Source organism: Dromaius novaehollandiae, unplaced genomic scaffold (assembly GCF_036370855.1).
Source record: "Dromaius novaehollandiae isolate bDroNov1 unplaced genomic scaffold, bDroNov1.hap1 HAP1_SCAFFOLD_30, whole genome shotgun sequence".
In the NCBI taxonomy this organism is placed as follows: Eukaryota; Metazoa; Chordata; class Aves; order Casuariiformes; family Dromaiidae; genus Dromaius; species Dromaius novaehollandiae.
Window position 1 is genome coordinate 1251675 of NW_026991333.1, and position 288358 is coordinate 1540032.

Sequence of the window (288358 nt, forward strand, 5' to 3'; positions counted from 1 at the left end):
TACAATTCTAAACACAATTCTGAATCAACTTATGTGAGTTTTTGCAGTTGTTTTTACAAAATTGTGTTTGAACGTGGGTTGTTATTTGTTCTCTTCCCTGATACATGTGTTGAACTGCAGTATGTGATGTAGCTATACTCCCTTACTCACAGAATCCTGGAGTGAAGGTTTTCCATGATGTATCAATGGAAAATTGTGCTAGTCCAGTGTCCTATGGCTAATAATTGTAAGTATAAGATGATATTGGAGGGACATTTATGAATAAAAAGCAACTTCCACTGTAAATTTATTATACTCTGAAGCATATCTGTTAGGAAGGGCTTTGTCAAAACCCTTGAAAGGTCAAAATCTTTTGTCAAACAGTTTACCTTCAAATGCTTTTGTATCTAATATTGCTTGCAGATTTATTTGATTGGTTCCTAACAGTTTTATTTTTGTCAGTTGGTACATGTGTATATATGTATAAATGTGTCTGAATAAGCATAAGCCAAATGGTTACACTAGCTGTGTATCAGAATCAGTTGACTGGACTGGCTATAGATCAGCCAGTTCTTGAAGTTGAGAAAGAGATGTGAAATAATTTTTATATTCAACTGCCAGAATCAGACTTAGCACCATTCCTGGAATATTTTTTTAGGATTAGTCTTCTTGCTCAGTCATCTTGATACTAATGAGACAGTGTATGCTTTAAAAATATAAGAAGTCCCTTCGAGTTCTGTACAAATATTTATTCACCCCAGATTATTTATTGCTTTTAAAAGTGCATATACTTGCCACCTCTGACTACGTTTTTGTTGCCCATAAAAAGTCACTTAGAACAGATTTTCTTCATCTTTTCTGAAGAAATATGATTCAAATAAATAACTTAGTTTTCAAAACTCACATTATCTGCATTTTTTTATCTATTCCCGGGTATTCCAGAAAACCTTTAGTTTCCCTTAGATTTCCAACTTGTTTTGTTTGATTTTATTTGGGTAAGCTTCTAGTTCCTGAAGGATGCTTGTTTAACTTGAACATGGTAATTTATTCATTTTTCTGTTTATTTCTGTCCCCAAAGGTAAGCTCCAGTACTCTTTTTTTCTAGTCTGCGCTGAGAATTTTTGTTTTCCCATCTCTGATATTTTCAAATATTTTACCAGCTTCTTCATTTTTTGAACACACTTTTTTTTTACAAAGCTTATTCTCAATGCTATTTTTTGGTTCAAGCTTAATTGCTAAAGAATATGGAAATGACTTACATTAAACCACTGTTAAATCAGTTACAATAGTTGCTTGTTTAAAGACTTCTTTGTTGCAAAAGACTCAGTTGGGACTAGTCCATCTTTATCTGTGCTTACCATTAACTCATACAATGATTTAATACTTAAATACTGTGTAGCAGTCCCAGCAAGTTCAGAAACTCATTGGTTCAAACTACACATTTCTGAAAAAGGCCATTCTTTGTGAAGCTTACAACATAGTAATCAACTGTTTACAAATTCTATATGCAAATACACATTTTGGAATTTTTTATATTTACATTATTCCTAAGAAAACTCTCTTAAGAACAGAATGAAACTATGAAACTCTTGTTACAGGAAATTTTGTTTTTCTATGTATTTTAGGCATAAACAAACTGCTTCTCTTATCTTTTTCCTAGCATGACCTAGTATGATCAGTTTTTAAATTACTCTTCTCCACTATTTAATATTGGCTGTCTAGGCACTGCTGTCATCTCTGCTCTTGAATATGAGATTGCTAAGAGGTATAACTTCTTAGAAACTTCTCAGCTTTTTCCTGGCTCCTATCCTACTTAGCCATTTACTGCCAATTCCACTGTGTTTCCTAGAGAGGCCCATAATTTCAAAATAGAGGTTTTTTTTTTTTCTTTCTTTTTAAGTAGTTTATGCCTTTATCCTCTTTAATGACTCTAATCCTGTTTTTTCTTAATTTCAGGACTTAAAATGTTTGCTTTCATACTGATAAGTCTTCATACATCCCCTCCCAGATTTATCTGGAGTACTCTCAGTATTTCAACCCATTTGACACATTTAATTAGTATTCTGTCTGTCAGATATAGAAAGTATTAAAAAGTTACTGATCATCACACTTATATTTGAAATTTGCAACCAAGTCTAAAAGAAGAAGAAAGTGTAACAGAGGATCAGCTTAAATATGCCATTAAGCCTTTGGATGAAACATGTAGCTGCACTGTCTCCTTACTTTCCAGGCTAGTAGCCAAATGCATGGCTTAAAAGGATTTTAATTTCCGACATCTGGATTTATCTGAGGAAGTGGCCTGTAAAAACAATAACTACAGATGAAAATAGAAGTTTTTTTCCTGGACTTGGTTTAATGCTCAGGAGCTGTTTTTTAACTCCCATTGTATTTGTGTTATTGATCTTTACCTAAATCTTACTGTGAAAGTCCAATAGTAGTAGAAGACAACATAGTATGGGAAATTCTTACTGTAATAATGATATGAATATCTTTGCCATAGCAGTATTCACAGGAGGATGATGAAACTATAGAATGTAATTTTGTCATTTTAAACTTAGAAAGAAGCCAGAAATATTTGCATGCACCTTATTTAGAAATTAAGCAGTTAAATATAGCTTTGCTTCGCTGGTTCTGGCGGAACAACTCAACACAGTTTAGAAGAATGGAAAAAAACTTGATGGGAAGGCTAGAAAAAGAATGAATGTGGTACAGTTGTATCAGAGTAAAGGGGAAGGATAGCAGGAGTGGGAAGATTTGACAAATGAAACAAGGCCAGCTATTTCATTACAAAAACATGATACCTTTATGTATAGTCATACTTGGTTATTCCAAATTAAGAAAATACAGCGAGTCTCTCTGGATGAATTGTACTCCCAGTTGTACATATTAAGGGAATATGTTCTTTGTTTACATGTTGATATATCAAAAGGAACAGCCTACCTATCAGGGTAGGCTGAACGGTACCAATAGTAGAAATGATCAAATCAATTTTCAAGCAATCTCTTAGCTGTTTCTTAAATAATCTCCAAAGAGAAAGTTCTTGAGGACCTTTTGGTCTATTGCTAAGTATTTCAAGTTCCGAGTGTGAAATTTTTTCCTTCTTGTTTAACTGGTAACTGCCTGCTGTAAGCGTAGGAGTGTCTTTATATTCTTAGGCTAGTTAGTTCTGTCCTACTGATCAGTTCCCTGAAAAAATGAGGTATAGCAATAAACAATCAATTTACTTAAAGATATCTTTTAAATCAAAATAAAAGTAGGCATGTTTTTTCTAAAAGTTTATGCCTTGACTATTTTCTGGAATAGGGACTGTGTTCTAATATATTCAACTGTGTGGCATTATTATTTAGCACTGATTAGAATTTGTATTTTTAACAGGCAATTTTTATCCAAATTGATGCTCTGAAAGTTCACTTTCTAAACACGCATTACAGGATTCAGATATTTCTGATCTTTTGAGAGGTGCATGAGGATGACAGTAATCAATCATATCTAATTAGCTGCTGACACACTGTGCTTGCAATAATTAAACAAGACATTACTGCTTACTTTGTAATGTTTAAGATCACACAGATTGAAAGCCAGCTGTTAATCACTTCTCTTGCAGGACTAATGTCATTAACAGAAAATCCCAACTTCCACCCCTAAGGCTATTTTGAGGAGAGCTTTTGGTGGACAGGCTGTGATGTAAGCAGTAAAATAGATTTTAAAATTACGGTTTTTGAGCATCTTTTCAAACAGCTGTTGGCTTGAGCTTTTAGTCTTTTTTGTAGATTTCTATGTGCTAGTTAAATATTTAGAAAAAATCTTGTGTCCTGAAGTGCTGGAAAATAATATCACAATGCTGCAATTAAAATATTCTAAAAACTTTTAACATTAATATGCGTTTTAACTGGATGTAGTGAAATGTTAATCCACAGTAAGCACTGATAAATGCAGATATGCAAAAATAAGAAAAATCTTTATGAAAAATAGTAATTTTTAAGATGCATATTTCATATATTATAATTCATATATTCATATATTATAATCTGTACTTGGGGGAAAAACAGAATGAATTTTTTATTAAATATCTGTTCTTGAACATTTTTGTTTCTAATTCTGATTCTTATAATAATCATATATCTACCTATTAAATATCTTGCATTGAAAATTTACAATATATTGTGACTGAGTACCTTTAGTCTTAATTGACTTACCCTGGAATCATTAATGCCCATCAGACAAATTCCACTGGCTTTAGCATGAATATGAATCACCCGTTTAAAAACAGGCTGTCAGGAATTTCTGTTCTTCGCCACTGACTGACAGTGGTGATTGTGAACTCTATGAAACGGCGTAACAGTCTATAATCAAAATACATAATCTAGTCTCATACTTTAACTGCTCAAGAGGATTAAAAAAAGGAAATAAGTGAAGAATAAATACTCTTATTAGCTACTTACTGATTAGGCTACCAAGCGTTTTTCTCCTTTTGATTAATTTTTGGTGGGTTTGGCTTGAGGTTTTGTTTGTTTTAAATAGAGGCTGAAAGAAGATACATTCCAAATACATCTTAGATAGAAGTAAGGCAGCTGTTAAGTTAGTTTGGTTGTATATTATTCTAGATTAAAACTTACTGTTGACTTTGTGATAATAAAAATAATCTGCTATCAAAGATTAACATTGGCAGTTGCTTTCAGACTGGAATAAAATTCACAGTTTATTTTATGTTGGTTAGTTTTTCAGAAATGAAAATAATACTACCCTTCAGTCTACTTCATGATAATGACAAAGTAAACTCTTGCTTCACTGTAGTTTGGGGGAAGGAGGGAATTAGTAGAATTAGGTAATACAAATATGATTTCAGATTTTTGCTTTTGCTGACAGGATGCATTCTAAAGTCCTCTCCAGTTCAAGTTTAAGTTCAAAATATTTAATTTTCTTTCTAGGTTGTATAAATCTATTCTTCCAGTAATTTTATTAGGAAATTGTAAAGCAAAATAAAAACAAGCAATGTGTTTAAAACATCATCTACACTATTTTTTCTGTCATTCTATTTGCTTGCACTTAGAGCTGCTACGTTTGATATGTTCTGCTAAGTTTAAGTAAAGTTTCTAATTGAAGAAAGCAAGAATACGTATATTGCAAATATTATTTATAGTGTTTGTTCTGCTTGCGTTTACAGTGCAAGTAATGTTTAACCAGTCAAACCTTCTCATTACCCATCTTAATTATTAAATTCAGTTTCACAACTGCGTGTGTGTGTGTGTGAAGAACATTGTACTTAAAAGGTAAAATTAAAATCAATGATTAAGTGAAGCAAAGCCTCTCCTGAATTCCTGTGCAGCATTGCCTAGTTTAGTGATTAAAGCTTATCAATGACAATATTTGCCAGATTAATGTATTAATAAACGCTGTATGCTCTGTGGCTGGCCACATGTGTCATATGAATGACATACGAATGATGCATTTGTTACTTATTTTCCTAGATGATTATCAGGGACTCAACATTTTCTGTGGCTCAGGCAAGTAGGTGCTTAGTGCTCATACCACCCTTGTTCTAACAAAACATTTCAACATACGCAGAACTCAGTTATGCTGAAGTTTACATAAATGTGGTGCTCTTGTAAAAGTCATTGACAGAATTAGCATGTTAAATTCCTCATCTTTTTTATGCTATTAAATGCTTTTATCTGTGCAAAACAGTTGTAATTCTGAGTTTTGCATCATCACATAGAGGAAAATACATTTTCTATTACAAATATGTGTTGTTCTTTCAAACACCATATTGCTGTATTTTTCTCTCAGGATTTATTCCAGTAGAATGTCATTCTACTTTTCAAAATACTTATTATCCTAATGGGTGCAGTTTCTAAGCTATAGCTCACAGTGCACACCCACACACTGTATCATTGAGCTACATGGGAGTTTGCATTTCTATATAGGTTGCAGTTTTGGGGCAAGGCTGTGCTGTGGGCAGTTCCACCTTATTCAGTCAAATAAGTTCTTACATCACGGCTGCCTGTTACAACTCACTTTCGGTGTACCCTCTTCTGGAAGTTGCATTGACGGTGCTCTTCCTCTGTCTATGCAGCAGGCTGTAAACCCATGGGCTTTCAGTGCTACCTTGCTGTTCTTCATGGATGTAAAGGCAAAGTAAAGGGGGCTGGCTGGGAAAAGGGGCAGCTTCTGCATGGAGGGTGGAAGGGGTACATAGATTCAAACTGAGAGCAGCTGTAGGGGAAGGGAGTAGTCTTGCCTCAGCCACAGGCGAAGGCCAAAGGACTGAACTGCTGGGGCAGGCAGCCACCTCTTGTGCAAGGGATAGCGCAAGACGCTGGTGCTGCGGTCACCACTGCAGTTGCTGTGCTCACTTAGAGCGGAAGCAGAAGCAGCTGGCAGTGAGCTATGTGTGTGTGCGGGGAGAGGCCCTGGGCATGGTCCTCAGACCAAAGCACAAGGTAGAGTGTGTAAGAGTGTCCAGCACAGCCCTGGCCTTTGGACTCTGCGGTTGGGTAAGCAGTAAGGGCCCCTGGTGATATCCTTGGGCCTAGCATGTAAAGGCACTGCTGTGCTCCTCTGTACATGGAAACTGGACAGTTGTGGCACTGGTGATGGTGCAGTAGGAGTATGCTAAAGAGAGGAGGTTTTTTTTTCCTTATTGGATTGTTCCCTTTGTCTTTGTAATATGACTTTAAAACTGTCATCATCTCCCCTGCTGTTCTGTCTTTAAGGTAAACAACCCTAATTCATGCAGAATTACAGATCTCTGGTAATTCTTAATTTTTTGTTCTTGACTCTTTTCAGTTCATTATCTCTTTTCTCTAGTGCGGCCATGAATCAGCACTGTCATAATGTATAAAAAGAAAATTTACTGGGATGCATTAAGTGCAACCTGTGGTAATGGATTACTTCACGGACATGAAATAATCTTCCCTTGTATTCAGCACTGTGAGGGAACATTTTGTACTACAAAGCCAGAGTGCTATGTTCACTTTTGGGCACTGTTTTTTGTTGCGGGGAGGGAAGCAAATCAGTTGGAGAGAACCAAAAGTAGAGCCACAGAAATGATCTGTGTTTGCCTTTATTGCAACAAGATAGTACACTAATATTGCCTGTTTCCTTTCTTGAAGGAGTGGTACAAGTTTTCCCAATTACATGCAATTGATTATTATTCCTAGAGTGTAGTACCTTCCACTTTCTTCTGTGGTGCTTCATCCCATTTTTTTAAATCTCTTTTGTATTAGTCAAGGTCATTTCAAATTTGAATTCTCTCCTGTTCCAAGAAAATGCCTTCCTTTGTCTTTTGATCGCAATAGTGGAAGTTGTGTATAAAATATATCAGAACAGTTATGAGAGAGTAAATTTAAGTCTTCCTTAACTTAGTGGTGAGAGCACTGTGGGGCAGACAGCGAACCTAAAGTTCTATCTCTGCTTAATTTAAAGTGACATAGGATAAAAATTAGTGACCTCACTTCTCACATGTCCTCCCAAACATCAGTAAACCCCAGATATGAAATTTCAACAGAGTTAAGTTTTCAGGAAAACCTTCATAATTGGATTAAAGAATTTAATCACTGTTTCTGAGATATAAGGATTATTGATAAAATATTTTTATTTATTTCACTTTAAAAAGTTAAATTTAAGTTTAAATGTGATGCTAAAAGAATTTTTTTTACAAATGAGGAAAGCTTATTTAGAAATGTATTTTTAGCAGTTGAAAATCAAACTGCTGTGCTATTGAAGCTATAAATATATTTATTAAGCCTAAGAACTAGCAAATGGTCATTTCTGCTGGAGGATCAGTGTGACTCAGTGGACTAGAGCAGAGTATTTTTTAGATACAGCAAGGGAAACTCCTTAGAATAAATTTTCATGCAGGTCTAAAGACACTGACGCCTCTATTCAGTTGGCCAAAATAGTGACGACAAATGATAAAAGCCATTTAGGCAGAGGGAAGGAAGAGAGAGAAGTTTTGAGTTACTGAGAACTTCTGCAATCTAAATCTCTGTAAAAGAGTTTTAAACTTTTTTTTATGTCAAATATTCACTAGCATAAAAAGCCTGAAAACTATTGCTCTAATTCAGTATTACATTTGAAAAACAATTATATGTAAACAAGTAAACAGTTTCTGTAAAAGAAGACGGAATACACCTCAATAACACTTTTACATTTATGTCTGCCTTATTTTTTGCAAGCTTTTTCAACATTAAAGTAATGAAGACAAATGCTTATGCCATTAAGACCAAAGTTTGGCCCATAGATGTCTACTCTGAAACAGAATTCAAAGCTGTGACGTTTAGGCTGCAGATACAGTGCACTGAAAGAATTATGATAGTTTGAGTAGGGTCCCAAAATACTACACTGAACAGGGAGCACTCTAAAGCAAGTACACTGACAGAAAGGACCTGCCCTGAGTAGTGAACAATAGAAGTTTGATAAAAGGATGTATCTACAATTCTAGCTCCATCTAGAAAGTGCTGTTTTCTTCTGTGTGGTATTGACAGTTTTTGAGCTTGCTCAAGAAAGTAAGCCTCAGTGTTTCTTCTTTCAAAGACAGAATAGTGACTAAGCTTTCTTAAATGTCACGACTAATGTGATGTGTATGCTACTGTGCTCTCTTTTCTTTTCCTCTCTCTGCACACACATACATACACGTACCCCTTTTCTTTTTCTGAGGCCAATGTCTAGAAAACTTATCAGTACGGTATGTATTGGTATGGCAACCAACATTTAATTTCCTTATCTGCCCAAATGAATTTAAACACATATTCCTTTACTTCTCACTATAAGCACCTAAGTCCTATTGAGATGCAACTCTCTAGGCACTTTGTGCATTCTTTTATTACAAAGCACATACAAATTTGGTGTATGGTCTCTAACATTACTATGTCATTTTTAGGAGATACTTCTACTCTTCAAATCTCACTTTCTGATACCAGTTACTGGAACAGTTACTTTATAAAGAAACTTTTTAAAAAAGAAATCAAGACAAATCCAGCACAGATTAAATGTTGTATATACAAGTACATGCAAAAACTAAATTGCCATTAAAATAGTCTTGTTTGAAGAAGCACTTTGTCCATACTGGAATTTGCCTAATGAATGTGGAGTTACTTGTAACACCTCTTTAATACAAAGAAGGAACAGGTGAATGTTCTGAATTCTAATTCACAGCCATTTATAATGATCTAAAAAGGCATAATTGAAAGGCTGAGAGAAATCTAGATTTATTTTATTGATTCTGAAAGCAAATATGGTATTGCTGTTTGTCATCTTAGATCACACTGAAAGTTAGATGGTGTGAAGTAGGTATTCATTTTAATAGGAATAGATGAATTTCAGTGAGACTTTTAGTTTAAATAGCATGATAGAAAGCACTACAATATTTAATCACTCTACATGTTTCATTCATTATTTGATGGGCTGTTACAGGTAAAAGTTCTGTTGTTGTTTTTTTTTTTTATTGTGTTACTTCTAAACATGTGCAACAATTGCTGGCCGGTAGAATGTTCTGATTTTAGATTATATAAAGTGTTCTGTTCTCTCAAGATGTTTCTGTAAAGCATAATCTGGCATATCAGCAAAAGCAACAATGATTGCCGGGCTGGGTGAAGTAGTGATGCAGAACCTTTGAATGGGAGCAAAATTTGGGTAAGCTGATTTTGCAAGGGAATTCTACTGTTTGAAAATATTTGCTCTTCTGTACCGTAGCTGTTAAGGAGATGGTGTTGACACAGTTTTCATATCCTGTCATTTATAAAATTGTATTGATAAATCATCCGATCATACTAGAAATTTTAAAATGTTGAAAGTTTGTGAATATAAAGTAATGTCAGTTTACAAACAAACGAGAATAATTAAAGTTTACACATGACACTGAACATTTTTTTTCCTTTAGGCATTCCTAGCAGACACTAGGGACAAGATTCATCTGTCCAGAATTAGACACCTGTGTCTGGGTTGTCATTTATATTTATTTTCTAAGTTGAAATAGAGAGCTATGATGCAATTTGTTTCATTCTAGATGGGTCTGTAGAAGAGATCAGATAAATCATGCTCCGGAAGTGTTTATTTCTCACCACTGGCTTTACGGAATCCAAATGGCTGGCCTAGATGGGAAATTCTACATTGTAAACCTTTGTGGCGAGATTAATTTCAAGCTTAAAATATCTACAGGTAGATATCTACTAGTATGATAGGTGTCTGCATGTCATTATAATCATGGAGATCTGGCCAAGCCTCCAGCTAGAAGCACCTGGGTTTCCCATAGGGCCACATACATGTTTAGATTGTCTTGGATATCCTAAGTGTGTTAAATGGCAGCAGTGGCCTACATGGGGCACTAATGAGAACCTTATGAGCAATTCAACTGAGCAACTGCTATGTAAGGGTATATTGAATTGCTGTCTAGGCGGTTTTCCATTTCCGTGGACTATAATGGATGCTTTGGCACTTTCTTTCTGCATAGAGCTACATGACATCAAAATATAAGTGCCCTAAGCTTGAACTGATCCCGCCTTTAAAGACCAAAAGGTTTTACTAACAATCACCAAAGAGCTCTCTGCTTAATCTTTATAGTAATGAAAATATTGTTTTAAGGTTATGTGCCATTTTTTTTATTTTACTTTTAAATCAGTTGAGGAGCATCCATCCAGTGCACAGGGCATGTTTCTTCTTTAATTCCATTACTCTGTTCTTTACTCAGTCTGCTATTTAACAAAATAAAAACAAAATATGAAGGTGAATGACTTGATTTAAAACAGTCTTAAGAAAAAAACAACACTGTAGCTATAAACCTTAAGTTGTGCTTGATTTCTTCACTTGCACAGAGAAAGTGCACAGTGGTCTGATGTTACAGATACAAATTAATAAACAAATATTACTCTCAAATATGATCATCTGTTTTCAGAACAGGTGCTATAATCTTTCTCTTCTGTGCAACAGTTGTAAAGTTCTGAAATTATACTAGCCTGCTTATTTTAACAACTAACTATAGCATTCTGAATTCCAGTTTAGTAGGAAATCTGTGCATATGTAAGAAAACCAAAAGTCAAAACAGATTTTCTTTTCTATTAGTCATGTAGAGAACTTTGAGGATAATCATTTCTTCTGGCTACAAGCTATCTTTTAGATTTTACCTTTTTTTAATACAAACATACTTGACTACCGATAGACTTTAGTATGTAATATTCTGGTGATGATGTAACTTCAGAAATACATGTCCATTTGACTTAAACAAATTGAAACCTTTAACACCTATATGTTTGCAGTGTGTATATGTGTGGTTTACTGTATGAAAACAGTTTTGTACCACAATAGAACTCTATCTTAAAGGTGGCATTTATGAAGGATACAGATTTTTTTCCTGAGACAGTGGAAGGAACATCTTTGAGTCAGTAACAATATTACACTTCTCCACCTCTTGTTGAAACTGAAAAGTGCATACATACATGTATATATATGTATGTACATACATTTTGCTTCTAATACAAATTAATAGTAAGTTGTATGACTAAAAATAAACAGAATTTTCTACAGCAAAAAAATCCTTTGTTGAACAGTACAATGGGGAATATTTTTTTATATATTAATACCTACTTCAAAGACCATTTAGCTGTCTTTTTACAGTACAGAAGAGGCTTTTTATGTTTAATCCATTTGAAGCCTAAAAAGCAAACCAGTTTTCCACTTTTTATAAAGAATGCTTATTTATATGCATTTTGTGTATTGAATCGGATAGAGGTTATTTTTTATCATTATGAAGTGTTCATATAATTAAAATCTTTGTTTCTATTTCTGTGCCTTGTTTTCACAGACTAAAACTGGTATTGCATTGTTGTATGATGAAGTATCTGAAAATGCCTATGACATCCGACTGAAGCTTACAAAAGAGGTATTAACAATTCAAAAACAAGATGTCGTCTGTGTTAGTGGAAGTGATCACAGTGCAAATGTAAGTGCTTCTAGATTTCTATGTTTTTGACTGTATATTTTAATGTCTTCTACAGAGATCAGAATATGCTATTGGAGTGCGAGATATGTTATTCGGTAATAGAAAATATGTAATGATCAATATTTCTTTTGTGCGTATTTGGATTCTTGTAGGTAAGAACTTATTTTTTTATCTACAAGATGGTATGTGTCCTTTATTCTGACATGACATTACAAGAAATTAAAAATCTATAAATATTGAGAGTACAGTATTCTTCCACCAAATATCGTTAGCTTATTAAATGAAAAAAAATAAAAGCAAGAAAAAGCTGTATTTCCAACTGAAAGCATTTTAAGAGTAAACTAATACAAGGACTTTTCTTCATTGATGCATCAAGTATCAACAATTGTTCAAGGGCATAGAGCTGGCTGGGAGAACACTTGACAGATACTTACTTGCTTCATTTTAATTCTTCTTCAGCCACAGATGGAGCTTACTCAGTGCCAGCATATATATGGTGTTGTGTTTTTTTTTTTTTTTTTTTTTTACCCAAATTCAGTTACAAAGTTTTTCTAAAGCATGTGGTGTCCTTAAGCTATAGAAAAGTCTTCTGTATCACCATTTAATATTGTTGCTAGAAAATCTAGAGACATTTTGTATAATGAGTACAACAATGGCATCTGTGTTTTGGACATCTTCAAATAGCATCTTTTATTTCCTCATATGAAAGTGTTCCTCTTAAATCTAAGTGTAGATATCCCAAATTTACTGAGTAAAATAAATTTCATGAACCATGCTGGTATTCGCTAGAACAATGCATGGCAGCCTCCTCAGAGGGAGGGCAAAAAGGGAGTCTTTTGTCTATTTGTTATATGGCACATTTCATCTGAACATAAAATCTAGCACTAGGAGTTATCATGTAAGTTTATGATATCCTGTTGAGGATTAAGAGCCTAAAAGTATATAGGGGTATCTGTATATGCATACACACACGCACGCACGCATGCACGTATACATGTGTGTGCATATGAGAGCGAGAGTGAGAGCCTGCTTATGTAACACATACATACATAAATTTCTGCTACAGTAAATATCTGTATTTTTTGTTTAATATCACACAAAAACAAACAGCTTTTAGAAGTTAGAAACTATATACTGGTTTCAAACCTTGTCTGTGTAATTCAATGGAACGTGACTTGCTTTTAAAAATGTGCAAAAAGACTGCATCAGTGGGCAGCTAGTGGAAGAACACTTAGTGAAGTGAAAGGCATGTCACATTCCGGTTGGTTTGCTGAAATAAATATAAGCCTGAGCCAAAAATTGTCAGCTTGTGTATACTTTCCACTTCACTGAGAAACATGAAAAGGTGCAGACTTTAACTACAGACATTATTGGTAGCACTGAGAAGTTGTATGCAAACTGTGGTTACAAAAGTCATAGTAAAATGTTTTATGGCTGCAATTCATGGTGTCTGTACATATAAGCATACATGATGGCTCTGGTCTTGGTGGCATCTAGATGCCTTTTGTATAAATTTTCTTTCATTGAAAAAGAATAGAAATTCATCCTATTCTGAGATAGTTCTTGACTGAATTAGCACAGGCTAGTTGCATCTGAGAAAAAAAAGAAGTATCAAATCTGTATCTGTATTGATCATCTTTCATTGAGCAAAAAAGCAAGCCTGATGCACTTTACTGCTACATTTTATGTGTCCCCTAAGTAGCATTTCCTGGAAGAAGACAGGACAGGAAAACAGGCTCTGATAATACTTGGAGTTTTAAGATAAGAAGTAGGATTTTGAAAAAAGTTCTGGAAAGTAAGAGTCAATGTAGTGTACCAGAGCTCTGACATGTAGCCACTGTGTACGAAATGAGCTGAAGATCCTAGGTTGTATTTCATGACGAGTAACAATTAGGTAGGTAAGTTAGTAGGTAAGCCTAGAGATAAGGGCATAGCCTGGGACTACGTCAGAAAGTAAACAGCTTTTCCAGTATATAGAAGTAGCATTAATGTGTAGAAGTGAGGGAGTTTCATATACAGTTCAGATGGCAATCTAGGTTTGAGTTGCAAAGTACTATGTGGCTCTAGATATGAAGTTCATTAAGAAGGAATTCTTCCTCATTGCACTGTTTGTAGGCAACATGGTAATTCTGCCAAGCTGACCTTTCCAGGAAAACACTGAAACATCAGGTGATCGTACACAAACAACTGGGTCTTCCTCAACCTGTCCAGTTGCCTATACTGTGGTAGAGCCTATAGCTTTGTACTTTTCTAAATTCATTTAATTCTCATCTTCACATGTTATTTTGATGTTACGGCTGAACTTTTTCCTTGTTTTCTTTAATGGACAGGATAATATTTTTCTCACTATTTTTCTCCATATTGCTATAATTGGTGGGGGGTTTTTTTAAACAAATGCATTGAATTTATATAATAGAAATTATAAATTGAAAAACTGAATTGTTTTGAAAATCTTAATCTTTATCATTTGTTTATGATAATATTACAATATTATTACTATTACAATATTTATTGATTGTTTACATTAATCCTAAATTATCCTTAAGTTTTCCTCAAGTTTTTTGTAGGTTTTGTTGCTGAAGACTCTAAAATGTAAATTACAAAGCTCTTACCTGTTGCTTTTCTGTGGGCCTTTCAAGATCTTCTCAAGTTGTCCCTTCTTGAAAGTGTTATCTTCAATCTGCATGAGTTTCTGTTGTCAAACTCAAATGAGAAAAATGGATTAAATCAAGGCTTCGTGGCAATATTTGCTTTGGTTTACTTTGGACCAAATAGAAACTTTTGGAGCATTAGTTTTTAAAATAAATGCCAATTGAGTGTAATGTAAAGATGAGCATTTTAGTTTTTACAGAATATAAATTACCAGTATATAGGAACTCAAAGGCAGAATTTGAAATCAGGGTGAAATAGCTGGAAGTCCTCTAGCACTCTCTTTGCTAACTCTAAAATTTTGAAGAAAAATTCAGAAGAGCTAAATGTTTTAAGTGTTTCAAGAAAATAATTTTGCTTGTCCTCTATATGACTATGTATAATTAATATATTAATAAAAAATTGTAACCTGAAAGGCATTTCTATAGCAGTTATAGACAATCACATTGTCTTACTGATTTATTCTCCTCCTTTCTATACTTTGCCTTTATTATTTATTATTCATAGTTAATCTGTATTTTGCACACAGCCATTCATCACACTATTTCCTTTATAACAAAAACAGAAATAACTCATTTGCTTTCTTTATGTAATCATCTCAGATATGTAGGAGGAAAAAAACTTCTGCTTTTAGAGTTGCTTTTCGTAGGTGGAATATGTGAATGGGAAAATATTGAAAGTTCTGTATCTACTTGTGACAGTACTTAATTCTCTAGCCAGTTTTGTGGAAAGCATTCCATGTTACCTGTTCTGCTCCGCTATCAGTTCTTTCTCATATACTTCCAGCCTCCATGGGGCCGACCAGTTCATTGAGCTTGTGCAATACAGAGGACTACACAAGCCACTGGGGTGGGTTGGACTTTCAGCAACACAGATTGCTCCATAAGCATCTCACATTGATTGTACAGATAAAAGGCAGGTCCTCTCACTGTAAAATACTACTAAGAGTAAATTACTTCTACTAGCATCATCTTGACCTTTACTTGTTTCGTATTTTGTCTCTGCCATACATTTTTAAACACTGAGAAAGCTGTTCACCTGTTCATGAGAAAATGTAGAGCTGGTTTTCTGTAATTTGATGGCAGTTCATCCCATTTCACTAGCCCATTTCACTAGACATTTGACTTGGATGTAAAATAATAAGGGAGAGGAATGTGGTTTGTGGAATTCAAGGTATGTATAGAAGAAATAGGTAAAGAAAGAGTTGTCTTTGCATTTCGATACCAGATTCTACACAATAGAAAAGATGGCTTTTAAATATGTAAAAAAATCCTTCCAGAAGTGGAACCACTGTGGGAAATAATATGTTCTCAGTGTTTGATTATATATTATTTGATTATCTCTCTATATATGTTATTAAATATGTGTTCCTTCCAACAAAATGTTTCAGTCATTCAGACTTGGAAAGTCCAAGCACTCCAAACAAGTCTTTGTGACTTACTTCACAGGGTTCTCATTGGTAGGAAAAAGGAGAATGTATGGGAGAATCATTCATAGAAGCAAAATTTGAAAATACTGACAGAAAAACAGGTAATTTTTTTTCAGGATGAATAGTTTAACAATACCCACAGAAGCAAATTGGTTGTATGGTAGCTAGGGAAAGAATCCATTATCAGTTAAAGGAGAAACAGGACGGCATTTGTTTCTATGCTTTCATAATATGATGTGCTTTACTAAGATGTGATATTTCTGTAATTTTTTGCTTGTCCACTTGTTAAAATTAGTTTCCCATATATTGCTAGTGCCTCACTATCTTACTATCTAGTAAGTGCTATCTTACTTCTCCTGCTATCAGCCCAGTTTTATGCCTCTCCACTTTTCATAAACATTTTTTCTTTTCCTTTCTATTACCTTTCTGTGTCTATTCCCTGCGAAGTCCACTTGCAAAGTAAGAAAAAAAAAATGCATTTAGCTTTTTATCACTATTAATCAGTCCCTCCCACAGAGCTGAATTGTCTCTGACTTGATCAGTGGTAGAACAAATAGGTTTCTGATGCAGGCTCTTGGCTTGTTAATTGGAAGAAGACTCTTCAGAGGCTTTTGGGAGACTAATATAATTAGAATAACAAAAGCTTCACATTCTGGGCACACAATCCAGTTTCACAGGTCTTGTCTTAGCTGGAGTTTGCCACATCGAGATAAGGTAGGTGAATAGGGACAAAAAATAGCAAGACTGGTTGTTTTGTTGATCCAAAAAAAAAAAAAGAAAGAAAGAAACAAGCATCTGAATGTACTGTTTAAATCTCTGATGAGACTGCTATGACTTTTTTTCTTTATAACTCAGATGCTAATAAGAACAGAAAAGAACGTTCTTTTAGCACACCTCTAGAGAATAGGTCTGCATTAAAAGTTTCTTTATACCCCAAGTACATTTCTGTCTAGGTAACTACTAATACTACTGTTTGCCCAGTGCCCATTCTGCCATAAGAGCTAATAACTAACATTTCTATTTATCTGGAAATATCAAGCTGGTGATTAAAGAAAGACTTTTCTTTTTGAAAATTAGATTTTTTTGTATGGAGGAAATACATTATTTAGCCTTTTGTTATTTATTTTCCATACTCTGGGAAGCTGGCCTAGATATTTAGAAGACAGATATCAAATAATGCTTTAGGATATATTATTAAAGATCATAAGCTCCTGTTGCTGTCACTTTGAGAACAGTTAGAAGTTTATATCACAAAATAAATAATAAATATGAGTATTCATCAGCATGACAAACAGAAAATAACTTTGGTTTATTATTAAAGGCAAAAAAGTAACTAGCATTGACAAAAATAGTAATAAATGTACAGAGGAGAATAATAAAAGGGACACTGTAGATATCCCTGAAAAAAAAATCTCCCTGAGATATGGTCAGAATCTAGCTGAGGTTAAGTGCCCTTACCAACAAGGTAGAAAAGAGAGCAATACAGTATCAGTATTTCTGTGTTGCTAACCAGGCAAACAGGCAGACAGATATATGCATCCTTTATTAAAATTTAAATTAATCTGTTATTGTACATGGGGCCATGACAAACTGTCAGGATTGGTAAATTGCTACTGTATATATTGCAAAAGATTGTGCAACAGTTAAAAATCTTCGATAGCTAGATGCAGAATATCTGACTGTGTGGAAACATAAGCATCTTTAGTGATAGAACAGGACACCGGTGGATACAGCCTCTATTGTTCATCTTTGCCTTCACACCTGCCAACATGTAACAGCGAATGCCATTGAAATTATTCAGCTAAAGAACAGCTGTGTTCTGGAAGGATTTAGCTGTAACTCTTGTTATAGCATGTCTTTTTACTTGAAAGAAATCAGCTTATTCTTAATGGAAAAAGAAAGAAATATAACTATATATTGCCACTGGGGCCATATATGTAATAACAATTAGCAACTCTGAAAATCCAGATTTGTAGATGATCTGCACAGCCTTTATCTATATTGTTGCTCTCACAGTCTGGGATCAGTCCAAGTCTCAAATCTTCTCTTATCACCAAAGATAGCTCCTGTCCCAAATTAATCTTACAACTCAGTGAGGGAGTTCCTGGAGATTCTTGTGAACCAATATTGTCACTGAGAAATCTGTAATATGATCACCACACCCTGGAGAATGAACTACACTGTGGTTTCTCAGACTCATCCTTATTAGAATAGATCACAAGATAATTTAGATTGAAAGGGATCTGTGGAGTCATCCAGTTCAACCTCCCACTGAGATAGGGGTGGAGTCATCTAGTGCAACCTCCCACTGGAAGCAAGGATAGCTTCCAAGTTTGTTCAGGTTGCTTGGGGCCTTGTCCACTCAAGTTTATAATATCTCCAAGGATGGAGATTCCACCATCTCTCACCAGGGCAGCCTGTTCTAGTACTTAACCACTTTCACTGTGAAATTATTTCCCATTATACTCAACTGGAATTTCCTTTGCTGCCAGTGGTGACTGTTGCCTCTCCTCTTTTTATTGTGCACCTCTGAGAACAGTCTGGTTCAGTTTTCTTTATAATCTTCCTTTAGGTTGGCAGGCTTTAAAAATAGAATGAGTGACTTCGTTTTACTCTATCAAAAATGAACTAAGACTTTGATCTGCAGTAATGGAAATAGTTATAACAACATAAACTGATAAAAACACCTTATTACACTTAGCAAGGATCATCTACAGCTGTCCCAGATCTCAGCTTGCATGTGAAAAGATCTGCTTTGCCTCTGTACAAACCTCTACTGGTCCTGGCATGCCTCAGTCAATTTTTATAGCTGCATTTTTTTTCCTGTTGCTTTGGGGTAAAGATGACATCCTGTACAAAAAAACAAACAAACAAACAAAAAACCTGTGTTAAAAGTTCCAACTATCTCTTATATTCACAGTACTCTCTTGCTTTCTGTTTACCTGTCTTTTATTACAGCTTACCTCCTTTTCATGGCACTGGAGAATGAAGCATCACATGTTGCCATAGAGGATTACTGCATGCTTTTCTCTCTATTGAGGTTTCTTGACCTGTATTTCCATTTTCTGCTTAATTTATTCCACTTCCTGACAAGTTACAGTGTCTTTTTAAGACTATAAAACTATTTCTAAGACTATAAAACAGTATTTTAAAAATCACATGGATTTAGGGCTAAAATTTATACAGACAGCCTTTGAGCAAAAAGCTTCTGCTGAAGGCTAAACATGTTACAACCAACAGTATAACACATTCTGTTGTAAAACCGGTCTTTGATTTCCACCCTCCTCCAATACATGGAAGAGCCTTTACATTATTTTTCATTGCATTATATAACAGTTTACCTAGTTAAGGGTAAGGTGCTGGTGGTTACAGTTCCCGAGAGAGCCGTATTAACAACCCTTAGAAATACATGAATATGGCAGATTCAGTCTTAAGTGGCTGTGAAATTTAGGTGAAACCTTCACTGTTTTCTTAAGATTTGTGATACTCATGGTCTTTCATAAAGGCTGTGGGACATATGTAAGTAGTAACAGGAGTCAGTAAGGAAGCAATCAAAATTCAGTGTTTTTTGGCATTTAATTAATTAATTAAATTTAATAATTTGTTTTTTGATCCCAGACTACAAAGTACTGCAACAAGGAACCTCTCTAATCCAGTCCTAGATATTGGCATTGCAATTCTTCTGAAATGCTGAATGATATGTGAAGTCTACTAGCCTTATCATGGGTGCCTATACTAATCAGTGATAAATCATAATCCAGTACCATCTCTAGTTACAGCTGTCATGTACACTCTTTCTCCCAGGCATAGTTTTTCTTCTGACTTCCACCTTGATAGAATTTTGGCAAATGCAGTCCCTTCTGTAGTTTAAAATCCTTATTTCTAGCAAGAGTGTTGGGCAAAGGGCAGACTGCATCCAGTAGGAAGTGGAAGTGTGCTGCTCATCAGCGAGCAGTGAGGGTTATGTGAGTGTAGGTGGAAATCTCAATACATGGCAGAATATTAAATATATGCAGAGCAATATGCTGAGGAAGCTCTGGGATTGAACAGGTGGAGGGGTGTAGCTGAGAAAATCCTTGTCTGCAGTGATCTCCCCACCAAAGGATTTTACATATTCTTGTTCTGCCCTGGATGTCTGCATTTGGTGATACATTTTACGTTTACATTTTACATTCTCACAGCATCTGTCTCTTCAATCATTTTTTATCTTATAACTTCCTTTGGCAGCTTCAGCAATAAGAAAAGATTTGGCTGATATCTTAAGTATCTTCATCTTCTTATCCCTTTTTGTATCATGCTATTTCTTTCCTTGCACCCATGTGGGACTTGTTACAGACTTGTTTTAGCTCTTCTTATTGTACCTTTTTGTTCCACTTCTTCCTGTCCCCTGAATATTTCCCAAGGGATTGGCTGGTAAATTCTGCATTATTGTTTAAGGCTGGCTTTTGTTTTGTATCGTCACCCTGCCGTGTCACTTGGAGAAAATTTGGTGCCTTCTTTCCAACATCTAAGATGGCCTTTTGAGGTTATTCTTTCCAGTAGAGGAGATTACAACCACAGAACTGGGAATAAAGTTTCTTTATCTAATAAAAACAACAAAGACTTTGAACTACTATGAACAATGCAGCAGTGAATGATTTCCTTGCTTGCATTTTCCTAGCTTGCTGTTTAGCCACTTACCTTGCTTAAGTTAATAGTGTGTTATGGTTTGAGATGGAGCTGGCAATGTGGAGGCTAGATGGTCTCAGGTACCAAAGCACGTTTAATCACAGATATATGGACAAGTGACACAGCAGCCTTACAATGGAGGAGGTGGCAGGAAGAGTTTGGGCAGGCCAAATGTTGACATTTCTCCTATGACCTGCCTGTGCCCTGGTGGTGCAGACCAGGTGGCCCTGGAGGACACGGGGGGCCAGTGCCCTTGGGCACTCCGGCAACCTCCATGGGCGCTTGCTGGGTCCACGCGGCAACCTCAGCACTCTCGGCTATGGGTGAAAATGCCTGGTTCTGATTGGCTCAAATTCCCGTGGCACCTGGCGATTGGCTGTTGCTGGGGAAGGGGGCACACACAGCCTGCCCCTCTGGAAGGTTCTGCATGCTGTGGCAATGGCATGTTCACGGCTTTCAGTGTGATTACCAGGTTGTTTACCCTAAAATTACTCCCTTATTCTTGTCTGCTTCTTTCTAACTATAGTACAACCAGTGCCAACTGCCAAATAGTCATGACTGCCGGCTAGCATCTCCTAGCCTTGTTATGATTTATCTTGGATACAAAATAGATTGCATGACGAACAATTGTTTAAATAATTATTTCTCCTTTTCTAGAAGGCCTTTCTTTGCTGTATGAGCGTACTTTTTTAGAAAGAACTCAAATTTCCAAGTGTTTATGTTTGTGTATATTACTTTTATAGCCACCTAGGATCATTACATATATATATGCTGAAAATATATATATATACACACACACACAGTATATATATATATGTACTATATATATACACAGTACATATATATATATATATATATACACATACTGAATCTTCTCCCAAATATATCCCTTTATATCAAATTGTGTGGAAAGCTTAAAGTACCTCCTCATGAAATCTCTCCCCTTGTTCATTAACGCACAAATAGAATACTCTTCATAATGAAGGATCCCCTTCCTCGACTGCCAGTGCTGGATGTTGACAATCTGGTAATGATGACAAAATGGGTAGACGTTGATGGGTGGATGTAAAATCCTGCTACAAAACACTAAACTGAATTCTGTGATTGTTCAGTGACAGACAGCAAGCAGCACCAAAAATTAGAACTATAATTGGCTTCTGACATTGGCCCTTAAGCTCCATTCACATCTGTAGAAAAGTCTTTTATATATTTGTATCCATCCACATGCAGAGATAAACTTTTCTATCAAACCATTGTGTTTTAAAAGAACATAATAGGTCACCTATGTCAAGAGCTATCTCATAACTAAAAGACAGGTGTTTGACCACATAGTTCTCCAAATTACATTTAAAAAGTATCATAAGGCAAGTCTCGATGTTCTTTGAGAAACTTTATTAAAGCTGTTGGTTGTTTTCAGCTATATCATTCTCAGGAGTTAGGTCTGTGAGCCAGAGTTTATGATTTATTTGTAGAGAAATACACTTAAAATGAGGAGGGTAATTCATGTTTTTCCCAACATAGAAAGATTTCAGAAGTGGATTAAAAACTTTTTGAAAAATACATAGTATTAAAGGATAGTTTCAGTAGCAATGGAAATTGTTACAACCTCCACTTTATGCCTCCAGTTACCAACTAGTCTCTTCTCTAGTTACTGATCTCTTGCTCTTCTATTTGGTGTCTGTGTTTTCAAGTTTGCATTGCATTTGTTTTCCAACATATTCTCGCATCATTCTTGGAGTTCTTTAAAGTTTTTGCCTTGCTGCTGTCTGTTTCAATATTGATGACTGAGATCTTTTAAGCTCCCCAATCTGTTTAGTTATATGTGCTGTTTCAGTCTAGAGCTCTCCTGAAATTGTCTCTCCCTGAAATTCTCTCTCCCAGGCCTTCTAAAACCTTTTGGGACTACATCTAAGCAAAAAAATGCAGGCTTAATTAACAACTCTATTTTTGGTACTGCTTTCATGCTTAAAGCTTTGGAGAGCTGCAGGTTGTTGAAAGCGACATAAGTACTGAACTGCATCCTGCCCAAGTCTGATTTCATCTGTGGTCTGTGCCTGTCAGCATCTTAGGTTAGGGCAAAATCCTTTCTGCTTACTCACATCGTGAACAGCTTTTTTATGCATTGCAGTTGTTTGCCCTTGTGCACAGAACAAGATCTTGTTCTGAAATAAAGCCCTTGTCTCTGAGCTACGTACTGTGACAAGATATAAACCCACTGGAATGTGCTCTGGCCTCCCTTCAGAACAAATGTTGTTCCATGAGCATGATAGTGACTGAGGAACAAACAAGTTGATCACTTCTAAATATTACTTCTAACCACAAAATTTAGTTTAACTCCACCCTTTCACTTTTGCAGCTACAAGGGTTTTTTTTGCCTAGAAATTGCTTTTGCTTCTGTCGTGATGACTGCTGATGTTAGTCTTTCATGAAAAGCAAAGTGCTTCCTTAAATGCAGTTGCATTGTCTTTGAACATATCTAAGCCTGTTCATGGTCAACAACCATGAACTCCAGTGTTTCCATGCTTTGGAACAAGACAAAGGTTTTATTCAAGCATGTACAACTGGATTTCTGGATTGCTCCTTCCCCCTCCCCCCCCCCCCCCCCCCCCCCGTAAGCTACATTTTCATTTAAAGGCATTTAAAGGACTTTTTTTTTTTAATTACATACTGGCTTTACCAATAAGATGCTTTTTTTATTTACCCTTCTGGTTGTGTTCTGTGCTCTGACTGTCTGCCCTAACAGGTGGCTGGACTCATTTTCACAGAGGGTCCTGTCCATCCTATAGTTCTCTCTACCATGCACCTATAAAATTCCAGGAAATAGCTTTTTAACACTGGATATCTAATTGGCAGCAAGAACAAAAGCGCAAAAATTGAAATGAACTCACAGACAACATTCATATCTGCGCACAATCCCTATATGCTAATTCTTGTGAGTCGACTTTGGTTTCTTGGACCAAAGAGACAGTGTTTAGGAATTTTATTTCTATTCAAACCTTAAATACAATTCACAGGAAGAATTCATCTTATGCACCTACATTTTCTAACTTTTCATTTTATGACCTTTCAATGATTTCAGTTTTTCCAGAAACAGATAGCAGATTTAGTAGAGATATCAAGATTGGAACCCATCATTTTGCAGTGGGATTTACGCCCAGAGTTAGGCTTTGTTTCAACTTCTCCATTTGTTTGTCTTACCCATCTGTTACAGGCTTTTGCCTGTCATCTGAAATTTCCAGTTCTGTGTAGCAGTACTTTTTTATGAAATGATAGATATGTTGGTCCTTGAAACCTCTTGTTATTATTATAGGGCTATATAAGAAGTGTTAGAAGTAATCTTAATCTTGCAAATTCCATTATTCTGTAATATTAAGAAAATTATAGTCCTATTTGGGCTTTGGCAGTGAGTGTGTATTTCTGCGCTTCCCTCTAAAAGATTCCTTGATTGTAAATTTAGGGGGAAAACTGAACATCTAATTTTATAAAATTTTGTGACGAAGTATTGACCATACAATGCTAAAACTTTATAACAATGAGAATGTTACTGGCCTACTCTTTTTTAAAATTAACTTTTCAAAGAAAAAGCCTGTTTCTAAAATATATATTTCTCCACAGTAAACTAAGTCAAAATGAAACAGCTAGGCTATACAGTCACAGAACTGCTTCTGCCTACCATGCACTTAGGTAAATCTGTTTTCTCTTTCTATGTTGGTACTCTTGATACTGGTCAATTTAATCTGTTTCTTAAAGCTTAGAAGCTAGCTAATATCATTCCCAAAATGTTAACCCAATTCTTAAACATAATAATAGGTATTACACAGCCAGTATCACTTGGAAAAATGGACAATTGAATCCTTGTCTACTTGCAACAATAAAAGGTCCCACAAAGGTAGGAATGTTTCATATTGGTATCCTGAACAATTACAGTTTTAATAATTACATTCTGTCTACTCAAATGCACCTTGAAGTTCCATGCAGTCCACTTATTCTTCCTCTAGTCTCCTAGAAACAAGAGACCCAAAAGCCTGTTATGCTATCTGCTGTAAGAGGTACAGAATTACTTCTGCTTTGTAGCACAATTTGAGTAAGTGATCTTTATAGTGTACACATCGAGTACTTTGGAAACCTTCAGAATGAATGGCTTTAATAAATAAAAAATTATTAAAGGATATAATTAGTAAAACAAAACACTAGTTAAAAACAAAATAGTATTAATTTCAGATTTTCTGTTCAGATTCAGATTGATAATTTGTAACACTTTCTAAAGAGTTTTCCTTGCCTATACAGAAATAATATTACACAGTTATCATACAGTCAACTGTAGCGCTATATTTTTGTGGTTGTTTCTTAAGACAGCTACAGATGTCTGCCTCACTTTAGCCTCAAACCATAAATAAATTAATCTGAATAGAAAAATTAAACATAACATACAGGCAACTAAGAGGTAAAGTAAGCTGTCTCTATATTTGAATTATACAAAAACATTAGGTTTTCATCATGCATAAAGTTATCATTTATGTCTTCAGAAGATTTGGTTTTTTACAAATATTAGAGTTTGGTTTTGGCATGAAGTTCTTGTATTAGAATTTTGTTTCATAACTGCATACAAAACTAGTATAATTTTCTGTCCAAGTTTCATTGCTGTGAAATTTTGTCTGCATAAGTACTGATTCAGACCTAAGATCTACTGAGTCTAGTATCCTTTTTTCAAAAGTAGCCATTAATGTATCCCTAGGAAAGGATAAGGATAGGGCAGGAATATATGATGCTTTTCTTAACACTTTCCCTGCCTGAAGTTATTCAGGGTTTTCCGAAGCAAAATGTAGTTTGTATTAGCTCTTAACAGAATTATTTTCCATGTCCAGTCTCCCCTTGAACCCATGTATATTTTCAGCATCCAAAATTTTTTTCTCATCAGATGCTATAGGTCTGCTACTCATTGCACAAAGAATCACCCGTTTTTGTTTAATCTGAGCCTAGCTCCTAAAAGTATCATTTGATGCCTCCTAATTCATGTATTGCAAAAGATGATAAAGACTGGTTCCTATTCGCTGTCTTCCATGCCACTTGTGTTTTTTTAAGACTCTCCTGATCCCCAGTCCATCTCTCTTCCTGGCTGAGGAGTTATAGGCTATTCTGTTATTCTTTGTACAGAAGCTCTTTTGTCCTTCCATCATCCTTATTGGCCTTCTCTAAACCTTTTCCAGAAGTTTTACATATGAGGGGACCAAATTGGTATACATAATTCAAGGATAGGTGAACTTTGGAATTTTACAGTGGTATAATTTACATATATGTATACCTGTATATATACATACCTGTATACACACACACACTCACACATATATTTATTTATATATTTTATCTCTATTCTTTTGCTTAGACTTCCTAAAATTTGATCTGTGTTTTTGACCACTGCTGAAGACTGAACTGATGTTGTTGTGGAACTATCTATTTTAACCCCAAGGTTTGACTCCATTATAGAAATAACTGATTTAGAAATAATCCTAACTTTATATAAAAGTAATATATGTGGGGGAAAAAAAGTCTCTCTCGTTAACACTTATCTACTATTGTCTTTTATCTGCTATTTTATAATTACTATTTCATGAGATCCTTCTGCAGATATTCCAAGTTCACTCATCCTTCTTGTCTCAGGTATAAGCAGTGAAGATAATCTCACTATCTGACCCTGGTGATTTGCTATGTTATTTAGTCAATTTGCTCCTAAAGTTATTTGAGAATCATACAGATCCATATATCATTTGTGCTACAAGGAGTATTGGAGGAACATTTCTATTTTCTTTCACAGTAAGCCCTAATGATAAGTGTTCATTTATCTTCCCTCTAACAGCTTTATTTTCTCTTAGTACTCCTTTATATCTTCATCATAAATTGGCCCTGCAGTTTCTTTGGCAGACCTCCTGCTCCTGATATATTTGAATATTTATTATTATTTTTGATTGTTTTTGATTCTTTGATTCTTTGATTCTTTGTTTCTTTTTGTCAGTTGTTTTTTGAACTCTCTTTACTTCCAATGTCTAATTCTGTTTTTATATTTCATTTGCTTATGTTCCTTTCTCTTGTCTTCATTTCAATATGATGTCCACTCCTTACATCTGATAACCTCTCTTATCCTGCTATTTAGCCATGCTGCTTTCATTTTGTCTTTGTTAAGCTTTGTTAAGCCACATTCAGTGGCTCTGCATTTCCAGCGTGGTAACCTTAAGTAGTCTTCACACCGCCTATGAAGATTTAATATTCAACTTTATATTCCTTTTTACCAAACTTCCTTACTTTTGCATAATTCCTCTTTTGGGATCAAAATTGCAGTGGAATTTTTGAACTTGCTGCTCTTGCAGATGTTGAATCTAAAGTACACAGTGGTTGCTGCTACAGAGTAGATCCTTTGTGGTATTCAAGACAGGAGCAAGTGTTGCATCTAATCTTTGAGCTCCATAAGCAGCTGCTCCATGAAGCAGTCACTGATAGACACCTACATTTTATTGACTGTGTTATATTCTGGTGTGATATTTGTCTGATCTACATGAGGTTAATTTAAATCTGTCATCAGTGTTATATTTCTCATTTTCATCACCTCTTTGCATATCTCGGTTACTGTTGTCAACCTAGTTGACTCGTATCATTGTAATATACAGTCTTGCTTGTATTTAGCTTGGAATCCATAGAGATTTTGTTTTATTTGATGAGGTAGTTGGTTTATTAGTTTTCTTTGAGTCTAAGCTCTTTTTTCTCACAGACCCTCTACTCTGCTGTTCATGCAGACTATTTTACCTTTACTATATGTATGTATATTTATGTATAGTTTTCATTCTGGCATTACAGTCGTCTTCTACCTCTCCAAAAACCCTTCACTTGAGCATACAGCATTTCTCTGCTTATATCCATAATACAAGCATAGTCCACAATAATGCTCACCTGTACTTCTTTCCCAGCCCTACAGTTTAAAATTTCACTTACAGCCTTCCTGAATTTTAAGTACCAGCAGCTTTGGCTTATTTACAGTCCAGATGAAGTGTGTGCCTCCTGAACGGGCTCCCTTTATTTCAAAAATTCCTTCAGTTTCTGATGAATCTGAATCCATATTTCTTGAGTTATCTTTTCAGGCAGACATTAGAGCTTTGTCTGTCTCCTCCGTCCTGTGGGGAGTATTGGAAGCATTTTGGGGAATCTTACTATAGAAGTGCAGGTCTCCAACTTACTTCCTTGCAATCTAGTTTTTATCTCTAGAGCTTATTTCCTGAATTTCCCTATGTTGTTGGTACTCATGTAGATCAAACCTGCAGACTCCTTCCTGTTTTTTTCTGGGCTGAGCAAGATTCCTGTGAGATGTATCACCTTGCACTTGACTAGACTTTCTGGAGTCTTTTCCCTGGTGTCAAAAACCTGTCTATTTGCCTGATGGTCATTTACCACTATTTCAACTATCTAGGATCTCAGTTTTAAGAAAGAGATTCTCACAGCAAGAAAATACATGACCATCCTCCACTGGGAGAACTACCAGTGGAGTTACATCCCGCATCACTAACCTGTGCATCCTGTCATGAGACTAGACTTGGGGATCCTGCTATATGATGTTCCTGAAAGTCTCTGTAATGAACCATGTATATATGCTGTCTTTCCCGTGCGGAAGGAACTCAGACATATGATACTAACATGGTAAATTGCATAGCTCTCATCATCTTGCATGAATTCTGCCTTCATATCTTCTTTAAACAGATAAAGTTCATACAAATATTAAATACTTAGAAAAAAATATATTTAGGCATTTTGCATTAGTAATACAGAATAAATTGTACTTTAATCTTTAGGTGCCTCCCTTCTTACTCTGTAGGATGAGGCTACTTGTGATAGATTTAACTAATTTTATTTCTATGGGTGAACCCAGATATTGTAGCGGTTAGTACCATAAAAAGCCCATGAGGATTTTAATAATTCTGCATTTAGAACTGAATTAAATCTGCGTTCATGAAATAACATGATAGATCATGGTTTAAAGAAAAATAAAAAAGAAATATCATTTCATTTTAAGGTCTAAAGGCCATATTATTGTTAAAAAATGTTCACTCTTTTAAATTCCGATTATGGTTTACCCTGGTAGCAAGGTTTAAAATGTTGTGTCTGTAGTCTGAATGTGTCTATTTTCAACTTCATGTCACTGAAATTTGCACTATATTTGTCTGTAAGATTCACTCTTCTGCCAAGGAAGTTGCTTCTGCCAAGGAAGTTGCTTAAAACTGTGCTTGATCATCCCTGAAATATGCTTAAAAAAGCTAAATAGGTTCAAGTCCTGGTATCTGTTTCACTACGAGACAAACCTCTCAAGCTGTTTGGCGTTCTTGTGGCTCTTCTTTGCTGCCTCTCTAGTTTGTGTGTTATCATTTTCAAAATGAGCTTATCAGAACTTGCTGTATTTGTTCAAGTGTTTGCACCACTGCCAGATACAGAAATAATTTAAGTGTCCATACTCCTGCTTAATAGTCACCTAATGATGTAGGATTACACTAGTGCTTTTGGCTGTGGTTTTGTTTAGGAACACAGATTTTTCTCATACTCAGTAGAACTCACTTTTTTTGGAAAATCACCTTTTTCCAGATAGAGTGCTCTGCTCTATTTATTTATGGAATTTGTTTTCCTTGTTACAAGAAGAATTTATCTTTTATTTGCTTGTATTAAAATATGTATTGTAACTTACTTCTAATTTAACAAATCATCAAAATAACTATGTACTCAGAATCTGTCCTGGTGATCATTACTTCTCACTTTGTGTCACCTACAAACATTATTGCAATTAATTTAGATTTTCTTTCAGATCACTAATTTTTTGAACTTTTTAAATAATCCAGGGACTGTCACTACCCTACCAGAAGCATACCCACTTAATGATGACTTTATCTTAATTAAATTTTGATTTGGAATCTTTTAGTTAGCCAGTTTAAATGCATTTAAAATATGCCATATTATTTTGCGTAGTTTTATTTTTTTCATTAAATATTTTTGTGGTGTCAGATTGGTGCCTTATGTGGGTTATTACAGCACTGGTACCTGTCACTAAGACTGGAAACTGCATAACAAATATTAATTTAATTTGAAAAGCTCTGTTTTCCATAAAATTATTCTCCTTTAAATTTTTATGAGCTGAGTTGATTGCTATTCTATAATGGAACAGGTGGTTGGTTGACAGATTATGATCATCTGACCTTTAAGCCCCTGTGATATAATGAATTTATATATGTTTTAAATATTGACCCAATTTTAGCTTTCTTCTATTCTTCTGCAATTATACACTCTTCAGTTTTTGGAAAATTGAGAATCACTAACAAAAATCTATCTTTCAGTGAAAATCAGAGGTAGGATTTGGTCTTGTATGACCATTAGTCATGATCATAGCGAACGATATATGATTACGTAATAGCAATACTGTTTCATAAGACAAATTTATGCATACAGTTGAGATGAGTTTGTTTAAATGATCTTGATAATGACACTGTCCAGCTTTTGGTATTTGACTTAGCAATTTGAACATCTTTACATGTAGAGGGTTCCTTTGCATTTTTTAAATGTAGCTCTAATTTAAAAGGCTGTTACTAAAAAAAAAAAAAAAAATAGATACATGTGTAATAACTTATGTCAAAGTATGTTTTAATAGGAGTATTTGGAGCTACATAATGACCTATGCTATAAGCTATGAAAATATAAATATCAAAATTATGACAAACTATTATGCGAGTAGAGTGCTTTGTAGGGCTCTGAACTGAATAATCTAGTCGGTATTATCAGTTGAAATTTATCTGTCAACTGTATAAAATATGTGTATTAGTTATAGTTGAATGGAGAAAATGCCAATAGACAATATCTTGCTTGTTTTTTTATTATAAAAAGGCAAAAGCTATTCTTGCAGCATATGTACATTTCTTGCCAAATAATGCTCAAGTAATCTAAACTCTGAAATAATTTATTTCATCATTTCTGTACAATGAGTTATATTGGGATAATTTTTTTAGAGGGGATAAGTATAGGTGCAGGGAAAGAAAAAAAATTAAATAAGCGAGTAGGATTTATGTCATAGAAAAATGGCTCTTGGGAATGAGTCAATGATTTTAAACGTAGATATCCATGTATTCTCAATGAGATTGGATCCGAGCTTTCTCAGTACACATGATTATTTTGATTAAAAGTTTTGATTCAATTCAAAATGAAGAATCAATGAAATAATCTGAAATAGCACATACTTCACTAAAGCTGAATTATATAGTCTGAGATTGAATCATACACACCTTTGATTAAATCAGTTATATGTCATGATAGAATACTTTTCCATTTTAGCACAGACTGGAGTAGTATAATATTCATGGGAACAGAAAAGATAAATTTTAAAAATGCAAGGAAGTATTCTTAAGTTTTAACTATATGCTTTAGTTTTTACCCTCTTAAAGTCAAACTGAAATGTATGACTTACTGTTGCCCTTTCCCCCAAGTCAATATTGTCACAAGTCTGCTAAGTTGAGTGTTAGAAAAAATAAATAACGTGTTGGGTATGGGCTTAACTGTTGAACATCAAAATTCACATTTATCTGAATTAGTGAAATCATAAAATACCCAATCAGAAATTTACATGTAGGAGTAATCTCATATGAGATTCTGATATACAGAATAAAAAGAAAAATATTTTACCTTAAATGTTCAGTAGTTACTGTTGTAGGTGCTGAGAATCGACATTATATGCAGTATTGTTCAGCATGTTGCTAAAAAAGTCCTGCTCAACTATTAATTACTGTCAACAGATGAAGTAAAGATACATGTTCCATTATTATGGTGTCAGGCACTGAGAGGTACACATGAATGAAATGTCAAATTCAATATAGTATTAAACATATGATAGGTTACTATAGAAAAATATTGATAAATGTTTATCTTCTTTATGCACTTCAACAGAAAATGCAAGAAAAAAATCATGAGAAGCATATCCTGCAAGAAAATTCACATAGGCCTGAAGATATGGATTAGAAAACATTGGTATTTGCAATTGAAAAATGATCAGCTAGAGAAAATAATTCAGCTGTAAAAATTTGCATCTCAAATCTCTTCATATAGTTTTCTCACAAAAACATTTGTCAAAGCAAAAGGATGTAAAAATTTCCATCTAGGAAGAATAGTGCTTCAGTAATAGAAAAAAAAAAAACATTAAAAATCTGTGTGCAGAATTCACAATATAAAAGTGTTCTGCTCTCAGTGTTAAAGACCTTTATGGTAAGGGAATTAAATGAGTGCCTATGAAGTCAGTCTTGAATCATACCTCAGAACTGAACTTGATCACCCAGATTCTAGGGTACCTTTGAGAAATAACTTTTAAAAATTAAAAAAAAAAAATCAAAGACATTTTATATGCTTGTTCAGATATCATATTTTCACCTAAATTTATTTTTTCTGCAATTTTTTAAAGCACAGAACTGTTACACTTCGTAGACAACCAGTTGGTGGCTTGGGCTTAAGCATAAAGGTATGGATAACTTCTTGTTTGTTTTTCTTTTAATTTTCAGTATAAATAGTTCACCACAGTCTTAATTGAGATCTCATGGTTAATACACATCTTTTGCAGGGTGGTGCTGAGCACAAAGTGCCTGTCGTCATATCAAAAATATTTAAAGACCAAGCAGGTAAAATATATGTTTATATTATTTAAATATATAGTACTATAGTATACATTGTTTTTTCTTGAGAAAATTAAAGGTTCTTTGAACACAGAATTAAAATACATTTATGGATCATTCCTTCAGCATCACACTTTCTTTAAGCCTTTCTATAAATGTCCAAGTGCTCCATATGTCTTTGTGCTGAATTTAAAATCTATAATCTTTTCAAGTCTTTAAGACCTGTACTTGAAATTTTACTGGTCAGTATTAGCTTTAGAAAATACACTTTTTACAGCAGAAACACAACTGTGTCATAAACATAGCATTTAACATTAGTCATAAAAACACAACTATGTTATAGGAAATCTACTGATACACTTAACTTTAATAACCCAGAGGATAAAACAATATGAACCGAGCATATTTTTCCCGACACAGTAATTCATTGCCATATGGTATGACTTATTGTGCCTAGTAGCAAACAGAGAGTGATTTGTAATGTTGATTTTTATTGTGATAACACCAGATATAAATCAGTATAATCCAACCCAGTTAATTATTACATTGACAAGTATTTGCAAAAGAAACCTCCTTTGCAGGGTAGTGTTAGAATTTGGAACGATCTTGAAAAATTGTAGAACTGTGAAAAAGAAAGGGTCAGTTCAGTGGAACCACTGCACGTAGGTGGGAATAATGAACTACACAAAGATAGGCAGCACCTTGCAAGGTGAAATAAAGGTTTTAGTTGATCAAAAACAAAGTCATATTTTTGTGTCTGGTGGACATGGACATGGTGACTAGTTTGTTGTTTTCTTCACTAAGGCAACCTTTAAATATTTGAAGACTTACCATGTTTCTATGATAAATCTGTATGTTTCCTGTCTTCTCTAGAATAAGTATGGCCATTTCTTATAACATTTTCTGCAAGAAAAGACAGAACACTATATAATGATACTCATTACATGCTATGCTCCTTAAAGGACTCAGAGCCATTGGGATCAGGTTTTTGGCATCATCTTTTTAGCTTATCAGACTCTCTTCCTGCTTTGTGTAGTAGAGGCTGAGCATTATTTTTCTACTTGGCACCATGTTCAGCTTCATGCTTTCCTAGATCTCAGACTGTGCTTGTTTTGTTCTTGTCTGCATTTTCTTTAGTGGGTCCACATTTTGCTAGAAGTGTAATACCCAAACTTGGAAACCTATTTCCAGCTGATATCTAATGAATACCCAGTATATTGGCTATACTGAATATCCTATTGGAAAGAGTGCTTTAAGTTTCTTACACATAGAGTACTTGTGTTTATATATATCAGTATAATATTTTTTATGATTGTTTCTGTTGTTTAAGATTCTGTTGTTTAGGATTGTTTCTACAGTGAGGAAGAGAACAGATATTTTCATATCAATTGTAGATGGAACAATAGTAAGCTTCTAATGCATAGCATAATAAATCACACGAAGAAAACAAATATATAGTTAAAAGGAGAAGTATAAGCATCCAGGTCTAAAGAATGTAGTTCAGGCAATTAAATACAAATAAAGGAAAGATATCTACTGCTCTTTCAGGACACAATACTTTAAATCAAAGTTTATTATAAGGTTGAATATCAAATAGTTATGTGCACTATTTTGTACATTGTAGGTAATTTTTGGAAATCTGTATCTATTTGTAGAGTAACTAGTGCACCAACAATTTTATGGGATCAACAGTTTACCTCAGAGTTGAGAGTCTCTTCTCAGAAGATACCTGTTGTAAGATCTTGTAATGTTTTGTCCAAGAAAGCTCTAAAATGAGTAGCAGTTACAATAAGAGACAATGCTGATCCTGGCTGAATCAGTGAGTTGCATGAAGACACTGACCCAATTAACAAGGTATAAAGAAGGTAGTATATGCATTAACTGCACCACTGGTGTGGGTGCTGGACAACATGACCTCCTGAGGTACCTTCCAACCTAACTGTTTTTGTGATTAGCAAAAAAAAGATGTAGCACTGCAGGAGCATAGACATGTGATCAAAATGGTTATTGTGGCACTTCGTATCATGCACCCCCATTCTGGTTACTGAATGCCCGCACAACAGAAAACAATTCTTTTTTGTTTTCTTCTGGAAAATGAATATTTCTAAAAAGCATGAAAGGTTTTGAGAAAAACTTGGAAGTCTGGAATGTTCACATACTGCAAATCTTTCTGCAAATCTTTTTTTGGAGATGATATCGAAATCTCAAAATGTTGCTGGTTTTCTGTTTAGAAAAAAGATAATAACAAAATCTGTTCACAGCATTATTTTGATAGCAGGATATTTAATTGGTAATTAAAGCTAATAAAGAGATTATGTCCAAATGTAACTCATAGATGACCCTGAGGAAAGATTTCAATTTTAAGATTCTAATGTCCTAATGTTACAGGAAACAGTTTAATACTACTATTTAAAGGAAAAGTAGTTCTATACATATGTGCATGCTTTCTTTTTTTTTTCAATTTTATCTCTCCCTATTTATTTATACACATGTATATTATATACATATATATGTGCATATTTATAAAAATATATAATATATAAAAATTGTGAAAGAATAATGATATAATGTAATGAAAGAATAATGATATAACAAAAGGATATGTTAAGCATGAGGAGAGATGAGACTCACGCAGAGTTATCTCTAACTAAACAGCTATGTGTTCAAAATGTGAATAAATTAACAAGAACTTCTGTTATTCTAGAGACTAATAGTGGTGAAACTGGTAGTCTAACTTGAAAGGTGGCAATGAGATAACACCCTTTGTATGGAAACATGGGCAAAATCACTCAACTTTACTTTGGTTGGATACAGTATTATTTTATAGTTCCAAAAGCTGGAAGTGTAATATATTAAAGTAGTTGATTCTTTTGTATGTACCTTTGCAAGCCTTTTGCTGTCCTAAATAATGTAATTAGTCAGCTGTCTTTATGCCCTCTTTAAATTTCCTAATTATAGGTGAAGAAAGGAAGTGATTTTGTTGGTATTGACCTAAGCAACAGCTGAACACTTCAGCTGTTGATATAGGATGAGGATTTCAAATTTACTTGATTTAATTATTCAACACAAACACTTCTATAGCAACAGTGGTAATAAATATGATTCTTAAATTTTTGTCTATCTAGGAGGCCCCTCAAGGAGCTGTGATCTTTCTGTTTATAATTTCTAGATGAAGATACCCTACTTCACTATATTCCAGATCAATATGACTTTCATGGACAAGTTCACTGAAATATATACAGACACTCAATTCAAAAGCATAACCCTAGATTTCTGAAATACAAGCTTAAGTGGCCATTCAGTTCTGGAGGCTGATATCTCATATATTATGAATCACAGTAAGAATGCCCTGAAATCTGTCTGAATACGTGCTCTTCTCAACAGTATTAAGAAACAGCAAGTTTTGCTAATGTCCCTCGTCACCGCAGTACTTTACATTTCTCTGTGGTTTCTGTGTTCTGTCCTAACAAACATACTGCATTTTTTCATACCACCAAAGCTTTTATTAAAGTTGATTTCAGAAGGAGAGAAGTACTATGTCAGTCTCTAAATGAGAACAAGTAAACATGAACACATTTATGAATTCAAAACAGAAGCAGTGTACTTAACTTCAGAGTCATTTTAATCCAGCACGGTTGATACAGATATCTTTCCAGAGTTATTGAATTGCACACTTTAAGGAGAAGCAAATATATGTTTCCTCAAGTATAAGTAAGCTTAAACACAGGAACACTTACAAATCACCTGTTAAATATAAGATTGGAAAACCTAAAATGGGTAATAATAAAATCATTTCTGCTACAGTAACTAGGAAAAAGAGTAGGCATTCAGGAAAACTGGAAAGGATGGAATATAATCTTATAAAACTGTAGGGATTTTAATATAAGAAATTATTTACTTCTCAAACTAGCCATCTAGATATCTTTACAGTGCTTATCTCTGCTATGTCAAAATACTGTCTGGAATTAGATCACACAGGAATCCTTACTGGTAAGTTTTGTGTAAATATGAGTCACTTGTGGAAGGCTAAAGGCAACACCATGGAAAATGCCAAAGATGGGACATGTTCTTCCAGAGGTAATAACAGCTGTTTGTATTTCTTTAATAAAAAGAGGATAGTTTAAACTGCTAAATATTTAAGAGCAACTGAATGCTTCTTAGATCTTTCTAAAGAAATGCAGTTACAGGAATATGAAGCATGAAACTTAGATATTAATATAGCACTTACAGATGCTTACTTACCTAGTTGCAAAATTTTAGAATAAAATTTAATTAAGAACAAACTATATGGAAACATATGGACAGTAATTAGACAGTCACAGATAGACAGTTACAGATAGACTGGAACTACATGGAAACTAAACTATGTGGAAACAGACTGTAAACTCTGCATCACATATGTGGTGAGTTGAACAGTCATATTCCTAAAAAAAAAAAATAATAATAATCTTGATAATGAAATAGTAAATACATGGGAAATGAGTGGTCCTTTATTTACTGGGCTCCTCAAAGAAAGTGTCCCATAGCTTATTATTTCACTTCCAAAACAAGGATTTGTTGTTCCTGCCCATGTGTCTAGTTTTCCAGTTGACTCAGAATGTAAGCAACATTACTAGTAATTTCACAAAATACGTTTTTGAAAATATACTAAATGTGAAAGCTTCTAACTAAAATTTTCCAAGATTGATCAATACTTTCTCTTAGTTTTTTCTTTGAGGAGATTTAATACAATATTGTTTTTCCTTTATTTTCCTTTTTGAAGCTGACTTCAAATTGAGTGAATCATTACATAATATTTTGTGTTTTGCTAATAGCTTCTAGATGTGTACTACTCATATTGTTATCATAATCAGTATTAACAGCTAATTTATGGTAAAGAATGCAGTAGTTTTGCAGTACAGTATATATTCCTTTTCTTACAGATGGGTGATTGAACAATTGAACGTGGCTAGTTGAAAGGAATCAGATCATTTAGGCTTATTTGATGCACAGTGAACCTATGAGAAATGTTGTCAGGTCCATTAAATGTCCCTTAAAATCCTTATACACAGTAAGAATTAAATTGCATGATCTTTTCTATGGTTCTCCCTATTATTTTTCTCCCTATTATCTGTTATTTTCATTTTAAATGACTAGGGAGTCTTTATGAACTTTTGGAGGCTGTAAATCCTCGTGGACTTTAAAATAACTTCATTGTACGTATAACTGACTTTTAATCACATATAGTATTGGGGGCGGGGTTTGTAAAAACAGTTTATTATACCAGTCAAGGATAAAATTTCTCTTTTATGTTGTAGAATTATGAAGCTAGCAATCACATTTTTTTACCTTGATGCAGCATTCCATTTTTGTGAGAACTGCTGTAATAATCTGACTACTGCTGTGAGCTTTGCCTGTATCTCTTGTAACATGTCGAGTCAGACAAGCAACAGTGATGAAACAGACTCATCTCTTCCGAAACAGAACAGTGAGTTCAGCTCACTAAGGCATGATGAAAATAGTTAAATAAAATTAAATACAACTTGGTGGAAGAGGGATAGTTTGGATTTTGAAAGCATTTTCCCACCTTCTGTGCTCTATAAGGTGATGTATAACCCACATGCTGCTATATTGAAAAAACTTCTGTTTTATGTGGTTAGTCCATTTCTGACTGAAAATGGCATGTACCGTGGAAGAAGTGGAACAAACTCAGGACATTCAGCCATTGAAACATTCTTGGCTTGAAACCTTGCACTCTGCAAACACAGAATGTGTCTATGACCAAATGCCACATCCTGGCTGCCTGTATTCAGGGCCTTCTGTTTAGAGGACATAGTGTGGATTTGTCAAGGGCTTATGACAGGTTCATTTACACATAGATGCCAAACAAAGATGGTTTAATATGGAAGCACATGTGCTACTTCCTCCCTAAGTATTTTTTCAGAGTTGACCCCAGTCATTCACAAAGGTAGTACAGCTGAGGTAACCAAGGCTAGTCTGAATGGGTCGGTGGCCAGAAGCCAGGAGCTTGACTCCAGTGGGCCAACAAGGTCAAGTTTAAGGACGAGTTAAGCCCAGATGGAGGTGCTTGTGTGCATAAGGAAGTCAGAGTGGATCAAAAGCCTGTGTTACACCTTCCACTGATGAAGGTGGAGGTTGAACATGAGTCCTTCACTGAACAGAAGAAAGGCCTTACTTGAACATAAGACATTAGAACTTGCACGCTATTTAATATCTGTACACTGTTTCCTAGTGTCACATATTTGACTTAATATTTTTGCAGGATTATTCTTATTCTCTTCTATTTATTTTTAATTATTTTGCCCATGTTATTTTTCTTTATTACTGGAAAGCTAAAGGTATCTGAAGATAACATCTACTCAGTGTTCTCGCTCTTAGATCCACGCCTCCAGCACTACGTTTGGTTTGACAGGACCGAGTAGAACATTCTTAGCATTTAGGATTTTTTTCTTTTTCAGTATTGCATCTTTGAGACTAGTCAGGCACCAACAGGGGCCTCATTACCTGTTGATAGAAAGAACATCTCTATGAACAGTTTAATAGCAATCAACAAGAAGAGACAAGTAGTTTGATCTCTGATTGAAGAATATATTTTTATTCAAAATAATAATTAAGCACATACTTAAGTTGCAATGATATGGAGTCACTATATGTTTAGTGAAAAGTGTATGGATAAATTAATTCTACAGTTGAGGCTTTAGAGTAATATATGATAATGGGATTTGTTTTGAGGGTTAAATGCTGAAACAAGGGACTTACTGAGGTAACTAAAGAATTCTTTGAGTAGAAGGATGCACAAGCTTAATTTTTAGTTGTTTGCTTAAGTGAACAGGCATATACTTAAAATCAGATCTGAGAAATGTTTTTAAGAACATAATGTTTTTAAGAAGATATTGGAAATATTTGTATGCTTTAAAATTATTTATAAATGATTCCGCAGGAAAAGAAAAATTGGAATGAAATATTTGTATGTTTCACTTGAAAATTATGTTTTGTTGTGGCATTTGCTTTAATTTTCTTTTTATAGGATTTAAGAGCTTGATGAATTCAAAACACATTTTTAGAGAGAAAACCAAAGTATTCACATTTTAGGCTGATATAAAAAATTTTTTCATTTATTTGATTTGGCTAAAAAAACAGAAATAGTGAACTAGCTGCCCAATTCCAGACTTGCACAGTCACTTACTTACTTACTTTCCTGAAATGAGGCTTTATATATGTGTATATTTATATACGTGTGTGTGTGTGTGTGAATGACACCTGAGGGCTGTGCTGCCATTCAGAGGGACCTGGACAGGCTGGAGTGATGGGTAGAGGGAATCTCCTGAAGTTCAATAAAGGGAAGTGCAGGGTCCTGCACCTAGGGAGGAATAACCCCATGCATCAGTACAGGTTGGGGACTGACCTGCTGGAAAGCAGCTCTGCGGAGAAGGACCTGGGAGTCTTGGTGGAGAAGAAGTTAACCATGAGGCAGCAATGTGCCCTTGTGGCCAAGGCCAATGGTATCCTGGGTTGCATTAGGAAGAGCATTGCCAGCAGGTCAAGGGAAGTGATCTTCCCCCTCTACTCAGCCCTGGGGAGGCCACACCTGGAGTACTGTGTCCAGTGCTAGGCTCCCCAGTACAAGAGAGACATGGAGTTACTGGAGTGAGTCCAGCAAAGGCTTACTAAATCCCCTGATGAGGGGACTGGAGCATCTCTCATATACTGGGACTGTTCAGCCTGGGAAAGAGAAGGCTGAGGGGGGATCTTATCAATGTGTATAAATATCTGAAGGAAGAGTGTCAAGAGGATGGGGCCAGACTGTTTTCAGTGGTGCCCAGTGACAGGATGAAAGACAACTGAAACACAGGCAGTTCCATCTGAATAGGAGGAAACCTTTTCTACTGTGAGGGTGACAGAGCACTGGCACAGGTTGCTCAGAGAGGTTGTGGAGTTTCTATCCTTGGAGACATACAAAAGCCATCTGGACAGGATCCTGGGCAATGTGCTCCAGGTGATCTTGCGTGAGCAGGATGATCTCCAGAGGTCCCTTCCAACCTGAACCATTCTGTGATTCTGTAAAGATGTTTCTGGATACTGTACTTTAGTTCTGTATGTATTTCATGATCAATATTCACTTTGGAAGGTGCATTTTGCAGTTTATGAAACAAAAGATCGATATTAAATCTGAAAACCATAATCTGTAATTTCAGTGAACTTGTAGTATTACAGTTATCATTCACATACTTTAATCTTAATAGAGAAAGGTATCAAAATGCAGTATACTGTTTTAATTATCATCTCTTCCATGTAACATTTCAGTGAATATACTACTGCCTTAGGATACCACTGATATGAACAATTCCTATTCTTTCTTCTACCTACCTCTGGTTGAACGTAGTTCCTTCATGAATTTCAGAAATCTAATTAAATAGAAGATACTATTTGAATTTATTACCATAACAGTCCAGGTAGAAGAAAAAAATTATAATTATTCCATGCAGGCAAATTAGAGACCTAGACCATACGTGTTCACTCAGATCATTTGTTCAGGAGAGAACCACCTGAAATCTTTCTGAAGATGGATGGTGTTTTGGACTTTGGGTTTGGAGCTTGCTTTTACCATGGTGCTTTAGTGTGGAAGCTGAAGAAGCAAGCAGCTGGACAGAAAGCATCCTCTGGTCTGTAATACAGACTCACAGTGCACTGAAAGATACCGATTAAATTCAGAAGAAAATTCATGCAGATATTTTGGGGCAGAAGCACAACCAAGAATCATACAGTATATTTGATGGAAAGAGCAAATGTAGTGATCCTTCTGCTGGGAGATAGTGTCATATGGAATAATATGAGAAATTTAATAACATCCTTTGGCAATTTCAGAAGAGTTCTATTTTTGATCTTTTCACTGTTCTTATCTTCTTTGTACTGATTTATGAATTAAAGACTTTTTAGGCTATTTTAGGAAATATATCTCTTCTTTCCTTATAACTCATTTAATGTATATACTTCTGCTATTTCTGGCATCACCTCAGTTTGTCAAGTAAGTATTCCAATTTTCATATCTACAGCTGTTACAACGTTTTTTGCATTCTATAATGGTATGTAATGGAAACTGAGTTACCTATTTTGGAAGAAAAGATTGAAGATACCAGATTTGCGTTTAATTTATTTCTATATAAAATGTTACATATTCATAACTTGTCTGACTTTATATTATGCTATTCAGCTCAGTAGGCTTTTTACCTGTGATATTAATCATATGTGTATTAGAGCTAACCTTACACCTTAGAATATTGCAATTATGTGAGCAGATTCATCTTCCTTTACATTTTACTGCATTCCTCAATTTATTCACCAAGTGATTAATTAATTTTAAAATGTGTGCAACTATTTTCAACTGAAAAATATTGTACTCATTCTTAAAATATTATCAGGTTTATATTGAGTAACATGTAAAGACTTTCTGATACTATTAACCGTATCCTAGAAATGCTGCATTTTTATCAATTTAACTAAGTTTGCACTGACTTTTAATGGGGTCCTAATTATTCTTGCCTGGTAGAACTTTTTTTTATTGTTTAACAATAAACATAGCTTGCTCACAACTGTAACTGTTGCTTTTGCTACTTACTTATTGCTACTTACTTCTGTCCTTATACAATAGATGAGTATTTTTACTTTTATTTTCAAAAGTAATGAACTTATTGGCTATAGTTAGGAATGTATCTCAAATAATAAATAACAGTAGTAATGTAGCATTTTCAAATTTTCTAAAGATATATTAAAAAAAAAGATGCTGTGTTTCTCATTACACCATCTTAGGTGCCATGTGTTTCCTTGAAAAAGTGAAGTTTTAAGTACTTCCATGACTAAAGTTCCAATTTTATGTGTCTTAACTTCTAGTATAGATATTTTTCTATAAAGACAAAGTCAGATGAGGAAGAACTGATTTACTAAGCGTGCATAAAACTGAAAATGTTTTCCTCTAGTACAAATTTATTCACATAATCACACATTCACAAGTTATACCACTCAACACTATTGGGTGAGGCACATGAATTACAATGAGATGAGAATTTACTGTTCATCAGCTGACCCATGATAACATTCATACGGGCTCTCTTTGCTGGCAACAAATACAAGATAATCTGTGTTACGTTAAACCCCTTCCCTTAACTAAAAAGGTAACTACATGTGTCTCAGTTTTTCTTAATTGACTTCACACTGAATATTATTTGCTTGGAAATCACTGAAAGAATCACATTTTTAGCAGTTTGGCTTAAGATTATGATAACGAGACATACAAATACCTGGACTTCTGCAGGAAATTCAAGTTATTTGCATTTTTCTCCTAATTTCCTAAAGTAGGTCGAAAGTTAGTCTATTTTATCACAGTGTGTGTTGACACTTCACACAGATCATCTGATAAACTGTCAATGCAGCTGATGTCACAAACCTGCTTGCAATGAGAAAGTCATACAAAAGCCTTCACTAATTTTTCTTTTAGTCAGTGCTAAAAGATAGACGGGCAGAAATTTAACTGAACTGTAAAGCTTTTCCTGTTATATCTTTTGATATACAAAGCACATTTAATTAAAAAAAAAAGGAGTCATCCCCAGGACTTTTCCACATGTCTTCTATGTTTTGAAATGCATAGAGCTTATTGCCCCCACCAGATCAGAAAAAAAATGGCAAATTCTGGCAGTAATATAGGCTCTCAGAGTTATTAGGCAATTAGTATCAAAATGGTATTTTTTGAAATTGGCAAGAGACGCAGAGGACAGTTATAATATCATCTGCCTTCTAAAAGTCACAGCAGGGCAGGAAAAGGTTTGGGTTTTTAATTTTTTTAAAAGTTAAGGAAAGAATTTTCTCCTGTTTATGCTTTTCCTTGATGCCAGTTGCTATGCTTTTGCGGTTGCTAATTGCACTTACCCATTTGCCTCCGTTTATTTTTTGGCTTATATAAAATGTAAAACAGTATTTGTTTATAAGAAAACAACATTTGTTCCATTGATATAGTCTGCAGTGAAAAATATTATGAATTTGTTGTTGCAGTAGTTTTCCTTTCAAGTTGGACTCAGTGCCAGCCATATAGGGGAAAGCACTTTTATTGGTAGAATGTTCTAATAAACAATTTATTCTGAAAACCTGCTTTTTTGCTTGTAATATCTGAAGGGAAATAGTGAAGAAGCAAAGCCAGTGTCAAAAGCAAAGCCATCTGCAAAACAGATTCATCCCTGTTACGTTTGCCTGTGTGACGTTTTCTGATTCTTTTAGAATTAAAACAACTTTTCATTTGAAAAAAGAAATTTCTAGCAATTCACAGCAATAAAGCAGGCTTTGAAATCATGAGTTAACTGTAAAATCTCCCCTTAAGCTGCCTATTTCTGTAAAAGATCTCATAAAATAGTTTAGATGGTCTTAAGTATCAGAACTGACTACAAGCTTGCTGATCATTCCAGGGAATGGAGTGGAGAATGGGATGAGAGAACAGCCTGTGAGGGATTCTCACACTGAAAATGAGTAGAAAAAGAGATGGAAAATCACAGAGATAAACAGAGCTAGAAATGAATAAAGCAGAATAGGGAAGAAAAATGGTAATAATACTGGAACAGAGAAAATCATTTTTGTTACAGGACCATAGTAAATACGACACTAACAATCTGAAGTATATATGGTTAGAAGTGTCCACCATTTCTTCACACCCCCACCCCCAGTGGAACCTGACTCAGTTACATTTTTCTGGATGAGATATCCATGTTTGATTTGGGAGGATTATTATTCTTAATTGCTGTCTAAGTCTTCTTCAAAAACTGCTATGAAAATCTGTCTGCTCTCAATGTGAGATTCTCTTTGCTCCTCATGAGGTCTGTTTTTTTTTTTTTTTTTTTTTTTTGTGAATATAGTTCCCATCTCACTGTAGCTCCCATTGCATTCTAGGAACCGGGAATTAGAAAAACAGTGCTTAGGTTTCTCACAGCAAAAAAGATCCAGAAAATGATATGGGTAGCATAGAGTATGAAGAATAATTCTGAGAAGAATCAACGTCTGGAAAACAAACTATAGTTTATACTAAATCCTGTTTTCATCCAGGATATCTTTATTTACAACAAATACTTCCTTAATATGTTAATGCCATGTTAAATTAGTTGTGTTTGAACAAATATGCTCATTATTAGAATACTACATATATTCCTGTATGCACCTTTGCAAATGTTCCTTTGATAGTAACAGCAGTACTCAAGGACTCCACAGTGTATTTTGTAAGCCAGGAATATGTGTAATTCTTCTGAGGTAAATATCTCTCTTAGAGCAACAGCTGTTTCCTTTTCAGTAAAAAATATCAACTTATTTAGCAGTAGTTTACAAGAAATGGAGAAAATCACAATATTGGTATTCTCAGTGAAATAAAGGCAGAAATTAAGGTCACTAGCTAGCATGGAATTTGGGTAGAATATTGAGACAAATATTTCTATCAGTGTAAAAAGAGATAAATTATCTCAAATTCCACATAATCTATTGGGAGCAAATAAACTCCAGTGTTCAATAGTCTTATATCAAATAGCATAGTTTCTTCTGGAAGTATACTTTCTCTTACTCTCATGGTAAGGCATTAGTTTAACAATGAATTCATGGCTTGAGCAAAACTTACTGACTCAAAAAGCATCATCTTTGGCAGCAGCAGTTATTTTATGGGATTCTCATCCAAGTATTCAGCCAGCCTAATCCTGCTTAGCTTTTGGAATCTGATGCAATTACGGGCTATTGTGATAAGGCAAAAGGCTTACTACCCAGATTTATTTTATAGTAATGTGAAGTCAGAACTTGCTGTGTTTAGATACAGTATTCTCCCCTTTTTCTTGGCAATATTATGTCAAGTAAGTCTTTCTCATGCTTTTACAGATTCCTATATTTGCCCTCTAGTTGCCTTTGTATGTTTACCTTCTGTTTGTGTAGCTTCTTAGCTCTGCAGTAATCTTGAGAGAGTAAATAAATAAGAGCTATACAACTGTTTTGAATTATGTGCCAGCGGAGAGGAGGAGGGAAACAGAAAGTAAAATCAAGCAATCCATAGTTAGACTACAAAGCCTACATCTGTGCTCTTGGCTTTCTGATCACCACGGAGTGACACTAAATCACACTTAATTAATTGCATTAATTTCTTCAAATGATTTAACATTTTTGGTATGCTCCCACAGATTCTTCTGTCGTAATAATTGCACATGTTTAATTACTAACAAAATAATACCTTTCACTTGCAAACAAAGAAGTGCCAATTTTTTTGGTATAAATCATGGTTTCCTAAAATTTCCCAGATTACTACTGCTAAAAGCAGCAACATTAGTAGTTGTATTTTGACCCATGCACATATATTTAGTTTCTAGACAACTATGATCCCACTCCCATGACCTGACTTTACCAACTTTCCTAGTGTTACAAGAAAAACACCGCCTTCTATTATGTGCAGACCCTGCCTGCCCAATGAGTAGAACAGAAAAAGACTCACTTTATTAGTATTTCTTTTATTGAAGAAAATCTGAAGTTTACAATTGCTAGCACATATCTATGACAAAGGTGTTGTAGACAATTCCTGGTGTCAGTTGCATGCACGTGACTGTGACCTATGCCAAACTGCAAGGAGGACTCCATCTAAGAGTGATCAGCTCTTGCACAGATACTTGGATGGTGGGTAGGTGTCATTATGTTATCTGCACACTGTTATAGTTCATGCTGTTCTTTACATAGTCCAAGTTCAAAATACTTCTGGTCTTCCAGGCCAAAACAGTTTTATCTTGAATTAACTTTGTAGAAGCAAGAGCATATGCAGCTATAAGAGTACCAGCTAAAATATTGTTTGGCAAGATGGCATTAGCTTTTTAACAGTTCGTTAACCTACTCACATAAAGTAACTAATCACTAATCTGCTGTGAGTCAGCAGGAGATTCATTCTGCCACTAAGGCATTCAGGGATGTTGAGGAGGGTAGTGGCATTTTCTGTATCACTGCTGAATATCCCACTCCTTCATTCACATAGGACCTATTATCGTCTCTCCAAAGGTCTCCGTGCTACATCCTGACTTGACCTGCTCCTGTATCCAGTACTTGTCTCACCTCACTTCTCCTGTGCATGTCTCACATTGAGTTGATTTCTACAGTGTGTCAGACTTCAGGCTTGTGTACATGTAGGGTCTACAAGTGATTTCCTAAGTGGGTGTGTAGGCAGACACAGTACTTCAATAACATGAAGCCATCTTTTTCTGCCTGCTCCACAGGCACTGAGAGAAGTGAGGAAACCAGTCCTAAAATTTCCCATGTACTACCAGTAGTTTACTTACTACAGTGTGGGCAACCTCGTGCTTTAGAATAATGACATGGTGTTTTGAAACACATTTTATTATTGAGTGAGTTAAAAGCTTTTCTTTATATGATAAACTGGACACATATGAAAAGGAGGAAGACTAAGCTGAGGGAACCTCATATTCAAGAATAGAAATTTGGACCTTTTTTTTGCTTTAAACAAAGAAATGGAATTTAACATAGTACTGTAAAGAACATGTGCACTTAAAAAGCTTTTCCAACAAGGTATTTTTCAATGTCTGAAGGAAGAGAGTTCTACTTTCAAATATTGATTAGAAATGTCAAATTGTTTGTCCTTAAAGTATAGTAATAAATCAAATGGCAGCAAGTGTCTCTTTACAGTCATGATGGACACTTTGACTAGTTCATGGGAGAGGAGGGAAAAACACATCTGTACAGCTTTAAGGAGTCTCTTGTACTCTGGCTACCAATTTCTCCAGTCTTTGTTTTATTTCATCTGGTTTCTTAATTAATGATTTTCATTTTCCTTATGAAGTGAATACTTATGCCTATATTTAAAGTTAAGCCTATGAGTTGAGAGGTCCGTAAAGTCAATGAAGCTAATCATATGCTTAAAACTGATCATGTTTTTGTGCAAAACTAATACAGTGTCAGAGAACTTACTGCTTTGTATATTTCCTATGTAATTCAGGAATTTAACAATTTTTGAAAAATTAAATGGAAATATTTATTTTGATAAAAGTAGGAAAATATGCACAATAAACTATTTGAAGAATCGAATCTGTATTAGGAACTATGATTTGTGCATGAATTAACATGTGGTAGGTCAGGATTTCCCTAGCATCTGTTCTGTAAAATTTACAGCTTCACAACCTTACAAAGTTTAGAAAATTTAATACAGCTCTCCTCCAGCCAAAATTACTTCTACTTCCTTTTTCTTCTCATCAAGTGCAAAATAATTTCACATAGTCCATGACTCTTTCTGAATTTTTGAGTGACTTCAATGATGGGCAACTTGCTTTCAGGAAAGTGTCTCAAGTCTGATACATTCTTAAAAGTAAGAAATTTTTATTTGATTAATTTCATATCATTTCATCTACGTCATTCCCTTTGGACTTCCCAGATGCTTTCTTCCTACTGCAGTATCATTTGTGAATTTTATCAGTGTACTTTTAAAGCTTTTTTTTTATAAAAAGGATAATTAAGATGAAGACTAAAAGTGTTTTAACACTAATTGCTGCAGCATACATTTAATGTTCTTTTAAAGCCTGGTACATTTCTGCTTGTAACTACTTTGTGCTTATTTTCTTTTGAAAGTGTTTTTTTTTTTTTTTTTTTTTGGCCATGTTCAGTTCAAGATCACTGAAATTATTGGTATTGGTACCAAAATTACATATTATTTCAAGTGAAACTTGACTCCACATAAATTGGAACATTTTACTTGAAGTTAGAAATGTTTTTGTTGTGTAGAGAGCATATAATTCCAGTGAAAACACCAGTGAAGTTTTAAATGATATATCCACTTGTCTTCAATATTTGAAATATGTCCTAGAGAAACAGAACTGTCTTTTTCTCTCTTTTTCTCTCTTATTTTAGTAGCAACTAGGTTAATTCCCTGAACCACAGCTTCTTGTCAATTTTTTTTTGTAGATTTATACATTTTTGCGAGAAACTGAGTAATTCCCTTAGAGCTGGCATTCACCTAGGTCGCAAAATTATTTGTTTTAAAGGGGTAGTATCTGTTTAGTCTTTCAGATAACATCAATTTGTAATACACTTGTAACCTATAATATGAGTTCTGCATCTTTTCGCACGTCTTTGCAATTTGATTTGGGCAAAATACTTTTGTTAGAAGCCATCTTTGATTTTAAATTATAGACCATTGGCTGAAATCAAAATAAGAGACTTTCAAAGATGGTTTGCCAGACTACCATCACTGGCCATGATGACAGCTAGTGCCATTACAGCAACCATGGAGGTTTCTACATTATTGTTTTGGTTTGGAGCAATATTGCATTTTTGGAGCAAATCTCCTGATTGTCCTTATTTTCAATGTTTTGTTTCAGATCACAGAACATTTGGTATCAATCCTGTAACCCACCTTCTCTCAGTTACTTTGTCTGGGCACACACAACTGTGCAGAGACTCTGCAAGAATATAAATGCTTTGTGCTCTTAAGCTGTAATATATATTGGCTTATACACACGATACATTGGTATTGCAGTACTCATTACCCCTGGGGGACACCTAGTGAGTCTTTGCTGGCCTGGAAGTCATCAGCCAGGTGGGGAAGGTTCAGCCTCCATTGTTCCCTGGAGGAGATTTGATCTTCAGTGTTGCTGAATTACCATCTTCCAGTTCCCTGCTTTCCTCTCTTGAGATTTTCTACCTTTTCATGTCAGTGTTTTTCCTCTTCCATCTTCAGCTGCAAACTAGCCCCGTCAGAACAATCTTACCTGTGTCTGTAATTTTGACTTTCTTATCTGCATGATGCTTATCTGCATATTTTATTATAGCTCTTTCTCAAAATGTAGCAGTTTTCACAGAAGTCTGAGTCAAGATTATACGGCTGTGCTGCACCAGAATTAGGTAGTGGGTCATGGCTAGGTCAACAACTAGGAGGACGGTTACAACTACCAGCCTCTGGCTCTTCATGATTCACTCTTCCACCAGCAACTCATCTTCCACCCAAACCTCTCCTGGCTCAGTAGGCTTTCCCTTCTTGCTGGCCGTTCTGTTGTTTTCAGAACTTTTTTTCAAACTCCTTGTGCCCCCACCTCTCTTTTATTGTGCTTCTTTTGTCAAGTGTCACCATTTCCAGTTAAAATCTTTCCAATGGTGACATCAGCTGCTTTGGTCTCCCAGACAAGCCAAGAAGAGAGGCCCTCAAGGAAACAACACTGCCTGCTGCATGACATCCTCATCATATTGGAGGCCTGTAGGTTAGTTGAGTGGCAGCCATTGAAGTATGTGTGATTACAGCTGCTTTGCTGCAGTGATTTGGAGCGTGGGTCCTGCCATCACCCCCACACAGACCAAATAATATCCAGGAGGGCCAGGACTGCTTCATTAAGGGTGCCCTCCTGGAGAAGGTTGAAATCTTACTCTGTTGGTATTACACCTTTGTTCAACTGAAGTTGAAGTTCTGCTTCACTGTAAGGAGGTTCAAATAGCAGGTACCATTGTATCACTTGTAAGTAAGGCCTACTTCTGCCGATGTGGCCCATTATAGCTACTGCTGGCATCAGGAGTATGTCACTGTGTGGCACAAACAACAGGATGCTGGTGCGTCTCTGGATGGGCTGCTTAGGGGCCAACATCCCAGAAAGTGAAGGTTTGTGCAATAGCTTTCCTTAGGCAGCTTTGCCTCACCTGGGCTGTGGGACCATTCAGTCTGGGAGACCAGACTAACTAGTCTGAAACAAAACTTCTGAAACCCATATAGCATAGGTATAAGGAGTGTCAACAACAGCTGCTTGAGCTGCTGACCCATTTCTGTTGTGCTTCATTATTGCTCATACAAACACATACAGTATTTCTCTGTTCACTGCTCAAGCTCATACAGTGGGCACGGCATGCCTCCTGCACCCTTTGACTTTATCCTCTCATACCTCAGCTAGAATTTCAATCCTATTCACTATCCTGTCCTACACAATCGTATATGTGACTGTTCATATACTTAAGTTAACCACATCAATCTTGGTAGGATCAGAGCCTTGCTTTTAATTAAGTACTAAATTCCAAGAGGTAAATGTCCTCAAATTCCACTAAAAATTACGAAATTTAAAAATCAGTGAGTACACCTCCGGAAATGTCATTGTTTGTACCTATACAGAATTATTTTTCCTTACAGTTTCATTACAGTGTTCCCATTAATTCTGCAAGGCAGGACACATGCAAATCACACACTGAAATAATGTATTATGTTACTCTCAGGAACAAAGCTAACTCAAACTTCATATTAAAGAGTGGTATTATATTCTAGGCACAACCTCTTTAATTATAGCAGTCCCTGTAAATTTGTTTGGGGGGAAAGGAGCTGCTAAGCAGTTTTCAAAATTCCTATTTTCCTTTTGTAGAAGACTAATGAAAAGTGTGAAATACGCTTTCCACATAATTTAATGAAATCCTGCATTAGTGAGAAATTACACTTGTGCTCCATATTAAATAAGTTCTTTGTGCATGGAAAGTAACTCTTAATTTGCTTAAAATTGGAAGGAATCTATTAGCTTTACAGGATGGTAACTGATTGCTGTGCCACTGGTATTTTTCACAAGCAAAGCAGTTTCAGATGACTGTTATAAACAGTACACTAAACCAAGTGCTGAAAGGCAATATAGCGTTATTTTTCACTACCTTTTTCAATTCAAATGTACTCTCTTTGTAATCCCACAGCTGACCAAACAGGAATGTTATTCATAGGAGATGCAATAATACAGGTCAGTAAACATTTGCTTGCTCTGCAGACACGTTTGTTTCATACTTGGCTTTATGTTTATTTCTTTAGCCAGCTTACACATTGCAAATCGTTTTCTCTCTATCATATCTGCTTTTAGGTTAATGGTATTAATGTAGAAAGTGCTACCCATGAAGAAGTGGTAAGTCTTTCTACTTTGATTTTTTGATAACATGGAGAATATTGTGTCCATACTGTTTTTTCTCTAGCTTTGTACCATAGCAGTTTATTTTTTCACTGTAAAGACACAGTGCTTTAGCCAGGTCTGTCAGGCATGTGAACATTAAGAGTTTTATTTTGGCTGTTCACATTATTTATAGTTTCTTTATAGGTACCTTTTTGTGACTGTTCTTCACATTAGGATACATGCACTTGTGGCACAAACGTACTGTTCCAGAGTCCAGTCTCCTTTATCATTTACTATAGTTTTTACATTCCTTAGAAAAAAAAAAAATTTAAAGCAGAAAATAAGGCAAAAATGCCAAATCTTGGTAGGTTATGTCCATTCTCTTCAGTGGAGCCCAACTGCTCTTCCCAGAATATGAACTTTATCAGTTTCACCAATGAACATACGATGAATTTTTTCTTTCTGTGAACTGTACACTGGGCTACTTGCCATAAAAATTGAATAGAATGCAAATAAAAAATTAAAAGAGCTTCACTATTTAAGAATTAATGTTAAACATATAAAAAACATACATCACCTTCTTAGGCATGCTACCACAGGTACTCAACAGTCCTGTGGGTATGCACAATTACAGTCTCTCAGGGAAGGCAAATACATTGAATAGTCTTTTTTATATATATATATGTATTTATATATGTATGTATGTATATGTACGTGTGTGTGTATTTGTAACTTTATTTATTTATGCACAGAGGTATGATCTTTATGGAGTATGACTTCGTTATAGTCCCTGATCCACTGGTATTGTAGGTGGTCCTAAAGGGTTTAGGTACTCTGATAATACTTTTAAACAGTACAAAAATTCTCAGCTTTTTAGCATTGCAGGAACAAGGATTGAATTACTGTAGTAAAGAATCTATTTTAATTGATTGTAAGAGCAACATTGAAAAATTAGATTATGTGAGGTGAGTGTCATGTTCCTGCTCAGGTATTTAAAGTCTTTGATACCCTTTGCCTTCAGTACGATTAAAAAGGACTCAAGTTTTGCAGGTTATATGTGTGCGTGTATATATATACACACACATATATATATGTATGTGTATGTGCACATGTGCACACGTGTATATATATATGTATAATATTATATATAATTTATATGTGTATTGTGACCACAAGGTGGACAAGAGAGGGTCAGATACCAGCGGAGAGAGACACTCAAGGTTCATAAGGGGTTAAGCAGGATAAGTTTAACAAAGGACTTACTCTACAGACTGCATGGGGAGCCCCAGGAAGCACGAGGAGGGGTTGCCAATGGGAGGCTGCTGGAGGCACGGGTAGGACACACAGGTCAGACGCCCAGGTGGGAGTCAACTTGTTGTTCCTAAGGACCCCTTATATCTACTAGAACTGTTTCCTCATCTCAGCTGTGCTAACCTGAGTAGCTACTGTCTGGAAAGCAGCTAGATGTTGTTGACAAAATGGAATATGCATGCCTGACCTTGATGGGAATTTGGTCAGTGCATAGTTTCACGCAGTGGGCCTGCTACTATGTACGCTGCCAGTCACTGATTCCTCACCAGATCTTCAGCAGGTGTTCTCACTACATGTATATACACCTACATTCATGCGTATATATATATAGTTATGTAGTTATTGTTGCTGTGGGCTGTATTGCTTAGCACAGTGTACCTGTTTTGTGTTAGGAGTTCTCAAGTGTTACAGAAATATCACTAGTACATAAAAATAAGATTTATCATTATATTTAGACTGTGTCTAAATGCTGGGGCAATAATGGGAGGAACAGAGAAAGCAGTGGTGATAACCCCATTCAAATTTCAGCTTATCCTGTATGTCATTTTAAGACAGTATTCATCAGATTTGGGGGAAGTTTAAAAGAAAGAAACTTTCTTTGAAAGAAAGAAGCTTCCCCCAAATCTGATGAATAGTGTCTTAAAATGTAAGAAATGTAGTTAAACATTGGTTGCAGATTTTTCTTCTTTTCTGAAGATTCTTTTAGATTGTATCTGTAGGACCAAGATGCACTTCCTACCTTCAAGTCTGAGTGCACATATTGTACACATGCTAACTCCAAGCTCATACTGCCAGATGTTAGAGGGATAGAGATAATAAATAACCCTAATATAAATCTTTGTACCTAATAAGACTAAATGTAAATGTTGAAGCAAAAAGGAGAGGAATAAAAAAAAAAAATACAAAGATATACGAAGTTAAAAAGTTGACCTACAAAGATGTCAGCTGCAGGCTGGGATGAGAATAAGGCACACACTGCTGTATCACGGTTTTCATGTGAAAACCAGTATGTGCGGATTACAGGGGAGCTGCACCACTATGAAAAGTCCCCTTCTCTAGAAAAGATTGTCCAGGATTGTACAGCATGCTATGGAATGCACTTGTAGCTTGTGCATAGCTTTTGAATCTGGTGAAGTTCCTTAAGAGAAGCCAAACTGTTATTCATGAAGTAAAAGTATGAATGTGATAGATAGGTATCTCCTTTTTTTTTCTGAGGCTCACTCATGTCGATTTTTGAGAAGTGTTAACAGCATGTAAGTTTTTGCTAAGTTTAGAGGAATCCTGAAGTTAAAGAATGGAATTAAGATAACTAGTGCTAGTACCGTGTACTGACTCTTTCTGGCATATTCATGGTCATTATAATATTCAAGAAGGGGGCTAAGGTCTTCAAGTGAGTTCTAAGGAGGTATAGTACAGTAAAAAAGGATCTAAAGATTGGGAAGATTATCTGATATTTCTAAGGCCAGTAATTTCACAGAGCATTCAGTTTGCTTAAAATAAAAATTATTAAAATGTTTTCTATATTGCTTTATAGAATTAAGATGTTAAGAGCTTCTCTCTTCTCCTAATTAAACGGTAGCATCTCAAACTCTCTTATCTCTTCATTGAAAAGGTTTGTGTTGGGGGGTCAGTAGGGCTGTTCTGTTTTGCCGAAAAAAATTAAAATAGGGAATTACTTTCTTCTTCTGAAACATGTTATTCTTGTATATAATACCTTCCATAGCGTTTTCAGTGCTTAGATGCTTGCAGCCGTACCCCAGATTAGAAAATACTTATCAATTGCTACTTCATATTACCTATTGGAATCTAGGCAAGAGATAAGCCAGAAGTTGCTAGCTGAATTTCCAGAATGTTTTTACCAACACATGTAATCTGGTTGGGCTAAAGTATTGATTCTGACAGTATTTCTTATACTTTCTCCTCCAATTCATACTCCACCATAGTTTAAGAATCACTTGTATTTACATCCTCAGACTAATGTGTTGGCATGCACAGAGGAGAGGAGATGGCTGAGATGGGAGTAGGCAGTGCACAGAGCAGAGAGAACCTATGGATTTTGGATGCTACTGACACATCACCAGCTCTTGTCTGAGAGTGTCTGAATGGCTCCTAGCAGTAATATGTTCTCATTGCATCTGTTCCCTGTGCTGGCATTAGATGCAAGGCATTAGACAGGGATTACTACCTTAATCCTATAATTATGAAAAATTTTGTTTTTTAAAGGGAATGGACACACACCATTCTCGCTGATTTAAAGAAAAATGGGGGTCAATACTATGTTTATTTTTTTCATTTATTGTTCTGATTATTTCATGTGGCTTTGAAGCACAAACCATGACAATGTTTTCTCCTGCATTTAACATTGTTTAGTTTTAAATTGGTTTAGTTCATTTATCAGATTGACTGTATGCAGGGAATGATTTTACACACTATGAGATTAGGTAGACTACTGGCTCCTAAGAGAATGGAGGATGTTTTATTTCTTGTTTTTATGTATGTTGCATTTTCTTGAAATAATGGTTCAGTTTTCTCACCCAAAATAAAGCCAGTTCATATTCTGCCCATGTGCACTGCTTTTCTGACATGCAGTAAAAGGCAGTATAGGTAAAAGTTCTTACCACCTGTTGTGTGTTTATTGGCAGTATCAGTTGATTCACTGACAAGTGTATCTCAGAATAGCATCTGTAGCAATCATAAATGACATGGGTTTTGACAGTCTTATCAGCAAGGCAGAAATTATATGGGCAAAGAAACTAAACTAGTTTTTATTACCTGGAGGTGATCTCTCTAGGTCAAGATAAAGTGCAGCTACATGATCTTGCAGTCCATTTCTTAGTGCTGATTAATATAGTCAGGCTGAATCTCTAAAATAATAACAGACAGAATCTCAGTAAAGCACTGAGTCAGATCTGTTTTATATTGGTGAACTGCCCTCCTGCTGCTTGTATTGTTATTGCACATACAAAACTCTAAACCTTCTGAAAGCTATTCCTCACAAAACTGTAAGTTACATCCCTTAAGGGTTGTTTTTCAGTACCAAGGAACACTGAAGAACTGTCAGTGTAACTCAGCTATTCTCAGTGGTGAGGAATGATAGAGAAATTTGTAAAGCTACTCTTTGCACTGTGCATGGGAATTCAATGAGAATCACTAAACAAAACATTTTGGAACAACTGTAGGCCATATGGCTGAAAGAAGCTCCAGAAGGGAAAGAGATCTCAATGGACCTGGAGACAGATCTGCAAAGAGACATTTCTACAACCACAGCCTGCTATCAAAATCAGAGTGAGGTTTGATAAATGGGTCAAGTAGTTTAGGAAGGGACTGATTCTATATGGTATCAGATTAGGTAGGCTACTGCCAAAGCTCCTGAAAGAATGGAGGATGTTTTATTTCTTATTTTTATCTAAGTTGCATTTCCCTGAAATAACAGTTGAGTTTTCTCACCCAGAATAAAGATTTCCTTATTTGAATATGGTATGTGACTTTGTAGTTGAGAAGAAATGCTTCAGAAAGAAGTCTGTTAATGTTCCTAAGCTTGCAGCTGTAGGAATCCCTTGTTTGTCAGTAGCCACTATTTGTAGATGGAATACGTCAATGATGCCTTTATCTGCTGTCTATGAGGAGGTTAATATTTCTTATCTCATGTTCATTGAATTACACAGTGCCTGAGTGCACATGCATGCACACAAACATACGACATAAACAGCTAAAGTAAAATTCATATAGAATTTAGGAATATGTGCGAGTGATCTATTTAATTAAAAATAAAAAATAAAAAGCCTTGAACTGAAGTTCTTTAGAGTCTGTGGGTTTCTTCTTTTTTTTTTTTTTTTCTGATGAATGTAGATAAGTTTAAATTTCTGGTACTGCATACATCCAGAGCTGCGTTTTTTCAGTGCTTCTTTCCTACGTAAGATTTTTCATTTATTTGAAAGAGGAAACCTCACTCCTAAGATGTTTAGGGTTCAGAGAACTCATAAACTAACAGGTTTGGGTTTTGTATACAATACAGTAGCTTCTGAAGCTATTAATACAATAGCCTAGTGATTAAGAGTACTTATCTAATCCAAAAGGCAGAAAGTTAGGTTTTGAGGAGCTATCTAACCTTTAGGGAATCACACCTGCATCTTCTATCTCCATAAAGAGTTCCCTGTTTTCTATGTGCGTAAGTCGGGTGAGAGGTACTCCATCAATTCTGTTCAAAAGGCGCTCAGCAATGAGGTTTGGGTGGTCTCAGTTCATGTTGGGTTGTATTTTATGCTTAGCATTGTTAATGTCATACGAAATAGTTAATGAGTGGGAGAATGCCTGCCGCAGGATTACTGAGTCATTCTTCTGGCTTGCTTTATTTCCTTTGGCACCATGATCATATTCAGCGATCTGCTTCAAGAGGAGGCTTCTGAAAAGTCATCCTCCAGCATAGTTTGAACATACTTCTTCCTGTTCACGTCCTGGGAGATGAAGATGTCATTTGTAAACAGCTAAATCAAGTTTATGAATTGTAGTGTGTGATCCAAAGGACTACTACAAGGACGCTGGTGGTAAAGGTAGAGACACTGGATTCTTTCACTGGTGCCTGCTACAGTGATAAGGTATTAAGGGGCAGGTTCAAGAACACAGTCTCTGCTTTTAGTTTTTTGGTTTGGCTTTTTTTTAATCTTTTTATTGTAGCACTAAAAAGTGGTATTTAGAATTTTTCCCCTTTTGTTCTTCATTTCTTCTGTTTTAGAACACCTGCTGGTTCAGTCTTAGAGTATGTGAGGAAGTGTGCTGCATAGACACAAGTTTAGATAACCCACACTTTATTAAATGGAAGATTATGTGTAATCTCATGCCAGTTTGGCTGACAGGTGTTCCAGAGTCACCATGGGTGAATACATTTGGAGAGGAAGCTACAAGATCTGGGAGTAGTGGGAAAGGAGGTCAATTTAGTCTATCTACTGCTTACCAGCCTCACAGCTGGCACTGTGGAGATGGTTATGTAGATGTCTGATCTTGGTTGCACCAAATGTATAGCTTTGTTTCTTGATCCTTGCACTTTCAGCAAGGTTAAAAGATCCTAGCTTCCTTGGAATCTAAACAACTAGCTGGGCTGTCAGCAACAATCACAGCTTTCCTGTTTCACACTACTAATTATTAGAATTTGCTTTTCTCCACAGTTCTTCAAGCTGCTACAGACTTGCTATCAACTTGCAGTAGTTGCTACCCTTCTATGGGCTTATCTTGATGGCTTTATTTTCTAATATAATTTGGCTGTTTTTTTGCACCTTATTTTGTACTTCAGCTTTGCATTGTTGTTTCTTTATCCTTTTCATCTAACTTCGAGCAACTATCCTATCCCACAGTTCTCCCATTCTTTGCATTATTGCACTCATATGCACCAACCAAACATCAGAGGGCAAGCAGATAGAATCCTTAAAATAACAGTGTGTCCAAATTTTGGCTGATACACAGGCACGAAGGGGAGCTGCCGTGGCCCAAACTGTAATTTTTGTGTTGTATTTTGTATTCATGCCTGTCCTAGGCCTGACTCAGGAAAATATTCATGAGGTCATCAGATAAGCCAGTGTTTAATCCAGTTGAGATATATGGAAATGAAGCATGTGTTTAACTATTTTAATTATTGCATTGTCCCGATCCAATATCGGGAGGGTTTCGTTACGATCCCAAGGACGAGATTAAGACGCTAAAACCGGTCAAATATCGTACAGCCTTTTAACTTTATTTTCCACAGAGTGGGGAATAAAGGTGGGGAAAGGCAAAGGGGAGGAGAGAGAGAGAGAAAGAGAGAGAGAGAAAAGGGGGGGAGAGAAAGAGATATCATCACCCGTGGATCCAGCGGCGTCCCGTTGGTCCTCTTCACCCTGGGTGTAAATTTTAGCGATGCGCGTGCAGTAATTACAACTTGAGCAGGGTCCGACCCTAGGTTCCCGCTGAAAAGTTTGGAGCCAAATCAAGGCAAATTAAATAAATAAATTGTAATGACACGCGTGCAGTAGTTACAGCTCGAGTTGGGTGCCTCCAAAGAGGGACCCTGAACAAAGAAATCCCTGGGCAATTATAGCTTTTTTCAAATTAAGTTTCCCGCCCCTCACGCGGTAGTTCAGACCAATAGTAATTTTTGGGTCTGGGGTCTCCTGCTCCCTATTGGGTCTCATCATTGTTCCCAGGCAGGCTGCTTTTCTCCCTTATCTTTACTGTTGCGGTTTCTGCTGACAAATGTGTTGATTCCTCGGGTTCTGCCCTTCTTTCTCAGGGCCCTGACAAAGAGGTGTTGTTCCAGCAATTAGCACTGCCCCAGCAGTGACAATAGGTGTTATCTTCCAAGGTCCTGACGAGGAGGATATAATCCAGACCCCCCCCCCCCCCCCCCCCCCCCCCCAATTAACACTGTTTCAGCAGTGAGGGGAGGCTTTGTTTCCCAGGGTCCTGGCGTCCAAGCAGGCCTTATTTCAAAGCCTTGACATCCTCCCTCCTGGAGTGTGACGCATAGGAATGCAGACTGCTTGTAACTCCCTTATCTTTCCAGTCTGCACCAGCTCTGGGGCCCTTTCTCACTGAACTAGGGAGTGCGGCTAAGCAAGTTTTATAAAAGTTGTGTTAAGCGGCAGTAATTTGCAGTCCAGGTCCCAAAGTCTCTGTCCGATCGTGGTCCGGTTCAGCGCAGGCTCGGTGTGTCCCGAACGGTCGCAGGGAGACCATTTCAGGGGTCGCAGCAGCTCAGTCCTGTTTCCGCTGGGAACAGATGGCTTGTTTGGGGTTTTGGTTTGCTTGCACCTTATGTACCAAGAAATGTTTAAGGCAAAAGTTCACTCATCTGTCCGCCACATGCATATGGCAGTTTCTCTGAATGGTATGTTAGCAACAGATTCAAATACAATAATAATAAAAACAAAAAGATTAATGTAAATTTCATTTTAGATTTATTGCAGTCTGTGTGAGGGATTGCCTGTTTCCATTTCATATTATTAGAAAATAGATCTTTGAATTTTTAGATCACGACAAACTTAAGGACATCATGGATATTGATAAAATTCTGGATGAGTTGCTGTAGGTAGTGTTTGAAAAAAGTGTAGATGAAAACAGAAAACTGGAAATCAGAATTGAGTGAAATGATGCTTTTACAGTAGGTAATACAACAGACTGTGAAGAAATGAAAATAAATTATTTTCCGTGAAAAATAAATATATTTTTAGAAATAGTATATTGGCATGGGCAGACTGTTAGTACAGATAATTTTAATGCAGAAATTAATCTTGTTTCTGTATTGATCATCTGAGAGCAAATATATTTTGTTTCTCTCATGGCTAATCAGATTATCACCCAATACAACACAAATCGAACAGTCAGTTCTCCTAATAAAATGTCAGTTCTACGTTTGCCCCAAAATACCCTTACAGCCTGCAAAATTCTATTTTGTGTGCATCAATCCTTTGCATTGGATGGTGTGTATATTAAAATAAAAACTGAATATATATTTTTTACTCCTTTTAAAATTTTAAAATCAAAATCTTTGATGTTGTTTCCTTCTTCTAGTAATGCTTCACTATTTAACAGAAATCAAAATGGACACTCCTTCCAATGAAACCGAATCAGGAATTACAGTAACTGTACTTTTAAAAATTACTTTTCTGGTATTTTACAGATATTTTTCTCAGTAGCCTATGTCAACTGAGAAATATTTCTACAACATAGAACCAGTTGCTCCCGTGCTGTCTATGTGTTATTAGGGTATGAGGAACATGGACAGACAGCCTGTGGGACAAACTCCCAGTACGTTAGTGTATATTTAATTTTGGGACTATTTCAGATCATTGTCAGAGAGAGTTATGTCCAAAACAATGCACCAAAGTCCTTATTTTTATAAGCTCTGCCACACTGTTGTAGGGCAAACTATTCTTAAGCATCCCAATATTGTCTACATTGGTCAAATCATACATCTACCATATGTCTGATCAGAACTTATTCTAGAGAATTACTGGATCAAGCATTTCCTTGATCAGGTCAAAACAAAATAAAATAAATTATCTTGTGTATCATAATGGAAGGTCGCTCTAGGAGCGGTGAATAAATGGGTCTTTTTAACGGTGAGCCACAGAAGGATGTGCTGGCTCTTTACTGACACATCGAAGGAGGAGGCTGTCTTGACTTTACCCTAATTATTCCCTATTTTAAGGAGCAGTAAGAAATTCTAAGTAAAGACATTTTTTTCCTAGAGAGAGTGGTGTCTGCAGAAAACTTCAGCAATGCTTGTATGCAAGTACTTTATTTTCAGATGTTGTTGATGGGGAGTGTAAAGTATCTTTGTATTTGAGGATTGAGAGGTGACAAATATGTGTTAGTAAAAAGTGCAAAAGATGATCTGGAAAACCTGGTGTCTGAACTAAGCAAATTATTAGCAAGTAGCAAAAACATAGAGTTAACAAACACATAGACAAAAATGATTTGCTGGCAAAGAGTCAGTATGTCTCAGGAACCTACTAGAGCTTTGTCAGGAATCGAGAAGCGTGTGGATAAAGGAAATGTGATCAATATAGTCTGCTTGGCTTTACAAAAGGCTCTCAACGAAATGCTTGTCTCAAACATGCTTTTAAGTAGACTAACTAACCAGTGGATAAGAATGACAATTCTTGCTTGGATAAATAATTGATTAAAAGATGGGAAACAGAGGAAAAACTATCTGGTCAGTGTTCACAGCAAAGGGATACCATCACAGCTTTGCTTCATTCACAATGAACTGTGAAAGGAAATAGTTGTCTTGGTGTGAAATTCATATGTCCTTCTACTGTTTGACTACCATTACTTGGGAAAAGACTCCATGGCAATATGGAGTATGGTTTGGCAACTTTGGTAGTTTTAAAGTTAGTGTCTTCATTTGCATTAAAAGTGAAAAAATATCTAACATTCTTAGGGTAAAAAATTACCCTCTTTTGTGAGAAAGACAGAGAAATTGTTATTCTGTTACATTATATGAAATGGTCATTTTGTATAAATATTGCTTTATGGAAATTGTTTTCTATTTTTGTCATTTTACTGCATTGAAAAAAGCATAATTTTCTCTTAAAATGACAGTAGCTCAATGCTGTATTTCCAAACTGTCCAAAGCAAAATTAATATTTCTTTGTATGCTGAAACCATTGTACAGTACTTGTGGCAGACAAATCCACAGACGTCAGTGTGCGCGCTTGCGTGACTGTCTGTGTGTTTGTGTGAATACGGCTTAGCAAGTTCTACTGAAGTCAAATCAATAAATATTTCCTTTAATTAAATCATATTATTTGGAAAGATGCACTTCTATCCAAAATGGTCAGGAGTTCCATATACTTAAGTTATATGTTATATGTCCATATCTTCAAACATTATGTGTCTGTCATATTATGTAACAGTGGTGAGTCTAATCCTTTCTAGTTAATGAAGATCTCAACATAACATTCTGTATGGGTTTGTGTGTGTGCCTGCAAGTGTATAATGCAACAGAGATTTAAGAGAACAGTATTGTACAAATCAAAAAATAAATAATAATAGCAAAAGAGTTATTTGTTTATATTTTTTGGGGGAAAAAAAAAAGACCATTACCATGCAGAGGGCCTTTTAACTTTCTTCTAAGTGGCCTTCCAAATGCCACAAGCTTGTTTCTGCAGGGTTAGGAATAGTAAGGGATATCCCACAGAGTACTACTGCACAGGTATACGAATGTGCAGGAACTCTGTAACAGGTTTACTAAATTTGTTTTTTTTAAAAAAATCATCTACTTTGTTCTACTTAATCTTACAAAATAGCATTTGAGCACACAGACAATAAATTCTTGCCGCTCATCTTATGTACGAATTGCCAGACAGCTGGGTTATCAGGTTCATCTTTCTTTGACACACCACTTTTTGTGAACAGCCCAAGTGGTCTATGATGTTCTCTGTGACTTTGAGGGAAACCCAGGGAAATCCGTGCTAAACGGCTATTGCACAGTACAGTTCCTGTTCTGGTGTTGTGCGGTGTGGGCTAGGTGTTAGCATGTGTGCTCTCTGTGCCTAGTGGAGAAGAGAAACATGGTGCAGAAAGATTTTACTGAGATTTGTCTGGTTTTGGTCGGGGACACATCGCACTGTCCCCAAAGTGAGCGCTACCCTAGAGTGGAATGAATTGTTCACTAGAAATGCCTATTTGTATTCACCATAAACAAAACCCTACATGACTAGTTAAGATGTAAGTTTCATTGAACTGAATCCCATTTCAAGACAGTAAACTTTTTTTCCCATTAACTAGAAAAGACAAAACTGAGCATCTAAGAATATAAAAAGAAGCACAAGGTACTACGCAACATTTTTTCTTCATATTTTTTCATAGTAAATTAGTGAGTTTTAATATAATTTTGGTATTTCACACAAATGGTAATTTAATTGAAATCTTATGGTAATTTAATTGAAATCTTGCTCACCAATCCAGGAAAATACTTAGAAATATTTCTTATTTTAAGTATATGAGTAATGTCACAGAAGTGAATCAATAAATAAGAAGTACTTCTTTAAAACAGAGAATCCATTCAATGGGGTTGTTTTAGATTTTCAGAATTTCAACTGCTTTTAGTCAGTAGTCATCAAGCGTCTTTGCCAGATCTTTGAACTCTTCCAGCTATTTTTTGTAATAGTTTAATATATTATTGGCTTGTCTGGCAGAGGGTGATGGACTTGGACTTGAATAGGTTGATTCATTAAGGACACAAGGGAAAATTTGAAAATTGCTCTTCTTCCTTAAGATATTGAAATTTTCGTTTCACTCATCCCTTATTTCATCATTCATTCTTTGTAAATTATTATCAGTTCTTTGCACAGAGTCTTCTTAAATTCTATTACAAGTGGAACATAGACTATATCCTTGAGTTTGTATCTACGTAACATCAGAAAGAAAAAGGCTGACTAGAAAGAATTAGATACATGCCTAAAAACGTGCATGGTGGTCAACTGCTTAGCAGATACTTCACATCGAAGTTTGTAACATAATAAAAACCATATAAGTAGAATTGTAGTGATAAATTAATAAAATCAGTAAAATAGGAGAAAGAGAATTATCAAATACCTTCACAAATTGATAAATTCATCTTTTGATATGTATGTGAAATAATAAAAACATTTTTATGATAAACCATTCATTTACTAATTTTACTGTGTAGCAGTGCCTCATAATCATATTAATAAGTAATTTTTTATTGACATATCCAGTTGTTAAAGTCATTTATTAAAATCTGCTGCTACCTTAAACAATTTAAGATATTAATTTATTTGCACTGTGAAAACTACAGTGTTATTTTCTGTAGGTTTAACTACCTGCTAAATTTTAATACATATTTCAGCTATATTTGAGGCAGCAGCCATGTGAAATTTGGAGAAAATAAAAGTAAAGTTTTCATTCAATACCAATAGAGGGTTAAATACCTAAAGATTCCTGCAGGAAATAATGAGCAGTACAGATTACAACTGCAAGTGAAATGCTTTTTGTTTTGTTAGATTGAACATGTACTTGCTACATTAAAATATATAGATACACTTGCAGATGTACATGTGTTTCTGACTTGAGACTGACACTGACCTTTTATCTTCAGGTTATTCTTCAAAGCTTTACAGTTTCTCCTGTGGGGAGCTTTTCATTTTAAACATGTTCTTTTGCCCAACAGAGAAAATGTTACGATGTCAGCAACAACATGTTGAGATATGGCAAGTATAGTATGAGAGTTTGATCAAATAAATGAAGGCTAAGACAAATATTTTACTACATATGAAGACTGCGCACCTCTTTCATTTCTTCGAATATCTATCTTAATGCTGCCAAGATGAGTATTTTTTCAACAGTACACTGTACATTTCACTTTAATAGTTAGGCTTTTATACTGCAATTTCAGACTTCTATCAAAATATAAGAAATATTCGGATAATACTGGGAGGTAATTCCTCCAAGTCCAGAAGAACCAGTAGCTAAGAGTTTCTCAGGTCACATGTAGATTATCTGATGCCTTTGGATGTTGTGGCACTGGTTCTTCGTTTCAGCTGTGTGGCTCTCCCATTTTATCAGTACTTTGCAAAATTATTTTTAGACATCTTAATTGTAGTAAATTAATTTGCTCTTTTGTATGGAGAGTTTAGAAGTGATGTTATAAATGGTTTCCATCTAAATGAGATTGTGATTCTGTATTCCCTATCCCTTTTCCTCCCATGTCTCCTTTCCCAAATGAAATTCAGTCAGAAACTGATCAAATAAGTATTAAGAAAAAAAAAAAAAAAAGAAGAAAGGATGTGGTGATTCCTAAGATGGTCTTACATATCCATTTACTTCCATATAGAAGTTGCTGCCTTGCTCAGATGTTCTAACAAAAGCAATCTCTTCCTCCTCTTTTTTTTTTTTTTTTTGATGTAGTGAAAGAAGAGGTGGATGCTTTTAAGAACCATTTTTAAATGAATTATTACCAGTAAAAAGAGACAATAAAATTGTACACATTTTCTGAAATATTGTATATACTTTATTGCAAAGTTTTGTTGGAATTAAATCCTACTATATTAATGCAAGTCAAAAAAGTATGTGTTATTGCACAGAAACTTAGCAGTATTGTGTTAAATCACCTGAACATTTTGTTGCAATTCACAGTCTGTATTTCCTGAAATTGGCATGTGTTCAAGTAATGCAGATGCAGTAGAGTGGAAATAAACGAATCTCTGTAAAGATTATATTGAACATGTAGAGAAGAAGTGTGTGTACATTTTTGTGAGGTTGTATGTTTTGTCATGGGAAACCTAAAGAAATATGGAATAGGATAATCAAACTCTGTGTTCCAGAGAGACTGCAAATAAGTCTCAGGAAAATGTCAGCGAGGGAAGAAAAAGAAGAGCAATAGAAAAAGTTGAAAATCTGCCTCAGTGAGTTTTTGTTAGGGCTTTTGTTAGTGCCTTCATTGATGTCAGTTAAGTAGCTGTTAAAGAAAAAGAGAAAAAATATAAAAACTTACAATATGCAATTGACTAACCGAGAGCTAAAGTGCCTCCCTTCTCTCTGTCTGTCTCTCTTTTTTTTAAACAAAAACTTAATTAATCAAAGCTTGTAGAGCAAACAGAATTAAGGTATGTACTTTCATAGCCTTGACCCTCCTACTTCCCTTCTCCATATCCTTTCTGCTCATGAGAGCTGAAGAGAGAGGAAGGGAAAAATGATGGAGATTACCTAGAACAACTTGGCAAGGCTATGCTGTGAAATGACTTAGGAGGATCCATTGAGTCTCCCCTTTTTTTCAAAGTCTTTATGTGAAATGCATTTAATCTTTTGAAGATAGTTTTGGCATTTTCTGAATTTTCTGCTTACATCGTTCCCTCCACCCCCAAAAAATAGCATTTAAAAACAATAAAGCCAAAACCTTTGGTATTTTCTTACTCTAGCTGATTTCCATCACTGATCTAAGTTGTTACTGGATATTGAAGAAGAAATGTAGAGGTTTTTGTCTGTTGTCTTTTCTATGACTAGTTTCTGTGTATGAAATGTAATTTATTTAATTTGTGATGCCTTATTCTTTTCCGTATATGTTGCTGTTAGTTTTATTTCTCTAAATGGATTATATGGGTCATGAAATAAATGGCCAAATACTGAGTGACTGATAAGATTGGAGTGTGCTCCAGGCTAATAGGTTATCTCCAGTTACACAAAGACATAAAGAAACAATGTGGGCAGAATCCTTCCGCCCTGAGTATATTAATGAAGGGGAGCTGCATTCCTGGAACCCCTGCTGAAATAATTCCAAACTCTCCCTGCTAGGTATTCCCATTATTAGAAGGTTTACTTTTTCAGTCAGACAGAGCGAGCATGGAGCTTGCCAAAGGATTTATAAGTGAACTTTAAACAAAATGGGATTTTCAGACATAAGAGAAATTGCAATTGCATATAAGTAAGATTTTGTGGAGGAACTCTTTAACCATGAAACATTCAACAGGTCTCTGTTTAGTTAAAGCTTTTTAGTGTATTTCGAGGACTACACAGAGAAAAAAAGATAACAAGCTTCTGAAGATTTTATTTTCAGAACTTCATCTTGGTAGTTCCCAGAGTTCTCTTGTCACTGTCCCAGATCAGTGCCAAAACAGCACTTTAATTGTGTCCACTATGTGGACAGTAAATACCTCTTACGGTGAGTAGATAGCTGCAGAATGGCTGCACGCATCAAAGAGCCCAAGCAGGAGCTGAAAGAAGTAGATGAACCCTTTTTTTAGTAGCATTTATTGAAGGGTTTAATATAGGAGCTTTCATTAGTTAAGACTTACCATGTATTTTAGAAAATTAGCTGCTGCTATGTTGGTAGGCAGTAACAGAAAGAGAAAAAAATTTACATTAATAGCAAGAATGCTAATTTGAGTGCAGAATGAAGTCCTGGTGTTCATAGTTTGCCTAGGCTATAAAATAGTATTCTTTCAGTTACTCTTTAGAACTTTCCTGGGATATTTTTCTGGGGATTTGGTCATAGCAGAACAACCCTCCTATCTGACTGTGAGGCAAATAATTTAGCAATATTTTTTACCTTAGATGCGAAAGATATGAGTTTCATTTCATTTTTCCAGGTGCTAGTTTGCCATAGGCATTCTGTATCCCAGCCCTACGTAAAAATAAAACTACATAAAATAAGCAAATTACAGTACTACTGAAAAATATTGTGGGATACACAATTCATCATTGCTGTTTGCCAGATACCATAAGAAATGGGATCATTTCATCACTGGATGCATCTGTCAGCATTCCTTATTAAGAATCAAGTTCTAATATACCATCAGTCTTCAGCATCTTTAACATGAAAATGATAAACCTCACATGCTTTAACACACATTTTTGCCATTTGAAATTGCACCCTTTTGCACCTCTAGAGTTCTTTTGTAAAGAATAAAAAAAAATCAAGAAAAAGATTTAAAAAATAGAGTAACACCATATGGTACCTATATTTGTTTTATGCTTAAAAATGTTACATGATTTCTGTAATATATTCTTGGAAGTGGACTTACTTTGAAGCACTAAACATGTTAAGAAAGCATCCAGAATTTAATAGTTCTAGATTTCAGTATTGTTATTTTACCACCACCTATTTCACAATCACTTAATTCCCTGAGTAAGAAAAGCAGCAAGTACTCTGGTATTACAAAAATGTGTGATATGCATAATCTTTGAACACAAAAGCTGAATTATTGTAATTAAAACCAATAGAAGAATGCAGCTTCTTGGCACAAAGGAGCTATAAGCAGAATTTAAGTCTTTGTTAAGTTACAGGCACAAAATGTAGCACTTAGATAAAGCACATAGACAGTAGGCCTGAACAGCTACCATTTAAAGCAGTACTTTCTACAGGTTAAAAAAATAATATTTAAAAAAAAAGTTTTACTTCCAAACTCAGGTATCTCTATCTCTTCCTATAACAGTTAGCCTTTTTCATTTCATAAATTCTGAAAGACCTACAAAAGAGTTTTAACAAATTGTACTAGTCATAAAGAACAAAAAAATAGGGTCGCTATTAGAGTTGCATGTAAACTGTAAAGAATACAAATACAGTTCAGAAATTAAAAGTAATTTTGCATCAGTTTATATAAGGGAAAATAATATTGAATGCATGAGTAAAAGCAGGATGAGTGATCACAATTTATATATTTTATTATGCTTAAAATGTGATCCTCATTTTGATCTAGGTGATCCTTGTCTTAGAGTTTTGAAAAACTGACACATAATATAGCAGATCCTTTTACAAAAATCACCAAATACCTGGAGTTGTGCAAATACCTGGAGCGAGCAATTACAGTAGCTCTATATTTAACAGAGCTGGGGGGGGGGGGGTTGAGGGGGAAGGGTAAGAGTGATCTAAACAGTTTGCTTGTAATAAGATGAAAAATATTCTTAATTTTATTCCATTTTTGTAAAGTACATCAGACAAATAGAGATTAGATCAAAATATAATTCAAGTTTAAAAGTAGGTCATGTTAGATCAGTCATATTTCTGCCTCTTATGATTACTGAACTTGATCACCACCACCACTGACACCTGCATCCACCCTTCTCTTGGCATTGTTGCCAGCACCCTGTCTGCACACCCTGTCTGAGCACATGGACCACAACCCTTGACACCCTGCACAATGGGAGCCAAAGATCCAGTAGGTCAAAACTGTGCCTGCTACCAGCTGAGTGTGGGGTGTCCCCGCACTGTCTGCAGCAGCAACTTCTTCCCACCACAGCCTGCTGCCTCCTCACAGAGGGAGTGAACTTTGAGTGAGTCCTCTTCCTCACTTACTCCAGCCCTGCTCCCCACTACTTCACTCTGCTCCTTCTTCCTTCTCCTCCTATCTGTATAAAACCAGATGCCATGGAGGGAAACCAAATATTTAAGCTAAAGGAGTATGTTGAAATAAGAACAAAAGGGTATAAACTATCTGTGCATAAATCTCTAGCATCACTGAAAGTGTTGATAGGAAAAGAAATCATCTGTTTTTAAAACGGGGCTTGATAGATTCAGGACAAGTACTGTGTGACGTCCCTTGTTATCACTGACAGTCACTAGGAAGAACTTTCCACTCTTGCTTTATTTGATCCTTACATCATGTGCACAAACTAATCTGTTTTTTTCATTTTTGGTCACACTTCTGCACCTCAACTGGTAGTTAGCTTCTCTGAAGCAGTATCCATTCTTCCTATTTCCCCCTCCCCTACGTACCTTTTGCTATCTAAACAGTGTTTTGTGCTATCAAATAAATCACTGCCTTATCTTGGGTGACCCTCCGTTTTTCATCAGTGTAAAGAATTACAGAACATGATATATTCTAGCCCCATGTTATTATGAGGACCAAACTGGAAACTAGAAAAGACTTAGTGATGTTCAGTTGATTATGTAAATAAAATTGTACAAGATCAAGCTTATTCTGTTTCCATAAGTGGAACTCAGTCATTTTGCATCTTGTACATTTCCTGAATGGGAAAGGAAAATACAAGTTGTATAAAAGAATTAATCCCACATAAAATTAACTTCTTAATAGAGTTGTTGTATTTCTGCTCATAAGTGAGATGCATGAACTACTTCTTGGATTGTGGTTTGTAAAGATCATTATATAAGCTGTATGTAAGTTCTGTTTCTCTTCAAAAAGGCGTTGACTTTAATGGGGATGATCTAAACAAGAGGCGAAGAGGTCTCATAGCTGTTATTAATATTACAGGCAATATTAATTTGTTTAGCCACTAAATTGAGGCTAGATTGTGGTACCTGCTCTTGTTCCTTATTGTAGATACCAGACAAAACACTCAGAGCATAAATGGTCATCCACTTTGTTAGGGGGAGGCCAAATCCAGTAGCCCAGTAGTATCCTGGGCTGCATTAGGAAGGGCTGCATTGCCAGCAGTTCGAGGGAGGTGATCTTTCCCCTCTACTCAGCCCTGGGGTGGCCACACTTGGAGTACTGTGTCCAGTTGTGGGCTCCCCAGCATAAGAAGGATATGGAGCTACTGGAACAAGTCCAGCAAAGGGCTACAAAGCTGATTAAGAGACTAGAGCATCTCTCATATGAGGAAAGGCTGAGAGAGGTGGGACTATTCAGCCTGGGAAAGAGAGGGCTGAGGGGGGATCTTATCAGTGTGTATAAATAGCTGATGGGAGGGTGTAAAGAGGATGGGGCTAGACTCTTTTCACTGCTGCCCAGTGATGGGACAAGAGACAACAGGCACAAACTGAAACACAGGCAGTTCCATCTGAACGTAAGGAAAACCTTTTTTATTGTGAGGGAGACAGAGCACTGGCACAGGTTGCCCAGAGAGGTGGAGTCTCTATCCTTGGAGATACACAAAAGCCATCTGGGCAGGGTCCTGGGCAATGTGCTCTAGGTGATTTTGCTTGAGCAGGGGGGTTGGGCTAGATGATCTCCAGAGGTCCCTTCCGAACTCAACTATACCGTGATTCTGTGATAGCGGTGAGGCTGTCACAGCTCCGCGTCCCTAAATTCATCCAATAGCAAGGCTGAGCATACATTCCCAGTAGGCGCCCACACAAACACATGTATACAACATATATATACATATACACATGACTGGCCACACAGATTAACACGGACAGACACACTCAGCACTCACATAGACACAAGCAGTACCCGTGTCCTCATCTTGGTCCCCTCTCTGGCTGATCAGGAGGCAGGTCTGTAGTGGGGCACATATATACAAATGCATGATGTGGATCCCTCCTGTAGCTGGGCTTCGACATTCAGTTTGTCCAGTCACTGCCCCTAGATCCCCAGTTTCCCAGTTGCTGGCTCATGGACATATGAGTCTCTGAGGCCCATAGCCACACTCCAGTTGCTGATGCAGATCCCCTTATGATCACGAACACACACTCAGAGACACAATCCAGAACCTGGGTTTAAAGACACACAGTCCATCTAGAAGTGTATCCTGGTGTTATTTGAGTTCCTCCATCTGCCATTGTGTCTCTGCACCTTTGTGCGTGTGCAGAGGAGCTTTTTATCACAGAGCCTAACACTTCAAACCGTGGATCAGATAATGCAAATGTGGGTGCAAAACTGCTGTAGGTAAATCAACACTCCACATTTGAAGTAGGAATTTTCACCTTACAAAAACCATCATTCTATTTTAAAGGGCCTGCTTCAGGGCCTGCAGCTAGCTAGCACTATTTGGAATCTAGCCCTTGTTACTGTTGTTCAAGGAAGAGCTGCTTGAAACAGGAAGACTACTTTAACTGTGGTGTTGTATGCATATACATCATCCGTCCTTCTGTGGTTACAAGGAATGTCGCTGATGCAATTTCAATCAAAATCCTGGTAGCATAAACATGTAGAATACCAGTCTATTCTTGGGCATGTCAGTGATGTTGGGATTCAAAGATCAGATGAAATTTCCATAGCAAGCAAACCTGCTGTCTTGCTTTTGGCTACAGCCAGAGTACAGGTGTCATGAAAACAAGATAGAATTTTCATAGAGACAGGGAATTCAGACTGAAGTTGGAACTCAGTCTCTAATCTGGTAATATATACATCTACATGAAGAGTTCATTTACATTGGAACACTCTCAGTTTGGGTGTGAAGTCCTACTTTGCCAGTCTCCACACTATTTTTTGATGTGGGCTATGTCCTAAGTGTTCTTTCTGAGAAAGCCCAGGTATGGAGGGTGTAGAGTGCTAGGCTGGTGCACACATTTTGTTAATGCAGTACAGCTGTTCCACTACGGATTTTCTGAACGCCACGGGCTCATCATTCTGGTTCAATTACAGTCCTCACGAGAGGTCATGCATGGGTTTGCAGCCTGTTGTTCTTCCTCACAATCTCATATGTCTTTCGGTATACATATATCACCCTCATCTGAACAACAAAGAAAAAGTTCTTTCTCCTGGACTGTCTTGTTTCTGTTGCTGCACCAATGTTGTGCTGCAAGGAGGACCATCAGGCATTGCATAACAGTATAGGAGGGTGAAGGGAAAAAGGAACAAGAGAGCTGTAGTGCATATGTGTGATGGGTAGTAGGGGGGTTGCTACTCCACTCTCTTTGGCCAATTTTCCTGTCAGTAGCATAGTGCTATTTTAAACACGCTGTCACAGACTATCAAGAAACACAACAGAGAAGCAATGCTTAACTGAAAGAAACTGAGAGAGACATGTTGGATACAAAATGCTAATTTGGGGCGTTTATCGGACCTGCCTCTCTTACAGCAAGCATGAAGAAATCTTTGGCAAGCATTATACTATCCTACCCACTCCAGTGCATGATCCCGTGCCCGGAGTCCTATACTACAGGCTCAACAAAAGGACTCTTTCAATATGATCAGGCAGCTGAGCAACTGAAGAAATGATCCTCCTTTTGAACTAGACATGGACATCAGCACAGAGCTCACCTGCTTGTCTCTGGGATGGTCTGTGCAGCCATCCAGTATAGGCTGAAACCAAACTCAATGAATACAAGTACTCATTTTAGTGGTGATTGGGAAGAAACTAAAGTCTCATGGAAAATAGATTGCTTTAGGGGTACACACTGACATTATAGAGATGAGCAGAAGTGGGACAAAGCACCCAATGTTGGGAAGAAATTTCAGAAGCCTGTGCACAAAGGGGAATTCCAGTCATGAAGCATCAGTGACACGTATAACAGGCTAATTAACAATTATACTAAGCAATAAAGTACATCCCAACTCACACTGCTTGCAAGATTGAAGTGTATACATGCATAACTGAAGTATCTTGGCCTTTCCTGGCATCCCAGAAGACTCAGGCATATAGTCCCCTACCTCCAAGCATTCAATCAGACTAGCTGCTGCATTGGCAGTTTTAGTACTGTGGTGTTTTCCTTTTGAATGCAATCATATTGTCTCTTCCCATTAACCGGTGTTATTACTGTAATATTTCTTGTAAGTACATCCTCATGAATAACATTTGCCTCCCCTGATTATTTTTCAGAGTTCTTCCTTCCCTACACTATCTCATGCAGTGGGCTAGCAAAGGCACAAGATGTCACAACAGGGAAATACCTGCCTACAGTTCTCAACACTTTTGTCTGGTTGCTTCCCCATTTCATGGGTAATGAACAATAATATAGGATTTGGCATGGGCTTAGGCAAGGGTATTGACTAACTGGCACTTAAGAATGAGACAAGGACTGCTTGTTTCTTCATTTGGGGTAGGTCCTACCCAATGGTGGTATGCCAGTATTGGTAGAGATCTCTGTCTCTTTCACAGCTGCCTGGAACTTCTGGACCATACTAGAGTGTTCTGATTGTCCATAATAGCATGGTGTCAGCAAATATTCTTTGGCACAGGAATTTGATCAGCAATATTGTTAAAATATCAGAGGATACTTGGCATAGCTTGGCCCAAACCAAATATTTCTTTCTGAAACAACTACCAGGCCTGGATCAGAAGTTAACATGGGCCAGCCACCCTGTTTTGGAGGTGAAGAGAAATACATATGGCCAGACAATGCTAGTTGGTTTCAGTGCCAAAGAACAGGCACTGACACTATTTTCCTTACTAGTTTAGCTGTGCCCGCTGAATTCACTTTATGCATCCACATATAAAGTTGCAAACTTTGTGCTGTAAGTAGCACTGGGTGTTTGGCAGATTGGGTCTGGCTACCAATATATTGTGTACCTCTAAACAGAAGTAGAGATTGATGAATTTGCTGTCTTTGCCTCTACAGAAACAGCTGCCTCACCTTCTCATGGGTTGCCTCCAAACTCTCACCGTGAATCCTCCAACAGCAGACTGCTTATGCTGTTGAGATCATGTTCCTCGAGCACAGATAGATGAGGAAAGATCCCTCATCTATCATGCCCCAGCATAATTTTGTAGGACTGGAAGGTGCGAGGGTGCTAACAGTGCTATCTTCAGGGGGAACAGCGGTAGCAGCTGGACCTACTCCAGCAGAAACCATCAGGAAGAGCTAGTCCAGCCTGTGAAATGATTCACAGAAGATAAAGCAGTAGCTGAATCAGTAAGTCTTTGGTCTGAGACCCCAAATGCTCTTCCATATGGCTCCAGCCTTGGGGGAGGAGTGAAGGGAACAGGACTAGGTGCTTCTAGATGCTAGGGCTGATGGTAGCACAATCTACCCCTCCCTGGATCCACAATAGTTGGTTTGTAGGGATGTAGCCATGGCACCTACTAATATAAATTAGGACAAGAAGACCTTGATTCTTGTGGGAAGAGGGTTGGGTTTTTTTCCTCCTTAATAAAATTAAGAAGATATGGGAAAGTAGGACAGTTAATTTTCTCTTGTTGACTGGGTGCCCTTTTTTTGGTTTTGAATTTGGAAATAAAATGCTGGTAAGAACTGAAGCTATGTCTTTTGCCTTTCCATGGATTCCAGGAGCTCCTGATCTGTTAGCTTCTCCAAGATGTACAACTATGTGCCCTGGTGGTCACCCTATGCTGAGGCAGGGCACCAGGGTTCAGAATCTTCTGCAGGATAATAAATTAGGCCAACTAAGGAGTGGTGGGCTGTGGAGGGAAACCTCTACCAGACAGGTTTTGTGATGTTGAAGGGGAAACTTGATTTGTAGCATCAATAACTGTCTGCTCATTGGGTTGCCTTGCTCCATGACTACGATGATTCCTCATCCCATAGCCTGTGGTTTGCTCTAAGGTCACTGTGGGCGAGCCAGAGGACAGATCTGTGTTCCTGAAACAAAAAGGAGGGATTTCCCTTTTTGGGACTGGGTCAGGAAGTTGTTAGTGGATTAGTTATTGGAATTCTTTACTGTAGATGGTACTGAGTTCATTACCCATTCCAGAGTTGAATAGAGCAGTAAGGGCCTTGTAGGGCCCTCTTAGATAGGGTTCACTGCTAGGGTTCACTGATAAGATTCATTAGAGCATTTTATTGTTAATCAGACTCTCTTAAGAAATTTCTCTTTCTGATAGTTAGGCAAAATTACCAGAATATTCTGAAGTTGCAAGGCTTGTAGTGTAATTAAAAATTACTAGAAGATTTTCTTTCAGTTTTATTTTGTGGTTTGACTGGAATGGTCTTCTTTCAGTTTTGTCTATTGGAGGTTGTCTATAACATAATTAGCAAGTCAGATATATGAGATTTGTTAATACAAGAGATCCCCAGTATAATACAGCAATTTTGATGATAAGACAAACTGTAGTATTATAAAGAATAAAACCTTGCTGACTACATGGTTCTGCTAGCCTGTTTTACTTGTTTTGTTGTTGTTGTTGTTGTTTTTTGCTTAGATGTTTAGTGTAATTCACGGACTGAAATAAACAGCTGTCTGTTGATGGCACTCTGGTGACCTTCTAGGTCTAGAAAGTTTCAGATTTTTAAACTTAAAAATATAATCCAGGTCATATTAAAATAAAAAGTAGAGTGCCTAACTTTTTAAGTTGAAAAATCTCAGTGATTCAATCAGAAAGAATAGAAATGAAAAAGATTTATTAACAACTCCCACCTGTACAACTGCAAATGAGTTCTTGCTTTCAGATTTAGTTTCATCTAACTCAGTGATTTCCTGAGTTACCACTAACTTCACAAAGTCCCCTGTGACCCTTTCCCTCACCTCTGAGTTCTGGTTCTCTGCCTCCTGGTACCCTCAGGTGTGTCCCGGTTTCTTTTCATGAACTGCAAACTCCTATATTGTTGCTAGATCTCTTTCTCTGACTCCTTCTCACCTTGCAGGCCAAGTTTCTTTCTCTGAGTATACTCAGCTGTTGCTCAAGCAAAGATCAATCTTCTCCTCAACCAGAGAATCCTTCCTAACCCAGCTTTCTTAAAAGAATAAAAAATGGCACAACTGAGAATAAACACATTGAACAGATACAGGCTGTCATGCCCTGCATTCACGTTTCTCATAGGTTGGATGTCTAACTGCAATTTGGATGGGGTAAGATGAGAGCTAGGTAATGAAAGGATGCTGAAAACCTCCAGCGTACCAAATACATAGTATCTGGCATGAGTATCCATCAGGATATTGTACGGTAGTGATGGAAAGGGGAGTTACCTACAGAACATGTTTTATTTTACATATATACTTTGTTTAGATAGTCTTTCTTGAAATACTGTTCCAGAGTTAGACTGGTACCTACCCTGTTAGATTTGGAGTCTCATCTACTTGGGCAAAGACTATAGTAGCAGATAGTGGAAGTTTTACTTCATGTTAGTATATTGTGTGTTGTGTATTTGCTGCCTTTTTGGGTTTTGTTTTGTTCTGAGAGCAGGGAAAAAAGACTACTTGTTTGCTTTTGGGCTGCCATGCAGGGAGGCAGGTGGAGCTGCTTGGGAGATCAGAGAACAGCACCTTCCATGAAAGCATTTGAGCATACACAGCGGCAGTTTCTAAAATGCTGAATGCGGCCATGAGTGAATAGTCCATGAGTATGTGAGGCACAATAAGCAGGGAGCATACTAAAAGACTTGTGAACTTGATTGTAAGTCAAGTCTGGGAAGTGACAGAGACTGAGAGAGGCTATGTAGAGTTTGTTGTGACACAGAAAATGACAGACAACTGCTGAACTGGAAAGCAAATCTGTAAGGACACTGTAGTAGGAGGGAAATTTGTCATTTCACCTTTTATTCTAGGTTTTACCATGCAGCAGATGTCAGTTTTCTCCATTTAAAAAAATAATTTATTGTAATGTAATGTTTTGTATTCTAGTAAAACCTGGATTTAGAGATTTGGAAGTCTCTTTGGAATTCATGTATTTGATATGTTCAGTTAACAGAAGAGATGGGATAGTTCCATTTTAAGAATCTCACTGACTCATGGACTTATTATGTGGTCCCCAAATAGCAGACTCTTCAGTGGAGAATTTAATGGCAACTATTTTATTTAAATGTTTTTATAAAGAATGTAGAAATTATTTCCAGCAAGTTATAATCATCTGTCAGTCCAAACATAGATTTTTGTGTTCGCATACGTGAAACTATCCATAAAACGTTATAGTTAGTTACTGCAGTTGGTGTTTGGGTTAGATATGTATATAAGCAAACTGTGTCTATGCTATCTAAATATCTAAATGCTTTATAAAATAAATGTGAAAGATTAATTAAATGAACAACAATCAGCCAGCTTCCATGGCCATCAGAAATATAAAGACATTATAAATGCCTCTTGCTGATATCATTTAAAGGCATACAGAAATGACTGCAAATGAAAACCTGCTGAAACTTCCGAACTCAGGGTATTGCTTTGAGACCTCAGCACTGAACTGACAGAGATTTGTTATGGAGAAAATGAGCTTTTGCTGAACTAACTTCCATTTTGCTAAATCCTTCAGATATGTGGAATATAAACCTAGGAAAATATATGGCCAAGAATGACTTTTTGACTTTCTTGATGTTAGACTTGAAAAACCTATTAATGTGAAATGATTTACAGGCAATTTCAGGTGACTTCTTCAGACAGAAAAAAGAGTTTTCGGTGATGATGAATATAATGCTGTGAAATTGATTTTATGTACTTTATTGATAAGATCAAGTCCTGTCTGACAGTAATTGTATGAAGTGCCTTATTGGAGCTATATGTTAAGATTATACATTTAAGAAAATTGTACAATGATGTGACTTTGTGCTGGTTCCATTATAAAAATAGGTTATTACATACAGATGCATTAAGCTAACCTGGAGTCACATTAACCATTAAAGCAGGATCGTGATGCATAGCTATTAAAGAAAGAGTTATCTCAGAGATAATTTTTGAGACTATAATGGTGCAATATTAACATTGCAAAATGACTCCTTGCTTTTAATCTTGCAGTTTCAAAAAGTACCTCATACTTGGCACTTGTAGCAGAAAGATATATCCATTAATAAAGTGTGTGTATGTGTACAGTTAGTGCTTGCCTGAGAGGTTCTTATTAGCTTTGTCTATAAATACAGTCCACAGTTATACTGTAGGGTGAGAGTTTCAATAGTAAATAAGAAATGTATTCATTAAATTAATGGGATTTGTGTAACTAAATTACTTACTTGGTTTTAAATATATCATTCTCAGTGCAAAAAAGGCTTAGTGCTGCTAACAGTTAAGCATATTAGAAGTTCCTCTGAGCCCAGTCTCTATATAATGATGTCCAGCTGCTTTTATGTTTTTAGACATATGAAGTGTAGCATATGGTCAGACACATTTTATTGGCTGTCATTCTAAATGCAAGCAGTACTCTTTTGGTTTGGTGTTTTATTTTGAAAGTTCTCATTGTGTTTTCCTTTCTCAGCTGAATTAGCTATTGTCTGCTGAAAAAATATATATGTATAGTATAATGTAATATAATGTGTTAACATAAACAGTTTTCTTTCATGATCTGATTTCAGGTTCCCCTGGACCATCTAGTGATCACAGCAGTGGAGCTTCATCACCTCTCTTTGACAGTGGTTTACATTTAAATGGAAACTCGACTAACACGGTAAGCAAATTAGTAATAAAAACATGATGTAAGCTGTGTAAGTTCGCTTTCCATTCTGAGCTTCAGAATGTTAACATAGGACTATACTAAGGATTTGCATTTATTTATTTAATTTAAGGGCATAAAAAATTCTGAAGATTCTGAATTCACAAAGTAACCAACATGGGCTCTTGAATTACTAGGTTCTTATTCGGAAAAGCTGGTAAGAGTGACCACAGTAAGACTGGGTCACTGTATTGGGGGATATGAGTACATGTTAACTTTTGACATATTTTATTGAATTTAATACAGCTAAAGATGCTGACTTACACATGGAATTCTGAAAAGAATGTAAATTGAATTACTGAAACAAACATTCATAACAGGAAAGAAAGCGAGAAAAAGGGAAAGAAATGAAATGAGAAAGCAGACTTAGGGAAAAAAATCGGTTCTTTAATATGGAAGATAACAGTTCTTTTCTCATCAGCAAACAGCTATGATTGAAGCATACGTAATATCATGAGGGTTTTTTTTTTTTCCCTTTTTGAAGTAAAAAGACCATCTGGCAAAGCCAAAGATAGGTTGTCTTAGTAGGTGGACATGTTGCTATCTTTTTAAAATTAAGATGGAAGATGGAAATAGCAGCTGTACAAGGAGAGACCTTCATGGTGACAACTCCTTTAGCTCCTAACTAATTGCAACTGTGGTCTTTTCACTTCGATACTACATTTTACAGAAAGTATATCCAGAGAATGGACTCAACTTTGCACTTTTCTGAGCATTATCTCTCTAAACTAGTCCTTAAGGCTGGTTTTCGTCTGATCGAAATTCTGAGATTCATCTATGCTGTGATACCTGTAACTTAGGGCCCAGGGTCCAAACTGAGTCTAGGTTCAGAAAGTTTCATGCTTATTTGTTTGCAGTTAATTATTTCCTTTCGGTTGTGTTATTGTCTTACCAAGGAACCCCAGTCAGTCATCAGGGTCCATCACTCTGCAGTGCCTGAAGAATGCCTGTGTACCAGGTGCTCTGCAAGCAATCCATTTTGCAAAGAGCATATGTTATAAGAAGAGGGCTATGGTCAGAGGATTGCATGTGATTGCATTAGCATGTTTTAGTAAATTAATGCCTTTTAAGTACCAACATGAGTGTTCCATAATAACTTACAAAAATTATTATGACTGTACTTTGGGAATTACACATTTTGAATTCTACACATTACAAAAGTATAAATAAGTGGCTGGAGATACTTAAATTTGTAAAAGATTAATTTAGAGTTGCAGTTTACAAGGTAGCACACAAAAGACTGAGTAAGCTTGAAATACAGGCAGAAAAACAGAAAGCAAAGAAAGGAGAATACTTAGGAACGAATTTGTTTTTATACAGAACTTACTCTCTTTTTCTGAAGTTTGACATAAACTCACATGGGAAGCTATGCCTAAGCACCAGACACTATGGCCTAGAAGTGAAATAAAGCAAAACAGTCTATATTTTATCTAGCCAACTACTGTGGATACAGGAAGGGGTAGCTTGTGCTACCATCAGCTCTAGCATCTAGAAGCACCTAGTCCTTAGTGCTAAAGGAGGAGCTGGCCTCAAGGCCGGTGATTACAGGTCATGTACCTCCATGATTCTAACTACAAAACAATGGGGAAAATACAATATGGATATTTTTCTTGCTGTCCAGATGCCCTAGATTTCCAGGCCGGCCCACTCAAGAGAAAGAAAAAGTCTGAAATAACTTTTAATAAAGACATACAATGAAGGTACAATAAAAATATCATTGAATTATTATTATTCAGTAGGATAGTTGCCAGGCACATGGGGAGAATGTGGTCATTTTTCATTTGTTTGAAAATCCAGCTTCCTCGAGATAAGGTAAATGGTCTAAAAGTGGTATTCTGATAAGTGAACTGAGACCAAAGTAGACCATGATTTTCTGTGTGTTCATGTAATTTAAGAATGCTAATTAAATTTTTATAAAGTGTATGATGACTTTGGTTGGTTAGATGAAACTAAATAAGCATTTAGGATTTTCTAAATTGCTTTAAAATCTTTTTTCCTTAGTTACTTTGTTTCATCTATTAAATTAAAATGTTTTGCATTAAGAAAGACATTGTCTACTTCATCACCTGCTACAGCTTATAAAAAATTAAAAATACAAATGCCCAGCTGATGGGACCTGTAAGATGCTAAATGTTTAATTTGCTATGCAAGATCCTGTTTTCAGAGAGAGATAAAGGTATGGCTCAGTCAAGCCCGTAAAAGGCAAAAAAGGAAAAGGCTCCAAGAAAGGGGATGGACACCCCCATACAGAGAGTAAAAGCTATGCTGACGGATACTTTTAGTAAGTGATCGGGCTATTGAGTTGAGGTCCAGTTGCTGCCCTACATCTAAAAGCTTCAATGGTTTTATTTTTTGATTGCTTATATGGCATCTTCCAATTCAGTATAAACACACTATTTATCATTCTGAAGTTTTATTTTATTCTCCATTTTTACCATCCTGTAGCTCACTTTGGAGAAGTTTCAAGATTTCAGATCAATACTTTTTCTATTAGAATGGTTTAGCATGTGATGCCAGTAGACTCAGCCATTCCTTGATCTGAAAGTCCATGATTTTCTCACTGAGAATGAAAGCATTATAGGTATAGATCTTGAAGCTTTAAATTGACTTTCAATTTACACTGCATCATTTAGTAATGTATGTGTATAAAATGTAACAAATACAAAGAATAGTTCCCTTACTTAGAAGGACAGTGCTGGTTCCTGTCATGAAAGTAGTCATCAATATCTGCTGAACAGAAGGGAAAAGTGTTACAATAGATGAGCATAGCTAGGTACACTTAAATATTTTGGACTGCTGCTGGGCTGTGGACCTATATGAAATGAGATAAATACACTGCAAATAAGTGCAATCCTTTTACTTCATGAATAAATTTGAAATGGCTGTCCCTTTTCTGCATACAGGGAAAAATAATCTTGAATTTTCTGTTCTGATTACACCTTTCAGGAATAGTAGCAGTAGAAAAATAGGCTGGAAAAAGACAATTAATTAATGCCTTCTTACTCTACTAATATAGAATTGTATATGAAATTATTTTGATACTGAGTAAGAAAATTGTTTAGTTTAGATTTAGTTGTTCAAAAACACTGTATGTCTCTAATTCGGATTAGAGTTGATTGGGACTTTCACTCTGACATTATTGAAATGAGTAAATCGTATCTTTAAAAGTCTTATCTTTTAGTTGCATTGATCCCCATAGTCAATTCTGTTAATTCTTTCACCAGACATATTTCTTCTGGTGTTGAAACTGATGGTTGTTTGTCATTTCTTCTGCACAGAAATTAAACACTTTTTAATTTACCACTGAAGTTTAATTCAAATATGTTTTATGATTTTTTTTAAAACTTAGAGCCTTAGCAACATCTGGTGAATGGAAATACGGAATTGCAAAGGTCTTATTAGCTGCTAAATAAGTAAACACTGAGCAACATTTATTATTTTATGATATCTAATACTAGTAGAAAAAATTCAGTTAAAACTCTGAAAATTGATCCAATGTTCACATACTGTCCAAGAGGAAGGTTTACATTTTTTAAGTAGGACTGGCCTTGTTCTGTTCCCATTGGAAAAGAAATCAGACCAAGAAAGGTCAGATGAAAGGTTCTGGCTTTGTGTAGTCTTTGTTGAGACTTCTAGCCATAAGCATAACAAAAAAGTGCAGCAGTGAAACTATGGAACTAAAATGCCAAGCAGAAAACAATAACTTGAGTTGCATTTTGTAGCTATTCTGGTTTCATTTATTATTTCTACAAATTTTTCCCATAAACAGCTCTTTCTTGTTGTGAATAAGTTGTTTTCATATTTCTTACAATTTTATTTCATTTTACTTTTCATCAGTAGCACAAAGGAAATGGCTTAGAAGATAAATAAAGCTTAGTTTATTACTTAGGGTTTTTTTATCCTTTCTCATATCACTGGGCTTATTTTATTTACCCTTGTATTGTCTGCAAAATTGTCTGCGATAGCTGAAGTTTGGATATACTCACATTTATAGTATAATTTCATATTAATCTCAACATTTTTTTCTTTACTGTTCCATTCCTTATATACCTACAACATAATGTTTTGAAATCTGAGTTCAGTTATAATTTGAGGAGCGGCACAATTACTTTCTGCTTTTTGTGCTGAAATTAAATATAAATTACTCTGTCTCCCCATGACCGTCCCCATCTCCCCCCCCCCCCCCCAAAGAATATATCTAGAAAGGCATTCCAGGCAAGGTCATTGAGGTTAGTCAGGAACCAATTAGATACTAGCCTGAGGGAAACAAATTGAAGAAAAAGGTGCAAGATTCTGTCAAATAGTCCATATCTATTCTCAAAAAATATCTTAGGCTTTTACTTTACTGAGTCATTAAAAAAAATAATGTAATAGTACCTGGCAGCACAAATATAATGAAATATTCATTAATATTTCCATTGTAAATCACTTCTGGAGAAATTCATATAATTGAAAGGTTTTTAGTTTGTGCCTCACTAGTAGCAGAATTACTAATCCAACTGATTTAAATGCATAGCTACTGCAGTGAACAGGGCAGCGTAAGCCACTAACACATACTGATATACAGACTGTCATGTACACACCGCATATAGGTGTTCAGTGTCTGCAAGAGCAACCATTAAATTAAAAAAACATTAAAAGTCTGTGAGAGCAGCCATTAAATTTCAAAAGCATACAGGTGAGATAGCCTTAGAATCAAATCAAAATGTTTTTTTTCTGTGACAGAAAGAGAGGGGGCAATATCTTGTTTCACATGCTGTTTCACATTCTTCCAATTTAATTAAACAATGTCTGCCGATTAAAATAATGTAGAATAGAGCTGTGTAATTAAAAATTGCTGCTTTCACTGAATTTTAAAGACCTCAAATTACTTTTCCAAATTGTTATTTCATGTGGAAGACCTTGTTTCCTGTATAGAAGCCTTTATCTACTAAATGATTTGGTGATGCATACTTTATCACATAATTACTATCGTTTTAAAGCTGTCACAGAATTGTGCACTTGCATCTAAGCATTCCATTAAAAATAAATAAACACCAACCCTCTGCTGAATTGATGCTGCATCAAAGGAATGCATAGGTATTTTGATATCATCATTAAATGAATTTTGAGACTAGTCTAACACTCTGATTGACTCCTGTTTACAGCAGCTATCTCAAAAGTGTGTTCATTAGCTGGGCATCACAAGAGTTTCAAGTCATGTCCCTGCTCCTCGTTGAACATTTGTAATTTTGCTGTTCCATGATTAATGTAAGCTAATGTAAGACTCCGCTACTGCTAGATGGAACAGTCTTAATTTCTTCTCCGACTTGTCCCCAGCCTCTGCTTCCTCTCTCTCCCAAGAATCAGTAATGTTCAGCCATACATTGATCAGATCAGTTCACTGTTCCACTGGAAACTAATCCTACCTATATATATGGGTATACATATATACATATATATGTATATACACGTATTTCAGTCACTGACCTGACTGAGAGCTGAAGAGAGAGAGTTCATTCAATTCATTGTGAGTTGTGTGGTTTCTGGTGCTGTTGCAAGAAATGTAACAAGGAAACATGCCTGAGACAAAGACCAGAAGGTTAGAATAACTGCCATCAGCACCAGCATGATTTTGTATCAGCTTAAGCTGATCATGACACTGCATGCTAAGGCCATAGCTTTGTGTACGTTTAAGTTTGCATTAGCCAGCAATAGTAGTGAAAGAAATTCTACCTTCCCCTAAACTAGTAATTCTCATCTATGCCTCCTGTGTACCTTTTCATGCTTCTGCAGTGAACTAGATTGGGGAATTGATCTAGGTTAAAACTAAGCTGGCAAAAACTTCTTCACGTAATTGTACAAATGGTGTTTGTGCAGAGGGTGGAAGTGCTGCATTGTTTTGGCAATGATGCTAGAATATGCAGGCCTTAGAAAGTGAAAATTACATGAAATTATAGCCTCATTTAGAGTGGTGCAGCTTCACAGGGTGTTGGCTGGATCTGAGGCTTTTAGACTATACAGGATGAGCTTTCCAACTTCTCAAGTTCTGCCACTCCACTTCCAATTTTAGTTATCGGTCTACATTGAACAAACCCCTGAACACAGTTTTACTAATCAGAACTAATGTATTTGAGCATATTCAAAGACTTGTACAATCTCATTGGAAATTATAAAATGCTAAAGCCCCTCCTCCAGATTAACTGTAAGACAAATCAGCCTACTTTGAAAAGCTTGTTACATTGAAAGCTTTCTTTTGAGTATGCTGTAATATATCTGGTAATGGAGGTTTGTAGAGATGTAAAGATGCAAGAAAGTTAAATTTACTACACTCAAAGTTTTACTAAATCCATCAAAAGTGATTGTCCAATGTTTTCAGTTATAGCTTTAGAAAATGAAAGTATTGAACATAAGGGCACTTTTCGGCACTTCAGCCTCAGGGTTAAGTTTATAGTTTCAGTATAGTTTCAGTTTATAAATTTCAAATGTTGTATTATCAAATGTTGTATTAATGTCGCTAACATTTTCATATACATATTTTATAGAGAAAGATTTGTTTTTCTGTTCAGAACTTTTCAATAATGCTTACTAAACAGTAAATAGCAAAAAAATGCCTTAGAAGATAAATAATATCATCCTCATAACCTCTTATTTTATCCAGTGTCAACAGCAGGCAGTAATCTGGTATTAGTCATGCTCTTCCATATGCATGCTCTTGATAGAAAAAACACTTTTACAGAACAAGTTCAAGAGTTTAATAATATGCTTTGAAAGATAAATTCTCTAAAACAAAAAATGGATGAATTCTGAATTATCGATAAAGATCTTACAGAAGGCAAGAGGAAGTCACAAAAATTAGGCTGTAATTTTTCCTAGTGGGTATCCCACTTGATTCTTAATCATTTTCTTGTAGATAGTTTTACCTGTCAGCCTTCACCAAAACAATAACTTCATTGAAAGTTAAGTTTCAATATAAGAATTTAGCTGCCCATATGTATTTGATCCAAGTTTCCTTGAAAGTTGTAAGTGTATATCTTGCCAGTCTTTTGAAACCTGCAAACATGCAAGTTAGCAAGTAATTGCAAAAATCAAGGGATTTTGATAGAAGATTGAAATCTTACAGAACACAAGCCTTTTGTGAAATCATTTCCACCGGTTACATGAATAACTGGCCACATTATATAAAACAAATCTTCTTACACATGATAAATTTTTAAACCCAACTTATTAAATTTTTAAACCTGTAATTTTATTTTTGAACATTGCTTTCATTGCTAATGTTTTGTTTTGTATTCCATTCAAATATTTACTGAGTAGTAAATGCTGGGTATATCCAAAAGGCACATTTTGGGAAATGGGTTTATGCCTTTACCATCCTCAGTGGAGAAACATCATTGATAGGAGGAACAAACCAGTACCAGCCAAACACATTAGCAGGTTGAGAAGAAGTGATAAGGAACTCAGAGTACCCCCAAAAGAATCACATCTTCCTAGCTATTTCTTGCCCACATCCTTCCAGTAGGATTCTGCAACAGCAGCAGAAATTGCTTCAAATATCTCCAGTTTGCCAGAGCCTATCAAAACAGGAGGTTGATGGGCATTCAGTTATCAGGAATATCTGGAAATGGAAGCATTCCAGAAAGTGGAAGTGAGGTTCCTAGAACCTTTTTTCAATTAAAATTTGCCACCAGAAGTAAGATTGCATTGCTTGGAATGAGAAAGCCTTGAATCCTTGACTTGTCCTATCATCTTTACTGTCATACACTGCAAGAGACCATTGAAAGCTCAGCTATTGCTAAAAAAAAGGTTCTGCCCTCACTTTCTTTCTTAAAGGTGGTGACAGCAGAGCAAGGCATCATGGTAGTAAAGAAAGAAAGATAGCTTCTTTAAAGGGAACAAATACTTGATGCTAGTCAGTTTAGTCTTCTAAGAATAAACCCTACCAATAATTGTTGCCTCTGTTTTTTTGCCCAGTTGTGCTATGACAATGCTTGCAATAGATACCTTGCTATTCCAGGTGTATTCCTTCATCTTCATCCACTATAAAGACTTTGCAAGACCTGCCTTCCTGCAAAACAGATTATATTTGCAGTATGAAGTAAAGAGCATATTTAAGTGCAAGCTTAAGCACGCTGAGTAGCATGACCCTGAGTATTTTCTGCTCCCAAAACTGGCTTAACTCAGCTTCAACCTGTCTGAAGCCTGTGTTTAAAGAAAGAGCTGTGTCAACCTAGAAAATCACCGTTTCAAGGGGCAGCCGTAAGAGAAATTGCAAATTAAATTACTAGGGAAGATTCAGAAATACTTTCCTCCAATAACATGATATTTCCCCTGTAGAGATTTAGAATCAGTGGCAGTTTAAAAAAAGCAAGGTAAAACAACTGATTGCCCACTCTCTGCAAATCGTATATCACAACAAGATGAAAAGTTGACAGCCACAGCCAGCTGCAATCCTATTTTCTCCCTTCCTATGTTCTGATAGTGGAAGGTTGATTATAGAGACATATCTAATTAAGGCTCCCACTTAACAGAGGATGTTTTATTCTATTTATGGAAAGACTTCTTGGTTGACCCATAATGAGTTGTTATAGAATATGTTTAAAAAAACAACAAAGCTCTCATCTAAATTGTCCTTCATAGGTCAGTGATTGCTAATGGGATACAGAATCATTCCCTCCTCCAGGTCAGCAGCTCACATCTGTCCCAGGTGGGTAGTGATTATGTGTCATTACAAACTGATTCTTGTTCAGTGTTCTGTCAAAAATGAGATTTTTCTGCTCAATCCATTTCCTAATGGACAGGTGTTACAAACAAAATGGCATTAATTGGCAGCATTGTTGGTGGTCTCAGCAGAAAGTCAAAGGTGTGAAATGGACCAGAGGATAAAAGATGTGATTGCAGAGGTGATCCCTAAACAGCTATTTTTTTTAGTGCTTTGGAAGGGTGATGTGGAGAGTTGCAACATGAGCAGCAGCTGTTTAGTAGACAGAAGGCTTGAAGGGCAGCCAGCTCGGCACACTGGACTTTGTCCTCAAAACATGCTCTTGACAAAATACAAGACCAGAGGAAATATATAGCGTTATTTCTATGGTATATTCTCTACACCTCCAGTGATTTCTGGCATAGGGACTTCCTGAGCCGGAGTTTGTATCTTTGCATTTAGCAGCCCTATTTGGATTTTGATTCCATATATTTGTATTTCTTGATCACATATAAACTTTCAGCACCTACAACTTTGTGGATGAAAGTTTCACAGCCTCACTCTATGTTATGTGGAGACATGCATCCTTTTTTTGTTTTTACCCTGTTGCATTTTACCTCTATTTGATATCTCTGCTTCTTACATTAAAAGACTCAGTGAACTATTGTTTCCTAGTCACTTTCTTTGCATTTTTTGTGGCTTTATAAATCTTTGCCATACACCCCCCTCAGCAGTTTCTTTTCTAGTCTAATGAATCTTTGTTTACTTACTCATTTTCATGGAAGCCATTCCATACCTTTCAACATTTGTTTTTCCCACAAGAGCAAGATCTTTTTGCTGAGCAGTAATCACCTGTTCATATCCTACCACAGCATATGGAAAGTTAATGTTGTCTTTTCTCAAGTATTTGTTTACAATAATTTTGTCTGTCATTTTATCTCTTGACTGGAGAAATATTAAATATCATGAGATTCTTTATTTTCATTTTGATTTTCTTTTTATTGTTCTTCATTACTTGGTATGCTTAGTAAACTTGGTCAGTCCAGCATTCACCACCTTGTCCAGTTCATTCATCAATATGCATAGGTTGGGCCACAGTTGTCTGTGGGAGCCTGAAAATGCCCCTCCACAGTGAAAAATGGTTATTAATTGCTGTGTTTTGTTTGCTATATTTTGCTATATTTTAGGTAATTATTTATCTGTATTTATCTTGCCTTATTTCATAGCAAATTAGCTAAGAATCTTTGTGTGGGACAAATGATTTTTGGAAATCCAAGTGTGCCTTACCAAGTGGTTCTCTCATATTAGTTGACTGCTTTGGACAACTCTGAAAGATTTGTGAGACGTGACCTCTGTTTGCAAAAGTTGTGTTGACTTGATTCTTCCCCAGTTTGTTATGTTTATCTATGTGTTCACTAATTTTGAAGGGATAAAATCAAAGGATGAGTGTCAAATTGAAGTGTAATAGGTTACAGGACAAGCTGAACAAAATGAAGTGTTGGTCCTATGACAGAGTTTACTTTTTGCATGGTGGCCTATGGCCATGTGTATGCCCTCTTTTTCTCTTAAGAAGGAGGGGTCAGGCTCTACTCTGTGCTCCAACATAAACTGGGTAGTAGAATATGTTTTAGTACGAAGTAGACATTTGAGAATGTCACCAGCTTGACCCCTTTGTATCCTTTCCCTATTCCTTGTCATTACAGACAGGCTTTTAAGTTTAGATTATCTAGATCTGATCCATATCTAGAGAGTGGAGGGGAATGGAAAAATAGGTGAGGATGCTTCAGAAATTGTGGTACTTCTTTACTTTCTGATTCCTGGATATAAATTCAGTGATTGTATTCAAGCATTTATGTTTGACTGTAATAAACTACCTTCAGGTTTATGCTTAGACATTTCAGTTTCCAGATAGGCACTTTAAATTATGTTGATATTTTCAACTTCAGATTGCATGAGGTTATGTCACAAAATCATTTGTACAGAATTCAAAAATACGCAACAGATTCTTCACTATGATCTTATAAAATTTATACAAAGCTCTGGAGACACCTTAGCCTTTTGAGGCTAATTGTACGGACTAGAATTAGTCTATGAACTTTATTATTAAATATTCATACTGCAACAACACCAGGAGATCTCAATCAGATGAAAGCTGGATTTTCCTAGGTACTTTGCAAATACTCTAAATGAAATTCTTTTCCCCAAACAGTTTGAAGCCTAGGAGATATTTTAGTATTACCAATTCTGGCAATTTCATTACGAATTTTTCATTTACTAGAATGCGTTCCTCAGTCACTAATTCTCAGTGGTCCTGTTAGAATATGAAACTCACTATTCTGATTTATTTAAAGAAATAAATAGAAAGATCAGCCCTTGCTGACTATAAGAGCTTTAGGAAAAAATGTTAACCCTAAAACCTTATGAGCAAGAAAAAGAACTAGAAATAAAACAATTCTCAGAATATGCTTTATTTTGAGTTAAGTTTTATGGCCTTTGAACACCAGGGCTTAACAGAGCTGAAGCCAGGTCATCCTGTAGTTTATCTGCTTTTGTACGTACTACTCAGTGCATATTTGTGACCTTTTTTTAAAATAGCCAGCTTTCAACTACATTCTGTACTAGAAAATTCTCTTTACAACCTGGGATAAGTAATTTTGGTTCAGAGTTAGAGAACATAGATGCCTAGTTTTGACCTTAATAGCTGTGTCTATGAATCTGTCTCAGCTGCTTCTCTGTAAATAGTATTCCTATCTTTATAAAAGAGTGCAATGCTCAGATGCCATGATAGTGAGGAGATAAAAGTACCAATGAAAACTTTCCAAGTTATCATTTTTATGCACTCTGTAAGAAGCTCCTTGCTGTTCTATTGTTCCCATTTAATAATTCCCATTTTGCAGTACATAATCATGATCATAAATCCTGAGTGGTATTCTGAACAATGAATTCCAGCAGTGACTCAGCTGTTTCTAATTTAATTGATTTTTGCCTGTAAACACAATTTTCAAATCAATTGAATTGCAACCAAAACCAATTGCCACCATTTCCTTCTAAATTTGGGCATATTTCTGTACTTTCACTGGTGTAAACCTCTGTTTTTACAAATGGTGTAAACCTCTGGACATTATGTCATAAAGAACAAACTACATATATATACATATATATACCACTGCATATATATATTAGTGTTAGTGGTTCTGTTACACCTTTAACAATCTAAAAAATACTTTCTTTTAATCATGTTTCATTCTGTGGTGCCTTCAGGAACTAATTAAATAATTAGGTGTGATACATAAGAGGCAATATATATTAGGAGGCTGAACAATCTCCATATAATCTCTACTTTAGGTTTGGCTAGACCCTTTTATCAATGACAGTATGTCCAGTCTAATTCCCCTAACTTCATTTGCAATGGCATTTGCACACATTTAATTTAATGTTATATTATTTTGTTTGTTCTCATAACATGAACTAAGTAGGTCATACAGCTACATATTTATTTTCACTGTTCTGAGATCTGGACATCTTTTACTGCTTAAATAATGCCAGCAATCTTTACTAGAAGAAATACTTGGAGGAAAACTTCAAAGATAAAATTTTTAAATTCATCAGTCCGTAGATGGTTAGTGATCATATGAAACTCAGGATTTGCAATCTGTTATTAAATAATGCTATGGATAAAAGTCACAATGCGTAAATAAGAAACCAGTATTCTGCATGACTACTGTAGTCTTTACATATATATACTAAAATTAAAATTACTGAAATACTGAAATCAAATCACAAGTATAGTATCAAGATGTCCAGTGTTCTTTTTTACACAAATACTTTTTAACATTTTTCTACTAGATCCTGAGTTTCTTGAATAGTTCTATTGCTATATATTATTCACTTCCAACACAAGCACAGCCAGAAATGCATATTCTTGCTTTATGCACTATATTGTCTGATAGACTGTGCTTACTGATTCTCATTTGTTTTGTACAGGCTCCATCATCACCTTCTTCACCCATAGCTAATGAACCAAAATACGAGAAGCGCTGGCTAGACACCTTATCAGTTCCTCTGTCGATGGCTCACATCTCGAGGTACAAAGCTGGAACAGATAAATTAAGGTTTGTAATCTAAAAAGGGAAGCACTGGGTTAGTTAGCTGGACCTAATATTTTGCTCTGGAGCATTGGCTGTGCAAGAATTCTTTGCGTTATGAAAATCTTTAGTTTTTATCATAAAAGATATGTATATATGCCGGTCATCTTCCCTTGAGGTTAATGGCATGCTTGGTGATTACCAATGACAAAGTAAAAAGTATAGTAAACATAGCTCCATAAAATATGTTTCCATAATCCATTTTATCTTGGGAGTTCGGTTACCATCAGCAGATAGTTCAGAGGTTAAGCTTGGCTTTACTTGAATTAGTTTTTAAGGTATTACATTTCACTCCATAGCTCTATAAGAGAATACTCCTATATTCCATATTCCCAAGTTTTGATATTGTCAGTTAACACCTTTTTAAAAAAAATAATGAGATATCTCACAATTCTTGTGACTATGCTACATACCATTGTCATATAGAAACTCATATTGACTGTAACAGAGTTTTATAAAGTACAGGGTACAAAAAGTAGTATTTTCAATCATAAAATCTTGCATCTCAGAGACCTAAGCAATGGTTTATAAAGCATCTGTGGAATAGGATAGAAGAGCTGATTTTGCTGGACTAACAAAAAGATGTGAAAGCAAAAGTGTATACTGTCACCTGAATCAGGTGGCAGCTCCTCTCCCAGACTTTGCGTTAAAGCATCACAAATCAAATAATAGTAATCTGTCCAGGAGAGTTTTAGGTTCTTCCCCAGTCTTTGTGTTAGCTCTTAATTCTATTCTTTGCTAAGTCTCTCATCACTTCCTCCACCGCTTTCTTTCTCCCTCCTTCAGCTGTGAAGTTCACGTGGTCATTCTTCCAAATCTATAACAGGCCTCTATACATTCCAAAATAAATATATCACAACAAGGCTTGGAAGTTCTCCTGTGGGTTAAATGAACAAATCTCTGCATGCATATTTAGGCATCAACTCTAATGATCAATGTTATTGCACTTAAAGGATAAGTGGAAAGAAATTAAAACATTTAAACGACTGAGTTCAGTTACTACCCTGCTAGTTAGAAGCAGTTTCACTCCTATTCTGTGCACTCTGTCCATTAATTGGAGCAATCCGAATGGATTCCAATTCAGAAAATGTCAGCAATATATGCATTTTGAGATTGCCTTGAAATAAAACACCTTCTAAGTATTTTTCATGTAAGGAATTAGAATTCTAGTGCTTTCAGCCTCAGCCTCAGATAGATACAGTCTCTTGTGATGCATCTGACTCCAATATATACTTTCTGTACACAGCATTCCACTGTTACGGTTCTTTTGCCTTTTCTTTTAAACAATACAGGAAGTTGGAATCATTCCTTAGAACCTATCACTATCACATGATACTTCTACTGATATGCACCCTGCTGCTTTTTATTTTTGGTAATCCTGCAGAAATATCCATGTGAGCATTAAAGGAATACCACCTTGGGAGTAATTGCTGATGAGGCCAGTCCCATGTTCTTACCAATGTTGTATTCTTATATGAGGGGTACCAGACTGCTCTTACCTATTCTCTCCTCCTCTGAAATACATGCTTATATTCTTACTATTATCCCACATATTACTTTCTTTTACATTTCTCCATGTTTGTGTAAGCATAAATTCCAGCATTTGTCTTCAGTACTTACTTATATAATCAAATGTCTGCCTTGCATGAAATGAAACCTATAAACAACTATAAGTATAAATGGTAACATCAAATCCCTTCTTTCAACCATATCTGCATATCTTGACTCCCTTTCACATTTCAGCCATCAATCTACATTCATTTGAATGAGTCTGTGCCAATTTCCTTGAATGTATCATGGGTCTAGCTGACCAATTTGCTTTTTTTGCCATTCTCTGAATATTTATTTAGAGTCTGTCTGCATACATTAGGTAAACAGCATGCCTACTTTTTCAGTATTAAATGAGTTTATGAATCTATATGTCATCCTTGCTACTTTCTGAATCCCTCCTGTTCTCTGTCATGGCTTTGTTTTGCTGTAATGCTTCTTTATATATTTCTTTTTATATACTACTTTATATATTATCCTTGGGATAATATATAGGATTATCTCAGTTGATCTTAAGAAGGTGCACTGGCACTGGAACAGCCACTCTTGTTTTTAAGTCCATATCATTGAACTATTGGAACTGTTTTCTGTAGTATCACATACGCAGCTGTGTGCTTTCTCTTCTACTGGGTGACCTGTGTGAAGGGCCTTTTTCCCTGCTCTTTACATCAATTAAACTTAGAAAGAGTGATCTGTATCATTCTCTGTATCAGAATGGTCTATGTACTGCTTGCTTTAGGAATTTACTTGCAACTGTGCAAAATGTTATGGTTTGGGAAAGGTTATTAAAGCCTGTATGAGTATCTTGCTGTCTGTCCACTCAGCCATGTAACACACACTGCATTCTTCAGTCCTTCTTTCCCAAATGGAAAACCGTCTTTTTCACCTCTGAGATTCTTGCAGATAGCCACAGCAGACTTAGCATTCTTTTGTTATTAAAATCAATTGCTTAATTGCTGTGGCTTGTTTTAATACGTGGTTTTGTACAGTGTAAGCCCAACTATTCTTGTTGTTCTGATGTGGAAAGCTGCTGCCAGCCAGTTTGGATGACCTCATTCACTTTTCTTTCCTTGGCCATCATAATTTTCAGCTTTCCTTTTCCAGTGTTGTAAATAATCTCCAGCCTTCAGACAACCTTATGAACAAAAAAGAGATTGCTTGTCATAAGGTCAAACAAAGTCTGATATGTTACTGAAGGGTATCTTTTTGTTGCCTTTAAAAAATATTGAGTATGTCAGCGTATAGCATGTAAGCATCTTGCTGAATGTCTTTGACCCTTTTTTGGATTAGAAACATTTTATAAGCTAGAGTTGTCTGTTAGACTATAATATAACTTTAGTGTGATATTAGATCAGTTCTAATCTAAGCTAATCAGATTAGGTTATATCATTTCCTTTGTGGTTAAACTACACATTTTAAATAGCTTGGTACTTCCTCTGAGCTTTCCAGTAACTTTGGCACGAAAATGCATACTTTTAGCTCTTATGTCATCAGATGGCCAGGAAAACCTGTATGTTTGATTGTTATTCTATTCTTCACTATAAGGAAAAGGACTTACCTTTGACTTTTCATTTCACTTGATTTTTCATTTGATTTTTCTCATGAAGTCTTAAGTCTTTTTACTTAGTGCCAAAGAGTACCTTTTTTCACATATATTAGATTTTGTTAGCACCATAGGTATTAACGGAAACCAGAGAGAATAGGAAGGACTTTTTTCCTTTTTTATACTCAAAGAGGAATAATCAGAAATACTGCAAAGGGCAAGTCCATGAAGTGTGTTTGCCCCATTACAAAACAAAAACAGAAGAAAAACAGTCCCAGGATTCCTAAAGAAGAGGTAAGAAATGTAGTAGATCCCTTCTCTTCTCGGTGCAGGATTTTTCCAGCTATGTCTTCAGAGAGTGTGAGTATGGGCAAGAAATAGTAACTACCCAAGTCACCCCTAATTAGTATATTTCGGATTGTTGATATGATTGAAGTTTATCTGAATGCATGTAGATTGGTGTACTCCTTTTGGTAACTTACTAAATCAATAACTTTTTTATTTGCTTGTTTTTATAATAAGGCACCACTGCTTTTATCATCCTAAAGTTCTCATCAACCCATAAGTGTCTTAAATGTCCTGTTTTCTGTGTAAATTTTACAGTGATATGTACTGTGAAAATTCTGTTCTTGCGAATACTGTTAATTGCTACTTGTTGATGGAAACATTAGGGATAGAGTTGGTCACTAATTGTAATAGAAGTTTGGCAGTGAAATACTGAGATCAATGTCTTTCTTACCCAAAGTATGCAGAGTCTTAAGAAGTGAATATTGTGTATCTATAACCTCTCAAACATTATGAGTTTAGAGTCTGAAAAAAAAAAAAAAAACCAAACTCATTTGGAAGCAGAATGGAAGCTAAATTCAAGAAATGTGTGGACTGGAAGTAACGTAGGCACGGTGGCTATGAGTCTGTGTAGCTATGATCCCAATTACAAAAACAGCTTAATTAGGTTTTGGTGTTATTTTCTATTTCTTGATATTCTGGTCATTATAATTATTGCAGTGTATTGTGTTTTTTGTTTTGTTTTGTTTTTATAATTGGCTCACTGGGTTTTTAAGATAGATAATTTTTCTTAAGTCTTCTATTTCCCATTTTAACACTTCAGTGGGTTAACAAAATGCCTTTAATTAGGTAAATAAATAGGACAGTAAGAAATTAAGCAAACCATTTTGAGATAAGGAAGGTGAAGGAATTGAGCAAAGAGTGAGTATGTAAATGAAAAATACCACAGCCAAACTGGAATCTAATTCAAGAAAAGGGGGCAGTAGGGCAGGAAACTATGGCAGACAGTAACATCTGGTAAACGGAAAAGATGAGAGTAATTTGTAGTGAAAAAGAAACTACTGATTTGGAGAGATACTATTAATAGAGTGCCTTAAGAACTAACTTGGCTGCTGTTGATGCAGAACATAGAACTACACTAATCAAGCTCACTGGTGACACAGAATCAGCATCATCGGTACAGAAAAGGAGCACTATATTCTTATAAAAAGATGGAACTAATGGAAATGGGATGCAACCTAACAGTACAAAGTGCAGGGAGATGACATCAGGGATTGTAAATGTTGTAACAGGGCAGTTTGATCCTTCAGGAAGATTAAAGTTTGTCACAGTTCTGTTCAAGCAGCAAGATATTTTGGAAATCAATTGTCAGGAATCAAGTAAATGCAGGCTACAGAATAAAGTCTGCTCAGCAGAATAGAAACAAAGAGATATCCAAGAAGTGGCTAGGCATTCTGCAGACCTCTCCACAGTGAGAGACAGACATACCCTTGACTAAAATGAGCTGCTAACTCGGAAAAATCAAGATATAGGCAGGAAAGAAAAGCTAGACAGGAACTGTGCCACACAGAATTAGAGATCAGCGCTGAGTACTGATTCTCAGCATTTTAGTACCTGTTCCTTATGCAGCAAGTGAAGTAGAATGTCTAAGCCAGAAGTTAGACATCCTTTAGGATGCCAGATATTTGTAGTCTAAAAATGTATCAAAAAATCAATGACATGAAAATTACGGAAATTGCTGTTTCTTTGCAGTGTAGAGCAGTGTATTTACATGCTCTTTACAGCTCATATACATGCCTTTAATTTGTTCGGCAGCATAGCAAGAGAAGTAAACTGGCTTATTTTTTGAATCTTCACCCTCACAATGGTTAGCTGAATTCTAGCTTTAAAATCTATACTGCAATTAAGTGTGCCACAAGCAAAAATGAAGCATCCTCATTCTTTTCAGAATCCATGTATTCAGGAAGAACTTCCCCTCATCCCCAATGGTTACATGTTGCACATCTCTTCATTTGTGCTTCTTCTACTAAATAGCATCCCTTAGAGTACAGAATCCTAGATCACAGAAAGGCAAATTGTTAGGAAGCAGAAGAAAAGGCAAAAGAAATCTTCCCATCCCCACCCCCCAAAATAAAGAGATTAATACTGTCAGAAGATTGTTCATATTAATATTACCACTGAGCTCAAAGAATTATTACTTCTTTTTCTTTCTGGAGGTGGTGAGACTTATTTTGCCTTTTCTTCTGCTTGCTGACAACATACTAAATTCTAATCCACTAGGATTATTTCAGCAAGACTCTGCCCCCAGATGTCTTCAATAAATGCCTCTGGATAAATAGCCTTGGGTTTCAGTGGCAGACCTGCTTGCTTTCCACTAACTTGGGCATCAAAGTAGGAAAGAAATAAGTCAAGTGAGCTGAGTATGTTGAAGTGAGTAGTCGTAGTGCTCATTACTGAGCTTTATTGCTTTTGTTTTTCAGAATACCTATTTGTTCAAGAAATGACTGTTTTCAGAGGTGTGTTATGGAAAAAGTCTGATTTGCACTATGTTAGCTTATTAATAATAATAATAATAGTAAAAATATAAGAGCAAGCTATATTGGTCTTCCTTCTGAAACCAGACGGTTTGCAGACTTCAAAGAAACATTGCTAAGTGTGTCATGCACATGAACATCTGTTCTTCCCTCCCAAACACATCTGAATTTCATATGCCGTATAAACTATATATTTAAATCATGTGGAGAGCTGAAAATCTTGAAGAAGTAATCATTTGCGTATAATTTAAACAAAATGTACCTGATATTCTCTGTATTCATGACACTAATGAATACAATTCAGTTGTTGTGGGCTGTAGACTGTCCTCTTACTGAAAGGCTTACAGGGCCTGAGAGGAAATTGAACCTGAACATGAACGAGCATTACAATGGCAAGGCAGTCCAATAATTGTTATCTATATGTAGATTTTGTTAGCCATCTTATGTGTCAGGAAATAACTAGAGACACCTATATGTTATACATAAGAGGTTGAAGCTATTGACCTGTCAAGTCATCTGTAAAGGCATCATTAAGATAAATCTAGTCTTCCTACAAGGAATGCAGTAGGGTGGCTTATTATTTAAAATTTTCACATCTCCCACACACTCCCATTGTGCTGAAAGACCAATTAGAAAATAACATGCCTCTGTATCATCCAAGTGACTAAAAGAAAATATAAATACTTGCATTAAGACTTCTTAAAAATACAGCTGAAGGGTTCCTTTTTTTTTTTACCTTTGCTTGTATTTACTTTGCCAGTTCATTCAATAAGATGAATGAAATCAATCTTGTCTGCTTTTTTCTTTGTCATTTTCAATTCATATTTAGTAATATTTTCTTGTATTTTTCTAAGTTGAGTTAATGTGATTATGCTCTGCATGTCGATAATGTAAGGCAAACCAACATTCCAACTGTTCTGTGGAACTATTCACATGCTTAAAATCTTTATGGGATTGGGACTTAATAAGTGAGATTGATCTCATCTGACTGTAACATCTAATAGTTGCTCATCTGCAAATGTGCTTAATCCCTGGACTCATGTTGGAGTCAATGGAGAGAAATAAATATCTCCAGAGAGTGATTCACCTCACCTATCTTGTGCATTTACTTATGATAAAACAAAGTTGTTCCTGAGTTTAGCATGCCTTGCTTATCGAATCATAGAATAATTTAGGTTGGAGGGGCCCTGGCGGTCATCTAGTCCAACTCCCTGCTCACTGCAGGTCTAATGGGATCATGTTGCTCAGACATCTTGTGCTGTCAAGTCTTGGACACTTCCCAGGATGAAGAGTCCACAGGCGCACTGTGGCAGTTTTTGATCCTGGCAACTGTGTCAGTATTTGATTGCCCCCATGGCAAAAAAAATAAAAATAAAAAAAATAAAAATTCTAATATCTGATTGTAATTTGCCACATTCTAACTTCTGTTTGTTGCCTCTCATCCATATACTTAGGCGATAGAATTTAACATGGCTAAATTGGGTGAAATGCATCTCACTTGAATTATGCCTTACCATAATTACACTGAAATTATAAAAGACTTGCTCACAAGTACACATACACCCTGTTCTCCAGCCTACCACAGTGACCAGCCCTACTAGACATGCTGCACTCAAGAGACGACAGTAGTACAGTGATATTGCATATAGCTTTCAGTAATTCAAGCTGCTCCTGTTTTCCAGCAAAACTCCTCCACCTCTTTCTTTGATCTGTTTCTTCCATACAAATAAAGCATGCTGAGTGTGACAGACTGTAATTCCACAGACTTTTCTCCCTGCAGCAAAGCCAATTAAATTATCTCATACCTGCATTCCACTCTCTTGTTTCTCCTTCAGCTGCTTGTTTTACCCTATTCTGTCCTCTTCATAGTGCCAGTGTAACTATTTGTATGACTTCATGAAGAACAGAGTAAGAAAGAGACCGGATCAATACTAAAACCGTCCCACCTCCCCCCTCTCCTTTTTCTCTGCATGTATTATTACAAACCTGATGGATACAGCTGGGAGTTGCTTCTGCTGGCAAATTAGTAAGAAAATTTCTAGAAGCATAATTTCTATGTCACTTCAGTTATCTTACTCTACTACTCCAAGTTTAATACAAAATAAAGCAAAGTTACAGCATGGGAAGCAAAATGTTCAGCTAAAACAAACACAAAATGCAATCCAGGTTTATGCTTAATAGCTTCATTTATTTTTAGCTCCACAGTTTCTGCTAATAACCCAATTGTATGAGCAACTTGATCATTATTTGAAAATATGAGGGTATATAAAAGCTACAGTACTAAAGCCCTTCATTTCTTAAATTTCAAAGAGATAAAGATTCAGAGAGTACTTTCTTAGGAATTTTCATTCATATCCACCCATAATCCATAAAACTTAAGCCTAAATAGAAGTAGAAATTCTAGCAAGAGAGCCATAGAGTAATGTAGATAAGCCACTAGAAAATGCTGTAAGAAACACAAGAAACTTTGAAGGCAGTCATCAAAATATGTAGAAACAGGGCGGAAGACTGAGTTAGGACCTGGGAAGATATAAAGCTGATCAAGTGTATCTGTCTGTAACAACATGTTAGTAAACTTTGGATAAAACAGCTGCTGTCAGACAACCATCTAGGCTTTTATTAAGGAAATACCGTATAACTTTGAGATAAATCTAAAGGACAGACTGTTTCACATACCACATTCAGATACTGAAAATCTTAAAGTATCTTTTGCTGAAATCCTTAGCTTCTAAAAAAGTTGAAATTTAGCTTTTTGCATTTCAGTTGGCACTGAGAAGGTGTTTTCTCTTATAAAAGTCTTTTTGCTTAACACCTCTCTAATAGCTAGTGGCTCTATATGGCAAAATTCACAGTGGCCATTTTAAGTTTTATTAGTATTAGTTATTATTAATTACCAAGAAGTGTCAAAGTCAGGAATTGAATTTAAGTCTGTCGATGCCTATCTGTTATTCTGACTGCCACTCTCACTGAAACAGTGTTATTTTATTAAAAGAAATTAATGCAATAAACAAACCCCAAAACAGAGCAGCATGCAGATTCTTCCATCATTTCACCATGAAAGTGGGATATAAATAGACTGAGTATAGAAAACAGTGCCACATGCTCCTGAGTGGTTATGCTTACAAGAAACAAACAAACAAAAATTTACAGATAAAAGGCTGAAAATAATAACAAAGAAATGTAAGGGTAGTGTGGCCCAAATCCCTAAAGTTTAGGAAAAGCAAACATTCTAAAATTCTTATTCACACTCATGCAATGTCCAGTTAAAGACAGTATGGCCAGATTCAGTAGCTGTCCAACTACATAAATGTAGAGTGAGAGAAAGCTGTAGAAACTAACAACATAATACGAAATATTAAAAGAAGACTCTTTTCATCAGAAATTTTTCTGCATCTGAAGTGTTTGTACTTTTCCCCATAGAAGTCACATATCAGCAAAAATGATCTCTTACATTTAATGTGTGAAACACATGCCTAACAATTAATGTTTGTTATCCTTCTTCCACACCTGAGGAAGAGATGAGATATTTTAAATGTTGGAGAAGGATGGCTGCCTCCAGATGATTGTCACTTCACAGCCACAATGATGCTGTCGTTGAACAGGCTACATTGGAGAAAATCATGCAACTCCAGTCTTTCAAGATGAAAAAAAGGCCTTCAGTTTTCTCAGTCTGGGAGTTTAAGTGGTACTTTCCTCAGTAAGACTATTTATACATGATACATTCGGTGATTGCTGCTTTGTAGTGAAGAATACTTCCAATCATGGCAAAGTGGGAAAAATTCCATAAAGTTGATGCATCTATTAAAGTGGAGACTTCTGTATTTGGAAGGACTTTATCTTTTACTTGATTCAGAGATGAGTTTCATGAGCTTTGGTAGTCACTTAAAATAGTTATGTAAAACTCTTGATAATGTCATCCCATCTGTATTTGAAATGATACTGAGAGTAAAGCACCAGCACACAATCTTTCTCAGAGAAGTAACTGCTTACATTTCTGTTTCCTGTTTTTTTCTTTCTGGGGGGTGTCTGAACTGAAGTCCATTCATTTCTGGTTCTATTTGCAATAATCGGTACAGTAACAGGAAAAGTAGAAGAGATGGGAATTTCCTCTAGCTCTGTCTTTCAATGATCTTGAAGCCACAGAGGGAAAAAATAGCCAAAAAAGATGTATCTAATCGTATTTTGTGGTGATGAGATGACTACATAGCATCTTGAGATCTCTCAAACCTGTTTTTCCGTATTAAATACAAAACTTAGCTAAAAGGAGTAGGCGCATACTTGTGCCTCTTCCCCCCGCCCATGCTTTGAAGAAATGGAGAAAGGCATGATCTTTAAGCCTCCAGGATTTATTTTCTCCTGAATTTCAATGCTGTCTTTGTGCTTGCGTTATTTATTGATTACTTCACATAAAAAGAAAAGAAAAATTCAGCATTCAGTAGTTTTCTATTTAGCTTTTATTTTTAGCTTCCATATTTGCTTTTACTTTTTTCTGTATATATGTTATATTTTTCAGACTACAGAGTAAAACAGAACAATATGTTACGTGAATTGTAGAGGGAAACTACTGTAATTAAAGGCAAGAAATAATCATAATAAAGTTCAGTATGTTGAGAACAAAACCACTGTTTTACCAGCACAGACTTACTGGTTGGCATCTGTAAACTTTGCTTATTCTTTTTCTGTTTTGTTTCAGTCACTTGCTTCAAAGGGGCCTGCTTTCTGGCAAAACCAGCTTTCTGCTAAAGTTAACATAGTGGTGGTGGTGGTGGTGGTGCACTGCAGGTCTCCGTCCCCCATACCAGACAGTGTGACTACCTATGGCACATCAGAGGCCTTAAACCAGACAGAGCTCCTGAGGGAGGAGGCAGTTGTCCTGGTCACGGGCTACAGGGACACATTGGCTAGAGACCAGGAATGGGGTCAGTGGAGGAGGTGGTTGAGCTATCAGTTGAAGAGGAGATGAAGGAGATGAGCAGCTGCATAGCATCATGGAGGATGAACAGGAGATTGACAGGTTCCTCACAGAGACTCTGGGGGCTCAGGACTGCGCCTGTCCACCCAGATTGCTTCGTATGATGAAACAACTCTCTCTGTAGATGAGGGGAGAGCAGTGGGTGTTATATTAACTTTTGCAAGACTTTCTGCAGTCTCCTGTAGCATCCCTGTAGCCAAATTGAGGACAATGGACTAGATGAGTGGACTACAAGATGTATGAAATTCTGGCTAGACTCAAAGGGCAGTGGATAATGGTTCAAAGTTTATCTGGTGGCTGGTTACAAGTATTATTCCTCAGCTGTCTGTAGTAGGGCCAGTAATGTTTAACATCTTCATTGGTAATCTGCTCAGTTGGACAGAGCACATCCTCATCAAGTCCATGAATGGCATCAAATTGGGAGCAGTAGACATTCTTGAAGATAAGACTGCCATCAAGAGAGACCTCAAAAAGGTAAAGAATGAGCCAACAGGAATCTCATCAAGTTCAGCAAAGACACATGCTAAGTCCTGCACCTGGGTCAGAATAAGCCCATGCAACAATACTGGCTAGGGAACAGCCCTGCAGAAGGGCTTGGGGATCCTAATGGACAGCACATTGAGCAGCGGTCAGCTGTAAGCACTTTCAGTGATGAAGGCTAAGACAGATGGGGCTGCATTGGTAATAAAATGGTGTGCAGGTTGAAGGAAGTGATTATTCTTCTCTGCTTTGCATTTGTGAGGTCACATCTCAAATACATGCATCTATAATACTGTGTCCAGTTTTGGTCCTCTCGTTGAAAAGAGAATTGTAATGTAAACCAGTCAGCCAGGAGGTTGGACTAGAGGACCTTCAGGATCCCTCACACCATGTTCTTTGATTCTGTGCAAATATCCTGTGACTGAAGTGTTCAGAACTCTGTCAACTGGCGTTTATAACTGATTACCATATTTTAATAAGGAAAAGGATGTGACAACTGGAGTTTGTAGTGTCATCTGAAGTATTGCCAGCATCATGCTTTCAAACAGTAAAAGATTAGTTCATTTTTATAATAAAATTTGTTTTGTTTTGTTTTTATGTTGATTGTCTAGTGCATTAGTTGTTAGCTTAAGAGTTTATTTCTGTGATCTTTCATCAGCCGTTTGTATAACTTTGTGCCACTTGAATAGGGCATTCACATTGCATTCATTCATGCATCTGCTCTGGATGAGTTAGAATCCTAGGCCTTCTATGGATTCAGTGGAGAGCATTTACTATTTCCTGCTTCAGTTAAATGTATTTTAATTTTGATATTTAAATTTGATGTCTAAAGTAGGCATTGTGAATGGGTTAACTTCATGGCAGCAGATTCAGTTTTTTTCCATGCTCCACTGTCTACATACATGATAATGGAACTTTCCTATCTCAGAGGGGTGTGTATATATACATATATATATATATATGGATACTGTCTTGTGAATATTGTATTTGATGGGAACTTTATAATACCATTTTTAGCAAGTATATAGATTTGAGTCTTCATGTGCACCATCAAACTGCCTATGAATGACAAATGTTAGGTTAATAATTTTTTCAGTAAGCCATGAGTAAACATGCCTTGTAACCTCCATGTGTCACTTTGAATGCTTATTTTGACATATATCATAAACTAAGCATTATTGGACTTGGCCTTAGATCAGAGAATCACAGGGAAACCCTGCAACCACATAGAGCATTTTTCTTGAGTCAGTATCTTATTTTCTTCTGGGTTAGTTCTGAAAAGAAACCAATATAGCATATAAATAATCTGTACTACAAATATAGCAGATAGCAGCAATATTTTCCAAATGATATACAAAAGAAACATATGCACAATCTTTCAACTATTTATAATTGTCTTTTATAGTAGTATTTGAGCTTTCTGAAGTTCTGTTGTTGAAAACATTGCATGACACATATTTTAAAGATATCTAAACCAGTGCACTTCCATGCCACTACTTAATTTTCTGTTGTTCCTACCAAAAAATCTAACAGTTCAAAATGCATAATGATATCCCATTTCAGCATCCAGATGTGTGGGATTTCAGCAGTACATGGATGGTGCCTAATTTACTGCAAGCAATGAGGAAAGCACTGGCATTTGCAGAATAAAGTTGTTATATAAAAGATGCATAGAAAGTGAATAAATGCAATTAGCAATTAGCATACGTAGATGCTATTATGAAAAGGGGCCTTACACTGAAAAATGCTTTAAAGGAAATTTTAAGTACATTTTTCAGATTTTCTATGTCATAAAGGGGTTTAAAGGAAGCATTGCTTAGAATTTTATATAGAAAATTATAGGAATCCAAGAAATTAAAACTAGGGAAGTCAATTCTTTGCAACTTATACATCCTTAGTAAATGAAACCAAAATGCAAGAAATGCAGAAAAAAAGTCATTTTGGTTTCAGGATTTGTTATAGTTGTTCAAAAAAAATTAATGCATATGTCCTCAGTATGCTACACTAAGTTCAGTAATTGTAAACATATATTTATACCCTAGTAAATAAATGATCAGGGCATATAGATACTGGTACAGAGAAAGTATTTATTGTATGTATTGCTCCTGATACTGTCCATTATTATCTTTCTTTCTGTTACCTTTCCTTTCCTTTGTAAAGTCAAAACCCAAAACTTGTCAAAGATTGTAAAGATCACTTGAACCCTGAAAAATATTGGGCAGTTTCAGAAAACTGACATATCTTCCTTTATGGATATGTTTCTTCTTACCGCAGATCTAATGCATTTGAAGTGCTGGCACTCGATGGAGTTAGTACTGGGATACTTCAGTTATATACAGCCCAGGAGAGTGCTGACTGTCTGAGAGCAATATCAACTAACATCAGTGGTTTGACACTTCAAAATGTATGTTACTTTCTGCATATTTTTTGTCTATGCTGTCTTAAAATTATTTCTAATTTTCCAAGGACAGAAAATAATTCACATTTAAGATAGGCGATATAAAACAAATGTGTGTGTATTGGGAGGAAAAGGAGAAAGGAAAGAGAAGAGACAGGGCTTCTGGTAAATCAAAGCTGTCCTGAAGTTTTCAAGACTTGCAGTACTATTGTAAAACAGAGAGAAATAGAAGTTCAGGTTGCCTTTATTATTTTAAAGATTCTTTCAAGGCAAAATACTGACCCTTTCTAATCATATAATGGAGCTTTGGATAGGGCCAATTATATCACTTGTACTTTCTCGAAATTAGTGTGCTTAAAACATGGCTTCAGAAATTAGCATTTGTTGATTTTGAAGTAGGCACGTGGAAATTTTGTAACTAGTGAAGTGTAACTTATAGGGGCTCATTGGGAGGCAGTATTTTTACGTCTGTAATTTGTCTAGGAATTGATTTATTTAAAGTCATGTGTTCCATCTTTTTGCCTACAGGTATAGAGGTGCTTATGCCAGTGTAAATTATTCCTGTAAATTCAAAAGTAGCATTTGTTATTGAAAACAGAGGTACTAAATAAACCCCAGAGAAACAGAAAATCGTTATTTGGACAACAGGTTATTATTCCAAGAAAGAACAACTGGAAACTATTGAAAATTCTGGAATGGAACATAAAGTCAAATAGGCAACTTGATAATGTACACTATTGAAAATATATACCAGTCTTTATGAACTGGTAGAAATCAATGATGAAAAAAATACAAGCACAGTTTGCTCTGAGAGAATTACCTGGGCAGATTTTTAATCTTGTTCTTTAGATGTGTTAAGACTGAAGCATCTTCTATAAACCAGGATCTGGTAGGATAAATATCTTTAATTTGTACTCCAGGTTAATCGATGCTTAGTTATTCAGATTATATTGGGTAGGATTTGTATCAGGTTTGAGCAATCTTTGATCAAACTACATAATAATTTGACTTTTTTGGTCTTCAAAAGTTACTTGATCATGGTAGATATTTGATCATGGTAGTTCTATTAAATTAATTCTTTTTTTTAATCTGAAATTATTTAAGGAGGTCTTTGACAAAATCAGTAAATTTGCTTATGATATATCCTTTATAAATATTCCCTTCTAGGCACTATTTAGTAAATTACCTAATTTAGAGATTATTGTTTCTATTTGATAATTCTAGGGAAATAATATACATTATTCAAGAATGTTCATAATTGCCTGCTGTGTGAATAGTGGAAAGAAGTTCACTTTGATATTTTTAGAGCAATTCCACTTCCTAGTTCCTAATCACAATTCTTTTGCTTTCTAAAAAAATCCCATGAGTTAAAGTCACTCCAAGTATGTAGCTGAATATGACAGTAAAAGTGGCTGTACAAGCAAAGTATTTATTAATATATTTTATTACTGGTAGGGTTCTGGTCTGTTTCTTTGAAATGCAATGTATGTGGTAGCAGGTGTCTTGACATAGTATCCTCACTGTGTTATGACCTGTCTACAAGAATATTTTGTTATCTGCTGAGTATTTTTACTAATCTTCATTTTTCAGTTATTTATCACAATATAGAATTCTGTAAACAAAATACTGCACCTTGTGTCTTCCTCTTTAGTAGGGGTTTGATCAAGCTTTGTTAACAGCAGTGATAATTTCACGTGTTCTAAGCCAGGCAGAGAGTAATCTCTACACAGATCATATTAGAAGTGGGTAAAAACTTTACTTGGATTTAGTGCTTAACAGGCTGTGACAGAGGTGCAGCCTTTGGAACAACTGAATAGGGTCTGGCCACAGTAGTATTTTAACTAATTACTAATCATCAGAACAACAGATGTAAAAGTCAATGAGAAACCATTTTATTGCAAAACCTTTTGCAAAAAGATCAGAATGTGAGGCTGGAATGCAATTTCAGTAGAAGTTTGCAGTAAAGGAAGGCTCCCTGACTGGGAGGGCCAAGGGACTATTTCAAATCCACAGTGCCTAGGGCAAGGCCTTTACAGTAGACTTCTTGAAAATCTATTCAGAATGCTTTTTATTACATTATTATCATCTCACAAATGGTCAGTATTTTTCTATGATCATCTTATTGAAGTCGAAGTTAGGCTATGTATCTGTAATTCTTCAGACTATTTTTCCTGTATTTGCCCTTCTTTAGTCCTGTAAAATTTCAGCCATTCTCCAGGAGTCTCTGAAGATAATCAGGATTCAGAGATTGGGGTTAGGGTTTGGAGTTCAGGTAATTTCCTAACTTCTCAAGGGTTAATTTCATGAGTACATGCCAACACTGAGTTCATTGGCTTCTCCAAATATTTAACCTATTCATTTCCTGTTCTGTCCTATGCTGTCATGTCCGTAGATAAATGAATTCTGTTAGATACGTGATCACAATGGGCCTTGTTACTAAGACTATTGGCATCAAGAATTTCAGCCTTTTCACCTGACCATTATTAAGTTTTTCTGCCATATTTTCCATTGCTCACTTTTACTTCTATATATTTTCAGATTTTCTATGTCTGTGATGTTTATGCTTCTTGATTTTAGCAACTCTTCCTGCACCTTAGTCATTCTTGCTTTACCTGTGCCTATCTGTGCCTCTTCTGTATACATTCTTTGCTGTACATGTTTGCATACCATTCGAATCATCTATTTTTGACTTTTAGTTCTTAAAGAGATCCTGATGGAGGTGAATTGATCTCTTACAATGCACGCTGTCTTTCCTGCATCGTAATGCTTTGCCACTTTGCCCTTTCAGCAGTTGGCAGCTCTCTGCCAGATCCCCTGCTGATGCCAGAAGACAGTCCTAATGTAGACAATACAAAAATAATTCTGCCACAATCTGACACTTCTGCTAATGTCAGACTACTCTTTTGAAGCACTGAAACATCTAACTTCTATGCAAAGGCAAGCTCTCAGGGGATCAAGTGAAAGGGAGTTGTCTTTCAGTAGTGAAGATGTGAGGAGTTGTCACTGCCTAAGGATGCTACCACTGAATGTTAGCATAGCTAGAAAGTGTTACTCTGTAGATGAGAAATAATGATTCTGGTATTAGCCTGGAGACAGTTAGTTCTTATAAGACAGAAAAGCACAGCGAATATGGCAACATGGAGAAAGATGTAAGCGTGTCTTTTCAGCCTGCCTTCCTGATATTTCCCTTGTATGCTGAGTTAGGAAAACCTGCCAGTAACTGTCATCTTTACAAGCAATACAGATTTTTTTCTAAAGATCCATGCCCCCCACTATTCACCATTCTGTCCATACCCTTGTTTTTTGCATACTTTTCTACCAAAGGGAAACTTCCCTATCCTCTTCCTTTATGATTCAATCCTTAGTCTCCTCAGTGTGTTCCAAGATCTTCACATTTACCTTTTGGAGGAGGAAGAAAACAGAGATGAGTAAGCACCTCCCATCTATTTCTTCTTACAACCCTTTTCTCACAAAAGGAGGTACAGTTAAAGACACTGAGGGAAGAAAAGGAACAGAAGCTGGCAGTGAAGCTGCCATAATGAATCAAAAAGCATAGGCAGCAACTTGATCTGCATGTGCTTCTCGCTGCTACTGTTTGGTTTGTTTAGTTAGAGGGTTCTTTGCAGGGAAGTGACAGCGCTGTGCAGGAGATGTTTTTAGGAGACAATTCTTTGGAGTAATTTAGAATCCCCCCTCTGTTGTGCACCATGCAGATAGCTATCTATTAAACGTTTTTAGCTTTTGTCATGGGCTTTAATTATTTTCTTTCATACATAACACCAAACATTAATATAGACATGATAGGTAGAAACACCTTAAGTTGATGTTGCCGGTTCATTTGCATCATAGAAACTTATATTTATAGATCTCTCAAGGTTTTCTCTTTTTTGCAGTGTGTTCTCAAGGTGTTGTGTTTTTCAAATTTAATAACGAATTTAATAAATGAACAGTTCATAAGCAGATAAGGAATAAAAAGATGCAGTTGTTCCACTTTAACCATTATTTATGATCTTTTTAAATCATTCCAGCAGCTCATTGGAGGATGATAGAAACTTAAAATTTGGCTTCAAAACAAGGATATTAATCTTAAATCATATATATGCTTTTGACAGTGGATTTAATTTCCATGTGTTGTAGGACTTAAACATTTTCTCTTATGCTTACATGTACATGTATATCTACAACAGTGGAGTGAAATTTCAGTTTGATTAGAGAGAGGCTTATGAAATATGAGCTTTGAACATTCATATAAAAAAGGAAGAGGAGTAGGTCTTTCTTTCTTTACAAACCAATATGTGAGGTGCATGTAGATCAAAACAAAATCCATTATGTGTCCATAACCTGTAGGAAGCGGTATACAAATCTTATTGCTCAGTGATTATACAAACCATTCTATTGCTGTCTAGGGGTAGTAGCACAAGAGAATGTATCTTTTCTGCCGCTTCTTTTTGTTTTTCAATGCAGGAATTCCTATTTGGAAGTACATCAGATCAAACCACTGAGATTGTAAAGGGTAGTCAGTAAGGGTAGGAATCATGTCAGCTAAATTTAGCCAATCAAATAGGATCCTCTTGCTGTGCGAAAAGAGAAAGAGACAGCTGTCAAGATCCTCATATGTCTCTGCTGATTAGAAAGAGAATATTGATATATTAAATGTATAACTTTTTTTTTTTTTTGAATTGCCAAAGCTAAGTGAGGTAAATCCCAGCCTGGGAGCTGAGTCATGGCAGCCCCATTCTCTTCCTGCCCCCTGCAGATTCCTATGCATTCATTTAAACACAGTATAGTAATTATGTTTGTTTAACAGTTCTAGTTGTCTGACTCAGCCACCGCACTCTTTGCAGATCCAGATTTTTGGTTTTAGCTTCCCTGCTCTTCCAAACACCCATTACTGTACTACAGTGTTTAAAACACATACATTCCCAACAAGGTGTAGCAAATTCCATTTGTATTCCTGCCACAATGCACCAGCTGTGGAGGGATGTAGGGAACATACGGTGCTGTGCAGTATGGAGAGTGCATACTTCCCTCTCCTCAGTCCAGTGACATAGAGGCACAATGTGATGTAGAAGGAGATCTTTCCCCTTGCCCCGCTTACATCAGGGCTGCAACCATCCCTGCTTTGAATAAAGAATGAGTTAAGCCTATGTGGTGAATAGCTGTGGAATCCAAAGCATCCTTCCATATTGCCCTTAATAACTGGAAGCGATGCTGTTTGTGAGGATGCTCTTCACATTACTCTTCTCTCATTCTCCAGAGAATCTGCATGGCCAGTCTCACACACATTTTCACAGGCACATCTGAACATAGTAAGGTAGAAAGTCGGATAACAGAATTTCTTCCTTTTATAAAGAGAACTTAAAATAGTTTGATTTAACTGGAAAGCAAGGTGAAAGGAGACAGGATCACTGCTTATTCTGTTTATTTGTACTGTATTATATTATAGTGATCTCATAATTTAGTGTGTCTGTGGTCACCTGCAGGGAAATAGTATTTTCTGTGTGCGTGGCTTGGTTTCTGAGTAGTTACTTCTTGTGTATATTTTTCTCTAAAGCACTGGAGAATTGCTGGAGCTGAAGATAGGCAGGGGGTGATGGTATTCCTGGTGATGTTAAAGTATTTAAGATACCTTTTTGTTATGTCTTCTCAAATGCCCAAGATTAACCCTGCTACCAATCCCCCATATCAGACTGGTGAGGACTGCTTCCTTCTGTAACACCGGGCTTTTCACTAATTTGTAGCACGCAGGTTACAGATAAGGTTTCTTGGGTTCCCACCAGTTTGTTACTGTCAAGGCCCTGAGAGTGGCCAACAACCTCTGCCACCCCCCGCCCCATCCCAGGGATTTGGCTGCATGTGCTCAAGGCCAGTGCTGACATGCAGCCGGGGATGAGGCTGCTGTGAGAAGAGCTGTGGGAGAGAGCTGGGAGAAGCCTTGCTGGAGGCTCCCCTTTTGCTTGGAAGCTGCATGTTGGGAATGCTCATCCTTGGTCTTTGCCTGAGCTATGGTGCAGATGTCTGTGGCCTGCCTCTGTTGTGGTGGCCCCACTCCTCCTCTGGGGTAGCATGACCCCTCCAAGGGGCTGGCGGACCCTCCCTGCGCACCATCAGATGCCCTGCCAGGGTGATAGCCAGGCCTGGCAGCTGCCCCAGGCAGCCGGCAGGTCAGCTTTGGCCACCTCATCACGCAGGGCCTCAGTTGGCACACCTGCATGGTTCAAATACACAATTCAGTTCAAGTGGGTTGCAAAGCTGAGTGGGGGGAACGATCCCTTATGGCCTATGACTGACAAGTTCTTATAGCCCTGGGGCCTTTGTGTCATCCTCCATGTGTACATTCAAGGCCCTTGCTATCATCCTGTATTCCTCTGTGTTGCGTTTTATTCTAGGGTCATTTTGTTTAGGGTGGTTCCATACAGAATAAGCACTTGTTATTGCTATCAATTAGTTACAAATATCTGCATATGTATATATATAACATTACACCCCACAACTGCACTTTTCTCAAAAAAAATGAGTCTCATGCTCTTTAGATAATTGTTATAGCTAAACAAGCTGTAACACAGCTCCAGACATACCAAGACAGATCCAGACCAAGCCCAACAAGAGCTGAGGCTGGTGTTGTTGGAATAATGCAAGGCCTGTTGGCCTCTTACTGTCATGCTCTGCCTTTGAGGTTTATCCACAGATTTCGTCTTGCAAATCTCTTGCTCTTGCTAGGATACTGGTAATAGCCTTGGATTTCTTCTGCTCTTTTCCAGTGACTGTATCTTTTCCTGTGTGCAATTGTAGCTTTTGGTCTGTTATCACAAGCTTTTCATTTTTTTATAGAATGAGGGGAAAAGCTTTGTGATGATAAGATTGTTTGGAAGGACTCATCAGCTGTGTGACTGTTTGCAGGTTCTATCCCTAGATATAGGGGAGTCTTTTCTTGTAGTCATTCAATCTTTTCATGTCTAAATCCCATATCTTTAGTTCACTGTTACTAATATTTCGCATTAAGAAGTGTTTCACTTTAAAGAAGGGTTTGTCAAGGTTTGTTCAGCAGTCACCTATGCCAATTATGACTGTCAAAGAAAAGCCAAAATCAGCACACCTCTTCATTGACTAAACTGGGAGCAAAAAGGAAGATATGTTACTTTATATTGAACAAAAGGAAATCCTAAACAATTCCCTTAATCTGTTTTATATGCTGCGTCCTTCATTTCACAAAGTACTTGAGCACATGCCTAATTTACAGATCTGCTTAAACAATTGTTAACTGAGATCTAAAAGAGATATCTGTAGTACAGTATAATATTTTCACAGTGGCAAAGTAAATTCATACAGCCAGTTCTTTATGAAGGATTTCCTGAAAACTGTGATGAAAGGTTTCCTGTCTTTTGAGTCCTTTTTTTTCTAGGCTTAGGATAATTATAATCTAGTATTTCTGCACCGAAAATATAAAAATTTCTTATAATTTTGAAGTACTAATACCAGTGTGCATTAACTGTGTCAGTGCTAATTGCCTCATAGTAACTTTTAGCATCAGAATATTAATAACTGAGTATTTTTCAATCTCTGTTCTATAGATGAAAATGACAAATAAATGCTGTTCTCCCTCAGACCAGGTAAGACTTTAATTGTATTAATGAAATGTATTCATCATGCCAGAACAAAAATTATTAATTTTTCTAATTCTTCTCATTGCTTTAAGTTGCAAAATTTGTAGAGCCTACATACAGACATTTAGTCAGTTTGCAAATTCTAAAACCACATTTGCAAAATCTGTTTTAAATTCTGAGATGTCATAGTTTACACAGCAGATTCTCACTAATGAACAGTAACTAGTAGAATCCCCAATTGCACTTGTTTATTAAAAAATAAAAATAAAGGAAAATTAAAAAAGAAGGCTATATCACTGGATTAGATGGAGCCATGATATAAGTGAAAGAGGGAGACAGTGTAACTTACAAATATGTCTTGGAAAACATACTTTATGCTTGCATGCCTATAGCTTCAGCGAGTCTGACAAATTGATGTGACTTTATATCTACATCACATTATTATGCATAGATAGCTCAGGAATATATTGCAAATAGTATCCTTTGGATGTGTCATGCTGTGCAGAATACATGTTTGCAGTGACCATTTGTCTAGGGCTTTTGGAGCTTAGGGAGCCTGATGCAATATTGCTGCACCTCTAGCTAGTCAAAAAGACCCAATGAATTTACTACACTGGAAAGCCTTCTTACTTACTGTGGGATTGCAAAGTTGTTTTTTTTTTTTTTTTTCCATTTACTTTGTAAATTTTCTTTTTCCAGGCTAATTCTATAATTCTGGGAAATAAATTGAATTTTATATCATAAAACTAATGAGCTTCACACTTATTTGCTATCCTTGCATCAATCTGGTGCTGAACTCAGGAAAAAAGAGCCCAATCCTTGTCTGTTTCCAAGAATGCTGTGTTTGCAGATTAAAAAAGTGAAAATTAGCCAGGTTGTCTTTTGCTACTTACTGCTTTACTATAGAAATTTATTGTAGAAATTTACTACAGAATTAAAAGACTGAGTCTAGAAGTATTTTGTATGGACATCAAATAAATGTTTAAAATATTTGTTATTAATTAGACAGCTTGTATATTCTTTCATGTGTCACCATTTTGTCATCTTATCTAAAAAACGTAGTTGGACATTTGTAGACTGTTCTAGAAGTCATTAAAAATATCTAACCATTTACATTTTCTTACCCAGGAAACTGCTTTATTTTGTTATACTTGTGCCTGCATTTTGGAAAAAAAAAGTACACCTGAAGAACTACTATAAACTTTAATTCTGTGTGTAGTAGATACCCAAAAGTTATCCCTAAAACAAAATGAATACCTATGTAAGAAGGGAGCATTTAATTATTCCTTCTCATTATTAATCAAACTGATATGAAAAATAGGTGATTATAAATGGTAGGAGGAAAGATACTGAATTTGGATATATGTTGTTGGATGAACTCCCTACTACAAATATTTTAGTAACTATTTTCATAACATCTGAATCCCATTTTAAATTTAATGATACATTTAATTATCTGTAAGTTAAAGAAATGAAGAATAATGATAAATGAGAATTGCTGCCTGTAACCTGCTTACCTACCTGCAGTATGGTATAACTACTAATGTAATTAATGATATGTTCCAAAATTTATTTAATGTTCTTGGGTCTGTCACTTTTTTGGAGCTGCAGGAGTACTGAAATCAAAGAAATGCCAAATCTGCTATACTGTAGCATTCACATGAAAAGCTCGAAAGGGAATTCCAACTTCTATTTTATTAAAGACAGAAGTACTAATTGACATTAAAATGTCTGCTTTTAAGAAGCTCTTTCTTAAACTAAGTACAGGAACATTAGAAGCAGTCTTTGTTGATACAGACAGCTTGTAGAGTTGGATTTAAAGACTTTGGTTCAAGCTGCTGAGAGTTAGAAGGCGAATGAAGATGATACAAGAATGAGCTTTTTGGTATTAATGGATAACTGCAAATGATTGACTCTATTCTTTTAAACTTTATTCATCTCAATTTTTGTGCATGTAATATGATACTTCAAAAAAAGGAAGAAGTATTCTTCCTGAATTTGTAAATAAATATTGAGGACAGTCATACGACCCAACATTAGATGCCTAATTTGATTTCCCAGGTTAACAGGCTAGTGTCTATAAACTATCCATTTAGTCAGGGCAGAAAAATATTCTTTTCCAGAGCATCATTCAAATGTGGAAATTAATATCAATCAGTATTTTAAATAATCCTTTATACGGATTATATATATAGCCTCTCTTTCTGCTTTGACTGTACTGGGGTCCTAAGAAGACCCCAGTAGGCTCTTAATTTACTATCTAAGGTAGGTGTCTAATGTTAAGCAGTACAAATCCATTACCCTTTTTACCTTCAGAATATGAAAGGAAGGAAAGATGCAATTAGAACGTAAATTTCTGGAATGGAAAATTTAAGGCAAGACTGATGTCACTTACATAATGTGTGTACAAACCTGAACTGCTCTTGTTAATATAATTGATTTAAAAGACAGAGAAAAGAGAAGTTTGAGAGACTGGAGGTGGTTTGAAGAGCTTCCTTAAGTAAATTTTGTGATAGTTGCAGATTTATCCTTCCTGTTGAGTATGGACATTCCTGAAGAATTAGATAGAGCCTTTGAGTTTCATTATCGTGTCAGTTGCCATGAGTTTTCTTCATTGCCTTCAGAATCCAAACCAATCTTTCGAAAAGGGGTGAGATCAGATCAGGACAGGTTCCATTCAGATTCTGTTTTTCATAGGTCTGTAACAAACTAGGATTTGGCATCAACAAATGCAAAATTAGTTCACTAAACCTGGGTTTCTCGCTTTTCTTTCATATTGTCCTTGACTGGTTTAACTGGAAATATTATTCTGGAAATCCAGAACAAGATGAATTCCAAGGGCATATAGCTAAGAAAACTGTAGAGGGAAGGGATGCAACTAATGGTTCTCAGATCTAAAACAGCTGTATTTCTGGGTCTCTTTGCCCAAAGAAGACATTAAACAAAGAGTTTGCATTTTGTCCTGCATATAAGATCCAAAGTTAGGAAGAGGTTCCTAGAGGTAGTGGTAGCAACAGTTGTAATTATTATGACTATATTTATAATGTTAAATTAAACAGTACCAGGTCAACAAGCTAATTGGCACAGTCTCGCTACGTTCATACTATTAATGTCTCTTCTCCCTCCAAAGGAGGCATTTAAACTGGGAGGCATTTAAACTATTGGAATTTCATTTTTGCCAGTGCTTAAATCCCAAATTGTTCTTGGGAATTTTTTGAAGAGTACTAGTTATCCCAGACCATGTCATGCTAGTTAGTCTCTGTCAAGGACTAATTATAAAAATTTGACAGGTGTATATAAATAAGTACCACTGCTGAAGCCCTGACACTATACGTAACCTGTGTAGACCGCAGAGGATTGGGAGCATGAGGCACCTAAGCACTGGGTACTTTTAGAGCAGATTGGTGCTCTGCAAGAAGACAGGGAGATTGAGCTAGGTTGTACAATATTTTATTGAGTGTGGAGAGCTGCCATTTTCCAAACACTATAACTTTTGATTCTGCTTGATATAATTTGTTGCAGTGCTCTAGAGACTTGGAAGCACTTAATTCTCTTATCTGTAAGCAGTTAGATTTGTGACTCAATTTTCAAAAAGATATGCACCACTGGATTGCTGCATATTTTTTTATGAAACAGTAAATTAGGTGATTCCCTCTGTACAGAAAAAAAAACTTGCGGAGTTGTTGGCTTTCTAAGACTATATGAGCATTTCCCATCCCCCACTGAAGCAATACCTTTTCTTCTCAGTATGAAGAAAATGTTCATCGGATCTTGATAAACACTATGTATAATTTTACTTTATATGCTATAAAACAGATTTTCAGTGTTTCCTGCAATGTCTCTTTCCTTGTTTGTTTTGATTTTTTGCAGCTGGAGGAAAAGGTGAACTCTCTCCCTGTAATTGTTTGCATATGTATATTCCATTTGCTCTTTTGTAGTGATTGTATGGATTTCAGTATTTAGAACAATCAGTGATTTAGAACATGAGAGGAATTTCATGAATTTGGAGCCTTGCTTTAGTTGTGTCCTTTACCAGACTTGTGCATGGTAGTGCACAGGTATTCTCATCTGCAGCCCTGCAACTGTGAATCTTCCATGATGTTATACCAAAGTTTTACATTTGTGTTTCTGCTACAGTATCACCAATTCATAACATGCATATCTTCAGTAAACAGAGTCACTTGCTTGCCTAAATCATGAGCTTTTCATTGACTGCTAGAGGAAATCATACAGAAATTAAATTCTAGATACAGTGATTATAAAAGAAGAGCATGTACCTGAAAGGCCAGGACACAGATTAAGATGTAACCAGCAAGAGATATATAGGTAACAAAAAATTATGCTGTGAATTCATTAATAGCAGGGAGATGACAAAGGAAAATATTTGCCATTACTCAGTTTATCAGAGATCAGCCTTCAATAAAAAGGTCAACTGCAGCAGATGGTTATTGCAAGTAATACTAGAAAAATATGGCAAGATCTCAGATTACAAAATGAAGGAAAATTTTGGTGGTACTTATGCTTTCAATGCCTTGTGATGTGAAAAAATGGTCAAAGTAATCTCAGAGCTGTTATCAAGATATCTCAGAGGATTTGTGACTGCCAGCTGACAGATCAAAAGACTGGGAAAGGGTAAACACAGTGCCTGTTACTGAAAAGAAAGAGAAACTGGAGAATTAGAGACTAGTCAATTAACTTCAAACCCTTGAAAGAAATCTGAAATAAATAAGCAGAACATTTGTATACAGATGAAAGATAACAAGCAGATGAGTGGCAGCCATGAAGGATTTGTCAAGAATAAGTAGTTAATATCTAATCTAATTTCCTTCTGTGGTAGGATAACACATCTTGTGGATGGGTGAGAAGTAGTTGCTGACATATCTTGACTTCAGTAAAGCTTTTGACACTTCTTGACATGAGAGTATTCTAAACAAATTTTGTCCAGATTTCCTGGTACAAACTTTGTTGGATAATCCAAGAATAGGTGTAAATGGTTCACTTTTAAAACTAAATGATATATTGATGGAGTCCTGAAAAGGTATCTCCCAGATCCAATTCACTTGAATATTTTCCCTACGATGCATTAGCAAAAGTATGTGTACTAGTTTTGTAGACATGAAGCTGTAAAAGTCAGCATTAGACATAAGAATGATCTTGATGTATTGAAGAATGAGTCTGAAAAACAGGATGGAAGCCAGTTATGGTACAGCACGTAAGCAAGAATAATCAACAAATATTTGTGAGAGGTTGTAGGAACAACTCATTCTTCCAAAAAGTATTTGGGGACATAAACTCTGTTGGGCAGTTCAGTCCAGCCTCTGTCCCCATGCTAGCATTAGGGAGGTCATCGTAGTGCTACTGACCACAGAAGTCAGTTGGACACACATGGTGTCATCAGAAAAACAAGAGGTTTATTATTATATCAGGCTGTGGTAGTCAGGCACAGGGCTGATTAGCAGGGACCTTTCAAAAGTCCCAGTCACATGGTTGACTGGGAAAATTCCCTTTTCTCTCTTTTTCTCCCTTCCAAATAAGCAACCCACAGACTTTTTAATCTTTCATCATCCCTGTTTTTCTCATTTTTATATTCTTTTTTGGTTATTTTGGCCTTAGTCACTGATCCTCAACATCCTCAAAAAGCCAGCACCTCTCTTTCTTCTGATATTCTTAACCCAAGGGGACTTCCTGATGCTTCCCTGTCATATATTTAGCCTGCCAGTTTATCACGTTAATGTTTTATTAGTTCAGCAGTGCTAGACTGGAGTTGGCCAACCACTTTTTCCTGTACATTGTGTGCAATGTCCAGCAGTTTCTTACATTGTTACCTTGTTTGTTTAACCTCAGGCCAGAGCTGCATACCATAACTACAATGTCTCCTTTGTGACTTTTGATAAAGAGGCAAGCATTCTGGCCTATATGTTAATGTATAGGTGAGAGTACCTTGCAAAACAGAAGTGCAAAGTGTTCCAGCTAATTTTGTGCACTGTGCTGCAGAAAAGATTTTGACGAAAGGCTTTCCATGGTCTCTGTGGAAAGATTGAAAGAAATGGAGTTGTGTAAATTAAAGAAGAGAAGACAGGGAGGTATGAAAGAAGTCTTCAGAAATGGTAACCTGATCTTGCAGAATGGAAGAAAATAAATGTTCTTATGTGGTTGATCAGAGAATGACATGTGGAAAGAAGCAAGGAATGATGCTACACAAACTACATGTTATGATTCATGGAATTTTTGCTCCAGTTATGGATTGAAGGAGTTTCTATTTCCTCTACTCTTGAGGGTGAAGCAATTTGAGACTTTAATGGAGAGGGCAAAAAATGTCTTGAATTGTAATTATAGCACAGATGACTCATGTTAGACATGAGGAATAGACTTCATCTCTGGTAAAGCTGATAAAGTGCTGGAATAGATTGTTGGAAGAAATTATAGAGTCTCCATTACTGGAGGTCCTTAAGAGGTTAAGAAAACATCTTTTAGAAATAAAATATGTATCATGGGTCCTGCATTTCAGAGCGGGTTTTAAACAATTTCTGAGAAGCCTCTTTTCGTCTCTGTTTTTGATGATTATATGAACCTAATTGTGAATAAGTTTTCAAATATGAGGGGTTTTCCCACTGTTCTTCATAGTAGAACTGCTGTCTCAGGCATGCCATGAACTCTGGCTTCATGCTGCAGATTCAGACACTGCACATACTCTTACAAGATCAATTTCTCTTTTTTCATTTTCATAAATTAGAGAAAAACATTTTACAATTATATCATATACGTGATAAATTTAGTTTCTCCAAACTTCAAAAGTTAGTCTTCAAAAGTTAGATTCTTGCAGACTATAGTTTTAGGACTCACACATCTGGAAACAGAGCAAGAGTAAACTCCTTTGAACATAATGCAACCACTTAAAGATAGAATTGAGATATTCCTTTGTAATTGTTCTTACTTTATTTGTATGGAAGGTCAGTTATGCACTTCTTAATGAAATTCTCTTGATCTGTTTCAGAGATTTTTCTGGGACCTCAACACTTTCACTTATAAAATAAAAGTTATTGGAACAAATAAACACCACTTCAAAGCACATAAACAGTTGAACCTCTAGTCAGATAGTTACAATGTAATTCCTCTGTGATGTAATATTACTATTATACCAATTTTGAAGATGGAGAAACTGTAGATACTAAGGTTAAGAAATTTGTCAAAGTTGATGGGACAAATCAATATATTCTGATTATCCTTGTTGCATTTCTGAACATATTTCAAAAATCTCACTGTGCCCTCTAAAACTAACACATTTCACAGTGTGTCATGGTGTTTGTATGTTCCACTTTTCTCTCTTTAGAATGGAACATATTTGTGTTAGTGAAATAGCTTGTATTAGCTTACTCTTTTAAAGTTGGAAGACTTCGAAACATTTGATTCTAGAAACTCTAGAATGGGTCAGACTAAAGAATTCTGTCTCAAAGACTGACCAATAGTTCCTATTGAAGAACTAAGTATATGAAACACAGTATTTAAACAGCATTTCTTACCCTAATATGTTGACCATAGCTTCCAGCTGTCATCTGGGTCTACAGATACTCTGACAGTGACTGGAACAATGTAATTCTGTTTTTTGTGAAAAATCATGTTCTCTGATTAAAGCTGTCTTCCTGATAATTTCATCGAGCTTCCATAAGCTCCTAGAATATAAAAAATTGTTAACAATTGTTCTTTATTCTCTGTTTCCATACCATTCTGACCTCTCCCTACTCTCTTTTCAATTTCTGCTCTCCAGGCTGAGTGCTGACCTACTGTATAGATTTCCTGTCTTTATGTCTGGACATCCGTATTGCCATTTTCTGTAGTTTTCTAGTTCTATTTGATCTCTCAATTTGATTTGTTTATTTCTGCTTTATGATTGTGAGAAAGAATCTAGAAGATATCGTCTTCTGCACAGGGAGCTCCTCTTCACAGCTTTTAGAACTAATTGCTTTTCTACTCAGTTTTATAGAACAATGATTTCACTGGATTCACACTATACGATCAGTCCTTCTCCTTCAGGATGATTCTCCAATTAAAATTATGTTGACGCATTTTTAAGCAGAATTATCATGTGATTGATTAGGGGATAACATGCAGAAGGAAGCTGGGAGTAAATTTTCAGACTGAATTTTATTTTTGAGGATCTTTTTGCAGCAGCTATAGATTGATTTTTTTTTAATTTTCCAGAACAGCAGAAGAAATAATTTGAGTCTTTATTAGGTGAGGAGTTGTTTTTTAAGCTCACTTTATGGTGGTTGTAATTTTGATAAAAAACTAAACAGAAATTTAAGAAAAGAGTAACTAAGGACCTGAGTTCTCCACTGTTACTTGGATTGGGTTCCTGCTGCACAAGTAGTCCCACTGATTAAAAAAAAAATACAAGAATATGTAGAAGAACAGGGCATCTACTAATAGGGAAGAACAAGAATCACAATAGTTAAATAAGGCTTGACCATCAGCTGTTGAGATATGAATGCTGCTTTGGGAGAGAGAAGAGGAACAACTGCCCAGCTCACTAATCATTACACCACATATGGTCTCCCAAAAGAAGAACATCTGAATATGTTCAAATATTGGAACTTTTGGTAATTTGGTCAAACACCGGAGCAACCCAGACAGGTTGTGGAATCTTCATCTTTGACAGATATTCAAAAAAATATATATTATGTTATGTTATATTATTTGTGTTGATACTAAAAACTCATTTGGATAAGTCCCTGAGTAACCTGATCTACATTGGTACTGCTTCAAGCAGGAGGTTGGACAAGATGAGCTCCAGAGGTCTCTGTCAACCTAAATTATTCTATGATTCTGTTTGGATCTTTTTTTCTGAAAGGCTCCCAGATGTCATCAAAGAGAGCAATATGGGCTGTAATAACTGTTTTCACATACCATTTCTGGACAAGAAGCTGAGAGCTGGATAGTCTTGACTTTAGTACAGGTGTGCACCCTTTGTTAATTTTAGTCACACCTACTCCGGCAAAATATATCTGACATTTAGCCATGGACACTGACCTACGTGTACACTACTCATCAGGCGCTCATATCACATAGCGGGCAACTGTGCCACAGAATTCAAACTTTGGCCAGTAGGTTTGGCATTACACTGAGCTATTGTATAAAAGGCAAACACAGGTGTATCACTTCCTGCTGCATTCAGAAAAGGATTTTTTTCAAAGGCAACTTATTGATAGCTGTTCTCAAGAGAAAGCTTTAGGTTTTAGATCCTATCTTGAAAGAGAAGGCTATTATGAAATAACCAGTAGATTATTATGAGAAAAAGTGGGTGACATCATCCCCAGTTTTACCAGCAGCCCTGTAATGGAAACAGTAGTCACTACCCAAAGGACTCTGAATCCAAATTTGACATAGGCAGCCAGCTCCTGGGAAAATGAATGAAGTCAGATGCATACCCATCTTCATGGTTTCCTATCTGTTAATGTGGACATGTTGCTTTTTGTGGTGTTCAAGTTGTGCCTAGCTTGGACTTAAAAAATTCCCTCTGGGGTTGAAGCATGTAAAAATAGGGTATCGTCATTTCTAAATTCCTCTGTAGTTTCATCCCTAAAACATGTTATTTTAAATAAATGTTAAATATGTCATTCTGACAGAAATGAATTAAGTTAAATACAATGGAAAACATCAATGTAATGCATCAGATCTTCTGGCAGGCCGATTTTTTTTTTTTTGAAAATTTATTATTTTCATGATAATTATGTATGTGAGAGGCCTGCAGGTCACAAAGATACAGAAAAATCTATTAGTCCCTCTCTCTCCCCCCCACCCCCACCAAGTACTAGTTAGAATATAAAGTCTGCCACTTGCTTTGGAGAAGACCAGAAAAAGAACTAAAGCTAAAATTAAAGCAATATATACTTCTCTTAGCTTTCTTATATTTGCATTGTTCCATGATGCTTTATGATACAACATTAGTTTTTGACTTGCAGTCAAAACTGGTTTCTGTTGTAGATTCTTCTCCTTCTTTAACTAAATGAGCATTCTATCGCATCTGTTCTGACCTTTCATATGTCAGAGATCTACTTGATTTTCTTTAACTATTTTCCCCTTCAGTGTTTTGCTTCATTTACTTTTCATAGCTATTTAACTAACAGCACTACACACAAAATGTACAGATAACTTTATTAAATGTAACACACGTTACGTTTCCAGTCATCTAGATGCTCTATTCCTATAGCAAAACAGTAAGTGCAAATAAGAATGTTCACTCATCTGCTATCATCGGATTACATTTTGTTAGTGACATATTATCACCCCATAATGAGTGCCATTGCTCCTTTTGTTCCTACAGGAACTTTTGTAAAGTATATTGGAACACTTTAGGAAATTAATAACACAGCAATGGTGAATGGGTACTTTTCCATGCAGTTTCAAATAGCAGTCTGAGATTGATCAAGAAAGGAGTGCTAAAAGCAGTGCTGAAAATGGGGTAGTTTGTAGTGTTATGCCAAATCAGCACTCCTTAAAATTTCAAATGGAAGGTTTTGGTCTAGTCAAAATCTCCCTAGCATACTTATCAACCACAAGCAGCTTATTATTGAGTGCCAATATTTGGTTGGTGTTTTTTTCCATACAGACTTCTGTTGAACTGAATAATTATTCTTATGTTAATTAAACACTGATTCTGATAAAATTCTTCTATTTTCTTTACTTTTTAGGCATTTTTTGTCTTTATAGTTGATTATAAATTTGTTACACTCTTTTCTTTATGGCTTTTTTTTCTCTCAGATTTATTTTTCTCCCTGATTTTTCCTTCTTCGCATGCCTGTATAGTGTCTTCTGTTTTGTTCTTTTCATTTTAATTTCATGTTTATTTTGTTTCATTATTTTCCATCTTACAATATTGGTGTCTTTCTCCTCCTGAATGTCCTTTCCCTTGTCTCTCTGGTTTGCATTTGCCTTTCCTCTTTCTCTTTTATACTCGTTAGCACTTACTTTCTAGTTTCCCCTTTTATTATCCTCAGTTAATTCAAATAACAGTAATGCAGCTCTAAACCCACTGAGCTCACTCCAAATCTTCCAGTAGCAATCATTCTTCAAACACGTAGCTTAACTTTATTTCTTCTTGTAGACAGTATCTCATTTGAGCAATCTGCATTTCAATCAGCTCAAATATTGCTTTCTCATAAATATACGAAAACTCTAAACCAAACAACCACTAAAACTTTTCGTGTCTTCTAGCCATATTATATTTCTTTCCCTAAATATATGTATGTACTGAGACTTCATACATTCAGTAAATTTTCTACAGGGGTATTCTTCTTTGACTTTTAGATCAATCTACCAATGGCTCCTTGTTGATTTTTTTCACATTTTCATTAAAAAAAGAATGGACCAAGATGATGTAAGAATAGATACCTTTTAGAAAAGGCAAGAATTGCCAATAGATTTTTTTTTTTTTTTTTTTACTGGCACCTTTACTACTTAGGTAAGAGTCTCATAGTGTAAATATAGAAACCATAACCTTGTGATTTGAAAGGCTTTCAAAGCTTTTGAAGGGGGATTCTTTTCTTTAAATTCACATTGAACTATAACATACTAGCTAGTTTTTCTGGGTGAGTTTTTATTTTCTTTTGTAAGATAGAAATCAGCAAAGCATTTTTTCTTATTTCTACTGCTAGGCACAAAAATTGCTTCCTCATTCAAGAAACTATGTTGACAATCTGAAGCTAAGTAGTGGCTTTAAAAAAAATGGAAACCGAAAAAAGCTGTTAATCAGTTTTGACATTTCTTGGCAATTATCATTAAATCAATCATCCAAAAAAACAAAAAAAATTTTCAGGGTTCTAAGACTGTTTGCTTTGATGATGTTATATTATTTGGGTTTTTTGATTTAGATCCTGTGTTTCTGGAATTGGATTTTTAAATTTGGCTGCTCATTTCAGTCAAGCAGAATAATAAGCTGTCCAGTGTATTCAAAGTGTAACTGAAGTATTGCTCTTTTTTTCTGTAGTCTTTGAAGAAATAGAACAAATAAATGACCTCATGATGATCCATATACTTGTTTCTATAAGAAATTAAATGAGCGGTATTACAAAGTTGCAATCAGTTAATAGAAAGACCATACTCTCCAAAAAGGTTTCACAGTCCCCCCAAAATCTAGTCCAGTGAATATGTTTTTGTATAATTTTGGGTTTTTTGGTCTGGGGTTGAAAGAGATTCCATCATACCAAGGCAGATTATCACTGAGTTTATAGGTGCTAATAGTTATAAAAATCTGTTTGCAGTGTGGAAAAGGATATACTTGAAACCAAGACTTTTGATTCTGACCTACCACAAGTAGTCTGGTCACAGCATCATGTGGCTACAATAAAAATAGTAATAGTACATTTCCATTTTAGTAAAACACTTAGAGCACAAGCCCAAAATATATGTCTGCAGCTGATCAGAAAATGTAATCTATAATGTAAAGGGACATATTATAATACTGTTAGAGCAAAGTTATGTGATGAGTGAAACTGACATTTAATTTTACTACAACATAAAGCACATATCCTTCTTATGTGATAAAGTTAATCCAAAAAAGGTATATAAAGAAAGAATCAATGTGACAAAGGCACTTTATTAGCAACAACAAAGGTGAGCATACAGAAAGTTTTTTTCAGATAAATCTTGTGACTTATTCAGATGTCTCTCTTAAGAGGTATGTGTCACAGAGGTTCTAGGTTGTCCAGCTTTTTACTGTCCTAAAGGTAAAGTAGAATCTAGAGTACTGGCTGTACTATTTTAGTACACCCAGCTTTTCTGCTGGCTAAAATGAGAGTCTGCTGAAACATATGTAGGTGACTTTTTAAAAGGAGATTATCTTTGGAACCTTCTAATATGGTTGAATTAATCATATTAGAACACCTAATTTTACGATAATAACTATGCTTAATTTTTACATATTAAATTTCCCCTTTCCTCCATGGCTGGCACACAGCATACCAGCATGGATACAACTTTGCTGCCTGGAATAGAATCAGGATTCAGAAAACCTGTTCAATATGGATTATGTCTCTTCAAGGACTTTTGACACACTGGAATGGTTAAAAGGTTAAGAGTGTGATAGCAATGGAAGGGCAGTTTAGAAGCAGGGAATGATGCATCCAAATCTAAGACACTCTTCCCTGTGGAAAGATTTGACCTATTCAGGTCTGTCTTATGCCTTGCTAGAAAAATGAGCTTTAATTTTCAATGACTTTGTTTTACAGGTCATACATATGGGATGGGTAAATGAGAAACTTGAAGGAACTGATTCATCTCAGCTCTACAAATTCAAGTTTCTGGCACTGAAGGGTTCATCCTTCTACATTTTCAGCACTCCACCGGTAAAAATATATACACATATATATATACTTTGGGGGAGGATTTAACTGTAGATGGAAACCTGTTTGTTATGTCTGGGTTTATTTTTTCCTACCAAGTAGAGTTGTCAGCTGAGATTTCAAAAACAGTTAAAGCCATAGATGCCACTATGTTTCAGTAAGCTTTAGATATCTAACCTTTTTCAAGGTCCTCTGAAAATCCTACCATATCTGGATATCTCAATAAATTCTTAATGGAGAACATTTGTGTTACTTTTTTAAGTTGTTGTGTTCAGATTCTTTTCTGGTTGGTTATAGTCAAAATTTCATATCTTACATTTATTCTGAGGCATTTTTCCAGGTGTAATTACTTGGTAGTTACTCTGTTTTCTTAAAGATAGTCACATCATGAAATACACCACCGATACTAAAGTTGTGAATTTTACATACAGGCTAGGGATTGAACTATTACAGAGAATCCAATCCTAAATGTACAGTTTGAATAAGTGACAACATCCTGCTTTGATTATTTCCATAGCTAAAAACTAGAATCGTATTTCATAACAGATGACTTACCTAATACCACTGTAAAACACTAAAAATTAATTTAAAAGAAGGGAAGAGAAATGAACTGGAAAATTCTCGGCTCCTAAGAGTGACCCATAAATACCACATGGAAACTTTTTTATGCTTTCTTTCTCCCTTCAGAGAGCCATTGCTTTAAATACATCACAAAGAACAAAATGTAGAATTAAAATACATTTGCAGCTAAATAGCTTTCTTAATTCTTGATCAGAAAGTGGTCAGTCTCCTGATTTCTTCAGCAGAGGCAAAAGCAAATCTGATTTTTTATGTGTACCACCAGCATACCTTTGTGAAGTACTTACTCTTTGAACCTTATTTATGAACAGAAGCAATTAATAACAGTCTCTTTCTCTAGACTGAAATTCTAAACCCAGTGATTCCTATAAACTTCTAACATTTATAAATGGCAAATTAATAGTACTTTTCTTAAAATGAGAGAACACATCTGGAAAAAGTTTTTTTTTTTTCTTTCTGCAAAAGAATATTCATGTTTATATGTTAAGTTGAGGAACTAAAATCTTATTCAGTTACTAGAATCCAATTATAGTGAAAAACAAACCAAAAAAGTAAATAAATAGCACACCAATTATTCATGTGTCTTTTACTTTATGAATTTCAATTATGATGTTCAGACCTATTTTGGAAGGAAAATTTTTGATATAATTAAAACTTTCTATCTAAATGATACTAATTGAGAATAAACTACTTCATTTATCATATTCTATTAAGAACAGGCAAGTCAGGATAAATGTTTGTTAGCATTTTTACCATCTTATTTGTCACTATCTACTACACTCTACAGTGTTTCTGTGCAACGTATTTGTAGAAACAATGGCTTTTCAAAAAAAAGGAACAAAGGCGACCCCTTTGGTCATGGTGTTACGTCATCCCAGTAATCAGATGCACTTAGGTGTACAATATCAATGACAGAATGCATAAATCCCAAAACCCATTGACCAGTTTTCCTGATCTGTAATCACACCACAGATGTTTTATATCAGGGAATAAAAAAAAATTTTTTAAAAAGGAAATTGGCAGTTTCCGTTTAGAATTCAAACCTGGATCTCGAGCCACAAGCTGGCTGGGGCTGCCCCAGCTGTCACCAGGACCTTGCTCCCTCAGAGCAGGGGGACGGGCCCCAGCAGCCAGGCCAAACCCAGCCCTGTCCCACCAGCAGCCCTTGCCAGTACCAGCCCTGGGGAGGCCCTGGCCCATGTTGCATCCTGAAACTGGTTCTGTATTGCATGTCCAAGCATGAGTAACTTTGTAGCTTCAAACATAAATCCCCACAAGAAGCCTTACACTACTTTTAGTGATATTTAATTATGCTGCTCTTATTATCCCCACTGATTTTTTTTTTACTACATTAAGTGAAATATAACAAATGGACTGTTCTACTACAAAAATATTAATATTGTTATCTTGCCTGATCTTTAAATGTTTGCCATTATGTTTTATTTCAGACATGTTTCTCTGATGCTATGCTATTGACAATGCCACACTGTAGTGTACATGAAGTAGATGATGTACAAGTCATATAGTTAGTTGTAATGACCTTATCCATAATTTATAACTGCTTATAAAAACATCTAATACAATTTTTACTCTATTTCTTTGTGTATAAGAGATCATATTGGGGCAAATACAGTTTCTAACTTTCAAAAGAATAAACAAAATACGGCTACCAATGAACAAAATTCAAGAAAAGTACAGATCAAGTACGGATTTTGTAATTTCAGAGAAGCTACTATAGAGAGTAGCGTTCTATTTATACTCTGCTTAAACAGTTTCTCAGATGGTGCTTTCAAAAATGTAGACGCTTCCCAGTAAGAACAGATATCAAGAACAGAGTTGCTTACCACAGTAACAGAAATGGGCTAGAAAACTCAGCTGTGATGTGTAGACCAGGGAGTTTTCTAGCTCCATGATGAGGAACAAGCCATTTTCTAAAAGGCTGTATGATATCTTCTGTCCTCTCCAAGAAGAAGTGTTATTTAACATCTTCCATGCTGGAAAAAGCTCATAGGCTTATTCTTGTTTGACTGTAATGGGCACATTTTCAACTTTTTCTGTTTTCAGTTGTGCATATAATTTCATTTGCATGGTTTGTCACTATGAACTGATGAGAGGTTCTACATGTACACAGAGATATGCATGTACAGATACAAAACCCAGCACCTGTTCATGATGGAGTGAAACATTGTCACATATGTTTGGCATGGTGTGCATAGCTGTAGCTGTATGCAGGAGAGTTTTATATACAGAAATTGGTGATGTGCTGAAACGCTTTTACATTTAGACCTAATGATAGTAATCGAAATGTCTTTTACGTAAATACGCCTATGACTTATAGGTCATAACTTATGACACTTCCTATCATAGATTTAATATCCACAAAGGCCTTGGAAAAGAGATAATTAGGTTTCATATCAGATTTAGCAAAGTCATTTTTTTGTGTCATCAGATGCTGTATATTCTCATGTTTTCCTGTTTTAAGTAGAAGTAAAATATACATGACATCTGCACACTTTCTTCCCCAGAATCTTCACTGGCCCTAGAAGTGCATCTTTTCTGTAGTTTATAGAGACAAATAGACTGAGATGATGTTCTCAGAGTTTAAATAGCTTGGGCTGTGAAAGTTCAAAAAGCAGATGCTTGGGAATGGCTGCAGCAGGCACTGACCTATAATTGAGACTGAACTGAAGAATGTGTAATTTGTGTTTATAAGGCATAAGCATGGATCTACTGCCTGTGTTTACTCCATTCATTTCAAAAATTTCTTCCTGTTGTTTTTATGTCAGTCTGGTTAGTTAATTATACACTCTGTAACAGAATTCTTATCCACCCACTTTACAATATGTGAATCTTTCTGGATCAAGATCATTCCTGAATAAAGCCAATGAGTTTATGGTGAAGTTGCAGCTTAATGCTGAGACTAGAATATCTATAATATCTGTACTGAGGTCTGCTCTGCCTAAGAAGTGTTTTATTGGGGTTCCTGTTTTATGCAACAGTATCAGGACAAAACTTGGCAGATTTAGCGAAACTAGATTTTAGATTGCCCTTATGGAAAATGGATAAAGATATGGTAGGTGCCGTAAATATTACAGAATAGATAACTCAAGGGGAAACAACTCTTCGAGTCATTACCAGTGTAAGATTTGTCAATTATTCTGTAATCACGGCTGGCTCTAGGGGATAATTAAGGGCTAAAAATGCATGCATTTTTATTGCAGCTGATGGAGTCTGAATTATTGCCCTCTAGATGTTACCATATATAAATAAAACAGCAAACAGATGTGATTACAAAGTGCTTTCTATAAGCTGTTATTATGCTGTTTCCACTTATAATTGTATTTACTGTAAAAATATTGTAGTTCAGTTATATCCAAGGAATTCTGGGAGATTTTCTTTTTTGCAAGATAATACTTTATTTCTGAAGAAGCTAATTTTTTAAAAGAGTGGAAATTTATCCAAGAATATAAACATGACCGACAGTGAAGAGAAGATCTTGTTATCTCATCGTATACATAATTTGATTTAAAAATTAAAAATTCTTAAATAAAGATATGAAAAATCGAGTCTTTATTTTGAAATTATTATGAAGACTCCATCCTCAAAATTTATGTTTTGGTTATATAGATATACAAATGAAAAAAATGTAGTGGTTACAATAGGCATGTATAAATTAAAACAATTCCTTCTCTGTAGAGTTCATTTTGATCTTAAGGCAATATACTAGACATCTAAGAACTAATGCATAATCAGCAACCTACAGCCTGTTCTCAAATCCGTCTGAAAACCAAATTTGCTGCACGATGTAGATGTTCATTAACTTCAAGACAAGAAATTCTTCAAGGCAAAAAAACAGTCAGTTTGAGTTTGGCAGATGATCACCTCTGCTGAAACAACTAGGAAAGTGGAAAGTGAATATGAATATTACGTGAAATGACAACAGTGATGGCCCTCAGGAGACAAACTGCCAGTTGTTTTAGAAAGAGTTATGTTTGTCTAGAGGAAGCAGATTCTCCATCTCTCATTCAGATAAGTGCATTAATCACTGACTATTATATATAATAGCACATCTAGAACCATATCCTGTGTTAGATTACTGATTCTGTGATCATCTTTGTTATCTGCCATTAACCTGTTATTTCAGGCTCTGCTCATCACTGGTCACTGGATTTCCCTTTAATTTTCATGTGATTTTCCTGAATAAGTATCACTGATAGTTGCTGCCTGTGAGAATTTTTTTCTTATTAGAAATATTTAACAACTTTCATGGCGTTAATGACTGATTGGAAAAGCTTGGTAAAATAATGCTAAATTGCAAAACTGAGGCACATATTCAGTTTTGTATGGAAATTTCAGTGACTTGTAACTTGAAATTGGCAAAATAGCTGAAGCAGAATATATTATTGCTTATTTTGTTACTGTAGTTCTTAGTAATTATAGTCCTGGACCAATATTTCAGAGTTTTGTTGCTGTTCAGAGAAGGTTCAACAAAAAGGTCTCTTCTCCAGAAAACCTGAAATGTAACTATGAGAGAACAGAATGAGAGAACAGATATGGGGTAGATAGAGAAAGACAGGGGGATATAAAAGGACAGTATTGGTAATAACCCACAACCCAAGTTCACAAAAGTATTGGTATAAAATTTGTGAGTAGTCTACAAATAGAAACTACATGAAGTAGTGTAGAGTGTTAGTGGTGAAGAGAAATGGAGTGGATGTATTTGTGAGGTAGTGAGAAAGGAGTTTTCTGAACTTTTTATAAAAGCCAAGAGGAATGCCAAGGAAAGATTTTTTCTTTTTTCTTTCTTTTTTTCCTTTTTACAGCCAACAGAGATGTGCCTGAAACAGGACATACACTCTTTTTTGACCTTCCCAAGATCCAAAAAAACTCCTAGATCACATCATTGATCATAATTCACTTAAAGAAGCTGAAACAATAAGGCTGTTTGTCAAAGAATGTTTTTCCTGCATCCCTAAAGTAGCTTATCTGACTGCATTTAACAGATTTACAGATTTAATTCACAGATACCGTATTTACAGTTTAAAATTATGACACACTTTTGAAACTATCAAATATGAAAAACACCGTTCTTTTTAGGGCTATGTTACTATGCAAGCTTTATTTTATTACATTCCGAAAGCATCTGATAAATTTCTGTCTATTTTCAAATCTTGAAAAAGTTCTGAATTCATATCCTAGAAGAAATTGGGAAGACATTATTCAGTGAACAAAATTTTCAAAAACATTCATTTAATAACAAAGTAGTTGAGATTTACTTGAAAATTTCCAGAAAAAAATATTTTGTGTTCACAGAATAAGTGCTGTAATTGTGGGGAAGTTGTACTGTTTTGATTTTCCTATCTTCTTCTTCCTCGTAGTTTAATATCATTTTTAGGTTCCAGTTTTAAAGTAATCATATCTTTGAAGCTGTTGTGGTAGTCTTTAATGTGTTTTTTGAGATGATTAGATAAATAGCACTGAAGTGACTCAAGTGAAGACAGTTCACCGTCTATCCTACTTTTATTTTTAACAAAAGGAATAAATGCAACAGTACTATGAAAGCAATAGAAATAGTTATGAAGCTAATATACTCTATTTTATCAGTCTTTTACCTTGGACAAAAAATTACAGAGAAGAAAAGTACAGGTAATTTAATTGGTACATGAACAGTACTTTGATATGAAAGAGTACCGCTATTTAAGTGGTAAGTATTGGCAATTGTAATTGTAATTGTACGTTGTGTATATTGCCAATGTAACATAATAGGAATTGAGCTGCAGTGCGTAGCCATGGATGCTTTCAGTGGACTTTCTAACTCTACATATAAATCCTTATTTCTTTAGTTCACATCTTTGCTTGGCTCTGACTACTCTTTATTGTGTGTTTTGTAGCATCTAGTTCAGGTTGTTTTAGACATCTTTAGGTTCCTACTGTTATATCATAGTTCACATCAGGAACATCTCTTGATATATCTTTTTCTTTTTAAAGTTTATATATAATTTTTGAAATTTTTTAATTTTTTCTTGGATGATTTTTTCCCCTTTCATGAAGAAGCCAGTGAAGTGAATACTATTGACCTGGAAGTATTTCATCTTTTTGTCTTTACCTTTGTAAATATTTTTAGATTGATTGGATAATTCTGCTTACTTGTCAGATAGTGAAGCTCCTCTGTAGTCCAGGTATTAAAATCTTTTTCATTTTTCCCCTAAGTTTTATTCTTTAAATATATTAAAATTTGTTAATATTATTTAGGTACTGTAAATTTCCAGAATCAGGTTCAGTGTTCACAGAAGCCAAAGAGTATGTTCCTTTTGCCTTCAGTGAGTTTTAGATTAGGTCTAGGTATAGTCATGCTACAATTTTTAATTAAGTGTGATGCTCCCTTATATATGCCCCAAAATTATATTGACTGTATCTCCTTCTTTATGTTCTATATCTGTAGTGTAATCCTTTAGTATGTTTTGTTGGGTATCATTGCAGAATTCTCTTCTAAGGAATAACTGTTGTTCAGTTTGTTGTCTAACACATGGATACATATGTCCTGTATGCATGTGTCAAAATGATTTTAATTTTGTTGTTTTCTCTCTGCTGTTCTAAAATCTTAACAGTGTTTTTAAGAAAAATCAATGAATTATGTGCCCATTTAGAGCTAAGTATATTTTGAATTTGAGCATTCTTCTGAACTGATGTTCAGATTACTTGGTCTAAATACTTAAAACGAGAAGGCTTGAACAGTGTAGTTTAGTTTCTTAAATCCATTAGAATGCCTTTTTTAAAAATGAGGAGCTCACAGAAACTCACACTGAAGGAAAAAGTACCTGTTAAACACTTAGCACTTTTGAAAATCAGGTCTGTTATTCCAGTATCTCTTTATGGATTTAGAATTGTCACTTCAGGTTATATCTTTGTTCATTTGTATTATCCCTGTGTCCTCATGGGTGTTCATGTGGCCTTTCATCTGAGCTCAGCATCATCTGCCAGTTTATGAATGTGTTATTTTACACTCTTTCTGAAGGAATAAATATAACCAAATATCTACAAAAACAGTATTCAATAACTTTTACAATTTTTCACCAGGTAGTGCATTGAGTTAGCTAGGAGTTGGCTATACACCTGAAAAATGCTCAACAATGCAATTCTTTCTAATACTGTATAATTAGACTTTCACCATATTGTTGTGAATAATAGCATTCAGTTAAATTTGGTTATAAATTCATGTATTAGACAAGAGTTAGGTGGAAGCTGACTGAATGCTACTAGGTATTCTCATATATTTTCACACTAGTTTTTACTCTTTGTGAGACCTAAATTCACATGAACGAAAGTGTGTCTCAGTCTTAATTGACCCATTCTGAATATAACTTTCTGAGATATTTTGTCAAATGCTTTATTAAAAAGTAAATATGTTGTCATTTTAAAACAATTCCAAAATATTGCAATGTATGGAATATTTAGAGGAACAATTCCAAAAGACAATAATGAGGAAAACTTCTTTATTGCTTAAGGAATATATTTCAGGGTCTCATTTATCTTAGACCTATTTATTAACTGTGTTATGATGGATATGCTCATGATAAATTGAGACATCTTTTAGAATAAATGAAGTGTATTGCACTTTTTGTGAACTCTTCTGATTCTTTGCAGCTTTTCTCATTGACTAGAAGTATATGATCACTTGTGATATTTTTAAAGCAATGCAGACTATAACAACAACATTTTAAACTTAGACATTCTAGGATAGTTCTAAGGAGAAAACTATAAATAATGTCAACTGCCCCTTTGGATTCCAACATCTCTTTGCATTATGTTTATTTCCCTTCCTTAAAATCCCTCCAAATGTCATTTGTGTTCTCCTGATGACCTTGCACACTGTGATATTCAGGCTGTTTCACTCTTGGCTGTAAGTATGGTAGTTTTTCCTTGATACACACAGTAAAATAAAGACTTGGCTTATATAGCTGTTGATTGTGATCTATCATCCCTTGCTATCTCTGCACAAAAGGTCATAAGAGGTTACAGAGAGTCAAAGGATGAAAGAGATCCACAGGATAATGGGGAGAATTCTGAAGTATTCACAGTGAATTTAATGGCACAGCAGTGTTACCAGTGTCCATGGCAGCATCATTAACAGAAGCAAAAAACCCTAGCAGTTTAAATTAATCTTCAGGAATCAAAACAGAAGGTAGGAGCAAATGAAAATTCAGTTGTCTGGACAACTTTTAAGTTATACCCTCTGTCATTAAGTTCACTTTCATAAACAGCAAATTAAGCAGGTGCTTCTGCTTTTATGTCTTGTCTAGCCACTAATAGGGATGGAGGATTCTCATACTTTTAACTGAGAATGAAAAGAAATATTTTCCTTCCAGAAACTCAAGAGCAAATAATGAACTAGATATCACTCTGCTATAAATCTTATTTTGCAAGAAGCATTGAGATCTTTTGAGAGTCAACAATAATGGGCCAGAACCTGTTATCTTTAATTAGTTTATTTTCAAAACGACTATCAAAGTAAAAAAGACTTCCCTTTAAATAAGAATCAAGGAAAGACCTGCAGTACTTAGCCCGATGTCAGCATGTTTGAATGTACGGCATTCCCTTATGAATCTGCCATAATTCCTCAGTTCCAGTTGCTTCTAATCTTGTGTTATTGCCAACTCCTAACAATAATTAAAAATCAAAATTCAAATAAAATATTGATTGCACCTCACTAGAAAGAAAATAGTAACAGAATATTTAAAATCAGTAATGTATGACTCCAAAAATTACTGCACTTTATAAAGTAATGGGAGGACAAGTGTAATATTTAAAATTGCTTTAAATTGGTTTTCTAAAGCAGCTGACATTAGATTTAAATTTGACAAAGTTCCTTTAAGGTAGTATTAAGTACTTTTAAAGTTATCATTAAGTAATGTCTTGAGCTTTAATTTATGATGAAACAATGCTTATAATATTACAGAAAGAATTGTATTGCATTGTATTTAGGTGATTTTTTAATTTAATTTTTAAAATATAAAAACTGTCAAATGGACAACCATGGAATATGAGTCCCTTTACATCCTGAAAAGATGTGGTGATCCAGCTTTCACTTCCAGGGGTCTTCAGTCTCGTTTGTAATATGTGATTCATCTCAACTAAGTTTGGTTTTCTGAAAGCTACATATCTAATCTAAAGTAGTTACCAACTTCTATATCCAGTGACAGAAAAAGAAAAAGCATTTGCACAGTCTGTTCATAAACCCTATGGCAAGGATGTAAGACAACTTGGAGAAACCACTGTCTTGTCTTTTTTTTTTCTTTCCCAAACATGAGGGAATTAAAATTAGATTTATGAAGAATTAGATTAGATTGTTAATATTACACACTTCTGATATCTAAATTTAAGTGAGATGTTTTGCATGCTGGAAAGAAAGATTTCAGGTAAATTCTGGAACACTGCTTTTAAACTCATAGCTGTGACAGATATGTGGCAATAATGCCCATTAGTTCCTGTTGGAGTGGACACAAGAGCATATAAGATTAGACAGAAATTAACACTGAGTTCACATTACTCTTCAAACAGCATTCAGGTGAAATAACTTTTAGTTACTGACAAAAATCACCACAGTCTGCTCCTGAGTTTTGTGGTGCTTTTCAGAATTCGGTTTAGTCACATTCTCCATGTATCTGAACAGTCATACCTGTGCATTCACCAAGAAAAAAAACATGACTTTGCTGTAAATAATATAAAGAAAATAATGTGTATTCGCCTTGTATTTTTTATATTTAGAGGTTCATGGTTTTTTTCTTGAACTGCATAGGCTAGATCCTGTTTTTAAAATAAAGCAGATGATTATCACATGATACCATGACCTAGACATTAGAGAGAAAAACTTCAAATATCATTCCAACTGTCAAGCTATAGCAGCCATTAATGTCAACAGGATACTGTAACAAAATCAAAAGAAAACAAAAAATTCCATTTCTTTTTAGTATTAAGAAATATAGGCACACAGCTGACATTCTTTCTAATGTCAGATATTGTAAATATATAGTCCTTTTTCATTTTTAATATAAAATTAAGGTCCTCGTGTTCTAGTGTATGTGAATTCAAAGCTGAATTTAGGATCACATCTTGGTTTATTGATTTAAAATTTTTATTAAATTGGGGAGTGCATTTGAATGACTCTGAATTTGAGAAAGTTCTGTCTGTTAGCATTTTGTAAAATAAATATGGTTATGTACCTCACCACAGAGATTACAAAGAGGTTTCCATCATACTGAAGTAATAATAGAAAAAATGTAATCAAATATGTTTTAATTTTAGTAAGAACCCTCTAGGTTCTGTTTCTTTAAAAATGAAATGCTATTTGGCAGTCTTTTTTAAATCCTGGATATTAAGTGTAGTAACGTTTGAATATTTTTATAGTATCCAGTAGAATAATCATTGGTGAAATCTTTTTAATTTTTCATCTTTTCATAATTTTAATAGAAATATGTAAAAAGAAATATGTTTTTTAATATTTTCTTTTGATATTATAGGTAAGCACACTAGACTGGGTACGAGCTGAAAAAATCTCTGTGAGGTTCTGTTTAAAATTCACAAGGTAGGTTTCCCAAAAATTACGATTATGCTATTTAGTAAAAAGAGTTTACCTCTTCAGGTTAATGATGATCTCAAGTTAAGATTAACTGGTAGTAGCTAACATTCAAGTAGTTTATCTGTTGTTATAAAGCCTATTCTTTGCAGCAGCTGCATTGTCTATGTAAGTATAAGAGACTACAGCAAATGGATTAGGTTCCAAGCGAGCAACTTACTAAAATACTTCCAAATTGAAGACATTTTTCAGTATTACAGCCAGCCATGTCAATTATGAATGAAACAAACAGCTAATCATAATGAAGCTTGATATTGCATTTCTCTTTAATGAGTCAGATTTTTACATGACTGTGACAAAAAATGCTTTCTTTGTAATTTTGATCTATGTAAGGTACTGTTATTTAATTTGCATAATAAGGAATACAAAATTCTGTCCTTGTTAGATTGTGAGTAACTTACTAACACTATAATTGGTTTTACCTTACAAAGGACAACATGGTGCATTCCTGTATTGTAGGGTTTTTTTCTTTTCTTTTTTGCATAGTCTAGAGACGTTGTCATGTTTTATCTCTTTAGCTTGTCCTGAGGAATGACTTTTTGGCCAAACATTAGCAGTCTGTTTATAGAATTGATTTGTGAAAGATATTTTTGTGATAAGTTCCATCAGATAGATTAAGTTAGTTCTTTACCAGCTAATCGGAAACTGCTTTGCAGGTGAGGGAAATAACTTGATCATCATCATTTTGGACAGGGAAACCCAAGCATAGGTATATTAAAAGTATGCTTGTAGAGTCGCAGAAGACTGAAAGTAGAGCCATAAGAAGACTGTAATTCACCTGAGTTCCCAGACTGCGCTCTAACTGTGAAATTATACTTTCCTTCACTATATTTGCAAGCTATGAAGTTTACACAGGATGATGTCCAGAAAGACAGTAATGGTACCAGTTTGCAGCCATCCAAATGGGAAGTTAGCTGGAAAAAACTTGTACTTATCTCTCTCACGTTCTGTATGAGTGCTTTAACTACTAGACTACTTGCTGTTAGAATTACATCAAGAAATGCCATCCTAAATAAGAGATATTTCGAAGAAAATAAAAATGAGTGAATTCCCAGAAAAAAAGTTTTTCAATAATTCAGTCTTTTTTCATGAAATGCTATTTCATTGAAAAATTCCAAACCAACTGAAAACAATTCTGACCAGCTGCTGACCCTTTCCTTACTGTTATTCCTTTGACCATGTGCTAGTGTTCTAAAGAAGACGGGTTGGTCTGCTGTCTGTACGTAACTGCAGAAGGAGAACAGTAGCTCGCCGACTTAAGTTCCATTACTGTAAGGGAGTGCTAGTTACGGATGCTTCTCTGATGCAACACAGTTATTATTCAGGACAAGTTACAGAAGGAGAAGATCAAAAAATATATCTTTCAGAGAGCTGACAATAACATTCGATCCCCCTTTTCTGTCTGGCTCAGAATGGAGTTCCCTGTAATGACCAAATTCTTTAAAGAATGGGGTGACAGGTATGGATAGGTACAACATCTCGACCACTCAAACTATTTGTTCCAAACTAGCTTTCAACAACACAGGCATACTTCCTATGCTTGTTTTGCTGATAATGACTAAAAAAAAAAAAAAAAAAAAATAGAAAAGAAGAACAAACTTGAAAATATGATCAAGTTATAACCACAGAGCAAAGAATATGTGAGATGACAGAAACTACAAAAATAGTTCTTAAACATGTGCTGACATCTGCACTTTACAGAGGTGTCATTCCCTTTAGCTGACAGCTAAAGGAGCCTCTACTGATTTCAGTGGCCAATTTTGCTGTTGTAAATGAAAAGTTCAGCAGTTCCAGCCCTTCAGCCAGAGTGAGGAGATTCCTTCACTGCCTATCACTGCAGCAAAGGGCAGAGGCTCTGTCCCAGGTTATTGATTCTATTTCCTTAAAATTTTATTAAACCTTATATTTTCCAGATAAATAAATTGGGCAGCGACAAAGTAGATACTCGTCAAGCCTTTTGAGAAGGGTTTGCTGTATAGTAGGCATTGTTTTTGTTTTCTCTCCTATAAATGTTACTACCGATTTCATACTCAGTCCTTCCTTGAATATTCTGGTAAGGTTAATTTCAAGGACATCACAAGAATTTGCTTGAAGTAAATTCTGAAAAAAATGAAAAAAATGAAAATTCTTAATTTTCATTAAGAAAAAGTGGGAAATAAACTACCCACAATTCAACTCGTAATGTCCTTGACATTTTAATAGATGAATGCTTAATTCCAAATCTTAGTGATTAAATTAACTAAATTACAAAAGCTTAAACTCAACACTTAAGTTTCTTTTCTGTTGGTTCTTTAGTATACATGACAAATGAAGGAAATTGTGTGAGTCAACAAACATGGACAAAATTCTTAAGAGATTAAAGCTTCTGCATGGCAGACTCAAAGGTGGAATTCATGTTGTAAAGACTGCAGTTTTGGGAGAGCGTTTTTAAAGATTTTCCGAAGCTAGTTAGAACTACTGTAAGGGTGTAGTGGAGAATATTGTATCATTTTGGTTCTTAGGAAAGATGGTTCTTAAGGCAAGGTCAGTTGTTACACATCAGATTGTAAGCTTCTCGTGTTGATTATAACACAAGTTAAAAATGGAAAATAAGAATTCAATATGGAAATTAGATTTTAACACAAAACACTTGCTATATTTTAGGTTTGTGTGTGTTTACATATGTACATATATACACACACACATGCAAACATATACATATGCAAATATGTGAATGAATATTCATATTTCACATTCTCACACTTGAATATACATGAACATTTAGTGGTAACAACCAGATGATTGAAAATCTGATCTCATTTATCTCATTTTTCCCCCTACATCTTAACTCATACTCCATATTTACTGGAACTGTTACTGAAAATCTGTATAGTTCAGAGGCAAGAACATTAGATACTTTTTAAAAATCAATCGGCCTTAAAAAACATTTCATTTTCTTCTAATACATAGTGTTTCCACACATCACATTTTCACATTCAGTCAAAGTAAAAAAAAAATATATGTATTAGTCTAAGAGCCAGGGTAAGCATTACTGAGTCTCAAAGCAGAAGTAGGCTTAATACCTATTAGTCCATGGCTGCTGAAAAAGAGGTGACACTTGGGAACATAGGAGAATCTCTGCTCAGCTTCCATTTCATCAGTCCAAAAAAGCATGGGAAAATCGGTTTGAACTGCCTCAAGACCATTCTCTCCTAGAATAGCTGCAGGGCCATTTTTGACAATGAAGTGCAGTGTACCCTGGTGGTATTACATGCCACGTCCAAGGTGCCCCCTAAAACACCCATCACAGCTTAGGTTTGAGTAAATTGCATAAAGTTAGATATGCCAGCTTTATGTTACTCAGTAGTTCACGAACACAAGCAAAATTTTCAGTTCCCACATGAGAAGTTTGGTGCTGTTTGTGAATATGGGGCAGTACCTGGAGGAGAATGTGCTAGCAGAGCAGTTTTTTCTTCTGCTTTTTATTACTGAAAAGGGAGCCTTCACTGCTCTCCTGTGAAGGTGGTTGTGTGTTCATCTAGAACAGGAAGGACACAGGACCCTAAACTTGTAAGCATTTATTTTATATACATGATTGTAGATTACATTTAGATGTTCAGATCCCAGTTGTTTGCTTATTTGTTTGTTTTTATGTACATGGGTTGCAGGTCCAGACTTTGGTAGGTTATGATAGACTACTATAGGTCCTGGAAAAATGAATGCAAAATCTTTACAGTGCTTATTCTGACTACAGGATTCTAGGACTTGGGTACAAAGCTGCATTCTGATCTTTTCAAAGCCACCTATGTCCAGTCCAGCATCTGCTTTTATCCCATATCTGCCTGACTAGAGACCTCTCCTAAACCCAGAAACAAAATGCTCTTTATAGGTGACATTAGAGCGTAACAAATGGGATTCTCTTTGCAAAGTCCCTTTTGTTCTTTCACTGTTCTCTTCCCTGTGCCATCAAAGAGAAAGGGAGGTGGGAAAGAGCCCTATCTAATATGTAGAAACTAAAACATATATAATTTGAAAATTCAACTGGTGAAAATATTTAAATCTATAAGCAGCTGGAAAGACTGGCTTTTTAATTTAGTTTTGTTTTTCTCAGTTTTCGTGCTAATCAATGATAAACTGAAACATAAAGGAAGTTTCTTGTAAGAGTGTGTTTTCATTTACAAAACCTTGTGTTACAGGGATGTATTTTGGTTATAAAAGAGTAATGTGGAAGTTCTGGTTTGTCCTGAAGTTGATGGCAGGGACTCACTTCACTGCCCTTGTAGTTGCAGGGCACACTGGCAGCTACTAAGGGACCTGTGTAAGCTCATGTTGTCATTTCCAGAATAACCATTAGATTGTTAATAACTTACTGCATTAGCAGACTGGAATCCAACTAGCGTGGAGTACTTGTACTCTGCTGTAAGGCTGGTGCAGAGCTCTTCAACTGCGTTCAAGCAAGTCAGGAATTTCCCTCCACTTGATTGTAAACAAAATGTCATTTCTTTGAGCTTATAAGAAGTTCTTTTCAGTGTCACCTCTGAGTAATCTATGACTGGACCAAAACTGTAAAATGAAATGGGCTCATTAAAAGTGCTTCAAGAAAAAGAAACTCAATCTTTCAATCTTACAAATCTGAGTTTAGTGTTTGGGAAACACTTTAAATAAGATACCATTCATTTAAGTCTGTTTCAAAAGTAATTTCTTTCGTAGAAGCATTTATCACTATATGGGGGAGTCTTTTGTTTTATTTCATCTTTAAAAGGTGTTTTTTTTTTTGTTTCACAAAATCACACTAATCAGTTCCTTGATTAACTGTGCAACTTAAACTAGGTATGTGGTCAGCTAAATTTATCTCAGATACAACTCCACTGACTGCGAGGGGCTATTTCCTGCCGATTTTTTCATAAATATGCTAGTTCAAAGGGGTGCTATTATGAAGACATTTGAAAAACCTATGATGAAAAAACATAAAAGAATATATATTATATAATATGTATTTATATATATTTATATATTTACTTTTATAATAGATTATAAATTCAAAAGCTAAAATATTTAAATTAGAGGGAATTGCTTTACTTGGAACTGGTATCTGACATCATAGTCACAATTTTTGCTATTTTAAACGGTCCATTTTTATAAAGTAGGTAAGACACCATTTTGCTTATAGAAGTTTGAATTCAAGTTCACATATAAAACAAAAAATAGCAATTCACTTCCAAATGGTTGATCACAGGATAGCTGGAAAAGGGGAGAAACAGAACTGGAAGGATATAAAATATAGTTCCATATATTATCAACACACCTGCTAATAGGTGTTCCTCTCTCTCTTCAGCATGATAGTGCAGACCTTTTAGTCATCACCTGGAATCATGGATGAATTTTTAAGAAACTTCTCCCACCATCCTCTGGAGAAACAATAGTATGCTATCTGCTCTACAGCCAGTGGCTTTCTTAGAAGTTCTGATGCACTCCCATATGCTGTCTCCCAAATTTATCCCCAGTATCTCTCCAAAATCCTTCTTTCCCTCTTTCGTTGGTAGGCTTGTTCTCTAACCTTAGTCAGAGAACTTCCTTCTGGTCACCCTCCTAATCATCCCTTCCTCCTCAACTTCATTACTATAAAATCCTTTTAAATTACAATGTATGTATTGCTTAGATTACTTTGATGGTATTTTGGAAGTACAGAAGTAGCTCAGATTGTATATACAGGTTAAAGTGAATAAAAAGTAAAAGAGAAGTTGTCTTTGCAAATATTCCTTAATTCTCAAAACATTGCTTCAAGATAATTGTTAATATAACAACATAAATAAGTGAGTACCTGTCATTTACAGAAGACAATGTTGCCGTAACTGCTTGTTTTTGCTAGACGAAGAGTCACATACTGAAACATGTCTTTCAGCTCTGGCTTGCTGATGATTGCTGGCTACAAGCAAACTTGTATTTAGGTATTCATCAAGACTATGATCTTGAAGACCAGAGGCCATACTGTTTCAGTGTTATGGTTGGACATGGCAAGAGTCATTATTTCAATGTAGAGCTTGGCAGTGAGTTGGCAGTGTAGGAGAAATCTTTTCAAAGAGCAATTTTCTTGGAAGTTCAAAGAACAGGGGTAAGTAATGAATAATTTGAATCCTGGAGCCATTTCATCAGTAAAATATTCTGTAACAAATTTTAGCAAAGTTACTGCATATGTTTAATAATTGTTTCAGATTAATATGCACTGTGAGTAAAGATCTGAGTATACTTTAATACACCAAAGGCTTCTGAAAGCTTCATCATCACATAAATATTTATCTGTCTATGACTGTGTGATAACACTGTATGAGTATATTATGACAGTTTGAAAATTAGAAGTAGTAATGTATAAATTTACTTTGATTACAATAAACTGGAAATTGATACATTCTGCAACTGGAAAAAAAAATTCTGTGGAGTTTCTTCAGGACACCTTAAACAGTGTCCTCCATAAAGCTTATTTTCCACTTGCATAATATAAATTTATTGTATTTTGCATAATGGTTCTATTTTCAAAGAACAAAGAAAGAAGTATTTTGCTCTTACATTGTTAATTGTAAATTAGGAATGACTTTATTAACATTGGAAGAATTTGAAAAATCATTGTAAAATCATTGTGAGAATAAATTTTGTCATATCACTCTATCACTCTTTACTGAATAGTAAAATTCTCTCAAGCTATTCTTTTCTCAGACCAGAGAATACATTTCCCATTAGGTGATATGAAATTTAAGATGCAGATTCCTCATACAATTATCTACAAGTGGGTGCCTATTAGCCTTGTGGTGTCTAAGCTCCCATGAGAGTTAGTGAATGGAACCCAGAGAATGATTGTGCTTATCCTAAAGCAGATATTGTATCCTAAAGGAGGTATTTTGTGGTATGAAGACAGAGCAGTTCTATTGATTTTGAGTTAAGTTGTAACTTACAGCATATTTATACTATATACCATTGCTATACATAAGGAAGTTATTGCTGAACATCTATATCTGTACTCCCAACTGAACTGGATGAGTAGTACGTGAATGTATGGGTTAAGAGTATAAGCCTTCTCTATTTCAAAATCTATTTACACATTTTAGCACAAATGCAAGCTTGAGCTGGTGTGTGCTAGTTTGCAGGGGCCTCCTAAAGATGTTTATGCTAGCCAAAGCACACTGGATCATGGTATTGCATTAGCACAGCTTGCAAGGAACGGGAGTCCCAGCAAGACTGTTGAACCAGCTTTTCTAAGTTTATGTATATTTGGAATTCCCAGGAGATTTCTGCATGTTCACTTAGAAGAGTTTTAATAATCTCTTTGGACTGATAGGGTAACAAAAGAGATTTTGTAATGGCAATGTTGTTGTTCGTGCACTTCTGAGAAGGAATGCAGTCCTTCAGAAAAAATGTGATTCTTCCTGAAAAATTGCTAGGTTTCAGGGAGGGATTAGTAATGCATAAAGGATTTTCTCACGCAAACTCTTCAAGAAATAGTGATGAATCCATTTGACCAACCACGTAATTATCTTATCCATCATCCATATAAAAACCAGATAATATAGAATTAAAGTGTAAGAAGGGTGGGGATCAAATTATTTGGTAACTGATTTAAAAGACATTATTTTGTCTTATATGACATTGTGAAGTGTTTATTGTTAAATCTCAAAACCTGATGTTCTGTTACATTCTAACAATCTCAAAATTAAGGGACAATTATTCACTTGTGCAATGATCTTTGTCATTTGAATTCAAGAATCTGCTAGCCCAGTATAGCACAAAAGATATTAATATTTCTTCCAGTCATGGTTCAGCCTATCTGAAGACTCCAGCAGAGGCATTAGATTAAAAATCTGGTTGCAATGCTTAAGTTCCTGTGTGTGTATTCCCATATCTTAGTTTTCTGTCAGTCAGTTTCATACATTCAAGTTTACTATAAACCAGTATGCCAGTAGGGTACAAAGTGTTGTGGTCACTCTCCAGCAGTGAAAAATCTTTCTGATTCCACTATTTCCTTTCTTACCTCAAAAAATAAATGCTGCTTTTCATGTCCATCTTTTCAGAAGGATATCAGGAGTAGCATGAATGAAGTCTGCAATTTAATGTTACTCAGAATATTTCTAGCCACATAAAGGGGACTGACATTTCAGCATCCAGAAAATTAAAGGTTGTCACCTGTAGGTTCATTTGTCCATAAGACTTCTTTCTTTTGAATAAGGACCATAATTGCAGTGGGAAGCTTTCAGTTTTCATTTCAGAAATATTATGCTGATAAAACACTATTTTAATATTTAATTTTTTAGAAATTAAAATTCCTAAAAAAGAAACAAGAATAGTTAAAACAAATGCAATTAATCAGTTCCTTTTCTGTTTTGTCAGCAGCGATGAATTACTTTTCAATGCTGGTGTGTCCTGCCAATCCCTGTTTTTGCTCTGTGATCATAAGCAATGTTCCACAGTTATGAAAGATCACAGAGCTGAAATTAACTTATCTCAAAGTATCCTGAGTTCGTTATCTTCTTATTCCAGACTTTAGCATTTCCCTCTATCCACTGAATGTTCTTCAGGATGATCAAGTCAAGTAATAATTTTAAAGAAATGCTTTATACAATATCCTTTCCTCAGCTTTGTTTCTCTTTCCTGTTTTGCTTGATGGACTATCTTTGATTGAGTATCTAGTCCTGGGTATTTTTGACATCTTCTCTTCTATTAGTCTTTCTAAATTTCCTCTTTAATATCTTGTCATAGATTTTACGAGTTCATCAGTTTAATTCATTTCTAACCCAAACATAATATTCAGGTCTGAGAAGATGAGATTATTTTCCATGAAATATCCATTGCTTAAATTCTTTCAGAATCCATTCTGTGTTTATGTTTTGTTTTTCACTTCTTGTTTTCCTAGTAAATATTTATGGTTTTAAAATTTTCTGTGTAAAACATATCCATATAATACTTTCTTTCCATCTATCCTTTGCAACTCAGACAATGATCTATACAATCTCCTCATTCCTACAACTGCTCACTGTTCTGAAGTATTATTTAATTTTGCATGTGTATTCTATTAAAAATGCCCTGAAAGAGGTCACTAGCACTGATCAATAATCATACAGAAGTGAATAGATTAGCTTCAACTGATTTCAGTAGCCTTTGCGTGAAACCAGTGTTTTCTAATAATTTCCCTTTAAATGCATTCATTTGACTATATTATATATAATATCAACATAGTAGTGACTATATGCCTATGTACTACTTCCTGACCTTTCATTAGCAATAATTGTTTTATAATATGAAAAGTATTGCTTATATTTTAAATCACATACTTGCTTTTGTGATATTTTATATATTGATATATTGATAGCTGTGAGAGGTCAAATAGAAAACTGCACAAAACTGCACTGACATTTTAAAAACCTGCATTTTCACCAAAATAAACAAACAGGTGAATAGCTCTAAAAAAAGTTGCTCCAGAAAGAAACAAAATTAACTTGTATATTTTGGATATTATTCTCAGTCCACTGGAGGTATCAATAAAACTCCCATTGTTTTCAAAATTAGGAGTTAGCTGAAGAGATTCCACTAGATAAAAATTCAAATAGCTTCTAAACTATTTTTGCAATGAATAGCAATGCAGTCTTGTATCCAGTTCTTCTGTGATCATGATTAATATTAGCCTACTCGTATATTTTAAACTTTTTTTTCTATTTTAATGTTTCTATTCAAAAATAAAATCTGTAAATATCAAAATCTGGGTGAGACTGCTAAATAATTACAGCATAATATTCCATTATAAATCCATCACAATATTGTTGGACTCAAGTAATATGTAATTAGAGGGGTATTGGAAAGCCAAGGCAGAGGCAGAGAATAGGTATCTCCCTACTCATGTTTGTATCACAGCTAACCTAGCTCTTCCGAGAACTCAGAAGACTTTGGGTGTCTAAGCAACTCTGCAGTCAAAACAAACACATTGATTATTTCTAGGCATCTTTAGGAATTAAGTGGTGCTTGAGAAATAGGATTCTGAATCACCCTCTAAGTTTCATCAAGAAATGTTCCCCTACATAAATAAAATATAGCAGAAATTAGGCAGTCGGAATAAGAAGTAATTGTCATTTCTATCTTATGAATCTATTAATTCTTCATGGTAAACTAAGAAGATGAATAAAACAGGGTTGATGAATGTGATGCTCATGAGTGACAGGCTCATGGCTCCTGTCTGTGCTTGTGAGGTCACAGCAGCCTCCATGCCTCCGAGGCCAGTGGCAGGCTCATGGCTGCTGGCTCTGCTTCTGAGGTCACAGCAGTCTCAGGGCCTCCTAGGTTAGTGTCCAGCGCCCCCTGCTGGCTGTGCTTGTGACATCACAGCAGCCTCCGTGCCTCCTAGGCCAGTGGCAGGCTCCTGGCTGATGGCTGTGCTTGTGAGGTCACAGCAGCCTCAGTGCCTTCTAGGCCAGTGGCAGGCTCATGGCTGCTGGCTGTGCTTGTGAGGTCACAGCAGACTCAGGGCCTGATAGGTTATCTCCATTGCCCCCTGCTGGCTGTGTTGCGAGGTCACAGCAGACACAGTGTCTCCTGCCACTGTCAGGCTCATGCCTGCTGGCTGTGCTTGGGAGGTCACAGCAGCCTGAATGCCTCCTAGGCCAGTGGCAGGGTCATGGTTGCTGGCTGTGCTTGTGAGGTCACAGCAGCCTCAGTGCCTCCGAGGATAGTGCCATGCTCATGGCTGCTGGCTGTGCTTGTGAGGTCACAGCAGCCTCAGTGCCTCCTATGCCAGTGGCAGGCTCATGGCTGCTGGCTGTGCTTGTGAGGTCACAGAAGCCTGAATGCCTCCTACGCCAGTGGCAGGCTCATGGCTGCTGGCTGTGCTTGTGAGGTCACAGCACCCTCAGTGCCTCATCGTATAGTGTCCAGCGGCCCCTGCTGGCTCTGCTTGTGAGGTCACATGAGACGCAGTGACTCATACGTTAGTGTCCAGCGCCCCCTGCTGACTCTGCTTGTGAGGTCACAGCAGCCTCAGTGCCTCCTAGGCCAGTGGCAGTCTCATGGCTGCTGGCTGTGCTTGTGAGGTCACAGCAGCCTGAATGCCTCCTAGGCCAGTGGCAGGCTCATGGCTGCTGGCTGTGATTGTGTGGTCACAGCACCCTCAGTGCCTCATAGGTTAGTGTCCAGCGCCCCCTGCTGGCTCTGCTTGTGAGGCCAGAGCAGCCTCAGTGCCATGTAAGCCGGGGGCAGGCTCATGGCTGCTGGCTGTGCTTGTATTGCTACAGCAGGCTCATTGTCTCCTAGGCCAGTGGCAGGCTCGTGGCTGCTGGCTGTGCCTGTGAGCTCACAACAGTGCCCGCTAGGCCAGTGCCATACTCACGGCTGCTGCCTCTGCTTGACAGGTCACAGCAGCCTCAGTGTCTCCTAGGCTAGTGGCAGGCTCGTGGCTGCTGGCTGTGCTTGTGACGGCACAGCAACCTCAGTGCCTCATAAGTTAGTCTACAGTACACCCTGCTGGATGTGCTTGTGAGGTCACAGCAGCCTCAGTTCCTCATAGTTTAGTGTCTAGCGCCCCCTGCTGACTGTGCTTGTGAGGTCACAGCAGACTCAGTGTGTCTTAGGCCAGTGATAGGTTCCTGGCTGCTGGCTGTGCTTGTGAGGTCACAGCAGCCTCAGTGCCTCTGAGGCCAGTGGCAGGCTCATGGCTGCTGGCTGTGCTTGTGAGGCCACAGAAGCCTGAATGCCTCCTTGGCCAGTGGTAGGCTCATGGCTGCTGGCTGTGCTTGGGAGGTCACAGCAGCCTCAGTGCCTCATAGTTTAGTGTCCAGTGTCCCCTACTGGCTCTGCTTCTGAGGTCACAGCGGACTCAGTGCCTCAAAATTTAGTGTCCAGCGTCCCCTGCTGGCTATGCTTGTGAGGTCACAGCAGCCTCAGTGCCTCACAGACCAGTATCAGGCTCATGGGTCCTGGCTGTGCATCTGAGGCCACAGCAGACTGAATGCCTCCTAGACCAATGTCAGGGTCATGGCTGCTGGCTGTGCTTGTGAGGTCACAGCAGCCTCAATGTCTCCTAGGCCAGTGTCAGGCTCATGGCTGCTGGCTATGCTTGTCAGGTCACAGCAGCCTCAGTGCCTCCTAGGCCAGTGGCAGGCTCATGTCTGCCGGCTGTGCTTGTGACGTCACAGCAGCCTCAGTGCCTCCTAGGCCAGTGGCAGGCTCATGTCTGCCGGCTGTGCTTGTGAGGTCACAGCAGACTCAGTGCCTCCGAGGACAGTGGCAGGCTCATGGCTGCTGGCTCTGCTTGTGACGTCACAGCAGTCTCACTGCCTCATAGGATAGTGTCCATCGCCCCCTACTGGCTGTGCTTGTGAGGTCACAGCAGACTCAGTGCCTCCTAGGCCAGTGCCATGCTCATGGCTTCTGGCTGTGCTTTTGAGGTCACAGCAGCCTCAGTGTCTCCCAGGCAAATATCAGGCTCATGGCTGCTGGCTGTGCTTGTGAGGTCACAGAAGCCTGAATGCCTCTGAGGCCAGTGTCAGGCTCATGGCTGCTGGTTGTGCTTCTGAGGTCACAGCAGCCTCAGTGCCTCCTAGGCCAGTAGCAGGCTCATGTCTGCCGGCTGTGCTTGTGAGGTCACAGCAGCCTCAGTGCCTCCTAGGCCAGTGGCAGTCTCGTGGCTGCCGGCTGTGCTTGTGAGGTCACAGCAGCCTCAGTGCCTCCTAGGCCAGTGGCAGGCTCATGGCTGCTGGCTGTGCTTGTGACGTCACAGCAGCCTCAGTGTCTCCTAGGCCAGTGGCAGTCTCATGGCTGCTGGCTGTGCTTGTGAGGTCACAGCAGACTCAGTGCCTCATAGGTTAGTGTCCTGCGCCCCCTGCTGGCTCTGCTTGTGAGGTCACAGCAGCCTCAGTGCCTCATAGGTTAGTGTCCTGCGCCCCCTGCTGGCTGTGCTTGTGAGGTCACAGCAGCCTCAGTGTCTCTTAGGCCAGTGGCAGGCTCCTGGCTGTTCGCTGTGCTTGTGACGGCACAGCAGCCTCAGTGCCTACGAGGCCAGTGTCAGGCTACTGGCTGCTGGCTGTGATTGTGAGCTCACAGCAGCCTCAGTGCCTCCTAGGTTATTGCCAGGCTCATGGCTGCTGGCTCTTCTTGTGAGGTCACAGCAACCTCAGTGCCTCTCAGGCCAATATCAGGCTCATGGCTGCTGGCTGTGCTTGTGAGGTCACAGCAGCCTGAATGCCTCCTAGGCCAGTGTCAGGGTCATGGCTGCTGGCTGTGCTTGTGAGGTCACAGCAGCCTCAATGCCCTATAGGCCAGTGGCAGGATCATGGTTGCTGTGTGTGCTTGTGACGTCACAGCAGACTCAGTGCCTCTGAGGCCAGTGGCAGGCTCCTGGCTGCTAGTTGTGCTTGTGAGGTCACAGCAGCCTCAGTGCCTCCTAGGCCAGTGGCAGGCTCCTGGCTGCTGGCTGTGCTTGTGAGGTCACAGCAGCCTCAGTGCCTCCCAGGCCAGTGGCAGTCTCATGGCTGCTGGCTGTGCTTGTGAGGTCACAGCAGCCTCAGTGCCTCCTAGACCACTGTCAGGCTCCTGGAGGCTGGCCGTGTATGAGACATCACAGCAGCCTGAATGCCTCCTAGACCAGTGTCAGGGTCATGGCTGCTGGCTGTGCTTGTGAGGTCACAGCAGCCGCAGTGCCCCATAGGCCAGTGGCAGGCTCCTGGCTGCTGGCTGTGCTTTTGAGCTCACAGCAGCCTCAGTGCCTCCGAGGATAGTGCCATGCTCATGGCTGCTGGCTGTGCTTCTGAGGTCACAGCAGCCTCAGTGCCTCCCAGGCCAGTATCAGGCTCATGGCTGCTGGCTGTGCTTGTGAGGTCACAGCAGCCTGAATGCCTCCTAGACCAGTGTCAGGGCCATGGCTGCTGGCTGTGCTTGTGAGGTCACAGAAGCCGGAATGCCTCCAAGGCCAGGGGCAGGCTCATGGCTGCTGGCTGTGCTTGTGAGGTCACAGCAGCCTCAGTGCCTCCTAGGTTAGTGTCCAGCGTCCCCTGCTGGTTCTGCTTGTGAGGTCACAGCAGACTCACTGCCTCATTCGTTAGTGTGCAGCGCCCACTGCTGGCTGTGCTTGTGTGGTCACAGCAGCCTCAGTGCCTCCTAGGCCAGTGGCAGGCTCATGGCTGCTGCCTGTGATTGCGAGGTCACAGCAGCCTCAGTGCCTCATCGTTTAGTCTCCAGCGTACCCTGCTGGCTCTGCTTGTGAGGTCACAGGACACTCAGTGCATGAAAGGTTAGTGTCCAGCGCCCCCTGCTGCCTGTGCTTGTGAGGACAGAGCAGACTCAGTGTCTCTTAGGCCAGTGGCAGGCTCCTGGCTGCTGGCTGTGCTTGTGAGGTCACAGCAGCCTCATTGCCTCCGAGGATAGTGCCATGCTCATGGCTGCTGGCTGTGCTTGTGAGGTCACAGCAGACTCAGGGCCTGATAGGTTATCTCCATTGCCCCATGAGGGCTGTGTTGTGAGGTCACAGCAGACTCAGTGCCTCCTCTGCCAGTGTCAGGCTCATGCCTGCTGGCTGTGCTTGGGAGGTCACAGCAGCCTGAATGCCTCCTAGGCCAGTGTCAGGGTCATGGCTGCTGGCTGTGCTTGTGAGGTCACAGCACCCTCAGTGCCTCCGAGGATAGTGCCATGCTCATGGCTGCTGGCTGTGCTTGTGAGGTCACAGCAGACTCAGTGCCTCCTATGCCAGTGGCAGGCTCATGGCTGCTGGCTGTGCTTGTGAGGTCACAGAAGCCTGAATGCCTCCTACGCCAGTGGCAGGCTCATGGCTGCTGGCTGTGCTTGTGATGTCACAGCACCCTCAGTGCCTCATCGTATAGTGTCCAGCGGCCCCTGCTAGCTCTGCTTGTGAGGTCACATGAGACTCAGTGCCTCATACGTTAGTGTCCAGCGCCCCCTACTGGCTGTGCTTGTGGGGTCACACCAGCCTCCGTGCCTCCCAGGCCAGTATCAGGCTCATGGCTGCTGGCTGTGCTTGTGACGTCACAGCAGCCTCAGTGCCTCCTAGGCCAGTGGCAGCCTCATGGCTGCTGGCTGTGCTTGTGAGGTCACAGCAGCCTGAATGCCTCCTGGGCCAGTGGCAGGGTCATGGCTGCTGGCTGTGCTGTTGAGCTCACCGCAGCCTGAACGCCTCCTAGGCCAGTGGCAGGCTCATGGCTGCTGGCTGTGATTGTGAGGTCACAGTACCCTCATTGCCTCCTAGGTTAGTGTCCATCGCCCCCTACTGGCTGTGATTGTGAGGTCACAGCAGACTCAGTGCCTCATAGTTTAGTGTCCAGCGTCCCCTGCTGGCTGTGCTTGTGAGGTCTCAGCAGACTCAGTGTCTCCTAGGCCAGTGGCAGGCTCATGGCTGCTGGCTGGGCTTGTGAGGTCACAGAAGCCTCTGTTCCTCCTCTGGCAGTGGAAGTCTCATGGCTGCTGGCTGTGCTTGTGAGTTCACAGCAGCCTCAGTGCCTCTTTGGCCAGTGGCAGGCTCATGGCTGCTGGGTGTGCTTCTGAGGTCACAGAAGCCTCAGTGCCTCTGAGGCCAGTGGCAGTCTCATGGCTGCTGGCTGTGCTTGTGAGGTCCCAGCAGCCTCAGTGCCTCATAGGTTAGTGTCCATCACCCCCTACTGGCTGTGCTTGTGACATCACAGCAGCCTCAGAGCCTGCTAGGTTAGTCTACAGCATCCCCTGCTGGCTGTGCTTGTGAGGTCACAGCAGACTCAGTGCCTCATAGGTTAGTGGCAGGCTGCTGGCTGATGGCTCTGCTTGTGAGCTCAGCGCAGCCTGAGTGCCTCCGAGGCCAGTGGCAGGCTCGTGGCCTGGCTGAGACTTCCAAAGTGAAGTGGAAGTGGGCAGTCAAAGCAGGGAGTCCCCTGCATCGCTGATGGGGAGCTCCAGAAGGCAGCTGCTGGAAGCTGCCTGGGTCTGCACACGCCATGTGAGCTGGTGTGAGCACCAGAGGGGTTTGGTCTCTGTGCCCTGCTGCCGAGCTGTGCGCCTGCCTGCGCCGCAGCAGGTGGTCCTGCAGGAGAGGGAGGTAGATGCGACTGCAGGCGTTGAAATCCACAAAGCGAGGGGCAGAGAGACAGAGGCACAAGAGGAGGCTCTAATTCCTCGTCAGGAGAAAAACGCAACCGATGGCAGAGTCTCCCCAAACCCTGGCACGCGCTTGGCCCTCCCAAGGAGACGAACCTCCCCGGGCCACGGTGCCCTCAGAGGAGGACCAGCTCCAGCATGGAGCACCTCCTTGCAAGAGCGCGACTCCAGCCATTTGCCTGACAATGTCCCCTGCCACGTAGCTCCTGCCTTTTGTTTCTCCAAACATGGCTCATGACAGTTCTCCTCACGGGGGCCCTCTCGTGGCTCCCATGTCTCCTCCCATGTGCCTCCTCCTGTGTCTCCTGCCTGCAGCGTCTCCTGCCCGTTCTTCAGCACGTTGGAGCAGAGGCACCATGGGCTCCTCTGACTGCCTGAAGTCCTGCTGCGCAATGGGCTCTTGTCATCTGTGGCAGAGTTGGCTGGAAGGGGCTGAGCCTGGCCCAGGGCAGCTCGTGGTCTCCTTGCACACAGGGCCCCTGCAGAGCCCTGCTCCCAAACCGAGCCATCTGTGCCCAGCACGGCCCTCACTCACACACACACGCACACGCGCACACACCCGCACTGTGGCTCCCTCCAAGAACTGCCCTTAGACACTCAGTCGGTCCTGTAGTTGGCCCTGGATCCCTGGTTTCCCAGTTGCCTCACGCACAAACCACACACACACACACACACACACACACACACACACACACACATATATTCAGCAAGGCCCTGCCCATGGGGGCCCCCTCCAGCCCCCAGGATCTCCCCGCGGGGCAGAGCCCGGCAGGGTCCCCACAGGTGGGGACGGAACCAGGCAAGCCGTCACCACGGCCCACCCATGTCATCATCAGTGACCTCAGCACCGCTGTTCCAGAGCCGTTGGGAGACCGTTGGTAGGAGAAGGGCCAGGAAGGTGCTCTCCGTTCCTGCCCGCCATGAGCCAGCCGGAGCGGCTGTGGATGAGGAGGAAGGCGGCGCTGCGCATCAGGAGGAAGGTGGGCCCGACCGTTTGGGAGCGCCGCGCCGCCCTCCTGCCGAGTGCCGCAGCCGCCCCGGAGCCCGTGGAGGTGGAGCGCGCGGAGGAGGAGGAGGAGCCCATGCAGGTGGAGCCTGTGGAGGGGCAGCCCGCCCCGCAGCCCCTGGACCTGCCCCAGGGGCCAAAGAGGAGGAGGAGGCGCTAGCCCGGCAGAAGGCCCCCGCTGCCCACAAGCCAGGGCACGGCCCCCCAGCAAGACCAGGCTGGGGCTGGCACTCAGCCCGGGGCAGCCGAGCCCAAGGCGCCGGGCTTGGAGGCTGAGGAGCGCCGGGCTGCGCGGCACCTCCTGGCCCGCCCCTGACTGCCGGGCACCAACATCTGCCCGGCAGAGGCAGGGCCGACCACGGGGCACAGAAGGGAGGCAGAAGCCTGGAGGGACTAAGCTGGGCCCGACCTTCACAGAGCTGGTGCTTGCAAAAGCTCCTGTAGCAGGGAGGCGGCAGCACTGCCACCAAGGAGCATCTTGCACACACATGCATGGGGTGCCCGGGCACCTGGGCTCAGTCACCTGGGCTACAACTGGAGGCAAGAGTGCATCTGTGTGCAGCTGCTTGTAGGACTGGGCCCCCCAAACCACCCTCTTGCCCTCTGCGGAAAAGCAGCTGGACTCTGCCATCTCCTGCACGGGGACGTGAGGTTAGAGAGTTTCACCAAAGAGGCCTCTAACGCCAGGATTTAGGAACAGGGGAAGGTCCCTTGCAAAGTGCCTGCGGCCACGAGGCTGTGGTTCATTTCTGCCTTCCTACAAAACCTGCTGAGGAGCCTTGGGGAAGCGCAAACAACAGGAACTTGACTCCCTGTCTCTCCTGAAACCCCGAACAAGCCATCTGTTCCCAGCAGAAACAAGACTGAGCTGCTGCGACCCCCGAAACGGTCTCCCTGTGACCACCTGGGACACACCGAGCCTGTGCCGAACCACGGCACGATCGGGCAGAGACTTTGGGACCTGGCCCTAGTTCAGTGAGAAAGGGCCCCAGACCTGGTGCAGGCTGGAAAGATAAGGGAGTTACAAGCAGTCTGCATTCCTGTGCTTCACACTCCAGGAGGGAGGATGTCAAGGCTTTGAAATAAGGCCTGCTTGGGCGTCACGACCCTGGGAAACAAAGCCTCCTCTCACTGCTGAAACAGTGTTACTTAAGGGGGGGTCTGGATTATATCCTCTTCCTCAGGACCTTGGAAGATAACACCTACTGTCACTGCTGGGGCAGTGCTAATTGCTGGAACAACACCTCTTTTTGTTTGTGCCTTGAGAGACAAGGGTGGGACCCAAGGAATCAAAACACATCTGTCAGCAGAAACAGCAACAGTAAAGATAAGGGAGAAAAAGAGCCTGCCTAGGAACAAGGATGAGACCCAATAAGGAGCAGGAGACCCCAGACCTAAAAATTACTATTGGTCTGAACTACTGCGTGAGGGGTGGGAAACTTAATTTGAAAAAGCTATAATTGCCCAGGGATTTCTTTGCTCGGGGTCCCTCTTCGGAGGCACCCAGCTCGAGCTGTAACTACTGCACGCGTGTCATTACAATTTATTTATTTAATTTGCCTTGATTTGGCTCCGAACTTTTCAGTGGGAACCTAGGGTCGGACCCTGCTCAAGTTGCAATTACTGCACACGCTTCGCTAAAATTTACACCCAGGGTGAAGAGGACCAACAGGACGCTGCTGGATCCACTGGTGGTGATATCTCTTTCTCTCTCCCCCTTTCTCTCTCTCTCTCTCTTTCTCTCTCTCCTCCCCTTCGCCTTTCCCCACCTTTTCTCCCCACTCCGTGGAAAATAAAGTTAAAAGGTTGTACGATATTTGACCGGTTTTAGCATCTTAATCTCGTCCTTGGGATCGTAACGAAACCCCCCCGGTATTGGATCGGCACACCCCGGCCCTCTCCTGTGTCATTGCCCATCTCTGGGGATGGCAAAATGATGAGGACCCTGAAGCACAGCAGGCAGCAGCTGAGGTCCTGCGTGACAACTGGCCAGAAGAAACGCTGGGAAAGTAGGATAATAAAGCTCAGTGCAAGGCCCTAGGAAAGGGGAAAGCGATATCCATTTACAAACTCTCCAAACAAGGTGATCTCACCTGCTCACCCTCGGTCTCTCCGCGGTTCAGCCGCTCACATCTTTTTTTTGTACCCCTCAGGTGTCATTAACTGTTAGGGGATGGCATTTTGCCTTGGGGTCTTGCTGACTTCAGGCCCCACCAGTCTGAGGCCCAGCTGCTGCCCTGGCTGGTTTCCCTCTTTTGTTTGAAATCAGCATGCATTTCCCTGCAGGATCAATGGGACAAGGCCTGACAGAGTGGAGGCACCAGCCAGCCTACAAAGAAAGGAGGTTTCAAAAATTGGGCGGTGTTACTTGAAGGTGTCTTTTGGGAAAAAGATTTTCAGTTCTCAGCAGCAGCTCTTTGTTGTATCAAGGTTCAAGACTCAGATGCCTTTGCCCATTCAAACTACTGCAAGCATTCAGCACACACAAGACCAAAACTGTCGCTCGGGAAAATATTAAAGCAGCATCTTCCCTGCACAGGTGACCCCCAGAAAGGCTCTACATAAAGGGGGAGCTGGGTAGCAGGATGATGGTTTGCAGTGCCGACTGCATTCGGGCCCTTTGGAGCGAGACATGTAAGCACCACACGAGTGCGCATCTGAGCACACGCATGCATGCTGGCCAGGATGTTTGTGCACGCGCTGTATTGCACTGTGTGTTAGGATGCGCAGGTGGGGGGTATATGGACATATAGGGGCTTCCTCATGTCGGTCCCCTGTCTTTTGCACAGCCGCCATTCTTCATACCACCCCCTGCGGTGAGTACCAGCCTCTTCTCCGAGTGCTGGAGAGTTAAACCAAAAGAGGGACAGCTGCATGAGCAGGGAGAAGGCAGAGAAATAGTGCAGGCCTAATGCGGGCCAAATGGTATGGCATCTGCTTCTGGGGGAGTTGCAAGGTCTCTGCGATGAGACAGAGGCCCCTTGTGTCCAAGCCCATGACAGGGTCCCATATGCAGCTAATCAGCTGGGGCTGAGTCAGGTGGGGCTGAGACCTTGGCCTGAACAGGGAACCACCCTCACGGCAAGGCATCTTGGTGTCCCTGCTCTGCAAAGGAAGGACAGCGTATGCGGATTGGAAAAGGTTGAGCCACCTCTGGCGGGGCCCAACAACTGCCCCTTGGAGTTCAGAGACATCCAGGTCAAGGCCAGAGCCAACAACCTGCTCCTGTCCCCAGAGGGCTGCCAGAGAAAGAGCCCCTTTGCCCGGCTGCTGCTGCCAGGGGCAGCAGGGGCACTGCAGCAGGGGGAAGTCCCCTCCCTCCTTGCAGCTATTCACCAGGGCAACTGCTGCTGCTCCTCTTGCTGTCGTCCCTTCCTCTTGGCAATGCACCTGAATGTTTCCCGCTGGGCTTGATAGGGCTCCAAGCTTTGGAGAGTCTGGGCTGCTCGAGGGGAAAGGTGGCTGCAACAACAGGGCAAAAGTGTCTCAGTGGCTGGCTGGGCCCCTGCCTGCCTCTGCCCTGCTCCAGCCCCTGCACCCACCCAGGCCCCTGCGCACCCACAGCCCCTTTCAGCCTGGGGGGAGTGTTCGGGCTTAGCTGTGGGCTGCAGAAAGGCCCCTGGGAGGAGGGAGGTGTAACCCAGGTCATTCCTGTGTCACCAGAATGCCGAGGGTGTTGTATGCAGCAGGGGAGATGGGGCTGCTTCCCATGGCAGGGTGGCAGGTGGCCACTCTGCGGACCCTGAAGCTTTGAAGAGCCTTTGCTGTGCCATGTCACCTAGACGGACAGGAGAAGCAACAGAGAGGACTGCACGAAACCCCCTGAAGATGATGCTGATGCCCCCTCCCTGCCCCCCTCTGATGTGATCAAATGCTCCGCCAATGGCTCCAGACCTCAGTGCAGCCTTTGCTGGGATGTGTGTCAGGAAGCTTTCCCAGTCCCTGCCCGCAGCTGGCGTGGCCAAAGGGACGTCTCTCCCGCAGGCTTACAAGGGTTCCCCTTAGGCCTTTGCCCAAGGGTCTCACCTGGCAGGAGTCTCCTTCTCCATGTCTTGCTGCCTGCTGCCTGCCCGCGACCTTGGCAGCATGGGCAGGGGAAGCTGCTGCCGGCTCTGCAGGAGCTGGCCAGGATGGCCCTCTGGAAGGAGGAAAGGAGGGTGCTCTTCAGAGCAGCCTCTTGGGCAGTGCCTTTGTGGCTGGCTGAAGTCCCCAGGCATGAAGGACGGCCAGTGGGGGCACAGCCTGCTCAGGAGGGAGCTGTTCCCTCACCACTGATGCTCGTGGTGCTCCGGAGCTCTCCCAGGGCCTTTACTTCCCAGCGGCACCATCGGGGGGCTGCCTCGCCCTTTGCTTTGCCTTCCAGGGTGAGCTGAAACCTGGGGAAGAAATGACCACACCAAGCAGAGGAAAGGCCACCATCTGCCCTTGCAGCTTGCCAGCACTAATCCTCCTCGCTGTCATCTGAGACCTCGCATGCCTTCCCCTTTCTGTGCAGGCATGGGTGGTTTTGGCACTCTCCCCCAAAAGACACAAAACGTAGCCTCAACTGCTCTCTGCGTGCCATCAGTTCTCTCTCCCTGATGGCAGTGACGGCAGGCTGGGCATGAGAAATGCAGTCACCGTTCCCCAGCGCTCCAGCTGACACACAGACACACGTAGCCCCAACTCAGCGCTGGTTAAGCAGGACCCAGTCCCTGCGGGAGGGAGTTTCTCCCACCTCCAGGCTGAGCGTCCAGCCCCAGCAGTGTGCGCTCCCCTGCAGGAGAGGAGCCGGGAAACCTCCCGCTGGGTGAGCCGAGGGCTGCAGAGGAACCCTGCTGACCTTGGGAAGACGTGGGCAGGGCTAGCCTGCAAGCCTGGACTGCTGGTTTCTCCTCCAGAGCTGTCTGCCTCCATCGGCCATGGTCTCTGCAATGCAACACACACCCGTTGGGAGGCTTACAAGGCAGTTTTCTCCTTGCGACCCAACAGCAGCACACTTGATCCTGCTCCAAGGGGAACCTGCCTCTCCAAAGCCCTCAGCTCTAAAGCCTCTGCCATGAGGAGCAGCCCCTAGTTCTGGTGCACAGCAGGGAAGGAAGAGGGGGCACTAATGGCGCCAGGCTTCTTCTTAGGAGCAAGAATCAAGCAACTCAGCAGAGGCTCTCTTTGCTAGTGCAGGAGTCAGTGGGGCAAGGCCTGGGGAAAGCATTGCATTAGCCCGCCACGTTGCGGGGAGCCAACAGAGAGCAGATTGCTGGTCCTCTGAGAGCATTCCCAAAGAAAGCCAAGGAGCCCAGGAAAGCTGGGCAACTTACACTGTGCGGGGCTGCAAGAAGGCCTGCCTTGCTCTCCAGCCTGTGAATGAGGTAGGGACAGAACTGCATGCCCACTTGGTCTCCTTTGCAGGCCAGAACTCCCATGTCCTTGAAGACAAAGGTGACGTGCTCCTTGTTCAGCAGGTGGGATGAGAACAGGAGGACGGTCTCCTGCACGCAGCCCTCCACCACGCGCAGGGGGAAGCCTGTGTCCCATGACAAGCGCCGGTAGTTCAGCAGTTTGATCCTGACATTGCCTGCAAGGCAGGGCAACAACGTCACTGCCACAGCAGGCTACACTGCCAGTGCTGGGCCAGGTGGAGCCAGCTGTTTGGGTGACTCCGAGAGAGCCCAACTTCATGCACTCTTTTTAAAAGCCTATTCCCAAAGCAGTTGCTTAGGGAAAGGGCTCTTTGGGCAGAGGTTTGTTCTGGGGGAGCTGAAGCTGTCCACCATCCTTTGGAAGGACCTTCTCACCAGGGAGAGTCACTCTGCGGACATTAAGCCTGAGGCATGGCTGCAGAGCTGGGCTTTGCCCCAGTTACAGACTGCCAGCCTTACTCCTAGGCCAGGGGACGTCCCGAGTGGAACTAGGGACATGGGAAGGCTTTTTGAGCTCTGCCAAACATGTTCTGCCAAGCTGGAGGCACAAGAGGAGCCCTGCGGAAGAACCAGAGGCTCTCCCAAACAAGTAGACGCCTGGGATTTTTTACAAGGGGAAGGCTCCATTGCCAGCACGGGCATTTGCTGCAGGCTCTTGAGAGCCCCACGCAAGCTGCAGGACACTCTGGCCTCCAGGATGCAGGACCCCTTTCCTCCCAGAGCCACACTCCAAAGGGGGTCCCACTCCCAAGGAAGCACAGACCTGCATTTCCCCCGGCCACAAAGGGATGGAGCCAGTCCCACAGGAGCCCTGGGGCTCAGGGCAGCCCCAGCCCCAGCCCCCAGCAGTCCTGGCTGCCACCTTGTTCCCCAGCCAGACGGCACCCTCAGGCAGGGCCCTTGGGGCATCCCCCACCCCGCCCAGCCCCACCACAGCCCGGCAGCCACAGCAGTTTGGGCACTTAACAGTCTCTGTGCGGCACCTCGCCAAGGAGCTGCCGAAGCCCTCACCCTCGGTGCAGAGCCGCAGGAGCACTGGAAACAGAAAACTGCGCTGCGGGCTCATGGCATCCGTCCAAGGCAGAGGAGGAAAAAGGAGGCTCCGGAGAAAGGTCGCTCTTGCCAGCTGCTCAAGGAGAACAGCTCCCCAAAGCAGCCCTGCTCCTCTGCCTGCCACTCGCTCACCACCCGCTGCCCCAGCGAGGCAGGGAGCAGCCGCAGGCTCCCGGGCACACGGGGACATGACAGGCCGCAGCATGGCGCTGGGCTCCCTGCGCAGCAGCCAGCAACAGCGGTTCCTGCCGCGGCTGCTTCTCCCCAGGCTCCAGCGCGGCCGCACGCCGGGGCCGGGGCCGGGCCGTTGGCGGCCGTTGGCACAGAGGCCCCGCCCCCCGCACCACAAGTGACGCCTCCCAAACCACCGACCGCCCCGCCCCACTGCGCCCCGCGCTTCCCCATTGGCTGCGCAGCTCGTGGGCTCGCGGGGTGGGACACGTGGGAGGGGCGGGCGGCAGCGCGCGTGCGCCGCGCGGGGGTGGGGGCAGGGCGGGGGGCGCCGGGGCGGAGGCGGGGCTCTGCGCAGGCGCGCTGGCGCGGAGGAGGGGGGCACCCAGGGCCGGGGAGCGGCGGCGCCGCGCACGCGCTGTGAGCGCTCGCCCGCGGGAGGGGCGGGGGGGACGGGGCCCGGCGCGGGCTGGAGCCGCCGCGGGGCTGCGTGTGCAGAGAGGCGGGAGCTGGGCGCTGCCGCCGGCGGGGCTCAGAAATAATCCCAAGATTCAGAAGAAGCTGCCCCCCGGGGAAGTAAAAACGGGCTTCATGCCGGGGAATTACTGGCAAGTTGATTTTTCTGAATTACTAAGCTGTAACGGATATAAATGTTTGTTGGCAGTTGTTGACCCTTTTTCGGGATGGCCTGAGGCTTTCCTGTGCCGTGCCAATAAAGCAAGGGAAGTAGTAAAAATGTTATTAAAAGAAATCATACCAAGATTTGGGGTACCTGAAGGATTTTCTTCAGATGGAGGACCTCATTTCATAGCAGAAGTAGTATGGGAAATCTCAAAAATACTACCAATTAAATGGGATTTACATACCCCCTGGAGGCCACAGTCCCGTGGAAAAGTGGAAAGAATGAATCAAACAATTAAGAGACAGATAGGGACACTGTGTCAGGAGACTCAGATGAAATGGACTGAGGTTTTACCTCTGGCATCATTAAGAATCAGAATAACCCTGAGGGTTAAGGAGAAAATTAGTCCCTTCGAGATTCTGTATGGTGAACCTTCTACCATAAATTGAACTGGAAATGAAATTCAGAGGCACATGAAGGGCGATCACATTTGAAGTGATTATCTCTTGTCTATGGCAAAAGTTCTTCTTCTCCAGTTAAGATCTCCTGTACTTTTAGATTCACCTGTACTTTCATTCCAGCCGGGAGATCAAGTGTATCTTTGAACCGGGAAGGATGAGCCGTTGATAGAAAAATGGAGAGGACCGTATCTGGTAGTGCTAACAACAAATACTGCTGTGAAACTGCAGGGAATTGATTCCTGGATCCACTACACCCGCGTGAAAGCAGTACCTCGAGAGACATGGAAAGCTGAACAAGTTCAGCCTTTCAAGTTAAAAAAATATAAAGACATGTGAGTTGTATTAGAAGTGAATCAGTTTAAAATTTAGATTGTATTCAGGGAAAAATTGTTTAAATTTGTTTCTTAGGACTAGGGTTAATATTGTTGCTATGGTGTCTGTGTGCAAATGATGTTCTCCTTAACAAACAACAGGGGAGAAATGTGGTGGTTAGTTTTTCTAGGTTACCCGAGCCAAGCAATTAAAGGGAATCAGGAAGGATTTTGGGGTCCCAATCTCCATTTGGAAGTAATTACAAAATCTATGAAGGCAGTTAACCAGATGGACTGTTGGGTGTGTACCCACTTCCCTGAACATTCCAACAAGGGCTTCCCGCTATTTGGAGTGCCTCTTAATTTTATGGAATTTATAAAACAGATAAGAAGTGATAGTGATCGAACGAAATATGATGCAACAACCGAACAGGAATGGGAAGTCCAGAGTGTGACAGGAGATTATCATCAATGTATCCGAAGATGGAATAATAGTAATAAATGGTGGGAGAAAACCGTGCTTTATGGAGAACAACCAATCAACTGTACTGGTGCAATTAAGGTAGGAAGTTATGACGATTGCTCTCGGATACCTGAAATAGGTTATAAGTGGCCAAGTAAGGAGCTAAATGGGTGGCGTGTTCCGAAAGGCAGTGGATGGTATTGGTTGTGTGGGAACAAGGCACGAAAAGTGCTGCCTCCTAATTGGTCAGGGACAGGTACTCTGGGGCAATAATCCCTAATATTACTGTAACAAAAGAATTGAGTAACAAATATCAAAAATCATGGTTAAGAACATTCATGAGGAGACAAAAGAGGGTCAATAATCCTTTAATAGATTGACCCACTAGGCTTCATTCATTCGCAAGGTGGCTGTTTCCACAGCTGGGAGTGAGTGAACTTGAAAAAGCAGTAGTAAATATTTCAGCATTTGTTGAGAAAATAAGGAATAAAACCTCTGATGCCATTGCAGCTTTACAAGAGGAGGTTTCAGAAATTGCGAAAATAACTACCCAGGATGGCTCTAGATATGTTATTGGCATCTCAGGGAGGAGTACGTACAGTAGTAAATACTAGTTGCTGTGTATATGTGGATCAAAGCAGGAGAATTTCTACCAATCTAAATGAAATCTGGAAGCAGACTGAAATCTTACATGGGGTTCAGAAAGATGATACCTCTTTTGGATTTGAAGAAACATGGAAATGGTTGACTTCCTGGTTCCCTGACGTGAGCTCATAGGTTAAAAAGTGTTTAACAATTTTGGGAATGGTGTTAGTAGTTTTTGCATGTGTTTATGTAGTGATTCAATGCATTTCTAGATGTTGTACAAAGTTAACAAGGGAAAAATTTTAAAAGAGTGAGACTAATACGAAAATGATCATATAAGTCTCAAAGGGGGGAATTGTTACAAGACAACCCTGGAAGCTCAGAAAGAATGTTCATACTGTTTAAACTAGGCAGGTTAGGATAACCTCTATCTGTATCTTCTGAAAAGAAGCATTCTTTAATCAAGGGCATCCTAGAACTGCTAAAGCCCTGAAAGAAACATTACATCCAAATGTTTTATTTCTAGGTACGTATTGCCAATTTGGCAAAAGAATTCAAGGCCCATGTATCCCTAACTGAACTGTCCTCATTGTAATACAAAAAATCACGCCCATAGGTCAAAAAGACCTGCGCCTAGGTGAAGACCCCTCCCCTGAGCATGCGTAGTAGTAAAACGGTGTGTAAGCAAAATTATAATTGCATGTAAAGTACTAACCAAGCAGTGTAAAAGGGAAAGTTGCAGTCTTGGCAATTTGTTTGTATAAATGCTACTTGAAAAGCTGGGGGTGTGTGCTTGATATGTGGGACACCACCGAGCACCCAGGCTTGCGCAGCTCTGAAATAAATAAGCAAATATCTCTCCTGAGTGTGTACTTATTGGCTTATTGCACCCCGGGCAACGAATCCTCTTTCGGACAACATCTAGGGTGCAATTTGTTCCCTCCTTCCTTCGCACAGCCCCTCCAAGGCTTTTGCGCATAGACTGGTGGAGCGTACACCTCACTGCTTTTTTCCTTCTTGGTCCCAGTTGTGCTGCAGTCACCTCAGGATGCAGATGCTGCGGCAAGCTCTCTTCTCACCTGCCTCCAAAAGGCAGGGCCTCTTTTTGTTCTTTGCCTAACAGTTGGCCCCGGAGAAAGACCTCCACCCCAGGGAAGCTTCTTGCAGCATTTGGGAGGATCCAGAGCTGCCAGGAGCAGAAGTACAGCTGAGAGCAGAGCACACCTGGTAGGAGCATTTGGGGAAGGAAAGCAGTAGTTCCCGCCCCACTAATGGCTGTGTGAATCCTGCTGGGTGTTTTTCCATGAGTGCTGCAGCAGCCAAAGGCCAAGCAGCAGAGGGGTGTCCTGCTGAGGAGAAGTCATGGTGTTGTCAAATGCCCCTTGCTGGGCTGCCGGGGGTTGGGGAAGCAGCCAGTGGGGCAGTGAGGCCTGAAGCTGTGGGTAAAACCTGAGTCCAGAAGGGTTGGGATCGCTTGGTGTGCCCTGCCAAACCTGGTGAGGAGCTCATTGGAAGTTCCTGCCCTGCAAATGGCAATTCCCTCCTCCCCATTTCCCATGCTCTCAGTGATGTCAGCAGGAAAGCAGAGGGCCAGCTGGGAATTGCAGTGAAGCCCTGCTCCCACCCTGCCCTTGCCCTGGGGGCTGGTGGTGGAGAGGTTCCTGGTTGCCCAGCTCCTGCTGCCGGGTGCTTGCCAGAGGGCCTCTGGGAAAGGGCTGCTCTCTTCCCGGTCTGGTTTGCAGACAGTCGGTCGCTCCTTCTTGGCAGGACTTTGGCCGTAAAGGGACTTGGGCTCCCCACCCTCCCGCCCAGCCCAGGAGAAAGGAGCACAGGCAGAGGTGGAAAAGCCTCCCCCCAGCCCGTGGAAGAGAAGAAAGCAGCGGCCAAGCTGGAGACAATCCAGCCCCAGTAAGTGTGCGCTGAGCCCAGCCCCAGCCTGGGGCGGCCGAGTGTCCCTGACCCCCACAGGGTGTTATGGCTCCAAATCCCGGAGGCCTGGGGTTGCGTACAACACCCTTGGCGTTCTGGTGACACGGGAATGGCCTGGGTTACACCTCCCTCCTCCCAGGTGTTATGGAAATGAGGCTTGTCGGCCACCATAACAGGGCCCGACCCTGGGTTCCCGCAGAAAAGTTCAGAGCCAAATCAAAGCAAATTAAATAAATAAATTGTAATGACATGCGTGCAGTAATTACAGCTCGAGCTGGGTGCCTCTGAAGAGGGACCCCGAGCAAAGAAATCCCTGGGCAATTATACTTTCCAGTCTAAGCTCTCCACCCCTCACGCCGTAGTTTGGACCAATAGTAATATTTAGGTCTGGGGTCTCCTGCTCCTTATCGGGTCTCATCCCTGTCCCTAGGCAGGCTGTTTATCTTTACTGTTGCGGTTTCTGCTGACAGATGTGTCTTAATTCTTCGGGTCCCGCCCTTGTCTCTCAAGGCCCTGACAGAGAGGTGTTGTTCCAGCAATTAGCACTGCCCCAGCAGTGGCAGTAGGTGTTATCTCCCGAGGTCCTGAGGAAGGGGATATAATCCAGACCCCGAGATAGTGCAGACCCCCCAAATTAACACTGTTTCAGCAGTGAGAGGAGGCTTTGTTTCCCAGGGTCCTGGCGCCCAACGAGGCCTTATTTCAAAGCCTTGACATCCTCCCTTTCGGAGTGTGAAGCACAGGATGCAAACTGCTTGCAACTCCCTTATCTTTCCAGTTTGAACCAGCTCTCAGGCCCCTTTTCTTACTGGACTAGGTAAAAGGTCATTATTATATCTAAGTGCAGCCTAAGGCTTCAGCAGATTTAGCTCCTCATGCTAAGCAAGTTTTATAGAAGTTGTGCTAAGCAGCTATCTCTAGACAGTTTCAGCTCAATATTCTTTAACAGTCCCCCCCTTTCTTTTTATGAAGCATCCCTGCTAATCCTTTAAAGGGAGTTCTTGAAGCCTTTCGAGGCATACTATCACGCTAAAAAAAATCCTTGTTCTTTCCATAACATCCCTGTTACATCAGGTACTCCAAATGCATATTTAGAATCTGTATGGATATTTACCTGCAGGTTCTTACCGATTTTTGCTGCTTGGGTCAATGCTATTAATTCTGCTCCTTGAGCACTTACAGACGGAGACAAAGGATTAGTCTCAAGTACCTCAAAGATGTTGGTGTCAGGATAACCTGAGTGGCGCCTTCTGTCCAAGTAATAGGATGATCCATGTTACGGAAATGAGGCTTGTCGGCCACCATAACAGGGCTCGACCCTAGGCTCCCGTAGAAAATTTCAGAGCCAAATCAAAACAAATTAAATTTTAATCACGCACGTGCCATAATTACAGCTCGAGCTGGGTGCCTCCGAAGAGGGACCCTAACATAAACAAATCCTGGGCAATTATAGTTTTTTCAAATTAAATTTCCAACCCCTCACGTGGTAGTTCAGACCAAGAGTAATTTTTTGGTCTGGGGTCTCCTGCTCCTTATTGGGTCTCATCCTTGTTCCTAGGCAGGCTCTTTTTCTCCCTTATCTTTACTGTTGTAACTGACTGTAAACTGTCAGCACAACTGCTGACGGTTGTACCTTCGTTTCTTGTTGGGTCTTACTGTTGTCTCTCAAGGTCCTGAGGAGGAGGAGGTGATTCTAAATCATAGCAATTAACGCTGCCCCAGCAGTGAGCTAAGGCTTTGTCCCTCAAGGTCCTAATGCCCTGCACCGGTCTTATTTCACAGCCTTGACGTCCTCCCTTTCGGAGTGTGAGACGCAGGAATGCAGACTGCTTGTAACTTCCTTATGTTCCCAGCTGGAACCACCTCTGAGGCCTCTTTTCCTACTGGACTAAGTAAAAGTTCATTATTTTATCTAAGTGCGGCCTAAGGCTTCAGCAGATTTAGCTCCTCATGCTGAGCAAGTTTTATAGAAGTTGTGCTAAGCAGCTATCTCTAGACAGTTTCAGTTTGCTATTCCTTAACAGTCCCCCCTTTGTTTTTATGAAGCATCCCTGCTAATCCTTTAAAGGGAGTTCTTGAAGCCTTTCGAGGCATACTATCACTTTCCATAATCTTCTGTATAATATGATCGTAAGTAATAGGCATAACACAGTTAAACTTAACACAACTACTACTGGGTGCAACATGCCATTATAAATCCCTGTTGCAGTTGGTGACCATCCGAGGAGAGTTTCCCAGCCATGATGTTCTCCGTCCCTTTTTACCCTTTCCAAGACGTGGTGTCTCTCTTCTGCATCATGATGAACAGTGATTAGCGCTTTCTGTCCACTGTTTTGGATGCGTTCTAGCAGTCAACGCAGGTCCTCATGTTGTAGGAGTTTCCTTACCAGGGTGAGAGTCATTCCAATGGGGGTAGGTAGTAAATTTTGAATTAATGTATAATTAGACTGTAACAAGAGCTGAATACTTAAAATCACATCCCATGATTCTGGTAAAGTTACAAATATTTGAATGGTTACTTGTATCTACAACAATGCCATCTATGAATATAAGATTACAAAGTGTTCTTACACATACACATCCTTTCTTAACATATACAAGTACAGTTCAACTTTAACAGCAAAATAAGAACATAATATGAGAGTATATGGCGTATTCCTTTTAGGTTTTAACTTGGATTTTTGTGAAAATACTTTAACTAAAACTTCATCCCCAGGCTGTATATCAGGCACTTGTATTTCAGGTGGTGTGGAGTGATATCATCGAGCATATATTTTTTTAAAAAAAGATTTTCAAACCTTTTTTGCATACTTAGAACATACCGGCTTAGTCGTTCACCTCCATCTAACAGGCTGGTCTTAGCTGGAATAACAAGTCCCTAGTACAGCTAAATGTCTCCCAAAGAGAATTTCTGCTGGTGTTAGTCCTATGGGTTGCTGTGGGGCATTTCAAACATCCCATAGAGCTAAGTTTAATGCTTCTGGACATTTTAGGCTAGCACGTGTACATATTCTTGCTATTTTTCCTGTTAATGTTCTATTCATTCTCTCTACTTGTCCTGAAGATTGTGGGTGATAAGGGGTACATAGGTTTCTTTTTATGCCTAATGATTTCTATAACTGAGTGATTATGCTTGCCGTAAAATGGGCACCCCTGTCTGAATCAATGGCTTCTGGGACTCTCTGCCTAGGTATGGTTTCTTTCAGTAAGGCTTTTACTACCCCTCCTGCATCGGCCTTTCTTGTTGGGAAAGCTCCTACCCAGCCTGATAACTGATCTGCTATCACTAACAAGTGTTTGTACCCATTGGCAGATGGCATACCCGCATAATCTGTTTGTAGCTTTTGGAAAGGGAGGTGGGCCCACAGTCGTCCCCCTAGCTCTGAGCTTGGTTTGCTACTTAAAAGCTTCTGGCAGGTCGGGCAGCTATTCGTTCTTTGTTTTTGCAGCCGCATAAATTCCTGGAGCAGCCCATACTTTCTGTACCTGTTTAGCTAGTGCCTCGGCTCCCCCATGAGCTGTATCATGAAACCACCTAGCTATAGTAATTTTTTTTTCTGTAGAATTGGTTTTCCTCTAATTGTCCACATTCCATCATCATCTTGTTTTGCTTCCCACTACTCCCATTGTTTTGTTCTCTTCCACTGAGCAGTCCTTTTCATGCATGGTTTTGGGGGTCTCTTAAATTTGGCCACTGACTTTGGTTCATCCTTGGAACTGCCACCATACCTTCTCTCAGAGGTTGTCGGGCTGCAGCCTTCGCAGCAGCGTCAGCTAATGCATTTCCTCTACTAATTTCTGTAGTGTCTTTAGTATGGGCTGGGCAGTGTATTGCAACAATTTCTTTGGGGCAGTTGGACTGCTTCCAGCAAGTTACGTATTTCTTCTCCATTAGCTATTTTCTTTCCTGATGACGTAAATAAAAATCCTTGTTCTTTCCATAACATCCCTGTTACATCAGATACTCCAAATGCATATTTAGAATCTGTATGGATATTTACCTGCAGGTTCTTACCGATTTTTGCTGCTTGGGTCAATGCTATTAATTCTACTCCTTGAGCACTTACAGACGGAGACAAAGGATTAGTCTCAAGTACCTCAAAGATGTTGGTGTCAGGATAACCTGAGTGATGCCTTCTGTCCAAATAATAGGATGATCCATGTTACGGAAATGAGGCTTGTCGGCCACCATAACAGGGCTCGACCCTAGGTTCCCGCAGATAATTTGTTCGCCTTTTCCCATTACTCCTTGCGTCACTATTTTATCTGATGACTTGCATCCTTTAGGCTCCAAATTTGAAAGGGAAAGGGTGGCTCCAGTACCCACTAGAAAGGGAACTTCTAAACCTTCTCTATTTGCCATTACCTGCCCCTCAAATCCAAATTTATATCCCATATATTTACCCCAATTTCCACAGTATTTTCTGAGCCTCCTCTCTCCTGTCATTGTGGACTGACTGGGAATTGCCCGGTCTCATTCTTAGTGTTTGATTTTCTCCTGCTGGCCCCTCTATTCCCAAGTACACAGGGCCTCGCTGGGCATTCCTGCTGCCAGTGCCCTTGTTCCCCGCAATAATGACAAACATCATTAACTCTTGATTGTACAGCACGTTCACTTTGATTCCATCTCTCTCCCCTGGTTCTGCCGTGCCCCCTCCCCTTGCCAGCCTGGCATATGCTCTTTAAAAGACTTTTGTGGATCAGGGGCTGCTTGATCTATAAAAACACTAATTGCGAGAGCATCATTGAAGTTTTGTGGGGTCATTCTTTCTTTCCTCCCTCCCTCCTGGCTCAAATGCTCCTGCGCCCATGCCCAGTTCTCCCAAACAGACCAGTAATCCATTCGACTTGGAAACCTGTCTTCCGGACGATTTCACAAGACAGTTAGTTCCTGCTGATCAAAAGTCCCTTGCGGTGGCCACCGTTCCCCTGGGTTTCCCTCCTTTGTCAGGAATGGGCAATCCTCCTGACACAGTTGGACCAACTGTTTTGTTGGGTTCTTTTTTAATTTTTGGTACCATCAATCTCTTTCCAGTTCTCCAAAGTTTTGGCTAAGGGCGTCCCCTTTTCAGGTTCTAACTTGGATTTTTGTGAAAATACTTTAACTAACACTTCATCCCCAGGCTGTATATCAGGCACTTGTATTTCAGGTGGTGTGGATTGATATCATCGAGCATGTATTTTTTTAAAAAAGATTTTCAAACCTTTTTTGCATACTTAGAACATACTGGGTTAGTCGTTCATCTCCGTCTAACAGGCTGGTCTAGAGCTAAAGCCAGAGCTAGAGCCAAACACTAAAATTTTATTCTGCACACGCTTCAGGTTTGCACCCAAGTGGCTGTCTTCGGGATCCCGATCCCTTGATGCCCCATCAGTCACGGAGAAATCGCAGTGCAGGCATCCCCTTCTCACCGCGTGGGGTCTTGGGGTCAGTCCAGCTGTCCAGCGCAGGGTCCACACCAGGTGGGATGGTATTACTCTTTCATAGCTCTCCCCCTTGTTCCCCTTGAAGGTAGCAGCTTAAAGCAATCACCAGCTGAATCATCTTCTTATGCAGCTGGGAGTCATTTATGCCTTACAATTCCCTTGCTTGACTTCTTTATCACTCCTTTTCCCACTGCCCTACCAGAGGGGAGAGTTTCTGCAGGGCCATCTCCTTTCTCAGCACTCCGGTCCCACACAGCCCTGCAGTGGGGTGCCTCAGGCCGTGGACACCCCCGGCGATTGCCGACTGCTGGGACGCACCAGGGCAGCCCGCTGGGATCGGGGCTCTGCTCGCCAGGACGCCCAGTCTTGCCTGCTGGGCTGGGACAGCTGCCACCTCATCAGCTCCCACCCTGTTGCCACCAGTCTTGAAGAGAAGAGGAAATCCCGAGTGTGCGGTGCAGACATCCTCAGCAAGTGCTGTGCAGATAGGCAAAATGGAAGCCCTGTGAGGAGGTGCTGGAGCAGCGAAGGGGGAAGAGTCCTTTCTGTCTGTGCTGTTGACTGCCGAAGATGGAGATGCAAGGTTTCAGGAGAGACAGGGAGTCAAGTTCCTGTTGTTTGCGCTTCCCCAAGGCTCCTCAGCAGGTTTTGTAGGAAGGCAGAAATGAACCACAGCCTCGTGGCCGCGGGCACTTTGCAAGGGACCTTCCCCTGTTCCTAAATCCTGGCGTTAGAGGCCTCTTTGGTGAAACTCTCTAACCTCACGTCCCTGTGCAGGAGATGCCAGAGTCCAGCTGCTTTTCCGCGGAGGGCAAGAGGGTGGTTTGGGGGGCCCAGTCCTACAAGCAGCTGCACACAGAAGCACTCTTGCCTCCTCCAGCTGCCCTAAGAATACGGTAACTGAGTCGAGCTAACTGCACACTCAGATTACTGTCACCAGCTCTAAGCTGCCCAGCCTCATACTACACTCTAACATGAACTGTCCTACAGGAAGAAGAACTATGCCCTAAGTCTGACTAAGAAGAACTATAAGTAATAACTAGGACTAAAGCTCCTACTGGTACCAAATAGCTCTAACCAATAACTATGACTAATGCTACTTAGGATGCCTCTAAGAAATAATTGACCCAAGGGGAACTAAAAACAAGAACTCTATCCTACACTTAGCCAAATACCTATGAACTAAGACCCCCCCGCAACTGCTCTAAGAATTCTCTAAGTAACTGCCTAAGAACCCACTAAGACTACAAGAACTATACCTACACTAACTATCTTCATACTACTTATCTTCCTAATCCTGAAATAATAATATTCCTAACTATCTACTGGCCTGAAGAGAGCCGTGGCAGGGTGGTGGGAGCCGTTGCTGGGTGCTGTCTCCGTCCTGCAGCGGAGGTGGAGGGGAGTCCTGGCAGGGAGGTGCCCCGTGGTCGGCCCTGCCTCTGCCGGGCAGATGTTGGTGTCCGGCAGTCAGGGGCGGGCCAGGAGGTGCCGCGCAGCCCGGCGCTCCTCAGCCTCCAAGCCCGGCGCCTTGGGCTCGGCTGCCCCGGGCTGAGTGCCAGCCCCAGCCTGGTCTTGCTGGGGGGCCGTGCCCTGGCTTGTGGGCAGCGGGGGCCTTCTGCCGGGCTAGCGCCTCCTCCTCCTCTTTGGCCCCTGGGGCAGGTCCAGGGGCTGCGGGGCGGGCTGCCCCTCCACAGGCTCCACCTGCATGGGCTCCTCCTCCTCCTCCGCGCGCTCCACCTCCACAGGCTCCGGGGCGGCTGCGGCACTCGGCAGGAGGGCGGCGCGGCGCTCCCAAACGGTCGGGCCCACCTTCCTCCTGATGCGCAGCGCCGCCTTCCTCCTCATCCACAGCCGCTCCGGCTGGCTCATGGCGGGCAGGAACGGAGAGCACCTTCCTGGCCCTTCTCCCACCAACGGTCTCCCAACGGCTCTGGAACAGCGGTGCTGAGGTCACTGATGATGACATGGGTGGGCCGTGGTGACGGCACGCCTGGTTCCGTCCCCACCTGTGGGGGCCCTGCCGGGCTCTGCCCCGCGGGGAGATCCTGGGGGCTGGAGGGGGCCCCCATGGGCAGGGCCTTGCTGAATATATGTGTGTGTGTGTGTGTGTGTGTGTGTGTGTGTGTGTGTGTGGTTTGTGCGTGAGGCAACTGGGAAACCAGGGATCCAGGGCCAACTACAGGACCGACTGAGTGTCTAAGGGCAGTTCTTGGAGGGAGCCACAGTGCGGGTGTGTGCGCGTGTGCGTGTGTGTGTGAGTGAGGGCCGTGCTGGGCACAGATGGCTCGGTTTGGGAGCAGGGCTCTGCAGGGGCCCTGTGTGCAAGGAGACCACGAGCTGCCCTGGGCCAGGCTCAGCCCCTTCCAGCCAACTCTGCCACAGATGACAAGAGCCCATTGCGCAGCAGGACTTCAGGCAGTCAGAGGAGCCCATGGTGCCTCTGCTCCAACGTGCTGAAGAACGGGCAGGAGACGCTGCAGGCAGGAGACACAGGAGGAGGCACATGGGAGGAGACATGGGAGCCACGAGAGGGCCCCCGTGAGGAGAACTGTCATGAGCCATGTTTGGAGAAACAAAAGGCAGGAGCTACGTGGCAGGGGACATTGTCAGGCAAATGGCTGGAGTCGCGCTCTTGCAAGGAGGTGCTCCATGCTGGAGCTGGTCCTCCTCTGAGGGCACCGTGGCCCGGGGAGGTTCGTCTCCTTGGGAGGGCCAAGCGCGTGCCAGGGTTTGGGGAGACTCTGCCATCGGTTGCGTTTTTCTCCTGACGAGGAATTAGAGCCTCCTCTTGTGCCTCTGTCTCTCTGCCCCTCGCTTTGTGGATTTCAACGCCTGCAGTCGCATCTACCTCCCTCTCCTGCAGGACCACCTGCTGCGGCGCAGGCAGGCGCACAGCTCGGCAGCAGGGCACAGAGACCAAACCCCTCTGGTGCTCACACCAGCTCACCCGGCGTGTGCAGACCCAGGCAGCTTCCAGCAGCTGCCTTCTGGAGCTCCCCATCAGCGATGCAGGGGACTCCCTGCTTTGACTGCCCACTTCCACTTGGCTTTGGAAGTCTCACAAAAAGCATCCAGGCCGCGCAGCTCTCCCTCCCCAGGCCCTCGGGGATCCTCTCCGGCAGAGACACGGGAAGGTCTCTCCGGGGCAGCTGCTGCCCCCGCGGCAGCACCTCAGCAGCCCCCCCCACGCCTCGCCCAGGCCCCAGGCCGCGCACACGCAGCTGCTGCTGCCTCCCCAGCGCCTGCGGCCTCCGCGCATGCGCGCAGCCCCGCCCCTCGCCCGCCCTGCCCGGGGCGCTCTGCCGCGGGGCCCCGCACTGCGCACGCGCACGCCCACTGCCTCGCCCCGCCCCTGCCCTGCTCGCCCCTCCCCTGCCCTCCCCTGCCCTGCCCTCCCGCCTGTGCAGCCCCGGCAGGCCACGCGCCGCCACAGCCAATGGGGAGCGCGCAGCAGGGAGGGGCGGGGGGCGGAGCGTCGGGGCGGGAGGCGTCACTTCCATTGGGGGCGGGCAGGCGGGGTGTGTGGGGCGTTGGGTGCGGCCGGCTTGAGCTGGGCCAAAGCCTTGCTGAGCGCGCAGGGGATTCGTCAGAGCTGGGGGCGACGGCACGGAACCGGCCCGTTTCTGCCTTGCTCCGCTTCTGCCGTCGCTGTCTCGGCAGCCTGTGCGTTTCCGGAAGGCAGGTAAGGCCTGGAGCTCCGCGAGCCCGCGAGGTGCCCGTGGGCAGAGGCCTGTGCTCTTGCCGGGCTGGGGACGGAGGGGCAGTTTTTGCCAGGAGAGGGTCCGGCTTTGCGAGGAGGCTGTGAAAGGACAGGAGTGCTGTTGGCAGAAGGCTGAGGTGTCCTGGTGCTGCTGCTGGGCTCTGGAGAGGCTCTTGGAAAGGCCCGTGTTCGAGCGGGATCGTTTGCTTTGCCAGAGCCTGTGATTCCTGCTGCTGAGCTTGGCTTCGTGTTGGGAAGCGCAGTCACGGCCCCTGGTTTCTCGGCCCTGGTTGTGCTGGTGCCTGCAGAGCGGGGAAGAGGCTCTGCCGTCGGAGACGCCTCGGCCTCCTGGCTGGGAGGAAGCCCTTGTGGGAAGCCTTTCTTCTGTCCTTCTTTTGTCTCCAGAGCTCTGGCGGAGCCAGCGGAGGGCTTCTGGTTGGAAGTCAGTTAAGGTGTCAGCTCTGCAGCCGCCCGCTGTGCGGGTGCTCTTGGGGATGGTGGTGGTGGTGGTGGTGGGTGCTGCGTGTGTCTGCTTGGTTTGGAGCGGGTGGGATGGTGGTGAGCTTGTTGACTTCAGGCAGAGCCCCTGTTTTTCTTGCTGCCCAGATATGGCTAAAGTTTGGGAGAGCGTGTGTGAGTGCTACCGCCAAGCACTGCTGCTGAAGGAGGTGGGGCTCCTTTCCTCATTATCCCTCCGACCTTGATGAGCGCTGGCTCCTGCTTGCATGCTGCCATTGAGCAGCCTTCTTCCTGCCTGCCCCGGAAAGCAGAAGCCAGGCCGCAGCAGGAGGCTGCAGGTGGCAGTTTTGCCCCAGAGCAAGCTCTCCCTCAGCGGAGAGCAGAAGCAAAGCGCAGCTGGAGAAGCCGAGTGTGGGGTTTCTCCTCTGGGGCCTTCTCTAGCTGCTCGTGGCAGGGTGGTCAGCCGTTGCTGCCAGCTTCATATTCTCTTTCACCTTCTTTCTTTGCAGGGAAGGTTTTAATCATCTGTTGCCTCCCATGGGGGCATATTTGCAGCCTGCCAAAGAGGACGAGTTGGGCAAAGAGAAGGCTAAGGAGAAGGAGCAAAAGGGTAAAGGAAGAGCTGAGTGCTGACAGAGGCTTGAAGGCTTCCTTAGTGCCAGGGGACAACAGCCAAAGTGACAGTGTGATGCCGGGGATAGGAAATTGCCCTCCTGTGGCCCTATTTACCACCAGCAGTCACCTTTCAGGGGCTGACCATGGAAGAGGAGCTTGGGACAGCCCGGTGCTGCACCTTGCAGTTGATCTGCTGAAGGACACTTGCCCACTGCACTCCCTTCCCTCACGTGTATTGCCAAGGGCTCTTTCCTTTGAGCACTGTCAGAAAGGACCTAAGTCCTGCTAGGAAACGTGACCCCAAGGGAATGGGGAGTACTGCCACAGACAGTCTCACACCAGGACAGAGCAGCTCTGCAAGTACTTCTTGCCTGCGGTGCCACAAAGACACTCTTCTGAAGGGGTTTCTCATGTCCCGCTTGCAGGGAGTCCTGCTGGGAAGCGCCTCCTTTCTCGAAGAAGACTTTCCCCCCTGAAGTTGCCTGGGGTCAAAAGAGACGGCAGCATGGGAGAGCAAGTCCTGGGACCCAAGCCCTCAGAGAGGTGAGAAGTGTGGAGAATCGGACTGGGGCACTGGTGTGCTCTGGTCCTTGTGGCAGGGAGACGTGTGCGTTGGACACGTTACCTCTCTCTCTCCCCCTGTCCCAAGAAGAGAGGGCCTAGCCCTGGGCATCCAGAGCTTTGCCGGGGGCTGTTGTGCCCCATCGGGGTGCCAAAGCTCCGGGTGTCTCTTTCTCTGCGGATGCCAACGCAGCTGCTCAAACACATCCAGGTCTGCTGCAGAACCACCTTCAGCTGCAGAGGCAGGTGCCCAGCTGGTGAGCACAGGCTGCAGAGTCAGCTCATGCTGTGCTGACACTGTTATGGAAATGAGGCTTGTCAGCCACCATAACAGGGCTTGACCCTAGATTCCCGCAAGTAAAGTTCAGAGCCAAATCAAAGCAAATTAAAGCATTAAATTTTAATTACACGCGTGCAGTAATTACAGCTCGAGCTGGGTGCCTCCGAAGAGGGACCCCGAACATAGAAATCCCTGGGCAATTATAGCTTTTTCAAATTAAGTTTCCCACCCCTCACGCGGTAGTTCAGACCAAGAGTAATTTTTAGGTCTGGGGTCTCCTGCTCCTTATTGGGTCTCATCGTTGTTCCTAGGCAGGCTCTTTTTCTCCCTTATCTTTACTGTTGTGGTTTCTGCTGACGGTTGTCCCTTCATTTCTTTTTGGGTCTTACTGTTGTCTCTCAAGGTCCTGAGGAGGAGGAGGTGATTCTAAATCATAGCAATTAACACTGCCCCAGCAGTGAGCTAAGGCTTTGTCCCTCAAGGTCCTAATGCCCTGCACTGGTCTTATTTCAAAGCCTTGATGTCCTCCCTTTCGGAGTGTGAGACGCAGGAATGCAGACTGCTTGTAACTTCCTTATGTTCCCAGCTGGAACCAGCTCTGAGGCCCTTTTCTTACTGGACTAAGTAAAAGTTCATTATTTTATCTAAGTGCAGCCTAAGGCTTCAGTAGATTTAGCTCCTCATGCTAAGCAAGTTGTATAGAAGTTGTGCTAAGCGGCTACCTCTAGACAGTTTCAGTTTGCTATTCCTTAACAGTCCCCCCTTTGTTTTTATGAAGCATCCCTGCTAATCCTTTAAAGGGAGTTCTCGAAGTTTTTCGAGGCATACTACTACTTTCTGTAGTCTTATGTATAATATGATCGTAAGTAACAGGCATAACACAGACAAACTTAACGCAGCTGCTACTGAGTTGAACACGTGACCACAAATCCCTGTTGCAGTTGGTGACCCTCCTGGAAAAGTTTCCCAGCCATGATGTTCTCTGTCCCTCTTTACCCTTTCCAAGACATGGTGTATCTCTTCCGCATCATGATGAATGGTGATTAGAGTTTTTTGTCCATTGTTTCAGGTGCGTTTTAGCAGTCAACGCAAATCATCACATTGGAGTAGTTTCTTTACTAGTGTAAGATTCATTCCAATGGGGGTAGGTAGTAAATTTTGGCTCAATGTATAATTAGATTGTAACAATTGATAAGATCTAATAGGAGCTGAATAATTAAAGTCGCATCCCATAATTTGGGGTAAAGTTACAAATACAAATATTGGAATGGTTACTTGTATCTACAACAATGCCATCTATGAATATAAGATTACAAAGTGTTCTTACACATACACATCCTTTCTTAACCTATAAAAGTACAGTCTTTAACAGCAAAATAAGAACATACTATGAGAGTATATGGCCCATTCCATTTAGGCTTTAACTTGGATTTTTGTGAAAATACTTTAACTAAAACTTCATCCCCAGGCTGTATATCAGGCACTTGTATTTCAGGTGGTGTGGATTGATATCATCGAGCATATATTTTTTTAAAAAAAGATTTTCAAACCTTTTTTTCATACTTGGAGCATAGCGGGAAGCAAAGTGCAGCTGGATAAGCAGTGTGTGGGGTTTCTCCTGTAGGGCCTTCTCTATCTGCTCGTGGCAGGGTGGAACAACCCGCCAGAGATGGTGGCATGCTGTGGGGAGTTTCTGCCATGTGTGGTCCCTGCTTGGAGGTTCTGAGGCTCTGGGGGTTTTTCCCTGCTTGTGCGTCAGCTCTCAGCTGGTGGGAGGTGAAGGAGTGGGAGAGAGGGAGACTGGAGAGTGCAAGGCTCTCCTGCAAAGCGCCCCATCTTGCCCCTTTGGAGATCACCCTTAGTGTGCCCTGACAAGTCTAGTCTTCGTTATTGTGTGTGTGAAAGCCCTGCTTTTGTTCCTTTGTTGCTCTCCTGTTTTCAGACTGTCCAGCTAGCAGGCGTGGGTAACATGTCCGTTCTGGAAAACTACTTGTGTGATGTGGATAAGAAGAGTTTCCATGTTTGGAGACGAGTGTTTCGGGTGGACAAGGTGTTTCTGCTGGAGAAGAATCTCAGCTCTGAGAAGAGCCCGTGGCATGGTAAGAAGCGAGATTCAAAGCCGGGCTTGCCCCCGTGTCGTAGTGGGGCTCTGCCAGGCAGCTTGCAGTCCACAGGGGTCCAAGTGAGCTGCAGTCAACAGTGAAGCAGAGTTGGGAGGGGTGGTTTTCCCCAAGGCCATGGGCATCTTGCGGGTGCCCTTGATGGTGTTTGTGTGGCGGGAAGGGGTGTGGGCTGTGTTTGGAGTGGTTCTTGCCTTCCAATGAGACCATGTGCGGTTTGCTAGGAAGAGCAGTGTGTGTGGGGAGGGGGCTGCAGCCTCCCCCGTCAAGAGGTTTGCTGCTGCGTGGAGAGTGGATGGGGTGGGAGGGTGTTGAGAAGGCTGCCGAGGGTCTGTTGCGCTGCGAGGTGATTTGAGTGTGCTGAAGTGCCTGGCACTGTGTTCCAGTGACTGTTGCCTGGTGGTTTGTTTGCAGGGCGTTTAGAAGCTGCGGAGGCGAACTCTGCCCAGGTTGGTCTGAGGACGCAGGTTTCCAAGTGGAAGGTGTCGGCTTGTCTGGAAGTGACCCTGAAATTGTTTGTGTGGGCCTTGTCAGAAGGGAAAGATTTTGACTCTGTTTTCAAGAACGTCAGCGTTCTTGTGTGCTGAGAAAGGAGAATGACCATGAGGTTTTTTTGAAGATTTTATCCAGGGAGTGGAGGAGACAGGGAACCTGGCGACATCTTTTCTCAGTGTAAGTGTGGGATGTGTCCAGGGCTCCCTCTGCTTCTGTGGAAATGTGGCCAAAGAATTCTGCCCGGCTGTCTAGTGCCTTGGCCTGGCCTTGATTTCCAAGGCTGCGAGCTCTCTGCAGAGTTCTTGTCTCGCCTTCAGGAGGGACTTGTCAACCCAGACGCCCTCCAGCGCAGCTGTCTTTGGTGAGAGGAAGGATGCAGCCCAGTAGCGCATGCCTGTTAGGTGTGGGAAGAAGTCTAAGTGCAGGGCAGGTTTTTGCTGGTCTTTCCCCCGCCGCCTGGCCTCCTCCTTCCAGAAAGCCATGCCAGCAGAAAGGCCAGCAAGTGCAAAGCCTTGTGCCGTGCTAGCTTGGGCTGAGTTCTTTTTTAGGAAAGAGTCTGCTAATAGAGTCTGCTGATTGTTGGCCTTGCCAAAAGCCTGTCAGTGTTAGTGTCCATTCTCAGGGCTTTGGTGGGCAGCACCTGCGTGCTGGGACAGGGGCTGATGTTGATGCAAGAGCCCTTGGCATGAGAGTTGTGGCGGGGCAGCTTCTCATGTGGGCGGTGGGCAATTTGCTGCCCTTGAGAGCTGGGGGCTAATTTGCTGGGGATGACCTGCCGTGTCTGTGTCTGTTGCAGAAGCCAGAGCGGAGGCCTTTGATCATTGCCTGCCCCGAGCCGGCTGTTTTTCAGCTGCCTGCTGGGGGGTGTCTTTGTGCTCCCACAGTGAGTAGGTTTGCTCGTGTAGGCCTTGACTGCCCGACTGAGCAGCTTCTTATCTCCTGTTTGGTAGGACCAGCTAGAGGTGCCTAGGGCCTGTCTGCCAGGGCTTGTCTCCTCATGGAAGTAGTGGGGAATACCTCTGTCAAACGGAGGCTTCTCAGCGAAGCCTGTGGTCACTCTTGCTTTGCTGGGAGTCCGTGCATCTTCAGGTGGAGTCAGCTGGAGGAGGGCCTGCTCTCCATTGCCCCCTTGGTGTGGAAGAGGAAGTTGGGCAGCACTTTGCATGCTTCGTCTGCTCCTTGTGTTTCTTTTGGGAGAGCCTGAAAAAGACCCCCCCACTTGCTGCAGTCCCAGATGTTTCTCTTTCCTGTGTGTTTGTTTTTCCCTGAAAAGCGTCTCTGCAGAGGTGGCTCACAGCCCGGTCTAGAGAAGGCCTGTGGATGGAGGCTCTCATGGCCATGCCAGCATGGGAGTTCTGTGCACGCGGGCTCCAAAGCTGTATTGCCAACGTGTGCTCTTCTGCTTTGTAAAACTGGAGACTTGACAGTAGCCCTCCGCTCTCTCTGTGAGCAGCTGCTCAGCAGAGGCTGCACGGGACTGTGTTGCCCCTTCTTGAAGCTGGTTTCACCTCTTTGTTTCCAGGTTTGTACCTAAAGATGCAAGTTCCGAACAAGCCTCGGCTGAGCAGGCTGACAGAAGAGGTACTGGAAGAGCGCACAGACCAAGCGTAAGGAGTGAAGTGACCCTACGTGTGTTGCCCTCCTAGGAATGAATGTCTGCCAGGCCAAAGAGATTCTGCCCGTGAGCAAGCTGTCCCTCTGGCCCCAGTTTCAGAATGTGGCCCTGAAAGGACTGTCCCAAGGAGAGCCCAGGGAGCCCCGTGGTCCTTTAGAAGGGGAGGGTTGGACCAGATGAGGAGTGTGAAAGGAGCAAGGAGCTGCCAGGAAGCCGGACTCCAAGGCTGGTGGAGTGCGTGCTCAGTGTGCAGAAGCCCACGCGTGAGCAGGCCAGCCTGTGCTTCTTGTGGGAAGCGTGCCAGAGAGGCGAATGGGAAGAGCTTGCTGGCTTTGTACTTGCAGGGGGTCTTGCTGGTGAGCTGGTAGTGCTCCTGTCCCGAGAGCGTGTTCTGCCAAAGCAGAGGAGTGCTGTGGAGATGGTGGGAGAGGAGAAGGCAGAGGTGTGGTCTGGGGTGCACTGAGTGAGGTGAGAGTCTTGGAGAAGGGGGTTTGTGCAGCGTGTGCTCTAGGCGTTGTGGGAGGGAGCTGTTGCTGTTGGCCTCGTTGTCTGTAGTGCTGCTGGGAAGTTCTTGTGGTGTGCTGCATGGGCTTAAGTCTTGCCAGTGGGAGGGAAGTGTGCAGCAGTTTTGTGTGAGCCTTGCCCCGGAGGTTCTGTTTGTGTGCCCTTGTGATTTCCAGGTTTGCAGATGAGGAATCCCTGAGCGAAGCTGCAGAAGCAGCTGCCTGCAAATCTGCAGAGCTTGTGCAGGCCACGAAGGAAAGCAAAGGAGGCTCTGAGGAGGAGGGTGGCAGAACAGGTGCTGTAAGAGCTGAGGCCACATTTGTGAATGTGGTCGTGTGCAAGGGTGGGAGGAGAAACCCCCAGGGAGCAGCATGGTGCTCTCGAAAGGGATGGTTGGAGCATGCGGGGAGCCTGAAAGGGCCCCGGAGCTGCTAGGGAGGCTGCCTGTAAGGCTGGAGGAGAGCAGGCTTGGAGCGTAGTAGCCCATGGCTGCGCAGGCCAGCATGTGCCTCCTGTGGGAAGTGTGCCAGAGAGGCAGGTGTGAAGAGCTCGCTTGCTTTCCACTTGCAGGGGTTCTTGGAGGCGAGCGCCTCCTCTCCCGAGGGCCTGTGTCAGCAAAGCAGCAGACGCGTGCTGTGGAGGTGACGGGAAAGGAGAAGAGCAAGGTGCAGGCTGGAGCTCGTGGAGTGAGGTGAGCCCCTTGGAGAAGTGGCTTTTCTTACTGCTGTGCTCTTGGCCACGTGTGAGGGAGCTGTTTGCTTTTGCCGTGTTGCCTGTAGTGGTGCTGGGAGGTTATGGTCATGTGCCCCAAGGCCTCTGAGTCTTCTTGGTGGGTGGGAAGCGCGAGGCAGTTGGTGGTGCGACTCCTGTGCGAGGCTTCATTTCTGTGTGCTCCTGGTTTCCAGGTGTGCAGATACGCAGTGCCTGGGCACAGCTGTGCCCGGGTCTGGCGAGCTTGCCCAGCGAAAGCTGGCAAGAGAAGGCAGCTGTGGGGAGCAGCAGGCTGTAAGAGGTAAAGCAAGAGCTCAGGCGGCTTCTTAATCTGGACCCAAGGAAGCATTAGGCCAAGAAGCCGCCAGGGAGGAAGGTGGTGCCCTGGAAAGGGAGGGTTGGACAACACAGGGAGTCTGAAAGGACCAGGAGGAGTCGGGGCTCCGTCCCTCCAACGTAGCCCATGCCTGAGCCTGCTGGCTTGTCCTTCTGGTGGGACCTGTGCCGGAGATGCAGTTGCAAAGAGCTTCCTTGTTCTGTCCTTCCAGGAGGTCTTGCTGGCAAGCTCTCCCAGCCGCGTCTTTCTCCCGTGCACACCAGCGATGTGGAGGTGACGAGCGAATCACTGCGGCAGTCAGGGTGGGAAGAGCGTGCAGCGAGGTGAGGCTCTTGGAGAGAGGGAGTGGGGCCCGCCGTGCTCCTGATGGGCTTGGCTGGTGAGCACAGGCTGGAGAACACGCTCGTGCGAGCTCCGTGTGCGGTGTATTTGCAGAGTGCTGCCAGCAGCTGGGGGGAGCTGTGTGCAGAAAGGAGGCAACTGTGACCAGAAGGAATCTGCTGAAGCCAGCCTCCCTGTTGGGGACAGGCAGCTGAGAGCACTGGTAGGTGATTTTTGCCTTTGCAACTGCTCCGGTGCCCTGGGAAATGCCCAATGAAGACCGCCGGTGCTTGCTCCCAGCTGGAGGAGCCAAGCTGGGCCAGGCAGTGCGTCGAGAGCTGCAGAGACCTTGTGGGGGACAGTGTGGCGCCTTCCTGGAGTCAGTGCAACAGCGCCGTCTGCTCTGCGCTCCTGCACCGAGCTTGGCAATGCTCCTGCTGCCTCCCCAGGTAGGTCACTGCCTCCCGGCCAGGCCGTACCCACCAGCAGACCTCCACGGGCAAGGAGCAGGCTGTGGCTGGGCTGCCAGCTCCCCGCTCCAAGCCCTGGGCCTCTTGCCCGGAGCCCAGAGCCGGGTGCCAGCAGCTCCCTGCCCTCGCCCAGAGCCAGGAAGCCTTTCTGCCAGGCAGCACTCGGCTGTCTGGGGCGGAGGTGTGTGTGCAGGGAGGGCTTGGAGGAGCTCTGCAGGCGGTCCTGAACGTGGGAGGGAGATGGCGAGGGCCGCGGTGACTGCTGGAGATGCCTTTTGTGTCCTGCTCATGCTGCTGTGGCAGAAGCCCCCAGCACTGGTGTCACCATGCATGGGTGTCTTGCTGCTTGTTGCCCTCACTTGTATTTTGGAAAGGCAAAATGAATGTTGTGTGGGGCCAGTCACTGCGAGTGCCCGAGAATAGCTGACAGAGGCATTTTTTGAGGCAAAGCAACTGCTCTTCTCCCGTTGGGTGCCCATGAGATGGCTTGTTTGCTCAGCAGCATCCCTGGAAACCTTTAGCTGCCCACTGCAGCTCTCCTGCCTCACCCCAATCCCTGAGGTTTTTGTATCCCCATGTGGCACTGGGTGCCTTTGCGAGGTGCCTTCCCCCGGCTTTGCAGGACTCTGCAGGGGACATTTTCCTCAGCATCTGCCCTCCGAGCGGGGCGAGGTTGTGGCCCAGAGTATCTCCCTCCTCATCACAGGGTCAGAGCATATTCAAAGCAGAGGTGGTCAGGACTGAGCATTGCCACCCTGGGGCAGAGGAGGGTATTCTGGGACTGGTTCCCATTCTGAGAGGGAAGAAGCCTCAAGTGCCTTGTCTTTTCCCGCGCGATGGGGACATCCCACTGTGTTACCGAAGTCGCCCCTCCTTGGAGGCTTTCCTTGCGTTTCTCCCATGAGCTCCTGTTGAGCAAAGCCATGAATGGCCAGGCAACTCTTTCACCTCTCCAAACGAGCTTTCTTCTCTTTCTGTTCCCAGCTCCTGCAAGGCAGGGACTTGTGCTGGCCGTGGTTTTCCTTCCTGCCATTGCTGGGGGCACTTCTGGAGCAGCCGTTCCTTCGAGCAAGTGAGACGACCCACAGGAAGGGTGCCAAGGAGAGCAGCGGGCGGCCCCCTGCCCATGGGGGCCCCCTCCAGCCCCCAGGATCCCCCCGCGGGGCAGAGCCCGGCAGGGCCCCCACAGGTGGGGACGGAACCAGGCATGCCGTCACCACGGCCCACCCATGTCATCATCAGTGACCTCAGCACCGCTGTTCCAGAGCCGTTGGGAGACCGTTGGTGGGGAAGGTGCTCTCCGTTCCTGCCCGCCATGAGCCAGCCGGAGCGGCTGTGGATGAGGAGGAAGGCGGCGCTGCGCATCAGGAGGAAGGTGGGCCCGACCGTTTGGGACCGCCGCGCCGCCCTCCTGCCGAGTGCCGCAGCCGCCCCGGAGCCCGTGGAGGTGGAGCGCGCGGAGGAGGAGGAGGAGCCCATGCAGGTGGAGCCTGTGGAGGGGCAGCCCGCCCCGCAGCCCCTGGACCTGCCCCAGGGGCCAAAGAGGAGGAGGAGGCGCTAGCCCGGCAGAAGGCCCCCGCTGCCCACAAGCCAGGGCACGGCCCCCCAGCAAGACCAGGCTGGGGCTGGCACTCAGCCCGGGGCAGCTGAGCCCAAGGCGCCGGGCTTGGAGGCTGAGGAGCGCCGGGCTGCGCGGCACCTCCTGGCCCGCCCCTGACTGCCGGGCACCAACATCTGCCCTTGGGTCAATTATTTGTTATAGGTATCATAAGTAGCATTAGTCATTAACTTTACACAATTGAAGTGAACTTGATGACAATACTGTTTGGGCAGAGTCAGCCACGCTCCCCACCACAAACAGCTCGGACTGTTTGCTCAGAAACGCAGTGCCCAAGCAGAGCTATCCCTGCAAAGGATTAAACTAAGTATTTTAAAGCAATAAGCCATAATAAAGTAATATATCAAAAATAATAAACAGCTTTTTATTCAATAATTGGCTGCAAAACTACTGAACTTTAAATGACAAAACTGTCTCTGTGATGAGACAGAGGCCCCTTGTGCCCGAACAGCAGAGGGATCCTTTCATCCTCAGGCAGCACTTGCACGGCCCATCTTGAACACCTCTGGTAGTGCCTGACAACTGCCCCTTGGAGCTCAGGGACATCCAGGTCAAGGCCAGAGCCAACAACCTGCTCCTGTCCCCAGAGGGCTGCCAGAGAAAGAGCCCCTTTGCCCGGCTGCTGCTGCCAGGGGCAGCAGGGCCATTGCAGCAGGGGGAAGCCCCCTCCCTCCTTGCAGCTATTCACCAGGGCAACTGCTGCTGCTCCTCTTGCTGCTGTCTCTTCCTCTCTGCAATGCACCTGAATGTTTCCCGCCGGGCTTGATAGGGCTCCAGTCTTTGGAGAATCTGGGCTGCTCGAGGGGAAAGGTGGCTGCAACAACAGGGCAAAAGTGTCTCAGTGGCTGGCTGGGCCCCTGCCTGCCTCTGCCCTGCTCCAGCCCCTGCACCCACCCAGGCCCCTGCACCCACAGCCCCTTTCAACCTGGGGGGAGTGTTTGGGCTTAGCTGTGGGCTGCAGAAAGGCCCCTGGGAGGAGGGAGGCGTAACCCAGGTCATTCCCGTGTCACCAGAACGCCAAGGGTGTTGTACGCAACCCCAGGCCTCAGGGATTTGGAGCCATAACACCCTGCAGGGGCCACGGCCGCTCATCTGCCCCAGGATGGGTCTGGGCTCAGCGCACACTTACTGGGGCTGGATTGTCTCCAGCTTGGCCGCTGCTTTCATCTCCTCCACTGCGAGAGGCTTTTCAGGCCTTTTCCACCTCTGCCTGTGCTCCTTTCTCCTGGGCTGGGCAGGAGGATGGGGAGCCCAAGGCAAGGCAGTGCGATGCCTCAGGACCTGCACTGCGGCTCAGGCACACGTTTGTGAGATGACCAGCTCCCAGCTCTGCAGCTGCAGCCACAGTGGGAGAATGGCCCTACAGCCAACTGTCCTGCTCTTCCTCATCTCGGCACAGTCCTGGGTCACTCTTGCAGAAGGCTCTGTCCCCCTTCGATATGCGCCGAGATGGGGCTTTGCAAGGCACTGCAAAAGGCAGGACTCGCTCACTTGATTGGCTTGCTTAGTCAGTGTTATGGAAGTTAGGCTTGTCAGCCACCATAACAGGGCCTGACCCTAGGTTCCCGCAGAAAAGTTCAGAGCCAAATCAAAGCAAATTAAAGAATTAAATTTTAATTACATGCGTGCAGTAATTACAGCTCGAGCTGGGTGCCTCCGAAGAGGGACCCTAACATAGAAATCCCTGGGCAATTATAGCTTTTTCAAATTAAGTTTCCCACCCCTCACGCGGTAGTTCAGACCAAGAGTAATTTTTAGGTCTGGGGTCTCCTGCTCCTTATTGGGTGTCATCCTTGTTCCTAGGCAGGCTCTTTTTCTCCCTTATCTTTACTGTTGTGGTTTCTGCTGACGGTTGTCCCTTCATTTCTTTTTGGGCCTTACTGTTGTCTCTCAAGGTCCTGAGGAGGAGGAGGTGATTCTAAATCATAGCAATTAACACTGCCCCAGCAGTGAGCTAAGGCTTTGTCCCTCAAGGTCCTAATGCCCTGCACTGGTCTTATTTCACAGCCTTGATGTCCTCCCTTTCGGAGTGTGAGACACAGGAATGCAGACTGCTTGTAACTTCCTTATGTTCCCAGCTGGAACCAGCTCTGAGGCCCTTTTCCTACTGGACTAAGTAAAAGTTCATTATTTTATCTAAGTGCGGCCTAAGGCTTCAGCAGATTTAGCTCCTCATGCTAAGCAAGTTGTATAGAAGTTGTGCTAAGCGGCTGCCTCTAGACAGTTTCAGCTCAATATTCTTTAACAGTCCCCCCTTTGTTTTTATGAAGCATCCCTGCTAATCCTTTAAAGGGAGTTCTTGAAGCCTTTCGAGGCATACTACTGCTTTCCAGAATCTTCTGTATAATATGATCGTAAGCAATAGGCATAACACAGTTAAATTCGGAGAATACGTTAATAGCAATAAGAAAAGCTAGCCTGCTGGTGTTTAGAAAAGAATTACAATGAAGAAAGAAGAAAAATCATCCCAAGCTTCTGGGTTTGTGCCTTGCAATCCTTTCAAAGTTACTGAAAGCAAAGAATTTAAAGTCACGTTTCATCATACTGTGAGCTGAATTTTGCTGACAGAGAAGATGCACAGGTAAGCCTTACATCTACAGATACTGGGCCCATAAAAGCAAACACCTGGTCTTTCAAGCAACAAATTACAATTGACTTCCAACACATAAGCCTCTCCTGCTTAGAAGCTAATCAAGTGTACATACAACGCTCCAAAAAGCCCCTCCCAAAATTGCCAAACCCACCTTTTGAAACCAGGACACTTCTGGAGTAGAGCCTCCTTTTAGCACACAGGACGCTAAGCCTTTAACTATGAGAAGGCATCGCATACAGTTTGATTCTACATATATTCCAAGTTTTTATCCATCCTTAAGAAATTACTTTCTACTACTACTAGAAAAGCTCAGAACTGACAGAAGTTTTCCAAGCACACAAATGTGCTGATTCCTCAAGTTAATATTCTCCTGCAAACAGCTGAGATTGCATGCATAGTAGTAATAGAGTCTCTGTTACCTTGGATGTCACACTTTGAATCTGTCATAGGACTTCTGAATAAAGCAATGGAAAAATGACCACCTCTCTTTTTAAATCTCAGCTTTGGCCAGAGACATCATCCGTACCTAAAGATAAATTCAACAGGACACATATCACAGGTTAAAGAAAGGTAAAGAAACTCCATCAATGCCTCTATTTATAAATTTTTGTTACGGGAGTTTTCTTTCTGAAGGAACTACTGGAAAGCAGAGGGGCAGAAGAATTTGACATTAAAGCGTTGAGAGCTTACTCCCAGCCCCTCCAGCAATGTCCAGTTGCTCTTAAAGAATCAATTCTAACAGGCCAGGTGCGGACAGCCCAGTTAGAGTTACCAGTCCCAAGAGAGCAGATATTATGCCAACAGATTCCAGAGTGATACCATTGAGAATCTGTACAAGAGCAGGGAAGAGAGCCCTTCACAGTCAGGCAGATTCCTTCCTCCCCTGTCCTCGAATCACACTCACCTTCTGCAAGCTCTGCTAGGGCTGCGCTTCCTGCGCCTTGCAAAATGTTCCTCATCCTCAGAGGAGCAGGATGGGGAATTGCTGCTGTAGACTGCATGTTTCCATCTGCAAGCATTTCAAGAGCAACACCACAAGGTTAAGAACACACTATGTCAAAAATCCAGCGAAGCCTACCTTGGAATGCACTGGGAGATCTACGAATTGTCCCGCCCATTATATTCCTCACGCATGGGATTTCAAACAGCACGACATGTTTTTCCTTGTGAGAGCAAAATTCAGCCTTTGTTGGGAAGGTCAAATTGACAACCAAAATTCAGCTACCAATTGCTCACTTTCTCCAACAAAACTGACACAAAAAGCATCCACTTTCCCTGAGCATAAAGTATCCACCGTCTGAAACACAAGCCACTTTAACATCATAACCTGTCTTCCAAAACTGATGCCCCCTCTCCTTTCCTAAGCGGACTGCTCTAAAGCAGGCTAAACAAAGTGCTCATATCACACAACAGATAGCACTTGCCAAGCTCCAAGTGCTTACAGAATCCAAAACAACCTCTGCCACCACACTCAGCATGACCGCTTCTTTTTGGGATTTCTTCTTGTTTAAGAATGCTTCCACAGAGAAACAGTCCAAGAAGAAACTAGTATTGGCATTGGAGGGATTAGAAAAGAACAATGCCCTTCTATTCAAGTTGACTTTTGCATATAGTAGGCCAGAGCCGGGCAAAGTCACTGTATTGTCTCTGTGAATCCAGTCCTCCTGATTTCCACTGAACTTAATGCTCAAAGTGGTTACCAAAAACAGCAGGAAAAGCAAAGAAGGGAGCTCCTCAGAGAGCTTCCATTAATTATGATGCACACAGGAAAGGCTTTTGCCGTTAGCTTCTGTAAAGGAACCTGAAATTCTTTCAGGAATGACAGCAAGAATGCAAAACACTGAGTGTACTTGTCTAGCCAGCTTTTAATAACACCTTCTCAAATAAAGAGCCAGATGCCAGGAAAGGAACACACATGCTCTGTTTACTTACTAAGTAAAGTTACTTACCAACTAAGAATAATTTCATATTATTTCTCAGTTTACGAAAAAAAAAAAAAAAAGCTCCACTCTCTAGGTTGCCCATGCCTTGCACTGAAGCCACTCTCCTTAAAATTGTATGGTCACTTTTCTGAACTAGACTTCCAGACCATTAGTCACCTCTCCTTCTTCCTTACTAGTCTACTGCCTTTGGCACATTTCACCATGTTTCTTTTTATTCAGCTCTTGCCCTACCTCGATTCCTTTTGGCTACCTTCCCTAGTTTCCTCCTTCCCTCTAAATGATCTTGCACTGTTCTACAAGGAATCCTGATGCCAAGGTGCTTCTTTGGGTGTCCCAGGCTATGTCTAAAGTAATGCATAAAATATGTCCGGGGACTGTTCCCTGGCCTCTCAATGACTAAGAACAGATTACCCCACGGCTAAGGAAGACCTCATACCTGGACATTTGCCTTCAACTGTTTTGTAGGTTTTCATTCCCCTCTTTCAAGTTTTGCACAGCCTGCAGCACATGTGCGAGGAACTGCCTTCACAAGGTATTGCATAATTACATCTCTCCCTCAAGGCCTCATCAGCTCAACTGCTGCAACATGCTTTTCTGTCCTGAAATACAGCCTTGCCATACTCAGAGCCATTCAGAAAGGTGCCACGAAGATCATAATCTGAGCTTAGTGCCTCAATCACAAAGAGCATTCTCCCCAAACCCTTCCAGTTTCTCCTCTCACAGCAAACATACATTTGCTAAGGCTTTTCATGATTTCTCCTCATTCCTACATTACTTCCCACAGAGTACCCACAGGACAGCTCTGAATCCCAAACTGGCCCTGACAGCACCTCCCACTGCCTGCCTGCTCAACACACACATGCAGAAGCATGTTCTCTTCTCCCCTGACATCTTCACGCTTCAGAGGAGCTTTTCACACGCATCTGGCAGTCTGCTTTACCTCCTGAAAATTCTTGCTGGGCTGCTCAAAACCCACAAAAACTGTCAGGCTGCTGCTGTAGTGAGAGCAGTGCTGATCGGTCAGAGTAGGACTGTCCATTCCTTTGGATTCCCACCTGCCCTCAGCCATTTGCTGCCTTTTCTCTTGTCTTAGCAGTTTGGAAAGCGACTGGGGGTTTTTTGCTGACTCTCTGTCCTGAGCTTACTAGCAGGGCCTTGGAGTCCATGACTATGGCTTTGAAGCTCTTTGGCTATACAGCAGTATGAAGAGATGAAAACTATCCAGGAGTTCAGCTCATTTCTTCAAGACGAGGGTCTGGCCAGAACACAGGAAAGAAAATTGAAAGCCAGAACAAACCTACACTGTCATCTTCAGGGTCACTGATTTCATCATCCGTTCATCCGTTCTCTAAGTTTCTTTCTTCTTCTTTCCTCCTCGTGAATCCATACCAAGGCATTCCTAATTACAAGAAACAAGAAGGATCAGACACAACCATGCAGAAAATCTGACATGCACACCTGGGGCCTAGAGAGTAACTTTATCAAAGCTCTGCATCTACACAAAAGATAGGTATACAGTTCTACTCTGCAGAAAGCAAGTAAGAAGCACTGGAAAACAACCCTCTGCTTTTACTTATTTTCACAACAGGACTCTCTCTTGCCTTTCTGTCCTAGAGTTCTCAAAGAATAGGGCAGCGATCCCCACAGGGAGCCTCCAGGAGGAGAGAACAGGAACATCATTCTGGTATCCAGGATTAACCACAGGGATTTCTCCTCTAACCCGGGGCTCAGTAAATGGGGACGTTACCATGAATTTCTTATGCAGATACAAAACTGAGAGCATCAGCTAATCACACACTAATCATCCACCAGTAGAATCATGAAAAAAGCCATATTTAACCAGCAGAGACAGGACTATTCATACTGGGACTTGACGGATATCATATGGAACACTGGGAATAATCCTGGTCTCTTTGGAGGGGGAAAAAAAAAGGAATTGATATTCAAACAAAAAGCAACAAAGGCAGGCTGTGAAGATGCTCCAAAAATGAAGTGCCTGTCAGTCCAAAGGACATGGGGAGAAAGAACGTAATGTAACGGAGCAAAATGAAGACAGAGGAAACATGATTGTTACGTGGAACAGAAGGTGCTCTAGGGCCAGAGAACCAGTTGAAATGCTGGCCATCACAGGAAAGGCTGGCACCTGAACAAACATCTATCAAGTTGCCACCAATAAATGTCATCTGGATTTGAGAAGGGCTCAAAGCCCTGACAAGAAAATGCTGGAAGGAGCTCTCAGTCAAGGGAATCTTTCACAGGGGAGCTCAAGGCCATTTATGAAAACCCTTCCAGGATACATTTGCCTGTAACAGGTGACTAAACTCCTGCACACAGGAGATTCTTTGGGAGGTGAGGAGATGTCAAGGGAAAACAGGCAAACAGGAATCCCAACCTGAGGTTCAGTGAGAAGCACAGGAAACGATACACTGCCTTTCCAGCCTGGAGGCTAACCACACTTCCCAAGCACACATCAGTCCTCAGCGCGTAATGAACAGTAAGAGCCAGGAACTGAGGAGGAAAGCCATGACATATGGACAGCTGCTTGTGCCCATGCCACGGAAGGCATCAGGCCATCTTCTGGCACATTTCAACCTCAGGCATCACTTTGAGAAGTTTTAGAGTAGAAAAGCAGGTCCTGAAACAGCTGTTTGGAAACAGAGCGTCCATTCCAAAAAAATCACAAAAAGGGAATGCAGAGAATGCAGCATAAGGTGTACATGCCAACCTGCCCCTCTTACTTCACCCTTTCTGAGGAAGAAGGTATGTCCTCTCTGCCCAGACAATACCTCTACTATGGCCATGCCTATGCATTTGGAAGCTCAGATTGGAGATGATGGCTTTTCTCATTGCTCTTACACAACGTCCAGTGAAATACTCAATTTTGCCAGGAGAAAACTCTGAAGAAAAGAAGGAAATATGAACTCAGGTCTCTGAACCATGCATGCTCTGCTAAGAAGGAAATTCTGCCTTAGCTATACATTTTTATTCTAGAACTCTTTGGGCTTGACAGTGGGGCGACTGTCAGCAGGAAAGCCTTGATCCACTCCTCAGCTGAGAGGCAGCCTTTCCCTTCAAAATAACTGCTTCAGAAGGACAGTCAAGCTTGACCTCCTATGTCCCACAGTTACATTCTCCATAGAAGAATTTTTCTCCTTGCTCTCTCCCCGTCATGCTGGCACTTAGAAGTGTCTGAAAGATTCCACCCAGAAGGATGGCATTTCTCCACAGGAAGCCAAAAGGGAACTTCAGACACCAACTTGTAGCAGCAGTAACCTTTCCTTCTCCTAATGTGCAGAAACGTGGTTGCCAAGGCTCACATACCTTGCTGTACACACCTAGGAATTAGCTCTCACCACCTCCAAAGAAATGGGTCAGAAGACTCACTACATCAGAGGCTTAGAGCACCTGGGATTGTTCCTGTTGATCTTGCTCACATTGCTATTTCCACAAGAAGGAGGAGGGCTATCACTTTTACAATGAGGAAAGCCACAGTGACCTGGAGAACAGAGTCTTGCCCAGTGTACAAAGTGGAGTTTCAGCAAGAGCATGTCAGACTAAAACTCCCTCAGAAAAAGGCAGAAAATAGGCAAGATTCTTCTACTTCTTGACACTTCCTTGGGAACCGGAAGAGCTAGAGGTACTTGGATTACAAGAGGATCACGATCAGGGCAGGAGCACGAACACACCAGCACGGTGGCACGAGTGACCAAAGGGAGGCTAGGGAGACTGGTACTTAAGTGCCAGAAACCTCTTCACCCTGCTTTGGTTTGCCAAGTGTATTTAGTTGCAATCAGGTTTATCACCAGACTGGCCTGCACCAGCTAGGGGGGAGACCCTGTAGCCTGGGTATGTCTTTGCACGTGAGGGTCAGGGCCCTCAGCGCATGGACAGCCCTGAAGGGCCCTGACCACCCACGCCCTCTTCCCAGCAGCCCAAGGCTTCATTGACGGTCAGCCCTGCACCTTCAGTCCCTGTGGTGTGGGTAGGGGTGCTTCTTTGCCTATTGGGAAAACAGCTACCTGGAGCTGGGGACATGAAGCTGCGGCAGCCTTGCTTCTGTTGGGCTATTGGAGTCGGCATCTCCCATCTCCCATGGGAGCTCCCACCGCTGCTGTCACTGCTGGCCCCTCTGTAGCATCGGCCTTGTTCAAAAGCGCGTCTAGGGGAGGTACCTTCCCAGCTGCTCAACTCTACCTACAAATGCAAAAGGAAGATGGTTTCCTGCCTCTTCCCACCTGCAGCAACCAGCCTTTTCCTTGCATTGGATTTCCCTGTAGAAAAAGGCAAGAGCTGGTCAACCCCATGGGCTATCCCACAGGCATTTCTATGGCCACTGCAGCATGCATAGCTCTCTCTGCATCACCTCCCCTTTCAGCTAGGAAGCTCAAGAGCAAGAGTTGCAAGCCAGACCCTGGACTGGGGAATCGAGGGTCTCTGGGTGCTGTAGGGGTCCTCCCCCAGGCACCCTCCCCCAAGGTAAGCACTGCCCCAGGGCCAACACTCCACAGCCCAGGGACTGGCTGAGGCCCACAGGGGACAAACGACATTCCCCAGACCTGCCTGCCAACAGTGCGCTGGAGCTGGGAGAGAACCCAGGGGTTCGGGCTCCCAGGCAGCCCCTCCCTTCCTCCACCCCACACACCCCTGCCCTTCCCCTTCCCACCCAAACCTCACAGGAGGAGGGCAGGCTTTGTGCACCAGCCCCCACACCACCCCCACACACAGCCCTGCTGCCCCAGGGCTGTGGGCACAGCAGGCGCAGCTCTGGGCTCGGCACTGTGCTCTCTGGGCAATGGGGGAGTGCACGCGCTGCTCTCTTGGGGCATGTGTGTGCAGCAGGGCTGTGTGCAGCATCCATGGTGCAGATGGTAGGTTTCTCCTCCCCATTCCCACTCACAGCTCTTAAGGGGCATCCTTAGCCACAGCATCCTGCCTGCTTCTGCAACACACCCATTTAACACTCAATTCTCTTGCTCCAAACCAACTGCAGCAGGTGTCTTGGCGACTAAGCCACTTGCACCGCTCCATGAATTCTGAGCCCATCAAACCACAGTCACGTGTCAGCAGACAAGCAACTCAAAAGGTGTGAAGCAACAAGACACGGGAAGAGAAGAAAGAGGAAAAAAGAAGAATCAGGAATTTAAAATGTGTCCACACATGAAATTGTTGTCAGGCTGTCTCATCTACTGGCATTACTCAGTGCAATGTGCAAGGGATGTTAGAGGCATTATGATGGTCAGACCTAGACACCCAGCAGAGCAAAATACAAGTTATCCTTGGACTTACCCTGAGATCTGCACTGTGGTACTGCACTGTCACTTCTGCAGCACCTTTCCTGAGGCAGGCTGAGAGAATGCAGAAAGAAAGTGCCCGTGGCCGCTATCACAACGAGCTGGACTTTCAGGAACAAGGTGCTCTGAAAGACAAGAAATCAACTGGCCTGCTTCATCTGGGAAAAAACATTTTCACACCCAATGGACAAGTTGCATCAAGCTCCTGGCAAACATCAACAAGCTGTACAGTCCATTACAGCATGCCTTTCCCCCAAATGCCAGGCCTACTCTTCAGTTTGCCTGTACTGACAGCAGATCTGCCCCTCTCCAGCAACTTGGTCCACAGCACGAGAAAGTGCCCAGTGTGCTCTGGAGAGCACCAGCAAGAGAAGGACCAGAGTAACATTTTGCCCCTCGTCTCCTGGGGGATCTTGTAATGGCACTGTCATTCCCAAGGTCTGACAAGCCTTCCTTGACATAACTTGAGGGGAAAGCCCCCGGAAAGGTTACACAGTACCTGCTGACATTCTGCTACCGTGAAGATCCGGCTCTTGCCAAGAAGCACATCCGTACTTCAGAGATGCCGACACGCCAGGCTCCCAAACATCCACGTGCGACTCTGCAGTGACCGACCAAGCATGTTGCAGGTTGCCTACACGCAGCAGAGAGAGCACAGGCGGCTTCACTGACTAGCATCATCCTCAGCCCCCAGCAGCAAAACACAAAGCATCCTTCCCTTACAGACAGCAGCAAACCTAGGGAAGCCTCACCCCGTCACTGGATTACAGAATCACAGAACGGTTGACGTTGGAAGGAACCTCTGCAGATCACCTAGTCCGACCCCCCTGCTCAAGGAGGGGCATCAAGAGCACGTTGCCCAGGACCATGTCCAGATGGCTTTAGAATATTTCCAAGGAAGGAGACTCCACAAACCTCTCTGTGCAACCTGTTCCAGTGCTCTCTTACCCTCACACTAAAGGAGCTTTCCCTCATGCTCAGTCGGAACTCCCTATGTTTCACTTTGTGCCCGTTGCCAACTTCTGCTGGCAAGAAGGTTCAGAAATCCACACAGACAGCACAGCTCTGACCTGCAGAGGCCTCAGGAGCTCCCAGCCCTCCTCCTACACACCACACACGGACAGAGCTACAAAACCCCAGCCGCTGCCCCACACACCTCACAGCTGTTAAAGAATAGCAAACGGAAATTGTCTAGAGGTAGCCGCTTAGAACAACTTCTATAAAACTTGCTCAGCATGAGGAGCTAAATTTGCTGAAGCCTTAGGCTGCACTTAGATAAAATAATGAACTTTTACTTAGTCCAGTAAGAAAAGGGCCTCAGAGCTGGTTCCAGCTGGGAACATAAGGAAGTTACAAGCAGTCTGCATTCCTGCGTCTCACACTCCGAAAGGGAGGCTGTCAAGGCTTTGAAATAAGACCAGCGCAGGGCATTAGGACCTTGAGGGACAAAGCCTTAGCTCACTGCTGGGGCAGTGTTAATTGCTATGATTTAGAATCACCTCCTCCTCCTCAGGACCTTGAGAGACAACCGTAAGACCCAACAAGAAACGAAGGTACAACCGTCAGCAGACACCAGAACAGTAAAGATAAGGGAGAAAAAGAGCCTGCCTAGGCTCTGGCAAAGCAAAAAATCCAGCTCGAACACGGGCCTTTCCAAGAGCCTCTCCAGAGCCCAGCAGCAGCACCAGGACACCTCAGCCTTCTGCCAACAGCACTCCTGTCCTTTCACAGCCTCCTCGCAAAGCCGGACCCTCTCCTGGCAAAAACTGCCCCTCCGTCCCCAGCCCGGCAAGAGCACAGGCCTCTGCCCACGGGCACCTCGCGGGCTCGCGGAGCTCCAGGCCTTACCTGCCTTCCGGAAATGCACAGGCTGCCGAGACAGCGACGGCAGAAGCGGAGCAAGGCAGAAACGGGCCGGTTCCGTGCCGTCGCCCCCAGCTCTGACGAATCCCCTCCGCGCTCAGCAAGGCTTTGGCCCAGCTCAAGCCGGCCGCACCCAACGCCCCACACACCCCGCCTGCCCGCCCCCAACGGAAGTGACGCCTCCCGCCCCGACGCTCCGCCCCCCGCCCCTCCCTGCTGCGCGCTCCCCATTGGCTGCGGCGGCGCGTGGCCTGCCGGGGCTGCACAGGCGGGAGGGCAGGGCAGGGGAGGGCAGGGGAGGGCAGGGGAGGGGCGAGCAGGGCAGGGGCGGGGCGAGGCAGTGGGCGTGCGCGTGCGCAGTGCGGGGCCCCGCGGCAGAGCGCCCCGGGCAGGGCGGGCGAGGGGCGGGGCTGCGCGCATGCGCGGAGGCCGCAGGCGCTGGGGAGGCAGCAGCAGCTGCGCGTGCGCGGCCTGGGGCCTGGGCGAGGTGTGGGGGGGGCTGCTGAGGTGCTGCCGCGGGGGCAGCAGCTGCCCCGGAGAGACCTTCCCGTGTCTCTGCCGGAGAGGATCCCCGAGGGCCTGGGGAGGGAGAGCTGCGCGGCCTGGATGCTTTTTGTGAGACTTCCAAAGCCAAGTGGAAGTGGGCAGTCAAAGCAGGGAGTCCCCTGCATCGCTGATGGGGAGCTCCAGAAGGCAGCTGCTGGAAGCTGCCTGGGTCTGCACACGCCGGGTGAGCTGGTGTGAGCACCAGAGGGGTTTGGTCTCTGTGCCCTGCTGCCGAGCTGTGCGCCTGCCTGCGCCGCAGCAGGTGGTCCTGCAGGAGAGGGAGGTAGATGCGACTGCAGGCGTTGAAATCCACAAAGCGAGGGGCAGAGAGACAGAGGCACAAGAGGAGGCTCTAATTCCTCGTCAGGAGAAAAACGCAACCGATGGCAGAGTCTCCCCAAACCCTGGCACGCGCTTGGCCCTCCCAAGGAGACGAACCTCCCCGGGCCACGGTGCCCTCAGAGGAGGACCAGCTCCAGCATGGAGCACCTCCTTGCAAGAGTGCGACTCCAGCCATTTGCCTGACAATGTCCCCTGCCACGTAGCTCCTGCCTTTTGTTTCTCCAAACATGGCTCATGACAATTCTCCTCACGGGGGCCCTCTCGTGGCTCCCGTGTCTCCTCCCATGTGCCTCCTCCTGTGTCTCCTGCCTGCAGCGTCTCCTGCCCGTTCTTCAGCACGTTGGAGCAGAGGCACCATGGGCTCCTCTGACTGCCTGAAGTCCTGCTGCGCAATGGGCTCTTGTCATCTGTGGCAGAGTTGGCTGGAAGGGGCTGAGCCTGGCCCAGGGCAGCTCGTGGTCTCCTCGCACACAGGGCCCCTGCAGAGCCCTGCTCCCAAACCGAGCCATCTGTGCCCAGCACGGCCCTCACTCACACACACACGCACACGCGCACACACCCGCACTGTGGCTCCCTCCAAGAACTGCCCTTAGACACTCAGTCGGTCCTGTAGTTGGCCCTGGATCCCTGGTTTCCCAGTTGCCTCACGCACAAACCACACACACACACACACACACACACACACACACACATATTCAGCAAGGCCCTGCCCATGGGGGCCCCCTCCAGCCCCCAGGATCTCCCCGCGGGGCAGAGCCCGGCAGGGTCCCCACAGGTGGGGACGGAACCAGGCAAGCCGTCACCACGGCCCACCCATGTCATCATCAGTGACCTCAGCACCGCTGTTCCAGAGCCGTTGGGAGACCGTTGGTGGGAGAAGGGCCAGGAAGGTGCTCTCCGTTCCTGCCCGCCATGAGCCAGCCGGAGCGGCTGTGGATGAGGAGGAAGGCGGCGCTGCGCATCAGGAGGAAGGTGGGCCCGACCGTTTGGGAGCGCCGCGCCGCCCTCCTGCCGAGTGCCGCAGCCGCCCCGGAGCCCGTGGAGGTGGAGCGCGCGGAGGAGGAGGAGGAGCCCATGCAGGTGGAGCCTGTGGAGGGGCAGCCCGCCCCGCAGCCCCTGGACCTGCCCCAGGGGCCAAAGAGGAGGAGGAGGCGCTAGCCCGGCAGAAGGCCCCCGCTGCCCACAAGCCAGGGCACGGCCCCCCAGCAAGACCAGGCTGGGGCTGGCACTCAGCCCGGGGCAGCCGAGCCCAAGGCGCCGGGCTTGGAGGCTGAGGAGCGCCGGGCTGCGCGGCACCTCCTGGCCCGCCCCTGACTGCCGGGCACCAACATCTGCCCGGCAGAGGCAGGGCCGACCACGGGGCCACCTCCCTGCCAGGACTCCCCTCCACCTCCGCTGCAGGACGGAGACAGCACCCAGCAACGGCTCCCACCACCCTGCCACGGCTCTCTTCAGGCCAGTAGATAGTTAGGAATATTATTATTTCAGGATTAGGAAGATAAGTAGTATGAAGATAGTTAGTGTAGGTATAGTTCTTGTAGTCTTAGTGGGTTCTTAGGCAGTTACTTAGAGAATTCTTAGAGCAGTTGTGGGGGGGTCTTAGTTCATAGGTATTTGGCTAAGTGTAGGATAGAGTTCTTGTTTTTAGTTCCCCTTGGGTCAATTATTTCTTAGAGGCATCCTAAGTAGCATTAGTCATAGTTATTGGTTAGAGCTATTTGGTACCAGTAGGAGCTTTAGTCCTAGTTATTACTTATAGTTCTTCTTAGTCAGACTTAGGGCATAGTTCTTCCTCCTGTAGGACAGTTCATGTTAGAGTGTAGTATGAGGCTGGGCAGCTCAGATTACTGGTGACAGTAATCTGAGTGTGCAGTTAGCTCGACTCAGTTACCGTATTCTTAGGGCAGCTGGAGGAGGCAAGAGTGCTTCTGTGTGCAGCTGCTTGTAGGACTGGGCCCCCCAAACCACCCTCTTGCCCTCTGCGGAAAAGCAGCTGGACTCTGCCATCTCCTGCACGGGGACGTGAGGTTAGAGAGTTTCACCAAAGAGGCCTCTAACGCCAGGATTTAGGAACAGGGGAAGGTCCCTTGCAAAGTGCCCGCGGCCACGAGGCTGTGGTTCATTTCTGCCTTCCTACAAAACCTGCTGAGGAGCCTTGGGGAAGCGCAAACAACAGGAACTTGACTCCCTGTCTCTCCTGAAACCTTGCATCTCCATCTTCGGCAGTCAACAGCACAGACAGAAAGGACTCTTCCCCCTTCGCTGCTCCAGCACCTCCTCACAGGGCTTCCATTTTGCCTATCTGCACAGCACTTGCTGAGGATGTCTGCACCGCACACTCGGGATTTCCTCTTCTCTTCAAGACTGGTGGCAACAGGGTGGGAGCTGATGAGGTGGCAGCTGTCCCAGCCCAGCAGGCAAGACTGGGCGTCCTGGCGAGCAGAGCCCCGATCCCAGCGGGCTGCCCTGGTGCGTCCCAGCAGTCGGCAATCGCCGGGGGTGTCCACGGCCTGAGGCACCCCACTGCAGGGCTGTGTGGGACCGGAGTGCTGAGAAAGGAGATGGCCCTGCAGAAACTCTCCCCTCTGGTAGGGCAGTGGGAAAAGGAGTGACAAAGAAGTCAAGCAAGGGAATTGTAAGGCATAAATGACTCCCAGCTGCATAAGAAGATGATTCAGCTGGTGATTGCTTTAAGCTGCTACCTTCAAGGGGAACAAGGTGGAGAGCTATGAAAGAGTAATACCATCCCACCTGGTGCGGACCCTGCGCTGGACAGCTGGACTGACCCCAAGACCCCACGCGGTGAGAAGGGGATGCCTGCACTGCGATTTCTCCGTGACTGATGGGGCATCAAGGGATCGGGATCCCGAAGACAGCCACTTGGGTGCAAACCTGAAGCGTGTGCAGAATAAAATTTTAGTGTTTGGCTCTAGCTCTGGCTTTAGCTCTAGACCAGCCTGTTGGACGGAGATGAACGAATATGTACACATGCTAGTCTAAAATGGCCAGAAGCATTAAACTTAGCTCTGTGGGATGTTTGAAATGCCCCACAGCAACCCATAGGACTAACACCAGCAGAAATTCTCTTCGGGAGACATTTAGCTGTACTAGGGACTCGTTATTCCAGCTAAGACCAGCCTGTTAGATGGAGGTGAACGACTAAGCCGGTATGTTCTAAGTATGCAAAAAAGGTTTGAAAATCTTTTTTAAAAAAGATATATGCTCGATGATATCAATCCACACCACCTGAAATACAAGTGCCTGATATACAGCCTGGGGATGAAGTTTTAGTTAAAGTATTTTCACAAAAATCCAAGTTAAAGCCTAAATGGAATGGGCCATATACTCTCATATTATGTTCTTATTTTGCTGTTAGAGTTGAACTGTACTTGTATACGTTAAGAAAGGATGTGTATGTGTAAGAACACTTTGTAATCTTATATTCATAGATGGCATTGTTGTAGATACAAGTAACCATTCCAATATTTGTATTTGTAACTTTACCAGAATCATGGGATGTGATTTTAAGTATTTAGCTCCTATTACATCTTATCAGTTGTTACAATCTAATTATACATTAACTCAAAATTTACTACCCACCCCCATTGGAATGAATCTCACCCTGGTAAGGAAACTACTACAACATGAGGACCTGCGTTGACTGCTAGAACGCATCCAAAACAGTGGACAGAAAGCGCTAATCACTGTTCATCATGATGCAGAAGAGAGACACCACATCTTGGAAAGGGTAAAAAGGGACGGAGAACATCATGGCTGGGAGACTCTCCTCGGATGGTCACCAACTGCAACAGGGATTTATAATCGCATGTTGCACCCAGTAGTAGTTGTGTTAAGTTTAACTGTGTTATGCCTATTACTTACGATCATATTATACAGAAGATTATGGAAAGTGATAGTATGCCTCGAAAGGCTTCAAGAACTCCCTTTAAAGGATTAGCAGGGATGCTTCATAAAAACAAAGAGGGGACTGTTAAAGAATATTGAGCTGAAACTGTCTAGAGATAGCTGCTTAGCACAACTTCTATAAAACTTGCTCAGCATGAGGAGCTAAATCTGCTGAAGGTTTAGGCCGCACTTAGATAAAATAATGAACTTTTACTTAGTCCAGTAGGAAAAGAGGCCTCAGAGCTGGTTCCAGCTGGGAACATAAGGAAGTTACAAGCAGTCTGCATTCCTGCGTCTCACACTCCGAAAGGGAGGACGTCCAGGCTGTGAAATAAGACCGGTGCAGGGCATTAGGACCTTGAGGGACAAAGCCTTAGCTCACTGCTGGGGCAGTGTTAATTGCTATGATTTAGAATCACCTCCTCCTCCTCAGGACCTTGAGAGACAACAGTAAGACCCAACAAGAAACGAAGGTACAACCGTCAGCAGAAACCACAACAGTAAAGATAAGGGAGAAAAAGAGCCTGCCTAGGAACAAGGATGACACCCAATAAGGAGCAGGAGACCCCAGACCTAAAAATTACTCTTGGTCTGAACTACCGCGTGAGGGGTGGGAAACTTAATTTGAAAAAGCTATAATTGCCCAGGGATTTCTATGTTAGGGTCCCTCTTTGGAGGCACCCAGCTCGAGCTGTAATTATGGCACGTGCGTGATTAAAATTTAATTTGTTTTGATTTGGCTCTGAAATTTTCTGCGGGAACCTAGGGTCGAGCCCTGTTATGGTGGCCGACAAGCCTCATTTCCGTAACATGGATCATCCTATTATTTGGACAGAAGGCATCACTCAGGTTATCCTGACACCAACATCTTTGAGGTACTTGAGACTAATCCTTTGTCTCCGTCTGTAAGTGCTCAAGGAGTAGAATTAATAGCATTGACCCAAGCAGCAAAAATCGGTAAGAACCTGCAGGTAAATATCCATACAGATTCTAAATATGCATTTGGAGTATCTGATGTAACAGGGATGTTATGGAAAGAACAAGGATTTTTATTTACGTCATCAGGAAAGAAAATAGCTAATGGAGAAGAAATACGTAACTTGCTGGAAGCAGTCCAACTGCCCCAAAGAAATTGCTGCAATACACTGCCCAGCCCATACTAAAGACACTACAGAAATTAGTAGAGGAAATGCATTAGCTGACGCTGCTGCGAAGGCTGCAGCCCGACAACCTCTGAGAGAAGGTATGGTGGCAGTTCCAAGGATGAACCAAAGTCAGTGGCCAAATTTAAGAGACCCCCAAAACCATGCATGAAAAGGACTGCTCAGTGGAAGAGAAAAAAAAAACAATGGGAGTAGTGGGAAGCAAAACAAGATGATGATGGAATATGGACAATTGGAGGAAAACCAATTCTACAGAAAAAAAAAATTAATTACTATAGCTAGGTGGTTTCACGATACAGCTCATGGGGGAGCCGAGGCACTAGCTAAACAGGTACAGAAAGTATGGGCCGCTCCAGGAATTTATATGGCTGCAAAAACAAAGAACGAATAGCTGCCCAACCTGCCAGAAGCTTTTAAGTAGCAAACCAAGCTCAGAGTTATGGGATGACCGTGGGCCCACTTCCCTTTCCAAAAGCTACAGACAGATTATGCGGGTATGCCATCTGCCAATGGGTACAAACACTTGTTAGTGATAGCAGATCAGTTATCAGGCTGGGTAGAAGCTTTCCCAACAAGAAAGGCCGATGCAGGAGGGGTAGTAACAGCCTTACGGAAAGAAACCATACCTAGGTAGAGAGTCCCAGAAGCCACTGATTGAGACAGGGGTGCCCATTTTACGGCAAGCATAATCTCTCAGTTATAGAAATCATTAGGCATAAAAGGAAACCTATGTACCCCTTATCACCCACAATCTTCAGGACAAGTAGAGAGAATGAATAGAACATTAACAGGAAAAATAGCAAGAATATGTACACGTGCTAGCCTAAAATGTCCAGAAGCATTAAACTTAGCTCTATGGGATGTTTGAAATGACCCACAGCAACCCATAGGACTAATGCCAGCAGAAATTCTCTTTGGGAGACGTTTAGCTATACTAAGGACTTATTCCAGCTAAGACCAGCCTGTTAGAAATGAATGACTAACCCAGTATGTTCTAAGTATACAAAAAGGATTCAAAATCTTAAAAAAATATATATATATACATATATATATATATGCTCGATGATATCAATCCACACCACCTGAAATACAAGTGCCTGATATACAGCCTGGGGATGAAGTTTTAGTTAAAGTATTTGCACAAAAATCCAAGTTAAAACCTAAATGGAACGGGACATATACTGTCATAGTATGGTCTTATTTTGCTGTTAGAGTTGAACTGTACTTGTATATGTTGAAAAAGAATGTATACTTGTAGATACAAGTAACCATTCCAATATTTGTATTTGTAACTTTACCCCAAATTATGGGATGCGACTTTAATTATTCAGCTCCTATTAGATCTTATCAATTGTTACAATCTAATTATACATTGAGCCAAAATTTACTACCTACCCCCATTGGAATGAATCTTACACTAGTAAAGAAACTACTCCAATGTGATGATTTGCGCTGACTGCTAAAACGCACCCGAAACAATGGACAAAACTCTAATCACCATTCATCATGATGTGGAAGAGATACACCATGTCTTGGAAAGGGTAAAGAGGGACAGAGAACATCATGGCTGGGAAACTTTTCCAGGATGGTCACCAACTGCAACAGGGATTTGTGGTCACGTGTTCAACTCAGTAGCAGCTGCGTTAAGTTTGTCTGTGTTATGCCTGTTACTTACGATCATATTATACATAAGACTACGGAAAGTAGTAGTATGCCTCGAAAAACTTCGAGAACTCCCTTTAAAGGATTAGCAGGGATGCTTCATAAAAACAAAGGGGGGACTGTTAAGGAATAGCAAACTGAAACTGTCTAGAGGTAGCCGCTTAGCACAACTTCTATACAACTTGCTTAGCATGAGGAGCTAAATTTGCTGAAGCCTTAGGCCGCACTTAGATAAAATAATGAACTTTTACTTAGTCCAGTAAGAAAAGGGCCTCAGAGCTGGTTCCAGCTGGGAACATAAGGAAGTTACAAGCAGTCTGCATTCCTGCGTCTCACACTCCGAAAGGGAGGACGTCCAGGCTGTGAAATAAGACCGGTGCAGGGCATTAGGACCTTGAGGGACAAAGCCTTAGCTCACTGCTGGGGCAGTGTTAATTGCTATGATTTAGAATCACCTCCTCCTCCTCAGGACCTTGAGAGACAACAGTAAGACCCAACAAGAAACGAAGGTACAACCGTCAGCAGAAACCACAACAGTAAAGATAAGGGAGAAAAAGAGCCTGCCTAGGAACAAGGATGACACCCAATAAGGAGCAGGAGACCCCAGACCTAAAAATTACTCTTGGTCTGAACTACCGCGTGAGGGGTGGGAAACTTAATTTGAAAAAGCTATAATTGCCCAGGGATTTCTATGTTCAGGGTCCCTCTTCGGAGGCACCCAGCTCGAGCTGTAATTATTGCACGCGTGTAATTAAAATTTAATTCTTTAATTTGCTTTGATTTGGCTCTGAACTTTACTTGCGGGAACCTAGGGTCGAGCCCTGTTATGGTGGCTGACAAGCCTCATTTCCATAACAGTGTCAGCACAGCATGAGCTGGCTCTGCAGCCTGTGCTCACCAGCTGGGCACCTGCCTCTGCAGCTGAAGGTGGTTCTGCAGCAGACCTGGGTGTGTTTGAGCAGCTGCGTTGGCATCCACAGAGAAAGAGACACCCGGAGCTTTGGCACCCCGATGGGGCACAACAGCCCCCGGCAAAGCTCTGGATGCCCAGGGCTAGGCCCTCTCTTCTTGGGACAGGGGGAGAGAGAGAGGTAACGTGTCCAACGCACACGTCTCCCTGCCACAAGGACCAGAGCACACCAGTGCCCCAGTCCGATTCTCCACACTTCTCACCTCTCTGAGGGCTTGGGTCCCAGGACTTGCTCTCCCATGCTGCCGTCTCTTTTGACCCCAGGCAACTTCAGGGGGGAAAGTCTTCTTCAAGAAAGGAGGCGCTTCCCAGCAGGACTCCCTGCAAGCGGGACATGAGAAACCCCTTCAGAAGAGTGTCTTTGTGGCACCGCAGGCAAGAAGTACTTGCAGAGCTGCTCTGTCCTGGTGTGAGACTGTCTGTGGCAGTACTCCCCATTCCCTTGGGGTCACGTTTCCTAGCAGGACTTAGGTCCTTTCTGACAGTGCTCGAAGGAAAGAGCCCTTGGCAATACACGTGAGGGAAGGGAGTGCAGTGGGCAAGTATCCTTCAGCAGATCAACTGCAAGGTGCAGCACCGGGCTGTCCCAAGCTCCTCTTCCATGGTCAGCCCCTGAAAGGTGACTGCTGGTGGTAAATAGGGCCACAGGAGGGCAATTTCCTATCCCCGGCATCACACTGTCACTTTGGCTGTTGTCCCCTGGCACTAAGGAAGCCTTCAAGCCTCTGTCAGCACTCAGCTCTTCCTTTACCCTTTTGCTCCTTCTCCTTAGCCTTCTCTTTGCCCAACTCGTCCTCTTTGGCAGGCTGCAAATATGCCCCCATGGGAGGCAACAGATGATTAAAACCTTCCCTGCAAAGAAAGAAGGTGAAAGAGAATATGAAGCTGGCAGCAACGGCTGACCACCCTGCCACGAGCAGCTAGAGAAGGCCCCAGAGGAGAAACCCCACACTCGGCTTCTCCAGCTGCGCTTTGCTTCTGCTCTCCGCTGAGGGAGAGCTTGCTCTGGGGCAAAACTGCCACCTGCAGCCTCCTGCTGCGGCCTGGCTTCTGCTTTCCGGGGCAGGCAGGAAGAAGGCTGCTCAATGGCAGCATGCAAGCAGGAGCCAGCGCTCATCAAGGTCGGAGGGATAATGAGGAAAGGAGCCCCACCTCCTTCAGCAGCAGTGCTTGGCGGTAGCACTCACACACGCTCTCCCAAACTTTAGCCATATCTGGGCAGCAAGAAAAACAGGGGCTCTGCCTGAAGTCAACAAGCTCACCACCATCCCACCCGCTCCAAACCAAGCAGACACACGCAGCACCCACCACCACCACCACCACCATCCCCAAGAGCACCCGCACAGCGGGTGGCTGCAGAGCTGACACCTTAACTGACTTCCAACCAGAAGCCCTCCGCTGGCTCCGCCAGAGCTCTGGAGACAAAAGAAGGACAGAAGAAAGGCTTCCCACAAGGGCTTCCTCCCAGCCAGGAGGCCGAGGCGTCTCCGATGGCAGAGCCTCTTCCCCACTCTGCGGGCACCAGCACAACCAGGGCCGAGAAACCAGGGGCCGTGACTGCGCTTCCCAACACGAAGCCAAGCTCAGCAGCAGGAATCACAGGCTCTGGCAAAGCAAACGATCCCGCTCGAACACGGGCCTTTCCAAGAGCCTCTCCAGAGCCCAGCAGCAGCACCAGGACACCTCAGCCTTCTGCCAACAGCACTCCTGTCCTTTCACAGCCTCCTCGCAAAGCCGGACCCTCTCCTGGCAAAAACTGCCCCTCCGTCCCCAGCCCGGCAAGAGCACAGGCCTCTGCCCACGGGCACCTCGCGGGCTCGCGGAGCTCCAGGCCTTACCTGCCTTCCGGAAACGCACAGGCTGCCGAGACAGCGACGGCAGAAGCGGAGCAAGGCAGAAACGGGCCGGTTCCGCGCCGTCGCCCCCAGCTCTGACGAATCCCCTCCGCGCTCAGCAAGGCTTTGGCCCAGCTCAAGCCGGCCGCACCCAACGCCCCACACACCCCGCCTGCCCGCCCCCAACGGAAGTGACGCCTCCCGCCCCGACGCTCCGCCCCCCGCCCCTCCCTGCTGCGCGCTCCCCATTGGCTGCGGCGGCGCGTGGCCTGCCGGGGCTGCACAGGCGGGAGGGCAGGGCAGGGGAGGGCAGGGGAGGGGCGAGCAGGGCAGGGGCGGGGCGAGGCAGTGGGCGTGCGCATGCGCAGTGCGGGGCCCCGCGGCAGAGCGCCCCGGGCAGGGCGGGCGAGGGGCGGGGCTGCGCGCATGCGCGGAGGCCGCAGGCGCTGGGGAGGCAGCAGCAGCTGCGCGTGCGCGGCCTGGGGCCTGGGCGAGGCGTGGGGGGGGCTGCTGAGGTGCTGCCGCGGGGGCAGCAGCTGCCCCGGAGAGACCTTCCCGTGTCTCTGCCGGAGAGGATCCCCGAGGGCCTGGGGAGGGAGAGCTGCGCGGCCTGGATGCTTTTTGTGAGACTTCCAAAGCCAAGTGGAAGTGGGCAGTCAAAGCAGGGAGTCCCCTGCATCGCTGATGGGGAGCTCCAGAAGGCAGCTGCTGGAAGCTGCCTGGGTCTGCACACGCCGGGTGAGCTGGTGTGAGCACCAGAGGGGTTTGGTCTCTGTGCCCTGCTGCCGAGCTGTGCGCCTGCCTGCGCCGCAGCAGGTGGTCCTGCAGGAGAGGGAGGTAGATGCGACTGCAGGCGTTGAAATCCACAAAGCGAGGGGCAGAGAGACAGAGGCACAAGAGGAGGCTCTAATTCCTCGTCAGGAGAAAAACGCAACCGATGGCAGAGTCTCCCCAAACCCTGGCACGCGCTTGGCCCTCCCAAGGAGACGAACCTCCCCGAGCCACAGTGCCCTCAGAGGAGGACCAGCTCCAGCATGGAGCACCTCCTTGCAAGAGTGCGACTCCAGCCATTTGCCTGACAATGTCCCCTGCCACGTAGCTCCTGCCTTTTGTTTCTCCAAACATGGCTCATGACAGTTCTCCTCACGGGGGCCCTCTCGTGGCTCCCGTGTCTCCTCCCATGTGCCTCCTCCTGTGTCTCCTGCCTGCAGCGTCTCCTGCCCGTTCTTCAGCACGTTGGAGCAGAGGCACCATGGGCTCCTCTGACTGCCTGAAGTCCTGCTGCGCAATGGGCTCTTGTCATCTGTGGCAGAGTTGGCTGGAAGGGGCTGAGCCTGGCCCAGGGCAGCTCGTGGTCTCCTTGCACACAGGGCCCCTGCAGAGCCCTGCTCCCAAACCGAGCCATCTGTGCCCAGCACGGCCCTCACTCACACACACACGCACACGCGCACACACCCGCACTGTGGCTCCCTCCAAGAACTGCCCTTAGACACTCAGTCGGTCCTGTAGTTGGCCCTGGATCCCTGGTTTCCCAGTTGCCTCACGCACAAACCACACACACACACACACACACACACACACACACACACACACACACACACACACACACACACATTCAGCAAGGCCCTGCCCATGGGGGCCCCCTCCAGCCCCCAGGATCTCCCCGCGGGGCAGAGCCCGGCAGGGTCCCCACAGGTGGGGACGGAACCAGGCGTGCCGTCACCACGGCCCACCCATGTCATCATCAGTGACCTCAGCACCGCTGTTCCAGAGCCGTTGGGAGACCGTTGGTGGGAGAAGGGCCAGGAAGGTGCTCTCCGTTCCTGCCCGCCATGAGCCAGCCGGAGCGGCTGTGGATGAGGAGGAAGGCGGCGCTGCGCATCAGGAGGAAGGTGGGCCCGACCGTTTGGGAGCGCCGCGCCGCCCTCCTGCCGAGTGCCGCAGCCGCCCCGGAGCCCGTGGAGGTGGAGCGCGCGGAGGAGGAGGAGGAGCCCATGCAGGTGGAGCCTGTGGAGGGGCAGCCCGCCCCGCAGCCCCTGGACCTGCCCCAGGGGCCAAAGAGGAGGAGGAGGCGCTAGCCCGGCAGAAGGCCCCCGCTGCCCACAAGCCAGGGCACGGCCCCCCAGCAAGACCAGGCTGGGGCTGGCACTCAGCCCGGGGCAGCCGAGCCCAAGGCGCCGGGCTTGGAGGCTGAGGAGCGCCGGGCTGCGCGGCACCTCCTGGCCCGCCCCTGACTGCCGGGCACCAACATCTGCCCGGCAGAGGCAGGGCCGACCACGGGGCCACCTCCCTGCCAGGACTCCCCTCCACCTCCGCTGCAGGACGGAGACAGCACCCAGCAACGGCTCCCACCACCCTGCCACGGCTCTCTTCAGGCCAGTAGATAGTTAGGAATATTATTATTTCAGGATTAGGAAGATAAGTAGTATGAAGATAGTTAGTGTAGGTATAGTTCTTGTAGTCTTAGTGGGTTCTTAGGCAGTTACTTAGAGAATTCTTAGAGCAGTTGCGGGGGGGGTCTTAGTTCATAGGTATTTGGCTAAGTGTAGGATAGAGTTCTTGTTTTTAGTTCCCCTTGGGTCAATTATTTCTTAGAGGCATCCTAAGTAGCATTAGTCATAGTTATTGGTTAGAGCTATTTGGTACCAGTAGGAGCTTTAGTCCTAGTTATTACTTATAGTTCTTCTTAGTCAGACTTAGGGCATAGTTCTTCCTCCTGTAGGACAGTTCATGTTAGAGTGTAGTATGAGGCTGGGCAGCTCAGATTACTGGTGACAGTAATCTGAGTGTGCAGTTAGCTCGACTCAGTTACCGTATTCTTAGGGCAGCTGGAGGAGGCAAGAGTGCTTCTGTGTGCAGCTGCTTGTAGGACTGGGCCCCCCAAACCACCCTCTTGCCCTCTGCGGAAAAGCAGCTGGACTCTGCCATCTCCTGCACGGGGACGTGAGGTTAGAGAGTTTCACCAAAGAGGCCTCTAACGCCAGGATTTAGGAACAGGGGAAGGTCCCTTGCAAAGTGCCCGCGGCCACGAGGCTGTGGTTCATTTCTGCCTTCCTACAAAACCTGCTGAGGAGCCTTGGGGAAGCGCAAACAACAGGAACTTGACTCCCTGTCTCTCCTGAAACCTTGCATCTCCATCTTCGGCAGTCAACAGCACAGACAGAAAGGACTCTTCCCCCTTCGCTGCTCCAGCACCTCCTCACAGGGCTTCCATTTTGCCTATCTGCACAGCACTTGCTGAGGATGTCTGCACCGCACACTCGGGATTTCCTCTTCTCTTCAAGACTGGTGGCAACAGGGTGGGAGCTGATGAGGCGGCAGCTGTCCCAGCCCAGCAGGCAAGACTGGGCGTCCTGGCGAGCAGAGCCCCGATCCCAGCGGGCTGCCCTGGTGCGTCCCAGCAGTCGGCAATCGCCGGGGGTGTCCACGGCCTGAGGCACCCCACTGCAGGGCTGTGTGGGACCGGAGTGCTGAGAAAGGAGATGGCCCTGCAGAAACTCTCCCCTCTGGTAGGGCAGTGGGAAAAGGAGTGATAAAGAAGTCAAGCAAGGGAATTGTAAGGCATAAATGACTCCCAGCTGCATAAGAAGATGATTCAGCTGGTGATTGCTTTAAGCTGCTACCTTCAAGGGGAACAAGGGGGAGAGCTATGAAAGAGTAATACCATCCCACCTGGTGTGGACCCTGCGCTGGACAGCTGGACTGACCCCAAGACCCCACGCGGTGAGAAGGGGATGCCTGCACTGCGATTTCTCCGTGACTGATGGGGCATCAAGGGATCGGGATCCCGAAGACAGCCACTTGGGTGCAAACCTGAAGCGTGTGCAGAATAAAATTTTAGTGTTTGGCTCTAGCTCTGGCTTTAGCTCTAGACCAGCCTGTTAGACGGAGATGAACGACTAACCCAGTATGTTCTAAGTATGCAAAAAAGGTTTGAAAATCTTTTTTAAAAAAATACATGCTCGATGATATCAATCCACACCACCTGAAATACAAGTGCCTGATATACAGCCTGGGGATGAAGTGTTAGTTAAAGTATTTTCACAAAAATCCAAGTTAGAACCTAAAAAGGGGACGCCCTTAGCCAAAACTTTGGAAAACTGGAAAGAGATTGATGGTACCAAAAATTAAAAAAGAACCCAACAAAACAGTTGGTCCAACTGTGTCAGGAGGATTGCCCATTCCTGACAAAGGAGGGAAACCCAGGGGAACGGTGGCCACCGCAAGGGACTTTTGATCAGCAGGAACTAACTGTCTTGTGAAATCGTCCGGAAGACAGGTTTCCAAGTCGAATGGATTACTGGTCTGTTTGGGAGAACTGGGCATGGGCGCGGGAGCATTTGAGCCAGGAGGGAGGGAGGAAAGAAAGAATGACCCCACAAAACTTCAATGATGCTCTCGCAATTAGTGTTTTTATAGATCAAGCAGCCCCTGATCCACAAAAGTCTTTTAAAGAGCATATGCCAGGCTGGCAAGGGGAGGGGGCACGGCAGAACCAGGGGAGAGAGATGGAATCAAAGTGAACGTGCTGTACAATCAAGAGTTAATGATGTTTGTCATTATTGCGGGGAACAAGGGCACTGGCAGCAGGAATGCCCAGCGAGGCCCTGTGTACTTGGGAATAGAGGGGCCAGCAGGAGAAAATCAAACACTAAGAATGAGACCGGGCAATTCCCAGTCAGTCCACAATGACAGGAGAGAGGAGGCTCAGAAAATACTGTGGAAATTGGGGTAAATATATGGGATATAAATTTGGATTTGAGGGGCAGGTAATGGCAAATAGAAAAGGTTTAGAAGTTCCCTTTCTAGTGGGTACTGGAGCCACCCTTTCCCTTTCAAATTTGGAGCCTAAAGGATGCAAGTCATCAGATAAAATAGTGACGCAAGGAGTAATGGGAAAAGGCGAACAAATTATCTGCGGGAACCTAGGGTCGAGCCCTGTTATGGTGGCCGACAAGCCTCATTTCCGTAACATGGATCATCTTATTATTTGGACAGAAGGCATCACTCAGGTTATCCTGACACCAACATCTTTGAGGTACTTGAGACTAATCCTTTGTCTCCGTCTGTAAGTGCTCAAGGAGTAGAATTAATAGCATTGACCCAAGCAGCAAAAATCGGTAAGAACCTGCAGGTAAATATCCATACAGATTCTAAATATGCATTTGGAGTATCTGATGTAACAGGGATGTTATGGAAAGAACAAGGATTTTTATTTACGTCATCAGGAAAGAAAATAGCTAATGGAGAAGAAATACGTAACTTGCTGGAAGCAGTCCAACTGCCCCAAAGAAATTGCTGCAATACACTGCCCAGCCCATACTAAAGACACTACAGAAATTAGTAGAGGAAATGCATTAGCTGACGCTGCTGCGAAGGCTGCAGCCCGACAACCTCTGAGAGAAGGTATGGTGGCAGTTCCAAGGATGAACCAAAGTCAGTGGCCAAATTTAAGAGACCCCCAAAACCATGCATGAAAAGGACTGCTCAGTGGAAGAGAACAAAACAATGGGAGTAGTGGGAAGCAAAACAAGATGATGATGGAATGTGGACAATTAGAGGAAAACCAATTCTACAGAAAAAAAAATTACTATAGCTAGGTGGTTTCACGATACAGCTCATGGGGGAGCCGAGGCACTAGCTAAACAGGTACAGAAAGTATGGGCCGCTCCAGGAATTTATGCGGCTGCAAAAACAAAGAACGAATAGCTGCCCGACCTGCCAGAAGCTTTTAAGTAGCAAACCAAGCTCAGAGCTAGGGGGACGACTGTGGGCCCACCTCCCTTTCCAAAAGCTACAAACAGATTATGCGGGTATGCCATCTGCCAATGGGTACAAACACTTGTTAGTGATAGTAGATCAGTTATCAGGCTGGGTAGGAGCTTTCCCAACAAGAAAGGCCGATGCAGGAGGGGTAGTAAAAGCCTTACGGAAAGAAACCATACCTAGGCAGAGAGTCCCAGAAGCCATTGATTGAGACAGGGGTGCCCATTTTACGGCAAGCATAATCACTCAGTTATAGAAATCATTAGGCATAAAAAGAAACCTATGTACCCCTTATCACCCACAATCTTCAGGACAAGTAGAGAGAATGAATAGAACATTAACAGGAAAAATAGCAAGAATATGCACACGTGCTAGCCTAAAATGTCCAGAAGCATTAAACTTAGCTCTATGGGATGTTTGAAATGCCCCACAGCAACCCATAGGACTAACACCAGCAGAAATTCTCTTTGGGAGACATTTAGCTGTACTAGGGACTTGTTATTCCAGCTAAGACCAGCCTGTTAGATGGAGGTGAACGACTAAGCCGGTATGTTCTAAGTATGCAAAAAAGGTTTGAAAATCTTTTTTTAAAAAAATATATGCTCAATGATATCACTCCACACCACCTGAAATACAAGTGCCTGATATACAGCCTGGGGATGAAGTTTTAGTTAAAGTATTTTCACAAAAATCCAAGTTAAAACCTAAAAGGAATACGCCATATACTCTCATATTATGTTCTTATTTTGCTGTTAAAGTTGAACTGTACTTGTATATGTTAAGAAAGGATGTGTATGTGTAAGAACACTTTGTAATCTTCTATTCATAGATGGCATTGTTGTAGATACAAGTAACCATTCAGATATTTGTAACTTTACCAGAATCATGGGATGTGATTTTAAGTATTCAGCTCTTGTTACAATCTAATTATACATTAATTCAAAATTTACTACCCACCCCCATTGGAATGAATCTCACCCTGATAAGGAAACTACTACAACATGAGGACCTGCGTTGACTGCTAGAACGCATCCAAAACAGTGGACAGAAAGCACTAATCACTGTTCATCATGATGCAGAAGAGAGACACCACATCTTGGAAAGGGTAAAAAGGGACGGAGAACATCATGGCTGGGAGACTCTCCTCGGATGGTCACCAACTGCAACAGGGATTTATAATCGCATGTTGCACCCAGTAGTAGTTGTGTTAAGTTTAACTGTGTTATGCCTATTACTTACGATCATATTATACAGAAGATTATGGAAAGTGATAGTATGCCTCGAAAGGCTTCAAGAACTCCCTTTAAAGGATTAGCAGGGATGCTTCATAAAAACAAAGGGGGGACTGTTAAAGAATATTGAGCTGAAACTGTCTAGAGATAGCTGCTTAGCACAACTTCTATAAAACTTGCTCAGCATGAGGAGCTAAATCTGCTGAAGGTTTAGGCCGCACTTAGATAAAATAATGAACTTTTACTTAGTCCAGTAGGAAAAGAGGCCTCAGAGCTGGTTCCAGCTGGGAACATAAGGAAGTTACAAGCAGTCTGCATTCCTGCGTCTCACACTCCGAAAGGGAGGACGTCCAGGCTGTGAAATAAGACCGGTGCAGGGCATTAGGACCTTGAGGGACAAAGCCTTAGCTCACTGCTGGGGCAGCGTTAATTGCTATGATTTAGAATCACCTCCTCCTCCTCAGGACCTTGAGAGACAACAGTAAGACCCAACAAGAAACGAAGGTACAACCGTCAGCAGTTGTGCTGACAGTTTACAGTCAGTTACAACAGTAAAGATAAGGGAGAAAAAGAGCCTGCCTAGGAACAACGATGAGACCCAATAAGGAGCAGGAGACCCCAGACCAAAAAATTACTCTTGGTCTGAACTACCACGTGAGGGGTTGGAAACTTAATTTGAAAAAACTATAATTGCCCAGGATTTGTTTATGTTAGGGTCCCTCTTCGGAGGCACCCAGCTCGAGCTGTAATTATGGCACGCGCGTGCTTAAAGTTTAATTTGTTTTGATTTGGCTCTGAAATTTTCTGCGGGAACCTAGGGTCGAGCCCTGTTATGGTGGCCGACAAGCCTCATTTCCGTAACATGGATCATCCTATTACTTGGACAGAAGGCGCCACTCAGGTTATCCTGACACCAACATCTTTGAGGTACTTGAGACTAATCCTTTGTCTCCGTCTGTAAGTGCTCAAGGAGCAGAATTAATAGCATTGACCCAAGCAGCAAAAATCGGTAAGAACCTGCAGGTAAATATCCATACAGATTCTAAATATGCATTTGGAGTATCTGATGTAACAGGGATGTTATGGAAAGAACAAGGATTTTTTTTAGCGTGATAGTATGCCTCGAAAGGCTTCAAGAACTCCCTTTAAAGGATTAGCAGGGATGCTTCATAAAAACAAAGGGGGGACTGTTAAAGAATATTGAGCTGAAACTGTCTAGAGATAGCTGCTTAGCACAACTTCTATAAAACTTGCTTAGCATGAGGAGCTAAATCTGCTGAAGCCTTAGGCTGCACTTAGATATAATAATGACCTTTTACCTAGTCCAGTAAGAAAAGGGGCCTGAGAGCTGGTTCAAACTGGAAAGATAAGGGAGTTGCAAGCAGTTTGCATCCTGTGCTTCACACTCCGAAAGGGAGGATGTCAAGGCTTTGAAATAAGGCCTCGTTGGGCGCCAGGACCCTGGGAAACAAAGCCTCCTCTCACTGCTGAAACAGTGTTAATTTGGGGGGTCTGCACTATCTCGGGGTCTGGATTATATCCCCTTCCTCAGGACCTCGGGAGATAACACCTACTGCCACTGCTGGGGCAGTGCTAATTGCTGGAACAACACCTCTCTGTCAGGGCCTTGAGAGACAAGGGCGGGACCCGAAGAATTAAGACACATCTGTCAGCAGAAACCGCAACAGTAAAGATAAACAGCCTGCCTAGGGACAGGGATGAGACCCGATAAGGAGCAGGAGACCCCAGACCTAAATATTACTATTGGTCCAAACTACGGCGTGAGGGGTGGAGAGCTTAGACTGGAAAGTATAATTGCCCAGGGATTTCTTTGCTCGGGGTCCCTCTTCAGAGGCACCCAGCTCGAGCTGTAATTACTGCACGCGTGTCATTACAATTTATTTATTTAATTTGCTTTGATTTGGCTCTGAACTTTTCTGCGGGAACCCAGGGTCGGGCCCTGTTATGGTGGCCGACAAGCCTCATTTCCATAACACCTGGGAGGAGGGAGGTGTAACCCAGGCCATTCCCGTGTCACCAGAACGCCAAGGGTGTTGTACGCAACCCCAGGCCTCCGGGATTTGGAGCCATAACACCCTGTGGGGGTCAGGGACACTCGGCCGCCCCAGGCTGGGGCTGGGCTCAGCGCACACTTACTGGGGCTGGATTGTCTCCAGCTTGGCCGCTGCTTTCTTCTCTTCCACGGGCTGGGGGGAGGCTTTTCCACCTCTGCCTGTGCTCCTTTCTCCTGGGCTGGGCGGGAGGGTGGGGAGCCCAAGTCCCTTTACGGCCAAAGTCCTGCCAAGAAGGAGCGACCGACTGTCTGCAAACCAGACCGGGAAGAGAGCAGCCCTTTCCCAGAGGCCCTCTGGCAAGCACCCGGCAGCAGGAGCTGGGCAACCAGGAACCTCTCCACCACCAGCCCCCAGGGCAAGGGCAGGGTGGGAGCAGGGCTTCACTGCAATTCCCAGCTGGCCCTCTGCTTTCCTGCTGACATCACTGAGAGCATGGGAAATGGGGAGGAGGGAATTGCCATTTGCAGGGCAGGAACTTCCAATGAGCTCCTCACCAGGTTTGGCAGGGCACACCAAGCGATCCCAACCCTTCTGGACTCAGGTTTTACCCACAGCTTCAGGCCTCACTGCCCCACTGGCTGCTTCCCCAACCCCCGGCAGCCCAGCAAGGGGCATTTGACAACACCATGACTTCTCCTCAGCAGGACACCCCTCTGCTGCTTGGCCTTTGGCTGCTGCAGCACTCATGGAAAAACACCCAGCAGGATTCACACAGCCATTAGTGGGGCGGGAACTACTGCTTTCCTTCCCCAAATGCTCCTACCAGGTGTGCTCTGCTCTCAGCTGTACTTCTGCTCCTGGCAGCTCTGGATCCTCCCAAATGCTGCAAGAAGCTTCCCTGGGGTGGAGGTCTTTCTCCGGGGCCAACTGTTAGGCAAAGAACAAAAAGAGGCCCTGCCTTTTGGAGGCAGGTGAGAAGAGAGCTTGCCGCAGCATCTGCATCCTGAGGTGACTGCAGCACAACTGGGACCAAGAAGGAAAAAAGCAGTGAGGTGTACGCTCCACCAGTCTATGCGCAAAAGCCTTGGAGGGGCTGTGCGAAGGAAGGAGGGAACAAATTGCACCCTAGATGTTGTCCGAAAGAGGATTCGTTGCCCGGGGTGCAATAAGCCAATAAGTACACACTCAGGAGAGATATTTGCTTATTTATTTCAGAGCTGCGCAAGCCTGGGTGCTCGGTGGTGTCCCACATATCAAGCACACACCCCCAGCTTTTCAAGTAGCATTTATACAAACAAATTGCCAAGACTGCAACTTTCCCTTTTACACTGCTTGGTTAGTACTTTACATGCAATTATAATTTTGCTTACACACCGTTTTACTACTACGCATGCTCAGGGGAGGGGTCTTCACCTAGGCGCAGGTCTTTTTGACCTATGGGCGTGATTTTTTGTATTACAATGAGGACAGTTCAGTTAGGGATACATGGGCCTTGAATTCTTTTGCCAAATTGGCAATACGTACCTAGAAATAAAACATTTGGATGTAATGTTTCTTTCAGGGCTTTAGCAGTTCTAGGATGCCCTTGATTAAAGAATGCTTCTTTTCAGAAGATACAGATAGAGGTTATCCTAACCTGCCTAGTTTAAACAGTATGAACATTCTTTCTGAGCTTCCAGGGTTGTCTTGTAACAATTCCCCCCTTTGAGACTTATATGATCATTTTCGTATTAGTCTCACTCTTTTAAAATTTTTCCCTTGTTAACTTTGTACAACATCTAGAAATGCATTGAATCACTACATAAACACATGCAAAAACTACTAACACCATTCCCAAAATTGTTAAACACTTTTTAACCTATGAGCTCACGTCAGGGAACCAGGAAGTCAACCATTTCCATGTTTCTTCAAATCCAAAAGAGGTATCATCTTTCTGAACCCCATGTAAGATTTCAGTCTGCTTCCAGATTTCATTTAGATTGGTAGAAATTCTCCTGCTTTGATCCACATATACACAGCAACTAGTATTTACTACTGTACGTACTCCTCCCTGAGATGCCAATAACATATCTAGAGCCATCCTGGGTAGTTATTTTCGCAATTTCTGAAACCTCCTCTTGTAAAGCTGCAATGGCATCAGAGGTTTTATTCCTTATTTTCTCAACAAATGCTGAAATATTTACTACTGCTTTTTCAAGTTCACTCACTCCCAGCTGTGGAAACAGCCACCTTGCGAATGAATGAAGCCTAGTGGGTCAATCTATTAAAGGATTATTGACCCTCTTTTGTCTCCTCATGAATGTTCTTAACCATGATTTTTGATATTTGTTACTCAATTCTTTTGTTACAGTAATATTAGGGATTATTGCCCCAGAGTACCTGTCCCTGACCAATTAGGAGGCAGCACTTTTCGTGCCTTGTTCCCACACAACCAATACCATCCACTGCCTTTCGGAACACGCCACCCATTTAGCTCCTTACTTGGCCACTTATAACCTATTTCAGGTATCCGAGAGCAATCGTCATAACTTCCTACCTTAATTGCACCAGTACAGTTGATTGGTTGTTCTCCATAAAGCACGGTTTTCTCCCACCATTTATTACTATTATTCCATCTTCGGATACATTGATGATAATCTCCTGTCACACTCTGGACTTCCCATTCCTGTTCGGTTGTTGCATCATATTTCGTTCGATCACTATCACTTCTTATCTGTTTTATAAATTCCATAAAATTAAGAGGCACTCCAAATAGCGGGAAGCCCTTGTTGGAATGTTCAGGGAAGTGGGTACACACCCAACAGTCCATCTGGTTAACTGCCTTCATAGATTTTGTAATTACTTCCAAATGGAGATTGGGACCCCAAAATCCTTCCTGATTCCCTTTAATTGCTTGGCTCGGGTAACCTAGAAAAACTAACCACCACATTTCTCCCCTGTTGTTTGTTAAGGAGAACATCATTTGCACACAGACACCATAGCAACAATATTAACCCTAGTCCTAAGAAACAAATTTAAACAATTTTTCCCTGAATACAATCTAAATTTTAAACTGATTCACTTCTAATACAACTCACATGTCTTTATATTTTTTTAACTTGAAAGGCTGAACTTGTTCAGCTTTCCATGTCTCTCGAGGTACTGCTTTCACGCGGGTGTAGTGGATCCAGGAATCAATTCCCTGCAGTTTCACAGCAGTATTTGTTGTTAGCACTACCAGATACGGTCCTCTCCATTTTTCTATCAACGGCTCATCCTTCCCGGTTCAAAGATACACTTGATCTCCCGGCTGGAATGAAAGTACAGGTGAATCTAAAAGTACAGGAGATCTTAACTGGAGAAGAAGAACTTTTGCCATAGACAAGAGATAATCACTTCAAATGTGATCGCCCTTCATGTGCCTCTGAATTTCATTTCCAGTTCAATTTATGGTAGAAGGTTCACCATACAGAATCTCGAAGGGACTAATTTTCTCCTTAACCCTCAGGGTTATTCTGATTCTTAATGATGCCAGAGGTAAAACCTCAGTCCATTTCATCTGAGTCTCCTGACACAGTGTCCCTATCTGTCTCTTAATTGTTTGATTCATTCTTTCCACTTTTCCACGGGACTGTGGCCTCCAGGGGGTATGTAAATCCCATTTAATTGGTAGTATTTTTGAGATTTCCCATACTACTTCTGCTATGAAATGAGGTCCTCCATCTGAAGAAAATCCTTCAGGTACCCCAAATCTTGGTATGATTTCTTTTAATAACATTTTTACTACTTCCCTTGCTTTATTGGCACGGCACAGGAAAGCCTCAGGCCATCCCGAAAAAGGGTCAACAACTGCCAACAAACATTTATATCCGTTACAGCTTAGTAATTCAGAAAAATCAACTTGCCAGTAATTCCCCGGCATGAAGCCCGTTTTTACTTCCCCGGGGGGCAGCTTCTTCTGAATCTTGGGATTATTTCTGAGCCCCGCCGGCGGCAGCGCCCAGCTCCCGCCTCTCTGCACACGCAGCCCCGCGGCGGCTCCAGCCCGCGCCGGGCCCCGTCCCCCCCGCCCCTCCCGCGGGCGAGCGCTCACAGCGCGTGCGCGGCGCCGCCGCTCCCCGGCCCTGGGTGCCCCCCTCCTCCGCGCCAGCGCGCCTGCGCAGAGCCCCGCCTCCGCCCCGGCGCCCCCCGCCCTGCCCCCACCCCCGCGCGGCGCACGCGCGCTGCCGCCCGCCCCTCCCACGTGTCCCACCCCGCGAGCCCACGAGCTGCGCAGCCAATGGGGAAGCGCGGGGCGCAGTGGGGCGGGGCGGTCGGTGGTTTGGGAGGCGTCACTTGTGGTGCGGGGGGCGGGGCCTCTGTGCCAACGGCCGCCAACGGCCCGGCCCCGGCCCCGGCGTGCGGCCGCGCTGGAGCCTGGGGAGAAGCAGCCGCGGCAGGAACCGCTGTTGCTGGCTGCTGCGCAGGGAGCCCAGCGCCATGCTGCGGCCTGTCATGTCCCCGTGTGCCCGGGAGCCTGCGGCTGCTCCCTGCCTCGCTGGGGCAGCGGGTGGTGAGCGAGTGGCAGGCAGAGGAGCAGGGCTGCTTTGGGGAGCTGTTCTCCTTGAGCAGCTGGCAAGAGCGACCTTTCTCCGGAGCCTCCTTTTTCCTCCTCTGCCTTGGACGGATGCCATGAGCCCGCAGCGCAGTTTTCTGTTTCCAGTGCTCCTGCGGCTCTGCACCGAGGGTGAGGGCTTCGGCAGCTCCTTGGCGAGGTGCCGCACAGAGACTGTTAAGTGCCCAAACTGCTGTGGCTGCCGGGCTGTGGTGGGGCTGGGCGGGGTGGGGGATGCCCCAAGGGCCCTGCCTGAGGGTGCCGTCTGGCTGGGGAACAAGGTGGCAGCCAGGACTGCTGGGGGCTGGGGCTGGGGCTGCCCTGAGCCCCAGGGCTCCTGTGGGACTGGCTCCATCCCTTTGTGGCCGGGGGAAATGCAGGTCTGTGCTTCCTTGGGAGTGGGACCCCCTTTGGAGTGTGGCTCTGGGAGGAAAGGGGTCCTGCATCCTGGAGGCCAGAGTGTCCTGCAGCTTGCGTGGGGCTCTCAAGAGCCTGCAGCAAATGCCCGTGCTGGCAATGGAGCCTTCCCCTTGTAAAAAATCCCAGGCGTCTACTTGTTTGGGAGAGCCTCTGGTTCTTCCGCAGGGCTCCTCTTGTGCCTCCAGCTTGGCAGAACATGTTTGGCAGAGCTCAAAAAGCCTTCCCATGTCCCTAGTTCCACTCGGGACGTCCCCTGGCCTAGGAGTAAGGCTGGCAGTCTGTAACTGGGGCAAAGCCCAGCTCTGCAGCCATGCCTCAGGCTTAATGTCCGCAGAGTGACTCTCCCTGGTGAGAAGGTCCTTCCAAAGGATGGTGGACAGCTTCAGCTCCCCCAGAACAAACCTCTGCCCAAAGAGCCCTTTCCCTAAGCAACTGCTTTGGGAATAGGCTTTTAAAAAGAGTGCATGAAGTTGGGCTCTCTCGGAGTCACCCAAACAGCTGGCTCCACCTGGCCCAGCACTGGCAGTGTAGCCTGCTGTGGCAGTGACGTTGTTGCCCTGCCTTGCAGGCAATGTCAGGATCAAACTGCTGAACTACCGGCGCTTGTCATGGGACACAGGCTTCCCCCTGCGCGTGGTGGAGGGCTGCGTGCAGGAGACCGTCCTCCTGTTCTCATCCCACCTGCTGAACAAGGAGCACGTCACCTTTGTCTTCAAGGACATGGGAGTTCTGGCCTGCAAAGGAGACCAAGTGGGCATGCAGTTCTGTCCCTACCTCATTCACAGGCTGGAGAGCAAGGCAGGCCTTCTTGCAGCCCCGCACAGTGTAAGTTGCCCAGCTTTCCTGGGCTCCTTGGCTTTCTTTGGGAATGCTCTCAGAGGACCAGCAATCTGCTCTCTGTTGGCTCCCCGCAACGTGGCGGGCTAATGCAATGCTTTCCCCAGGCCTTGCCCCACTGACTCCTGCACTAGCAAAGAGAGCCTCTGCTGAGTTGCTTGATTCTTGCTCCTAAGAAGAAGCCTGGCGCCATTAGTGCCCCCTCTTCCTTCCCTGCTGTGCACCAGAACTAGGGGCTGCTCCTCATGGCAGAGGCTTTAGAGCTGAGGGCTTTGGAGAGGCAGGTTCCCCTTGGAGCAGGATCAAGTGTGCTGCTGTTGGGTCGCAAGGAGAAAACTGCCTTGTAAGCCTCCCAACGGGTGTGTGTTGCATTGCAGAGACCATGGCCGATGGAGGCAGACAGCTCTGGAGGAGAAACCAGCAGTCCAGGCTTGCAGGCTAGCCCTGCCCACGTCTTCCCAAGGTCAGCAGGGTTCCTCTGCAGCCCTCGGCTCACCCAGCGGGAGGTTTCCCGGCTCCTCTCCTGCAGGGGAGCGCACACTGCTGGGGCTGGACGCTCAGCCTGGAGGTGGGAGAAACTCCCTCCCGCAGGGACTGGGTCCTGCTTAACCAGCGCTGAGTTGGGGCTACGTGTGTCTGTGTGTCAGCTGGAGCGCTGGGGAACGGTGACTGCATTTCTCATGCCCAGCCTGCCGTCACTGCCATCAGGGAGAGAGAACTGATGGCACGCAGAGAGCAGTTGAGGCTACGTTTTGTGTCTTTTGGGGGAGAGTGCCAAAACCACCCATGCCTGCACAGAAAGGGGAAGGCATGCGAGGTCTCAGATGACAGCGAGGAGGATTAGTGCTGGCAAGCTGCAAGGGCAGATGGTGGCCTTTCCTCTGCTTGGTGTGGTCATTTCTTCCCCAGGTTTCAGCTCACCCTGGAAGGCAAAGCAAAGGGCGAGGCAGCCCCCCGATGGTGCCGCTGGGAAGTAAAGGCCCTGGGAGAGCTCCGGAGCACCACGAGCATCAGTGGTGAGGGAACAGCTCCCTCCTGAGCAGGCTGTGCCCCCACTGGCCGTCCTTCATGCCTGGGGACTTCAGCCAGCCACAAAGGCACTGCCCAAGAGGCTGCTCTGAAGAGCACCCTCCTTTCCTCCTTCCAGAGGGCCATCCTGGCCAGCTCCTGCAGAGCCGGCAGCAGCTTCCCCTGCCCATGCTGCCAAGGTCGCGGGCAGGCAGCAGGCAGCAAGACATGGAGAAGGAGACTCCTGCCAGGTGAGACCCTTGGGCAAAGGCCTAAGGGGAACCCTTGTAAGCCTGCGGGAGAGACGTCCCTTTGGCCACGCCAGCTGCGGGCAGGGACTGGGAAAGCTTCCTGACACACATCCCAGCAAAGGCTGCACTGAGGTCTGGAGCCATTGGCGGAGCATTTGATCACATCAGAGGGGGGCAGGGAGGGGGCATCAGCATCATCTTCAGGGGGTTTCGTGCAGTCCTCTCTGTTGCTTCTCCTGTCCGTCTAGGTGACATGGCACAGCAAAGGCTCTTCAAAGCTTCAGGGTCCGCAGAGTGGCCACCTGCCACCCTGCCATGGGAAGCAGCCCCATCTCCCCTGCTGCATACAACACCCTCGGCATTCTGGTGACACAGGAATGACCTGGGTTACACCTCCCTCCTCCCAGGGGCCTTTCTGCAGCCCACAGCTAAGCCCGAACACTCCCCCCAGGCTGAAAGGGGCTGTGGGTGCGCAGGGGCCTGGGTGGGTGCAGGGGCTGGAGCAGGGCAGAGGCAGGCAGGGGCCCAGCCAGCCACTGAGACACTTTTGCCCTGTTGTTGCAGCCACCTTTCCCCTCGAGCAGCCCAGACTCTCCAAAGCTTGGAGCCCTATCAAGCCCAGCGGGAAACATTCAGGTGCATTGCCAAGAGGAAGGGACGACAGCAAGAGGAGCAGCAGCAGTTGCCCTGGTGAATAGCTGCAAGGAGGGAGGGGACTTCCCCCTGCTGCAGTGCCCCTGCTGCCCCTGGCAGCAGCAGCCGGGCAAAGGGGCTCTTTCTCTGGCAGCCCTCTGGGGACAGGAGCAGGTTGTTGGCTCTGGCCTTGACCTGGATGTCTCTGAACTCCAAGGGGCAGTTGTTGGGCCCCGCCAGAGGTGGCTCAACCTTTTCCAATCCGCATACGCTGTCCTTCCTTTGCAGAGCAGGGACACCAAGATGCCTTGCCGTGAGGGTGGTTCCCTGTTCAGGCCAAGGTCTCAGCCCCACCTGACTCAGCCCCAGCTGATTAGCTGCATATGGGACCCTGTCATGGGCTTGGACACAAGGGGCCTCTGTCTCATCGCAGAGACCTTGCAACTCCCCCAGAAGCAGATGCCATACCATTTGGCCCGCATTAGGCCTGCACTATTTCTCTGCCTTCTCCCTGCTCATGCAGCTGTCCCTCTTTTGGTTTAACTCTCCAGCACTCGGAGAAGAGGCTGGTACTCACCGCAGGGGGTGGTATGAAGAATGGCGGCTGTGCAAAAGACAGGGGACCGACATGAGGAAGCCCCTATATGTCCATATACCCCCCACCTGCGCATCCTAACACACAGTGCAATACAGCGCGTGCACAAACATCCTGGCCAGCATGCATGCGTGTGCTCAGATGCGCACTCGTGTGGTGCTTACATGTCTCGCTCCAAAGGGCCCGAATGCAGTCGGCACTGCAAACCATCATCCTGCTACCCAGCTCCCCCTTTATGTAGAGCCTTTCTGGGGGTCACCTGTGCAGGGAAGATGCTGCTTTAATATTTTCCCGAGCGACAGTTTTGGTCTTGTGTGTGCTGAATGCTTGCAGTAGTTTGAATGGGCAAAGGCATCTGAGTCTTGAACCTTGATACAACAAAGAGCTGCTGCTGAGAACTGAAAATCTTTTTCCCAAAAGACACCTTCAAGTAACACCGCCCAATTTTTGAAACCTCCTTTCTTTGTAGGCTGGCTGGTGCCTCCACTCTGTCAGGCCTTGTCCCATTGATCCTGCAGGGAAATGCATGCTGATTTCAAACAAAAGAGGGAAACCAGCCAGGGCAGCAGCTGGGCCTCAGACTGGTGGGGCCTGAAGTCAGCAAGACCCCAAGGCAAAATGCCATCCCCTAACAGTTAATGACACCTGAGGGGTACAAAAAAAAGATGTGAGCGGCTGAACCGCGGAGAGACCGAGGGTGAGCAGGTGAGATCACCTTGTTTGGAGAGTTTGTAAATGGATATCGCTTTCCCCTTTCCTAGGGCCTTGCACTGAGCTTTATTATCCTACTTTCCCAGCGTTTCTTCTGGCCAGTTGTCACGCAGGACCTCAGCTGCTGCCTGCTGTGCTTCAGGGTCCTCATCATTTTGCCATCCCCAGAGATGGGCAATGACACAGGAGAGGGCCGGGGTGTGCCGATCCAATACCGGGGGGGTTTCGTTACGATCCCAAGGACGAGATTAAGATGCTAAAACCGGTCAAATATCGTACAACCTTTTAACTTTATTTTCCACGGAGTGGGGAGAAAAGGTGGGGAAAGGCGAAGGGGAGGAGAGAGAGAAAGAGAGAGAGAGAGAGAAAGGGGGAGAGAGAAAGAGATATCACCACCAGTGGATCCAGCAGCGTCCTGTTGGTCCTCTTCACCCTGGGTGTAAATTTTAGCGAAGCGTGTGCAGTAATTGCAACTTGAGCAGGGTCCGACCCTAGGTTCCCACTGAAAAGTTCGGAGCCAAATCAAGGCAAATTAAATAAATAAATTGTAATGACACGCGTGCAGTAGTTACAGCTCGAGCTGGGTGCCTCCGAAGAGGGACCCCGAGCAAAGAAATCCCTGGGCAATTATAGCTTTTTCAAATTAAGTTTCCCACCCCTCACGCAGTAGTTCAGACCAATAGTAATTTTTAGGTCTGGGGTCTCCTGCTCCTTATTGGGTCTCATCCTTGTTCCTAGGCAGGCTCTTTTTCTCCCTTATCTTTACTGTTGCTGTTTCTGCTGACAGATGTGTTTTGATTCCTTGGGTCCCACCCTTGTCTCTCAAGGCACAAACAAAAAGAGGTGTTGTTCCAGCAATTAGCACTGCCCCAGCAGTGACAGTAGGTGTTATCTTCCAAGGTCCTGAGGAAGAGGATATAATCCAGACCCCCCCTTAAGTAACACTGTTTCAGCAGTGAGAGGAGGCTTTGTTTCCCAGGGTCGTGACGCCCAAGCAGGCCTTATTTCAAAGCCTTGACATCCTCCCTCCTGGAGTGTGAAGCACAGGAATGCAGACTGCTTGTAACTCCCTTATCTTTCCAGCCTGCACCAGGTCTGGGGCCCTTTCTCACTGAACTAGGGCCAGGTCCCAAAGTCTCTGCCCGATCGTGCCGTGGTTCGGCACAGGCTCGGTGTGTCCCAGGTGGTCACAGGGAGACCGTTTCGGGGGTCGCAGCAGCTCAGTCTTGTTTCTGCTGGGAACAGATGGCTTGTTCGGGGTTTCAGGAGAGACAGGGAGTCAAGTTCCTGTTGTTTGCGCTTCCCCAAGGCTCCTCAGCAGGTTTTGTAGGAAGGCAGAAATGAACCACAGCCTCGTGGCCGCAGGCACTTTGCAAGGGACCTTCCCCTGTTCCTAAATCCTGGCGTTAGAGGCCTCTTTGGTGAAACTCTCTAACCTCACGTCCCCGTGCAGGAGATGGCAGAGTCCAGCTGCTTTTCCGCAGAGGGCAAGAGGGTGGTTTGGGGGGCCCAGTCCTACAAGCAGCTGCACACAGATGCACTCTTGCCTCCAGTTGTAGCCCAGGTGACTGAGCCCAGGTGCCCGGGCACCCCATGCATGTGTGTGCAAGATGCTCCTTGGTGGCAGTGCTGCCGCCTCCCTGCTACAGGAGCTTTTGCAAGCACCAGCTCTGTGAAGGTCGGGCCCAGCTTAGTCCCTCCAGGCTTCTGCCTCCCTTCTGTGCCCCGTGGTCGGCCCTGCCTCTGCCGGGCAGATGTTGGTGCCCGGCAGTCAGGGGCGGGCCAGGAGGTGCCGCGCAGCCCGGCGCTCCTCAGCCTCCAAGCCCGGCGCCTTGGGCTCGGCTGCCCCGGGCTGAGTGCCAGCCCCAGCCTGGTCTTGCTGGGGGGCCGTGCCCTGGCTTGTGGGCAGCGGGGGCCTTCTGCCGGGCTAGCGCCTCCTCCTCCTCTTTGGCCCCTGGGGCAGGTCCAGGGGCTGCGGGGCGGGCTGCCCCTCCACAGGCTCCACCTGCATGGGCTCCTCCTCCTCCTCCGCGCGCTCCACCTCCACGGGCTCCGGGGCGGCTGCGGCACTCGGCAGGAGGGCGGCGCGGCGCTCCCAAACGGTCGGGCCCACCTTCCTCCTGATGCGCAGCGCCGCCTTCCTCCTCATCCACAGCCGCTCCGGCTGGCTCATGGCGGGCAGGAACGGAGAGCACCTTCCTGGCCCTTCTCCTACCAACGGTCTCCCAACGGCTCTGGAACAGCGGTGCTGAGGTCACTGATGATGACATGGGTGGGCCGTGGTGACGGCTTGCCTGGTTCCGTCCCCACCTGTGGGGACCCTGCCGGGCTCTGCCCCGCGGGGAGATCCTGGGGGCTGGAGGGGGCCCCCATGGGCAGGGCCTTGCTGAATATATGTGTGTGTGTGTGTGTGTGTGTGTGTGTGTGTGTGTGTGTGGTTTGTGCGTGAGGCAACTGGGAAACCAGGGATCCAGGGCCAACTACAGGACCGACTGAGTGTCTAAGGGCAGTTCTTGGAGGGAGCCACAGTGCGGGTGTGTGCGCGTGTGCGTGTGTGTGTGAGTGAGGGCCGTGCTGGGCACAGATGGCTCGGTTTGGGAGCAGGGCTCTGCAGGGGCCCTGTGTGCAAGGAGACCACGAGCTGCCCTGGGCCAGGCTCAGCCCCTTCCAGCCAACTCTGCCACAGATGACAAGAGCCCATTGCGCAGCAGGACTTCAGGCAGTCAGAGGAGCCCATGGTGCCTCTGCTCCAACGTGCTGAAGAACGGGCAGGAGACGCTGCAGGCAGGAGACACAGGAGGAGGCACATGGGAGGAGACATGGGAGCCACGAGAGGGCCCCCGTGAGGAGAACTGTCATGAGCCATGTTTGGAGAAACAAAAGGCAGGAGCTACGTGGCAGGGGACATTGTCAGGCAAATGGCTGGAGTCGCGCTCTTGCAAGGAGGTGCTCCATGCTGGAGCTGGTCCTCCTCTGAGGGCACCGTGGCCCGGGGAGGTTCGTCTCCTTGGGAGGGCCAAGCGCGTGCCAGGGTTTGGGGAGACTCTGCCATCGGTTGCGTTTTTCTCCTGACGAGGAATTAGAGCCTCCTCTTGTGCCTCTGTCTCTCTGCCCCTCGCTTTGTGGATTTCAACGCCTGCAGTCGCATCTACCTCCCTCTCCTGCAGGACCACCTGCTGCGGCGCAGGCAGGCGCACAGCTCGGCAGCAGGGCACAGAGACCAAACCCCTCTGGTGCTCACACCAGCTCACATGGCGTGTGCAGACCCAGGCAGCTTCCAGCAGCTGCCTTCTGGAGCTCCCCATCAGCGATGCAGGGGACTCCCTGCTTTGACTGCCCACTTCCACTTCACTTTGGAAGTCTCAGCCAGGCCACGAGCCTGCCACTGGCCTCGGAGGCACTCAGGCTGCGCTGAGCTCACAAGCAGAGCCATCAGCCAGCAGCCTGCCACTAACCTATGAGGCACTGAGTCTGCTGTGACCTCACAAGCACAGCCAGCAGGGGATGCTGTAGACTAACCTAGCAGGCTCTGAGGCTGCTGTGATGTCACAAGCACAGCCAGTAGGGGGTGATGGACACTAACCTATGAGGCACTGAGGCTGCTGGGACCTCACAAGCACAGCCAGCAGCCATGAGACTGCCACTGGCCTCAGAGGCACTGAGGCTTCTGTGACCTCAGAAGCACACCCAGCAGCCATGAGCCTGCCACTGGCCAAAGAGGCACTGAGGCTGCTGTGAACTCACAAGCACAGCCAGCAGCCATGAGACTTCCACTGCCAGAGGAGGAACAGAGGCTTCTGTGACCTCACAAGCCCAGCCAGCAGCCATGAGCCTGCCACTGGCCTAGGAGACACTGAGTCTGCTGAGACCTCACAAGCACAGCCAGCAGGGGACGCTGGACACTAAACTATGAGGCACTGAGTCTGCTGTGACCTCACAATCACAGCCAGTAGGGGGCGATGGACACTAACCTAGGAGGCAATGAGGGTACTGTGACCTCACAATCACAGCCAGCAGCCATGAGCCTGCCACTGGCCTAGGAGGCGTTCAGGCTGCGGTGAGCTCAACAGCACAGCCAGCAGCCATGACCCTGCCACTGGCCCAGGAGGCATTCAGGCTGCTGTGACCTCACAAGCACAGCCAGCAGCCATGAGGCTGCCACTGGCCTAGGAGGCACTGAGGCTGCTGTGACGTCAGAACCACAACCAGCAGCCATGAACCTGCCACTGGCCTAGGAGGCACTGAGGCTTCTGTGACCTCAGAAGCACAGCCAGCAGCCATGAGCCTGATACTGGCCTGGGAGGCACGGAGGCTGGTGTGACCCCACAAGCACAGCCAGTAGGGGGCGCTGGACACTAACCTATGAGGCACTGAGGCTCATGTGACCTCACAAGCAGAGCTAGCAGGGGCCGCTGGACACTATACGACGAGGCACTGAGGGTGCTGTGACATCACAAGCACAGCCAGCAGCCATGAGCCTGCCACTGGCGTAGGAGGCATTCAGGCTTCTGTGACCTCACAAGCACAGCCAGCAGCCATGAGCCTGCCACTGGCATAGGAGGCACTGAGTCTGCTGTGACCTCACAAGCACAGCCAGCAGCCATGAGCATGGCACTATCCTCGGAGGCACTGAGGGTGCTGTGACCTCACAAGCACAGCCAGCAGCCATGACCCTGACACTGGCCTTGGAGGCATTCAGGCTGCTGTGACCTCCCAAGCACAGCCAGCAGGCATGAGCCTGACACTGGCAGAGGAGGCACTGAGTCTGCTGTGACCTCACAACACAGCCCTCATGGGGCAATGGAGATAACCTATCAGGCCCTGAGTCTGCTGTGACCTCACAAGCACAGCCAGCAGCCATGAGCATGGCACTATCCTCGGAGGCAATGAGGCTGCTGTGACCTCACAAGCACAGCCAGCAGCCAGGAGCCTGCCACTGGCCTAAGAGACACTGAGTCTGCTCTGTCCTCACAAGCACAGGCAGCAGGGGGCGCTGGACACTAACCTTTCATGCACTGAGTGTCCTGTGACCTCACAAGCAGAGCCAGCAGGGTACGCTGGAGACTAAACGATGAGGCACTGAGGCTGCTGTGACCTCACAAGCACAGGCAGCAGCCATGAGCCTGCCACTGGCCTAGGAGGCACTGAGGCTGCTGTGACCACACAAGCACAGCCAGCAGTGGGCGCTGCACACTAACGAATGAGGCAGTGAGTCTGCTGTGACCTCACAAGCAGAACCAGCAGGGGACGCTGGACACTAACCTAGGAGGCACTGAGGCTGCTGTGACCTCACAAGCACAGCCAGCAGCCATGAGCCTGCCCGTAGCCTTGGAGGCATTCCGGCTTCTGTGACCTCACAAGCACAGCCAGCAGCCATGGCCCTGACACTGGTCTAGGAGGCATTCAGGCTGCTGTGACCTCACAAGCACAGCCAGCAGCCATGAGCCTGATACTGGCCCGGGAGGCACTGAGGCTGCTGTGACCTCAGAAGCACAGCCAGCAGCCATGAGCATGGCACTATCCTCGGAGGCACTGAGGCTGCTGTGAGCTCAAAAGCACAGCCAGCAGCCAGGAGCCTGACACTGGCCTATGGGGGACTGCGGCTGCTGTGACCTCACAAGCACAGCCAGCAGCCATGACCCTGACACTGGTCTAGGAGGCATTCAGGCTGCTGTGATGTCTCATACACGGCCAGCCTCCAGGAGCCTGACAGTGGTCTAGGAGGCACTGAGGCTGCTGTGACCTGACAAGCACAGCCAGCAGCCATGAGACTGCCACTGGCCTGGGAGGCACTGAGGCTGCTGTGACCTCACAAGCACAGCCAGCAGCCATGAGCCTGCCACTGGCCTAGGAGGCACTGAGGCTGCTGTGACCTCACAAGCACAACTAGCAGCCAGGAGCCTGCCACTGGCCTCAGAGGCACTGAGTCTGCTGTGACGTCACAAGCACACACAGCAACCATGATCCTGCCACTGGCCTATAGGGCATTGAGGCTGCTGTGACCTCACAAGCACAGCCAGCAGCCATGACCCTGACACTGGCCTAGGAGGCATTCAGGCTGCTGTGACCTCACAAGCACAGCCAGCAGCCATGAGCCTGATATTGGCCTGAGAGGCACTGAGGTTGCTGTGACCTCACAAGAAGAGCCAGCAGCCATGAGCCTGGCAATAACCTAGGAGGCACTGAGGCTGCTGTGAGCTCACAATCACAGCCAGCAGCCAGTAGCCTGACACTGGCCTCGTAGGCACTGAGGCTGCTGTGCCGTCACAAGCACAGCGAACAGCCAGGAGCCTGCCACTGGCCTAAGAGACACTGAGGCTGCTGTGACCTCACAAGCACAGCCAGCAGGGGGCGCAGGACACTAACCTATGAGGCACTGAGTCTGCTGTGACCTCACAAGCATGGCCAGCAGCCATGAGACTGCCACTGGCCTTGGAGGCACTGAGGCTGCTGTGACCTCACAAGCACAGCCGGCAGCCATGAGACTGCCACTGGCCTAGGAGGCACTGAGGCTGCTGTGACCTCACAAGCACAGCAGGCAGACATGAGCCTGCTACTGGCCTAGGAGGCACTGAGGCTGCTGTGACCTCACAAGCACAACCAGCAGCCATGAGCCTGACACTGGCCTCAGAGGCATTCAGGCTTCTGTGACCTCACAAGCACAGCCAGCAGCCATGAGCCTGATATTTGCCTGGGAGACACTGAGGCTGCTGTGACCTCAAAAGCACAGCCAGAAGCCATGAGCATGGCACTGGCCTAGGAGGCACTGAGTCTGCTGTGACCTCACAAGCACAGCCAGTAGGGGGCGATGGACACTATCCTATGAGGCAGTGAGACTGCTGTGACGTCACAAGCAGAGCCAGCAGCCATGAGCCTGCCACTGTCCTCGGAGGCACTGAGTCTGCTGTGACCTCACAAGCACAGCCGGCAGACATGAGCCTGCCACTGGCCTAGGACGCACTGAGGCTGCTGTGACGTCACAAGCACAGCCGGCAGACATGAGCCTGCCACTGGCCTAGGAGGCACTGAGGCTGCTGTGACGTCACAAGCACAGCCGGCAGACATGAGCCTGCCACTGGCCTAGGAGGCACTGAGGCTGCTGTGACCTGACAAGCATAGCCAGCAGCCATGACCCTGACACTGGCCTAGGAGACATTGAGGCTGCTGTGACCTCACAAGCACAGCCAGCAGCCATGACCCTGACACTGGTCTAGGAGGCATTCAGTCTGCTGTGGCCTCAGACGCACAGATAGGACCCATGAGCCTGATACTGGTCTGTGAGGCACTGAGGCTGCTGTGACCTCACAAGCAGAGCCAGTAGGGGACACTGGACACTAAACTATGAGGCACTGAGGCTGCTGTGACCTCACAATCACAGCCAGCAGCCATGAGCCTGACACTGGCCTCAGAGGCACTGAGGCTGCTGTGACCTCACAAGCACAGCCAGCAGCCAGGAACCTATCACTGGCCTAAGACACACTGAGTCTGCTGTGACCTCACAAGCACAGTCAGCAGGGGGCGCTAGACACTAAACTATGAGGAACTGAGGCTGCTGTGACCTCACAAGCACATCCAGCAGGGTGTGCTGTAGACTAACTTATGAGGCACTGAGGTTGCTGTGCCGTCACAAGCACAGCCAGTAGCCATGAGCCTGACACTGGCCTACGAGGCATTCATGCTGCTGTGACCTCACAAGCACAGCCAGCAGCCACGAGCCTGCCACTGGCCTAGGAGACAATGAGCCTGCTGTAGCAATACAAGCACAGCCAGCAGCCATGAGCCTGCCCCCGGCTTACATGGCACTGAGGCTGCTCTGGCCTCACAAGCAGAGCCAGCAGGGGGTGCTGGACACTAACGTATGAGTCACTGCGTCTCATGTGACCTCACAAGCAGAGCCAGCAGGGGCCGCTGGACACTATACGATGAGGCACTGAGGGTGCTGTGACCTCACAAGCACAGCCAGCAGCCATGAGCCTGCCACTGGCGTAGGAGGCATTCAGGCTTCTGTGACCTCACAAGCACAGCCAGCAGCCATGAGCCTGCCACTGGCATAGGAGGCACTGAGTCTGCTGTGACCTCACAAGCACAGCCAGCAGCCATGAGCATGGCACTATCCTCGGAGGCACTGAGGCTGCTGTGACCTCACAAGCACAGCCAGCAACCATGACCCTGCCACTGGCCTAGGAGGCATTCAGGCTGCTGTGACCTCCCAAGCACAGCCAGCAGGCATGAGCCTGACAGTGGCAGGAGACACTGTGTCTGCTGTGACCTCGCAACACAGCCAGCAGGGGGCAATGGAGATAACCTATCAGGCCCTGAGTCTGCTGTGACCTCACAAGCACAGCCAGCAGCCATGAGCCTGCCACTGGCCTAGAAGGCACTGAGGCTGCTGTGACCTCACAAGCACAGCCAGCAGCCAGGAGCCTGCTACTGGCCTAAGAGACACTGAGTCTGCTCTGACCTCACAAGCACAGGCAGCAGGGGGCGCTGGACACAAACCTTTCATGCACTGAGTGTGCTGTGACCTCACAAGCAGAGCCAGCAGGGTACGCTGGAGACTAAACGATGAGGCACTGAGGCTGCTGTGACCTCACAACCACAGCCAGCAGCCACGAGCCTGCCACTAGCCTAGGAGACACTGAGGATGCTGTGACCTCACAAGCACAGGCAGCAGCCATGAGCCTGCCACTGGCCTAGGAGGCACTGAGGCTGCTGTGACCACACAAGCACAGCCAGCAGTGGGCGCTGCACACTAACGAATGAGGCAGTGAGTCTGCTGTGACCTCACAAGCAGAACCAGCAGGGGACGCTGGACACTAACCTAGGAGGCACTGAGGCTGCTGTGACCTCACAAGCACAGCCAGCAGCCATGAGCCTGCCCCTGGCCTTGGAGGCATTCCGGCTTCTGTGACCTCACAAGCACAGCCAGCAGCCATGGCCCTGACACTGGTCTAGGAGGCATTCAGGCTGCTGTGACCTCACAAGCACAGCCAGCAGCCATGAGCCTGATACTGGCCTGGGAGGCACTGAGGCTGCTGTGACCTCAGAAGCACAGCCAGCAGCCATGAGCATGGCACTATCCTCGGAGGCACTGAGGCTGCTGTGAGCTCAAAAGCACAGCCAGCAGCCAGGAGCCTGCCACTGGCCTATGGGGCACTGCGGCTGCTGTGACCTCACAAGCACAGCCAGCAGCCATGACCCTGACACTGGTCTAGGAGGCATTCAGGCTGCTGTGATGTCTCATACACGGCCAGCCTCCAGGAGCCTGACAGTGGTCTAGGAGGCACTGAGGCTGCTGTGACCTGACAAGCACAGCCAGCAGCCATGAGCCTGATACTGGCCTGGGAGGCACTGAGGCTGCTGTGACCTCACAAGCACAGCCAGCAGCCATGAGCCTGCCACTGGCCTAGGAGGCACTGAGGCTGCTGTGACGTCACAAGCACACACAGCAACCATGATCCTGCCACTGGCCTATAGGGCATTGAGGCTGCTGTGACCTCACAAGCACAGCCAGCAGCCATGACCCTGACACTGGCCTAGGAGGCATTCAGGCTGCTGTGACCTCACAAGCACAGCCAGCAGCCATGAGCCTGATATTGGCCTGAGAGGCACTGAGGTTGCTGTGACCTCACAAGAAGAGCCAGCAGCCATGAGCCTGGCAATAACCTAGGAGGCACTGAGGCTGCTGTGAGCTCACAATCACAGCCAGCAGCCAGTAGCCTGACACTGGCCTCGTAGGCACTGAGGCTGCTGTGCCGTCAGAAGCACAGCGAACAGCCAGGAGCCTGCCACTGGCCTAAGAGACACTGAGGCTGCTGTGACCTCACAAGCACAGCCAGCAGGGGGCGCAGGACACTAACCTATGAGGCACTGAGTCTGCTGTGACCTCACAAGCATAGCCAGCAGCCATGAGCCTGACACTGGCCTAGGAGACATCGAGGCTGCTGTGACCTCACAAGCACAGCCAGCAGCCATGACCCTGACACTGGTCTAGGAGGCATTCAGTCTGCTGTGGCCCCAGACGCACAGCCAGGACCCATGAGCCTGATACTGGTCTGTGAGGCACTGAGGCTGCTGTGACCTCACAAGCATAGCCAGCAGGGGACGCTGGACACTAAATTTTGAGGCACTGAGTCCGCTGTGACCTCAGAAGCAGAGCCAGTAGGGGACACTGGACACTAAACTATGAGGCACTGAGGCTGCTGTGACCTCACAATCACAGCCAGCAGCCATGAGCCTGACACTGGCCTCAGAGGCACTGAGGCTGCTGTGACCTCACAAGCACAGCCAGCAGCCAGGAACCTATCACTGGCCTAAGACACACTGAGTCTGCTGTGACCTCACAAGCACAGTCAGCAGGGGGCGCTAGACACTAAACTATGAGGAACTGAGGCTGCTGTGACCTCACAAGCACATCCAGCAGGGTGTGCTGTAGACTAACTTATGAGGCACTGAGGTTGCTGTGCCGTCACAAGCACAGCCAGTAGCCATGAGCCTGACACTGGCCTACGAGGCATTCATGCTGCTGTGACCTCACAAGCACAGCCAGCAGCCACGAGCCTGCCACTGGCCTAGGAGACAATGAGCCTGCTGTAGCAATACAAGCACAGCCAGCAGCCATGAGCCTGCCCCCGGCTTACATGGCACTGAGGCTGCTCTGGCCTCACAAGCAGAGCCAGCAGGGGGTGCTGGACACTAACGTATGAGTCACTGCGTCTCATGTGACCTCACAAGCAGAGCCAGCAGGGGGCGCTGGACACTAACCTATGAGGCACTGAGTCTGCTGTGACCTCACAAGCACAGCCAGCAGCCATGAGCCTGCCACTGGCCTAGGAGGCATTCAGGCTGCTGTGACCTCCCAAGCACAGGCAGCAGCCATGAGCCTGCCACTGGCATAGGAGGCACTGAGGCTGCTGTGACCTCACAAGCACAGCCAGCAGCCATGAGCATGGCACTATCCTCGGAGGCACTGAGGGTGCTGTGACCTCACAAGCACAGCCAGCAACCATGACCCTGCCACTGGCCTAGGAGGCATTCAGGCTGCTGTGACCTCCCAAGCACAGCCAGCAGGCATGAGCCTGACAGTGGCAGGAGACACTGTGTCTGCTGTGACCTCGCAACACAGCCAGCAGGGGGCAATGGAGATAACCTATCAGGCCCTGAGTCTGCTGTGACCTCACAAGCACAGCCAGCAGCCATGAGCCTGCCACTGGCCTAGAAGGCACTGAGGCTGCTGTGACCTCACAAGCACAGCCAGCAGCCAGGAGCCTGCTACTGGCCTAAGAGACACTGAGTCTGCTCTGACCTCACAAACACAGGCAGCAGAGGGCGCTGGACACAAACCTTTCATGCACTGAGTGTGCTGTGACCTCACAAGCAGAGCCAGCAGGGTACGCTGGAGACTAAACGATGAGGCACTGAGGCTGCTGTGACCTCGCAATCACAGGCAGCAGCCATGAGCCTGCCACTGGCCTAGGAGGCACTGAGGCTGCTGTGACCACACAAGCACAGCCAGCAGTGGGCGCTGCACACTAACGAATGAGGCAGTGAGTCTGCTGTGACCTCACAAGCAGAACCAGCAGGGGACGCTGGACACTAACCTAGGAGGCACTGAGGCTGCTGTGACCTCACAAGCACAGCCAGCAGCCATGAGCCTGCCCCTGGCCTTGGAGGCATTCCGGCTTCTGTGACCTCACAAGCACAGCCAGCAGCCATGGCCCTGACACTGGTCTAGGAGGCATTCAGGCTGCTGTGACCTCACAAGCACAGCCAGCAGCCATGAGCCTGATACTGGCCTGGGAGGCACTGAGGCTGCTGTGACCTCAGAAGCACAGCCAGCAGCCATGAGCATGGCACTATCCTCGGAGGCACTGAGGCTGCTGTGAGCTCAAAAGCACAGCCAGCAGCCAGGAGCCTGCCACTGGCCTATGGGGCACTGCGGCTGCTGTGACCTCACAAGCACAGCCAGCAGCCATGACCCTGACACTGGTCTAGGAGGCATTCAGGCTGCTGTGATGTCTCATACACGGCCAGCCTCCAGGAGCCTGACAGTGGTCTAGGAGGCACTGAGGCTGCTGTGACCTGACAAGCACAGCCAGCAGCCATGAGCCTGATACTGGCCTGGGAGGCACTGAGGCTGCTGTGACCTCACAATCACAGCCAGCAGCCATGAGCCTGCCACTGGCCTAGGAGGCACTGAGGCTGCTGTGACGTCACAAGCACACACAGCAACCATGATCCTGCCACTGGCCTATAGGGCATTGAGGCTGCTGTGACCTCACAAGCACAGCCAGCAGCCATGACCCTGACACTGGCCTAGGAGGCATTCAGGCTGCTGTGACCTCACAAGCACAGCCAGCAGCCATGAGCCTGATATTGGCCTGAGAGGCACTGAGGTTGCTGTGACCTCACAAGAAGAGCCAGCAGCCATGAGCCTGGCAATAACCTAGGAGGCACTGAGGCTGCTGTGAGCTCACAATCACAGCCAGCAGCCAGTAGCCTGACACTGGCCTCGTAGGCACTGAGGCTGCTGTGCCGTCAGAAGCACAGCGAACAGCCAGGAGCCTGCCACTGGCCTAAGAGACACTGAGGCTGCTGTGACCTCACAAGCACAGCCAGCAGGGGGCGCAGGACACTAACCTATGAGGCACTGAGGCTGCTGTGACCTCACAAGCATAGCCAGCAGCCATGAGACTGCCACTGGCCTTGGAGGCACTGAGGCTGCTGTTACCTCACAAGAACATCCAGCAGCCATGAGCCTGCCACTGGCCTAGGAGACACTGAGGCTGCTGTGACCTCACAAGTACAGTCAGCAGCCATGAACCTGCCACTGAACTAGGAGGCACTGAGGCTGCTGTGACCTGACAAGGAGAGCCAGCAGGGGACACTGAACACTAAACGATGAGGCACTGAGGCTGCTGTGACCTCACAACCACAGCCAGCAGCCATGAGCCTGCCACTAGCCTAGGAGACACTGAGGATGCTGTGACCTCACAAGCACAGCCAGCAGACATGAGCCTGCCACTGGTCTAGGAGGCACTGAGGCTGCTGTGACCTCAGAAGCACAACCAGCAGCCATGAGCCTGACACTGGCCTCAGAGGTATTCAGGCTTCTGTGACCTCACAAGCACAGCCAGCAGCCATGAGCCTGATATTTGCCTGGTAGACACTGAGGCTGCTGTGACCTCAAAAGCACAGCCAGAAGCCATGAGCATGGCACTGGCCTAGGAGGCACTGAGTCTGCTGTGACCTCACAAGCACAGCCAGTAGGGGGCGATGGACACTATCCTGTGAGGCAGTGAGACTGCTGTGACGTCACAAGCAGAGCCAGCAGCCATGAGCCTGCCACTGTCCTCGGAGGCACTGAGTCTGCTGTGACCTCACAAGCACAGCCGGCAGACATGAGCCTGCCACTGGCCTAGGAGGCACTGAGGCTGCTGTGACGTCACAAGCACAGCCGGCAGACATGAGCCTGCCACTGGCCTAGGAGGCACTGAGGCTGCTGTGACCTGACAAGCATAGCCAGCAGCCATGAGCCTGACACTGGCCTAGGAGACATTGAGGCTGCTGTGACCTCACAAGCACAGCCAGCAGCCATGACCCTGACACTGGTCTAGGAGGCATTCAGTCTGCTGTGGCCTCAGACGCACAGATAGGACCCATGAGCCTGATACTGGTCTGTGAGGCACTGAGGCTGCTGTGACCTCACAAGCATAGCCAGCAGGGGACGCTGGACACTAAATTTTGAGGCACTGAGTCCGCTGTGACCTCAGAAGCACAGCCAGTAGGGGACGCTGGACACTAAACTATGAGGCACTGAGGCTGCTGTGACCTCACAATCACAGCCAGCAGCCATGAGCCTACCACTGGCCAAGGAGGCATTCAGGCTTCTGTGGCCTCACAAGCACAGCCAGCAGCCATGAGCCTGCCACTGGCCTCAGAGGCACTGAGGCTGCTGTGACCTCACAAGCACAGCCAGCAGCCAGGAACCTATCACTGGCCTAAGACACACTGAGTCTGCTGTGACCTCACAAGCACAGTCAGCAGGGGGCGCTAGACACTAAACTATGAGGAACTGAGGCTGCTGTGACCTCACAAGCACATCCAGCAGGGTGTGCTGTAGACTAACTTATGAGGCACTGAGGTTGCTGTGACCTCACAAGCACAGCCAGTAGCCATGAGCCTGACACTGGCCTACGAGGCATTCATGCTGCTGTGACCTCACAAGCACAGCCAGCAGCCATGACCCTGACACTGGTCTAGGAGGCATTCAGGCTGCTGTGACCTCACAAGCACAGCCAGCAGCCATGAGCCTGCCACTAGCCTAGGAGACACTGAGGCTGCTGTGACCTGTCAAGCAGAGGCAGCAGCCGTGAGTATGGCACTGGCCTAGCGGGCACTGTTGTGACCTCACAAGCACAGCCAGCAGCCATGAGCCTGCCACGGGCAGAGGAGGCACTCAGGCTGGTGTGACCTCACAAGCACAGCGAGCAGCCAGGAGCCTGATAATGCCCTTGGAGGCACTGAGTCTGCTGTGACGTCACAAGCACAGCCAGCAGGGGGTGCTGGACACTAATCTAGGAGGCACTGAGGCTGCTGTGACCTCACAAGCAGAACCAGCAGGGGACTCTGGACACTAAATTTTGAGGCACTGAGTCTGCTGTGACCTCACAAGCAGAGCCAGCAGGGGACGCTGGACACTAAACTATGAGGCACTGAGTCTGCTGTGACCTCACAAGCACACCCAGTAGGGGGCGATGGACACTAACCTAGGAGGCACTGAGGCTGCTGTGACCTCACAATCACAGCCAGCAGCCATGAGACTGCCACTGGCAGAGGAGGCACTGAGGCTGCTGTGACCTCACAATCACAGCCAGCAGCCATGAGACTGCCTCTGGCCTCAGAGGCATTCAGGCTGCTGTGATGTCACAAGCACAGCCAGCAGGCAGGAGCCTGCCACGGGCCTAGGAGGCACTGAGGCTGCTGTGACGTCACAAGCACAGCCAGCAGCCAGGAGCCTGATATTGGCCTGGGAGGCACTGAGGCTGCTGTGACCTCACAAGCAGAGCCAGCACGGGGCGCTGGACACTAAGCTATGAGGCACTGAGGCTGCTGTGACCTCACAATCACAGCCAGCAGCCATGAGCCTGCCACTGGCCTAGGAGGCATTCAGGTTTCTGTGACCTCAGAAGCATAGCCAGCAGCCATGACCCTGACACTGGCCTAGGAGGCATTCAGGCTTCTGTGACCTCACAAGCACAGCCAGCAGCCATGAGCATGATACTGGCCTGAGAGGCACTGAGGCTGCTGTGACCTCCCAAGCACAGCCAGCAGGGGGCGCTGCACACTAACTTTTGATGCCCTGAGTCTGCTGTGACCTCACAACCAGGCCAGCAGGGGACGCTGGAAACTAAACTATGAGGCACTGAGGCTTCTGTGACCTCAAAAACACAGCCAGGAGCCATGTGCCTGCCACTGGCCTAGGAGGCACTGAGGCTTCTGTGACCTCAGAAGCACAGCCAGCAGGCATGAGCCTGCCACGGACCTAGGAGGCACTGAGGCTGCTGTGACCTAACAAGCACAGCGAGCAGCCATGAGCCTGCCACTGGCCTAGGAGGCATTGAGGCTGCTGTGACGTCACAAGCACAGCCAGCAGCCAGGAGCCTGATATTGGCCTGGGAGGCACTGAGTCTGCTGTGACCTCACAAGCAGAGCCAGCAGGGGACGCTGGACACTAACCTAGGAGGCACTGAGGCTGCTGTGACCTCACAATCACAGGCAGCAGCCATGAGCCTGCCACTGGCCTAGGAGTCAATCAGGCTTCTTTGACCTCAGAAGCACAGCCAGGAGCCATGAGACTGCGACTGGCATAGGAGGCACTGAGGCTGCTGTGACCTCACAAGCACAGCCAGCAGCTAGGAGCCTGCCACTGGCCTATGAGGCACTGAGGCTGCTGTGACGTCACAAGCTCAGCCAGCAGCCAGGAGCCTGATATTGGACTGGGAGGCACTGAGTCTGCTGTGACCTCACAAGCAGAGCCAGCAGGGGGCGCTGGACACTAACCTATGAGGCACTGAGTCTGCTGTGACCTCACAAGCAGAGCCAGCAGGGGACGCTGGACACTAAGCGATGAGGCAGTGAGGCTGCTGTGACCTCACAACCACAGCCAGCAGCCATGAGCCTGCCACTGGCCTAGGAGGCACTGAGGCTTCTGTGACCTCAGAAGCACAGCCAGCAGCCATGAGCATGGCACTGGCAGAGGAGGCACTGAGGCTGCTGTGACCTCACAAGCACAGCCAGCAGCCATGAGCATAATACTGGCCTGAGAGGCACTGAGGCTGCTGTGACCTCACAAGCACAGGCAGCAGCCCTGAGCATGGCACTGGCAGAGGAGGCACTGAGGCTGCTGTGACGTCACAAGCACAGCCAGCAGCCATGAGCCTGATACTGGCCTGGGAGGCACTGAGGCTGCTGTGACCTCACAAGCACAGCCAGCAGGGGGTGCTGGACACTAACCTATGAGGCACTGAGTCTGCTGTGACCTCACAAGCAGAGCCAGCAGGGGACGCTGGACACTAAGCGATGAGGCACTGAGGCTGCTGTGACCTCACAATCATAGCCAGCAGCCATGAGCCTGCCACTGGCCTAGGAGGCATTCAGGCTTCTGTGACCTCAGAAGCACGGCCAGCAGCCATGAGCATGGCACTGGCAGAGGAGGCACTGAGGCTGCTGTGACCTCACAAGCACAGCCAGCAGGGGGCGCTGCACATTAACTTTTGAGGCACTGAGTCTGCTGTGACCTCACAAGCAGAGCCAGCAGGGGACGCTGGACACTAAACGATGAGGCACTGAGGCTGCTGTGACCTCACAATCATAGCCAGCAGCCATGAGCCTGCCACGGGCCTAGGAGGCATTCAGGCTTCTGTGACCTCACAAGCACAGCCAGCAGCCATGAGCCTGACACTGGCCTAGGAGACATTGAGGCTGCTGTGACCTCCCAAGCACAGCCAGCAGCCATGAGACTGCCACTGGCCTCAGAGGCACTGAGGCTGCTGTGACCTCACAAGCAGAGCCAGCAGCCATGAGCCTGACACTGGCAGAGGAGGCACTGAGGCTGCTGTGACCTCACAACACAGCCAGCGGGGGGCACTGGAGACAACCTATGAGGCACTGAGTCTGCTGTGACCTCACAACCACAGCCCGTAGGGGGCGATGGACACTAACCGAGGAGGCACTGAGGCTGCTGTGACCTCACAGGCAGAGCCAGCAGCCATGAGACTGCCACTGGCAGAGGAGGCACTGAGGCTTCTGTGACCTCACAAGCACAGCCAGCAGCCATGAGCCTGCCACGGCCTAGGAGGCACTGAGGCTGCTGTGACGTCACAAGCACAGCCAGCAGCCAGGAGCCTGATATTGGACTGGGAGGCACTGAGTCTGCTGTGACCTCACAAGCAGAGCCAGCAGGGGGCGCTGGACACTAACCTATGAGGCACTGAGTCTGCTGTGACCTCACAAGCAGAGCCAGCAGGGGACGCTGGACACTAAGCGATGAGGCACTGAGGCTGCTGTGACCTCACAATCATAGCCAGCAGCCATGAGCCTGCCACTGGCCTAGGAGGCATTCAGGCTTCTGTGACCTCAGAAGCACAGCCAGCAGCCATGAGCATGGCACTGGCAGAGGAGGCACTGAGGCTGCTGTGACCTCACAAGCACAGCCAGCAGCCATGAGCATAATACTGGCCTGAGAGGCACTGAGGCTGCTGTGACCTCACAAGCACAGGCAGCAGCCATGAGCATGGCACTGGCAGAGGAGGCACTGAGGCTGCTGTGACCTCACAAGCACAGCCAGCAGGGGGCGCTGCACATTAACTTTTGAGGCACTGAGTCTGCTGTGACCTCACAAGCAGAGCCAGCAGGGGACGCTGGACACTAAACGATGAGGCACTGAGGCTGCTGTGACCTCACAATCATAGCCAGCAGCCATGAGCCTGCCACGGGCCTAGGAGGCATTCAGGCTTCTGTGACCTCACAAGCACAGCCAGCAGCCATGAGCCTGACACTGGCCTAGGAGACATTGAGGCTGCTGTGACCTCCCAAGCACAGCCAGCAGCCATGAGACTGCCACTGGCCTCAGAGGCACTGAGGCTGCTGTGACCTCACAAGCAGAGCCAGCAGCCATGAGCCTGACACTGGCAGAGGAGGCACTGAGGCTGCTGTGACCTCACAACACAGCCAGCGGGGGGCACTGGAGACAACCTATGAGGCACTGAGTCTGCTGTGACCTCACAACCACAGCCCGTAGGGGGCGATGGACACTAACCTAGGAGGCACTGAGGCTGCTGTGACCTCACAGGCAGAGCCAGCAGCCATGAGCCTGCCACGGGCAGAGGAGGCACTCAGGCTGGTGTGACCTCACAAGCACAGCGAGCAGCCAGGAGCCTGATAATGCCCTTGGAGGCACTGAGTCTGCTGTGACGTCACAAGCACAGCCAGCAGGGGGTGCTGGACACTAATCTAGGAGGCACTGAGGCTGCTGTGACCTCACAAGCAGAACCAGCAGGGGACTCTGGACACTAAATTTTGAGGCACTGAGTCTGCTGTGACCTCACAAGCAGAGCCAGCAGGGGACGCTGGACACTAAACTATGAGGCACTGAGTCTGCTGTGACCTCACAAGCACACCCAGTAGGGGGCGATGGACACTAACCTAGGAGGCACTGAGGCTGCTGTGACCTCACAATCACAGCCAGCAGCCATGAGACTGCCACTGGCAGAGGAGGCACTGAGGCTGCTGTGACCTCACAATCACAGCCAGCAGCCATGAGACTGCCTCTGGCCTCAGAGGCATTCAGGCTGCTGTGACGTCACAAGCACAGCCAGCAGGCAGGAGCCTGCCACGGGCCTAGGAGGCACTCAGGCTGCTGTGACGTCACAAGCACAGCCAGCAGCCAGGAGCCTGATATTGGCCTGGGAGGCACTGAGGCTGCTGTGACCTCACAAGCACAGCCAGCACGGGGCGCTGGACACTAAGCTATGAGGCACTGAGGCTGCTGTGACCTCACAATCACAGCCAGCAGCCATGAGCCTGCCACTGGCCTAGGAGGCATTCAGGTTTCTGTGACCTCAGAAGCATAGCCAGCAGCCATGACCCTGACACTGGCCTAGGAGGCATTCAGGCTTCTGTGACCTCACAAGCACAGCCAGCAGCCATGAGCATGATACTGGCCTGAGAGGCACTGAGGCTGCTGTGACCTCCCAAGCACAGCCAGCAGGGGGCGCTGCACACTAACTTTTGATGCACTGAGTCTGCTGTGACCTCACAACCAGAGCCAGCAGGGGACGCTGGAAACTAAACTATGAGGCACTGAGGCTTCTGTGACCTCAAAAACACAGCCAGGAGCTATGTGCCTGCCACTGGCCTAGGAGGCACTGAGGCTTCTGTGACCTCAGAAGCACAGCCAGCAGGCATGAGCCTGCCACGGACCTAGGAGGCACTGAGGCTGCTGTGACCTAACAAGCACAGCGAGCAGCCATGAGCATGACACTGGCAGAGGAGGCATTGAGGCTGCTGTGACGTCACAAGCACAGCCAGCAGCCAGGAGCCTGATATTGGCCTGGGAGGCACTGAGTCTGCTGTGACCTCACAAGCACAGCCAGCAGGGGGACGCTGGGCACTAAGCTATGAGGCACTGAGTCTGCTGTGACCTCACAAGCAGAGCCAGCAGGGGATGCTGGACAATAAGCGTTGAGGCAGTGAGGCTGCTGTGACCTCACAACCACAGCCAGCAGCCATTAGCATGGCATTATCCACGGAGACACTGAGGCTGCTGTGACTTCAGAAGCACAGCCAGCAGGGGACACTGGACACTAAAATATGAGGCACTGAGGCTGCTGTGACCTCACAAGCACAGCCAGCAGCCATGAGACTGCCACTGGCCTCAGAGGCACTGAGGCTGCTGTGACCTCAGAAGCACAGCCAGCAGCCATGAGCCTGCCACGGCCTAGGAGGCACTCAGGCTGCTGTGACGTCACAAGCACAGCCAGCAGCCAGGAGCCTGATATTGGACTGGGAGGCACTGAGTCTGCTGTGACCTCACAAGCAGAGCCAGCAGGGGGCGCTGGACACTAACCTATGAGGCACTGAGTCTGCTGTGACCTCACAACCAGACCAGCAGGGGATGCTGGACACTAAGCGATGAGGCAGTGAGGCTGCTGTGACCTCACAACCACAGCCAGCAGCCATGAGCCTGCCACTGGCCTAGGAGGCACTGAGGCTTCTGTGACCTCAGAAGCACAGCCAGCAGCCATGAGCATAATACTGGCCTGAGAGGCACTGAGGCTGCTGTGACCTCACAAGCACAGGCAGCAGCCATGAGCATGGCACTGGCAGAGGAGGCACTGAGGCTGCTGTGACGTCACAAGCACAGCCAGCAGCCAGGAGCCTGATACTGGCCTGTGAGGCACTGAGGCTGCTGTGACCTCACAAGCACAGCCAGCAGGGGGCGCTGGACACTAACCTATGAGGCACTGAGTCTGCTGTGACCTCACAAGCAGAGCCAGCAGGGGACGCTGGATACTAAGCGATGAGGCACTGAGGCTGCTGTGACCTCACAATCATAGCCAGCAGCCATGAGCCTGCCACTGGCCTAGGAGGCATTCAGGCTGCCGTGACCTCAGAAGCACAGCCAGCAGCCATGAGCCTGCCACTGGCAGAGGAGGCACTGAGGCTGCTGTGACCTCACAAGCACAGCCAGCAGCCATGAGACTGCCACTGGCCTCAGATGCACTCAGGCTGCTGTGACGTCCCAAGCACAGCCAGCAGGCAGGAGCCTGCCACGGGCCTAGGAGGCCCTCAGGCTCCTGTGACCTCAGAAGCACAGCCAGCAGCCAGGAGCCTGACACTGGTCTAGGAGGCCTTCAGGCTGCTGTGACCTCACAAGCACAGCCAGCAGCCATGAGCATAATACTGGCCTGAGAGGCACTGAGGCTGCTGTGACCTCACAAGCACAGCCAGCAGGGGGCGCTGCACACTAACTTATCAGGCACTGAGTCCGCTGTGACCTCACAAGCAGAGCCAGCAGACATGAGCCTGATACTGGCCTAGGAGGCACTGAGGCTGCTGTGACCTAACAAGCACAGCCAGCAGCCATGAGCATGGCACTGGCAGAGGAGGCACTGAGGCTGCTGTGAAGTCACAAGCATAGCCAGCAGCCATGAGCCTGATACTGGCCTGTGAGGCACTCAGTCTGCTGTGACCTCTAAAGCACAGCCAGCAGGGGACGCTGGACACTAAACTATGAGGCACTGAGTCTGCTGTGACCTCACAAGCACACCCAGTAGGGGGCGATGGACACTAACCTAGGAGGCACTGAGGCTGCTGTGACCTCACAATCACAGCCAGCAGCCATGAGACTGCCTCTGGCCTCAGAGGCATTCAGGCTGCTGTGACGTCACAAGCACAGCCAGCAGGCAGGAGCCTGCCACGGGCCTAGGAGGCACTCAGGCTGCTGTGACGTCACAAGCACAGCCAGCAGCCAGGAGCCTGATATTGGCCTGGGAGGCACTGAGGCTGCTGTGACCTCACAAGCACAGCCAGCACGGGGCGCTGGACACTAAGCTATGAGGCACTGAGGGTGCTGTGACCTCACAAGCACAGCCAGCAGCCATGAGACTGCCACTGGCCTAGGAGGCATTCAGGTTTCTGTGACCTCAGAAGCATAGCCAGCAGCCATGACCCTGACACTGGCCTAGGAGGCATTCAGGCTTCTGTGACCTCACAAGCACAGCCAGCAGCCATGAGCATGATACTGGCCTGAGAGGCACTGAGGCTGCTGTGACCTCACAACCAGAGCCAGCAGGGGACGCTGGAAACTAAACTATGAGGCACTGAGGCTTCTGTGACCTCAAAAACACAGCCAGGAGCCATGTGCCTGCCACTGGCCTAGGAGGCACTGAGGCTTCTGTGACCTCAGAAGCACAGCCAGCAGCCATGAGCCTGCCACGGACCTAGGAGGCACTGAGGCTGCTGTGACCTAACAAGCACAGCGAGCAGCCATGAGCATGACACTGGCAGAGGAGGCATTGAGGCTGCTGTGACGTCACAAGCACAGCCAGCAGCCAGGAGCCTGATATTGGCCTGGGAGGCACTGAGGCTGCTGTGACCTCACAAGCACAGCCAGCAGGGGGCGCTGGACACTAACCTATGAGGCACTGAGTCTGCTGTGACCTCACAAGCAGAGCCAGCAGGGAACGCTGGACACTAAGCTATGAGGCACTGAGGCTGCTGTGACCTCACAATCACAGGCAGCAGCCATGAGCCTGCCACTGGCCTAGGAGTCAATCAGGCTTCTTTGACCTCAGAAGCACAGCCAGGAGCCATGAGCCTGCGACTTGCATAGGAAGCACTGAGGCTGCTGTGACCTCACAAGCACAGCCAGCAGCCAGGAGCCTGCCATTGGCCTATGAGGCACTGAGGCTGCTGTGACGTCACAAGCTCAGCCAGCAGCCATGACCCTGACGCTGACCTGAGAGGCACTGAGGTTGCTGTGACCTCACAAGCACAGCGAGCAGCCATTAGCATGGCACTATCCACGGAGACACTGAGGCTGCTGTGACTTCAGAAGCACAGCCAGCAGGGCACACTGGACACTAAAATATGAGGCACTGAGGCTGCTGTAACCTCACAAGCACAGCCAGCAGCCATGAGACTGCCACTGGCCTCAGAGGCACTGAGGCTGCTGTGACCTCACAATCACAGCCAGCAGCCATGAGCCTGCCATGGCCTAGGAGGCACTCAGGCTGCTGTGACGTCACAAGCACAGCCAGCAGCCATGAGCATGGCACTGGCAGAGGAGGCACTGAGGCTGCTGTGACCTCAAAAGCAGAGCCAGCAGGGGGCGCTGGACACTAACCTATGAGGCACTGAGTCTGCTGTGACCTCACAAGCAGAGCCAGCAGGGGACGCTGGACACTAAGCGATGAGGCACTGAGGCTGCTGTGACCTCACAATCATAGCCAGCAGCCATGAGCCTGCCACTGGCCTAGGAGGCATTCAGGCTTCTGTGACCTCAGAAGCACAGCCAGCAGCCATGAGCATGGCACTGGCAGAGGAGGCACTGAGGCTGCTGTGACCTCACAAGCACAGCCAGCAGCCATGAGCATAATACTGGCCTGAGAGGCACTGAGGCTGCTGTGACCTCACAAGCACAGGCAGCAGCCATGAGCATGGTACTGGCAGAGGAGGCACTGAGGCTGCTGTGACGTCACAAGCAGAGCCAGCAGCCATGAGCCTGATACTGGCCTGGGAGGCACTGAGGCTGCTGTGACCTCACAAGCACAGCCAGCAGGGGGTGCTGGACACTAACCTATGAGGCACTGAGTCTGCTGTGACCTCACAAGCAGAGCCAGCAGGGGACGCTGGACACTAAGCGATGAGGAACTGAGGCTGCTGTGACCTCACAATCATAGCCAGCAGCCATGAGCCTGCCACTGGCCTAGGAGGCATTCAGGCTTCTGTGACCTCAGAAGCACGGCCAGCTGCCATGAGCATGGCACTGGCAGAGGAGGCACTGAGGCTGCTGTGACCTCACAAGCACAGCCAGCAGGGGGCGCTGCACATTAACTTTTGAGGCACTGAGTCTGCTGTGACCTCACAAGCAGAGCCAGCAGGGGACGCTGGACACTAAACGATGAGGCACTGAGGCTGCTGTGACCTCACAATCATAGCCAGCAGCCATGAGCCTGCCACGGGCCTAGGAGGCATTCAGGCTTCTGTGACCTCACAAGCACAGCCAGCAGCCATGAGCCTGACACTGGCCTAGGAGACATTGAGGCTGCTGTGACCTCCCAAGCACAGCCAGCAGCCATGAGACTGCCACTGGCCTCAGAGGCACTGAGGCTGCTGTGACCTCACAAGCAGAGCCAGCAGCCATGAGCCTGACACTGGCAGAGGAGGCACTGAGGCTGCTGTGACCTCACAACACAGCCAGCGGGGGGCACTGGAGACAACCTATGAGGCACTGAGTCTGCTGTGACCTCACAACCACAGCCCGTAGGGGGCGATGGACACTAACCGAGGAGGCACTGAGGCTGCTGTGACCTCACAGGCAGAGCCAGCAGCCATGAGACTGCCACTGGCAGAGGAGGCACTGAGGCTTCTGTGACCTCACAAGCACAGCCAGCAGCCATGAGCCTGCCACGGGCAGAGGAGGCACTCAGGCTGGTGTGACCTCACAAGCACAGCGAGCAGCCGGGAGCCTGATAATGCCCTTGGAGGCACTGAGTCTGCTGTGACGTCACAAGCACAGCCAGCAGGGGGTGCTGGACACTAATCTAGGAGGCACTGAGGCTGCTGTGACCTCACAAGCAGAACCAGCAGGGGACTCTGGACACTAAATTTTGAGGCACTGAGTCTGCTGTGACCTCACAAGCAGAGCCAGCAGGGGACGCTGGACACTAAACTATGAGGCACTGAGTCTGCTGTGACCTCACAAGCACACCCAGTAGGGGGCGATGGACACTAACCTAGGAGGCACTGAGGCTGCTGTGACCTCACAATCACAGCCAGCAGCCATGAGACTGCCACTGGCAGAGGAGGCACTGAGGCTGCTGTGACCTCACAAGCACAGCCAGCAGCCATGAGACTGCCTCTGGCCTCAGAGGCATTCAGGCTGCTGTGACGTCACAAGCACAGCCAGCAGGCAGGAGCCTGCCACGGGCCTAGGAGGCACTGAGGCTGCTGTGACGTCACAAGCACAGCCAGCAGGGGGCGCTGCACATTAACTTTTGAGGCACTGAGTCTGCTGTGACCTCACAAGCAGAGCCAGCAGGGGACGCTGGACACTAAACGATGAGGCACTGAGGCTGCTGTGACCTCACAATCATAGCCAGCAGCCATGAGCCTGCCACGGGCCTAGGAGGCATTCAGGCTTCTGTGACCTCACAAGCACAGCCAGCAGCCATGAGCCTGACACTGGCCTAGGAGACATTGAGGCTGCTGTGACCTCCCAAGCACAGCCAGCAGCCATGAGACTGCCACTGGCCTCAGAGGCACTGAGGCTGCTGTGACCTCACAAGCAGAGCCAGCAGCCATGAGCCTGACACTGGCAGAGGAGGCACTGAGGCTGCTGTGACCTCACAACACAGCCAGCGGGGGGCACTGGAGACAACCTATGAGGCACTGAGTCTGCTGTGACCTCACAACCACAGCCCGTAGGGGGCGATGGACACTAACCTAGGAGGCACTGAGGCTGCTGTGACCTCACAGGCAGAGCCAGCAGCCATGAGACTGCCACTGGCAGAGGAGGCACTGAGGCTTCTGTGACCTCACAAGCACAGCCAGCAGCCATGAGCCTGCCACGGGCAGAGGAGGCACTCAGGCTGGTGTGACCTCACAAGCACAGCGAGCAGCCGGGAGCCTGATAATGCCCTTGGAGGCACTGAGTCTGCTGTGACGTCACAAGCACAGCCAGCAGGGGGTGCTGGACACTAATCTAGGAGGCACTGAGGCTGCTGTGACCTCACAAGCAGAACCAGCAGGGGACTCTGGACACTAAATTTTGAGGCACTGAGTCTGCTGTGACCTCACAAGCAGAGCCAGCAGGGGACGCTGGACACTAAACTATGAGGCACTGAGTCTGCTGTGACCTCACAAGCACACCCAGTAGGGGGCGATGGACACTAACCTAGGAGGCACTGAGGCTGCTGTGACCTCACAATCACAGCCAGCAGCCATGAGACTGCCACTGGCAGAGGAGGCACTGAGGCTGCTGTGACCTCACAAGCACAGCCAGCAGCCATGAGACTGCCTCTGGCCTCAGAGGCATTCAGGCTGCTGTGACGTCACAAGCACAGCCAGCAGGCAGGAGCCTGCCACGGGCCTAGGAGGCACTGAGGCTGCTGTGACGTCACAAGCACAGCCAGCAGCCAGGAGCCTGATATTGGCCTGGGAGGCACTGAGGCTGCTGTGACCTCACAAGCACAGCCAGCAGGGGGCGCTGGACACTAAGCTATGAGGCACTGAGGCTGCTGTGACCTCACAATCACAGCCAGCAGCCATGAGCCTGCCACTGGCCTAGGAGGCATTCAGGTTTCTGTGACCTCAGAAGCATAGCCAGCAGCCATGACCCTGACACTGGCCTAGGAGGCATTCAGGCTTCTGTGACCTCACAAGCACAGCCAGCAGCCATGAGCATGATACTGGCCTGAGAGGCACTGAGGCTGCTGTGACCTCCCAAGCACAGCCAGCAGGGGGCGCTGCACACTAACTTTTGATGCACTGAGTCTGCTGTGACCTCACAAGCAGAGCCAGCAGGGGACGCTGGAAACTAAACTATGAGGCACTGAGGCTTCTGTGACCTCAAAAACACAGCCAGGAGCCATGTGCCTGCCACTGGCCTAGGAGGCACTGAGGCTTCTGTGACCTCAGAAGCACAGCCAGCAGTCATGAGCCTGCCACGGACCTAGGAGGCACTGAGGCTGCTGTGACCTAACAAGCACAGCAAGCAGCCATGAGCATGACACTGGCAGAGGAGGCATTGAGGCTGCTGTGACGTCACAAGGACAGCCAGCAGCCAGGAGCCTGATATTGGCCTGGGAGGCACTGAGTCTGCTGTGACCTCACAAGCACAGCCAGCAGGGGGCGCTGGACACTAACGTGTGAGGCACTGAGTCTGCTGTGACCTCACAAGCAGAGCCAGCAGGGGACGCTGGACACTAACCTAGGAGGCACTGAGGCTGCTGTGACCTCACAATCACAGGCAGCAGCCATGAGCCTGCCACTGGCCTAGGAGTCAATCAGGCTTCTTTGACCTCAGAAGCACAGCCAGGAGCCATGAGACTGCGACTGGCATAGGAGGCACTGAGGCTGCTGTGACCTCACAAGCACAGCCAGCAGCTAGGAGCCTGCCACTGGCCTATGAGGCACTGAGGCTGCTGTGACGTCACAAGCTCAGCCAGCAGCCATGACCCTGACGCTGACCTGAGAGGCACTGAGGTTGCTGTGACCTCCCAATCACAGCCAGCAGCCATTAGCATGGCAGTATCCACGGAGACACTGAGGCTGCTGTGACTTCAGAAGCACAGCCAGCAGGGCACACTGGACACTAAAATATGAGGCACTGAGGCTGCTGTGACCTCACAAGCACAGCCAGCAGCCATGAGACTGCCACTGGCCTCAGAGGCACTGAGGCTGCTGTGACCTCACAAGCACAGCCAGCAGCCATGAGCCTGCCACGGCCTAGGAGGCACTCAGGCTGCTGTGACGTCACAAGCACAGCCAGCAGCCAGGAGCCTGATATTGGACTGGGAGGCACTGAGTCTGCTGTGACCTCACAAGCAGAGCCAGCAGGGGGCGCTGGACACTAACCTATGAGGCACTGAGTCTGCTGTGACCTCACAAGCAGAGCCAGCAGGGGATGCTGGACACTAAGCGATGAGGCAGTGAGGCTGCTGTGAGCTCACAACCACAGCCAGCAGCCATGAGCCTGCCACTGGCCTAGGAGGCACTGAGGCTTCTGTGACCTCAGAAGCACAGCCAGCAGCCATGAGCATAATACTGGCCTGAGAGGCACTGAGGCTGCTGTGACCTCACAAGCACAGGCAGCAGCCATGAGCATGGCACTGGCAGAGGAGGCACTGAGGCTGCTGTGACGTCACAAGCACAGCCAGCAGCCAGGAGCCTGATACTGGCCTGTGAGGCACTGAGGCTGCTGTGACCTCACAAGCACAGCCAGCAGGGGGCGCTGGACACTAACCTATGAGGCACTGAGTCTGCTGTGACCTCACAAGCAGAGCCAGCAGGGGACGCTGGATACTAAGCGATGAGGCACTGAGGCTGCTGTGACCTCACAATCATAGCCAGCAGCCATGAGCCTGCCACTGGCCTAGGAGGCATTCAGGCTTCTGTGACCTCAGAAGCACAGCCAGCAGCCATGAGCCTGCCACTGGCAGAGGAGGCACTGAGGCTGCTGTGACCTCACAAGCACAGCCAGCAGCCATGAGACTGCCACTGGCCTCAGATGCACTCAGGCTGCTGTGACGTCCCAAGCACAGCCAGCAGGCAGGAGCCTGCCACGGGCCTAGGAGGCCCTCAGGCTCCTGTGTCGTCACAAGCACAGCCAGCAGCCAGGAGCCTGACAGTGGTCTAGGAGGCCTTCAGGCTGCTGTGACCTCACAAGCACAGCCAGCAGCCATGAGCATAATATTGGCCTGAGAGGCACTGAGGCTGCTGTGACCTCACAAGCACAGCCAGCAGGGGGCGCTGCACACTAACTTATCAGGCACTGAGTCCGCTGTGACCTCACAAGCAGAGCCAGCAGACATGAGCCTGATACTGGCCTAGGAGGCACTGAGGCTGCTGTGAAGTCACAAGCATAGCCAGCAGCCATGAGCCTGATACTGGCCTGTGAGGCACTGAGGCTGCTGTGACCTCACAAGCACAGCCAGTAGGGGGCGATGGACACTTAACTATGAGGCAATGAGGCTGCTGTGACCTCAGAACCACAGCCAGCAGCCATGAGCCTGCCACTGGCCTCAGAGGCACTGAGGCTGCTGTGACCACACAAGCACAGCGAGCAGCCATGAGAATGCCACTGGCCTCAGAGGCACTGAGGCTGCTGTGACCTCAAAAGCACAGCCAGAAGCCATGATCCTGCCACGGGCCTAGGAGGCACTGAGGCTGCTGTGACCTCAGAAGCACAGCCAGCAGCCATGACCCTGACACTGGTCTAGGAGGCATTCAGTCTGCTGTGACCTCACAAGCACAGCCAGCAACCATGAGCATGATACTGGCCTGAGAGGCACTGAGGCTGCTGTGACCTCCCAAGCACAGCCAGCAGGGGGCGCTGCACACTATCTTTTGAGGCACTGAGTCTGCTGTGACGTCACAAGCACAGCCAGCAGGGGACGCTGGACACTAAGCTATGAGGCACTGAGGCTTCTGTGACCTCACAAGCACAGCCAGCAGCAATGACCCTGACACTGGTCTAGGAGGCATTCAGGCTTCTGTGACCTCACAATCACAGCCAGCAGCCATGAGCCTGCCACGGGCCTAGGAGGTACTCAGGCTGCTGTGACCTCACAATCACAGCCAGCAGCCAGGAGCCGGATATTGGCCTGGGAGGCACTGAGGCTGCTGTCACCTCACAAGCACAGCCAGCAGCCATGAGCATGGCACTGGCAGAGGAGGCACTGAGGCTGCTGTGATCTCACAAGCACAGCCAGCAGCCATGAGCCTGATACTGGCCTGTGAGGCACTGAGGCTGCTGTGACCTCACAAGCAGAGCCAGCAGGGGGCGCTGGACACTAAACTATAAGGCACTGAGCCTGCTGTTACCTCACAAACACAGCCAGTAGGGGGCGATGGACACTAAACTATGAGGCAATGAGGCTGCTCTGACCTCACAAGCACAGCCAGCAGCCATGAGACTGCCACTGGCAGAGGAGGCACTGAGTCTGCTGTGACCTCACAAGCACAGCCAGCAAGGGGCGCTGGACACTAAGCTATGAGGCACTGAGGCTGCTGTGACCTCACAAGCAGAGCCAGCAGCCATGAGCCTGCCACTGGCCTAGGAGGCACTGAGGCTGCTGTGACCTCACAAGCACAGCCAGCAGCCATGAGCCTGATGCTGCCGTGTGAGGCACTGAGGCTGCTGTGACCTCACAAGCACAGCCAGCAGCCATGAGCCTGCCACTGGCCTAGGAGGCATTCAGGCTTCTTTGACCTCAGAAGCACAGCTAGCAGCCATGACCCTGACACTGGTGTAGGAGGCACTGAGGCTGCTGTGAGCTCACAAGCACAGCCAGCAGCCATGAGCCTGCCACGGGCCTAGGAGGTTCTCAGGCTGCTGTGACCTCAGAAGCACAGCCAGCAGCCAGGAGCCTGACACTGGTGTAGGAAGCACTGAGGCTGCTGTGAGCTCACAAGCACAGCCAGCAGCCATGAGCCTGCCACGGGCCTAGGAGGTTCTCAGGCTGCTGTGACCTCAGAAGCACAGCCAGCAGCCAGGAGCCTGACACTGGTCTAGGAGGCCTTCAGGCTGCTGTGACCTCACAAGCACAGCCAGCAGCCATGAGCATAATACTGGCCTGAGAGGCACTGAGGCTGCTGTGACCTCACAAGCAGAGCCAGCAGACATGAGCCTGATACTGGCCTGTGAGGAACTGAGGCTGCTGTGACCACACAAACACAGCCAGTAGGGGGCGAAGGACACTAAACTATGAGGCACTGAGGCTGCTGTGACCTCACAAGCAGAGCCAGCAGCCATGAGCCTGCCACTGGCCTAGGAGGCATTCAGGCTTCTGTGACCTCAGAAGCACAGCCAGCAGCCATGACCCTGAGACTGGTCTAGGAGGCATTCAGTCTGCTGTGACCTCACAAGCACAGCCAGCAGCCATGAGCCTGATACTGGCCTGGGAGGCACTGAGGCTGCTGTGACCTCACAAGCACAGCCAGCAGGGGGCGCTGCACACTATCTTTTGAGGCACTGAGTCTGCTGTGACCTCACAAGCAGAGCCAGCAGGGGACGCTGGACACTATGCTATGAGGCACTGAGTCTGCTGTGACCTCACAAGCAGAACCAGCAGGGGGCGCTGGACACTTACCTATGAGGCACTGAGTCTGCTGTGACCTCACAAGCAAAGCCAGCAGGGGGCGCTGGACACTAACCTATGAGGCACTGAGGCTGCTGTGACCTCACAAGCACAGCCAGCAGCCAGGAGCCTGATACTGGCCTGTGAGGCACTGCGGCTGCTGTGACCTCACAAGCACAGCCAGCAGGGGGCGCTGGACACTAAACTATGAGGCACTGAGTCTGCTGTGACCTCACAAGCAGAGCGAGCAGGGGACGCTGGACACTAAGCGATGAGGCACTGAGGCTGCTGTGACCTCACAATCACAGGCAGCAGCCATGAGCCTGCCACTGGCCTAGGAGTCATTCAGACTTCTGTGACCTCAGAAGCACAGCCAGCAGCCATGAGCCTGATACTGGTCTAGGAGGCACTGAGGCTGCTGTGACGTCACAAGCACAGCCAGCAGCCATGAGCCTGATACTGGCCTGTGAGGCACTGAGGCTGCTGTGACCTCACAAGCACATCCAGCAGGGGACTCTGGACACTAAGCTATGAGGCACTGAGTCTGCTGTGACCTCACAAGCACAGCCAGCAGGCATGAGCCTGCCACTGGCCTAGGAGGCATTCAGGCTTCTGTGACCTCAGAAGCACAGCCAGCAGCCATGAGACTGCCACTGGCAGAGGAGGCACTGAGGCTGCTGTGACCTCACAAGCACAGCGAGCAGCCAGGAGACTGCCTCTGGCCTCAGAGGCACTGAGGCTGCTGTGACCTCACAAGCACAGCCTGCAGCCATGAGCCTGCCACGGGCCTAGGAGGCACTCAGGCTCCTGTGACGTCAGAAGCACAGCCAGCAGCCAGGAGCCGGATATTGGCCTGGGAGGCACTGAGGCTGCTGTGACCTCACAAGCACAGCCAGCAGGGCAAGCTGGACACTAAGCTATGAGGCACTGAGGCTTCTGTGATCTCACAATCACAGCCAGCAGCCATGAGCCTGCCACTGGCGTAGGAGGCATTCAGGCTTCTGTGACCTCAGAAGCACAGCCAGCAGCCATGAGCCTGCCATTGGCCTAGGAGTCATTCAGGCTTCTGTGACCTCACAAGCACAGCCAGCAGCCATGAGCATAATACTGGCCTGAGAGGCACTGAGGCTGCTGTGACGTCACAATCACAGCCAGCAGGGGGCGATGCACACTAACTTATCAGGCAGTGAGTCCGCTGTGACCTCACAAGCAGAGCCAGCAGACATGAGCCTGATACTGGCCTAGGAGGCACTGAGTCTGCTGTGACCTAACAAGCACAGCCAGCAGCCATGAGCATGGCACTGGCAGAGGAGGCACTGAGGCTGCTGTGAAGTCACAAGCATAGCCAACAGCCATGAGCCTGATACTGGCCTGTGAGGCACTGAGGCTGCTGTGACCTCACAAGCAGAGCCCGCAGGGGGCGATGGACACTAAACTATGAGGCACTGAGTCTGCTGTGACCTCACAAACACAGCCAGTAGGGGGCGATGGACACTAAACTATGAGGCAATGAGGCTGCTCTGACCTCAGAAGCACAGCCAGAAGCCATGATCCTGCCACGGGCCTAGGAGGCACTGAGGCTGCTGTGACCTCAGAAGCACAGCCAGCAGCCATGACCCTGACACTGGTCTAGGAGGCATTCAGTCTGCTGTGACCTCACAAGCACAGCCAGCAACCATGAGCATGATACTGGCCTCAGAGGCACTGAGGCTGCTGTGACCTCCCAAGCACAGCCAGCAGGGGGCGCTGCACACTATCTTTTGAGGCACTGAGTCTGCTGTGACGTCACAAGCACAGCCAGCAGGGGACGCTGGACACTAAGCTATGAGGCACTGAGGCTTCTGTGACCTCACAAGCACAGCAAGCAGCCATGACCCTGACACTGGTCTAGGAGGCATTCAGGCTGCTGTGACCTCACAATCACAGCCAGCAGCCATGAGCCTGCCACGGGCCTAGGAGGTACTCAGGCTGCTGTGACCTCACAATCACAGCCAGCAGCCAGGAGGCGGATATTGGCCTGGGAGGCACTGAGGTTGCTGTGACCTCACAAGCACAGCCAGCAGCCATGAGCATGGCACTGGCAGAGGAGGCACTGAGGCTGCTGTGATCTCACAAGCACAGCCAGCAGCCATGAGCCTGATACTGGCCTGTGAGGCACTGAGGCTGCTGTGACCTCACAAGCAGAGCCAGCAGGGGGCGCTGGACACTAAACTATGAGGCACTGAGCCTGCTGTTACCTCACAAACACAGCCAGTAGGGGGCGATGGACACTAAACTATGAGGCAATGAGGCTGCTCTGACCTCACAAGCACAGCCAGCAGCCATGAGACTGCCACTGGCAGAGGAGGCACTGAGTCTGCTGTGACCTCACAAGCACAGCCAGCAGGGGGCGCTGGACACTAAACTATGAGGCACTGAGTCTGCTGTGACCTCACAAGCAGAGCCAGCAGCCAGGAGCCTGCCACTGGCCTAGGAGTCATTCAGGCTTCTGTGACCTCACAAGCACAGCCAGCAGCCATGAGCCTGATACTGGCCTAGGAGGCACTGAGTCTGCTGTGACCTCACAAGCACAGCCAGCAGCCATGAGCCTGATGCTGCCGTGTGAGGCACTGAGGCTGCTGTGACCTCACAAGCACAGCCAGCAGCCATGAGCCTGCCACTGGCCTAGGAGGCATTCAGGCTTCTTTGACCTCAGAAGCACAGCTAGCAGCCATGACCCTGACACTGGTGTAGGAGTCACTGAGGCTGCTGTGAGCTCACAAGCACAGCCAGCAGCCATGAGCCTGCCACGGGCCTAGGAGGTTCTCAGGCTGCTGTGACCTCAGAAGCACAGCCAGCAGCCAGGAGCCTGACACTGGTGTAGGAGGCACTGAGGCTGCTGTGAGCTCACAAGCACAGCCAGCAGCCATGAGCCTGCCACGGGCCTAGGAGGCACTGAGGCTGCTGTGACCTCAGAAGCACAGCCAGCAGCCATGAGCCTGATGCTGCCGTGTGAGGCACTGAGGCTGCTGTGACCTCACAAGCACAGCCAGCAGCCATGAGCCTGCCACTGGCCTAGGAGGCATTCAGGCTTCTTTGACCTCAGAAGCACAGCTAGCAGCCATGACCCTGACACTGGTGTAGGAGGCACTGAGGCTGCTGTGAGCTCACAAGCACAGCCAGCAGCCATGAGCCTGCCACGGGCCTAGGAGGTTCTCAGGCTGCTGTGACCTCAGAAGCACAGCCAGCAGCCAGGAGCCTGACACTGGTGTAGGAAGCACTGAGGCTGCTGTGAGCTCACAAGCACAGCCAGCAGCCATGAGCCTGCCACGGGCCTAGGAGGTTCTCAGGCTGCTGTGACCTCAGAAGCACAGCCAGCAGCCAGGAGCCTGACATTGGTCTAGGAGGCCTTCAGGCTGCTGTGACCTCACAAGCACAGCCAGCAGCCATGAGCATAATACTGGCCTGAGAGGCACTGAGGCTGCTGTGACCTCACAAGCAGAGCCAGCAGACATGAGCCTGATACTGGCCTGTGAGGAACTGAAGCTGCTGTGACCTCACAAACACAGCCAGTAGAGGGCGAAGGACACTAAACTATGAGGCACTGAGGCTGCTGTGACCTCACAAGCAGAGCCAGCAGCCATGAGCCTGCCACTGGCCTAGGAGGCATTCAGGCTTCTGTGACCTCAGAAGCACAGCCAGCAGCCATGACCCTGAGACTGGTCTAGGAGGCATTCAGTCTGCTGTGACCTCACAAGCACAGCCAGCAGCCATGAGCCTGATACTGGCCTGGGAGGCACTGAGGCTGCTGTGACCTCACAAGCACAGCCAGCAGGGGGCGCTGCACACTATCTTTTGAGGCACTGAGTCTGCTGTGACCTCACAAGCAGAGCCAGCAGGGGACGCTGGACACTATGCTATGAGGCACTGAGTCTGCTGTGACCTCACAAGCAGAACCAGCAGGGGGCGCTGGACACTTACCTATGAGGCACTGAGTCTGCTGTGACCTCACAAGCAAAGCCAGCAGGGCACGCTGGACAATAAACTATGAGGCACTGAGGCTGCTGTGACCTCACAAGCACAGCCAGCAGCCAGGAGCCTGATATTGGCCTGGGAGGCACTGAGTCTGCTGTGACCTCACAAGCACAGCCAGCAGGGGGCGCTGGACACTAAACTATGAGGCACTGAGTCTGCTGTGACCTCACAAGCAGAGCGAGCAGGGGACGCTGGACACTAAGCGATGAGGCACTGAGGCTGCTGTGACCTCACAATCACAGGCAGCAGCCATGAGCCTGCCACTGGCCTAGGAGTCATTCAGGCTTCTGTGACCTCAGAAGCACAGCCAGCAGCCATGAGCCTGATACTGGTCTAGGAGGCACTGAGGCTGCTGTGACCTCACAAGCACAGCCAGCAGCCATGAGCCTGATACTGGCCTGTGAGGCACTGAGGCTGCTGTGACCTCACAAGCACATACAGCAGGGGACTCTGGACACTAAGCTATGAGGCACTGAGTCTGCTGTGACCTCACAAGCACAGCCAGCAGCCATGAGCCTGCCACTGGCCTAGGAGGCATTCAGGCTTCTGTGACCTCAGAAGCACAGCCAGCAGCCATGAGACTGCCACTGGCAGAGGAGGCACTGAGTCTGCTGTGACCTCACAAGCACAGCGAGCAGCCAGGAGACTGCCTCTGGCCTCAGAGGCACTGAGGCTGCTGTGACCTCACAAGCACAGCCTGCAGCCATGAGCCTGCCACGGGCCTAGGAGGCACTCAGACTGCTGTGACGTCAGAAGCACAGCCAGCAGCCAGGAGCCGGATATTGGCCTGGGAGGCACTGAGGCTGCTGTGACCTCACAAGCACAGCCAGCAGGGGAAGCTGGACACTAAGCTATGAGGCACTGAGGCTTCTGTGATCTCACAATCACAGCCAGCAGCCATGAGCCTGCCACTGGCCTAGGAGGCATTCAGGCTTCTGTGACTTCAGAAGCACAGCCAGCAGCCATGAGCATAATACTGGCCTGAGAGGCACTGAGGCTGCTGTGACCTCACAATCACAGCCAGCAGGGGGCGCTGCACACTAACTTATCAGGCAGTGAGTCCGCTGTGACCTCAGAAGCAGAGCCAGCAGACATGAGCCTGATACTGGCCTAGGAGGCACTGAGTCTGCTGTGACCTAACAAGCACAGCCAGCAGCCATGAGCATGGCACTGGCAGAGGAGGCACTGAGGCTGCTGTGAAGTCACAAGCATAGCCAACAGCCATGAGCCTGATACTGGCCTGTGAGGCACTGAGGCTGCTGTGACCTCACAAGCAGAGCCAGCAGGGGGCGATGGACACTAAACTATGAGGCACTGAGTCTGCTGTGACCTCACAAACACAGCCAGTAGGGGGCGATGGACACTAAACTATGAGGCAATGAGGCTGCTCTGACCTCACAAGCACAGCCAGAAGCCATGATCCTGCCACGGGCCTAGGAGGCACTGAGGCTGCTGTGACCTCAGAAGCACAGCCAGCAGCCATGACCCTGACACTGGTCTAGGAGGCATTCAGTCTGCTGTGACCTCACAAGCACAGCCAGCAACCATGAGCATGATACTGGCCAGAGAGGCACTGAGGCTGCTGTGACCTCCCAAGCACAGCCAGCAGGGGGCGCTGCACACTATCTTTTGAGGCACTGAGTCTGCTGTGACGTCACAAGCACAGCCAGCAGGGGACGCTGGACACTAAGCTATGAGGCACTGAGGCTTCTGTGACCTCACAAGCACAGCAAGCAGCCATGACCCTGACACTGGTCTAGGAGGCATTCAGGCTGCTGTGACCTCACAATCACAGCCAGCAGCCATGAGCCTGCCACGGGCCTAGGAGGTACTCAGGCTGCTGTGACCTCACAATCACAGCCAGCAGCCAGGAGCCGGATATTGGCCTGGGAGGCACTGAGGCTGCTGTGACCTCACAAGCACAGCCAGCAGCCATGAGCACGGCACTGGCAGAGGAGGCACTGAGGCTGCTGTGATCTCACAAGCACAGCCAGCAGCCATGAGCCTGATACTGGCCTGTGAGGCACTGAGGCTGCTGTGACCTCACAAGCAGAGCCAGCAGGGGGCGCTGGACACTAAACTATGAGGCACTGAGCCTGCTGTTACCTCACAAACACAGCCGGTAGGGGGCGATGGACACTAAACTATGAGGCAATGAGGCTGCTCTGACCTCACAAGCACAGCCAGCAGCCATGAGACTGCCACTGGCAGAGGAGGCACTGAGTCTGCTGTGACCTCACAAGCAAAGCCAGCAGGGGGCGCTGGACACTAAGCTATGAGGCACTGAGTCTGCTGTGACCTCACAAGCAGAGCCAGCAGCCATGAGCCTGCCACTGGCCTAGGAGTCATTCAGGCTTCTGTGACCTCACAAGCACAGCCAGCAGCCATGAGCCTGATACTGGCCTAGGAGGCACTCAGGCTGCTGTGACCTCACAAGCACAGCCAGCAGCCATGAGCCTGATGCTGCCGTGTGAGGCACTGAGGCTGCTGTGACCTCACAAGCACAGCCAGCAGCCATGAGCCTGCCACTGGCCTAGGAGGCATTCAGGCTTCTTTGACCTCAGAAGCACAGCTAGCAGCCATGACCCTGACACTGGTGTAGGAGGCACTGAGGCTGCTGTGAGCTCACAAGCACAGCCAGCAGCCATGAGCCTGCCACGGGCCTAGGAGGTTCTCAGGCTGCTGTGACCTCAGAAGCACAGCCAGCAGCCAGGAGCCTGACACTGGTCTAGGAGGCCTTCAGGCTGCTGTGACGTCACAAGCACAGCCAGCAGCCAGGAGCATAATACTGGCCTGAGAGGCACTGAGGCTGCTGTGACCTCACAAGCACAGCCAGCAGCCAGGAGCATGGCAGTGGCAGAGGAGGCACTGAGGCTGCTGTGACCTCACAAGCATAGCCAGTAGCCCTGAGCCTGATACTGGCCTGTGAGGAACTGAGGCTGCTGTGACCTCACAAACACAGACAGTAGGGGGCGAAGGACACTAAACTATGAGGCACTGAGGCTGCTGTGACCTCACAAGCACAGCCAGCAGGGGGCGCTGCACATTAACTTTTGAGGCACTGAGTCTGCTGTGACCTCACAAGCAGAGCCAGCAGGGGACGCTGGACACTAAACGATGAGGCACTGAGGCTGCTGTGACCTCACAATCATAGCCAGCAGCCATGAGCCTGCCACGGGCCTAGGAGGCATTCAGGCTTCTGTGACCTCACAAGCACAGCCAGCAGCCATGAGCCTGACACTGGCCTAGGAGACATTGAGGCTGCTGTGACCTCCCAAGCACAGCCAGCAGCCATGAGACTGCCACTGGCCTCAGAGGCACTGAGGCTGCTGTGACCTCACAAGCAGAGCCAGCAGCCATGAGCCTGACACTGGCAGAGGAGGCACTGAGGCTGCTGTGACCTCACAACACAGCCAGCGGGGGGCACTGGAGACAACCTATGAGGCACTGAGTCTGCTGTGACCTCACAACCACAGCCCGTAGGGGGCGATGGACACTAACCTAGGAGGCACTGAGGCTGCTGTGACCTCACAGGCAGAGCCAGCAGCCATGAGACTGGCACTGGCAGAGGAGGCACTGAGGCTTCTGTGACCTCACAAGCACAGCCAGCAGCCATGAGCCTGCCACGGGCAGAGGAGGCACTCAGGCTGGTGTGACCTCACAAGCACAGCGAGCAGCCAGGAGCCTGATAATGCCCTTGGAGGCACTGAGTCTGCTGTGACGTCACAAGCACAGCCAGCAGGGGGTGCTGGACACTAATCTAGGAGGCACTGAGGCTGCTGTGACCTCACAAGCAGAACCAGCAGGGGACTCTGGACACTAAATTTTGAGGCACTGAGTCTGCTGTGACCTCACAAGCAGAGCCAGCAGGGGACGCTGGACACTAAACTATGAGGCACTGAGTCTGCTGTGACCTCACAAGCACACCCAGTAGGGGGCGATGGACACTAACCTAGGAGGCACTGAGGCTGCTGTGACCTCACAATCACAGCCAGCAGCCATGAGACTGCCACTGGCAGAGGAGGCACTGAGGCTGCTGTGACCTCACAATCACAGCCAGCAGCCATGAGACTGCCTCTGTCCTCAGAGGCATTCAGGCTGCTGTGACGTCACAAGCACAGCCAGCAGGCAGGAGCCTGCCACGGGCCTAGGAGGCACTGAGGCTGCTGTGACGTCACAAGCACAGCCAGCAGCCAGGAGCCTGATATTGGCCTGGGAGGCACTGAGGCTGCTGTGACCTCACAAGCACAGCCAGCACGGGGCGCTGGACACTAAGCTATGAGGCACTGAGGCTGCTGTGACCTCACAATCACAGCCAGCAGCCATGAGCCTGCCACTGGCCTAGGAGGCATTCAGGTTTCTGTGACCTCAGAAGCATAGCCAGCAGCCATGACCCTGACACTGTCCTAGGAGGCATTCAGGCTTCTGTGACCTCACAAGCACAGCCAGCAGCCATGAGCATGATACTGGCCTGAGAGGCACTGAGGCTGCTGTGACCTCCCAAGCACAGCCAGCAGCGGGCGCTGCACACTAACTTTTGATGCACTGAGTCTGCTGTGACCTCACAACCAGAGCCAGCAGGGGACGCTGGAAACTAAACTATGAGGCACTGAGGCTTCTGTGACCTCAAAAACATAGCCAGGAGCCATGTGCCTGCCACTGGCCTAGGAGGCACTGAGGCTTCTGTGACCTCAGAAGCACAGCCAGCAGGCATGAGCCTGCCACGGACCTAGGAGGCACTGAGGCTGCTGTGACCTAACAAGCACAGCGAGCAGCCATGAGCATGACACTGGCAGAGGAGGCATTGAGGCTGCTGTGACGTCACAAGCACAGCCAGCAGCCAGGAGCCTGATATTGGCCTGGGAGGCACTGAGGCTGCTGTGACCTCACAAGCACAGCCAGCAGGGGGCGCTGGACACTAACGTGTGAGGCACTGAGTCTGCTGTGACCTCACAAGCAGAGCCAGCAGGGGACGCTGGACACTAATCTAGGAGGCACTGAGGCTGCTGTGACCTCACAATCACAGGCAGCAGCCATGAGCCTGCCACTGGCCTAGGAGTCAATCAGGCTTCTTTGACCTCAGAAGCACAGCCAGGAGCCATGAGACTGCGACTGGCATAGGAGGCACTGAGGCTGCTGTGACCTCACAAGCACAGCCAGCAGCTAGGAGCCTGCCACTGGCCTATGAGGCAGTGAGGCTGCTGTGACCTCACAAGCTCAGCCAGCAGCCATGACCCTGACGCTGACCTGAGAGGCACTGAGGTTGCTGTGACCTCACAATCACAGCCAGCAGCCATTAGCATGGCATTATCCACGGAGACACTGAGGCTGCTGTGACTTCAGAAGCACAGCCAGCAGGGCACACTGGACACTAAAATATGAGGCACTGAGGCTGCTGTGACCTCACAAGCACAGCCAGCAGCCATGAGACTGCCACTGGCCTCAGAGGCACTGAGGCTGCTGTGACCTCACAATCACAGCCAGCAGCCATGAGCCTGCCACGGCCTAGGAGGCACTCAGGCTGCTGTGACGTCACAAGCACAGCCAGCAGCCAGGAGCCTGATATTGGACTGGGAGGCACTGAGTCTGCTGTGACCTCACAAGCAGAGCCAGCAGGGGGCGCTGGACACTAACCTATGAGGCACTGAGTCTGCTGTGACCTCACAAGCAGAGCCAGCAGGGGATGCTGGACACTAAGCGATGAGGCAGTGAGGCTGCTGTGACCTCACAACCACAGCCAGCAGCCATGAGCCTGCCACTGGCCTAGGAGGCACTGAGGCTTCTGTGACCTCAGAAGCACAGCCAGCAGCCATGAGCATAATACTGGCCTGAGAGGCACTGAGGCTGCTGTGACCTCACAAGCACAGGCAGCAGCCATGAGCATGGCACTGGCAGAGGAGTCACTGAGGCTGCTGTGACGTCACAAGCACAGCCAGCAGCCATGAGCCTGATACTGGCCTGTGAGGCACTGAGGCTGCTGTGACCTCCCAAGCACAGCCAGCAGGGGGCGCTGGACACTAACCTATGAGGCACTGAGTCTGCTGTGACCTCACAAGCAGAGCCAGCAGGGGACGCTGGATACTAAGCGATGAGGCACTGAGGCTGCTGTGACCTCACAATCATAGCCAGCAGCCATGAGCCTGCCACTGGCCTAGGAGGCATTCAGGCTTCTGTGACCTCAGAAGCACAGCCAGCAGCCAGGAGCCTGCCACTGGCAGAGGAGGCACTGAGGCTGCTGTGACCTCACAAGCACAGCCAGCAGCCATGAGACTGCCACTGGCCTCAGATGCACTCAGGCTGCTGTGACGTCCCAAGCACAGCCAGCAGGCAGGAGCCTGCCACGGGCCTAGGAGGCCCTCAGGCTCCTGTGACGTCACAAGCACAGCCAGCAGCCAGGAGCCTGACACTGGTCTAGGAGGCCTTCAGGCTGCTGTGACCTCACAAGCACAGCCAGCAGCCATGAGCATAATACTGGCCTGAGAGGCACTGAGGCTGCTGTGACCTCACAAGCACAGCCAGCAGGGGGCGCTGCACACTAACTTATCAGGCACTGAGTCCGCTGTGACCTCACAAGCAGAGCCAGCAGACATGAGCCTGATACTGGCCTAGGAGGCACTGAGGCTGCTGTGAAGTCACAAGCATAGCCAGCAGCCATGAGCCTGATACTGGCCTGTGAGGCACTGAGGCTGCTGTGACCTCACAAGCAGAGCCAGCAGGGGGCGATGGACACTAAGCTATGAGGCACTGAGTCTGCTGTGACCTCACAAACACAGCCAGTAGGGGGCGATGGATACTAAACTATGAGGCAATGAGGCTGCTGTGACCTCAGAAGCACAGCCAGCAGCCATGAGCCTGCCACTGGCCTCAGAGGCACTGAGGCTGCTGTGACCACACAAGCACAGCGAGCAGCCATGAGAATGCCACTGGCCTCAGAGGCACTGAGGCTGCTGTGACCTCAAAAGCACAGCCAGAAGCCATGATCCTGCCACGGGCCTAGGAGGCACTGAGGCTGCTGTGACCTCAGAAGCACAGCCAGCAGCCATGACCCTGACACTGGTCTAGGAGGCATTCAGTCTGCTGTGACCTCACAAGCACAGCCAGCAACCATGAGCATGATACTGGCCAGAGAGGCACTGAGGCTGCTGTGACCTCCCAAGCACAGCCAGCAGGGGGCGCTGCACACTATCTTTTGAGGCACTGAGTCTGCTGTGACGTCACAAGCACAGCCAGCAGGGGACGCTGGACACTAAGCTATGAGGCACTGAGGCTTCTGTGACCTCACAAGCACAGCCAGCAGCCATGACCCTGACACTGGTCTAGGAGGCATTCAGGCTGCTGTGACCTCACAATCACAGCCAGCAGCCATGAGCCTGCCACGGGCCTAGGAGGTACTCAGGCTGCTATGACCTCACAATCACAGCCAGCAGCCAGGAGCCGGATATTGGCCTGGGAGGCACTGAGGCTGCTGTGACCTCACAAGCACAGCCAGCAGCCATGAGCATGGCACTGGCAGAGGAGGCACTGAGGCTGCTGTGATCTCACAAGCACAGCCAGCAGCCATGAGCCTGATACTGGCCTGTGAGGCACTGAGGCTGCTGTGACCTCACAAGCAGAGCCAGCAGGGGGCGCTGGACACTAAACTATAAGGCACTGAGCCTGCTGTTACCTCACAAACACAGCCAGTAGGGGGCGATGGACACTAAACTATGAGGCAATGAGGCTGCTCTGACCTCACAAGCACAGCCAGCAGCCATGAGACTGCCACTGGCAGAGGAGGCACTGAGTCTGCTGTGACCTCACAAGCAGAGCCAGCAGGGGGCGATGGACACTAAGCTATGAGGCACTGAGTCTGCTGTGACCTCACAAACACAGCCAGTAGGGGGCGATGGATACTAAACTATGAGGCAATGAGGCTGCTGTGACCTCAGAAGCACAGCCAGCAGCCATGAGCCTGCCACTGGCCTCAGAGGCACTGAGGCTGCTGTGACCACACAAGCACAGCGAGCAGCCATGAGAATGCCACTGGCCTCAGAGGCACTGAGGCTGCTGTGACCTCAAAAGCACAGCCAGAAGCCATGATCCTGCCACGGGCCTAGGAGGCACTGAGGCTGCTGTGACCTCAGAAGCACAGCCAGCAGCCATGACCCTGACACTGGTCTAGGAGGCATTCAGTCTGCTGTGACCTCACAAGCACAGCCAGCAACCATGAGCATGATACTGGCCAGAGAGGCACTGAGGCTGCTGTGACCTCCCAAGCACAGCCAGCAGGGGGCGCTGCACACTATCTTTTGAGGCACTGAGTCTGCTGTGACGTCACAAGCACAGCCAGCAGGGGACGCTGGACACTAAGCTATGAGGCACTGAGGCTTCTGTGACCTCACAAGCACAGCCAGCAGCCATGACCCTGACACTGGTCTAGGAGGCATTCAGGCTGCTGTGACCTCACAATCACAGCCAGCAGCCATGAGCCTGCCACGGGCCTAGGAGGTACTCAGGCTGCTATGACCTCACAATCACAGCCAGCAGCCAGGAGCCGGATATTGGCCTGGGAGGCACTGAGGCTGCTGTGACCTCACAAGCACAGCCAGCAGCCATGAGCATGGCACTGGCAGAGGAGGCACTGAGGCTGCTGTGATCTCACAAGCACAGCCAGCAGCCATGAGCCTGATACTGGCCTGTGAGGCACTGAGGCTGCTGTGACCTCACAAGCAGAGCCAGCAGGGGGCGCTGGACACTAAACTATAAGGCACTGAGCCTGCTGTTACCTCACAAACACAGCCAGTAGGGGGCGATGGACACTAAACTATGAGGCAATGAGGCTGCTCTGACCTCACAAGCACAGCCAGCAGCCATGAGACTGCCACTGGCAGAGGAGGCACTGAGTCTGCTGTGACCTCACAAGCACAGCCAGCAGGGGGCGCTGGACACTAAGCTATGAGGCACTGAGGCTGCTGTGACCTCACAAGCAGAGCCAGCAGCCATGAGCCTGCCACTGGCCTAGGAGTCATTCAGGCTTCTGTGACCTCACAAGCACAGCCAGCAGCCATGAGCCTGATACTGGCCTAGGAGGCACTGAGGCTGCTGTGACCTCACAAGCACAGCCAGCAGTCATGAGCCTGATGCTGCCGTGTGAGGCACTGAGGCTGCTGTGACCTCACAAGCACAGCCAGCAGCCATGAGCCTGCCACTGGCCTAGGAGGCATTCAGGCTTCTTTGACCTCAGAAGCACAGCCAGCAGCCAGGAGCCTGACACTGGTGTAGGAGGCACTGAGGCTGCTGTGAGCTCACAAGCACAGCCAGCAGCCATGAGCCTGCCACGGGCCTAGGAGGTTCTCAGGCTGCTGTGACCTCAGAAGCACAGCCAGCAGCCAGGAGCCTGACACTGGTGTAGGAAGCACTGAGGCTGCTGTGAGCTCACAAGCACAGCCAGCAGCCATGAGCCTGCCACGGGCCTAGGAGGTTCTCAGGCTGCTGTGACCTCAGAAGCACAGCCAGCAGCCAGGAGCCTGACACTGGTCTAGGAGGCCTTCAGGCTGCTGTGACCTCACAAGCACAGCCAGCAGCCATGAGCATAATACTGGCCTGAGAGGCACTGAGGCTGCTGTGACCTCACAAGCAGAGCCAGCAGACATGAGCCTGATACTGGCCTGTGAGGAACTGAGGCTGCTGTGACCTCACAAACACAGCCAGTAGGGGGCGAAGGACACTAAACTATGAGGCACTGAGGCTGCTGTGACCTCACAAGCAGAGCCAGCAGCCATGAGCCTGCCACTGGCCTAGGAGGCATTCAGGCTTCTGTGACCTCAGAAGCACAGCCAGCAGCCATGACCCTGAGACTGGTCTAGGAGGCACTGAGGCTGCTGTGACCTCACAAGCACAGCCAGCAGCCATGAGCCTGATACTGGCCTGGGAGGCACTGAGGCTGCTGTGACCTCACAAGCACAGCCAGCAGGGGGCGCTGCACACTATCTTTTGAGGCACTGAGTCTGCTGTGACCTCACAAGCAGAGCCAGCAGGGGACGCTGGACACTATGCTATGAGGCACTGAGTCTGCTGTGACCTCACAAGCAGAACCAGCAGGGGGCGCTGGACACTTACCTATGAGGCACTGAGTCTGCTGTGACCTCACAAGCACAGCCAGCAGGGGGCGCTGGACACTAAACTATGAGGCACTGAGTCTGCTGTGACCTCACAAGCAGAGCGAGCAGGGGACGCTGGACACTAAGCGATGAGGTACTGAGGCTGCTGTGACCTCACAATCACAGGCAGCAGCCATGAGCCTGCCACTGGCCTAGGAGTCATTCAGGCTTCTGTGACCTCACAAGCACAGCCAGCAGCCATGAGCCTGATACTGGTCTAGGAGGCACTGAGGCTGCTGTGACCTCACAAGCACAGCCAGCAGCCATGAGCCTGCCACTGGCCTAGGAGGCATTCAGGCTTCTGTGACCTCAGAAGCACAGCCAGCAGCCATGAGACTGCCACTGGCAGAGGAGGCACTGAGGCTGCTGTGACCTCACAAGCACAGCGAGCAGCCAGGAGACTGCCTCTGGCCTCAGAGGCACTGAGGCTGCTGTGACCTCACAAGCACAGCCTGCAGCCATGAGCCTGCCACGGGCCTAGGAGGCACTGAGAGTGCTGTGACGTCAGAAGCACAGCCAGCAGCCAGGAGCCGGATATTGGCCTGGGAGGCACTGAGGCTGCTGTGACCTCACAAGCACAGCCAGCAGGGGAAGCTGGACACTAAGCTATGAGGCACTGAGCCTTCTGTGATCTCACAATCACAGCCAGCAGCCATGAGCCTGCCACTGGCGTAGGAGGCATTCAGGCTTCTGTGACCTCAGAAGCACAGCCAGCAGCCATGAGCCTGCCATTGGCCTAGGAGTCATTCAGGCTTCTGTGACCTCAGAAGCACAGCCAGCAGCCATGAGCATAATACTGGCCTGAGAGGCACTGAGGCTGCTGTGACCTCACAATCACAGCCAGCAGGGGGCGCTGCACACTAACTTATCAGGCAGTGAGTCCGCTGTGACCTCACAAGCATAGCCAGCAGCCATGAGCCTGATACTGGCCTAGGAGGCACTGAGTCTGCTGTGACCTAACAAGCACAGCCAGCAGCCATGAGTATGGGACTGGCAGAGGAGGCACTGAGGCTGCTGTGAAGTCACAAGCATAGCCAACAGCCATGAGCCTGATACTGGCCTGTGAGGCACTGAGGCTGCTGTGACCTCACAAGCAGAGCCCGCAGGGGGCGATGGACACTAAACTATGAGGCAATGAGGCTGCTCTGACCTCAGAAGCACAGCCAGAAGCCATGATCCTGCCACGGGCCTAGGAGGCACTGAGGCTGCTGTGACCTCAGAAGCACAGCCAGCAGCCATGACCCTGACACTGGTCTAGGAGGCATTCAGTCTGCTGTGACCTCACAAGCACAGCCAGCAACCATGAGCATGATACTGGCCTGAGAGGCACTGAGGCTGCTGTGACCTCCCAAGCACAGCCAGCAGGGGGCGCTGCACACTATCTTTTGAGGCACTGAGTCTGCTGTGACGTCACAAGCACAGCCAGCAGGGGACGCTGGACACTAAGCTATGAGGCACTGAGGCTTCTGTGACCTCACAAGCACAGCAAGCAGCCATGACCCTGACACTGGTCTAGGAGGCATTCAGGCTGCTGTGACCTCACAAGCAGAGCCAGCAGCCATGAGCCTGCCACTGGCCTAGGAGTCATTCAGGCTTCTGTGACCTCACAAGCACAGCCAGCAGCCATGAGCCTGATACTGGCCTAGGAGGCACTGAGGCTGCTGTGACCTCACAAGCACAGCCAGCAGCCATGAGCCTGATGCTGCCGTGTGAGGCACTGAGGCTGCTGTGACCTCACAAGCACAGCCAGCAGCCATGAGCCTGCCACTGGCCTAGGAGGCATTCAGGCTTCTTTGACCTCAGAAGCACAGCTAGCAGCCATGACCCTGACACTGGTGTAGGAGTCACTGAGGCTGCTGTGAGCTCACAAGCACAGCCAGCAGCCATGAGCCTGCCACGGGCCTAGGAGGTTCTCAGGCTGCTGTGACCTCAGAAGCACAGCCAGCAGCCAGGAGCCTGACACTGGTGTAGGAGGCACTGAGGCTGCTGTGACCTCACAAGCACAGCCAGCAGCCATGAGCCTGCCACGGGCCTAGGAGGCACTGAGGCTGCTGTGACCTCAGAAGCACAGCCAGCAGCCATGAGCCTGATGCTGCCGTGTGAGGCACTGAGGCTGCTGTGACCTCACAAGCACAGCCAGCAGCCATGAGCCTGCCACGGGCCTAGGAGGCACTCAGACTGCTGTGACGTCAGAAGCACAGCCAGCAGCCAGGAGCCGGATATTGGCCTGGGAGGCACTGAGGCTGCTGTGACCTCACAAGCACAGCCAGCAGGGGAAGCTGGACGCTAAGCTATGAGGCACTGAGGCTTCTGTGATCTCACAATCACAGCCAGCAGCCATGAGCCTGCCACTGGCCTAGGAGGCATTCAGGCTTCTGTGACCTCAGAAGCACAGCCAGCAGCCATGAGCATAATACTGGCCTGAGAGGCACTGAGGCTGCTGTGACCTCACAATCACAGCCAGCAGGGGGCGCTGCACACTAACTTATCAGGCACTGAGTCCGCTGTGACCTCACAAGCAGAGCCAGCAGACATGAGCCTGATACTGGCCTAGGAGGCACTGAGTCTGCTGTGACCTAACAAGCACAGCCAGCAGCCATGAGCATGGCACTGGCAGAGGAGGCACTGAGGCTGCTGTGAAGTCACAAGCATAGCCAACAGCCATGAGCCTGATACTGGCCTGTGAGGCACTGAGGCTGCTGTGACCTCACAAGCAGAGCCAGCAGGGGGCGATGGACACTAAACTATGAGGCACTGAGTCTGCTGTGACCTCACAAACACAGCCAGTAGGGGGCGATGGACACTAAACTATGAGGCAATGAGGCTGCTCTGACCTCAGAAGCACAGCCAGAAGCCATGATCCTGCCACGGGCCTAGGAGGCACTGAGGCTGCTGTGACCTCACAAGCACAGCCAGCAGCCATGACCCTGACACTGGTCTAGGAGGCATTCAGTCTGCTGTGACCTCACAAGCACAGCCAGCAACCATGAGCATGATACTGGCCTGAGAGGCACTGAGGCTGCTGTGACCTCCCAAGCACAGCCAGCAGGGGGCGCTGCACACTATCTTTTGAGGCACTGAGTCTGCTGTGACGTCACAAGCACAGCCAGCAGGGGACGCTGGACACTAAGCTATGAGGCACTGAGGCTTCTGTGACCTCACAAGCACAGCAAGCAGCCATGACCCTGACACTGGTCTAGGAGGCATTCAGGCTGCTGTGACCTCACAATCACAGCCAGCAGCCATGAGCCTGCCACGGGCCTAGGAGGTACTCAGGCTGGTGTGACCTCACAATCACAGCCAGCAGCCAGGAGCCGGATATTGGCCTGGGAGGCACTGAGGCTGCTGTGACCTCACAAGCACAGCCAGCAGCCATGAGCACGGCACTGGCAGAGGAGGCACTGAGGCTGCTGTGACCTCAGAAGCACAGCCAGCAGCCATGAGCCTGATGCTGCCGTGTGAGGCACTGAGGCTGCTGTGACCTCAGAAGCACAGCCAGCAGCCATGAGCCTGCCACTGGCCTAGGAGGCATTCAGGCTTCTTTGACCTCAGAAGCACAGCTAGCAGCCATGACCCTGACACTGGTGTAGGAGGCACTGAGGCTGCTGTGAGCTCACAAGCACAGCCTGCAGCCATGAGCCTGCCACGGGCCTAGGAGGCACTCAGACTGCTGTGACGTCAGAAGCACAGCCAGCAGCCAGGAGCCGGATATTGGCCTGGGAGGCACTGAGGCTGCTGTGACCTCACAAGCACAGCCAGCAGGGGAAGCTGGACACTAAGCTATGAGGCACTGAGGCTTCTGTGATCTCACAATCACAGCCAGCAGCCATGAGCCTGCCACTGGCCTAGGAGGCATTCAGGCTTCTGTGACCTCAGAAGCACAGCCAGCAGCCATGAGCATAATACTGGCCTGAGAGGCACTGAGGCTGCTGTGACCTCACAAGCACAGCCAGCAGGGGGCGCTGCACACTAACTTATCAGGCAGTGAGTCCGCTGTGACCTCAGAAGCAGAGCCAGCAGACATGAGCCTGATACTGGCCTAGGAGGCACTGAGTCTGCTGTGACCTAACAAGCACAGCCAGCAGCCATGAGCATGGCACTGGCAGAGGAGGCACTGAGGCTGCTGTGAAGTCACAAGCATAGCCAACAGCCATGAGCCTGATACTGGCCTGTGAGGCACTGAGGCTGCTGTGACCTCACAAGCAGAGCCAGCAGGGGGCGATGGACACTAAACTATGAGGCACTGAGTCTGCTGTGACCTCACAAACACAGCCAATAGGGGGCGATGGACACTAAACTATGAGGCACTGAGGCTGCTCTGACCTCACAAGCACAGCCAGAAGCCATGATCCTGCCACGGGCCTAGGAGGCACTGAGGCTGCTGTGACCTCAGAAGCACAGCCAGCAGCCATGACCCTGACACTGGTCTAGGAGGCATTCAGTCTGCTGTGACCTCACAAGCACAGCCAGCAACCATGAGCATGATACTGGCCTGAGAGGCACTGAGGCTGCTGTGACCTCCCAAGCACAGCCAGCAGGGGGCGCTGCACACTATCTTTTGAGGCACTGAGTCTGCTGTGATGTCACAAGCACAGCCAGCAGGGGACGCTGGACACTAAGCTATGAGGCACTGAGGCTTCTGTGACCTCACAAGCACAGCAAGCAGCCATGACCCTGACACTGGTCTAGGAGGCATTCAGGCTGCTGTGACCTCACAATCACAGCCAGCAGCCATGAGCCTGCCACGGGCCTAGGAGGTACTCAGGCTGGTGTGACCTCACAATCACAGCCAGCAGCCAGGAGCCGGATATTGGCCTGGGAGGCACTGAGGCTGCTGTGACCTCACAAGCACAGCCAGCAGCCATGAGCACGGCACTGGCAGAGGAGGCACTGAGGCTGCTGTGATCTCACAAGCACAGCCAGCAGCCATGAGCCTGATACTGGCCTGTGAGGCACTGAGGCTGCTGTGACCTCACAAGCACAGCCAGCAGGGGGCGCTGGACACTAAACTATGAGGCACTGAGCCTGCTGTTACCTCACAAACACAGCCAGTAGGGGGCGATGGACACTAAACTATGAGGCAATGAGGCTGCTGTGACCTCACAAGCACAGCCAGCAGCCATGAGACTGCCACTGGCAGAGGAGGCACTGAGTCTGCTGTGACCTCACAAGCAAAGCCAGCAGGGGGCGCTGGACACTAAGCTATGAGGCACTGAGTCTGCTGTGACCTCACAGGCAGAGCCAGTAGCCATGAGCCTGCCACTGGCCTAGGAGTCATTCAGGCTTCTGTGACCTCACAAGCACAGCCAGCAGCCATGAGCCTGATAGTGGCCTAGGAGGCACTGAGGCTGCTGTGACCTCACAAGCACAGCCAGCAGCCATGAGCCTGATGCTGCCGTGTGAGGCACTGAGGCTGCTGTGACCTCACAAGCACAGCCAGCAGCCAGGAGCATGGCAGTGGCAGAGGAGGCACTGAGGCTGCTGTGACCTCACAAGCATAGCCAGTAGCCCTGAGCCTGATACTGGCCTGTGAGGAACTGAGGCTGCTGTGACCTCACAAACACAGACAGTAGGGGGCGAAGGACACTAAACTATGAGGCACTGAGGCTGCTGTGACCTCACAAGCACAGCCAGCAGGGGGCGCTGCACATTAACTTTTGAGGCACTGAGTCTGCTGTGACCTCACAAGCAGAGCCAGCAGGGGACGCTGGACACTAAACGATGAGGCACTGAGGCTGCTGTGACCTCACAATCATAGCCAGCAGCCATGAGCCTGCCACGGGCCTAGGAGGCATTCAGGCTTCTGTGACCTCACAAGCACAGCCAGCAGCCATGAGCCTGACACTGGCCTAGGAGACATTGAGGCTGCTGTGACCTCCCAAGCACAGCCAGCAGCCATGAGACTGCCACTGGCCTCAGAGGCACTGAGGCTGCTGTGACCTCACAAGCAGAGCCAGCAGCCATGAGCCTGACACTGGCAGAGGAGGCACTGAGGCTGCTGTGACCTCACAACACAGCCAGCGGGGGGCACTGGAGACAACCTATGAGGCACTGAGTCTGCTGTGACCTCACAACCACAGCCCGTAGGGGGCGATGGACACTAACCTAGGAGGCACTGAGGCTGCTGTGACCTCACAGGCAGAGCCAGCAGCCATGAGACTGGCACTGGCAGAGGAGGCACTGAGGCTTCTGTGACCTCACAAGCACAGCCAGCAGCCATGAGCCTGCCACGGGCAGAGGAGGCACTCAGGCTGGTGTGACCTCACAAGCACAGCGAGCAGCCAGGAGCCTGATAATGCCCTTGGAGGCACTGAGTCTGCTGTGACGTCACAAGCACAGCCAGCAGGGGGTGCTGGACACTAATCTAGGAGGCACTGAGGCTGCTGTGACCTCACAAGCAGAACCAGCAGGGGACTCTGGACACTAAATTTTGAGGCACTGAGTCTGCTGTGACCTCACAAGCAGAGCCAGCAGGGGACGCTGGACACTAAACTATGAGGCACTGAGTCTGCTGTGACCTCACAAGCACACCCAGTAGGGGGCGATGGACACTAACCTAGGAGGCACTGAGGCTGCTGTGACCTCACAATCACAGCCAGCAGCCATGAGACTGCCACTGGCAGAGGAGGCACTGAGGCTGCTGTGACCTCACAATCACAGCCAGCAGCCATGAGACTGCCTCTGTCCTCAGAGGCATTCAGGCTGCTGTGACGTCACAAGCACAGCCAGCAGGCAGGAGCCTGCCACGGGCCTAGGAGGCACTGAGGCTGCTGTGACGTCACAAGCACAGCCAGCAGCCAGGAGCCTGATATTGGCCTGGGAGGCACTGAGGCTGCTGTGACCTCACAACCACAGCCAGCACGGGGCGCTGGACACTAAGCTATGAGGCACTGAGGCTGCTGTGACCTCACAATCACAGCCAGCAGCCATGAGCCTGCCACTGGCCTAGGAGGCATTCAGGTTTCTGTGACCTCAGAAGCATAGCCAGCAGCCATGACCCTGACACTGTCCTAGGAGGCATTCAGGCTTCTGTGACCTCACAAGCACAGCCAGCAGCCATGAGCATGATACTGGCCTGAGAGGCACTGAGGCTGCTGTGACCTCCCAAGCACAGCCAGCAGCGGGCGCTGCACACTAACTTTTGATGCACTGAGTCTGCTGTGACCTCACAACCAGAGCCAGCAGGGGACGCTGGAAACTAAACTATGAGGCACTGAGGCTTCTGTGACCTCAAAAACATAGCCAGGAGCCATGTGCCTGCCACTGGCCTAGGAGGCACTGAGGCTTCTGTGACCTCAGAAGCACAGCCAGCAGGCATGAGCCTGCCACGGACCTAGGAGGCACTGAGGCTGCTGTGACCTAACAAGCACAGCGAGCAGCCATGAGCATGACACTGGCAGAGGAGGCATTGAGGCTGCTGTGACGTCACAAGCACAGCCAGCAGCCAGGAGCCTGATATTGGCCTGGGAGGCACTGAGGCTGCTGTGACCTCACAAGCACAGCCAGCAGGGGGCGCTGGACACTAACGTGTGAGGCACTGAGTCTGCTGTGACCTCACAAGCAGAGCCAGCAGGGGACGCTGGACACTAATCTAGGAGGCACTGAGGCTGCTGTGACCTCACAATCACAGGCAGCAGCCATGAGCCTGCCACTGGCCTAGGAGTCAATCAGGCTTCTTTGACCTCAGAAGCACAGCCAGGAGCCATGAGACTGCGACTGGCATAGGAGGCACTGAGGCTGCTGTGACCTCACAAGCACAGCCAGCAGCTAGGAGCCTGCCACTGGCCTATGAGGCAGTGAGGCTGCTGTGACCTCACAAGCTCAGCCAGCAGCCATGACCCTGACGCTGACCTGAGAGGCACTGAGGTTGCTGTGACCTCACAATCACAGCCAGCAGCCATTAGCATGGCATTATCCACGGAGACACTGAGGCTGCTGTGACTTCAGAAGCACAGCCAGCAGGGCACACTGGACACTAAAATATGAGGCACTGAGGCTGCTGTGACCTCACAAGCACAGCCAGCAGCCATGAGACTGCCACTGGCCTCAGAGGCACTGAGGCTGCTGTGACCTCACAATCACAGCCAGCAGCCATGAGCCTGCCACGGCCTAGGAGGCACTCAGGCTGCTGTGACGTCACAAGCACAGCCAGCAGCCAGGAGCCTGATATTGGACTGGGAGGCACTGAGTCTGCTGTGACCTCACAAGCAGAGCCAGCAGGGGGCGCTGGACACTAACCTATGAGGCACTGAGTCTGCTGTGACCTCACAAGCAGAGCCAGCAGGGGATGCTGGACACTAAGCGATGAGGCAGTGAGGCTGCTGTGACCTCACAACCACAGCCAGCAGCCATGAGCCTGCCACTGGCCTAGGAGGCACTGAGGCTTCTGTGACCTCAGAAGCACAGCCAGCAGCCATGAGCATAATACTGGCCTGAGAGGCACTGAGGCTGCTGTGACCTCACAAGCACAGGCAGCAGCCATGAGCATGGCACTGGCAGAGGAGTCACTGAGGCTGCTGTGACGTCACAAGCACAGCCAGCAGCCATGAGCCTGATACTGGCCTGTGAGGCACTGAGGCTGCTGTGACCTCCCAAGCACAGCCAGCAGGGGGCGCTGGACACTAACCTATGAGGCACTGAGTCTGCTGTGACCTCACAAGCAGAGCCAGCAGGGGACGCTGGATACTAAGCGATGAGGCACTGAGGCTGCTGTGACCTCACAATCATAGCCAGCAGCCATGAGCCTGCCACTGGCCTAGGAGGCATTCAGGCTTCTGTGACCTCAGAAGCACAGCCAGCAGCCAGGAGCCTGCCACTGGCAGAGGAGGCACTGAGGCTGCTGTGACCTCACAAGCACAGCCAGCAGCCATGAGACTGCCACTGGCCTCAGATGCACTCAGGCTGCTGTGACGTCCCAAGCACAGCCAGCAGGCAGGAGCCTGCCACGGGCCTAGGAGGCCCTCAGGCTCCTGTGACGTCACAAGCACAGCCAGCAGCCAGGAGCCTGACACTGGTCTAGGAGGCCTTCAGGCTGCTGTGACCTCACAAGCACAGCCAGCAGCCATGAGCATAATACTGGCCTGAGAGGCACTGAGGCTGCTGTGACCTCACAAGCACAGCCAGCAGGGGGCGCTGCACACTAACTTATCAGGCACTGAGTCCGCTGTGACCTCACAAGCAGAGCCAGCAGACATGAGCCTGATACTGGCCTAGGAGGCACTGAGGCTGCTGTGAAGTCACAAGCATAGCCAGCAGCCATGAGCCTGATACTGGCCTGTGAGGCACTGAGGCTGCTGTGACCTCACAAGCAGAGCCAGCAGGGGGCGATGGACACTAAGCTATGAGGCACTGAGTCTGCTGTGACCTCACAAACACAGCCAGTAGGGGGCGATGGATACTAAACTATGAGGCAATGAGGCTGCTGTGACCTCAGAAGCACAGCCAGCAGCCATGAGCCTGCCACTGGCCTCAGAGGCACTGAGGCTGCTGTGACCACACAAGCACAGCGAGCAGCCATGAGAATGCCACTGGCCTCAGAGGCACTGAGGCTGCTGTGACCTCAAAAGCACAGCCAGAAGCCATGATCCTGCCACGGGCCTAGGAGGCACTGAGGCTGCTGTGACCTCAGAAGCACAGCCAGCAGCCATGACCCTGACACTGGTCTAGGAGGCATTCAGTCTGCTGTGACCTCACAAGCACAGCCAGCAACCATGAGCATGATACTGGCCTGAGAGGCACTGAGGCTGCTGTGACCTCCCAAGCACAGCCAGCAGGGGGCGCTGCACACTATCTTTTGAGGCACTGAGTCTGCTGTGACGTCACAAGCACAGCCAGCAGGGGACGCTGGACACTAAGCTATGAGGCACTGAGGCTTCTGTGACCTCACAAGCACAGCCAGCAGCCATGACCCTGACACTGGTCTAGGAGGCATTCAGGCTGCTGTGACCTCACAATCACAGCCAGCAGCCATGAGCCTGCCACGGGCCTAGGAGGTACTCAGGCTGCTATGACCTCACAATCACAGCCAGCAGCCAGGAGCCGGATATTGGCCTGGGAGGCACTGAGGCTGCTGTGACCTCACAAGCACAGCCAGCAGCCATGAGCATGGCACTGGCAGAGGAGGCACTGAGGCTGCTGTGATCTCACAAGCACAGCCAGCAGCCATGAGCCTGATACTGGCCTGTGAGGCACTGAGGCTGCTGTGACCTCACAAGCAGAGCCAGCAGGGGGCGCTGGACACTAAACTATAAGGCACTGAGCCTGCTGTTACCTCACAAACACAGCCAGTAGGGGGCGATGGACACTAAACTATGAGGCAATGAGGCTGCTCTGACCTCACAAGCACAGCCAGCAGCCATGAGACTGCCACTGGCAGAGGAGGCACTGAGTCTGCTGTGACCTCACAAGCACAGCCAGCAGGGGGCGCTGGACACTAAGCTATGAGGCACTGAGGCTGCTGTGACCTCACAAGCAGAGCCAGCAGCCATGAGCCTGCCACTGGCCTAGGAGTCATTCAGGCTTCTGTGACCTCACAAGCACAGCCAGCAGCCATGAGCCTGATACTGGCCTAGGAGGCACTGAGGCTGCTGTGACCTCACAAGCACAGCCAGCAGTCATGAGCCTGATGCTGCCGTGTGAGGCACTGAGGCTGCTGTGACCTCACAAGCACAGCCAGCAGCCATGAGCCTGCCACTGGCCTAGGAGGCATTCAGGCTTCTTTGACCTCAGAAGCACAGCCAGCAGCCAGGAGCCTGACACTGGTGTAGGAGGCACTGAGGCTGCTGTGAGCTCACAAGCACAGCCAGCAGCCATGAGCCTGCCACGGGCCTAGGAGGTTCTCAGGCTGCTGTGACCTCAGAAGCACAGCCAGCAGCCAGGAGCCTGACACTGGTGTAGGAAGCACTGAGGCTGCTGTGAGCTCACAAGCACAGCCAGCAGCCATGAGCCTGCCACGGGCCTAGGAGGTTCTCAGGCTGCTGTGACCTCAGAAGCACAGCCAGCAGCCAGGAGCCTGACACTGGTCTAGGAGGCCTTCAGGCTGCTGTGACCTCACAAGCACAGCCAGCAGCCATGAGCATAATACTGGCCTGAGAGGCACTGAGGCTGCTGTGACCTCACAAGCAGAGCCAGCAGACATGAGCCTGATACTGGCCTGTGAGGAACTGAGGCTGCTGTGACCTCACAAACACAGCCAGTAGGGGGCGAAGGACACTAAACTATGAGGCACTGAGGCTGCTGTGACCTCACAAGCAGAGCCAGCAGCCATGAGCCTGCCACTGGCCTAGGAGGCATTCAGGCTTCTGTGACCTCAGAAGCACAGCCAGCAGCCATGACCCTGAGACTGGTCTAGGAGGCACTGAGGCTGCTGTGACCTCACAAGCACAGCCAGCAGCCATGAGCCTGATACTGGCCTGGGAGGCACTGAGGCTGCTGTGACCTCACAAGCACAGCCAGCAGGGGGCGCTGCACACTATCTTTTGAGGCACTGAGTCTGCTGTGACCTCACAAGCAGAGCCAGCAGGGGACGCTGGACACTATGCTATGAGGCACTGAGTCTGCTGTGACCTCACAAGCAGAACCAGCAGGGGGCGCTGGACACTTACCTATGAGGCACTGAGTCTGCTGTGACCTCACAAGCACAGCCAGCAGGGGGCGCTGGACACTAAACTATGAGGCACTGAGTCTGCTGTGACCTCACAAGCAGAGCGAGCAGGGGACGCTGGACACTAAGCGATGAGGTACTGAGGCTGCTGTGACCTCACAATCACAGGCAGCAGCCATGAGCCTGCCACTGGCCTAGGAGTCATTCAGGCTTCTGTGACCTCACAAGCACAGCCAGCAGCCATGAGCCTGATACTGGTCTAGGAGGCACTGAGGCTGCTGTGACCTCACAAGCACAGCCAGCAGCCATGAGCCTGCCACTGGCCTAGGAGGCATTCAGGCTTCTGTGACCTCAGAAGCACAGCCAGCAGCCATGAGACTGCCACTGGCAGAGGAGGCACTGAGGCTGCTGTGACCTCACAAGCACAGCGAGCAGCCAGGAGACTGCCTCTGGCCTCAGAGGCACTGAGGCTGCTGTGACCTCACAAGCACAGCCTGCAGCCATGAGCCTGCCACGGGCCTAGGAGGCACTGAGAGTGCTGTGACGTCAGAAGCACAGCCAGCAGCCAGGAGCCGGATATTGGCCTGGGAGGCACTGAGGCTGCTGTGACCTCACAAGCACAGCCAGCAGGGGAAGCTGGACACTAAGCTATGAGGCACTGAGGCTTCTGTGATCTCACAATCACAGCCAGCAGCCATGAGCCTGCCACTGGCGTAGGAGGCATTCAGGCTTCTGTGACCTCAGAAGCACAGCCAGCAGCCATGAGCCTGCCATTGGCCTAGGAGTCATTCAGGCTTCTGTGACCTCAGAAGCACAGCCAGCAGCCATGAGCATAATACTGGCCTGAGAGGCACTGAGGCTGCTGTGACCTCACAATCACAGCCAGCAGGGGGCGCTGCACACTAACTTATCAGGCAGTGAGTCCGCTGTGACCTCACAAGCATAGCCAGCAGCCATGAGCCTGATACTGGCCTAGGAGGCACTGAGTCTGCTGTGACCTAACAAGCACAGCCAGCAGCCATGAGTATGGGACTGGCAGAGGAGGCACTGAGGCTGCTGTGAAGTCACAAGCATAGCCAACAGCCATGAGCCTGATACTGGCCTGTGAGGCACTGAGGCTGCTGTGACCTCACAAGCAGAGCCCGCAGGGGGCGATGGACACTAAACTATGAGGCAATGAGGCTGCTCTGACCTCAGAAGCACAGCCAGAAGCCATGATCCTGCCACGGGCCTAGGAGGCACTGAGGCTGCTGTGACCTCAGAAGCACAGCCAGCAGCCATGACCCTGACACTGGTCTAGGAGGCATTCAGTCTGCTGTGACCTCACAAGCACAGCCAGCAACCATGAGCATGATACTGGCCTGAGAGGCACTGAGGCTGCTGTGACCTCCCAAGCACAGCCAGCAGGGGGCGCTGCACACTATCTTTTGAGGCACTGAGTCTGCTGTGACGTCACAAGCACAGCCAGCAGGGGACGCTGGACACTAAGCTATGAGGCACTGAGGCTTCTGTGACCTCACAAGCACAGCAAGCAGCCATGACCCTGACACTGGTCTAGGAGGCATTCAGGCTGCTGTGACCTCACAAGCAGAGCCAGCAGCCATGAGCCTGCCACTGGCCTAGGAGTCATTCAGGCTTCTGTGACCTCACAAGCACAGCCAGCAGCCATGAGCCTGATACTGGCCTAGGAGGCACTGAGGCTGCTGTGACCTCACAAGCACAGCCAGCAGCCATGAGCCTGATGCTGCCGTGTGAGGCACTGAGGCTGCTGTGACCTCACAAGCACAGCCAGCAGCCATGAGCCTGCCACTGGCCTAGGAGGCATTCAGGCTTCTTTGACCTCAGAAGCACAGCTAGCAGCCATGACCCTGACACTGGTGTAGGAGTCACTGAGGCTGCTGTGAGCTCACAAGCACAGCCAGCAGCCATGAGCCTGCCACGGGCCTAGGAGGTTCTCAGGCTGCTGTGACCTCAGAAGCACAGCCAGCAGCCAGGAGCCTGACACTGGTGTAGGAGGCACTGAGGCTGCTGTGACCTCACAAGCACAGCCAGCAGCCATGAGCCTGCCACGGGCCTAGGAGGCACTGAGGCTGCTGTGACCTCAGAAGCACAGCCAGCAGCCATGAGCCTGATGCTGCCGTGTGAGGCACTGAGGCTGCTGTGACCTCACAAGCACAGCCAGCAGCCATGAGCCTGCCACGGGCCTAGGAGGCACTCAGACTGCTGTGACGTCAGAAGCACAGCCAGCAGCCAGGAGCCGGATATTGGCCTGGGAGGCACTGAGGCTGCTGTGACCTCACAAGCACAGCCAGCAGGGGAAGCTGGACGCTAAGCTATGAGGCACTGAGGCTTCTGTGATCTCACAATCACAGCCAGCAGCCATGAGCCTGCCACTGGCCTAGGAGGCATTCAGGCTTCTGTGACCTCAGAAGCACAGCCAGCAGCCATGAGCATAATACTGGCCTGAGAGGCACTGAGGCTGCTGTGACCTCACAATCACAGCCAGCAGGGGGCGCTGCACACTAACTTATCAGGCACTGAGTCCGCTGTGACCTCACAAGCAGAGCCAGCAGACATGAGCCTGATACTGGCCTAGGAGGCACTGAGTCTGCTGTGACCTAACAAGCACAGCCAGCAGCCATGAGCATGGCACTGGCAGAGGAGGCACTGAGGCTGCTGTGAAGTCACAAGCATAGCCAACAGCCATGAGCCTGATACTGGCCTGTGAGGCACTGAGGCTGCTGTGACCTCACAAGCAGAGCCAGCAGGGGGCGATGGACACTAAACTATGAGGCACTGAGTCTGCTGTGACCTCACAAACACAGCCAGTAGGGGGCGATGGACACTAAACTATGAGGCAATGAGGCTGCTCTGACCTCAGAAGCACAGCCAGAAGCCATGATCCTGCCACGGGCCTAGGAGGCACTGAGGCTGCTGTGACCTCACAAGCACAGCCAGCAGCCATGACCCTGACACTGGTCTAGGAGGCATTCAGTCTGCTGTGACCTCACAAGCACAGCCAGCAACCATGAGCATGATACTGGCCTGAGAGGCACTGAGGCTGCTGTGACCTCCCAAGCACAGCCAGCAGGGGGCGCTGCACACTATCTTTTGAGGCACTGAGTCTGCTGTGACGTCACAAGCACAGCCAGCAGGGGACGCTGGACACTAAGCTATGAGGCACTGAGGCTTCTGTGACCTCACAAGCACAGCAAGCAGCCATGACCCTGACACTGGTCTAGGAGGCATTCAGGCTGCTGTGACCTCACAATCACAGCCAGCAGCCATGAGCCTGCCACGGGCCTAGGAGGTACTCAGGCTGGTGTGACCTCACAATCACAGCCAGCAGCCAGGAGCCGGATATTGGCCTGGGAGGCACTGAGGCTGCTGTGACCTCACAAGCACAGCCAGCAGCCATGAGCACGGCACTGGCAGAGGAGGCACTGAGGCTGCTGTGACCTCAGAAGCACAGCCAGCAGCCATGAGCCTGATGCTGCCGTGTGAGGCACTGAGGCTGCTGTGACCTCAGAAGCACAGCCAGCAGCCATGAGCCTGCCACTGGCCTAGGAGGCATTCAGGCTTCTTTGACCTCAGAAGCACAGCTAGCAGCCATGACCCTGACACTGGTGTAGGAGGCACTGAGGCTGCTGTGAGCTCACAAGCACAGCCTGCAGCCATGAGCCTGCCACGGGCCTAGGAGGCACTCAGACTGCTGTGACGTCAGAAGCACAGCCAGCAGCCAGGAGCCGGATATTGGCCTGGGAGGCACTGAGGCTGCTGTGACCTCACAAGCACAGCCAGCAGGGGAAGCTGGACACTAAGCTATGAGGCACTGAGGCTTCTGTGATCTCACAATCACAGCCAGCAGCCATGAGCCTGCCACTGGCCTAGGAGGCATTCAGGCTTCTGTGACCTCAGAAGCACAGCCAGCAGCCATGAGCATAATACTGGCCTGAGAGGCACTGAGGCTGCTGTGACCTCACAAGCACAGCCAGCAGGGGGCGCTGCACACTAACTTATCAGGCAGTGAGTCCGCTGTGACCTCAGAAGCAGAGCCAGCAGACATGAGCCTGATACTGGCCTAGGAGGCACTGAGTCTGCTGTGACCTAACAAGCACAGCCAGCAGCCATGAGCATGGCACTGGCAGAGGAGGCACTGAGGCTGCTGTGAAGTCACAAGCATAGCCAACAGCCATGAGCCTGATACTGGCCTGTGAGGCACTGAGGCTGCTGTGACCTCACAAGCAGAGCCAGCAGGGGGCGATGGACACTAAACTATGAGGCACTGAGTCTGCTGTGACCTCACAAACACAGCCAATAGGGGGCGATGGACACTAAACTATGAGGCACTGAGGCTGCTCTGACCTCACAAGCACAGCCAGAAGCCATGATCCTGCCACGGGCCTAGGAGGCACTGAGGCTGCTGTGACCTCAGAAGCACAGCCAGCAGCCATGACCCTGACACTGGTCTAGGAGGCATTCAGTCTGCTGTGACCTCACAAGCACAGCCAGCAACCATGAGCATGATACTGGCCTGAGAGGCACTGAGGCTGCTGTGACCTCCCAAGCACAGCCAGCAGGGGGCGCTGCACACTATCTTTTGAGGCACTGAGTCTGCTGTGATGTCACAAGCACAGCCAGCAGGGGACGCTGGACACTAAGCTATGAGGCACTGAGGCTTCTGTGACCTCACAAGCACAGCAAGCAGCCATGACCCTGACACTGGTCTAGGAGGCATTCAGGCTGCTGTGACCTCACAATCACAGCCAGCAGCCATGAGCCTGCCACGGGCCTAGGAGGTACTCAGGCTGGTGTGACCTCACAATCACAGCCAGCAGCCAGGAGCCGGATATTGGCCTGGGAGGCACTGAGGCTGCTGTGACCTCACAAGCACAGCCAGCAGCCATGAGCACGGCACTGGCAGAGGAGGCACTGAGGCTGCTGTGATCTCACAAGCACAGCCAGCAGCCATGAGCCTGATACTGGCCTGTGAGGCACTGAGGCTGCTGTGACCTCACAAGCACAGCCAGCAGGGGGCGCTGGACACTAAACTATGAGGCACTGAGCCTGCTGTTACCTCACAAACACAGCCAGTAGGGGGCGATGGACACTAAACTATGAGGCAATGAGGCTGCTGTGACCTCACAAGCACAGCCAGCAGCCATGAGACTGCCACTGGCAGAGGAGGCACTGAGTCTGCTGTGACCTCACAAGCAAAGCCAGCAGGGGGCGCTGGACACTAAGCTATGAGGCACTGAGTCTGCTGTGACCTCACAGGCAGAGCCAGTAGCCATGAGCCTGCCACTGGCCTAGGAGTCATTCAGGCTTCTGTGACCTCACAAGCACAGCCAGCAGCCATGAGCCTGATAGTGGCCTAGGAGGCACTGAGGCTGCTGTGACCTCACAAGCACAGCCAGCAGCCATGAGCCTGATGCTGCCGTGTGAGGCACTGAGGCTGCTGTGACCTCACAAGCACAGCCAGCAGCCATGAGCCTGCCACTGGCCTAGGAGGCATTCAGGCTTCTTTGACCTCAGAAGCACAGCTAGCAGCCATGACCCTGACACTGGTGTAGGAGTCACTGAGGCTGCTGTGAGCTCACAAGCACAGCCAGCAGCCATGAGCCTGCCACGGACCTAGGAGGTTCTCAGGCTGCTGTGACCTCAGAAGCACAGCCAGCAGCCAGGAGCCTGACACTGGTCTAGGAGGCCTTCAGGCTGCTGTGACGTCACAAGCACAGCCAGCAGCCAGGAGCATAATACTGGCCTGAGAGGCACTGAGGCTGCTGTGACCTCACAAGCACAGCCAGCAGCCAGGAGCCTGGCACTGGCAGAGGAGGCACTGAGGCTGCTGTGACCTCACAAGCATAGCCAGTAGCCCTGAGCCTGATACTGGCCTGTGAGGAACTGAGGCTGCTGTGACCTCACAAGCACAGCCAGTAGGGGGCGAAGGACACTAAACTATGAGGCACTGAGGCTGCTGTGACCTCACAAGCAGAGCCAGCAGCCATGAGCCTGCCACTGGCCTAGGAGGCATTCAGGCTTCTGTGATCTCAGAAGCACAGCCAGCAGCCATGACCCTGACACTGGTCTAGGAGGCATTCAGTCTGCTATGACCTCACAAGCAGAGCCAGCAGCCATGAGCCTGATACTGGCCTGGGAGGCACTGAGTCTGCTGTGACCTCACAAGCACAGCCAGCAGGGAACGCTGGACACTATGCTATGAGGCACTGAGGCTTCTGTGATCTCACAAGCAGAGCCAGCAGCCATGAGCCTGCCACAGGCCTAGGAGGCACTGAGGCTTCTGTGACCTCACAAGCACAGCCAGCAGCCAGGAGCCTGATACTGGCCTATGAGGCACTGAGGCTGCTGTGACCTCACAAGCACAGCCAGCAGCCATGAGCATGGCACTGGCAGAGGAGGCACTGAGGCTGCTGTGAAGTCACAAGCATAGCCAGCAGCCATGAGCCTGATACTGGCCTGTGAGGCACTGAGTCTGCTGTGACCTCACAAGCAGAACCAGCAGGGGGAGCTGGACACTAAACTATGAGGCACTGAGTCTGCTGCGACTTCACAAAAACAGCCAGTAGGGGGCGATGGACACTAAACTATGAGGCCCTGAGTCTGCTGTGACCTCACAAGCAGAGCCAGCAGGGGACGCTGGACACTAAATTTTGGGGCACTGAGTCTGCTGTGACACCACAACCACAGCCAGTAGGGGGCGATGGACAATAACCTAGGAGGCACTGAGGCTGCTGTGACCTCAGAAGCACAGCCAGCAGCCATGAGCCTGCCACTGGCAGAGGAGGCACTGAGGCTTCTGTGACCTCACAAGCACAGCCAGCAGCCATGAGACTGCCTCTGGCCTCAGAGGCACTGACGCTGCTGTTACCTCACAAGCACAGCCAGCAGCCATGAGCCTGCTACGGCCTAGGAGGCACTGAGGCTGCTGTGACGTCACAAGCACAGCCAGCAGCCAGGAGCCGGATATTGGCCTGGGAGGCACTGAGGCTGCTGTGATCTCACAAGCAGAGCCAGCAGGGGGTGCTGGACACTTACCTATGAGGCACTGAGTCTGCTGTGACCTCACAAGCAAAGCCAGCAGGGCACGCTGGACAATAAACTATGAGGCACTGAGGGCGCTGTGACCTCACAAGCACAGCCAGGAGCCAGGAGCCTGATATTGGCCTAGGAGGCATTCAGGCTGCTGTGACCTCACAAGCAGAGCCAGCAGGGGGCGCTGGACACTAAACTTTGAGGCACTCAGGCTGCTGTGACCTCACAAGCACATCCAGCAGGGGACGCTGGACACTAAGCTATGAGGCACTGAGGCTGCTGTGACCTCACA

General features: G+C 45.6%; 1 pseudogene; it reads left to right on the forward strand.

The window, feature by feature from the left end:
* The first annotated feature begins 6395 nt into the window (after positions 1–6395).
* Positions 6396–179032, forward strand: LOC135325814 (gamma-2-syntrophin-like; annotated as a pseudogene).
* Positions 179033–288358: the final 109326 nt, after the last annotated feature.